Below are 212,730 nucleotides of genomic sequence, written 5' to 3'. Positions count from 1 at the left end.
TCCTTTTTTATCTTATAAGGATACTTATTATTGGATTTAGGGCTTGTCTTAATCCAGAATGATCTCCTCTTGAGATCCTTACCTTAATTACACCTGCAAGGACCTGTATCCCAAATAAGATCACATTCTGAGGTTTTGGGTGGACATATCTTTTGGGAGTCACAACTCAACTTGCTATGACGGTACCTCAAAAGCTTTGTGGAAGAATAGAATTGAAAGATAATATGAATCTTTCAGTGAACTTTTTTTAAAAAAATGATGACCAGTAAGGGGATCTTAACCTTTGACTTGGTGTTGTCAGCACCACACTCTCCCAAGCGAGCCACGGGCCGGGCCTTCCATGAAGTTTTTGAAGTACCCTCATACAAGGATGCTGAAGTTTGATGTGGAAGACCTAACTGTCTTAGAGTCCTCAAGTCTTAGAGGAGAAGTCTGCCTGTACTTTAAGAAGCCCCTTTATGTAGGAAAAGACTGGTTTCCAGCATGGTCCTCAAGAGTCTTCAAAATGAGACAAGCCCACAAATCTTGGTGACAGGGAAGGGTTAGCACTGGCAGAATCCAAACCACTAATCTCTATAGAAAATGTGAGGACATTGGTGATCTATTCATGTCAGAATGTGGAGGGGGAGGCAAGGGGAGTTTCTGCCTGCACAAGGCAAGTGAGGCAAGCCAGACACTTGGCCCTAATCTTTGCCCACCCTCTTTTTACTTTGTTCAGCTCCCAAATGTGAATGAGCTGATATTATTGTTAAATACTTTTTTGAAAATAATCCCCACATGATCAACAACAAAGTGGGACTGTTCCCTTGGTTGGGAGGTGTACTAATATAGATGGGGAAGCCATCAGGGTTAAACTCCCAGAAGGGTCCTTTTGCAAATCCAGGCTACCTCCCTGAGCCCCGTTTTCTCCTTGCAAGGTTTAGCCATTCAGCTGGGCTCCTTTCCTTTCCACTCTGAGGATTCTTTTTCTGAACTGGAAGTCTTATAAGACTTCCATATAAATAAGGACTTCCATATATATATATATATATATATATATATATATATATATATATGTCCATATAAATCTCCCATGCCCTCTTTCTTCCTTCCTACAAGCTACAAGAGCCTCAGCATGATTACTGTCTACCCATTCAATCCCTGGGGCTCCTCACCCCTCTAGACTGGATGTCAAGTGGGGCACCATATCCCAGACCTCCCCATACTTCTTTGCTGTCCCCGTTCAGATCTCCCGAAAGACAACTACATGGTATCCTTTTCTCTCAAGGATTTTACAGTCGATCATTTTGCGGAAAGAGACCCTGGGTTACCAAGTTGCTAGCCTAGGGAAGGTGTGAAAAAATGTTTTGTTTGTTTGGTTTTTTTGGTGGCTGGCAGGTATGGGGACCCAAACCTGTGACTGTGGTGTTACCAGCAACACGCTCTCCCAAGTGAGCTAATCTGCCAGTCCAGGTGTGAAAATTTAAGAAACCTAGCAAACTGACAGAGCTGGGAGGAGCAGGACAGATTTGGGACTGACTGAGATCTGCTCCCCTTTTGTTTTCTTGATGGTTGCTCAGTTGTCACCACTGTCATGCCCCTTGGAGCTCACCTTCCAAAAAATTAGTCACAGAGGAAGAAATGGATTGAACACAGGCTCTCTTCCTGGTGTTCCCTCATGCCAAGCACACAGGCCCCCTTCACATTAAGGGTCTCACTGCTGATAATTCAGGGGATGATGGCCAAGGCTAACAAAAGTGTCAAACATGAAGTCAAGAACCCACTTCCAGTTCTAGTTAAACTTGCTATTAGAAAGAAAACCATGCTCCTTCACAGTTTCAGTAGAGGGATCTCCTGAGGCCTCCTGGGAAGGTGCTGCATTCTACAAGGAGAAACCATATCCTTTATTGAAGAAGCCATAAAAATTTAGGAAATCCAACCGGTATCCCTGCTCTGTCTTCCTGACTCCCTTTCTCTGGTTCGATGATCCTTTTGGTTATCCACTTCCAACCTTTCTATGCTGCCTCCACAAGGCAAGTGAGACAATTTGCCTCACTTGGAGCCAATACTCTGGAGCCATTTCCATCTCCTTTTCCAAAGCAGCCCTTCTCTTATACCCAGTAAAAGCCACATTATGTCTTTTCCTTTCCGAACACTTACAGGGGAGACCTACTCATTGAGGAACTGACTAGGGTCTAAATAGTGTGGTGGAGGGGGAAGTGGCTACTGATGTGTCCCTCCTACTCCCTAGGCTCCCCATAAATCCCGTACCCCATAATGGTCCTCCACTATTCCCAAAGTGGCTATGAGAACAATAAGCCAATCTAGTCAGTGATGAGTGGTCATGTGATTTCCCCTTTGGACAGCTATCTCAGTGATATCCATGTCAGTGTCTCCCCTGCCTTGGCCCTGGCCCTGGCCTGGCTTCCTCAGGGTCCCCCTGACCCAATACCTCCCCTCAGTTTTTCCTTCTCTTCCCCTGCTGTGACTCCCAGAACCCTTCTGGAGCCTTCCCACTCTCTGCATTAGGGCTCTATCCACCTCTCCAGGAAAGACCTACTCCCCAATTCTGAGGCTCTAGGCTGTTCTTAGAGCTTGCCTGGGGCTGTTAGGGTTGGGGGCAATGCCCACTTTTTCCCAGAATAAAACAAAAATAATAGACTTTGCAACGACTTCATGTCACCTTGGAATCTCAATGGCTGCCAAAGCCTGAGGACCTGAAACCTATGAAAGACCTGGACAATCTGGTCCTCCAGAGCCTCTGGGAGGCCCCGGAAGCTTAGCCTCAGCCCCCTCACAGCTCCTTCCCTTTTCCTCTATTCCCTAGATAATGGAAACTTCTGGGAAACCATATCTAGCCCAGCTGGCCCACTGGCTCTATGCATTGGCCATAATTCTGGTGAGAAGCCCCAAGGGACCCCCTCTCTGCCCTTCATCCATCCTCTCAGCATTCGTCCCTGAGAGCCTCCTCTACTCCCCAGAGTGAGGATATTTCCCTGCCTCTCCCTCCCAGACCCTACTCCCCACTCCCATCTGTCTGTCTCCTTTTTCTTCTCTGCTCCTGGTCCAGCCCCATCTTCTTATTCATCTCTTTGATTCTGTCTCTTCTTACCTTTGTTCTTGTTCTTTTTCTGTCTTGTTCCTGTGCAGAGACCTACGGAGCCAGGCCCAGGCCCTCTCTTTGGGAATTAGAGGAGAAACCACTCAAAGAACTCTATTCACAACTGGTGAGTGACCCTGGACCTCACAGCCCGCTTCAGCCTCTCTCCCCGCGTGAATTTTTGTTTATCAGCAGAAATGGAGACCCATACAATAATAGTATAAGCACAATTTACAATTCATGTAGCCCATTAACCTTGAAATTGTGATTCTCAAAAAGCTTTTTTTCCAGGGGAATTCACCTCCATTTCATATTTGTGCATAAAGTGAGACTTTATTGCTTTTGAATAAGGCCCGAGATCTTATTCCTGTATTTCAAATTCATATAAAACATGACCTCCTTGTGTCCTCCCAGGAAACTCCGCTGCGCCCTCAACTTCCTCCCCAGTTGGGCCAAATTATTGAAGTCAGTCTGGTAGCTGGAACAGAGTTCCAATGTTGGAGAGGAAGAATCCAGGCAGCTCAGGCCCCCTTTCTTTTGGGTGATACCATCCTTGTGCTAGTCCAGGACCCTTTCCCCTTTCCATTCTCTCCTGACTTCCTCTCCTCCGTCTCCTTTCTTGTCCTCAGAGAACCTTGATTTACTACCTCCTGAGGCTTCCTCAGTCCTCAGTTGAGAAATGGGTAGTGTGTGTATGTCTGAGGGTAATGGGTGGAACCGGCAGTGACAAGAGTAACCACCAGGGGGAGCCTGTGCCTAAGAAGAGGTTAAGGTGCGGGGGGCGGGCCTAGGGGAGCCATCTGAGGATTTTTCTTTCCTTCTTTCCAAGGTAGTAAGGGTGCCAAGCATTCCAGCCTGTGGTGGCTCCCTATAGAACTGGGAGTCTAGAGCTGCCCCCTCCCCCTTCTTTTACTCTCCCTCTTTTTTCCTGACCATCCAGGTCATTGTGAACCAAATTCTGGTGCATCTTCTCAATGTGGAATAATTCCTAAGGACACATCCCCTGAAATGCCATTTTCAACTTGGGGATCAATATTCCAGTTCTTTGACTTCAACCCACAACTCCCACTATCCCCCACTGTCCATCTCTCCCCTGGAACCTCACTGACTTGGGCTTTCCCATTCTTACTCTTCTAGCTTGGCAATCACAGGGCCAGTCCTTCACCCAACCCCATTTATGTAACGGTTATATCCATTCCTTCCATTCTGATCCCAACTCCCAAATGGCCTCTGCTCAGTGGCTTCCCCACCTCCCGCCCCTGCCCCAGGTGGCGTGGTTCTTCACTCAGATCTACCTGACTTACTTCCATCAATTTCAGGTCTGAATCAACAGAAAAGTCTGGCTTATGGGAAAAGGGAAGAAAGCCAGAGAATCTCTCACCCCAGGCTATAGGGACCAGTTAGTTCCCACACTGACAACAGTAATTGAAACTACTATGAGCCTGGCATTGTGATACATGCTGAAGATACGAAAATACAAATAACCATGGTCTCTGCCCTCAAGGAACTTGTATATTAATCAGAGAGACTAACAAATAATGAGGCAATCAACAGAAAAGAAGTGTAGCTGGAGGGAAGACTGGAAAGAAAGGCAGGGCCAGATATTTGTTAGGAGTTTGGCCTGTACTCTGAATATTGAAGTAGGTGCTGAACTTGATCAGATTTGCTTGTTACAATACTCTGGGTAATCAAGGTTAGATTTGAGGAGATAGGGATATGAATTAGAAAGCCATGGCTGGCCTGTTAGCTCAGTTGGTTAGAGTGCACCCTTGTAATACCAAGGTCAAAGGGCCAGCCACCAAAAAAAAAAAAAAGCCACTATAACATTCTCAATGACAGACAGACAGGGTAGGCCAAAGGCAGGTCAGGGTCAGGAAGAGAGCAGAGTGATCCTTGGACACTGGCCCCCTCTGGCCACCAGGTCCAATTTCTGGCAGGTCACAAGTAGAGGAAGGGGTAGGTTCTCATCTCTAATCCTTACAGGTTGGAGAAGAGTTGGGTCACTGTAGTTCTGTGGTCTGGTCATAGGGCAGCATGGAGACTGTGGTCTGTGTTCAAACAGTGGATCCCTTTGTGAGGGAAAGGAGGTGGAGAACTAGGGCTGGCAAGGCTGAGAATATGGGTGGGCGGTAGGGAGATGAAAAGGGAAGACTAGGCCCTCAAGGCCACATACACAGGTAGAGGAGCCTTAGGCTTTCCTTCTCCTCCTTTGCCCACAATGCTGGTTTTGCCTGCATTGTGCTCCTCTTTACTGGCTTTATCTTCACCTTCAAGTTTTCTGGAAGCTACTGCCATGTGAACCTGAGAGAGCTCTAGAGGTGAGGCACACCTATGGAAAAGCTCCTGTCCACTGGCCTAGGATCTCCCCCTCACCTACCCAGGGACCTCAGACCCTCCTAATCCTCCTGCCCAGGGACCTTGTCCACTGCAGAAAAACTTCATCCCCCAAACTTCTCCCTTTTCTCAGGCACCCAAGGTCAAGAACCTCAGCTCCTGGATCTCCCCTTTCCTCAGGTCCCAACATCTTGTACTGTGCTTTTTACAAAAACCTCAGACTTGGGATCTCCACCACCTATTCAGAGACCTCTGGCTCAGGAAGACCACACTGGGCCATCTCTCTGAAGACCCTCTCACACACTACACCAAAACCTAGTCACATGATGATATCTGTATACCTAAACTATTCTCCAAAGTCCTGAGACTCAGTTTGGAATCACTTGCACCTTCCACATTGGAGGTGGGGGATGAGCAAGGGCTAGTGTATTCAAGTACCTAGCCTGTAAAAGCAGGTAAAAGCTACTAAGTCCATTTGCTCCTCTCAGAGTTGCCTGGCTGAATGGCCTCCTTTCAGAGGCTCCACTAGTGAGTGGCCCCAAGGAACTTCCTTGAGCCACACAACTCAAAGGAAAAACCTGGCCTCCTTCCCTTGCCCATGCCTATGCCTCCAGTGGCCCACTGAGTATAATTCTTTCTCCTCCAGGCACAGAAGGAGGCCCAAGCCAAATCTCAGGCTAAGAAGCAACCATGATTCAGCAAGATCATGAACAGGAAGTAGCTTCGTGATTTTGTCCATCCCCAGCTTCCCACTGAGAAGCCATAATGGGTTCAGTCTCAAGATCAAGAGGAACCCCTCCCAGACCAGGAAGGGGCTGAGGTGGTGGCTGAGGAAGGAACTGTCACTAACCTGGGAAAGCTGTAGCTTAAGGGCCAGTTGCTTGACTCCAGATGTTGGTAGAGAGCCTGGCTTGAAGACCAGGACAAGGGCCTCCCAAGCCCTGGATGAGGCCAAGTTGCCATCCCAGGACTTGGCCATGCAGATGAGCCACCTCAGGACCTCCATGAGGCTAAAGAGCTAACACCAGCCATGGACAAGACCGAGGACCACCCCTCCCCTGAGACTGAGGAACTGTCCCTAGTCCTGTATGATCCTAAGAGTCCACCTTCGGCCCAGGATGAGGCTGAGCACAATTCAAGCTGCAGGTCCCAGGTGAGGACAAAGCTGAGCAGCAGTCCTTATGTTAGCCCCTTCCCTGAGACTGAGGATAAGAGGTAGCTGGGGCCCAGGATGATGCTGAGTAGCACCACCCAGGATTGTACCCTAAGCCAGAACCAGGCTCAGGGGTCACTTGGGTAGAAGTGGGCATAGGGCCAAGGCCTCTTCAGAAGCGGTCCTGTTAAATCAGTCCAGACAAGCAGAAATCTGTGCTGTGATGCTCTTGTTTCTTGGCTTGGGGAGTCAGCAGGAATGTGGGACCCTGTAAGTAGCTCTGCTCACAGTGACTTATTGTTACTAAGTCATCTCTGCAGGCAGCTCTCCTGTCTGTGGCAAATCTTCCCCGGGGCTGCTCCAGGAATCCTGGAGGAGACAGGCACAGGCACAGGATCCATCACAGTTCCCACCTGGGAGCAGAAGAGTCCTGGGGAAAGTAAGGGTGTAGCTCTTCAGAGTCCTCCTCAACAGGCTAGAGGAGACAGCATCGAGACAGGGATGAGGAACCTATTCATGTTCAAGCAGGTAGGAACCACTGGGCTGCACAGTTCAAATCAGAGCTGCTACTTTCTAGCTGACTGACTTCAGTGAAGTCTGTTTATTTTTCTAAACGTCTATTTCCTTACGTGTAATATGGGGTTATTATTAGTACTTTCCCCATGGGCTTATGGGAAGTATTAAATGAGGGATTATATCAAGACCAGCAGAAAGCTTGGCACATATTAAATGCTCATAAATGTTAATTATTTTCATGATTGAAAGTGCTATTTTAGCCAAAAGATCCAGATCTGACCACTCCCTCTATAACATACAACTTCTGAGACCTTCAGCTGTTCATTTTTTTATTTGAAGTTTTTTGTCTTTTCCTTAATTCTTTTATTTTGTCTTTTTGGGGTTTTTTTTGGTGCCCGTGCAGTACAAGGTATTCTGGACCTTGATGTTATCAGCACCACGCTGTAATGAACTGAGCTAACCAGCTAGCTCAGCTGTTCAAAAACATACAAACTCTGTATATATTTAACACACATACACATACAGATTTTAAAAATTGCTCCAGAAGAGAGGAGTATTGCATACACAGGTCCCACCTTGGCCCCTCCAACTCCTAGGCACCCTTTCCCAATCGATCACAGTGTCCTAGAAACGATTTCCTTTGTCAGTTACATAGAGGCCCTGTCCAGATGGTGCCCAGACCTCTATGGTCTGATGCCTGGAGGACAATCACAGGTCCCGAGGTGGGGTGGGGGGTGGAGTACCTGCATCCCACAGGATGTCCTCATATAGGCTTAGAACTGGGCCTGAGGGCCGTCCATGAGCTCCAGTTTGCTCCAGCAGAGTTCTGAGCAAGCCCACAGTCAGAGGGGGCTCTGCCCCAGGCTCAGGGAATGGGGTGGGGGGCCCCACCTCATCTGGGAGATATGTCTGCAGTAGAAGCAGGAGCTCAGCTGGAGCCAGTTCTGGTGGGCACAGGCGGCAAAGGAGGGGGAGGTAAGCATCAAGCTGGCGGTGCCGGGCAAACTCAGCTAGCAGCAGTTTGAAGATCTCGCTTCGAAGCAGGGGGCTAGAGGGGCTGAGGGCCAGGCCGGCCTCCACAGCCCGCTCCCACTGCTCCTTTTGCACCAGCTGCTCCACAGCTTGGAGCACGGCTTTTGGCCGCCCACTGCCCAAGAGTAGCTCTAGCTCTAGTGCCTCAGGCCTGTTCCCCTCCTCACCTAGCACTGCCAGGGCTCGGCGATACAGGGGCAGCCCTGAGCCCCCTGCACCCCAGCCTGGCCCACCTTGCTGTTGTGCCAGCTCCACAAAGGGTGGCAGCCATCGAGGCTCCAGCCTGTAGAGGCACTGACACAAGAGTTCGAAGGGGGGCAGTATCCCGTTGGGGGGTTCCTTTCCAGCTGTTGCACTCCCTAGCACCTTCTTCCACACATCAGGGAGAGCTTGGGACCTCAGCTTTCCATTCCCATCTGGCTGGAGCTGCAGGGCCCTGAGAGTGGCACCCCAGGCTGCTGTAGGAAGGGCGTGGAAAACAGTGTTGAGCTGGGCCAGCTGGTCTCCCACCAACTCGGTCTTCAGCAGGCGTGCCACTTCATGCTCTGCCAGCTCAGTCCAGCCAGCCTCCTCATCATCCCCGGCCACGAGCTGGGCCTTGAGCTGCTCTAAACCCCGGTAATCCCGAAGTTCAGCCCTCAGTGTGGTCAACAGTGTAGACGGGGGCAGGTGGCCCTGGAGAATGGAGGCCAGGGCCTGAGGTGCCCGGAATGTGCTGTTGTGTCTCAGTTCCTCTGGGGTGAGCTGGGCACCCCTCAGGCTCCGCCGCTGGTAGTACTCACAGGCTTCCTCAAACACCAGGTCCTTGGCTGAAGGTAGCTCAAGGCTCTGTGGGGCTTCCCAGCCCACGCAAAACAAACCCAAGGCTGAAAGCAAACGAAGACCGCCTCGGGTCTCCAGCTCTTCCTCTTCCATGCCAGGGGCCGGGGGTTCCAGCAAATGTACTCTGTCTGTACTTAAGACCTTCCTCTCCAGCAGCTGCCCACTGCCCATGTCCAGCAATTCCAAGGTGGAACCCAGCACACAGGCCAGAGTGCCTTGAAATGTTCCCAGGGCTGCAGACCTCCCCGGGCCTACAGGTGCCTCCTGCAGGGTGCCCACAACCCGGGTGCCACCGTGGGACTGTATGAGGCTCACAGTGCCCCTTAAGTCAAGCAACAGCAGACCCTGGGGAGTTGGGGCCCAGGTATGTACAGCCAATGGCTCCCTGGGGGACAGCATCCCAGGAAGGCTTCGGAGCAGTGCCCGGAAGTCCCATGTGTCCCCTCGTCCGGGATTCAGGCTGTTACTGTAGAAGAGGCCAAGACGTGGGGCAGCCACCATCACCTTGCCCTTGCCTGGGCTCCAGATGAGCAGAATGTGGGCCACACCAGGCCAGGTGGTGGCAGTGGGCACTAGGAAAAGGTCCTTGCGGGAGGCTAGCAGCCCGAAAAGGGGGCAGTGGTGCAGAAGGACGTGTGTGCAGCCCAGGTTGGTGCCGGCTTCCCCACTGGGCTCCAGAGTCCGGACGCACACGCGGTGGCTGAAGGCGGCTGCGGGCAGCTGGAGCCGTCCCTCAGCGCTGGCCTGACGCTCCTCGCACCACACCAGACGGCCTCGGGGCGCCGCCACGGCCACCACGCGGGCTCCACCGCCCGGGCAGAGCTCGGTGCTCTGCAGCAGCCGCCAGCCAGGCCCCACCCCCTCCCCCCACACCTCGGCTAGGCCACTCTCCCACACCAGGATCAGCGCCGGTCGCGCCGGCCACGGCAGGAAGAAGGCGTCTAGCGGTGAGGGGTGGCCAGCCGGCCAGGCACGCTCCAGCTCCGCGCTGGCTCCACGCCCCGCGACCAGCAGCTGCGGGGTCGGCGCCCCCGCGGGTCGCAACAGTAGCAGGTGGCGGCCATCCGGGCTGCAGCGGACTCGGATGGCCCGGTCCCCGGCCAGCAACTCCCGGAGCCGGGCCGCGCCGCTGAAGTTGCTCAGGTCCGAGAGCAGGCGCAGACTCCCCGCACGCTTCATGCTGCCGCCCGCGCCGGAGACGTCCAGGCCCGGCCGCCCCGTGGGGCGAGGACCGGCGCTCGGTCCGCGGCTCTGCCGGGAGGGGAGAGCGGGGCTGAGACTTCCGTCTCCCGTCGATGAGGTGCGCCGAGGAGGGTCAGGAGTGTCGACTCCGCCCCGCCCCGCCCCGCCCGCCAGGCTCCCTCAGAGATTGCCACTTCTCACGCCCCGCCCGCGGGACACGCCTACCTGGGGAGGAGCTTCCACGGGGGAGGAGCTTCGCCGGGGGAGGAGCGTCGGCAGCACCCAAGGGTCTCAGCGCCGCGGACCTGGCACCCCCTACCTAGGAGGGCTCTTGGAGCAGGGACGTAGGCCCGCTGCCTTAGGCCCTAGCAAGCCGCGGGCTGGCCCAGAGTGTGATTCAGGAATCGTGATTCCAGCCCTGCTGAGCCCCGAACTGCCAGCGTCCCTCTCCCAAAGGTTTCTGTCCCTCTCCCAAAGGTTTCTTTCCCTCCAAGCCTCTCTCTATCCCCCCCCAACTCATTCATTTATTCATGAAATTTTTATCTATCTATTTATTTAATTATTTTGCCAGCTGGCTGGTAAGGATGAAATTTTTATTGAGCACCTACTTTGTTTCAGGCGCTGAGTAGACAGCCCTGAACAAAATATGAAAACCTCAATCTCATGGAGATGACAATCTACTGGAAAATAATAACAATAGCTAACACTTCCATAGTATTTACTATGTGACAGCCCTCCTTCACCGCACCCTCCTTCCCGCCCCCAGTCCCTTTTATAGATAAGGAAAATGAAGCACAGAGAGATTAACAAGACCAAGATCACACGTATTAAATGGCAGAGGTCGGATTCAACCAAAGGCAATCTGGCTCCAGAGTCAGTGCACCAAATCACTTTACTATGTTAACAATCCATCAGCCAAAACCAAAGAGTCATCAGTTTGCTAGGAAAAAGAAAAGAAAACATACTTAACACCAAGGTCAAGGGTTTGGATCCCAACTGCCAGAAATAAAAATAAATAAATAAAAGATACTTTAGAGGCACTGAATCTGTGTGTTATTTCTCCCACAACGCCTTCAAATTTATTATTTATTTATTAATTAATTTATTTTTTGTCTTTTTCGTGACCGGTACACAGCCAGTGAGTGCACCGGCCAGTCCTATATAGGATCCAAACCCGCGGCGGGAGCGTCGCTGCGCTCCCAGTGCCGCACTCTCCCGAGTGCGCCACGGGCTCGGCCCATCGCCTACAAATTTATATGTAGGGGTCCTTCCATCCCTTGACTGCCTTTTTATTTATTTATTTATTTATTTATTTATTTTCTTAAAAGATGACCGGCAAGGGGATCTCAACCCTTGGTTTGGTGTTGTTAGCACCACGCTCAGCCAGTGAGCCAAGCGGCCATCCCTATATGAGATCCGAACCCGTGGCCTTGTTGTTATCAGCACCACACTCTCCTGAGTGAGCCATGGGCCGGCCCTCCCTGACTGCCTCTTTAGGTGAGTGGTATTCCTTCTGCCCTCCACCACCAGTCCCTCTTCATGAACCCTGTCTCTCCTCCCTGGCCCTCACCTTTCTTGAGAACCTGCATCCATTTATTTCATCAGCCTCATTCTGTCCTCTTGCTCTAAGCATAGAAACACCCTCCAGTCTGTCCTGTCTTGGAATTAATTCTTTCATCCTTATCTCCCCACCTCCATCCCTAACACTCTCTCTCCCTTTCCTTTCTCAGTTGTTGGGTTTCTTGCAAAGATCCTCTACATTTGCCACCTCTACTTTCTCTCCTTCCATTCATTCCTCAAAACACTACTTCCCTGAAGTAGCTTTTGCTGAGGTCTTCAAGGAGAATTTTATTTCCTTTTTCCTGAGACATTTGACAGCCTCCTTATTGAAAGTTCCTCCTGTGGTTTCCAGGGCATCCTTGTCCTCAGGATTTTTCTTTTTTTAGATGGCACAATCTTCAGAGTTTTGCTTGCCATTGGTTCATTGTCTTTTATCATCCTTTTAAATGTCGGCACACCTCCTTCCACACCCAATGCTATCTTGGGCCCTTTTCTTTCTTCTTCATCTTTGTCTTTTTTTTTTTTTTTTTGCCACTAGCTGGTATGGGGGATCCAAACCCTTGATCTTGGTGTCATCAGCACTACTCTCTACTGAGCAAGCTAACCAGCCCGCTCTGGGCCCTTTTCTTATTTTTGGCCCTCTTCCTAGGCCATCTTCTCCACCTCATGGCTGGGGCCATTACCTCTAAGCCACTGGCTCCAAAACATTTAACTACAGCCCAGATATGTCTGCTGAGTTCCAATAAAGAGTATCCAAATGTCTACTAAATATTTCTGCCTGTATATCTCACAGACATTTCAATCTCAACATGTACTAAACATCATCTTCCTGCCCCAAATTGCTCTTCTTCTAGTTGCTCCTAGTGGCCATAGGAATTCTTTTATCTTTGTATGCTAGCCTCGGTTTTAGAGAGTAGAGCCTGGCCCAAAGAAAGATCTCAATACATGTTCGGTGAAGGAATGAGTGTTACTTGGACACATGTTTGTGTGTGTGATATCACTCAGGAAACTTTTGGCTAAAAGTTGTGGAAATAGATCATAGCTATCTTCAAAATGAAATTAATTAGAAGAACACAAGGGGCTCATAAGAGTTTACAGGAGAAAGGAAGAACAGGTTTGGAAAATGAGCAGGAACCAAGACACTCACTGAAGACCAAGAAAGAGGAAGCACAGCTGTTTTTCAGCAGGATCCTTCTATCCAAGATACCATGGTCTCTGGTGCTACATGACTTGGTCACTGCACCTGAGGACAACACCCGTTATGAATAAATTCTGATCATCTCTTCATCTTTGCATGTCTTGATAGCCAAAGCCCTTAGAGGCTGCAACTTGTGGCCAAGCCCAGGTCACATGCCCTCACTTACACTGGTTATGCAGGGCATAGTTTTCCATTTAGACTACACTCAAAGGAAGAGTGCCTCAGAATAAGAGGGAAAGAGTTCTATGCTGGGTAACCAAACCAATATGACATAAGCCTTTTATTATCTCCCTTTTCCAGATGAGGAAACTAAGGCTCAAAGAGCTCAAGTAATTGTCCAAAATCATACAGCCAGTAGGTAGCAGACCTGAGATACAGTCCCAGTGTTCCAGAAGTAGTACTTTTACCTACTCAGTATATGGCCTTCTAAATTTACCGTAGTCTGAATCCGTACTGCCCTCACTTCCCTGACATAGGTATGGAGAGTGCATTATTGTTTCACCCTCATACCCTCTCGTTTTCTTTTCTCCTTTCCTCTAACACTAGACTCTATCTTCACCTTCCCCAGGAAGCCTCTCAAGATTGAAATTGTCAGAGGACAAAATTACAGAAAGTTTAGTTAAAGATTTCAGTTGGCTTTATTACAATTCTAGATTCTGGCAACACATTATTCTGTAAAATAGCATAAGTGTTCCAATGAGCTGAGCAAGAGAGGTTGGCTTTAAAGACAGAAAAAGGGCTAAAAAAGCAGAAACAAAGCACAAAAAGAGGATTGGTCATTTCAAAATTACTTTCCTTGTAAGTTGGGAACAGGGAGACAGAACAATGGAAAAATAACTGATTGATCAACATTAGGTTACTTCAGGCTACTTCTTTTGCGTAAGGATTAAAACAGAGGGAACTTCATTATCATGCCTACTGAAGATTTAAACTGACCTGTTTAGGACATTGGCTATCTCTCTTGATTCCTCAGTAGGTCAACCAACAACTTAGTTTGGATTCGGTGACATGTAATTTTTGCAAGGGTGACTCCATTTTGGTGTTTACTCTGGTCTGTTGGACCCTAATGCAGGAGCTTAGTCCAAAAAAATGGCCTGCTGTAATTTTATTTTTTCTTTTTTTGGCAGCTGGATGAACCCTGGACCTTGGTGTTATCAGCACCTCCCTCTAACCAACTGAGCTAACTGGACAGCCCTATAATTTTTAGGTAAGAACATAAAATTTTCCTTTCTCTGAATTTTAAGGGCATTTATAACTTGAGCCTTACTAGGCCTGCCCTTGATAATTCATTGTCATATATTGAAAACATTTAATTTTATATATCTCTATGTATCTCTGTATCTATCACTTTGTTATAATATAATCTCGTAAGTGTAATTTGCTTTTCTTTTTTCTAAAGTATACATTCATTCCTAGAAGTGGAATTGTCGAGTTCAAACAGTCTGCCATATTTCAAAAAACTGCTACTGCGACCTGTATCCAATAGGGCCTCAACAGATGTTTCTTTTGCTAATTTCTTTCTCGCGAGGCCTTTCGGGAGTTGTAGTCTGCGATGCTTGCTGGGAATGGTCTGAGCCAGCCTCAGGAAGCGGGCGTGGATGAACCTTTTACGAGGCGCGCTTTAGGACCAGGAGGAGTACCGCGGGCCGGGGGAAGGGTCGGGGAGGTCGGGAGCGCGCCCGAGATCCCGGAGCAGCGGCGGCGTCTGTGGTTTCGGGAGCGAGCGGGCCCGGGAGCGGCGCGGGTGGTGGAGGAGGAGCCGGGTACTCGGTAAGCGTCGCCGGCCCGGCCGGGTCCTCGAACTTGGCCGACGCCCGCCGGTCTGCCATACTAGGCCTTGGCCCCGAGGTGGCTCAGGGGGCGGAGCCTGCGTTTGCCTCGGGGACGACGGAGGTGACGGGGGCGGAGGGAGATGGAGGGAGGGAGGACGGGTGCTGGGAGGGCTGGGCCTGGGGGCTCCCGAACCCTGCGGAAGCGGCTTCGCTCTTCCCGCCGCCAGTCCCTCGGACCGTCTGGTGCCGGCCACGTCCCTCCCTCTTCCCGTGCCTGCTGGGGCCTCTTGGCTGGCGAGGCACTGACCTTTGACCCAGGCACAGCGTTGACCCCCGATCTCGACTCCTGCCTCGAGAGCCTGTCTCCCAGGTTATTCCTGATTCTGGGGTGAGGGCGTGGGGCAAGCCCGTCTGAGAAGGGCTAGAGGAAGGACGGTCTGTCCGAAGTCTTCACATGTCCCAGAAGGGCCAAGATCCTGTCTCTCTTCAGTCTCTGACCCACAGGCTTCATCCCACCCTTCACAGAGAATCAGTGAAGCTACCCTGTTTTCTTGGGGTTACTTGGTGTGAGCCCAGAAACTAACCCTTTCCCAGGGAGATGTGAGGAAGAAACAAGAGGAGAGAAAACTGGAGAGAAAACTGGGGAAGAAGAGCTGCCAGAAGCTGAGGACAGCTGCCCCTGGCGAGTGGGGAAGCAGAAACTTGGGCCAGGCCCGAATAAATGTTTCTGTATCATCAGACCCTCTCCAGTTCTTCCTCTCCAAAAAAAGTTTTGAGCTTAGTGAGAGCTGTTTCTTTGCTATCCTGAGCTCTCAGTTACCTTGCCAATCAGCGAAAATACGGCTTGTCCCCTACTTTTTACTTAGCACAAGTTAATTGGAATTATTTGGGGTACGCCTTCAGTTGGATTTATGTACACAGTAGTTTCTATGTGAAGGCTTTCAGGATATCAGATCAACCTAAGTCTGTGGAAAGGTAGATCCCTGTTAGGATTGGAAAAGGGGACTTCCCATTCTTAGTGAGTAGGGAAACCTTTAAGGTGTTTTCGTTGGGTTTTTAGACATTATAATTTATTCACTTGTTCAACATCTATATAATTTAAAACGAGCAAACAAACTTGAAAACCCTAATGCAGTTGTTATGAAATTTGGAATTTCACATACAGCAGAGTTTAGGAATCCATAAAATTTGGGAAAAATGGCCAGAGAAATTGGTTTGGGATGTATGAGGGTAAGCTGTTTATTCAACACACATTAATTGAGCACTTACTGTGTAACTGGTACCGAGGTTAGAAATATGAGTGTCTTTCCTCAAGGACATCAGAGAGACATTTAAATGGTATTTTGTAGTGCTGTGTGTTACATATCCATGTAAAGACATTTATTCAAAGTGAAGGGAATACTGCCATTGCCTGGGGGAGTCAGGGAAATCTTTGCAGGGAGGAAACACTTGAGTTGGGTGTTGAAGGATGAGTAGGAGCTTGCACAAGTAAGAAAAGGCACTCCAGTTGGAGAGAACAGCATTTGTAAAGGCATGGTGAAGGTGTGAGGGAAAAAAATATTAATGATGTTTAAGTGTCAGAGGTTTGTTCAAAACAGGATGTGTAGTGTGGAAATTGCCAGGAGGTGAGGCTGAAAAGAAAGTGGGAGCCATTGGTGTTTTTTTAAGTTAGAGAGTAACAGAAGTGCAAATTAAAGTAATGAAAAATGAGGCAGTGAGACTAATTCAAGTTGTTGCAGTTGACTGAGAGTCTGAATGAAGTGTAGCTGTGGGAATGAAGAGGTGAATGGATTTTAGAAATACTTCTGAGATAGATGCAAAACGACAGTGACTAGGAAGAGAGTGTGCTAAGATTCCTAACTTGAGAGACTGGGTGGAGGGGGATTTCATTGATGAGGATATGGATTAGAAAAAGTAGAACAGATTTTTAAAGGTTGGGGTGGCTATGGGAAGAGGATGGGGAGATAGTCTGGTATGCTGAGATTAAGTTGCTTGTGGGATGTACGGATGGAGATGTTAGTAGGCAGCTGGAAGTCAGGAGGCCTTGTGATCTTAATATCTTGGCAATAGCTTTAAATGAAAAAAAATCCTGGGAAAAATAATGTTTATTTTGTTTATTTATAAAGAAGTATCAGAATATGCACTTCCAATTAATAATGAGCTTCTCAAGGTAGGGACTATAACAGTAATTTTTGGTCCCTTTTTGTCTTACACTATGCTTGTGTTATTACAAGGTCTCGATAAATGTCAGTTATTAAACTAGCAGGAAATCAATTTACTTTGCAAGGTTGCACTTACCTTTTCAGCTTCCTTTAAGAAGATTATGGGAATCTGTCATATAATTTTTATTTTATACTTAAGTGGTATTCTTGAGCCTTGTATGGTTCAACAGGAAAGGAAATGAGAAGATAGAAGTGATGTTGTGCTACTTGAGGAAGTTCAGGGTTTGAGCAGGAGATAGACAGTATTAATTTACAAGAGGCTCCTGCTCTTTGAGAAGAGGATCTTACAATGAATTCCCATTCTGGGAGATGTCAGAAAATTGTGGTTTTCAATCAGAATTTCCTGAAATCCTGTCAATTGGAGTTGGTTCCTCTTTCTGAAGACACAAGTGTATTCCTTCTTGTATAAGATGATTTGAAAGGGAACCTGAAGTGGTCATGTTTGTTTAAATCTCTTCATCTGCATTTTTAGTTTGTGAAAGGAGGCAGACTTAATAGACGCTAATGGACCAGACTGAATTCTGTTCTCTGAAGGTAGTTCACCTATAGTAGGCACAGAGTATGGCTGATATGTAGAGTAGAAATCGGGAAATTCCTGGTCTTGCCACTTGCTGTTTATGTTGGTAAAGTCTCTTAGTTACTTCCACTTTGAAGTATAGGCTAAACACCCACTCTGAGATGAACACTGTTCAGTGCATACACAAGATATGAATCCTGCCTTATAATGGCTCATGTGCTTGCTTAATCAATCTGGTTCTGTCCTGGCATCTAGAAAATAAGGATGATGCTTGTCAGGCCATGTCCTGAGTTGACTGACTTTTCTTGGATAAAGTGGGGATGTTGGTATTACAGATATCAGTTTGGAGTTTCCATCGAATTGCAACTTTAATTGAATCAGTTTTTTAATGTTCTACTAGTTAGCACCTGATTTTTTGCACTAACAGGACTTTATCACAGGGAAAAGGGCTACCAGAGAAGGAGATTTACTGGGCTTACAACTTACTGTTACTAGGGCAAAGTAAAATCCCCATTGTAAAATTAGGGTAGTAGTTTCTATTTCATCTGATTATTGTAGGGATTAAATACAGCATATTTAAAGCATTGAGAAAAGTGCCAAGTATATAGAGAGTACTCGGTCATGTTATGTACATATCATCTTTTTTTTTTTTTGTCTTTTTCGTGACCGGTACTCAGCCAGTGAGTGCACCGGCCATTCCTATATAGGATCCGAACCCGCGGCGGGAGCGTCGGCACGCTCCCAGCGCCGTACTCTCCCGAGTGCGTCACGGGCTCGCTCATGTACATATCATCTTGAGTGGGAGGCTGTGCTCTGAAAATAAGGAGGAATGACTGATGAATTCCATCTCTAGGAATTAAAAGAAGAACAGTGATAGAACAAGAGGATGGTGGCCTGTCCTCGATCTCTCCATGAAGGGAATTCAGAGAGCTGGCTTCAAGGCTGCAGGCCCTACTCTATTTTCATTTTGGAAATATAAAAGACTTGGAGTGACTAGCAGCAATAATCCATTAGAATGAAAAGGGGTTATATGCTTGTTTTAGAGCTAGTCTGTGAGGTGGGATTAGGGAAACCTGTGTCCCATGCTCCTGAGAGAAGCTGTGACAAGGAACCATATGGAACAGTAGTAGGATGTGGTTCAACAAGTGAGCTAAATTTCTGAGGCTTTCAGAAAGGAAGAAAGAGGCCTATTAGGAGCTAGCTTGTGAAATGAAGGGTTGGGGCTTGGAGATAGATAACCCTGCATTCTCTTAAAAGCTTATAGTGTTAGTATTTACCTCCAGGGAGTGAGGTAGATCTTGCAGAAGGATTTAGGGAACAGGTAGTGAATTTATTCCTAAAGATTAAAAACAACAACAATAACAAAGAAACACAAACCCCTGGCATCTAGAGGAACTAGGGAACTTTTTGGAGAGTCAGGATAGGAGACTATCTCTGACATGACGTAAATGTGTTGTCCCTCTTGGGTATTATGTGAATGTCCAGAAAAGGGCTAGATTTGTTTGACTCAGTCACAATTCTTGAGCAAATAGCTACACAGGATTTTCATCTCTTTCACTAAGCATTGTGGATTACTGTAGTCAGTGTGGCTTATAGTGATCTTCTTTCACGGATGGACAAACTGGGACTAAGATCCCAAAGGAAGGGGATGCTGGTTGGTGAGTTAATGTGGGGAGAATGAGATGAGGGAAGGTGAGGGTTGCTCCAGTGCCCTTTCTAGAGACTGCAGAAGTTTTATTCATTCTCTCAATATCCTCTTCTGTCCAGATACTCCTTTCCTTTCAAAGCCTGGATTAAGTCTTGGATGAATACCTCTCAAACTTTAATGAACATCAGAATTACTTGGGACATGGTTTTCCAACCTTGTCACTATTGATGTGTTGGGCTAGATAATTCTTTGTTGTGGGAGGCTGTCCTGTGAATGTTAGATATTTAGCAGCATCCCTGGCCTCTACTTGGTAGATGCCAGTAGTACCTCCCCTCCCATTGTGACAACCAAAAATGTCTCCAGACATTGATAAGTGTCCCCTGGAAGGCAAAATTACCTCCTTTGAGAACCACTGACCTGAAGTAATTGTTAAAAATATAGACTCCGGGGCTGGATGGTTCGCTCAGTTGATTAGAGTGTGGTGCTGATAACACCAAGGTCAAGGGTTAGGATTCCCATGCTGGCCAGCTACCAAAAAAAGATTTCTTATCCTGAAAAATCTGATTCAGTAGTGGGGTATGGGGGCTTAGGAGTATATATATTTAGGAGGCACCCCAGAAGATTATGAAACAGGTGATCACAGCTCTGCACTGGTAAAGCATATTCTCTCCTAAGCTGAGGGTTGTACAGACTCATACTTGACTTGTTCTTCATTTCATCTTACCGTCCTGTTTTACATTATCTCTAGTCATTGTCAAGTTTTGGTAGAGAATTGTCCTCAGAGCACTGACTAGGCTCAATTAAAATAGTATCAATTAAATCTTGTGGATATTAGTGTGTTTCATCCTTTTTAAAAAAAAAAAAAAAACTATTGTATTGGATATATCTACATCTATCAACTTGACTAGACACTCAGATTCTTCTCCAGTGTTCCCTTCCAAGTGTTCTGCTATTCCATCTATTTGTATTCCTCTGTGTTTCACTTTGCCATATTTACCACATTACCTATATTTATATTCAGATACATGTATCAGACAGTTATCTTTTACTTTCTACCATGGCACACTTACCCACTGACAAACTAGAGTGATGAAACTCAAGTTATCTGGACACTCCATAGTTTGTTCATTAAAGTCAATGTGTATATACTTCTCACTCACTCACATGGAGCCTCTTCACAGTTCCTCAGCTCTGTTTATGTGTAGGTTACTCTACTTCTGCCCACTCCTCAGGCTTGTGAGAGACCTTGTATGTAGTGGACAAGAGCAGGAACTCTAGCATCAGGCTGCCTGGGTTTGAGTCTATTCTCACTTCTATGGACAAGTTTTGTTTTTTTTTAATACCACTTTGTGCTTTAGTTTTCTCATTGTAAACTTCCTGGATCATAGGATTGTTATGAGGATAAAATAGTCAATGTGTGTAAAGTGCTTAGAACAGTTCCTGGTACATAATAAGTGCTAAATAAGCGCTAACTCTGATCGCTATTTTAGATTGGTGTCCTGAGTGTCCAAACCTTGTGTCCCTACTGTCCTCTGTCTTAGTATTCTGCATGGGTGCTGCTAAATTTTCATATATGAATACACCCATACTTTTTTTTTTTTTTTTTGTCTTTTTCGTGACCGGCACTCAGCCAGTGAGTGCACCAGCCGTTCCTATATAGGATCTGAACCCGCGGCGGGAGCGTCGCTGCGCTCCCAGTGCCGCACTCTTCCGAGTGTGCCACGGGCTCGGCCCACACCCGTACTTTTTTTAGAGATTCTTTTTTTTTTTTCGCAGCTGGCTGGTACAGGGATCTGAACCCCTTGGTATTACAAAGCTGTGCTCTAAGCAACTGAGCTAACTGGCCAGTCCTACACATACTTTTTTTAGTTTAAGGAATAACATATAATGTGAAGTGTACAAGTTAATAATTTTTTTAACATATGTACCCATTTGTGTGACCTTCACTCAGATCAAGATTGAGCACATTTTTATCATCTAAGAAGGCTTCCTTGTGCTCACTCCCTCTCATCTCCCCACCACTAGTCTGACCTCTGTCACCATAGACTAATTTTACCTTTTTTGAACTTCATATAAATATGTAAATGAATCCAGGTTGTACTCTTTTTTGGATATTTTTCATTCAACATTTTCTGTATGGCATCTGTGTTGTTTCATGTGTCAATTATTTGTTCTTTTAAATTTCTGTATGGTATTCTATTGTATAAGTATACTAAAATTTTCCCATTCTACTGCTGATAGATATTTGAATTCTCTTTACATATTTTTTTTTTTTTTTTTTAAAAAGATGACCGGTAAGGGGATCTTAACCCTTGACTTGGTGTTGTCAGCACCACGCTCAGCCAGTGAGCGAATCGGCCATCCCTATATGGGATCCGAACCCGGGGCCTTGGTGTTATCAGCACCGCACTCTCCCGAGTGAGCCACGGGCCGGCCCTCTCTTTACATATTAAAAAAAAACCTCACAAACAGAAAACACCACTTCAATAAACTTTATAAAACATTTCAAAAAGGGAATGTTTATACTTTAGTTTAGGCACACTGGTGTTTCTGTTTCTTGACCATGCCATGTGTTCAGATCTTGGGGTTTTTGCACTTGCCATTTCCACTCTCTGGAACACTTTTCCCAAGATTTTCACATGGCTGGTTCCTTTCTATTATTCAGCATCTCAGCCCAAGTATGAGCTGGGCTTTCCTCGAAAAGGCCTTCTTTAATCTCCCAGTCTGTAGTCCCCCTAAGCAATATGTCCACAAGGCACTTACCACAGTCGCAACATATCTTATTTGTTTTCTGTCTCCCCCACTACTAGAATGAAAATTCTTTGAGATCAGGGATCTCTTCTATTTTGTTCATCACTGCATCCCGAATGTCTGGCACCTGAGAAGTGCTCAATAAATATTTATTGAATAAATAAATTACTCCCTGATCTGTGCGTAGGTTTTTTTTAAAATTATGGGCACATTTACTTTTATTCATTTTCCTTTTTTTCCATCCTTTTTTCCTCTCTCCTCTCCTTTTCCTTTTCTTATATACTGGTTGAAGTGTTTTAGGATGTTTGCCTTAGCATTTAGCTACAGCAGTGTTTTTGAGTGTATTTCAACGTGAAAAGAGGGTGATACTTGGTAATAGTCTTTTATAAGGGTGAACCTAGAACCCCAGACCATTAAATTTGGAAGCCTACAGAAAGCTGTCACGTGGCTTCTTTTTACAGATTGGCAAATTGAGGCCCAGGGAGGGAAAAGAAACTTAAGGTTATAGAATGAGTGTATAAGAATTAGGACTAAAATGCAAGACTTTTTATAGATTAGTTGTCTTAACTCCCTGGAAATTAGAGTGAATTTCTATTAAATTTATTTTCTGGTACTAGAGTTGGCATGCATTGTGCTCAAGAAGACAGTAAAATAAATGAATAACCATCTAGCTATGTGTAACTAGCATTCCTTGCATGTTAGACATTGATTGGCTTTAGGTTTTAAAATCTTAACCTTTGGCCACTTCATCCTGCAGGGGTGTGAAGTGATGTCCATTTAAGAAGTGTGTGGCTGGATTGCTTTAAGATATAGATCTAAAAAAATCGTATGACTTGCATCTTTCAGAGAGAAGTTGTGTTGCAGGTCATGGGGCCAGCAGTCTCTCAGGTTTAGGAATAAAAGGCTTCACTGATTTGCCATTCAGTTGAGGGGATTTGAAGCCATTCCTGAATTTGATAGTAGGTGAAATTAGTAGTGAAAAATTGCCTGCTTCTTTTTTATGCTTTGCCTGTGTCTTAATTTCAAGAAACTGTGTTAAAGCCTAAACTGACATTTTTTGGGGGATTACTGTGCATTTGCTTATTTGCTTCTTAACCAGAAGGGTTTAAGAGTCCAGATCAACAGGGGTCATAACATAGTCATAGGATGCTTCTTCCCCTCCTTTATGGTCCTATAGCATTTTCTTTGTACCTCTACCCCATTTCTTCTTCTTTTTTTTTTAAAAGATGACCACTAAGGGGATCTTAACCCCTTGACTTGGTGTTGTCAGCACCATCCTCTCCCAAGTGAGCTAACCAGCCATCCCAGTATAGGGATCCGAACCCATGGCCTTGGTGTTATCAGCGCCACATTCTCCCAAGTAAGCCATGGGCTGACCCTTCCCTATTTATTTCTCATGGTTTGCCTTGTGCTGTGGGTTATTGTATATGTGTGTCTATCAGTGAATTGTGAGCTCCCAGAGGATCAGGTCTGGAATTTCCTCTCTGAAACCCCATCGTGCCTAAACTAGTGTTTTACAGTATTTAGGTGATATTTCAATCATGCAGAGAGAATCATTAGATAATAATCTAGTTCAATTCCCTCGTTTAACTTGTGAGGAAACTGAGAAGCACAGTGACTTAGTCACTGTCACCTAGTTGGTTGGGAGACCTATTTTCTGGTCTCATTTCTGCTGGTTGGTTGTTCCTTTATGACTTGCAGCTTCTCAGCTGGTGCTGGTTCTCTCTACAAGATGGGTGGCACGAGGGGAGTGTTATGAAAGAAGAAAAAAGCTCCGAGAGATATAAACAGGTTACGCTGACATTACTAATGTGCTGCAGTTTACTCCTCTCCCAATCAGATATTTTACTTTCAAATTTGGGAACTCAGCCTTAATTTCTGAGAACCAAAGAAAAACTTTTTCAAGAGTTCTACATTTCTCTCATTCTACCACCCTAGTAACCCTTGTTTGCTGCGTTCCATGCTTAGGAGTGCTGGCAGGAGGAGACTGTGTGGTTAGTTTCCTGTCACCTTTCAGGAAGCTTAGGTGGTAAATTTCAGTTGCCTGTGATGATGACAGTGAGTAATGAGTTGAGGCCCTTGGCTAAATTTCCCCCAGCTCCAAATGGGAAGGAGAGTGATGAAAAGAATTTAATTTCGTAGAAAATTTGGTAGTTTGGATTGGAATTGTTTTTCCTTCCCTCTTATTCCCTTTTGTTTATTAGAAAGTATTGATTCTGAAATAGAGAAAGTGAGTTTATTAGATTTGGGGTGGACATTGATTAGCTGTAACCTACTTATAAATCCTCAGAAGGGGATGTTTGTAAACATGTGCTTTTCACCAGGAACTTGTGATTCCCACTATTAGCACTATTCTGTTAATCAACTGGTTTGAGCTGATCACATGCAAAATCTATATCCACTAAGCTTAGAATTGCATTGCTTTTGATTTATTTTAATAGGATCCTCTTGATTTCCAATTTATTTTTCCCGGAGAAGGACATCTTCCTCTCAACAATGTATTTAAAAGACACAGGAATGTTTTGAACACAGGCTGTATTTCATGCTTTAAGGCAAAGCCATGATCAATATGATGTAAATCGCCCAAAAAAGTCTTCTCTTTTTGTTGTGTGTTGCTTTGCCTCCCACAGATTTGTCACCCCTTTTCCTCTGGGTGATGGAGCTTTCAAAGATTACTCAAAGCCCATTTCTTCAGAGCAGTGAGAAGCCCTGAAAAGGGGTTAATCTCCCGGAACCCTCAAGAGAGAGGCATTCCTTCCATTTGAGAAATTGACCACGAACAGGGATTCTCTTCTCACATTTATTCTCCAGACCAGGAAGTTACAAGAAGAGAACGTAGGTGGGGTTTTTGCTAAGTATAGTTTAACAAATTTATTTATTTATTTTATTTTTTAAAAAGATGACTGGTAAGGGGATCTTAACCCTTTACTTGGTGTTATCAGTACCACACTCTCCTAAGTGAGCCATGGGGTGGCCGGCCCATAGTTTAACAAGTTTAACAATAGAAGACATTCAGTAAGACAAGCAAGGTGACATTCTATAATGCAATTAAGTTGATCCACAAACAAAAGCTTGATTTTAGCAAACATTCTCTTCTCTTTTTTTTTTTTTTTTAAAAGATGACCGGTAAGGGGATCTTAACCCTTGACTTGGTGTTGTCAGCACCACGCTCAGCCAGTGAGCAAACCGGCCATCCGTATATGGGATCCGAACCCGGGGCCTTGGTGTTATCAGCACCGCACTCTCCCGAGTGAGCCACGGGCCGGCCCGCAAACATTCTCTTCTTACAGCAATTTCCCAGTATCTTTACATATCAATCAGTAACCTGTCTGTCTTTGAGCCAGCAACCTTGCTGTGTTACAATTCTTTATCTTACAACAGAGACTATATAGCCTGAGGAAAATTTCCTGTCCTTTGTAAGGTCAATATTTGAAACTGCAAGGCTTTGGAAAACCAGGCCCTGTGAAGTACATTTGCTTTATGTATACTCCACAGTTCTGGTTATTTTTTCCTTCAGTTTTCTCTGGACCATAATAGGATTTGAAGGCTTAGTGAAGCCTGGATAGAGATAGGCCTTACTAAAATTTTAAATTTAGACCTGGGATTTTTCAGGGTCTCCCCCCACCTCTTATTTCAGAATCAGCAGTGAATAGCATATGCTGAACATTTACCATGAACCAAGTACTTGTAGAAAAAGTGTATGATGTAGTCCTTGTGCTAAAGATGCTTAATATGTAGTGGGGGAAATTTTCTTTGCTTTGATGTATGCTCAAAGGTGAATCTCCTTTTTGGCTGTATGTATTAGAGAAAGACAATGTCTGAGGTATAATCTTTTGTGCTACTGGATATATCTCTTCCTTAAAGTTTTGACTTGATTTTAAAGATAGTGCATATTTTCCAAAAGTCATGGGACAAAATTAGTTGTACTGCTTTGGATTTGTCTGGAAGTAAAATCAGGTTCCTCCCTAGCCCCCACTCTTGTTATTGGATGAGATTAAGTTTCACAACTAGAGCCTAGGATTTAAGAGACAGAGAGGAACTTTGTTAATAATAGAAAGAATCTATTAAGTGAGGAAATATGTGTAAATCCACAGTGGAGACCTGTGGGATTTCTAGTTCTCACTTAAATAAAAAAAATTGAGAATTCCTTGAAGAAAGATGGGAAAATTTGGGCATGATTCATGGAACTGCTTTTATATAGAATTGCAAAATACATTGAAGTTTGATTTGCAATAGTGTTATAGATATATACAGTTAAATTTGAAAGTAGTATATTATTTAGTTATTTTGAAATAAAATTTAATTTTTGGCCTCTTAACTGCTATTTTCTGCCTTGGGTCTCTTTCTAGAGGAATTTCTGAAGACAGTCAAGTGCAGTGTGATTTATTAGGCAGTGAAGGCCAAGTTCCTTGCAGTGACGAGGACCTGCTTTGGGGAAATGGAGCACATCAGTTTGCAGCACACTTCCTGCCTTAATGGTCCTAAGCTCAATCAATATTTGAAATTCAACTTCACCATCAGTCTGTGGGCAGTGTGTGCTTTGGAGCCTTCCTTCCATCAACCTCAAATATATGGCCAGACCTATTACAGATGGAGCTAGTTACACTTTCTTGTTTGATTTTGGATCTGCTTTAAGCCTTGTCCACTGGCATGTTTTAAGGATGTAAAATGTGTTGTGTTGTAGGCCAAGTAATGATTTAAACCTTGACATTACCTGGTCAGGGGAGGGGGTATTGGACTGTTGCATAAGATCTATATAGCATGGTCATCTATCATTTCTTCTTCCTAAAACATTTCCCACTGAGAGATACTTTAGTAGACTCTCCAGCATCTTGGAGAGCATTCTGGCATGGACTGTGACTTTCTTTTATTTTCTTTCTTTTTTTAAAAGACTTAATTTTTTTAGAGCATTTTTAGGTTCACAGCAAAATTGAGGGAAAGGTGAAGAGATTTCCTGTATGTCTTGCCTTCACACATCCACAGACTCTCCTGCTAACAACATCCCCCACCAGAGTGGTGTTTGTTACGATTGATGAACCTACATTTACATATCGTTATCACCCAGAGTCACAGTTTATATTATGGTTCACTCTTAGTGTAGAATATTCTGTGGGTTTGGATAAATGTAGAATGACATATATCCATTATTGTAGCGTCATACAGAGTTTTTTTACTGCCCTAAAATGTGGCTTTCTTTTCACAGATTCTCTAACCATGGCACAGGTAGAGAAACGGGGGGGTTTGCTCCGGAAATCTTCAGCCTCCAAAAAACCTCTGAAGGAAAAAGTGGTGCTGATGTATGATGAAATCTTCATGGTAAGGCCTGGAGCCCTGTCATTCTGCATAGCTTGACTCCTTAGTTTTTTAGTCCAAAATGAGAACCTTTATGCCTGCCACCTTCAAGGGGCTAAGGGGTGAGAAGGAGAGAGGGAAAAAGAGAGGGAGCTGTCAAGGGTAAGAGTGCGCTCTCTCATAGTAGAGATTATAACTGTTAATTCATATAGATTGTTATTATGCTGTTCTTACAGATTGTTGCCATGAGCTGGGTAAAATTTTATTTTATTTTATTTTATTTATTTATTTTTTAAAGATGACTGGTGAGGGGATCTAAACCCTTGGCTTGGTGTTGTCAGTACCACGCTCTCCCAAGTGAGCCAACCGGCCATCCATGTATAGGATCCGAACCGGGGCCTTGGTGTTCTCAGCATTGCACTCTCCCGAGTGAGCCATGGGCCGGCCCTAGCTGGGTAAAATTTTAACTGAAAGGAAGGAGGAAGTCTGGGGAAGTTTCATTTCTGAATGTATGTAAGAAAGATTTGTTTTCCTTATGATCTCACTTGAGGACCTTTCTATCCTAGATGTCCCATGAAGTTCTTTTTGGCCCTAGAATTCTATAATTTAGATATTAAAAAAAGATGCATTGTTATATTTCATCTGAAGTGATTAGTGGACAGAATGATTGTTTAATTAATATCATTCTCCAACTACATGGGATAACTTAGGAATTATTGGCAGTTGGATAGGGGATTTCTTTGGCTCTTTAGAATTGCTGATTGACCATTGTCCAAGCTTGTGTTGTAAAATATACCCTATTAGAGAAGGTTAGAGTAATTAGACACCCTGCAGGGGTACTTGCCTTCTGGAATTTTGGTCATAGGTAGTACATGTAAAGTAGTGTAATGCTTATAGCATGCGTATGTTGAGTTTCTACCATGTGCCTGGCACCATTCTAAATGCATCAGTAAATACATTAGTTCAAATTCTGACAAGAACTCTGTTGAGGGAGCTGGTAGTCTCCTCATTTTACAGATGAGGTAATGAGATCACAGCTGGAAGGTGATGGAGCTGTGATTTGAACCCTGATACCTGACTCCAAAGCCCTTACTCTTTCAGCTTTGCCACATGGCTCAGAATGAATACAAGGGTACTTCATAAAGTTTGTTGAAAAACAGAATTAAAAGATAATACAAATCTTTCCATGAACTTTTTGCTATCAACTGAAATACCAACTGTTGGCAAGCCTTAGAAACAGAGTTTGTTATGCAGAAAATTAATACAAAATTGACAGGTCAGTACAAGTCGCTGTACAGAGAAAATGAGTAGGTAAAAGGATCCTATCAGGGCTCTTTCTTTGGTAAGTAAGCTTGGTATACATACAACTCCTGCTTGAGTGAGCTTTGGGAATGGGAAATACCAGTTCCGTGAGTTCCCTGAGATTCATTTGCAGACAACAGAATGATATTACAGAAGTTTGAGGGTCAAAGCATGACACCTGCTTGCTGGGGAGCAGGACTTGGGAGAAAGTGGTAGAAGTCTCTAAATGAGAACCTATGAGAAGGCCAGAAACATTGCTTCTCTATGCCATTCTCAATTAAAAATCCAGAAGCAGTTCTTAGTGTGTTATTATTAGATCAGGAGTTCTTACCTAATGAAGACATTAGTTCTTGGTAGTAATTTTAAAAAGGTCAACTTAAGGTAAGCCGATAGTGGGCAATTAACTTGCTGATTTTGTTATGTCATTAGCCTTCCTGTAAAGTAGGGGTTCTTTTTTTCTTATTTCATACATTAACCAGAAGCCTTTGACTTCCCAGAATTTCTGTTTGAAAATTATTGTCAAGAAATTTTATTTATTTATTTATTTTTTATAAAAGATGACTGGTAAGGGGATATTAACCCTTGACTTGGTGTTGTCAGCACCACGTTCTCCGAAGTGAGCTAACCAGCCATCCCTATATAGGGATCTGAACCCATGGCCTTTGTGTTATCAGCACCACACTCTCCCAAGTGAGCCACTGGCCGGCCCAAGAAAATTTAGATTTCAGCGCCGTGATTTTGCTAACCTTTTGGACCAATTTGAATTAAGGAAAGAGCATACTAAAAGCTCTGTACAGAGGACTAAGTGCATATAGGAGGGCAAGTAGAAACAGTCAACACAGGATGATATAAAAACCATTGCAGTGTTACTGAGATGATCTGAGTTTTGGCTCCTATATTTGTGTAAGTCACTTAACTTTGTGGCCCTCCTTCCTAGAAGGATGATAATGGTAATATCTACCCTTCCTGGCTCCCTGGGCCATTATATTTTACATATGTGAATGGGTTTGAAGACAATACCATACAAATGCAAGGGTGTCATATTGTGACGTGACTAACTTATTCAGATGTTTAGGTTCACTTCTTGCTAGAAGAGAAATAATTGAGGGAAATTCTTTGAGCCATTATATAACTTTTGGTGCAGGGAATATATATCCATGCACCATGTCTTCCATTTGAAAAAACAAACAAACAAAAAAACTGTTGTTCCCTTCCCCATTACAACAGTTTAGACAGTTTAGAATGACCAACCATTTTCAAAGTTAATATTGAAAGGTAAAGTTGACTGTGTGTAGTATTCTTAAGGCATTTGGTTTTAGCTGGGAAAGCTGAATGTGCTTATCTTCTGGTTTCAGACAGAGGACCCCAGTAAGTGCAGTCCTCGGTTTTGGGAGGAGCTTTTCCTTATGAAGGTAAGTCTTGGTGGCATCTGTGAATTTTCTTGGTAATTAAGATTGCCTTCTCATGTGTTCTAGGTGCTACACTAAAAATGTACTCAGGCCCTTGTTTTTCATTGGCAGGTGAATTTAGAGTACCTAGAAGGCAAGCTGGAATCTCTCGATGGTGAAGAGTTGATGAAGATCAAGGACAATATTAATTGTTTATTTCAACACTGCATTCAGGCTCTGGGAGAGGAGCATCCAATTCGTGTTGTCAATGCATTGCAGGTACAAGGCTGGGAGACTAGGGAAGTCTTACTTAATAGGAGAAAGGAATTGTAGAACATCTGTTGGAACTTAAGGAACCTAGAATTGCCCTTAGGTATGAGATTTTCTTTTTTTCTTAATTTCTTTAAGTAATCAAATGTCTGTGCCATGTTTGTTTAGTCATCTTTCTGTTTAAACAAATTTATGCCTATGGTAGTAATCTTATCCGTTTGTATAATTCAATGTAATGCTAAGGCAAATTGCTTGACAGGCTTTTTTTTTTTTTTGGTGGCTGGCCTGTACAGGGATTGAACCCTGGACCTTGGTGTTCTCAGCACCACGCTCTAACCAACTGAACTAACCGGCTAGCCCCTGTCAGACTTCTTTTTATTCCTTGAGGAAAGGAAGAGGTAGAGAAGAAACTGAGGCAAAGATGATTAGTCTACAGCAAAAATCAGAAGAGATTTTTAGCACAGTATTTTCTCACTAGATCAGGAGTTCTTAATCTGAGGTTTCAGGAGGTCCCTGACTCACTGAAATCATATGTAATATTTTATATGTATATATATTTTTTTATGTAGAGAGGGCTTTTATCAGATTCTCAAAGGGGTCTTTAACTCAAAAAACATTTAGAACCACTGTTCTTAATGCTAAGTGGCATGATCATGAGGAAGATTTCATTAAACTACTATTTCTTGAATAACTGATATGTGCCAAGCATTGGGGCTGAGTGGTAGGGATACATTATATAAGGCTTCTTGAGGGCAGAGTCTGTGATAGTTTCATTCAATACTTTGTTCCTAGTGAGTGGAAAAGTGTCTAGCAAATAGTCTGCATTCTGGAAGTAAATTTTTTTATTTGTTTTATTTTTTTATCAGCTGGCCAGTACCGGGATCCAAACCCTTGGCCTTGGTGTTATCAGCACCATGCTTTCCCAAGTGAGCCAACTGTCTAGCCCCTTAGAAGTAAATTCTTATTGAATGAATGGTGAACAAAGTTTCTTTTTCTTTTTCTTTTGGCAGCTGGCCTGTAAGGGGATCTGAACCCTTGACCTTGGTGTTATAATACCATGCTCTAACCAAGTTTCTAAAGTTTATAATCTAGTAGGTCCAGTATAGCCTAGATTGGGAGTACCTAGGGCAGTGATTGACAAGCTTAGAATAGGAAGAATAAATGATGGAATAAAGAATTTTATTGGAACTTTTGGTAGATTGGATTTAATTTTCCAACTTACTAGTTAGGCAGATCACTTTGTGTGCCTCAGTTTTCTCATCTGTAGAATGGAAATAATAATTTCCTCTTAAATTGATGCCCAAGAAAGACAGATCATGTTTATCCTATATCTTTTTTAACCTTTAGCACAGTAAGTTCTGCATTTTGAGGCTGGCCCGTGGCTCACTCGGTAGAGTGCGGTGCTGATAACACCAAGGCCACGGGTTCGGATCCTATATAGGGATGGCCGGTTTGCTCACTGGCTGAGCGTGGTGCTGACAACACCAAGCCAAGGGTTGAGATCCCCTTACTGGTCATCTTTAAAAAAAAAAAAAAAAAAAAAAAAAGTTCTGCATTTTGTATTTTTTTTTTTTGTTTGGTTTTTTAAAAGATGACCCATAAGGGGATCTAACCCCTTGACTTGGTGTTGTCAGCAACATGCTTACCCAGTGAGCTAACCGGCCATCTTTACAAAAAAGAACTATTTTTTATTTTTGAATATCACCTTCCAGTCTTTGTCTGCAGTGCAGTGTTTAAAAAGAGGATGACCAAACAAAGCAGCAAAAAAAGAGGATGGCAGAAAACCAAACAAATGATGATGACAACAGTTTCAGTTGCTGTTCCTCTTATTTATTTATTTATTTGGCAGCTGGTTTGTGCGGGGATCTGAACCTTTCCTCTTTTAATATCTGGATTTTGCACATATTAAGGCTCAGACTGTGTTTTGGAGCTCAGAGTAACAGAGAAATTGAATGTCAGTTGTGTAAGGAGGTCCGAAGGTTGCAATGTGATGCTACAGACTCACTGCCCTTCTAGTTTTGAGACTTCCTTTCTAGAAATAATTCTTTTTCTCATTTCTGCAGACCTTGTGTGCACTCATTCGAGGAGTCCATCAAAAGAATAAGTCTACCTCTGGGTTCGACATTATCAACATGCTGATGGGGTTTGACAAGGCGGAGCTGTGCATGAAGGTGAGGCATAAGCTGCAGATGTACTCCTTTTAACAGCTGTTCATGGATACCATCTGCTGACAGATGTACTAGAAAATTTGGACTTACATATAGATGATTGAATTCAGCCTTGAATTTGGATATTTTTATTTAATAAATTTGGTTTATCTGAATAAAGAAAAGTTTTAAGTTCAGATTTGAATTGAGGAATCCTTTCCCTGCAGGATAAAGACTGAACAGTTTATTTTATTATTTGTATCTTATCATACATTATTAAGAATATGAATTTAAATAAAATATAACAGATTAATCTACAAAAGTAATGTTAATTCTAAACTTTAAGCTCTCTTATTTAACACAATGACTTTTATCAGAACTTTTATTTTACTGTTTGACACTCTTATTTTAATAACAGCTTTATAATTCACATATCATATAATTCACACCCTTTTAAAGTGTACAATCCAGTGGTTTTTAGTATATTCACAGAATCGTACAGTCATCATCACTGTTAATTTCAGAACATTTTTATCATCCAAAAAAGAAAACCTGTATCCATTAACTGTCATTCCCCATGTCTTCCTCTTTCAAGCCCCCAGCAACCATTAATCTGCTTGATGTCTCTATGGGCTTACCTATTTTGGACATCTCATATAAATGGAATTATATGTGGCCTTTTGTGTCTGGCATTTACTTAGCATAATGTTTTCAAGGTTCATCCATATTATATGATATATCGATATTTCATTCCTTTTTATTGCCAAATAATATTCCTTCCATTGGATGAATATACCATTTTTTTTAATGGACAAATGCATTTTAATGTAATCAAGTATGAAAAGATGTGGTTTCAGAATCCACATTGCAACTAACCTTTAAGAAAATACCACGTGTCTAGTTTTGGTGGATATACCGTATTTTATTTATCCATTCCTCAGTTGATGGACATTTGGGTTGTTTCAACATTTTGTCTGCTATTATGAATAATGCTGCTATGAATATTTATGTATATGTTTTTGTGTGGACATATGTTTTCATTTCTCTTGGGCATATACCTAAGAGTAGAATTGCTGGTTCATATGGTAACTTAACTTTATGCTTAACATTTGAGGAACTGCCAAACCACTTTTTCATAGTGGCCGTTCCATTTTTCAATATCACCAGCAATATATGAGGGTTCCAATTTCTCCACATCGTGTCAACAGTTATTTTTGTCTGTCATTTCTATATGATTTTTTGGAGAAATATCTATTCAGATCTTTTGCCTATTTCTAGATTGGTTTGTCTTTTATTGTTGAGTTGTAAGAATTCTTTAAAAGAATATAAGTCCCCTAACAGATATATGATTTGCAGTGTTTGATACTATCTTGAACGAGTGTTGTTCATAATTTGAGCTTTGAAGAACTAGTCATCTATTACTTGCTAAATTTGATTAAGGAAACCTGTGTACCAAAGAATCCTTATAGTTGTTAGGTTAGAAAAGTTATGAATATACAGTTGTGAATACACAAAGATTTAGTACCTAAAGTCATTTTTAATTTTTAAATTATTTTTTATTTTTTTATTATTATTTTTAGTCATTTTAAAATTCTGGCCTTTTATAATTCAAATATATGTCATGGGAAAATCCCAGATACCTCCTTTATTCTCTTAGTTCTAATTACTGCCTGTATGCTAATGACTACTAAGTATCTTTGGCCTTGACATCCCATTACGAACCTCAGAGTTGTATAGTCCATAAGTACTTGCTGAATATGCTCACTCACACTCTCACATCCCATAAGTACCTCTTGCTTGACATATCCAAAATGGAAATCAGTGTTTCTTCTACATCTATTCTTTTCTCATTCATTCCCTTTCAGGATGGAGGCACCTGACTTTTCAGTCCCCAAGCCAAAAACCTAGGGGTCATCCTTGACTCTCCCTCGTCTTCTATCTCCAGATGATCACAAAGTTCAGTTAATTTTACCTCAGTTCATATTTCTCATACCTGTCTTTTTTTTTTTTCCCTCTACTGCCATTGTGCCTGTTATATCTCTCCTGAACTATTGCAGTGGTGCCTTCATTCATTCTTTTGACAAACATTTGTTGGGCTCCTATGTGCCAGACACTGTGGTAGGCACTGGGGATACAGAGGCAAGAAAGACATGGCAGCTATCTCTGGAAACTGATAGATTAATCCTCATTGGTCACCGTCCCTCCAGGCTTACCATCTTTATTTTTATTTTTTTGCTTGTTTTTTGGTGGGGGGCCCTTACAGGGATTGAAACCTGGACCTCGGTGTTATCAGTACCACACTCTAATGACGTGGGCTCACTGGTCAGCCCAAGAATGATATATCCTACACTCAGATCTTTCCTATTTAAAATCCTTCGTTAGTCTCCTATCACTAACAGGATAAGACCAAACTCCCCTAGTTAGCCTTATAGAACTTTCATGATCTGCACCATATTTACTTCTCCAGTCTTATCTCTCACCACTGTGTCTCATTCTTTATACTTCCATAATAACAAGCTACTTGTATTCCAACCCCACACCCGGGCTCATTTCATTCCTCATGTGTTTTTTTTTTTTTTAAAGATGACCAGTAAGGGGATCTTAACCCTTGGCTTGGTGTTGTCAGCACCACTCTCAGCCAGTGAGCTAACCGGCCATGCCTATATAGGATCTGAATCCATGGCCTTGGTGTTATCAGTACCACACTCTCCCAAGTGAGCCATGGGCCAGCCCTGTTCCTCATGTGTTTTTGATGATGCTTATACCTGTCAGAAATCCCTTTTCTCCTCCCATTTTGATTAATTCTTACTGATTTTTCAAAATATAACTGACCCCAGAGGGGTTCTGGAATAGGTGACTTTTGAGCTAATTCTCTTCCTCTGTGTATATTTCTGTCATAGTAACCATTGAATTGATGCTGCTTATTTTTCTCTCCCATTGGACTGAAAAGCACCTTGTGAGCAAAGATTATGGTGTTATTTTTGTTATTTTTTCTTATATTTTTTGAAAGCATGATATTTAGAGTAGTTGCTCACATATTTATTGAATTGAACTGAAGCAGCTTATTTTGAACCTTTAGCTTGACCTTCCTTCCCGTATGCTTAATCCTTGTACTCCATCCCTTCTCTTCCTCCTTTTTTTTTTTTTGCTGCTGGCCAGTGCGGGGATCCAATCTTCTCCTTCATTTAATGTAGACTATTTCTTTTCTTCTTTCCTCTATTGTGTATATAAGGGTTTCATCTTTTGATTAGTTTGGGTCTATCAGCTGGTTTTTAATGCAAGTAATAAATTCCAATCACATTGGCAAGTGGTCAAGTGGAGTTGACTAGTATGGACACAAGCTAGTTTTGTTGGATAGTGCACATAGCTAGTGATAACTAGTAGTGATATTGTCTCTTCATCATTTGTTTAATGTGCCTGCATCAAATATTTCTTTATCAAGGCTGGCCCGTGGCTCACTCGGTAGAGTGCGGTGCTGATAACACCAAGGCCATGGGTTCGGACCCTATATAGGGATGGCCAGTTTGCTCACTGGCTGAGCGTGGTGCTGACAACACCAAGCCAAGGGTTGAGATCCCCTTACCGGTCATCTTTAAAAAAAAAAAAAAAAAAATTTCTTTATCAAATAATGAAACTTATATACAGTTATTTAACCATTGTTTCCCTTTTTTAATTTGCTTATTCTAATCTATAGGTTTATATGGGGATGACAGGCTGCAAACATTCATTTGGTAGAATAGTGAATTCTTTATTGTTCTGTGCAGTTGTTCTAAAGCATTTTTCCCAAAATAGCTAGACTTTTTTTTTTTTTTTTTTTTTAAGATGACCGGTAAGGGGATCTTAACCCTTGACTTGGTGTGGTCAGCACCACGCTCACCCAGTGAGCGAACCGGCCATCCGTATATGGGATCCGAACCCGGGGCCTTGGTGTTATTAGCACCGCACTCTCCCGAGTGAGCCACGGGCCGGCCCCAAAATAGCTAGACTTTGAAGTCTTCCTTCTTTTTGTTTCATCTTGCAAGACCTAGGCCTAGGGAAGTGATATGGTTGCTTCACTGTGTGTTATTCACATTACCCTATGTAATATAACCCAGAGTTGGACAAAGATGGGTGTAGATGTGATCTGGTATGGTTTAATGCTTAACGGTTCTCTTTCTCAGAACTTGATGGAGAGTTTGGATTCATTGCTTTGTGCAGAAGGTTCTGAAAGTCTGAAGAGTTTATGTCTGAAACTTCTCCTTTGCTTAGTGACTGTAAGTGACCCATCTGTGTTTGTCAAGGGTATTATTTGACATCAGGGGCAGGCTTATTTGAATACTTGAGCTCAAAGTTGGAAGGGAAAAGAGAGAAAAAGTTCTGTACTGGGGTATTACATCACTCCCTTCTGTCTGAATGTATAGAAGGAAGTTAATTGCATGTACTTTTGATTCCTCGAAGTTACTCTTTGGAGCAAATGCTGGCATTTTTAGCTTCCAGGCTTTGTGATACTTATAACTTTAGAAGTACCACTCCAGGAGAACTACTTTTCTTCTGGATTGTCAGATTCGTTCTTTTCATCAGGTCTCATTTGAAAATGGTTCTTGTGATTCTGAATATTTTTATTTGTTCTTGCTTTGATTTTATAACTACAGGCTGGCCTGTACTTTTTTTTTTTTTTGGTGGCTGGCTGGTACTGGGATCCAAATTCCTGACCTTGGTGTTACCAGCTTCATGCTGTAACCAGCTGAGCTAACTGGCCATGCTTGGTTGTATAAGGATTTTTCTAATCGGAAGAGTGTGGGATTTTATTTATGTACTTCAGGTGGTTCCCTTTTCCTACCACCTCTTAAAGACTTCTGGATTCATGAATCTCTTTCTGTGCATTTGAGGAATAAAACCCAAGACACTGTTAAGTGAATGATTGTGTGAGGGTATGAGAAAAACATGAGAAGTTCAAAGATTTAGGAAGTTTTTTTTTTTTTTTTTTTTTAAAGATGACCGGCAAGGGGATCTTAACCCTTGACTTGGTGTTGTCAGCACCACGCTCAGCCAGTGAGCGAACCAGCCATCCGTATATGGGATCCGAACCCGGGGCCTTGGTGTTATCAGCACCGCACTCTCCCGAGTGAGCCACGGGCCGGCCCAGGAAGTTTTAATTTGCTAATTTCCTACTCTCACAGTGTCTGTCTATTCAGGCTCTATTGGCTTTGGGGGTGTTTGTGAAAGGTCTACTAAGTGTCTAGTGGAATGCTGTAGCATTTCTGTTTCTTTTAGATGCTAGTAGAGGAGATATACATGAGATATCAGAGGGCCTCAGTACAGACTTTAAGAAGCCTTTTATTGCATTCAGGTGACAGATAACATCAGCCAGAACACTATCCTGGAGTATGTAATGATCAACAGTATATTTGAAGCAATTTTACAGGTAGGTCATTTTCCTTGTTACCTCTGTATTTTTTTGAGTAAACTGCCTCCTCAAAATTTCTCTATCTTCCTAGGAAGCAGCAGTTAGCACTCTCATGCATTTCTGGGTTTTGTTGCAGATACTCTCTCACCCCCCAAGTCGTAGGGAGCATGGGTATGATGCTGTTGTCCTCCTGGCTTTGCTGGTGAACTACAGAAAATATGAGGTAAGTGAGCCTCTTAATGGACAGTTGTTATCTTTCTAAAATCTTCCTAAATGTGGCTACTCTTAAAGGACTTTGCTTAATTTGAGACATGTTCTTGGTAAATGAATAGTATATAGATTACTTTTGGTAAACCAAATTCTAAAAATCCTGTATTAAATGCATGGGGCAGGGGTTATAGATGTTCAAAGGAATCCTGAGGTGCAACTTCTAATAAAGTGAGTAGTATCCCTTATTGTAGTAGTTTCCAAACCCAGCTTATTAGAGTCACTTATGAACTTTTTTAGAAAAAAGGAATTTCTGGGCTTTACTCTGGACACACTGCATCAGAATCTTTTGGAGGTTGGGATTACCTAAGGATTTATTTTTTTTCCCTAAGATTCCCTATTGAGTATGATGATTAGCCAGGATTGGGAACCACTGAACAGGACATCTGTTTTGGAAGATTGGATTTTTATATATCAGATTTCCTTAATGCAGTCTGCTTGTATAAGTATCACTATTGGCCTGGGAACTCTTTCTGATTTTATTGAAAAATTGAAGACAGGGTCTTACTCATATCAATTCTGGAGTTCTCTTTGCCCCTGAATTAATTAGGGTACAGATTTATAGGTTTTTGAGATGATAGCAGAACCCAGAGATTTACACTTGGGTTGGCATGTGTATTTGATTCCCCTCAAAAGGCAGAATACACAGAAAAGGAAGGGGGCCATTCAGGGAAGACTAGGGGCCTCCCTGGAGATTGCTTTCATGGAAAGGAAGTAGTTGGCACTGAGTCCTGCACACTAGGAGGACTTTATTGAGCCTGCATTGAGGCAACCTGACTTTCTTCACTTAGTAAGTAGTAGTGCTGTGAGAAATGGGCCAGCTGGAGAGAGGGTTTTCTTTTCTGAGCTTCTGAATCTTCACTTAGTGATTTCTGGTACAATTCCTGGTTAGGCTTCATGGAACCAGGTTGAACGCGATGGGTAACACAAAATCTAGAGCTTATTCTTATAAGGAGAGATGCAGAAAAAAAGGAGGCTGTGAGAAAGTAATACTTATAGAATGTCTGGAATATGTGGAGTAACGTTAATGTGTTATAAATCCCAGGAGCTGATCACTTTGATTGTCTTGGGCGAACTGATGAGTGGTGTGTAGAGCTACTAATAAATATGTAATTTATCACCAACACTTGTTTTACTGGTGATCTGGAGGGCCTGGCATAGTAGCCATTTTGATCTCTGTCATGTGTCATAGCCTCTGGGGCCTTATTACAACAGCAAGAAAAATAGCTGAAGAAAAATGCTGAAGATAGTTAAAGAGAGTTGAATTATCCTTGACGAACACGCCATCATCAGTAATAAATATTTTTGGAACATTCTGCTGGATGTAGGTCTCTCTGAGGCAATGTCTAGGCTTCTCTAAATGTGAACTGAACCCTGGCTCAGCCCAGTAGGGCTCTTTGAAATGTCAGCCTGAAAAATTGGACGTGGTCAAGGAACTGGAGAGAATCATATTTCTGGAGTGAGGTATGCATCTCTAGTCTGTCAGAAGCCCCCAGAAGAATTAATATAGTGGGCAAGGGCAAACTGGTGGGCATAATTTATCTGGGCTTTGCAGCTTTTGACATAAGTCACTCACCAGAAACCACTGAGGAAGCCTCTTGAGCATGGAGCAGGAAGGTTTTTAACAGGAATATGAGGAATTTCAGATGAACACAGCAAAACAAAAGCTGGTGAAATTTTAGTCAAACTAGTATGAGAGGGTGTGCTGGGGAGAACAGCTTTCTAGCTACCACCACAATCAATCCCATGACTAAAGGGGTAAGTTGTAACCTTTTTAGAAAGGTGCAGAGGCACTAGAGAGGCTGGGTACCCAACTAAGCATTGAGAAGGTAAATAAGGTGTTTTGGATTTAAGGGAGAGAAGTGATGGAAAAGATCTCATGTAGTAAATGTATAGTTCTTTCTCACTTCAAATACTGCATTCCATTTAGTCATTTCATGTAGAGACAGAGGAGGCAAAAAAAAGAAAAAAAAAAGGAGGGGGGTCTAGGGAAGAGCAATGAAATATAAGTATAGTTTAGATCAAATAAAGGCAGGAACCTATTAGAGAGATTCTGTGAAAGTTCACCGAGCTTGTAATTCTGTCTTGTGGATGAAAAGTTGATTGCCTACAGTTTTAAAAAGTGACCATCACAACAGGTGTACAGTGTTAAGGAAAATCAAAATTTTCACAGCATTAAGATCCTGGTGTCTGTTATAAGGCTGTGCTCCAACCAACTGAGCTAACTGGCCAGCCCAAGATCCTAGTGTTTGTTCTAGTCTGGCCGAGTCTTCTGAGATGAAATGACACAGACCCCAACTGCTGCCCTGAGTGTGACGTTTCCCAGAAATCACAAAATTATTCATTATGTTTAGTTGCACGTTGTTCCTTTCCTCTCTCCCCCTTCTTTCCCCCCTCTTTTCCCCCCTCTTTTTTCTCCCCTCTTTTTCCTAAAGAGCTTTCCTTTGAATGTGATAATGTCAAAGGAGAAAAAAATATAGCTACCAATTATTGAGCCCTTAACATATGCCAGATACTATGCTAAGGATTTTACATGTTTTACTTTGTTTTTGCCTTATAGCAACTCCAGGGGGGAAATGTCCCCATTTTACAGATGAGGAAATTAGAACTTAGGTTTATTGATGTGCCTAACTTATCACAATTAATAAGTAGAGGAGCTGGAACTCAAACCTTTGCTTTTAGGCACTTTGCCTTTTCCTCAACTGCTGCTGAAGCATATGCTGATCTTGGTAATCAGATGATCCTTATTATTATTATTACCTAAAACTTTTGGGAAGGTGTGTGACTAGGACTTTCAAAAAGTATGCCAAGAAGCAGTGGTCTGCTCTTTCTAGTATTGCTCTCATTATGGGGGCATCTCTAGGTCAGATGACTGCTGATTTCCTTTTCCAAGGATCTACTTGCATTGGATCTTGTCTGAAGTCTGTAGAATCAGCAGGATTTGACTGTTGGTTTTAGGGAGAAGTGTTGAAAGCCTTTCCCTCTGTCAGATCAAGTAACAAATGGAGTGGGTTTTATCTCCTTGAGTGGTGTGGTTTAAAACCTTATAAACATTTGGGCTGTTAAGAAAGTAAAGCTGTCTCTTTCTCTGTTCCCTATTGATGTGCGAAGGATGCACTCAGAAACTTGATTAAATAAGGTCTTTGTAGGGGGTTAGTCTTTCAGCTAGGTTTTCAAGTTTCTCAGTAATGAGTTTTCTTGATTACTGTAAAAATTGCCAGTCTGAGAACTTTTGCCTCCCTTGGCTTAGAATTGGTGCCTAATCTATATGAGGTTTCCTTACATTCTACGGGTGTCATGTTTTGAAGGTGAGCAGGTCATTTGTTCTCATCCCACTTGTAGGAGATGGCTCAGTTACTTAATGAGTTTAAATATATGTCCATTTCCATATGCTGCCCCACTGAGATTAGGTCTGGAAAAACTCAAAAAATCTTCCAGCGCTATAAGGGATGGGACAATCATTAAATCCCAGTGTCCTGACCAGATTGTTGTTTGGGTAATTACATCCTTTTTTTCAGTTCCCCCTGCAGTGTTATTTGGGTATTGGATCTCCATAAATGGCCTCTCTGGCTGTTAAGCAGCTGCCACTTTCCACCCCAAGGTGGCTTTGTTTCATGGATGGGTGAATCAGTTCTTGCATACAGTTTATGAAATAGTTGGGGAGGCTTTGGGATGAGGCAGTATGTTAGCAACTTATAATATGTGCCTTATGGCAAAGAAGCTTTTATGTCACCCAAAGATATGTATCACTATGGACTTAGTAATTAGTTGGTAGCGTAGGACAAAGTGAATTTTGTGGAGCGTTCACTTACTTTTTAGAAACAAGTAAGAGGTTAAGATGAAGTGGCAGACATAGGTCTGAGCTAATTCAGCCTAAGGGAAAATGCAGGTAGAACAGAACTGGGGCGCTTGTGCATGCATGTGTGTATGTATGTTACATGTACCCACGTGTGCACTTGATGAATGCCCTACAAACAGAAAGATTTACTGGACGTAGGGGAGTCAGCAGGCAAGATGAGTTGGGACTGGGTATCAGGAGCATTGCTGTAGAAAGAGGCCTTATAGAAGCATTTTTGTTAACTTTGTTAAATAGCTAATAGGCTTTCTTAACTAGGTCACACTCATCTTGATTCTCTTTTCTTGTTTAACAGTCTGTGAATCCTTATATTGTGAAACTATCTATTGTGGATGATGAGGCTACGCTCAATGTGAGTATCTGCATCCTTGTGTATCATCTTACTTAACATTATTACATTACTTACTTAAGTGGCCTCACTGAGTGTAAGGCCACTTAAGTAAGTAATGTAATTTATAACAGAAAGCAGAGGGCTATTCTGTTGATTTTATCTGGCTGTGAAGAGGGAATCAGTACTTCTTTTTAGAGCATCATTGCTACTGTCTTATTGTCATGGAAGGAAGATTTGAGGGGACATTGCTTGCTAATCATGATGTAGTTGTTAGTTGTATTTCATGTTATAGTGTGCTGAGGTTGAGTATCCTATAGAGTCAATAAGTTATACATCCAAGAATAAGAAAGCTTAAATGACTTGGGAGGGAGGAAAAGGAGAAGTTGATAAAGGGACACAAAAATCAACTATATTGTATATTGATAAATTAAAATTTAAAAAAAAGAAAGCTTAGATGACTAGATGACGGGAGATTCCTCTTGTGGAAGTAGCCAGGTGGTATTTATAGCCTGACTTGGTGAAGCTGAAACATGGAGGATGGTATGTATGGGCTATATATATATCCTTGAAAGTTTGGGAAATAACATCTGATCTCTGAATATATGGAGGAACACGAAGACCAGGTGCCTGGCTTTATTCCCTTTCCATCCTGCCCTCTTCATTTCTTTTCTTTTCTTTTTTTTTTGGCAACTGGCCAGTACAGGGATTGAACCCCGGACCTTAGTGTTAATCAGCATCGTGCTCTAACCAGCTGAACTAACTGCCCAGCCCATGCCCTCTTCATTTCTTCCAATTTCCCTCATGAACAGAATGCACACATGATTCATCTTTGTGGCCTTAATAGATCTTTGTGTTTCTTTGCAGATTCTGGGGGAAGGTTGATAAGACATTTATTGGATGATTCTTCCCTTTCTATTTCTGTTTTCCTGTGCCCTGAAAAAAGAGTGGCTTGTCTATATGCACCTTCATTTAGTATGGGACTCATTGTCACTTTTATTGGGGCTGTTTTGGGGACATATGAGGGCTTTTTGTTTGAAGATTGTAATTCAGTCCTCTTTTGAACTCTAAATGATTCCAGTGAGATTGTCAATAATCTGGACGGGTCTGTTTCACCCTTTGTTATTCTAATTGTATATGGAAACATTAAGTAAGATAATTAGGTAAGAGAAGTCTTTCCAAAGATGTTCTTCTGATGCTTTGATAATGACATTCAGAATTTCTGTGGCAAACTTTTAGGGAGAACTTCTTGGGCTTGGACTGTGGGGCGTAATTAGTGTTCTCCCTGGCTTAGTCATAGTATCACCACCAAGCTTCAAAGGCTGCTTTCTTATTTCACCTGTGATATCTTTTCTCTTCTAGGGAATGGGGCTTGTAATTGCTCAGGCTTTATCTGAGTACAACAGGTAAGTCCTTCTTTCCAGAATGGAAGGGTCTAATTTTCATTTGAATTGGTTGAGTAGGCAACAGGTTTGTTAGAGTCCTTGGGTGAAATTTCCGTACTTATCCTAAAAGAGAATTCAGAGGTACAGCTCCTGACAGATGTATTTGCTCTAGCTTGGCTCGATGGCTTTTAGCAGAGGTGTTTTTAACACCAAGGGAAAAGTAGCCACCAGGTTAGGCACATTCTTTTGTGATCTTTGGTGTTTTATTGCAAAGCATTTTAACTAGTTTTCTAGCCACAAGCAGGCTCTTCCATGTAGCCCAGTATATCATACAAATATGATTTTCTATGTAGAAAAGATTGTGAAGCAACACCTTTTTGTATTCTAAAAAAAAAAAAAAAAAAAGAAAGGAGGCAGCATATTAAGTTAGCTCTAGTTTGACAGATGTTTCTTTTTCATTAGGAATTAATCTCAACTTCCTGGAGTCCCTGCTTATTCTGGGGGCTCTCTTCATTGATGCTTACTTTCCCTTTTGCTGTGGATGGGTAGGGGTATTCAGTGAATGGAAACAAGAAGTATTACTAATCCTCGCAAGGGCCAAGTAGGATCTTTCTTGTTCCTCTCCAGACATTCCTCACACACAATTGAGTATCAGAACTTCAAATCTGTTTCATCTCCACAAATAGTTTAGCTCACAGATTTCCTTCCTCTTCCTTCAAAAACAAACAAGATTTTCACTGTTACAGCCTTAAAGTAATTTCACCGTCACTTTTCAAGTAGTAGTCTGTTTGGAAAATAACTGCATCAGCCATATGTTAGAGCAGTTTCACACTTTTGCAGCTTGCTTTCTAAGTCTGTCCCAAAGTAGCCAGGCATTTTGGTGCACACTACCTCAAGAGCAGATGATTCCTCTTAGCTTGCAGGGGAAATTGCAGTGGCTAGATTGTCATAATGCCTTAGTTTTCTGGAATCAGAGAGTTCAAAGAGTGCCCTGCCCTGATTACCTAGAATGCCAAGAACAAAGATATACTTGATAAATAATCCTGAAGGTGAATTTGGCTCTTGTGCAGGCAGTATAAAGACAAGGAAGAAGAACACCAGAGTGGTTTTTTCTCTGCTTTAACAAATATGGTAAGTCCTACTTGGTTTTTTTTCTCTTGTTCAGACATATATGAGGTTTGCAGGGATAGGTGGGCAAATCTGGGCTCAGAAGTTCAGATGTTTGAGGTGATGGCATGATGAGGGGAGAGAGGCTGCTCAGAGCAGATTTTATTGGGAACTATATTTCCTTTAGTGAGTTCCCAAACCAAGTGAAACACGGGAAAGGAGAGCTTTGATTGCCCCGAGACTGATTTTTTCCAAATTAATTAATTTTTTAAAGGCCAAAGAAAAGTTACACATCAAACCAGATTTTTGCTTCCTAAAGAGTTGGTCCTCTTTGGGGACTGACCCTGTGGAACACAGACTAGGAGAGTTTAGATCTGACTCCTCCCCTGCATGTGCCTTTGCTGGCTGTTGTGGCGGTTTGATTTCTTGCAGCTGGTCCTGGGGTTGAGGGATTATGCAGTGAGTCTGAGCCACTCCTCTAAAGGCTTAGGGTCTAGGCTGAAAGGTCCAAAATTTAGGAAAGTTATTCCAGTTCACAAGACTCCAGAGCAGGGTTTCTCAAACTTGGCAGCATTGGCATTTTGGGCCAGATAATCGGGACTGGTAACAGATAAACCTGGGAGATAAACAGGTAAACCTGGGAGGTGTTAGAAGCTAGGCAGATTCAGAAAATCTGTCTTTTTGGGTGTTAGTATTCAAGTAATGAGTCCTAGGGCAGGCAGTTTTGAGTTCACTGGAAGAAACAGCTGCTCCCTCTTCTCCCCCACAAGAAAGTTTTTCCCCCCAATGCCTGTGCATTTTTCCCTTCTCCCTTCTCAGAGCCTACTCTCAGGAAAGGACCTGATAAACTCTAACTCTGAAGCATGAATGACTGAAGTCTCTCAGAGGCTAGAGAAATATGAGTTGTGTATTGGTGTTTTATTAAATGAGTTAGATATAATTATATTGCTTCCAGGAATCTTTGTGTTTTAGCCAAGGAGAAAAAGGTTTGTACCAAACAATTGAAGCTCCAGCTGCAAAGTTTTGGGCAGCAGTGAACAAGTGGAAAAGATATTTTTTAGGGTGGTGGGCACACTTATCAGATATCGTTTCAGATATCACAGATCACCTGCCCTGACTAGGATACAAACTAAAGATTTTGTGATCTGAAAGATGGATAATGGGTCTTGCATAGACAGTTCTGGTTTGAAACCCAAATTTTCCCCCAAACATAGCTCTGTGTGGGATGAAGTCAGCCTGCTTTTTGTGATGTCCTTCATGAATTAGTTTCCAACTTCAAATAAGCAACTTGCAGGAGAGATGCAGTGATGAGGATATGTAGGTTGACATTTACTCCCTGTCAGAGTGACTAAACTTACACACTAAAAAGGAGAGCTGGACAAAAGTACTGGGATTTTTTTAAGGCCCTTTAAGGCAAGATGATTTAATAGGGTTCTCATTATTTCATTTATTACTTTAGAGTGGGCTGATTTTGGTGTGTGCGAGTTATGGTCCAGAGTTCCAAGATCCCCCTGGCTGGAAGCAGCTTGGTTTTTTACTGTTTAAAGGGTTCATAGGCACAGAGCTCCTTTCACATCCTTCTGCTATAAGTCTGCAATTCCCCTTTTCTTCCACAGGTGGGCAGCATGTTCATAGCAGATGCTCATGAGAAAATCTCAGTACAGTAAGTGCCTGACATTCTTGTGCAGTGACCTGGACTTTAGTGTGGGCTCTCCCACTGGATATGAGAGTGTGAAACGTTACCTTTGCTAATCTATTACAGATTAAAACTTTTTTTGGTGATTTATCAAATGTTTCTGGGGTTTTAAACAATAATGGACTCTTAGAAATCTCTGCTTCAGTTTCATAATGTGTTTAGCTTTAAGAAGCTGAAAAACTGTTTTCAGCTGTCTCTGGAATGGAAGAAAAGAGGGCATGGTATCTGAGCTAGTTAAGGACTTAACTGGATTGGGGTAGGAAAGTGAGAGGGATAGTAGTGAATGAATGAAGTAGATAAGAACTGGTCCCAAGGAATTAAAGTTAACTCCCTGACTCCTCACCTATATACTTTTGCATATGCCCAAAAGTGAAGTAAAGGGGAGCATTAGAAATTCAAAGGGATTGGGCCGGCCCGTGGCTCACTCGGGAGAGTGCGGCGCTGATAGTGCCGAGGCCGCGGGTTTGGATCCCATATAGGGATGGCAGGTACCCTCACTGGCTGAGCGTGGTGCAGACGACACCAAGCTGAGGGTCACGATCCCCTTACTGGTCAAAAAAAAAAAAAAAAAAAAATTCAAAGGGATCAATAATAAGGAGCTGGGATGAAATCTTATTTTGATGGTTATACTGTTTTAATCCTCCACTATAAGAGCCACTCCAATTTGTTTTTTTTTTTTTCTTTAGAACCAATGAGGCCATTCTTCTGGCACTTTATGAGGCTGTTCATTTAAATCGCAACTTCATCACAGTATTAGCTCAGGTTGGTTACATTTAAAAACCCCAATCCTTTTTCTCCCTGAATTTCAAACAGATTTATTCCATTGAAAAGCCTATCTGGCTGTACCTGTTTAAATCCTGCTTTGCATTGGTAAGTGGTAGTACAGAGAGTTGTATCAGTTGTCTTTGCTTAAAGCTGTCCTCACATATATATGTTTCCATCTGGTGCTGAAGTAGGTCTAATAACATGCATCATTAATAGTTTTGACCAGTTTACTTAGTCTGTTAACTCAAATGAGTTGAGATTACTTCATTTTGCTCGTGAGAAATACCCTGGTATTATCTGCCATATGGATTTTTGTATCAGGCTTTCTGCTTTCCAGACTGCTGTGGAATTACAACTAGAGATAAAATAGGCCAAGTCACTTATCTTGTTATCTCACCAATTTCCAGAGAAGAAAAGTAAAAAGTATCTTGTCGAGCATGAGGTTAGCTGTGAACAGATGAAATAGTCTACAAACACTGAAAGCAAGAAGTCATAGAATATTTTGTGTTTTTTTTTTAAATTTAATTTTTTTTTTTTTGGTAGCTGTCCAGTAAGGGCATCTGAACCCTTGACCATGGTGTTATTAGCACTATGTTCTAACCAAGTGAGCCAACTGGCCAGCCCCAGGAAGTCATAGAATACTGAGTGCTGGGTCACATGCCTAAGGGGGTAGCCTCAGTAGTTGGAACAGAAGGGACTAAAATAGGCTGAGAACTCAAGTGCTGTCCATGAAAGCTGTCTTAAAAAATTGATAGTGTTTTTATCTTAAAGCCAGACTGTTTTAAAATATGTATGTAGGTTTCTTTTAAAGGAAAGTTTGCTTATGCTTTTTTCTTAAGGGGCAGTGTGTATGGAATCCACTGATTGAGTTTTAACAAAAAAATAAGGTCATGCTTAAAAACCAGTGTGTTGGTTTGGGGTCTGCTTTGGAGGACATTTACCAGTTTTCATTACTGATAACATAAGAAACTTTATCCACTATTTTCACTCTGTTCCTTGTCTGCCCTGCACATTCTGTAACTGATTTCCAGGGAAGAGGTGAGAAAAGGGCTGGTAAAGCTGTTGGGGAAGGGAAGGGAGATTAAAAACATCACCACTCAGCTTAATTCTCAAGAACTGATTGATGTGGCAGGGATGGCTAGGGAAGGTCAGGGATAGAGTAGTTATCTGTTTTGGTTCCTGCTAGATGTCTTCCTATGTCTCTGCCTCCCCACCCCACACAGTCTTGTTTGTTGTGGAACAGGAAGGCTGCCATCTACATAGCTCTTTTTATAATACCTGGTGTCCCCTTGACTCACTACATGTATTAGTCAATTGTGTGGTCATCAGAACAACCTACAGATGTGTTTTAGGTTGATCTGATGAGAGTAGTCCCTTCCCAGGTCCAGATAGGACTGAAAATGCCCTCCTCTTATAGAATAATCTTATGTATTTGTTTACCCTAGTTTTTTATCTGTATGGTTCTGCAAAAAAACTTATGTAATAGAAACTTAGCTGCTTAAAGAAAACTAGCCCACAGAGCTTCTTGTTAGAGTCAAGCAAGTATCAACAGTAACCAGGTACTCATGGGAACTAAAGGCAGAAGAGTCTCTCCTCAGTGAGCTTTCTGTCTGTTTATGAGGCTGGGAATGCCAGTAAGGATATGAAGCAGAGGATTCTCAGAGAGAACTGGATTTTCTGTTTTCTTATCCATCTGTGTTTTCTTTCAGAGTCATCCAGAAATAGGCTTGGTGACAACGCCTGTCAGTCCTGCTCCAACAACCCCAGTCACCCCACTTGGAACCACACCACCCTCCTCTGATGGTGAACCCACTACCTCTTTTGTTTTCTTGATTATGTAATCTTAGATCTTACACAGTGAGCATAGCTGTGTTGAACAAAGAGCACAGTTGTTAATTCTTACACTTAAGAAATTTGTCTGTAGTACTGTCCTTCAGGACTCCTGAAGTTCCAAAGAAAACTTTGGAAATGGTAGTCAAGTGCTTTTCTCTGTGTAAGAGGCTATATCACTCCAGCTTGTCCTTCTCAGGGAATGGATGTAGAACCATGGAGTGCTAGATCTGAAAGGGACCTCAAAGATCAGTAATGCTTGTCCTGCCAAACTCTCAGGGTACTGGTGAGGCACAGATGAGATATTTTGTGAAAAATACTACCTTGTGACTATAAAGTACTGAAATAAATGTAAAATATTTATTACATTACCGTTTGACAGATGGGGAATTGAGGCCAGAGAAATGAAGCAGTTTGCTTCAGGTTAGTGAGAGTAGAGGCTAAGAACCGAAATGTGCAATCAGGGCAGAGACTATGTCTATTTTGTTTACTACTCTATGCTCTGCATAGTGTCTGGCATGCTAATTGCTTAGTAAATATTTGTTGAATAAATGAATGAGAATGTGAACCTGGGATTCACTCACTGCTACGCATCTGCCAGCCACTCCCAGTTGGAAATGACAGGCTTTGAGTATATTATAATTGGAAGTTTGGTGGTTATTTAAGACTTCTTCCCTTAAAACAACAACAAAATCCTCCCTGTTATAAATCTTATGGCTGGAATGTATGGAAAAAGTAACAGAAAAGAAATTATGAAACACAAAAACACAAAAAATCTTTATGTTGCCCAAGTTGGTTCTTTTGTAAGCTGAATGTGTTTGATGGAATACTTTAACCTGAAAATAATCTACATTAATACTTGATGTTATACCTCAAATGTTGACCTCATTTTGGGTAAAGAAATACAGGAAATCCAACTTTGATTCTTTCTTTGTGCCTCCCTACTGCTTGTATGTGAATAAACTTTGTTCTGTTTTCTTTCCTTTAAGTTTTCATATAGCACCTGTGGCAGTAGCATTTCAAGGCAGCATAAACAGGGAGGTGCCGTTGATATTCAGCTTTATGGTAGCAAACTAGATCTGTTTAGAATTGGAAGCTGAATTTCAAAATATCTTAGTGAGAAGGAGCAAGTAGTGAGGATTGCCTACTTGTCTCCGTTTATTCAGGTCACTGAATAATCCAATGGAAATACTGTACTTTCTCTTTAAGGATGAAGCCTGCCTAGTTACCATGGATATCAAAGCCATATATATATAGTATATATGAGTTCCATGTGATGTTGGGGTTTGGATGCTTCAGAGAACTGCCTTTCAAACTGTTCATTGTGAACACTTCCACCCACACACTTGATTATGCAATGGCAGGATTTGTGCTTACTTACCTACAACCAGTGAGCTTTTATTTTTTCTAGTGGGAAGATCAAGTCAGCCCACTTTCAAAAGCTTGACAAAAGCTGCTGGGAAGAATTATGAAGCCAACAATCAAGGAATGACTCTTCCTTAGGAAGAAGATTTTAATTTGTGACAGATTTTATTCTGTCTCTGTTCTATTTATTCTTTTTCCTCTCTTCTAACTCATTTCCTTTTTGTTGGGGTCCTAAGTATTATAACTCTGTTTTTAATTTTTTGGTTTTTAATTATACTGATGCTCACTAGCCCAGTTATATTTAAGGGTATGTCACTGGAGCCATTATTTCTAAAAGCCAGCAGTTTAGCTGTAACATTTGTTCTCAGCTCAGACTTGACATTTGACAACTCAGCTTTGGCTTAAGAGGACTTTCTGGTAAACTAAAAATACATATACTTTCATATTTCTACATATTATATAAGATAGTTTTCCAGTTATTGCTGTGTGTGAGTAGGAAAAAAGTCCCAGTTACCAGTTAGATACCTCTTTGTATTGGACAAAGGAATGATTATGGGCTCTGAGCTTCGAAATAGGCTATGGTTTGAAATGACAATTTTGGATCATAAACCTATAACATGAATCAGACCTTTTAGTGTTTCAACATAAAAATATATTTGTTTTTTATTAGTTCTTAGGGGCTGAACTGTGGGAAAACAACCAAGAGTCAGGCATGCTAATTTCTTCTCATAAGGCTTTTTGCTGTGCTTGCTGTGTATTATGGATCCATAATATGCAAATGTTTCCTATTGTTAATAAACGTTCTCTGCATACATCATAATAACTCCAGAGGGACCCATTATGGTTATGAATACATATTATGGTAATATCCTAAACTCAGCTGAGTGTTCATGGCTGAAAATATAGTAGAAAGCTATAGATTCTCTAGCTTGTCTGGATCATCATGAGCCTCCTTTTGCTTATATATTATGTCTTAGACAGTGTAAAAGTATTTAACAAGATGTCTAAGTCTAATTTAGTCTTAGAATCTTGAGAAGTCTTCATTAAGACTGTGTTCTATGTGGGTCATCCCTGGTCTGGTCTCTTACTGTTCATTAAGACTGTAGCTCAGAGAGATGGAGGGAGGGTTTCTCTTAGAAACAGTAGCTGGGTATATGAAATTCAGTTCCCAGGATGTCCCAGTCAATAATGTCTACCTATTTACAGTCTAGTATTCCTTTTCAGGTTCCCTTTTAGGGAGGAAGGGATTAAGGGGTAGAATTTGAATGTAGTTCTGCTTTTTTCCCCTTCCATCTTGGGCGCTTTCAGCCTAAAGTCTTGTTCTCAAAATTGAGCAAGGTTTCTCCTTATTAGGAAGGAATCTTCATTTATTTTAAGCGGAGACTCATCAAAGCAAGGCTCATTTATATTCAGTACAGATCTTTCCTGTAGGTAGAAATCAAAATGCCTTTAAGAATGTCCCTGAACTCTTTTGGGTTACTTGGGGCTGGAAGTAGAACCAGTGTACCCTTTCTAGGATGCTGGAAGAAAAGCACTGTTCCTAGAGATTGACCCTAGACAGGAGAGAAGGTCATTGGGCTTAATTTTGGGAGTAGGAAGGGCTCTAGAGGCCTAGGAAGAGTAGATAAAAGTTTTGTGATAAGCCCTTAGTTCTCCCTGTATTGAGGAAAAAGCTTAAATAAGTGATTTTCTGCCTGCTGGCAAATTGGCTATGTGGGTAGAAGTGTTAGATGGAATGTGTTATAGCCTAAGTGCATTTTATCTGTTCTCTTGCAGTTATAAGTTCTGTGGAACTCCCACTGGATGCAGATGTACAGACCAGTAATCTGCTGATAACCTTCTTAAAGTATAGCTCAATTGTCATGCAGGACACCAAAGGTAAGGCATGCTACTTTGGGGACTCGGAAAGTAGGAGGTTTGACAGGCAGTTAGAATCAAAGAGCAGCATTAATATTTTGAAGCTTTGACAAGAGGAACCACTGGGCGCTCCTGTGCAGGGTGATGGTACTGATTGCCAGAAAACAGTTATTTCTCACTGCTAGATGGCAATTAGATGATGTTGGGAAAATCTGAAAAAATGGAGAGAAGTGTTCAAAAACAGAAAAGGAAAAAAACTGGTCTCTACAGAAACTAGCAAGTCATTTTAGCAGATCTTGGTAAGCAAATGCAGACTCTTATGTGTGGGAAGTAGGGGGATTAGCACACTTCAGGGAATTCCCTTTTGAGGACAAGAATTGAAAGCATCAGCTTGTGGTGATAATTAGAGGATTGTTGTACAGAGTACAGTAGAAAGAGGTGAGATTCAGAGGGGACTTTGTTCCTTAACACTTAAAATAGAAGTGTCAATACCCATCCTAGAATTGCAGAGTGGAAGTGGGAGAGGATTGGGTATTGGAAATGTTTGAGTTTTTTTCTGGCTGATTTGCTGTTCTTCCTCTGTTCATGATTTTTCTGTGGACTTTTAGTTGATGGTAGGTAGTGGAAAAGTTGGGCTAGGAGTGAAAAGGGGTTGGGAGGAGACTCAGCAAGTTCTATTTTGTATGTATCCCAGTTTTGTTTTTTTTTCCTACTTAGCATTTTTTTCTTTATACTGGATTTATATGAGTGCTCACAATCTTTATTTATTTGTTTATATTGTGGCAAAATATATATAACATAAAATTTATCATTTTAACCTTTTTTTGTTTTTTTTGGTTGGCTGGCTGGTAAGGGGATCTGAACTCTTGACCTTGTTTTATAACACTGTACTCTAACCAACTGAGCTAACAGGCCAGCCTTTTTAAAAACCATTTTAAATGTACAGTTCACTGGCATTAAGTACATTCACATTCTTGTGTAACAATCACTACCAAGATGAAAACTCTTTTCATCTTGCAAAACTGATACTCTGTAGCCATTAAACACTAACACCTCATTCTCCCTCCTTGGCAACCACTCACCATTCTACTTTCTGTCTCTATGAATTTGACTGCTCTAGGTACCTCACATAAGTGGAATATATCCTAGTTTGAGGATTCCCTGGAAATAAACCTTTTATTTCATGGTGATAATGAGTTAGCATTTTTCCTCCAATTTTTTTAATGAAAAAATTCCAATAAATGGAAGTTGAAATGGTCATACAGTGATCATCCATATACCCATTAACATTTTGCCATATTTGGTTTGCCTTTAAATTTTTTTCTGTGTGTTGTAGTTGTTATCTTGGCTGAATCATTTTAAAGGTGATTGCAGACATCACTCTACCTCACACCTAAGTACTTTGGCAAGTATCTCCTAAAATTAAAGACATTTTCCTACATTATTATATCTAAGAAAATCAACAATTCCCTAATATCATGTAATATTTAGTCCATATTTAGATTTCCTCGGTTGTCCCAAAAATGCTTTTTATAATTGATGCTTTTAACCACACCTACCATTTTATTTATTTATTTATTTTTGGTGACTGGCCAGTACAGGGATCGAACCCTGAACCTTGGTGTTATCAGCACTGCTCTAACCAACTGAGGTAACCGGCCAGTCATACACACCTACGATTTTGATGAACATTTTTATTAGCATTTTATTTGGTACTTACAGGTTGATCCAGTGGGCTTCTACCATTTAGAAGGATTTTTTTTTTTCTAATTACAAAAGTAATTAAAATGTTGCTTATTAAAAATTAAAACATTCTAGGGGCCGGCCCGTGGCTCACTCGGGAGAGTGCGGTGCTGATAACACCAAGGCCCCGGGTTCGGATCCCGTATACGGATGGCCGGTTCGCTCACTGGCTGAGCGTGGTGCTGACAACACCAAGTCAAGGGTTAAGATCCCCTTACCGGTCATCTTTAAAAAAAAAAAAAAAAAAAAAAATTAAAACATTCTAGTATTGGTTAACTTAAAAGTAGAAGTCCTTTGTAATTAAGTTTTCCAGAGTTAATCACTCAGCAACTTGGCGTATATTCTGCTTTCAAAAGCCTTCCTTATAAGAATCTTTAAATCCTCTTTGAGGAGCTAACTGTTCAGTAGTTGAAGTTTGAGTTTTTATTTTTTATTTATTTATTTATTTATTTATTTATTTATTTATTTATTTATTTATTTTTAAAGATGACGGTAAGGGGATCTTAACCCTTGACTTGGTGTTGTCAGCACCACGCTCAGCCAGTGAGCGAACCGGCCATCCCTATATGGGATCCGAACCCGGGGCCTTGGTGTTATCAGCACCGCACTCTCCCGAGTGAGCCACAGGCCGGCCCCAAAGTTTGAGTTTTTAAATTATGGTCCATGGACAAACTTCAGATTTCCAGCTTAACAAAAAAAACAATTCCACTGTAGAAGTAAAATTGCTAAAATACTATTGTTTTTGCCACCTTATTTCTGTGAGGAAATGCCTTATGAGGTGGTTTAAGATTCCCTTAGCATTAAATGTACTTTAGAAGACTCTAATTTGCAAAGCGAGTTGATCAGTTTTCTGGTATAAGGATTTTAGGAATTCCGGAATGGAGTTGAAAGGCAAAAGTTGTATAGGCGGGGGAGACCAGGATTTGGGGGCTTTTGAGTGAGAAGAAAACATTGGTAGACAGAGATAGGAGAGGCAAAAGATAAATATGGGAAATGAAGAATTGCCAGAACTAAAGGGAGCCTGGGTGGGCAGTCTAAGCCATGTTGCCCTCAGACATATTGCGTTAGCTCTTGGAAATTTCTGCCTTGCAAACTTAGGCTTTTTTCTTCCCTTGTGCCTTGTAAGTGGGTTTTTTCAAGAGAGAGAGATATATACAGGATGAGATAGATGCAAATAGTCCATGTCACAAAATCCTAATATAGAACATTCTATTGGGAGCTGTGCAGAGATGGCTGAATCTCTGAGACTTCGTGAGTGAGAGATCTGGCAGGCAAGGATAACAATACTCTTATGTATCAGAGTTTCCTGAGGCCATTGCTTCTTTATGGAAATGGGTAACCTTTTCCTTTCTCTAGAAATATTGCAGCAACCACAAAAGAGAGAAACTGTGCAGATGTGACCTAGAAAATGAACTTTTAGCTTTGCTTGGTATAACACATTGAATTGAGGTCCTTGGAATTCATTTTTAGCTTTATTGATTATATAAACCTCTTTGTCCTGGTCACTTTGCCATCCATAAAATGGAAGGCAAAATTAAGGGCTGATTAATTGCAGAATGGATGGTCTCAGGCAGAATCTCTAAACTCAGGCTGGGTTAGGTCTTTGCCAACAGGCAGCTTGAATGTGGCAAAGGGCAAGGTTGGGTATGATGAAGAGTTAATTTCAAAAATTGCTCCTATGTGGCTTCATTGCCCAGCTCGCTTCCTGTCTGAGTCCCTGACCTGGTGCATGCCCTGGGTAATGGGATCTCATTATGTTTTTAGGAACAATAGAAGTGACTTTTTCTTGGCTCTACTTTTCCTCCCACAATATTATCTTTTTCTTATTATGTATATATATGTCATTTGATACTCATAAAAAGATGCTTTTAATAGATATGGATATAAAAAGATACATTTAATAGTCATGAATATTAAGTTATAAAGTTTATAAGTATAATAAGTAGCATAAGTTATAAAGTGTAATAATAAAGTGAACATATGTGAACCTACCACCCAACTTAAAAGAGTAGAACATTATTAATCTTGTTGAAGCTACTTGTGTGTCCCCTCTCCAATCACTCCTCTCCTCTTCATTCTCCAGAACTTTATGTTTATCATTCCCTTGATTTGGCTCTACTTTTAAAGCCTTTTTTCCTGGGGTTTTTCTGACTTTGGTGTTGTCACCATAAGGGGCATTTGCCCACCTTTAAAATAGATGTTAGGCAAAAAAAAAAAAAAAGTATATCTACACACGGACTTAAAGTTGATTCACCAAAGTCTTAACAGTTAGGACATCTGGGTGATATGATTAAAGTTGTTTTTTTATTGTATTTTTTTGTGTGTGTGTATCTGGGTGCTTTTATGAGTTTAAAAAACTGCCTATGGGCCAGCCCGTGGCTCACTCGGGAGAGTGCGGTGCTGATAACACCAAGGCCGTGGGTTTGGATCCTATATAGGGACGGCCAGTTGGCTCACTGGCTGAGCGTGGTGCTGACAACACCAAGCCAAGGGTTGAGATCCCCTTACTGGTCATCTTTTTTAGAAAATAAAATTAAAAAAAAACTGCCTATAATGAAATATGCCTTACTTTTTGTATTCAGAAACTTCTTTTTTTAAGTGGAGAAATAGCTGCAGGCTTTTCTGTGGGAGTTGCTTATCAGCTTTTGGGGAAAGGGAGGATAGTGCCAGAGAAACTCTGTGGCCCAGGGTAGGTAGAAAATCTTATGAATCTAGTTTTGCATGGACAAAGCCATTGCTCTTCTGGCTGCCTAGGGGCTCTGATGTAAGCTGCAGGGAGTGTCAGATAGGGATTATCATCATTACTCTTTTTGCACTGCCTGTCTCTAAGGAGAGGTGAATGTATTACTGGACTACAACCCTCATTATGCCTTCTAATCGTCAGGTTTTGATTGATAGATTCTATCTTTGAGGAAGAAATAGGTTAATGTCAGGGTGAGTACTATTAGCTAACTTCTGCAGTGCTATAATCTGTTAAGAGGTCTTTTCTCTAGAATGGGCTTCAATCTGGGTCCTGTAAAAGCTAACTTGAAAATTGTGAGCCATTTGTCTGTTTTGGATATGCTGGCATGATTTCCTCCTTACCTCCATTTCATTCCCTCGCAAAGTTCCTTGAAAGTAAACATCGATGGTTCTGGTAAGTGGCAGTGATGGAGTAGTTATTTCTTGGTCATTTGTGTTTTGGCTTAGAGCCCTGCTACTGAGGTTTCTACCTTTTAAATTTTTATTTATTTATATATTTTTTAAAGTGAGATATTAACATTTTAATCACTTCAGAAAGTGAACCATGTAGACAAAATGCAAGGTGATATGTAAATGGTACTTGTCATGCGTGACTTGTATATTTTTTCCAATAATGTTGTTTGAAAAGACTAGGTGAACATTACTTAAATCAAGATCATATTGGGTTTGTTTGGTGATGGTGGTGTTTTTTTCTCCTTTGGTTCTGTCTGAACCCAAGCTAAGGGTCTCCCAGGGCCAAGCGTTGGCTCAACCAGGAGAGTTTTTTTTTTTTTTTTTAAATTTTATTATGTCGATATACATTGTGGCTGATTATTGTTCCCCATCACCAAAACCTCCCTCCCTCCTCCCTCCCCCCTCCCCCCCAACAATGTCCTTTCTGTTTGCTTGTCGTATCAACTTCAAGTAATTGTGGTTGTTATATCTTCTTCCTCCCCCCCGGTTTTTTTGTGTGTGTGTGTGTGTGTGTGTGAATTATATATTAATTTTTAGCTCCCACCAATAAGTGAGAACATGTGGTATTTCTCTTTCTGTGCCTGACTTGTTTCACTTAATATAATTCTCTCAAGGTCCATCCATGTTGTTGCAAATGGCAGTATTTCATTCGTTTTTATAGCTGAGTAGTATTCCATTGTGTAGATGTACCACATTTTCCGTATCCACTCATCTGATGATGGACATTTGGGCTGGTTCCAACTCTTGGCTATTGTAAAGAGTGCTGCGATGAACATTGGGGAACACGATACCTTCGACTTGATGATTTCCATTCCTCTGGGTATATACCCAGCAGTGGGATAGCTTGGTCATATGGTAGATCTATCTGCAATTGTTTGAGGAACCTCCATACCATTTTCCATAGAGGCTGCACCATTTTGCAGTCCCACCAACAATGTATGAGAGTTCCTTTTTCTCTGCAACCTCGCCAGCATTTATCGTTCAGAGTCTTTTGGATTTTAGCCATCCTAACTGGGTCAACCAGGAGAGTTTATACCACCCCCAAGAGCCTTGAACTCAGAGCTCTCTTCTGTCCTTTTTTTTTTTTTTTTTAAGGATATTTTCTTTATTTCTTTCTACATTTATTTTTACATATTTGTGGGGTGCAGTATGTTGTTTCAGTACATATACTGCACGATGATTCACTTAGGGTAGATAGCATAGTTTTGTACTCATTTGTCCCTCTCTTCTGTCCTTGGTTATGCAAAAACATTTGACATGCTAGTCAGGATGGGGAGTGTTGGGTTTGGAAGGTGTGCATTAACAAGACTTAAGAATGCCCAATACCAAATTTTAAAATTCATCTCTCTCTGGTAAGTAAGTTTCTTCCTACTTCTTATCCCCCAGATAGCCAGACAATTTTGATCCAAGAAAACCAATTTGTAAAGAATACTACCTATGAAAAGAACAACAGGGAAGAGATTTCAGGTTTAGGGTGTTAAGTCGTTTGGTGCCAACAGCATGCCAATGTGGTTATTTAGGAATGCTAGCACACAGCTGCACCTTTCCTGTGCTGCCTTCTTTGTTAACAACTAGAATGTGAGTCCTGGAAGAACGGGAACCTTTGTCTGTTAGTTTAGTGCTACATCTTTTGTGCCTAGCACAGTGCCTGACATATATAGTAGGTTCTAAGTAAATATTTGTTCAGTGAATAATTTTGGCAGAAAGAAAAATGATTAAGAGTTCACAGCTTTCCAGGTGATAAATAATGTGCACAGTCCAAGGAGAAGTGTGGGCTGGACCTTGGACTCCAGTTAATTTCTCTGATTTCATTGCCAGTTTGCTATGAACAATCATGCAACTTTTCTAGATTTTGTGGTATGTGGGTATAGATGGTAGTGTTTATAGCTGGTGGATGAGGGGGTAGGAAAGGGAATGGACTTGACTATTCAGAAGCAAAGTGCTGGTTTGGAAGCAAAGGGCATGGTCCTAATATGGACCACGACAGTAGGAACTGTTAAAAGTTACATGGCTCTCAGGAAGGTGGTTAGCTATTTCATAGACTACCAGGATATTTAAGAAAAAAAAATCTTCCCTGGGGAATTCTTTTCCCTAGGATAGAAGCAAGAATGAACCCTCGAAAAAAAAATCCCCAAACCAAAACAAAACAAAAGTAAACAGCAACAACAAAAAGAACGAACCATTGACTTTGGTGTTATAACACCGTGCTGTAACCAGTTGAGCTAACTGGCCAGCCCTCTTTTTATGATATACACCTTTGTTTATTGAAACGTGGTCTGGATGATTTACAGAGAAGGGTCTATTTTTTCTTTACAGATGAACACAGGCTTCACAGTGGCAAACTCTGTCTGATTATCCTTACATGTATTGCAGAGGTAGGTCTCATCAGCCTTCTGGTATTAGTCAGTCTCTTACAAAGTGCTGTCTTTTCCTGTGTTTCCCCCACCCCCACCCTCCCAGCCCCTTCCATTTCCTTTCTCATGACTTTCAGGGCCCTCGAGCTTGGGAGAGAAAATCTCTTTGTATTGTCTTTCTCCTCCCACTAGAATTTAAGCTCTGACAACAGTGACTTTGTCTCCTTCACCAGTGTATTCTCAGTGTCTGGCATATAGTAGAGGCTCATTTAGCATTTACTAGGTGAGTTAGTATTGAATTGTGATATAATAACTGTAATAATTGGGAACTGGAAGATTCTGGTTATTAAGAATTTTAGATAAGAGACTTACACCTCTTTAGAAAAAATAATCCTGCCCCTGTGAAGCTGCTTGTGTTGAGTCTTTTGCATTTAGCAAAATAAAAAAGGAGCTCAGGTTTCCCATGGGTAGAGAGCGGTGGAGAGAAAAGCCAGAGAGGGGAATTGGAAACTCAGCGAGGTTGGGCTGATTGCAGTTTTGGTGAAAAACAAGAGCCGAGGAGGAAAAAGAGGTACTTTGGCTTTATAAGAAGATACTTTTTGTTGGGCTAATTAGGTTCGAATTCATCATGGATCTTGGTGACACACAGATATGGCAGAACTTGAGTGAGTTTAGAGCGAAATTTATAGCTTCAACCTCCCCCTTTACTATTTCTTACTCTGTTCTCTCTCTCTCAAGAAAAATAGTAAAGGTGGTCCACATGGAGCAGAGATCCCTCACAGTCTTTCCCTTTTTATGTTCTCTGTGGAAAGATGACCTCATTTTCACAAGGTTAAAGGTAGCTGTTATAGAAGAGCTGCTTATTGGCAGTGGGCCTGGTGTAATTGCTTTTCAGAAATCTAAGAAAACCTTTAAAGGAGGTGATTTTCACAAATTGTAATAGTTCCTAGTAATTGGACTCTGTAGGCATGTGAGATCTTCAGAAAAGGTGTTGGGAAAGGGACAAGGGATGTTTATTACCAACCCATGGTGAGAGGTTATTGATTTTTCCATCAGTATTCAGCAAAGCCAGAGATGAGTCTTGCCTGCTTCATGCTGCCTGTGTAGCAGTTTTCACCTGCTGTGCTGAGCCCATTCCCAGCAGAGCACAGACCTTTCTTCTTACTCCTAAAGCCTCATGTGGAGCCTGCACATGCATCCTGCAGCCCCTATGAAAACCTACAAGCTGTCACAAACAGAGCCAGCTCCTTGGGCAGATGGGAAGGAAGAGGGAATAGCAAAACAGATTCCTCTCAGCACTTGCCTCAAGTCCCTTTATCTTAATTTTTGTTGTATTTAATTTGCTTAGAGATTTTTGACCAGTTAGAGACACACTGGGAAATTATACCCAAGTAAAACCTCATGGCTTTATAGGGTTTGACATAAAGTCTGTAGGCTCATCCCATTAGCTTTCCAACTGATCCTTGACAGTAGTTCTTACAGTGTAGGGATTTGTGGGAATTGTGATGCAAACTGAGTTTCTTAAGTATAGCTCTCACTCCTTTCTATTTCATTGTGTTTTTATTAGGATCAGTATGCCAATGCATTTTTGCATGATGACAACATGAATTTTCGAGTAAACTTACACAGAATGGTAGGTGTGACTTTTGCTACTTTTTTTCCTTAGAGGAAGTTTTTGTGTGTTGGCAGGGTTGGGATGAAATTGATTCTACTAGAACAAATGTGGGTGGAAAGTTGTGCCAAAGGGCTCTTGCATGACTGCTGTTCAACAGAGTTATGCCTATTGTTAGGAGGTTTTTTGTATTGTGGCTCTTAAGAGAGGGTAGAAAGATACACAACCATATACCCATGGCAGCAGTATGGGAATGTATCAGTAACAGATTGTAACAAGGAGAGGGGCCAAGCCTTTTGTTTTTAAAATGTAGTATGATCTTTGATTGGTTAAGACTAAATACTTCTTTGATTTATTCATTTGAGAGGTGGGGTAAATAGAATATGGAGGATCAGGGAATTTCTTGAGAGGTTAAAAAATATCACATTGAGGTTTAGATTTGAAACTTACTTTTGTTTTTTGTAACTGCTATTGTTGCTGCCTCTGCTATCTTCTCATCCTTTTTTAATTATTATTTTATTATCAAAGGAAAATACCAGTGTACCTCTTTGTTGTTTATAATGTCACTTGTATAGATAAAATCAAAGTAAAAACAACAGCTTTCCCCTTTGTAGGATGCTCCAGTGCCCTTTGGGGCTGTTGTCTTGCTGTGGATTGTGTTTTTGTCATAGGCCTGCATTGATAACTGAGAAGCATATACAAGTCCTCCCTGCCCCACCCCACTGCACCCCTACCACTAGAAAAAGAGAAAGAAAAAGTAGCATCTCTGTAGTAGTGATTTTATTTGCATGAGAAACATGACGATGAGACATTGGATATCAGGTCAGGTGTCTACTAATTTCCTTTCTTTGTGTGTGTGTGTGTATGTGTGTGTGTGTGTGAAGCCTATGAGACACAGGAAGAAAGCAGCAGACAAGAACCTTCCCTGCCGTCCTTTAGTATGTGCAGTACTGGGTGAGTGAGTATCATCAAAATTGGCAGTTTTCTGAGCTAGTGATAAGTTTTTGTGATTAAGATAAGGAATAGATCCTGCTTGATGTGCTTCTTAGAGAAGTTACTAGTTACGTTTTTTTTTTCTTTTTCTTTTTTACAAGGAAACAAATAATCCCGTAACTAGTTATGTTTCTTCCCTGGCCCAAGAAACCAGGTGTTATGATTGTGTTTGGTAAAGCAACCTCAGTGAATACAGTGCTCAATAAAAGTGTACTGTTATTCAAAGAAAAAATCTCTCCAGAGAGACAAATGATTATGTTTAAATTTGGTACATGATTTAAATTTATAAAATATCTTATTTCTGATCAAGATTTCAAATTCTTCCCTCCCTTTCTTAGTCCAAATTGAGGTATCAGCTGGCCAGGAGGCTTGAAGTTGAAGGTTCAGACACATAAAACTTCTACTGAGTAAATTAAGCTGAGATGAGGCTGACAGAACTGTTAAGTACGGGGCTATATCTTGGGTAATTTTGTCTGCCCAGAATTCTGCATTTTCCTTAGGGGAATTAGCTGAACTCTTAATCCCATTTCACTTGGATATTCAGCCCTAGTTCCTAAATCTACTTGATTTTATTTATTTATTTAAAAAGATGACCAGTAAGGGGATCTTAACCCTTGGCTTGGTGTTGTCAGCACCACGCTCACCCAGTGAGCTAACCGGCCATCCCTATATAGGATCTGAACCCGTGGCCTTGGTGTTATCAGCACCACACTTTCCCGAGTGAGCCACGGGCCGGCCTAAATCTACTTGATTTTAGAAACGGTAATTAAGACTATAGAATAATCTTCTATTGACCCAAAGCCCTACAGACCTTTTCAGTCAATATCTGTCAAACTGAGCATGATAGTGAGATGAGAGAGACTGATGTAGCTTTAGAGCTGAGTCTCTGGTTACAGTATGTGGTCCATAATTTCTTCTGTTTGCCTCATTGCTGTAATCTCAGAATATGGTTTCCCTCTGGCATTTTGCATTAGAGCTATGGTATGAAATATCAGTACAATGAAATTTCCCTTGTATCTGAATTTATTGGCAGGTCAATGTATCTTTCTGCAATTAGGAGACTGAGCTAATATCCTTGTTACTTTACAAGTGGCAGGTGGTGAACAGTGTTACAAAAAGTGCCTTATATGAAATAAATTTTAAGTGTACCTGAATACAGATGGCGTTAGTTGATGCCATTTGGCTTAAGTGCAAAGTGTACTCGGAAACTTTTTTCCAACTCAAAGGTGAGGAATGAATTTCATTCTAATTGATCTAATTTTTCTCCTTTCCCCTTTCAGACCTGATGGTAGAGTTTATTGTAACACACATGATGAAGGAGTTTCCTATGGATCTCTATGTGTAAGTACTATTTTAAAGACTTGAGTGATAGAAAATTTATGATCTATGTATACTTCAAGAAAAACAGATTCGTGTGTGGAAAAGTGTCATGAAAATTTTATGGCCTGGATTTGTACATCTTTTCAGAAGGGGGAAAAAGTACAAACCACCATTTGGATTCTGCACATATCTTCCATGATCACTTTCAGGCACACTGTGTGAAGAGCAGGGCTGATGCGTTGAAGCAGTGATCATAGGGGACTGTTGGAATCCAAAGATATGTGATAGCAGCAGACCACTTTGTTGTCTCTAGGTTTTAGCATCAAAGTGTAGTCAGTAGTACTTGCAAGGTAGGAAGAGGTCAGAGAGAGAGTTTCTGGTCATTCTTAGCCAATATTGTTCTGATAGCCTCGCTAGAGCCCTGGTAGCAAGGCGGATTATGTCACCAATTGGCCTGGATTCCTGCCTCCTGAAGAGACCTGATTGTCCATCACAATTCTTTACAATGAGAACAACTAGAGGCAACTGAAAGTCATCATATTTTAATAAAATGTAAACATTTAGGTTTTCTCTCTCCTTTGCTACTTCTGCATTCTTCTTTTCTTTAATACCCAAGAATAGCTATGCCACAGTAATATGATTTCAAATATGTATATTATTCCTTAAAAACATGTGAATTTTCCCAGGGTTATTCTGTTAGTATGCACCATTACCTGGACTTGAACCCAAATTTTCATACTGTAAATCCTAGGCTGTTATCGTCCTTTCCCAGGTGTATTAGTTATCTGTTGCTGTGTAAGAAACGACCCCCAAACCTAGTGATTTAAAGCAAATGTTTATCGTCTCAGTTTTTGTGGTTCAGGAATCTAGAAGTTTAGCTGGACAGTTTTGGCATAGGTGCTCTCACAAGGCCACAATCAAAGTGTTAGCTGGGGCTGTAGGCATCTGAGGTTCTGCTGGGGCTGGAGAATCTGCTTTCAAGCTCATTTAATGATTGTTGGTGGGCCTCACTTCTTCAGCATATAGATTTTCCCATGTGATTGCTCAACATGGCAGCTGGCTTCCCCCAAAGCAAGTTATCCAAGAGAGAAAGAGAACGAGAGTGAGAACCCAAAGTGGAAGCCATAATCTTTTATAACCTAATAATCTCAAGTGACATACCATTTCTATTGATCTCACAGACGACCCTGATACAGTATGGGAAGGGACTGTACAAGAGTGTGAATACCAGGAGATGGGGATGGTTGGGGACCATCCTAGGGGCTGGTACCAAAGTCGCAAAGCTAGTAAATAGTAACCAAGATTCAAATTCTCGGCTCGCTGACCCCAGAGGTTATATTTCTAACCACTTCTGTGATAAGTGACAAAGGGAGGAGTTGTGTAGAGTGACTATGCCGATATCAGAAAAGGTTGCATTTGACCCGAGACATGAAAAAACACTAGGGAGTTTTCTATGTGGGGGAGTAGGGACATAACAGTTGGGGACCAGCATGTTCAGGGTCTTGAAGGCTTGAAAGTAGTATGATTGGAGCATAGAAAGTAATTTTGGATGGTTAGAGTCAAGGGTGCATGGTAGAAGGGTAAGAGAGTAGGAATAAAGGTTACCTGAGATTACGTGGATGGTGGGGGACAGTTGAAGGTAGGGATGACATGATAAGATTGTGTGTTCAGTATTGTGTAGAGTTACAGGTACATATCTGTCCACCTAAACCCTCACATTCCTAGCCAGTGAACCTGATCTACATTAAGTGTTCTAACCCCCTCCTCTCCCTAGTTCCTAACTTTATCCTTAAGAGTTTTTGTATTGCCTTGCTTTCTTAGGTGCTTTTTCCACCTGCTCCCTAATTGAATGTCCTGAGGTTAGGGAAGATGGAGAGGACAATGAGGGATCAAGTTGACTGAGGCCGGGCAGAAGGTCCCACCCTCAGGCTGAATTCACCTTCTTTATTACTACCCATGGGCATGTTTCCAGATCTTCCTTCCCCGCCACTTCCAACTTTCTTTTCAGTTTTTGATATTTGAAGTGTTAAGTCCTGTTTAGGGTGAACTTATCTGCTCCTAGCTGGGCATCAGGCCAGGTTGCTGCTCTCACTTCTCATTATGTACTACTTTTCAGCAGCATGCAGCAGAATGAAAAATTGAAAGCAAAATGAATTTCTACCATTTCAGATAAGTGTATAATCCTCCTGGTAAAATATGAAGAAATATGTAGTATGGAAAGATTTAATACACAAAGCCAGAATCTGGGTCAGAAATGAAACAATTTCACATCTGTGTATGAATGCTGTAGGTAAAGTAATGATGGAGGAAGGTGCCTATAGAAAAAGAAAGAAAGAAAAAAAAAGTCTTGTCTGGAGCAGTATGAGGTAGGAAAATCCAACCAATTAATTTCCATTCCTGGCTGTACTCCTTGATTCGTGTTGCCATCCCATTGCAACTGCCGCCACAGGATTTGGGAGTAAGGGGAGACAGTCTCTGGGGAAAGTAAACTCTCCTTTAAGTTACTGTTATGTGAAAAACTTGGACTCTTCTTAAGTAAGATTTTCCCAAACCTGTGATTAGGCACCAGAAGAAAGGTATAGACTTCAGTGGGCCCTACAAGAAGATTTCAGGAGAAAGTGGAACCATCTTGTGTTGAAATTGGAAATCACTACATGCATAAGAAACCCCCCCCCACCCCCAAGAAGTAGTAAAACATAGCAGTTGTTCAGATTTTCATTCTGCTTGGTAAATAGTTTAAGTTATTGAGCCAACAAAGCTAGTGATATCACCTATTGGGTGACTGTGGAGGTAGGAGCAGAACTTAGGAGAAGTGCTAGAGTGGATGTGGATAACCTTTGAGCGAACCAGAGAGTGGTGGCAGGAGAGACTGGAGATGTGGATAGCATCTCTCTGCTGCTCCAGAGCATTGTCAACAGGCACCAAAGTGTAGGCTGTCCAAATCCAGGTCATGTGAGAGGTGCTGGCACCCAGGAATGTAGTGTGTATTCATCATGTATGAGCAGCATTCAGCCACCCTTTCTGGCTGCAACAAAGCTTTTAGCACCTGGGACCCAATGACTATCAGTTTCATGGGGAAGTTGATACAAGAGTTTGTATATTGCTAAGGCAAATCACAGCTCAAACAAGGGCATTGTTTAGCTAATGACAGCTGCATTAAACAGGAGATCACAGTACAATTTCTAAAAATCAACAGATGATTTGGGAACTATTAGGGTAATTTACACTGTGTATTAGTTTGTTTCTGTTGCTTATAACAAAATTACCTGGAACTGGGTGATTTATAAGAAAATCAAATTTATTGCTTACAGTTTTGCAGGCTGGGAAATCCAAAGTCCAGGGAACACAGCTGGTGAGGGTCTTGGTGGTGGCGGCAGTGACCCAGCAGTCTCACATGACAGAAAATGGCAGAGCAGAGAGAGACTAAACCTCTCTTGTACTCTTCTTTTAAAGCCCTCAGAACGACGCCCTGACCATTATTAATCCATTCACTATGGATGGCATGGTCCTACATCTAATCACCTCTTCAAGGCCTCACCTTTCAATTACCATAATAGGATTTCCCACCCTCAACAGTTACAGTGGGAATTAAGCTTCTAATAATGAACTTTGGGGACACAATTCAATTAATCCATAGCACACTGCAATTTATATCACTTGGTAAGCAGTTTTGGTACATGTTAGTTATTTAGAGAATAAAAGGGAATTATTTTAAAATTTTGGATGTATGTATTGATTTACATATTACTTTATTTTTCTGTATGGATTGTAAAATATTTTTAATGTCACAGCTGAAGATACTGAAGTCTTAAGAGAGATCTGTTGACATAGTGCTGTCATTAAATCCTATCTGAGGACTCCTGCAAGGCCACTTAGAGCTACAGGGGGTGAGAACAGAGAGATGTGAATAACGGGGCAAGTAGAATAGACTAATAAGGCAGTAGTGCAGGCCTGTAATTGGGAGTATTCTGAAAACTTACAGAGAAGAGTAATTTCAGGACTTTAACTTACAAATTAGTTCAATTCATTTTTGTCTTTGGTATGTTGTTAGGCACTTTAATTCCTCTAGCTGTGTCTTTGGCTCACTTCACAGAGAAAGTTTAGTATTCTTTCTGCATTCTTCTTTCCCCCTCTGCTAAGAGGCCCAAGAAATGAGCAACCCCTACTTTTGCTTAATTCCATGAACTTTCAAATTGACACTCCACCATTTTCTGCTGAAGTTAATAGAGTCTCAGGATACTCTTTGCCTCAGATTAAATCCATAGAACCAACCTGAAAGAGTCTCAACCCCACCTCTGGAAGTATCTTCTTACTTGAAGCTGCCGTTCAGCTGAATTGCAATTGAGGTGTATTAGAAAAATTACATAAATCAAGGAAGAGACTTTTTGCTCTGTCCTTTAGCCTTGATTATTTTTTGTCTTCTGTTTTTGACTTCTCTGCCTCATCCTTTCATGTCAGAACAGTTTCAAGAGGAAGAGCCTGTTTCCTTTGCCTGAAACTAGCAGGTTACATGGGTTCAGTTTTGTTAGAACTTTAAAACTTAGTTATAATAAGACTTAGGCTCTAATGTTTAATTGGTATACAGTCAATATTTGTTGAATTAATGAAAGGAAAAGATAGCTCTGCCAGTTATTCTGAACCTTCCGGTTTGTGTGATGAGCCTGGAGCTCCAGAGCGGTACAGTCTAAGCCCTGGGCTTCTGGCTGACAAAGCCCTCTCTTAACTATCCTAATTTAAATACTTGTAGTGCAGCAAGGATGTGACAAAGTGAGACTTAGAACCTGGATTTAGTTAAGACATTGCATTTTAGGCAATTTAGAGACCTTCAAACACTAATGATTCCAAAGGCTGAGATCCTAGTTATTTGAACATTGAATTTGTGAATTTAAAGTGAAAACAGGAAATGGAAAAAGCTCATGCTCTCAAATGAGGAGCACCAATTTATCCACGTAATACATACTGAATATTAAAGTGGACATTTAATGGTTTAATTAGGAATCCAAGCATACCTAGCAATAGAATGTATTTGTTAACATTGCTGTGAGAACTGTAACTTGCATTTCCTGATCATTTCGAAAACCTAGGCTTTTAAGTTTATTTTTAACAGCTTTATTGAGATATAATTTACATCAGGCACAATTCACCCATTTAAAGTATATAATTCAGTGATTTTTAGTACATTCACAAGATTGTGCAACCATTACCACAATCTAATTTTATAACATTTTTGACCTTCTGTAAAGAAATCCCATACCAATTAGCAGTTACTCCTCATATCTCCCCCTTTGTCCCTTTCCCTCCAGGCCTAGACAGCCACTAATCTACCTTCTGTCTCCTATTTATTTGCCTATTTTGAACATTTTATATAAATGAAATCATATAATATGTGGCCCTTTATGACTGGCTTCTTTTATTTAGCCTAATGTTTTCAGGGTTCATCCATGTGTAGTATATATATCAGTACTTTGTTCCTTTTTATGGCTGATTAATATTTCATTGTATAGATCTACCACATCATTTTATATTCATTCATCAGTTGATAGACATTTAGGTTGTTTATTCTTTTTGGCTTCTATGATCGTTCGTGTACAAGTTTTTGCGTGGATGTATACTTTTGTTTTTCTTGTGTGTATACCTAATAATAGAATTGCAAGATTATGTGGTAACTCTATGTTTAACATTTCGAGAAACATCCAAACTGTTTTCCAAAGTGGTTGCACCAATTTACATTTCTACCAGCAGTATTTAAGGGTTCCAATTTCTCTATATCCTCACCACAGCAAAGGTTTTAGTTTTTGTTTGGATTTTTTCTCCCTTTGACAGAAGTAAAAGAGATATTAACTTGATTTTTAAAATGACAGTAATTAAGTACTTAAAGCAGAAAGAACACTACTAACTAACCGTCCTCTGTGGAGTGAGAGCCAAACGTACTAGCTAGAGGAATTAAACTGTATTTATAATTCAACATATGAATTTTGTGGGGACACATTCCATATCAATCTATACCAAATGTGTAATTATTTTCCTGCTGTTCTTTTTTTTTTGTGGCTGGCCTGTATGGGGATCTGAACCCTTGACCTTGCTGTTATAACATTGAGCTCTAACCAAATCAGTCTTATTCTTTCCACAGTTGTTTCCAATTTTCCTTTATTATTATTGCTGTTTCTTTGTCAACATTAAATCTACATTATTTTTATATTCAAATAGAATTTTGTTTTAATATGCCTTATTTTAAGTGAAGTTGAACATTATAGAAAAATGTTAACTTTCTCTTTCCCTTTTTTGGAAGAGAGGGAATTTGTTGACCATTTCCTTTGTCCGTCTTTCTTTCTAGAAGTGTTACTGTTTTTATCATACATTTGTATAAGTTTCTAGATATTAAGCGTAGTGACCCTATTGTGTCATTTCCTGTAAGTGGAATTTCTCATATGCCTTTTAATTTTAATCATAAATTTTTTTAATCAAACAAAATATTTGTATTTTTAGGAAGTAAATTTCATAAGTATTTTCCTTTATAATTCCATCTGTGGCTTTTCACCTTTCAAAGTCCCCCCTCAGAGATGAAAAAATAATTTTTGCTAGGTTTATGCTTTTTAAAAATATCACTCTTCTTAACCTTAACCTACTAACTGCTTATTTGGAAATATATACACTGAAAAATGTAATATGTTGTTGGGATGTGAATAACCCCAAATATTCCAGTGATATAAAACTACACTGTCCAATAGAACCTTTTGTGATGGTAGAAAAGTTCTACCGGTGCAAGTGGTGGCACTCGCCTATAGTCCCATCTACTTGAGAGGCTGAGGCAGGAGAGGATTGCTTGAGCCCAGGAGTTCTGGGCTGTAGTGTGCAATGCCAATCCAGTGCCCGCACTAAGTTCAACACCAGTATAGTGACCTCCTTGGAGCCAGGGACCATCAGGTTGCCTAAGTAGAGGCGAACTGACCCAGATCGGAAGTGGAGCAGATCAAAACTCCTGTGCTAATCAATAGTGGGACTGTGCCTGTGAATAGCCATTGCATCCCATCCTGGGCAACATAACAAGACCTTGTCTCTTAAAAAAAAAAAAGAGAGAGAGAAAAACAACTTCTCTACATCTGTGCTGTCCAGTATGGTAGTCAGCAGCCACATATGCCTGTTGAGCACTTGATATGTGGTTAGTGCAACTGAGGAACTAAATTTTTATTTTAACTCTTAATGTAATTAGAACTTTAATTATAAATTAAATTTAAATTTTCTTTAAATAAAAAAACAAATTTAAATAGGTCTAGGGACTTGAGGTCTTTAATTTTGTGTTTTTGCATCCTGTCTCTGCCACTTTGAATGTAGTAGTCTAATTCTGGCCCACTGATTCATCCTTCCTCCGTGGAAAGATACTCAAGGGAAAGGTATCAGTGGTGCCTAATTGATTATTGTGTGTGTGTGTGTGTGTGTGTGTGTGTGTGTGTGTGTGTGTGTGTGTGAAATTTATCTACCAGAAGAGCTGAAGGTAGACTTGTTTTTTTTTTTTTTTTGGCATGCGTACATAGTCATATCCAGTATCTTTAGTGGCCTTAACAAGGCTGGCTCACTCACTAAAGAAAGGGTATCTGTGGTGATTTGCACTATATTCTCAGGCTCACCCCCATTTTTCTCTTTCTGTCACAGACGCTGCATTCAGGTAGTACATAAACTGCTTTGCTACCAGAAGAAATGTCGAGTACGCCTGCATTACACCTGGCGGGAGCTCTGGTCAGGTAACTTTCTCTCTTGAATTCATCCTCTTTTTCTATACCTTTTATGAGTGCCTAGGCCTGGGCTCAAGACAGATTTTTTTTTTTTTTTTTTAAACATTTTAGTTTCTTTAGGATGCTTCCATTTTCATTTATACTTTTTGTCATTTTTTGACATTTCAGCTATTTTCTAATCCAGACCTGGGCATATCACATATCTATTCCACCCTTTCTCTCCTGTTCCTTTTCCTCCTTGTATATTTTGTCAGCTGATAGAAACAATTGAATATTTCTTGGGTTCCAATGTTTCTTCCTTTGAGTAAGACTGAGTTGGGAGGAGTCAGTACAAACTTTGATTCGCACTTGGTTCCATTTGGTAGCAGCATATGGACTATAGGGAGGCTTCTGTGTGTTTCCTCAAGATGAGTAATCTCAAGAGGAATGTCATAGGGAGAGGGGGTGGGGACGGGGGTGGAGAGATGGGGAGAATCCTGTTCTCTGTGTTACATCTGGCATTATTACTGTTTACAGACAGTGTCAATTGTACCACTCCCCCTATGCCAGAGACAAAACAGCAAATTACAATGTTTACTTTTATCTTTATATCCATATGGTAGCCCACTAAAGTCACTGCCACCCCTGCAGGCGGGAAGTGGCTCTTCTCTAAGGGTACAATTAATGCCGGCATGCCACCCCTTTCTTTTGTGTGACTAAATTGGAGGTTTCAGGAAAGCAGAGGAGACATGTTCCCTGAGGCAGTTGCTTGCTGATAGGTCCTGTGGCTTTTCTGACCTGATGGTACAATAAAGTCTTCTCTAGATGATTACAGTGATGAATGGTTGCCCCACCCATGGGAGAGCTTCTCTGTGTTCTCAGCAGAAGAGGGTGTTTTAGTGTCAGAGGCTTTATAAGAAACAGGCCAGTAACCCAGCCCCCTTCTATGGAATTCATCTCACTTGTTGTGACACATAGTTTCCTCCCAACCCGATTTGGCTTTCTAAATTTAGTCCTCCATAATGGGAAGTAGAGATCTTTAATTAATGGATTAGCAAGTTCTTTGCAGTTACTGTATGGTGGTGAAGGAGAGGAAGAGAATAAGTGGCAATAGTGACATTTTGGTATTTGGAGAGAAGAGTAGGATTGTGTGAGAGTTTGAGATTTAGGGAATAACAGAAGAGTTAAAGAGAGATCAAAAGATATTGAAATGACTAAAGTAACAATTCTTTTTAATGTGAAGGACTATTGTTGTTACCTATGGATAGTTATATGATTATTTGGCTCTAAAGGTTTAGGATTGAAGGGAATACACAAAAATGATGCAAATCTCTGGATGTTGATACAGTTGTAGGACTTAAAACAATTACAAATGGTTTATGTCTGTAACTGGGATGAAGTTGTACATTGTAGTTATAAATGATTTGTAGTAGTAGTTATTTTTGCATGCTTCTTCTGATTCCCTTCTGGTTTTATTTTCTCTTTTATTCTATTTTCTTTCTTTTCTTAGCCATCCTTTCTCTGGCCCCTGTGATCTCTCTGTCTTTTCTCCCCTCCTCATTATCTGTTGTCCTCTTCCTCATTGTCCTATTCCATTGCCTTCTACTGTTCATCCTGGCCTATCTGCTGAGGCCAGGGGGTTCCCATTACTCTCCTTCCGCCCATCTTATATCCTCTGTCTTCTTGATGAATTGACCCTTTTGTCATTTGAACTGTCTCTCCTGTCCTTTGTGTGTTGTCATACATTTTACTTTTATATATGTCATATACCCCAGAATTCATTGCTATCATTTTTACTTAAGCAATTTTCTTTTAAAGAGATTAAAAAATGTCTTCTATATTTATCTTTGCTGGCTCTTAGCATTTTGCCATTCTGGCTAGGCGGTTGTGAAGAAGACGACGACCATTCTTTATCCTACGTTAGTTGACTTTATATCTTTGAGGACTTCCTGTCATATTCAGGAATGTAATTATATACTATCTCAGGACTGACTGGTTGGTGTTTTGAGGCCCATTGAGGGGAAGATGTATATGAGTGTCATTAGTGAGGCCTGGACAACTGCTTGTTCCTAAGGCATAGAGATTTGTACTGCCAAGTGAGGTTAGCTCCTTTTCCGGTATAGACTGGATGAACCCTCCTGGAACCCTGGCTCCATGTGTTTATACGTCGAGTGTTCAGTAAGATACAGAGCAGCAGGTGTTAAGGAAAGCCGCATAATACGATGCTACATTTGATGCAGTCAGAGCCCATAATAATGTATAATATTGCATTCAGTGAATACAAGTGTAGCTATGGTAGATCCACCCACTCCTTGGCTGGCACTACTCCTCATATGTTGGAATGCCCAAGTTTTTGCTCTTTCTTTGCTTTTTAGATTTATGGATTTGAGGAAGTTGTGTGAAACTCATCATGGCAAATATACTTATGTGTATATATGCATACCCATACATGTCCTGCAAACTGTAATTGAATTTTATTTATAAATAACACTGATAAGGTACACAATGTTAAGATCGGACACACAGAAGCCCTTGGGTGTCTAGGAAGCAATCAGCAAGGGTCCAGATGCCTTTTGTAGTTTGGAATGTAGGTGTTCAGTATCACTGTACTTGGAGTGCTGATTTTTATTCCTGTGCTGTTTGACTTCAGTAGCTCTTTGTTATCGGGGAGGTAGACAGAGGTCCCCAAATTCCCAGGTGTGGTCTTATGGATGAGAAGGAGCCAGCTGTATTAGTAGGGGCTTCAATTCTGTCTGATAGATTTTTCCTACTGTTGGTTTTACAGATAAAAGCCCTGACCTACTCCCTGCCACCCCTGTCTATTTATATGATGCCTGTCACCATGGTATCTGAGTATGTGGGAAAATATATTTAGGCAAACTTTCACTGGAATATGGAAAGGAAGAAGTCCTACCTCTCTTCATTGCCCTCTTTTTCAGCACTGTTTTTCATCAAATTATGGAAAGTTTAAAAGCTCTGCTCTGACCTTTAGGCTACCTAGATCTTTTAGTCTGAGTAAAAGGTTAGGTCTTAAAACTCTCCTCTGACAGAGATAGAAAACTGGGTTTTGGGAAAAGATCCTAATGAAACAGTTCTTTACCTTTGAGAATAGAATGAAAGCTATAGTCTTCATGTCCAGAAAAATGTCCCTTTGCACATGTATATTTTGCTTGTAATTTCAGGGAGTCCCATCCGTGATCCCATGTGAAAAACACCTGTCTTATGTTCTATAGCCTCCCAATTAATTCTGCAAAGAACATCTTAGTATCTAGTTAAATATTTTCTTTATTTACTGGTCCCATTCCTACTGGGAATGTCAACTTAGCAGTCTCCTCTCTGAACTTCTTGAGGCTGTAGATCATTTTGTTCACTATGTCTTATTTTCTGTGTGTTCCTACAGCACTTTGGAGCTCTATTTTAGCATACCACATTATTTTGCTGTGTTTGCATATGTTTGTACAATGATTTTTTAAAATATCCATCATTTCTCTTGAAAAAGTTCCTGGGGGATAGGACCTGTGTTTTACTCATTGTTTTATCCCTGACAAACTACTTGGCTTTTAATAGGGACTCAGAAAACATTTGAATTAATAACCAGATGAATGAATATGTAGAATTCTTTTTTTTTTTTTGGCAGCTGGGCAGTACTGGGATTGATTCCTGGACCTTGGTGTTATCAGCACCATGCTCTAACCAGCTGAGCTAACTGGCTAGCCCTAGAATTTCTATTTATGATGAATCAAGCAGCACAGTGCTGTGTTTGGGCCTCAAACTAACAACAACAACAATAATAATAGAACCCAGTAGGATGTTTGTTGTTATATTTCTGTTGAGCTGACTTTAACACCTTTGACAGGGCCAGCCATCCAACTTAATTTTATTTGAGTTGTTGATGTGAAATGGAGTAGTAGGTAATTTCTCTTTCCTTTGTCTCTTTCTTCCTTACCCACAGTGCATGGATTGCTTTTAACCAAGTGAAAATGGAAACTTGCTTTAAACCAAGTGAAAATGGTTTCTAAGCCATTAGCCAAAGAATGAGCATACTGTTTAAAGAGAAGCATGTAGTTCTTAGAGAGGGAAATACTTGAAGAGAGCTTTGTGGAGTTAGCTTATTTTACTTCCACTGCAAGCAGAAGAGGCATTGGGGAGGCGGTCTGCATTTAAATAGTATGACTTTCCACTGTCTGAAAACATAGGTTGATTTACAGGCAGATTTATACTGGCATTTTATACTCGACATTTATTTCACAGTTCTTCTTATCTTTCACTGTGCCACATCCCTGGGCGATATGTCATTATTTTTATCTCTTTGTTGGGGAAGAAAGTGGAGATACGGAAGGGTTAAATGACTTGGGAAGGATCATGGAATCAGACACTAAACAGAGTCATGATTAGAACTTAGAGATCCTGACTCCTGTGCTCAGATGCAGATCACTAGGCAACATTTGCCTCCCTGCTGGAAGAAAGGTCCCCTAAGCCCCCAGAACAATCTGTTCAGCTTCACTGTGCTAAATAGCACCCAAAGCATTCACAGCTTTGTGATAAAGAGAGAAATTGTACATGGCCTGACCTTTTAGATACCTACTGGGAAAAATGGAAAACCCAGAGAGGGTCACAGCTTTCTGAATCCAGCTGGTTCTCTCATCACTGGCAGAAGCCTGTGACTTCATGGTTAGGTACACCTCGAGATTGGGAATTGAGAGCATTTCTTTGGAAGCTTGTTGTACTGTAGGTGTCACACAGGACTGAAATTTTTCAAGAGAAAGGCTGACTTGAGACAGATTTATCTGGCAGTTCTTGGGTAGGTATAGCTTTTACAGTTTGGCAGCCCCTCCTGATTTTGAGAAACTGTACTTTGAACTTTTGTCTGCTTCTTTGAGTTTAGTTTCTTTTTTAAACTTTTAATTTTGATGTAGTTATAGACTTATAGGAAGTTGCAAAAACAGTACGCAGTTTCATGTATCCCTCACCCAGCTTCCTCCAGTGGTGACATCTTATATAACTCTAAAATATTGCTTCTTTTAGTTTTGAAGAGGGTATCCAGGTGGAAAAGAACATAGCAGTAAAAATCTAATGTAGATGAGAAGAGGAATTTTAGCAGGTGCTTTTGTTATCTTGTTTTATTTATTATTATTATTATTTTTTTATGCTGTCCAGCCTGGGGATCCAAATCCATGACCTTGGGTTATAAGACTGTGCTCTAACCAACTGAGCTAACTGGCCAGGCCTTGTTTTAAAAATTGCTTCTTAAATTGTTCTTCCTCATTCTCCTAAATTTTCTCTGATTTAGGTGAATATGTCATAAGGTATAGTCTCAGCTTGATGTGCCTAATTAAGACTGCTTTGACTTCCATGTGCTTAAAGATAGAGCCTTCTATCCTCTATGGATAATCAATTTCTCTCAAAGTTAAAATGTTCTAATACAGGAGTATTAGTAAGGTATCTCTCTGGTTCTTTAATTTAGTTGTGAAAGATTCTGTATAGCAGTGTAGAAAGCCCAAGGACTGGAAAAGAATGCCAAGAAGCGTTTTTTCCCTTCAAATCACTACATTTGGCTAACTCCAAAATTTGTACTATTTTGAATCTTTCTCTCATCCACTTAAAAACTTGGCAGAAGCAAAAGATAAGAATCTCTTAACAGGTTTAGCCTTTTAGAGGGAGAAAAAAAATCCTGCATAAAAGCCCCTAAAAGAGTCAGAAATCACTTTTTGTTCTTTTCTATGTACATTAAGTCACTTCCTGTCAAGAGAAGTGTCAACTCTCATAGGCCCATCAGCATCTTGTCAAGTGAAAGAGATAGGGGAAGGAGTAGCTGTGCTTTTGTTGCTCTGCCTTGACTAGTTCTAAATGTTTGATAAGGTATCATCCTTCACCTGATCTCAAATGAGCAGGACAAGTTTGCTATTGGTCTTCCTTCATTTTGAGAAAAAGTAAAGTTTTTGGTTCTACATCAGATGGCTTCGCTGAGACATGGTTTCATTGGCTATTAGATTTCTTAAAGGGTGATTTTGGCTATTACCTTGTTAGGCAATGTTGGAAAAAATAAGCAGGTGGTATAGTATATAGGTCCCTAGAAGAAGGCAGTGGCTCCTCAGGGTGCTTAGAGGCAGCTGCACAGGGATCCTGCGTTTCTCAAAGTCTAGGATCTGTGTAAAAGCTCGTTTTTATGATAAAGAAGAGGGTGGGTGGTAACTCTGAGGACTGCATTGTTCCCAAGTAAATGGAGAATGGGAGATGGTTAAGAACCATAGTTTCCCTTTTAGCAGATACACATCACCAGCGAGGAAAATGGTAAGGATGGAATCTGACTGCCATTTAAAGAAAGGATTTGTTCTATTTTCTGGCTTATTGAGAGGGGCGTGGAACCTTTAGGCAGTGCAGGTTGTTGACATACTAACTGGTGTGCTTTGTTCACCCAGAGAGGCTCATAGCCTACAACCAAAGACATTTCATTTTCTTGTTTGATTCATTGTCCTCTGTGTCAGTGAGGTGATTAGGTTTGCAGCCAGACAGATACCTGTATTCTGAGAAGCCACCTAGTATATTTTTAAATTATTCCACTGGCAGGTATTGGCTTCTTAGTCCTTCCTGCACCACTCTGCTGATTGACAGTGAGCTTGCTGATTGCTGGCAGTGTCCCTGGGTAATTGGTGATTTTGTCTAAGATGCTGGAATTGGCTAGAGTTTATAGTGCCTCTGGGGTTTTGGTGACATTAACTTGTTAAACTAGTGCTATTTCTTTTTTTTTTTTTTTTTTTTTTGTCTTTTTCGTGACCGGCACTCAGCCAGTGAGTGCACCGGCCATTCCCATATAGGATCCGAACCCGCGGCGGGAGCGTCGCCGCGCTCCCAGGGCCGCACTCTCCCGAGTGCGCCACGTGCTCAGCCCTAAACTAGTGCTATTTCCAGCCTGTCCTTTGAGTTCTTTGACTTTTCTCCTGAGCAAGTGAGATGCTAATATTTCTCTTCTTTTGGTCACTGTGAAATTATCCATCTTCTGTAATGAGCAGGTTTTGATTTGGGTTCTGTGGCACCTCATCCTAGCTCCATGCCAAGCCACAAAATAGGGTCTGGCCAAGTCTTGTCTTTGCTTTCTATCTCTTTTTCTTCATAGTATGTAAAGGCTGCTCAAACAGACAACTCTCTCTGACCTGATTCTTTGGGGACATTTATTTGTGCTTTCTGTCTCCTTCCTATTTTTAATCTTTTTAAAATGTCATTCACTTGGCTTTGTAATTAAGCCTCCCCTGTGCTTCTCTGAGGCAGGTGTCTGAGCCACCTCTTAATTTTATCTTCCTGTGGTTGGCTTGTTCCTCTCTGTACCTGGTTTACCTCGATGTGGGGGACAGGTTTTAGTCCTGGAGAAGTTCCCATATCCATTATTCATTCTACTCCTACATGTTAACACCATTTGCTGCTACCTTCTTTCTCTCTCCCTGAATTCAAAGCAGAATAGAAAAAAAATCTGGGAAAGTCCTTATTGTGTGGGGCACATTAATGCTAGGCACAGCTCTGTAAACAGGTTCCTTGTGGAGTGAGGGGAGGGCTTGTGTAAGGTGACAGGTTTCCCAGGTGGATGGTGCTGAACTCTTCCTATTTGAAAATAGATTGGCTGCCTCTGCCTCTGGGACTTTATTTGGGGCTTAGGGAACCATCAAAGTACCTGGTCCTGGCTCAGCTTCCCAGAACCTGCACACTATTCTTTATTATATCTTCATCTGCATAAGAAAAGAACTTCTACACACTGTTATTATACTGTTTCACCAAATATGATGCACAAGACTCCCCAAGGAAGGGAACATGGGCCAAAGCTAAGTGTGAGACTGATGGTTGCCTTTAGTATAGTCAAAAGAGGCAGTAGTTGCAGCCAGTTTGCAGTTCCTGATAAAGAGCCCAGAAACTACGTTTTCAAAAAGCCTGGTAGAAAAGACTTTCCAATGAAGAAACGAGTGTGTATGGAGCACCCACTTCCCTACAACTTAAACAAATTTAACTTGTAATATAATACCTCAAATATTTCACTGCAATAACTTCTCTCTTTTTCAATCAGTGCAAGGTAAGAGTATTTGGAGCCAGATATCTGCAGCCTCGTTTAGTAGATGAGACAGCAAGGATTTGGAGTTAAATTCAGGATCTCCAAGGATTTCATAGGATATCACTGGTACTTAGTGCATTGTTAGCTTTGATTGCAAACTTTGATCGTTATTCTGAAGACTGGCACACGGTTGCCTTGAAGGCTGCCCAGGGTCCATTTTAAATTTGCATTCCTGTACAAAAATCAATGGACTCTCTTTTGATTGAGTATATTTGGCTCCTTTCTTTTTTCCCATCAATGAGGAAACACCTTTGCATATTTGGCCCCACATGCAGTATGGTGTACAGTGGTGTGAATGTCAGCCAGTCAGTTATGCAAAGGTTGCAGAAAGTTTGGTTGGAGTGTTTGTGGGACTCATGGTAATGTTGGTGGAAAGGAAAACATTGGCCTCTTATTTTGTTTTTTAATTGTGATAAAATATACATAACATACAATTTACCATTGTAATTATTTTTATGTATACAGTTCAGTGGCATTAAATACATTTACTTTGTTGTGCAACCGTCACCACCTTCAATTCCTAGGATTTTTTTCATCTTCTCAAACTGAAACTCTCTACCCATTTGATGGAGTTTGGATGTGTTGTCCCCTCCAAAACTCATGTGGAAATTTGATCTCCAATATGGCAGTGTTGGAAACTGATTGAGTCATGGGGGCTGATTCCTCATGAATGGATTAATGCTCTCCCTAGGGGAGGGGGAATTAATGAGTGAGTTCTCCCTCGATTAGTTCCCGCGAGAGCTCGTTGCTTAAAAAGACCCTGGCATCTTCTTTCTCTCTTTAGCTTCCTCTCTCTTGCTTCCTCTCATCACGGTGATCTGCTTGTACCCACTGGCTGCCTGCTAGTTTCCGCTATGAGTAGAAGCAGCCTGAGGCCCATGTCAGATGCAGCTGTCCCAGAATCGTAAGCCAAATAAACCTCTTTTCTTTATAAATTACCCAGTCTCAGGTATTTCTGTTATAGCAACGCAAAACGGACTAAAACACCATTAAACAATAACTCTCCATTTCCCCATCCCCCCAGCATCTGCTGGTATGGAGATACAAACCTTTGACCTTGGTGTTATAACACTCTGCTCTATCCAACTGAGCTAACCAGTCAGCCCTCTACTTTCTGTCTCTATGAATTTGACTGCTCAAATAGGTGGAATTATAGAGTATGTGTCCTTTTATGCTTAGTTTCTTTCACTTTGAGTAATGTCTTCAAAGGTTCATCCATATTATGCATGTGTCAGAATTTCCTTTCTTTTTAAGGCTGAACAATATTACATGACATGTATATACCACATTTTGTTCATTCACCTGTCGATGTACGCGTAGGTTGCTTCTACCTTTTGGCTGTTGTGAGTAATGCTGCTATAATAATGGGTATACAAATATCTGTACGAGTCCCTACTTTCAACCTCTTGTTTTTTGAGAGTGTGCAGGTTAAAGTGTCCCAGGCCAATGGAAAGAAACACTGAGATGCTTAGAGGAGAGATGGATTTTGAGCATATAGGATTTTCCCCTTGGCCACTTTGATATGTGAGGGGCTGATTAGTGGAGTACTGACCAAAGTTATGGTTTTGGGTGACAAATACAGGTTTGGCCCTAGATAGCTAGCTCCTCCACCCCCAATAAATGTTTTTTTAATTGAAGTTTAGGTGGAACCAGTACAGTCTCACAGACCTTGGCAGGGGGGCAGTTCATCGATCTTCTCCCCAGTATGTTGCCCTTCATGCAGTTTAGCTTTAACCAGCTATGGCTTTAGGTAACTTATTTAACCTTTCTGAATTTCAATTTGCTCATCTGTAAAATGGGAACAATAATACCTTTTTAATCAGATAGTTAAGAGGAATCAGTGAGAATAATGTACTTTAAAAGCTTTACATAACACCCAGCAGGCACCTAATAAATGTTACCTTTGTTGCCATTTATGACATATGGTGTCACTTTGAAAAGAGATGACTGCAATTTGAGGGAGGTGATTTCTGTAGTTAAGGGTCATTTTTAAGGTATCAGGTATGGGGCATTAGAAAAGAGGAAGGTTTGAGATGCTTTGTGTGACTTTCTGGCACAGTTATTAACTTGTAGCTGTTGTCACTTTTTGGGAGGAGATGATACATTCCTCTGTGATGTGTCTGTCTGGCATTGGTGTTTCAGGACAGCCCAGTCCTGGGGCTGTAGCGTATGGGGCCTATGGGCATCGTCTCTTAAGGCTTGGAAAGTCTCAACCACCAAGTTTGTCCTTATCCAAAAGGATATTCTCTGTGACAAGTTGTGCTGTTCTCTTTTGAGTTGATGAGCAGCCATTGATGACCTAATGGACAAAACTTTTTATACAGTTTTGAGTTCCTGTAACATAAGGTCTTTCTTCTTTGGAAATCTTTCATACCAGGAGTCAGGCCTTTGGTGAGGAATAGGCTTGTCGTAGCTCTTTATTCCCTGCTTCCTTTTTAAAACTATTAATTAACAATGAGAAACATGAATCAAAGGGTTAAATTAAAGGGGAAAAAAAGCACATCCTGCCCCTCATATCTTCACAATGACTACAACTTGTACTATACTTGATAAAACTCTTACAGACGTGACTAATTAGTAATACTATTTATACAATCAACTCCTTAATCTTTTATAGTTATCTTAACTCTGTCCTCTATGTACTGCTTCTTCTGTGACTGTCCTTGGAACAGTTTGGCTGGTCATGTGCCCAGATGGCATCAAGTGGACAAGTGAATCAAGGGCAGTTTTCTAAAAATGTGTGTGTGTGTGGAGAGGGGTGAGCCAGGAGCCAGCCAGCGAAAGCTCTGTTCTGCATTGGTGTTGACACAGATATCCTGAGGGCCAGTTCTCTACTGTCCTTGAAAGTGCCCCAGCACAAGGGTATTCTCTTCCTTGGCCTGCTGTCTAAACCTTGTGCAAACCTTTATACCATAATAGCTTATGAATAAACCTGGTTATTAATTGTTTATGCCTGTGTTTTTTGTTTTGGTTCTGATTTTACATAAAGAAAGGGGATCTTGACTCCCTTTAATGTCCATGTTCAGTCACATTCTATGTACAGTACGTTATTTATTTTTATTTTATTTTTTGTGGCTGGCTGGTGCGGGGATCTGAACCTATTACCTTGGGGTTATGAGGCTGTGCTCTAACCAACTGAGCTAAAATACATAATCTTGAAGGAGGCAGCTCTGAATGAGAGAATTGGGAACAGTTTAATTGACAGTTATGTGCTAAAAAAGAAGATACTAGAGAGGAAGCAGAGACAAAGAAGGGGAAAGAGAGGTGAAATGTAGAGGTGAGAGATGAGGGCAGATAGAGAGGTAAGGAGCTGGACGAGAAGGTTGGCTGAGGTGACTCAGTCTGAGCAAAGCTACTGGGAAGCTTTTAGTGTTGAGAGTGAGTAGTAGGAAGGTAATAATGAGGTAGGTATTGAACACCTGTACTTTATAAATAGCTGAGGACCAAGAGAAGAAGGGGACCAAATACATGAAAATGACTTGGAACAGTTGGTAGGTGGAGAAAGTTATAAACCAGAGTCAGAGAAGTGTTGGTAACAGTATGGTCAGCAAGTCTAAACACACCATTTATAGTAAGCTGTTTCTCTCCACCTTTAACATTCATCTAGACCTGGCACCTTTATTTGTTTAATCTTATCTTAATGGAATGGTAGAAAGAACACTAAACAGGAGACCAGGTTCTAGTCCCAGTTTAGTCACTAGTGGGGTGGAGGTAGGGGGTGGAGTGTTTAATCCAAAAATGAGAAAATTGGATTAAATGATTTCTAACATCCTTTCTAGCTCTAAATCTATAATCAGGTATGTCAAAGCCTCACAGACTCAGACCTCCCATCACTGCAGGTCAGAGGATACAGAGAATATGTGTGTAGTGGTGTATAGGATACTGAATAGTTGATATAATGAGTGTGAAGTCAGGGATATAGTGAAGAAAAATGGCACTATTTCATGGGATATTTGGGCATTCTTGAAGAGGAATTATGGTATCTGATTTCAGAGGCTTATGGGCGCCAAGTTTAAGCTTGCTTTGTTCATTTTAGCTGCTTGTTAAACTCTCTTTATAGAATTACTACTTCCAGGTGAGAAAACCCTGACTTTTTTGGGGGAGGGGTGGGGTGTCTGACTTGAATTGTTAGGGGCAGAATGCAGGTCCCCACAGTACTGACTCTCAGAGTATTGCATACTGTCCTCTCCTTCTCAGTACCATTTGGCTCTGCCGATGTCTGTGGCAATTGGGATATAGGTTGCCTCTTGGCCTGTGCCAGAATCACTCGCTTCCTCCCCTCATATTTATCACTTTGTTATTCCTGACTCTGAATCCCAGAGATCAGGACTAGCTGTAATCCAGCAGAGGAGCAATAAATCATTGCTCCCACTTCCTTTCCTCCAGGTTTCTTGCCCCTTAATTACCACAAAACCACTGCTGAGGCTGCATCTTTGAGCTGTATGTGTTGGGGACAAAAGCACTTGTTGACTGGATGTGTGCAAAAGTTGCTTTTTCTCTCTGCAGAGTACTGCATATGCTACCCAACCCTTTCTCTTGTCTCCTGTGGGTTTACAGAGTCTGATTGTGAGATTGTTTATTCATTAACAGGGCTTGTCTAGCTCTGGGATTAGGGAGTGGGGTCAGCAGCCCCTAAATAGCTCAGCAAGGTGATCTTCATTAAGGAGGGAAGTTTGGGTTGAGGTAACTCATTTTTATGTGGATTTTAGGTAGCCCCCTTCATTCACTGAGCTCTTAGTAGGAGCTAAGCATGTTGTGTGATCCAGAATGGGCTTCTGTGGAGCTTTTTTTTTTTTTTGGTCCAGTTAACAGATCACTTGTTAACAGACACCTTCAAAAGGGCCAAATGGCCATCATTTGCCTTTTCATTATGAAACTCCAGAGAACTTAAGTCAGGGCAGGGGCAAATGAGGATGCCTACCTCCTTCATTCCTAGCAAATCTTTTTTGCTATTTGAGGGAAAGATTCAGGCTTTGGAAACAAAATGCTGATGAAACCAGGCTCTTGTACTTTCCTTGCCTGCTGTTTCTTTTCTGTACCTGTGCTCTTAGAATTGAGAGTGAGGGGTGTTGCGTGGCAGGCAGCAAGTGTCTGGAGAGAGTCACTCCTACTCATCATTCCCTGCTGTTCCAAATCAAAGCTTACATCTCTTCTCTAAGAGTAGTAAACTTCACACAAAGCTCAGACAGCATGAGAGAATGGACTTCTTTGCTGGAAAAGAAGCAGATGTGTTCTTGGAAAAGGAGAGGTCAGACCTTTTTTGGGGTCTGTGGAAGGGAGTACATTTGATGGGGAGAAGACAGAAGGATCACAGATTGCTTGCAGCTGCTGAACTCCTTTATAGTATCCCATCGAGTAGGGGAGCAAGGTACAGGGGCATTATTCAGGTGGGCACAGAAGCTCATTTCATGGACAAATATCCTAGGTGAATCAGTACAAGACAACTGGTAATTTCTTTTATGCTGAATATTTATTTGCAAAAATGTCTTTAAAGTTGCACTTTAATCTAGGGATTTGGCAGTCAGTCTTCTTACTGAGATTATTTGGGATTTAGCAATCTTTCCCCTCACTAAGGATAGGCAGGCAGAGAGGGAACCTTTCCAGTAAACACTGTCACTGTGGAGAGGTCAGAGCAAGCTGCACTTTTGTTTGAACAGCTAGAACAGTTAAGGGCTTTCTCCCCACCTCTTCATGAGCTTTCTTCCCACACAGAGCTCAAGTCCAGTTGTAGGTTCTACAGTAGGGCTGCCACATCTGGTGACCAGTTAGAATTGATACATGTCCTTCATAACAATGATGTTTGAAACAAATACATAGTTAAAGCTTGGTAACAATAGATGCCAGCAGCCTCGGGTGGAAGGGGGACCTACATTTTGACCTGTAAATTGAGCAAATTTGATGGGGAAATCATCATGTGGGAGTAAATTTGAAACACTAAGATATAAGTTTTATAGTCAAATTTCTGAGCTTAATTGCTATTTAAGAAGTAGTAAAAAGAAGGAGATTTTTAAAAACCTTCCATGGGCAGATAAGCAAATTCGTACTTGGGAAGGACAGTGCTTTCCTCAAATACACCTACCTTATCTCCTTTTTAAAAGACCTTGGTAGCTGAGACTTACTCATTCTATCCCTGTGAATTTCTGTAGCCCTAATCTGCTTTCACTTAACTTCATTGATTATGTTTTTAATAGCTTGTTGATGTCCTTTTTTTTTTCTTTCCCTTTTTTTAAAGCCTTAATAAATTTGCTGAAGTTCCTGATGTCAAATGAGACTGTACTTTTGGCCAAACACAACATTTTTACATTAGCCCTTATGGTGAGTAACAAAACAAATATTTCTTTTTCTGAAGCCATATGCTAAAGGAGAAATGGACTGGTTTGAACAGGAGCTGGTGGTCTGGGGACTAAGCCATACAGGGAACCAGTCCTGTATTTTCCTTTTGGATCAAAATCTCTAGACTGGTGCTCTCCACTCTCACCTTTGCCTTTGGCATACCTGGGACTCTTTTTTTCTTATTCAGAGTATATTGTCTTGCAGGGATGAGTATAGGTCAGATCTCTGCGTATAAAAAGTGAGCCTTGGTCCCAGCTAAGAAACTGTACTATACTGCTACAGTCTCAGTTTTGGTAAATAGCAAAGCCTCTAGAGGTGACTCAGCCAGATGAGTGGTTCCATCATGGCTGTGCTGGTTTCTGAGGGACATTACAAATGCCTGTTTATCTGGCTGGTTATCTGGGGTAGAAGAAGACCATAGAGTCTTTTGACTGTCTTCTTAGGATATTACCCAATGTGTTTGTAAATGTTCCACATTTGGTGGGAAAAGTCTTGATTCGTAGCTGATTTCCATTATATAACTACACCCACCATGGCCAATTTCAAAGCTATCAACATGACATCAGAGTCATGCAGAGTTAGGAAGAGGTGGTGCAGTAGCACGCTATTATATGTATTCCCACCACACAGAAATAAGAGATGTAAATTAATTTTAAGAGCATAGAAAATAGTAAAATAAAATAATTAGCAAGTGATTTTTGAATATTTATTACCTTCATTTTAACCTAATTTATTTAATTGTAAGTTTATATGAGTGAATTTTTAATAATGACTGTGTTTAACAACTGGCTTTCAAAATTCCTAAAAATTTAATAATCGGCTCTAGCAAGCCAATGAGAGCTGGCTATAGCGTACCACTGATGATATCTTTCTGATCTTCATTGCCTGATACCTATATATGGGCCTTTGCTTCTTTTTTAGATTGTGAACCTATTTAATATGTTTATTACGTATGGTGACACATTCCTGCCAACCCCCAGCAGCTATGATGAACTATACTATGAGATTATCCGTATGCACCAGAGCTTTGACAACCTCTACTCTATGGGTAAGCTGTCTTTTCTTTTTACTCCTCTCTCTCCATTAGCTGTCTGGTTTTTGGCATATCAGAGGAAAAGACCACAGAAGATTCTACTCTATTTGTTTGGTGCCCTCGCTTGGCATGGAACATAGTAGTTTCCTCTTCTCAAGCGATAGGATACCTATATGTGGGCCCTTCTGCCCTTAGGAACTTATTTTTCTTCTCAGTGGAGAGCTAGTTAGCAGCCCTTTGTTGATGTTTGTGAAAGAGAGAGAGAATAGGGAAGCTTGTGGATTCAGTGAATGCTAGTGAAATGGGAGTAAGAGTGGGTGGGAATTGACAGAGGCAAATAGAAGAGCTTAGATCCCAAAGAACATTATGTGATTTCAGAAGTTACAGGATTTTAAGGAGTCTTAGTGTACCTATGTATTTTTAGCATAACTTACAAGAGGAAGTGGGCATTAGATAAAAATCTTTTTTGCAAACCTTTTGGTAATTGGCTCACTGAAAATTTACTCTGCAGCCATACTGAGTATAACTTATTTCTTAAAGAGGTTATGTGTTCCATAAGTTTGGAAATAGGGCCCAGTCAATCCTACCTAGAGTGTGAAAGATGAGGAAAGATCTCTGTGGCTTGCACAGAAACAGAAAGCCTCTCAGTAAAACTATCTTATTTTATTATTATTATTTTTTTATTTTTCTATCTTATTTTAAAAACCCTAACTTATATAGTTGATATATAATAAACTGCACACATTTTAAAATAATGCAAATTTTAAATAGTTTTGACATATGTATATGTATGTGAAACTATCACAATGATCAAGATAATAAACATATCCATCACCTCCCAAAAGTTTTCTTATAACTCTTTAGAATCCTTTTCTCATGTCCCTCTCCTCACCTTCACCCTTCATGCCCTGTCCCTTGGTAACCCCTGCTTTCTGTCATTATAGATTAGTTTGCTTTTTCCCTTGTGGTGAGACTACTTGTGAAAATCCCAACCTCTGCTTGGGACTCCAGGATCATAAGAAAAGTAAAGGCAGATCCCTGTACTGGCTAGCTGCCAAAAAAAAGAAGAGTAAAAAGGATTTGGAACAAGTATCAGAAAAAAGAGTAGAAGCAAACAGTGGAAAAGAAGGATTGTCTGGGAGGAAAATATTTTTTTCTAATAGACTTCATTTTTTAAAGCATTGGAGGAAAACTTTTAAGAGAGCCATGTGTAACTTTGTTATGATGTCTTAGGCAGTGAGAGTAGGTCCTAGTATTAGTAGGATGTTTTCAACTGCAAGTATCAGAAAACTCTGACTTAAACTATCTTAAACAGGGGGCTGACTGGTTAGCTCAGTTGGTTAGAGTATGGCCTTGTAAAACACGAAAGGTCGAAAAGTTTTGATACCCAATACCAGCCAGCTGCCAAAAAATAAATAAATTTAAAAGATATTTTCATTTCTTTCCTCATCGTGTTTATATTTTCCTCAGTCTTTCTGACTATATGGAGCATATTTATAATAGCTGTTTTAGTGTCCTTGACAGCTGATTCCATCATCTTTCTTCATTTCTAGGTCTGTTTCTCTTGACTGATTTTTCTCCTGCTTATGGGTCATGTTTTCTTGTTGCTTTGTGTGCCTGGTTATTTTTTTTTTATTGTGATTTTTATGGTGCAGATGCTATATTTTGTTATGTTTCTTTATATAATGTGGACTTTTCCTGGAATGTGGTTATGTTATATGACATCATTTTGATCCTTTCAGAGTTTGCTTTTAAGAGCTGAGGGCAGGTCAAGAGCAGTCTTTATTATAGGCTAATTTGGCCCCATTACTAATGCAGTACTCATCTGCAGAGTCTACTTTATACCCCATGTATTAGGTCTTTCCACTTTCACTGGTGGAAACAAATGTTTTTCTTTGTGGAGGCTGCCTTGAGCTCCACAATTTCATCTCCTTTCTAGTGTTTTTTTTTTTTTTTTTTTTGCCTCAGCCTTGGATAGTTTTCTCTTCCACATGCACAGATCAGTGTTTAGTAAAAAACATAAGGGGACCCCTCTGTGGGATCTCCAGAGCTCTCTGTCAATTTCCCTCCTTGTCAGCACTCTGCCCCACATGTTCTAGATGCCTTGGCCTCTCCAAATGCTGATTTCTATGTCTTCAACTTGTCAAGACTTCTGGCTTCTGTTTAGGTTCCTCCTCTCTGCCCTGCAGCATGGAAACTTCTCCATACAGTAACCTGGGGTGTTCATAGGGCTTACCTTGTTTGTTTTCCTTCTTTAAGGGATTACAGTTCTATACTGCCTATTGTCCAATGTCTGATAACCGCTGTTTCATATGTTTTGTCCAGTTTTCTATTGTTTAAGGTAGGAAGGTAAAATTATGGCTCGTTACCTCATCATGGCTAGAAGAGGAAGGTTCACTGAGATGTTTTTGATAAAGGCACACACTTAATGTTCTTGTGGCATTATTTTATTGTAGTGAGGTACACTGAACAGAAAGGACCTCCACAGAAGCTGCCCAGAACCATAAATATCATGTTTTGACTGATTTTTGTTTTTTAAAAAAATAAAGGTAATTACCAATACTACAGAAAAAGCATGGGGAAAAAATAAAAAATCTTAAAATCCCTTGATTCTAGTACTACTATTGTTATCAATGTTGTATATTAGCCCACATGCATGCATAGTTTTATATACAGTTATGCACTACATAATGATGTTTCAGTTAATGATGGACCACCTATATGACAGTGGTCCCATAAGATTGTAGTACCGTGTGTGTGTGTGTGTGTGTGTGTGTGTGTGTGTGTGTGTGTGTGTGTGTGTGTGTGTGTGTGTGTGTGTGTGTGTGTGTGTGTGTGTGTGTGTGTGTGTGTGTGTGTGTGTGTGTGTGTGTGTGTGTGTGTGTGTGTGTGTGTGTATTTTTGGCAGCTGGCCAGTATGGGGATTCCAGACCCTTGACCTTGGCATTATATAATACCATGCTGTAACCAGCTGAGTAACACAGCCAGCCCACATATTTTTACTGTACCTTTTCTGTTTAGATACACAAATACTTACTGTTGTGTTACAATTTCCTGTAGTATTCAGTACAGTTACAGGTTTGCAGTCTAGGAGCAATAGGCTACACAATATAGCCTAGATGTGTGGTAGGCTATATCATCTAGGTTTGTATAAGTATACACTATGATATTCGCACGACAAAATCATGTAACAATGCATTTTGTAGAATATATCTCCATCTTTAAGTGACATGTGACTGTAGTTGTAATTATGGTATCCTTTTATTTTGTGTTTTTTAACCTACGTCTCATAAATTTTTTGTAATTTTAAGTCTCTTTTTAAATGGATGCATATTATGTTATTTTTGTGTACTGTAATTTACTACATAAATAATTGTTTTAGTTTGAGGCTTTTAGGGTATTTTGAAATAATTTTGTATTTAGATTTGGTAACCTAGAAAAAAGTGTGAAAGCCAATGGCGTTTCCAAAGGAAATGCAGTGATGAGGTCATCTGCGTGCCTGTTCACTAAGGGACAGAGCTGACAGGATGTTACAGAGAAATAATCTGTGTACAGAGTTAAAAACCTCTCTGAATGTGTGAGGAAGAAAAAATTCAGCTCAATTCCATAAATGTTTAGGTCCCTACCGTCAGAGAACTTATGATCTAGTGAAAAACCAATGCACCTAAATAAATTTCACAATTGAGTTGAAAAAGCTCAGACATGTCTAAGCTGCTGAAACAGTTTTGTTCATTACATGAATAAATTTGCACATCCACTGGGTGAAACCTGAGTTCAAACTGTAGAGCTCTATCTTGGAACTATACCAAATTTCCTTGCACTAAATCTTGTAAATTAGAAAAACAGCACTCTGATAATATGTTTTATTAAAGCTTCCGTCTTATCTTCTCTTTCATAAAATTGCATGAATTTATAAAAATGAGGCATTGCTAGAACAGATGCAGAGCAGCCAAATGAGTTTCCTTTCTCTCGTCTCCCTCTGACAGAGCTCCTGCTGCTTTTCTTGCTTAGGAATCCTGGGTCAAGAGTAGATGTGATGGTACTCAGATATGAAGTTCCTATGCAAATTGGTCACACATTCATATTGTAAGTTAGTCCCCATTTTCATTTCCTTGGGAAAGTCTCAGGTTCATTCGTTCATTCACTTGGGAGGCAGTCTGTTGAAATTAATAATAGTTAAAACTTATATACCATTTACTATGAGGCAAGCTCTAATCTGAGAACTAATCTAATCTAAGAACTTTATATATATAAACTCATTTAATTCTCACACCAATCCTTTCATGTAGGTGTTGCTGTTATTCTGTAGTCAGTGGCAGGGGATGGACTTGGACCCTGACAGCTTCAGAGATCATGCTGTTTAATTACTCACTTCTCTACATAAGTACAGGCTCTAGAGTCATTCTGTCTGGGTTCAAATTCCAGCTCCATCACTTACAACTTGTGTGAATGACCTCTGTCAATTACTTGTCTCCTCTGAGTCTCAGTTTCCTCATCCATATGCTACGTAGCATAAACTTTGTCTAGTGCCTGGCACATAGTAAACTCTCTACATTTTTAGCTCTTATTAACTAGCCATTCATTAAAAACATATACTGCATTTGGAGTGCCCACCATGTGCTTACTCTTTCAACGAGCACTTGTGCTGTTTTGTCTCTTTTCTAAAATGGCACAGGTTCTTTCATGTGTGGCCCTGAAAATTGTAGCTGATAGATGATTTGTTCAGTTCTGTATTTCTGTCATCTCTCCTCTTGTGGGTGAGTTTGGAGAAGAGATAGATTTTGGTCAGGTAAGGTAAGAATATTCCTGCTGATTAATTTTGCAGGTCATACAATTAAGTTAGAGGAGCAGAACCAGGTTACTCCTTAATTGAAACACAATCATTCTTTATCTGGAAAGGTATCTGTCCTGTTTGACTGAGTTTACATCTTTAGGTTCAGAAAAATATACATAGAGTGGGAGGGGACACCAACTCAGCCAGCCAGTTCCACTAAATCAGCCTCAGCCATTAGGAAATGATAAACATGGCAGCCAGGTTACTCTCACATCACCACCCCAGTGTAGATTTTAAATAAGTACGAAAACTAAGTTATAGAACCCTATTAGCAGGGGAGGGAGAAAACCCAAGGCAGAGTAGGAGTAGATGATTTTGATACAAACTGTAAAGAAGTTAGAGAAAAAAATTCCCAGTGAAATAGTTGAGAGAATTCTATATGTCCTTATATATTTCTCTATGCTGAGGATATTTTTAACAGAAGATTAGCACTGGCTTTGTTTAGTTATTCTAATAGTGCTATTCTGAGATGTCTCTTCATTCTCATATTTACATTTTATACCAGGGGTTTGACAGATCTGTGTTCTTTTCTTTTTTTGCAGTCCTGAGGCTTTCAACCAATGCAGGCCAGTGGAAGGAAGCAGCTAGCAAGGTGACCCACGCATTGGTTAATATCAGGTAAGGAATGAGAATTTACTTCTTTCAGAGTTTCTTGGCTCTTCCTGAGGTTTATTATACCTTGCTAAGTAGAGTACATTGAACATCACTGCTATTTTAAGCTCTGATGTCTATGGGAGTGGAAGAAGTTGTTGCACTTAATCAAGAAAACCAGGAGTACATGAGACTTCCATTTTGTCATATTGAAATAGCTCAAAATGCCCACTTGTTCTGTGAGTTTTCTACCGAGAGATGGTTGCAAACCCTTTTCAGGCATCTTAGTTGCCAATGTGTTTTCTGCATATAGGCCATCTGAAAGCTTTCCTCTGAACATTTTTTCTGCCGTTCTCTATCACTTCAGTGAATGAGTCATGGGGATCTAGAACTTTGACATTTTACTTTACATGGCTATTTCTATTTGTGGTAAACAGAGGCAGATGAAGGTCATGGGGCTTAGTCATTTTAGCTTTCTTATGAAACAGCAAGGCAATTATGGAGTGCCGTATGTGTTGGATAAAATTATGTCAGACATGGAGTTGGTCAGGGTGTTGAGGAAGCTCCACGCACCCACAGGAGTGAGCTGTTAGTAAATGGAGAGGAGAAAGTGCTTTCAGTATTATGAAACCTAAATATGACTTTTCTTCCATTCCTTCCTCCCTTTGTGCCTGTGATTTTCCATTTTCTCAACGGTTATTAAATTGTTAAAGCAAATGATTGAAAAATTAACGTTTAGTAAAAGAGGAAAACCCAACAGATGGGGAACTTGATTTAGCTCCAGATGTAAGCCTTGCCAGGCATTCCCAGTAATAGTAATGCACAGCTTAGTGTAGATTCTAACATGTGACAGAGCTAGGATATGATGTTTATTTCTGTGTCTTTCTTTTTATTTAAAAGTAAAATGTCCTGTCCTTGCAGTGATTTACTACAGTATTTGTATGTCTAGTAATAAAAGGAAAAGTGTGAAATGTGTGTGTTAGGAGGGCTGGGATGAGGGAGCATGGGATGAGAGATGTGCTAACAAGACTGCAGTGAAGGTTGGTCTGCCTTACCTGTCCCCAGAGACATTTTGCAGCAAACATGGTTTTATAAATCTCACAAATAAATGCATATCTGTACCTAGCAAATAATCTAGATACTGTGCTGAGACCGTATGATAAATGTGATTTCTGTAAGAATCAGAAATTAGAAACTACTTTCTCCCAATTATCCCTCTGTGACCCAAGGGCAGTATGACAAATGTGGGAGTTTGAATAAAGCACCAGGTTCTAGGCTAGAGTATGAAGTGCATATGGGGATAATTTATGTTGTGTTTATTTATTCATGTATTTATGTAGGCTTTCCAGGCATTTCCTTTTCATGTGGGGTCTGTTTCCTTGGTCTCATTTCTTTATGCTTGCTTTATCTCCTACTTCGTTGCTTTTCTCTTTAGTGGTTTTTAACTTGTCTGCTGTCTTGATTCTTCCCAAGGGCCCTCAAACAGCTGATTTAAACTTTTGGCCTCTCCTTTTTTTGAATAGCCAAAAAGGACTGGAGTGAGCCTAGAACAGAAGCCTGTAACCATTAACCTCTTCCTTCTCTTTACATGACTCTGTCAGGTCTGTACCTTCATTTTCATTCCTCAAACTTCTTTGATGAACTTGCTGCAGAGAATAATCATATTTTCACTGTTCTCAATGAATTAGACTTAGAATATATAAAGAAAGTAGCAAAGACTCAGTTTTTTCAGTAATCAAGAGATTACTGAAAAGACATGTTTATCACACTAAGGCGGCTCTTTCATATGCTATCTTCTTTAATCTTTAAACTCTATTGAGTGTATTATATACTTTAAAAAATATACTTTACTGGGGGTTCCAGTCAAGATGGTGGAATAGACGGTTCCCAGTGTCACTCTCTCCCACAAATCAACCAATTTACAACTATAAAAATGTAATATCAGCCAAGTCGGGGCCGCTGGAGCTCAGGGGAAGAGGAGGAGAGATCTACGGAGTTCACGAAAGTGGGAGAAACTACGATGAGAGAAAGAAAAAGCTGCTCTGAGCATTTTGGGCCACGGCTGCTTTAAGGCTTGAGCTGATGAGTACTTGGAGCAGGAGCCGGCAGAAGCCACAGCTGTGCCCTTCAGATGGTGTTACTTGGAGGCGGAAGGGGAAAAGAGGGCCTTGGCGGCCCCCAGGACAACAAGACCACTAATTGGGTTCCCATGGACCCGGGCAGGAGTGAGGAGCCAGAACAACCAGAAAAAGGGAGCCACTCAGAGGCTGGTGAGTCATTGCAAGGGATGGCACCGGCAGGTCCCATGGGAAGTGTTTGGAGCGTGGGTGGTGGGCAAGATGGGAACACCAGAACACTGGGACACAGCAAGGACAGCTGATCTGCCCCCCAGTCAGCACAGGACCACTCAGAGGAGACTTGTCTGGAATGCAGAATTGCATGGGGTGCAGTTTGATAAAAAAAAACTCAGGCCTAGATCAGAGATTCTATAGAATACAGATCCACCGGGTCTCTGGAGAGCCGGAAGTACCTATAAGATCAACCATTAAACCCTGAGCTGCACAAAAAGCCTTCCCTATGGAAACAGCAGCAAAGCAGCAGTTTAAAGAACCACACACTCAAGTACTGGTTCCCACAGGAAGTTCCCCCATGTTAGAAGCAAAGGACAAAAAATTAGTTCTGGCCCAGGCACACCACCAGCACCTTGGGGCCTTCCTGGGAACCAGAGGCTTGGATCCAGGGACTGGACCCCACTCCCACTTGTAGGCAAACTGTGCCAGTGCCTCGGGGACAGCACGGGGACCCGACGCACGGAGAAGGGGACTGGACCCTCTTCCCACAACCAGGCACACCACACCAGCACCTCAGGGCCTGCCCAGTGACCCGAGGCAAGGAGAAGGGGACCAGATCTCTCTCCCACAACCAGGCACACCATGCCCGCACCTCGAGACCTGCCCAGGGACCCAGGGCATAGAGAAGGGGACCAGACCTCTCTCCCACAACCAGGCACACCACGCCAGCACCTCGGGGCCCTCCCGCCCAGGGACCCAAGGCATGGAAAAGGGGATCGGACCTCTCTCCCACAACCAGGCACACCATGCCCACACCTTGGGGCCTTCCCAGAGACCCAAAGCATGGAGAAGGGGACTGGACCTCTCTCCCACAACAAGGCACACCTAGCCAGCACCTTGGGTCCTGCCCAGTGATCCGAGGTATGGAGCCAGGGACCAGACCCTCCCACAACCAGGCACACCATGCCAGCACCTTGGGGCCTACCCAGGGACCCAAAGCATGGAGAAGGGGACCAAACCTCTCTACCACAACCAGGCACACCAGGACAGTGCCTTGGGGCCTGCCTGGGCACCTGGGGTATGGAGAAGGGGACAGGACCTCTCTCCCACAGCCAGGCACACCACGCCAGTGCCTGAGGGCCCACCCGGGGCATGGAGACGGGGACTGAACCCTCCTCCCACAACCAGGCATGCCAAGCCAGTGCCTCGGGGCCCACCCAGAGACCTGGGGCATGGAGAAGGGGACCAGACCGCTCTCCCTCAACCAGGCACATCGTGCCAGCACCTTGGGGCCTGCCCAGGGACTTGGGGCATGGAGAAAGGGACTGGACTCCCTCCCCCAACCAAGCACACCAAGCCAGCTCCTCGGGTCTCACCTGGTGACCCGAGGCATGGAGAAAGGGACTGGACACACTTTCCACAACCTGGCACATGGCACCAGTGACTTGGGGCCTGCCGAGGGACCAGAGACATGGAGAAGGGGACCAGACACACCCCACAACCAGGTATACCGCCAGTGCCAAGGAGCATACCAGAAACAACACCTCCATGTAGGTGGCCCACTGCAGTCTCCACAGTAACCATGGCTGTCACGAAAGCGACTAGACACCACAAGCACCACGCAAATGGTCCACCAACCACTGGGGTGCATTCACAAAAGGAGAGTCACCAGCAGAGTCAAAGAAAAGAAGAGGATGTCTCTTTCCACAAAGCCCATTTCAGAGTGACAAAAGCAACATCTGCTCTATGATAATATTGGGGGACCCGATCACATCTCTCAGCATTGGCCAGATCATCTAGGCAACAAATTAACAGAGTAACCGTGATTCTTTCAGAAGGAGAGAAGAAATCTAGGGTAATTAGAGGGGGGAGGGGGGAGGGAAAGGGGGATGGGGAGAGATTGGACAAGGGGCATAAAGAATAATTATGATTTGTAACAATACATATGCTAGTAATATTGATTTGATCAACACATCTCCGTGTTCAGCCCCCAAAATATGTATAATCGATTTTGATTCAATAAATAAAATAAATTTTAAAAATAAAAAATAAAAATATACTTTACCAATGGGGAAACTGAGTCTTAAAGATATAGTGAATTGAGGAAAGTCCCACAGTTGTTCTGTGGCAATGCTGAGAATTAACTTGTAGGTTTTCTAAGTCCAGGACTCTTTCCTCTGTACCATAATGCTTTCTTTTATAGAGTTGTGTCAAAGGGTGTCATGGAAGTAAACAAAAATTAGTATGATGTGTTGAAGGGAGCATAGAAATGTGAGTTAGAAAACTGTATTTTCTGTTTTTGTCTCTACCAGTTACTATGTGACCTTCGGCCTCTTTCCATCATCTGTAAAATGGAGGTGATGATGATATCAACTATTTTACATAGTGGTTGTGAGTGTTATATATAATATAATGTATAAGAAAGCTCTTAGTATACTATAAAATGCTGTTTATTTCGTTTAACATAATGTCTTCAGAGTTCATCCATGTTGTGGCATGTGTCAGAATTTCCTTCCTTTTTAAGCTGAATAATTCCATTGTATATACATACCACATTTTGTTTAGCCATTCATCTGTCAGTGGACATTTGGGTTTCTTCCACATTTTGGTTATTGTACATGATGCTACTCTGAACATGAGTATACAAATATCTGTCCAAAACCCTGCTTTCACTGCTTTTGGGCATATACCCAGAAGAGGAATTGCTGGGTCATATGGTAATTCTGTGTTTAATTTTTTGAGGAATTGCTGTACTGTTTTTTGGGTCAGCATTATGAGCCTTCCTTACAGTGTTTCCTAAATACATCTTCATTTTTCCCTTCAGTAAAAGTTAAGATGTTACTTTAACCTTAAGAGATGTTTTGCTTTTCTTTGTAGGTGGACCTGGATGTCTTTAGAGGGTGGTCCAGGGAGTTTCTTTTCTCAGAGTTGGTATTCTCTTAGCTGAGGGCAAAAAAATAAAAAGGTATCCCTGAGGCACACTGAGCCAATAATAATGAGTGCTGCCTTATGCTTCTTTGCTTTTCTCTAAGAGCTTATATTGTACATCCATGATAATATTAACCTTGGGTGGTTTAGAAAACAAGCTTGTGGCCCTGTCGTCTTCCAGAGGCTGCTGCCACCTCCATGGTGCTGATGAGATTCTGTGGTTGGATTCTGTATCCTTGAAGCTGTGCAGCCAGAGTGCTATTTGCATTTCCATGAGCAACAAAAAATGAATAAGTCTTTGCCCCACTGAGTGCACGCCGATCAGAGAGGAACCAAGATCTGCAGGGACCACATGCCCTGTGGTGCCAGTGCGTGACCCAGCAGGTAGGCTTCGCTGCTGCCACCTGACTCCATCCCCAGCCCCGCCAAGCGTGTGCTGATCAGAGAGGTGCCCAGCTGGAGAAGCCCATGATCCTCGGAGACTACTGGCCCTGCGGTGCCAGCGCGCAACCCAGCAGGTAGGCCTTGCCACCACCTCCCAATTCCATCCCCAGCCCGGTCAAATGCGTGCTGACCAGAGAGGCACCTCCCCTGAGAGGCCCAAGATCTGACGTGACCACACACCCGAGGCATTAGTGGGCAACCAAGCAGACACTGAGGCAGCCATACAAAATTGGCAGCCCCAGCAGCATCCTAGTCAGACAATAGTGTCAAACCAGTGGACTGTGAAACCCCTGCCACAATGACTAAACATCAAAGGAAAGATACGAGAAATATGAAAAATCAAGAAAGTACACCACCAAAGGGTAATAACTCTCAAGATCTGATCCTGTAGAACAAGAAGCCCTTGAAATGTCTGAAAAGAAATTTCGAGTGATAATTCTAAGGAAACTAAATGAGATACAAGAAAACTCAGCTAGACAACATGATGAAATGAGGAAAAGTATACAGGACCTGAAAGAAGAAATGTACAAGGAAATCAATGCCCTGAAAAAGAATGTGGCAGAGCTTGCCAAGCTGAAGAATTCTTTCAATGAAATAAAAAACACAGCAGAGAGTTTAACCAGCAGGCTTGCAGAAGCAGAAGAGAGAACTTCTGACCTTGCAGATGGGCTGGGCTGTTTGAAATAACACAGGCAGACAAAAAAAAAAAAAAAAAAAAAAAAGAAAAGAAAAAAGAATTAAAAACATTGAAGAAAATCTGAGAGATATCAGACAACCTAAGCACCCAAATATCCGAGTCATGGGTATTCCAGAAGGGGAGGAAAAAAGATTGCATTGAAAACATATTCAACAAAATAGTGGCAGAAAACTTCCCAGGTATAGGAAAAGACAGATCTTCGGATGCAGGAAGCTCAAAGATACTCAAATGTATTCAACCCAAAAAGGTCTTCTCCAAGACATGTTATAATCAAATTGGCAAAACTCAAAGACAAAGAGAGAATCTTAAAAGCTGCAAGAGAGAAGCGTCAAATCACTTATAAGGGAGCCCCAATCAGACTGACATCAGACTTTTCATCACAAACCCTAAAAGCCAGAAAGGAATGGGTTGATATATTCAATATACTAAAAGCCAGAGATTGCCAGCCAAGAATACTCTATCCCACAAGGCTATCCTTCCAAAATGAAGGGCAAATAGTATATTTCTCAGACAAACAAAAACTGCGGGAGTTCACTACCACACGACCACCCTTACAGGAAATTCTCAAGGGAGTACTGGGTTTGGTACCTGAAAAATAACTACCACTGCCATAAAAATTCAAGAAAAATCAAAACCGACTAGTGAAATAAAAATGGCAACAATGAAGAGAAAAAAAAAGTTGATCTACAACCCAAGGAACCAACAAATACAAAAAATCAGAAAGAAAGGAACGAAAGACACTTAAGACATCCAAACAAAAATCAGTAAAATGCAAGGAGTAAATCAACACTTTTCAATAACAACTCTTAATGTAAAAGGCTTAAATTCCCCAATCAAAAGACACAGACTGGCTGACTGGATTAAAAAGGAGGACTCAACTATATGCTGCCTTCAAGAGACCCACCTCACCCATAAAGACTCACATAGACTAAGAGTGAAAGGATGGAAAAAGATTTACCATGCAAACAGAAAAGAAAAACGAGCTGGAGTAGCTATTCTTATATCTGATAAAATAGACTTTAAACTAAAAAACATAAAAAGAGATAATGAGGGCCACTACATAATGATAAAAGGATTGATCCATCTAGAAACATAACAATCATAAATATATACGCACCCAATGTTGGAGCAGCCAGATTTATAAAACAAACTCTGTTAGACCTAAAGAAGGAAATAGACACTAATACCATAATAGCAGGGGACCTGATCACCCCACTGTCAATATTGGACAGATCATCTAGGCAAAGAATCAGCAGAGAAACACAAGATCTAAACAATACTCTAGACCAATTGGACTTGGCAGATATCTACAGAACATTCCATCCCACAACCTCAGAATATTCATTCTTCCCATCAGCACACGGATCATTCTCCAGGATAGATCACGTTAGGTCACAAATCAAGTCTCAACAAATTCAAAAAAATTGGAATTATCCCATGTATTTTCTCAGACCACAATGGATTAAAATTAGAAATCAATAACAAATGAAATTCTGGAAACTATACAAACACATGGAAATTAAACAGCATTCTACTTAATGACATATGGGTCCAAGAAGAAATCAAGCAGGAAATCAAAAAATTTATTGAAACTAATGAAAACAATGACACATCATACCAAAACCTATGGGATACTGCAAAAGCAGTACTAAGGGGGAAATTTATCACATTAAAAGCTTACTTCAGAAGAATGGAAAGATGGCAAGTGAACAACCTAATACTTCACCTTAAAGAACTAAAGAAACAAGAACAATCCAAACCCAAAGTTAGCAGACGGAAAGAAATCATTAAGATCAGTGCAGAACTTAATGAAATTCAAACCCCCCCAAAAATACAGAATATCAATGAATCAAAAAGTTGGTTTTTTGAAAAGACAAATAAAATTGACAACCCATTAGCACAGCTAACTAAAAAAAGAAGAGAGAAGATCCAAATAACAAAAATTAGAAATTAAAAAGGCAATATTACAACTGATACATCTGAAATACAAGGAATCATTCGAGACTACTATAAACAACTATATGCCAACAAATTTGAAAATCTGGAGGAAACGGATACATTTCAGGACATAGACAAGCTACCAAAACTGAGCCAAGAAGATGCAGAAAATTTGAATAGACCAAAAACAATAAAAGAGATTGAAGCTGTTATCAAGAGGCTCCCAACAAAGAAAAGCCCAGGACCAGATGGATTCACAGCAGAATTTTACCAAACATTCTAAGAGGAATTGACATCAATTCTCTACTACCTATTCCAAAAGACTGAAACAGAGGCAATTCTCCCAAACTCATTCTATGAAGCAAACATCACCCTGATACCAAAACCAGGTAAAGATACAACTAAAAAAGAAAACTACAGGCCAATATCCTTGGTGAATATAGATGAAAAAATCCTCACTAAAATAATAGCTAACAGAATACAGGAACACATATGCAAAATTACACACCATGATCGAGTGGGATTCATCCCAGGGATGCAAGGTTGGTTCAACATATGCAAATTATTAAATGTGATACACCGTATCAATAAAATCAAACACAAGGACCATATGATCATCTCCATAGATGCTGAAAAAGCATTTGATAGAATTCAGCACTCATTCATGATAAAGACTCTGTAAGTTGGGAATAGATGGGAAGTATCTCAACATAATTAAAGCCATATATGATAAACCCACTGCCAATATCATCTTGAATGGGGAAAAGCTGAAAGCTTTTCCTTTAAGAACAGGAACTAGACAAGGATGCCCACTCTCACCACTCCTGTTCAACATAGTGTTGGAAGTACTAGCCAGAGCAATCAGAGAAGAGAAGAAAATAAAGGGCATCCAGATTGGAAAAGATGAAATCAAACTGTCCCTCTTTGCAGATGACATGATCCTATATATCGAACAGCCTACAGCCTCTACAAAAAAACTCTTGAAGTTGATAAATGATTTCAGCACAGTAGCAGGATACAAAATCAACACACAAAATCAGTAGCATTTCTATTCTCCAATAGTGAACATGCAGAAAGAGAAATCAAGAAAGCTTGCCCATTTGCAATAGCCACCAAAAAAATAAAATACTTAGGAATTGAGTTAACCAAGGATGTGAAAAATCTCTATAATGAGATCTACAAACCACTGCTGAGAGAAATTAAAGAAGACACAAGAAGATGGAAAGATATCCCGTGCTCTTGGATTGGAAGAATCAACATAGTGAAAGTGTCCATACTACCCAAAGTGATAGACAAATTCAATGCAATCCCCATCAAAATTCCAATGACATTTTTCTCAGAAATGGAAAAAACTATCCAGACATTTATATTGAATAACAAAAGACCATGCATAGCCAAAGCAATTCTGAGCAAAAAAAAAATAAATAAAATAAAGCTGGAGGCATAACACTACCAGACTTTAAACTATACTACAAAGCTAAAATAACCAAAGCAGTGTGGTACTGGCATAAAAACAGACACACTGATCAATGGAATAGAATAGAGAATCCAGAAATCAACCCACACACCTACAGCCATCTGATCTGGACAAAGGCACCAAGCCTATACACTGGGGAAGAGACTGCCTCTTTAGCAAATGGTGCTGGGAGAACTGGATATCACTATGCAGGAGAATGAAACTAGACCCCATACCTCTCACCATATACCAAAATCAACTCAAAATGGATTAAAGAATTAAGTATACACCCTGAAACAATAAAACCACTCAAAGAAGACATAGGAGAAACACCTCAGGAAGTAGGACTGGGCACAGACTTCATGAATATGACCCCAAAAGCATGGGCAACGAAAGGAAAAATAAACAAATGGGATTATATCAAACTAAAAAGCTTCTGCACAGCAAAAGAAACAATTAACAGAGTTAAAAGACAACCAACAGAGTGGGAGAAAATATTTGCAAAATATACATCTGACAAAGGATTAATATCCAGAATATATAAGGAACTCAAACAACTTTACAACAAAAAAACAACTAACCCAATTAAAAAATGGGCAAAAGAGCTAAATAGGGCATTTCTCAAAGGAAGATATACGAATGGCCAAAAGACATATGGAAAAATACTCAACATTCGGGAAATGCAAATCAAAACCACACTGAGATACCATCTCACCCCAGTTAGGATAGCTGATATCCAAAAGACTGTGAATGATAAATGCTGGTGAGATTGCGGAGAAAAAGGAACTCTCATACTTTGTTGGTGGGACTGCAAAATGAGCAACCTCTATAGAAAATGGTATGGAGGTTCCTCAAACAATTGTGGATAGATCTACCATATGACCCAGCTATCCCACTGCTGGGAATATACCCAGAGGAATGGAAATCATCAAGTCGAAGGTATACCTGTTCTCCAATGTTCATCGCAGCACTCTTTACAATAGCTAAGAGCTGGAACCAGCCCAAATGTCCATCATCAGATGAGTGGATACGGAAAATATGGTATGCCTACACAATGGAATACTACTCTACTATAAAAAAGAATGAAATACTGCCATTTGCAACAACATGGATGGACCTAAAGAGAATTATATTAAGTGAAACTAGTCAGGCACAGAAAGAGAAATATCACATGTCTCACTTATTTGTGGGAGCTAAAAATAAATAAATAAAAACACAAACAACCTGTGGGGTGGGGGGAAGAAGACATAACAATTGCAATTCCTTGAAGTTGATACAACAAGCAAACAAAAGTTTATTGGGAGGGAGGAGGGAGAGGGAGGAGGGATGGAGATTTCAGTAATGGGCCACAATAATCAACCACATTGTATATTGACAAAATAAAACAAACAAATAAATAAATAAAAAATTTTAAAAAGATTTTACTTAAAAAAATGGTTTGCCTTTTTCTCTCTCACAGGTGAAAGCAGGGGGGAGATCTTTTTTTACTATTAACGGTAGGAACCTGTTCAAGGTTGCAATAGTGAATTTCACAGCACTTTGGTTTCCTGTCTATGACTTCCTGGAGTTTTAATCCTCAGAGTTGTCTACAACTCTATTGATGAGCCTCCATCAATTTGTCAGTCACTATTTAAGTTTTCCTGCTCTTACACTGTTTCCCATGGTTGTTTCCAGTAGTAAATATCCACTCCTGTAAGCCCTGACTTCATATATTTGCCTGTCTGCCTCTCTAATCTTTGGGGCAGCAGTGTGCTCTATGTCCTTTTCTTTCTTACTGTTCAAGAAGAGTTGTTAATTTTTCAGTCTTTTCAGCTTTTTATTTGTTGTTACAATGTAGTGATGATTTCCAAGTGTTTGTGTGTGTGTGTGTGCAGGAATAGAAACCTGGAATGTTTTTCTAAAAGTACCTTTTTAATGTCTATGTAGATTATCAAAGGATTTTGCTTCATACAACTATGAAAATGGTCAATTGTATTGGTAGACTTCTTAATACTGAGTTTTCCTTTATTCATGAAATATATTCAGAAAAAATTTTCATGATCTTCACAGTCTATTTCTCTTCTTTTATCTTTATGTATTAGTGTTTCTGCAGATTCCATAATTTTTTAATTTAATGTTATAGATTCATTAGCTCTGATTGCCAAAGGTATCAATGAAATTCTGACATTTTCCAAATCTTTATTGTCAGCTTAGATATCTGTCTTAAACACTGAAATTATATATCTAATGCCATTTGGATATTTTCACAGATATTTTAAATATAATGCGTTTAATTCTGTGTCCCATCTGCCATTATAGTTTTTTTTACCCATTTTCCAAATTTTATTTTACAGTGCCAGTACCTAAGTAGCTGCAATCATGTAGATAGCATCTGTGAATAAGACTCTTATTTTTACTCTCTGCACAGCAAATTAGAACCATGTTCTGCTTCTACCTTTTTCTTTCCTTTTCTTTTTTTTTCTTTGCTATGCTTACTGCTGTGTGTTCTGATGATGGGTGATCACCTGTTACTCTGTTTTCTTCCCCACTGACTCTCCCTTAAGCACCTTAACCATTCCCTTCTAGTGGATGATTGTCAAATGCAAATCTGGTTATTTAATTTACGTGTTCTTACAGGACCTCATTATTTACACCTCATGGTTTGGAAAGTGGCAGTATTCACCCCGGGGTGGACACAAGCAATTTTTTTGCATGCAGAAAGAAAATTTGGAAATGTTTGGTACGTGCTTTTAATTTGCAAGTAATTTAAAATCAACAATGAGAACATAAGATTTTTGGTATTTGATTTAGGTCAAATTGTGTTTATCCCATCACCTAGACATGGTACTATGTGTAGTTCCATTAATATGGTATGTGTTGTTTGTGCCCTTCTGACTGGACTTTTGCTGTTTCCTCATATGCTTTACATGGAAGGACTAAGCATCTTTGGCATTTCAGTGAAGTGCAAACTGAACACAAAATAGGACTCTATTTTCTCATTCTTTCTTACCTCAGTCTATATTGATATTGGGTCTAAATTAGTTCAAGTAACATGTTTTTTTCAGGTATGTATTTATACTTATGTCTTCATACTATATCATAGGACCCCCCCCCCTTTTTTTTTTTTTTAATAAAGATGACCGGTAAGGGGATTTTAACCCTTGACTTGGTGTTGTCAGCACCACACTCAGTTGAGCTAACTGGCCATCCCTATATAGGATCCAAACCCGGGGCCTTGGTGTTCTCAGCACCACACTCTCCCGAGTGAGCCACAGGCCGGCCCTATTATAGGACCCTTTAAGGAGTAGAATTTTATTCATACTTTTGTCTGTAGCAAGAATGATGGTTCTAGATCTGTCGAGTGACTTTGTTATAGTATTTTTTTGTAATTAATAAATTATTACAGTTGCAGAGTTAAAAAAGAAAAAAGAAAACAAGCCTGTGTCAGAAAATCTGACCTGCGAGTTCCCCACGAATACCGTGGGATATTTAACTGTTGATTACCAAGTTGATTATCAAGGATTAGAGTATGTAAAGGCTTAGTAGTAAAGTTGTGATGTGTGCAGCATTTACTTCTGCTGTTTACAAAGGTTATTCGTGCTGGCTGATTCAAACCTGGAAAGGATTTCTAAGGCCGAGTGAACAAACTCTTAGCACCTCTCTTGTAGTATGTTCTTTGATAGCCATGGAAAGGACTTGGGTTGCATGTGAAGTTTTCAGACACTTACCAGCTGGGAGGCCTCATAGACTGGTTTGCCTGTTAACAACAACTTTAAATTATGTCTTTGGGATCTCCTGGAATGCAGTGCATCTAATGGCTACCCTAACATAGTCTCTCCCCATCAGGTGAAAGGCAGCAGAAAGGCTGCAGACCTTTCTGCTCTAAGAATACTTAGTCTAGTTTGAAACAGTGAAAATTACAAGTACTTCCACACACTTGGGGGCCTAAATTTGCTCGTGTCAGTCTCTTTGCTTTTCACTTGTCTTTCATGGCTTAGTCATGCTAGTTCTTTAATTGTCAAAGTTATTTGTGTTCAAGCAATTTATCTCTCTCTTCCTGTTTGATTCTTCAGTGACATTCTTAAAATGCAGCTGCTTAGGAACTGCTATTTTTATTGGAACACCTGATATCACGAACAAACCTATGTCACCCTGGTTTCTTCCTCTTCATAGGAGAGTTATTTCATTGCTATTCCATAAGAAAAATAAAATATGTTTTTCCACCTTTAAGATTCCACTTATTAGTATAATTGTTGCTTCAGCTGCCTCCATAGATCTAATGGTCCAGAAGGGAGAATACTTTGTGGGGCCGTGTGCGGGGCTGGAAGGAAAACATTTGGGAAGTTTTGCATGGAGACTTATATGCTATTTCCTGCCACCACTTAGCAGGCTATCCCAGTGAGGTCTTGTTCTTTAGGAAGGTGTGTGCTGACTATTAACCTAATTAGTCAAAAGCCAAAAACGAAATGTTAAACTAAAATCTGACCTTCATCTAACCAAACAACTTTCAAGGTAAGTAATTTGAGGTCCTTAGTGAATCTCTTCAAGTTAACGTCTTAATGCTTTTCACTTAATGAGCATTTTATTAGCACCACATTTGAAATCCTATTCTCTGATTGCTCACAGAAAGAAATAGTGGCTGAATCACTGCAAATAGGTGTTTCTCCTGATCTGTAATTTTCCTAAGGTGGATAAAGTTTTAACTCTATGAGTAACGTATTGATTTTTCTCCTTATTTGGAATACATTAAGCTGAAGTTTAGTTTTTCTTCAAGAATGACTTTTTAGATATTTCTCTGGTTAGTTATAAGCCTGGGGTTTGGAATGAGAATTTAGTGCATTTCTTTCTAAGTCTCTTGATTGTTCATCTAGTGAGTTTGTCCCTAGCACCAGCCCCTCTGGCCTTTGCCTACATTTCTTCAGTACCCGTCATGACTTATCCACTGGCCACTGTGTAAGGGCCTTTCTGTACCTCCTTCCAGCTTCTTTGTCTGAATGGCTGAATAAATTAACATTCAGACCTGTGTCGGGCAGCTGAGAACCCAGGTGTAGTGTTCTCCTGTTTTATCCCTATGTGGATAATGTGCAGTACAAGCCCGACACTCACGTAGTCACTCAACAAACCGATGGGTCAAGGAGAGTGCTCAGTGAAGGAGACTGGCAAGAGGACTCTGCCCTCTAGGAGCTTACAGCTTCGTGGGGATCCAGAACCCTGTCCCATCTTCCATTTCCTTGTGTATCTTCTCAGCAAGCAAGTAATGAGCACTCACTTTTTTTTTTTAATAGACTTTATTTTTTTGAACAGTTTTAGATTTTGAACAATTTTAGATCCCTGTTTACTCTGTGGTCTTTTGTTCCTGGGCTGAGGTGGTCCTCACCACCCCTTCCTGCTTATGTGCTTACGTAGCTGTTTTCTTTCACACTAAAAAACATTCCTCCCTCCAAAAGAAGAAAAAAAAAAGAAAGAAAGAAAGCTTTAAGTGCGCACAACAAGAATAGCTCTCAGCAGCCTCTAGATAAGGGGGGGTTCATTCAGCATAACACCCTTTCGAACAGGCTGTGTCTAGAATTCTGAATGTCACAGAAAATAAGCCTTCAGGTGGTAATCACTGTTGACTGCAGCAAAGTTAGGGTTGGGAAGGGAATGTGAGGTCTCAGCCAGCCAAAGTCTCCCCAACTCCCTTTTCCCATGCACCTGTTTGGGTTACAATATTTGCGTGATAGCCACATTCTTTTATCAAAATGGATCCAGATGAGTTGAGAGGAGGAGCAGTTTGACACCCAGGCACTTCAGCTGAAGGATCCAACTTAGTCTAGTGAGAAGTAAATATGGACTAAAGTGATTAATGGTAGGAGGCAGAGGCATTGGGTTGATGACTCTTGAGTAGCAGAGAGTTCATAGACATAATCTTTTATTCTAGCTGTTTGCTCTAAGGTGGTAAGTAGGCTCAGATTATCCCAAGTTAGAATTCATCAATAATGACCTTTCTTCTGTTAGACCCTGCTGAACTCCCATTAGAGAGAATGGAAAGCATTATGCAGATTAAAATAAAGCACCAAAATGAAGCTGATATATTATCAATTTGCCCAGTGACTGGGAGCATTACGTATTATTCTAATAGTTGCTGTTTCCTAATCTCTTAAGACTTCAGCTAGAAATGAAGAAACAAACACCAAATCCCATGTGGTTAATCATCTGTTTTGTCTTAGCTTGGTTTATGCTGCAAAATGAGGTTTTGCGTTAGGTCATATCTGGGTTTGGTGAACTGCAGTGCAATAAAGAAGTCTTGGTTTAGGAGATTCAGATATTTGTAATGAAATATTAAGATTTTTAGTTGAGGGTTGCTATGATATTAGGTGACTTCAGCGTATAAAACCCCTCCTAAATTCATCTTGAAATTTCCTTGGAGTCTTTTTCCACTTAGCCTCTCCCCCATCCTTTTTATTAGTGGTAAAATATACATTACACAAAACTTTAGCATTCTATTTGTAAATACATAGTTCAGCGACATTAAGTACATTCACATTGTTGTACAACCGTTGCACCATCCATCTCCAGAACTCCTACTACTTCCTCAACTGAAACTCTGTACCCTTTAAGTACTAACTCTGCATCCCTCCCTCAGTCCCTAACAATCACCATTCTATTCTCTGTTTCTATGAATTTGACTACTGTAGGACTTCACATAAGAGGAATCACACAATATTTGTCCTTTGTGACTGGCTCATTTCACTTGGTATAGTGTCCTCAAGATTCATCCATGTTGTAAGCTTGTATCAGAATTTCATTTTTAATGCTGAATAATATTCCATTGTATTTTGTTTCTCCATTGTCATGTCAATGTACCACTTGGGTTGCTTTCACCTTTTGGCTATTGTGAATAATGCTGCTATGAACATGAGTGAACATGAATATCTTTGACACCCCTGCTTTCATTTTTGGGGCTGTATATCCAGAAGTGAAATTACTGGATTGCATGATAATTCAACGTATAAAATTTTGAGTAACTGCCAGACTGTTTCTCAAAGTGGCTATACCATTTTACATTCCCATTTCTCCACATTCTTACCAACACTTGTTTTCTGGTTTTGTTTTTTGTTTTTCTTTTGTTGGTGGTTGGCCTGTACAGGGATCCAAACCCTTGACCATAGTGTTATCAACACCATGATGTAACCAACTGAGCTAACTGGCCAGCCCTACTTTTTGGGTTTTTGGTATTAGCCATCCTAATGGGTGTGAAGTGGTGTCTCATTGTGGTTTTAATTTCATTTATCTAATGAATAGTGATGTTGAGCATCTTTTTATATGCTTCTTGGCCATTTGCATGTCTTCTTTGGAGAAATGTCAACTCAAGTCCTTTGACCATTTCTAAATTGAGTTTTTTGTTGTTGTTGAGTTTAGTAGTTCTTTATATATTCTGGATATTAATCTCTTATCAGATATATGATTTGCAAATATTTTCTCCCATTCCTTGGGTTGCCTTTCATTTTGTTGATAATGTCCTTTGATGCATAAAAATACATACAGCACAAAAGTTTTTAATTTTGGTGAAATACAACTTGCCAATTTTTTCTTGTGTTGCCTGTGCTTTTGGTGTCATATACAATAAATCACTGCCAAATCTGATATCATGAAGCTTTTCCTCTCTGTTTTCTTCTAAGAGTTTTATAGTTTTAGCTCTTATGTTTAGGTCTTTGATCCATTTTGAGTGAAGTTTTGAATATGGTTTAAACTGAGGGTCCAACTTCAGTTTCCCCAACACCCACTTTGCTTCTTTGAGATAATCACAGCTCTGATTTCTTAGCTTGAATCAGGCTGAATTTGGAAATTAACTAATAAGGGATAGATAGGGAGCCTCTCCCATTTTTTTCTGTGTTCCCTTTTGTTTTTTAGGTTTGCTCATTCCTCTGCTGTTTAAGAGATAGCATAAAATTGGTTAAGAGTAGGGATTCTAAAGTCAGGTTGTCTGAGTTTGAGTCCCAGCTCTACCACTTACTTTGGGAAAATGATTTAACCACACTTTGCTTGAGTTTTCTCAGCATAATGGATCTGCATCCTTGTTGAGATTATTAAATGACAAAATGTGTAAAGCACTTAGAATAGTGCTGGGCACATAGTCAGTGCTATATAAATATTCATTATGGTTCTAAAAAAGATTGTTGTCCTGATTGTGCAAGTTTTGGGGTCTTACCAGCCTTGGTTCTGATGGGAATTCATTCTACACAAGTAGGCGCCTTCCATACCCAACTTTTTTCAGTCCCTTGTTGCCACTCACATGAGAACTTAGTAGAGAGCAGAGATACAAAATGATTTTATTTACAAGCTGACATCAAGGGCAACACTGGAACTTAGGCTGTCAGCTTGCACCATGGCATCGTTGATGGGAAAATAGTTTGGGTGGGGAGAGTTTGTATTTTTCATCACTTCTGGTCCTTTGAGGAGATGTTTAACCATGCAGTCCTGGCTTTATTATTTTCAGATGAGTAGTCTGCCTTCTTGCTGTCATTGTGGTAAAAGAATATACCCAAAATGAATGTACATATAGCTGAGAGATTACTAACTAATGTGTTCTTATCTCTGGTTGGAGAGATTATAGGTGGTTTTAACTTTACTTCCTTATATTTTAATTTATTAAAAACAGCTGTGGATTTTTTTTTTTTTAACAGATGCCCTAAATCAAGTTGAGGAATCCCTTCTGTTCCTAGTTTGTTGAGTTTTTATCATGAAAAAATGTTGGATTTTGTCAAGAGGTTTTTATGCATCTATTGAGATGATCATATGGTTTTTATTTTTTATTCTATTGATACTGTGTACTACATTAATTGATTTTCAGATGTTAAATTAACCTTGTATTCCTAGGATGTCAAGCTTGGTCATGGTATATAATTCTTTTTATATGTTGCTGGATTCAGTTTGCCAGTATTTTGTTGAAGATGTTTGCGTCCATATTCAATATCTACAGACTACAGAGATATTGGTGTGTAGTTTTCTTTTCCTGTCACGTCTCAGTCTGGTTTTGGTATCTGGGTAAAAATGGCCTCATAGAATGAGTTGGGAAGTGTTCCCTCCTCTTCTGTATTTTGGAAGAGTTTGTGAAGAATTGGTATTAATTCTTTAAACATTTGGTAGAATTTACCAGTGAAGCCATTAGGGCCTGGGCTTTCTTCATGGGTAGTTTTTTGATTAGTATTTGTTCTAGGTCTCTTCAGCTTGTCTGTTTCTTCTTGAGTCAGTTTCCATAGTTTGTGTCTTCCTGAATTTGTCTATTTCATCTAAATTGTCTAACTTATTGGCATACAGTTCTTACTGTTACTTATTTCTGTAAGGTCAATAATAATGTTCTCTCATTTCTAATTTTTGTAATTTGAGTTTCCTCTCCTTTTCTTTGTCAATCTAGCTAAAGGTTTGTCAATTTTGTTAATCTTTTCAAAGAAACAACTGTTGGTTTAATTGCTTTTCTCTTATTTTTCTGTTCTCTCTTTCATTAATTTCTACTCTAGCCTGGATTACAGTACTATCCCTTATCTGTGCAGGATATGTTCCCAGACCCCCAGTGGATGCCTGAAACCATGGATAGTACCAAATCCTATGTATGTTGTTTTTTTTCCTGTAGATACATACCTATGATAAAGTTGAATTTTTATATTAGGCACAGCACTCTTGTGCCTTGGGGCCATTATTAAATAAAATAAGGGTTACTTGAACATAAGCACAGCAATACCATGGCAGTAGATCTGATAATCAAGACAGTTACGAAGTGATTTATGGGCTGGTGTGGATGCACTGGACAAAGTGATGATTCATGTCCTGGGTGGGATGACATGGGACCGCATGAGATTTCATCATGCTACTCAGAACAGCATGCAGTTTAAAACTTAATAATTGTTTGTTTTTGGAATTTTCTATTTAATGTTTTTAGACTGTAAGTAAGTGAAACCACAAAAAGTGAAACCACAGATAAGGGTGGACTACTGTATTTCCTTACTTATGCTTGCTCTAGGCTTAGTTTGCTCTTCCATAAAATAACTTTAATAAATTTAATAAATTCTGACCAGAATGGGATGAAATTAGAAATCAACAGAAAAAAAATTTAGTGGGAGAACATGCTTTTTATTACTTCTGTCACTTTTAATTTATTGAGGTTTGGTTGTGGCCTACCATGTGATATGCCTTGGAGAATGTTCATATGCACTTATGGAAAATGTATATTCTGCTCTTGCTGGATGGAGTCTTCTATAGATGTCTGTTAGGTCTTGTTGATTTATATTGTTGTTTAAGTCTTCTGCCACATTGTTCTATCCATTATTAAAAATGGAGCACTGAAATCTCCAATTATTATTGTTGAATTGTCTCTGCCTTCATTTTTGTCATGACATCTTTTTCCATTCTTTTTTTTATTTTGAGAATAGATTTTTATTTATATTTATTTAAATTTTTATTGAATCATTGATTATACATATTTTGGGGTTCAGTGTTAAGATATGTTGATCAAATCAATATTACTAGCATATATATTGTTACAAATTATACTTATTCTTTATGCCCCTCATCCAATGTCTCCCCATCTCCTCTCCCTTTCCCCTCCCCCCTCTAATTACCCTAGATTTCTTCCCTCCTTTTGAAAGAGTAATGGTTACTCTGTTCATTTGTTGCCTAGATGATCTGACCAATGCTGAGAGGTGTTTTCAAGTCCCCCAATATTATCATAGAGCAGATGATTCTTCTGTCACTCTGGAATGGACTTAGTGGAGAAAGACATCCTCTTCTTTTCTTTGGTCTCTGCTGGTGACTCTCTTTGTGTCAATGTACTCTAGTGGCTGGCGGACCATCTGCACAGTGGTTGTGGCATCTAGCTGCTTTTGTGGCAGCCGTGGTTATTGTGGTGGCTGTGGTGGGCCACCCACATGGAGGTGATGTTTTTGGCATTCTCCTTAGCGCTGGAATTGTGCCTAGTTGTGGGGTGGGGGGTCTGGTCCCTGGCTCCATACCTCAGGACCCTGGTGGGCCCTGAGATGCTGGTGGTGTGCCTGGTTGTGGGAAGGGGGTCAGGTCCCTGCTCCATACCTCAGGTCCCCAGGTGGGCCCCAAGGCACTGGCAGTGTGCCTGGGCCGGAACTAATCTTTTGTCCTTTGCTTACTTCTAAAATGGGGGAACTTCCTGTGAGGACCAGTACTTGAGCTGTATGGTTTAGCTAAATTGCTGTTTTCCTGCTGCTTCCTAGGAAAGGCTTTTTGTGCAGCTCAGGTGTTAATGGTTGACTGATAGGTACTTCCAGCTCTCCAGAGACCTGGTGCACCTGGGTTGTGTAGTAACTCTGATCTGGGCCTGAATCTTTTCATCGAACTGCACCCCATGCAATTCTGCATTCCTGACCAGTCTACTCTGAGTGGTCCTATGCTGATTGGGGTGCAGATCAGCTGTCCTTGCTGTGCTACAGTGTTCCCTTGGTGGGCCTGTCTCCCTTACTGCCCGTGCTGGAAACACTTCCCATGGTAAGGGCCATGTGCTGGTCCCTTGCCATGACTCATTGGTCTTTGAGTGGCTCCTTTTTTTCAGTTGTTGTGGCTCCTCGTTCCTATGTGGGTCCACAGGAAACTATTAGTGGTCTTGCTGGCCTAGGGGCCACCAAAACCCTCTTCTCCATTGCCACTTCTAAGCTCCAGCCTTATAGTGGCCGCGGCACAAAATGTTCAGAGTGGTTTTTTCTTTCTCTCATCATGACTTCTCCCGCCTTCATGCACCCCATTCTTTTACTTTCAATCAGTTTGTATCTTTGAATCTAAAATGTGTCTCTGGTAGGTAGTTGGATGTTACTTTCTTTATCCAGTCTGACACTCTTTGCCTTTTGATTGGATTGTTTATTTCATTCACATTTAATGTTACTATTATATAGTTGGATTTGTCTGCCACTATTTCTTGTTTTGTATTGTCTTATGTCTTTTTTTACTGTATATTTTTATTTTTAAAACAAATTTTATTGAAACATTAATTGTACATGTTTATGGGGTACAGAGTTATATTTCAATACATGTATGCAATGTGTGATGATCTATTCAGGGTAATTTAGCATATTCATCATTGCAAAACTTAATCATTTCTTTGTGATGTGCACATTTGATATCCTTTCTTCTAGTTGTTTAGTAACATGCAGTAAATCATTGTTAATTATAGATTTCTGAGTTGACTGTATACCAATAGGGCTTATTTTTTCTATCTAGCAGTTATTTTGTATCCATTAACCAGCCTCTCACTATCCCCACTCCCCATCCCTTTTCCTGCCTCTAGAAACCGCAGTTCTTCTTTCTCCTTTTAGTACTATTAATTTGTTTTTGTTTTGTTTTGTTCTCTTATTTAGTTCCCACACATGAATGAGAACATGCATTATTTCTCTTCCTGCGCCTGGCTTATTTCACGTAGCATAATTTTCTCCAGGCTCATCCATGTTGCTGTGAATGGCAGAATTTCATTCTTTTTTATGGCTGAGTAGTATTCCATTGTATATATGTACTGTATCATGCTTCTTTGTTTCTGTTCCTTCTTTACTGCTTTCTTTTGTGTTAAGTGACTATTTTCTAATGTAGCATTTTTATTTCTTTAATGAGTTTTTTTTTTTTTTTTACTATTTTTTGATTTCTTAGTGGTTGCTCTAGGGCTTACCATACACATCTTAATTTATTAGAGAATCACCTTCAGATTTATACTAATTTAGTTCCAGTGAAATATAGAAATGTTATTTCTGTGTAGCTCTACATACACAAACAATACCCACTTTGTAAACTTTATTTGCAAAAGAAACACTCTAAAAAGGAGGAATTACACATATTTCCTGAGAAAGTGAGGACTTACTAGAAACAGGATTCTCTATTATATCTGCAGCTAGGACTACATGGTAGTGGGGAAAAAGTCTGTATTTAAATTTTAGATACATATATTTGTGGGAGATTTTCTCACATGTAGGTGTTAAACATCATTTTAGATCCTGTTCTATTCCTTGGTGAGCTAATAGCCACAGCTATTTCTTTTCCTGTACTCCAAATTTGAGCATTCATTGCTCATTGACTCTTGATGCCTGCATGTTGAGCTTTATAACAAAGAAAGAATAGAGATACAAAAGTAACAGGACTAATTGGGGAACAGTTGTTTTGAGGGTATGTTATTTTGAGAGAATGACACAATACTTTGTTGTGGAGTGGATGAAGGAGTTGTTGGGTATGTTCTTTTATGTCTGGAGTCAATGTTGGTTTGTGGAAGATATTCTTGTCCTGTTCCCTGTCTTTTGCATCTCATTTTCTCCCAGTAAGGTAGGGACTGCTGATTGTGGCCTGTTTTTCATTGGCTTGGATGAGGGACTATTTCTCAAGTGCTCCTAAGAGAAAAGGAGTCAACCTTGAGCACAGCCCTTTGTCTCAAATCAAGCTCCCGGACTGTGAAATAGAAGGATTTCTTTGGTGGGTTCCAGGCGCATGCTCTGAGAGTGTCCATTGAAGCCTCCTAGGTGTGGGGCCTCACCTTTGTAAAGCTTAGGGTTTTATAAAAATGTGAACAGCTAACTTAAGGAACCTTATAAGACCATTTAATTATATTTGAGAATTAGTTGGGAGAGATCTTATATGTATCTGGTGACCTTACTTTGTTGTTTTGGCAAACAATTAGATATTCTTTTTGCTTTTTAATTACATGGATATTTTCTCTTTCTTAATTAATAACATCAAATACTTACTTGAGCCTTTTGGAGGTGGCTGGAGCTGCCTTTGTGACTGAGCCAGTGATAATGGAGTAGCAGCTTCCTGGTGACAAGCAGTAACTAAGAGTCCTGGGCATTGAGGTATATTGAAAGGGTTGTGTTCTGAACAGACAGTTGTAGACGAAATTAATAGGAACACTGGAGGAGAAATGGATGATTATGATTTGCAGTTTGCTCCAGAGTGTTCTAGACCTTGGTCCCAGGTGTGTGAATAAATGACTCCCACACAGCAAGAGAGAAGATTCTTTCTTCTCTTTGGTCCACATTCTCACACTGTTCTTTATTTCTGTAAATGTGTATTTATATTACAAAGGTTTGTACTTGTTTGTTAGTAATTGATTGGATCTCCTACCTCTAATTTTATGGTATGGTAAATTAACTTTAGTTTTTAAACTTAGCTTTAACTTTTTATGGTATCTGAGACGAGCCATCTGATGTTATGTCCTTTATTCTGCTAATCTTTTAATCAGTAAGACCTGCCATATGCTATTTCTAATTTCTTTAGGTAACCATCAAAATTCTGGGAAGAGGGAGAGAGAGAGTGAATGAGAGTGTGGTGTGTTTGTGTGATGGATTTGGGATCCTTTCTTTAGAAATCTGTAGTTTGAGGAGCATTTCTTTATTCTTCTGTTTCTGCCACTGTTTTCTTATCTTTGCGACTGTTTCTAAATTGTGGGAGTTGAGAACCAGGGGACAGTCAGGGTGACCTAGAACTGCTGTTCTTAGTAGGTCAAGAAGAAATGCATGTCCAGTCGACTCATATAATAGGGCCAAAGGGGTGTGAAGGGGCTAGAGTCTGTATTGGTCTAAACCCTGTCATTCCTGGGCTTTTGCTCTTTGACAGCCAGCTCTCCCAACCTCTGGCTCTCTGGGGATGGGCTGCTTTTGCTGCACAACTATCCCTGGTCCTTTAGGGATGTGCTACTCCCTATTATTATTGATCCCAAGATAAGAAAAAAAGTTTTGTATTCACCTGAGAAAAGGTTGACATTCCCTACCCCTGACCCCCCCACCAAGAAACTCTTGCTAGAAAATGTTGAAATTTAATAATGACTTAGTTTATAAAATACTGGTTTCTAATTATAACTCATATAAAGTCTAGCCACAGATGGGATAAATAGGCATAGTTTAGATCCCTAATTCCTTTCCCTTTTCCATTTTATATCTAGGGTATTTTAGAAAGAAGTCCTTTTGAAACCGTGGGTAGTTCTTCATCTTATCCCTTATTTTTTCCTCTCCATTTATCTTTTCCAAAAGTTAGACTGGAACTCCGGTCATATAATTCAGGTTTTCTAACCATGATGAACAGTAGATTAGATAATCTGCTAATAAGAAGAAGCCATTACTATTGGGTAACAATATATTATTCTATCAGCAAACCCAGACGGCCATCTCTTCAGCAGATGAAACTTTAAGTTCAAATCCCCATTCCAGCCAGCCACCAAAAACAAACAAACAAACAAAAAAGAAGAACAAGAAACAAGAAAGGTTTCCTTGGATTATTGTGAACAACAAGAAGTGTTCTTGGCTCTACAGGAGCTTAATCATTCTAAATTCTCAGCTTTATACCAGAATGGTTAAGATAACAGACCTTCTCTTTTCTATAGGACTTTGACCTTGCAGGTTAGCAGTACCTGGATTACAGAACCTTAAAAGCTGAAAGAACCTAAGAGGCCATCTATCCCAGTCTCCTTCCCAAAGCATTAATATCACTTGTTGGGTATATATCCAGCTTCTGCTTGAATACTTAGTGACATAGTACTTAATGCTTTAGGCTCCAGACTATTCATTTTTTTAAGTGATGGAAATATCTTCCATATATTGGAATCTTCTTCTTTATAACCTGAACCTATTGGTTCTATTTCTACTGTCAGATACAAGACCAAAAAATTTACTGTCTTCTAAATGTTAACTCCTTCAAACGGCTAACCTGTGTACTGCTGCCCTTTTCTAGACAAAACATTCTTTCTTCCCTCAATTGTTCTTCATATGACTTGGTTTCAAAATCTCCAGCAGGCTATGATTGTCTGTTGGACATGTTCGAACTTTTCACTTTACTCCTAAAGTGTGTTGTAGGGTGTGCCTTACACCAAGTAAGCATTCAGTAAATGTTTACTGGATTGAATGATACCTGGAACTGGATACAGATATGTAGCTCAGATTACAAGGAGACAATTAGCACCCATGATATGGACATATTTTATTTGCAGCCTCCAATTGCATTATATTGTTCAGCAACTGAATTGTATTGTTGGTTCATAGCAAACTTGAACCAAACTTAGGTCCCACTAAAACCTTCAAATCTGCATAAAGTGTTCTCAAGTCAGCTCTCTCCCATCTTGCACTTGTTCAGTTGTTAGTGGCGTTTTGCCTTGTTTTGGTTTGTGGTGCTAGTTTTTAATTTTATAATTTTTTAATGCTACCTGCTCATTATAAAAACTTCAGCAATGCAGAAAAGTACAAAGAACAAAGTATAGTAAAATCTAAAATCTTACCCTTTGAGATAGCTACTGTTACTGTCTTGGTGAATCTCCTTCTGAATATCTGCAGTTGATTTTTTTTTTCTTTTTAAACTAACCTATGTGCAACTCTTTATCCTTGTTAAATGTACATTGTTGGTTTCAGCCCATCATTTTAGCTTATCAGGGCATTTTTTGAATCCTGATTATGTCATTTTATGTATTGGTTATCTTTTGCAGCTTTATGTAATCAGCACACTTGATAAATATGCCTTCTAAATCTTTGTCCAGATGCTTTGATCTATTCCTGACTCTGCTACTGATTTGGTGGATGATTTGGGGCTAATCTCTCCCCCTTCTGAGCTTTGGCTTGCTGCTGTTGTATAAAATGGCCTTGTAGACTGAAAACATTTCTTTTTTCAACTGCAAAGCTCTTTGTTTAGAATGAATTTGTGAAGGAAATATTGTGGGTGGGGAATCATCAGCTAGGGCCAAACTAGAAAAATAAGATCCTTTATAGAAAAACCAGGGATGATAGCCTTCACTGAGTGGTTCAAATCTTCCTTTAGCCTCCTACTCTCCCAAAACACCAACAGGGGGATTCACCAGGTGAAGAATTGGGGGGGGAAAATGGTTGTAGCAAGTGTTGGTATTTTTTATTTTGCTTTTTTTGGCGGGGGGGATCTGGCCAGTAGGGATCTGAACCCTTGACCTTACAAAGATGTCGGTCTAACCAACTGAGCTAACCAGAAGCATTAGTTCTTGTATTGAGATGTCAGAGAGAACATACAGGTAAAAGGCAGTAAAAAGACAGCTTTGGAGTGAGAATAGGTGGCAGAGCATTACTGAGAAAGAAGATGCTCTTCACTGTTTTCTCTTTTAATAGTAGTAATCTTTGTGGTCGCAAGAAAAGCTCTTCTGAGTTGGGGTCCATAGGGAGGGAAAAGTGTGAAGCTCATTGCTGCTTGCTAGTTCCCCGCTAAACAAGCCTAACTGTGTGCTTTGCATTTCCCCCTGGGTTCTTAAAGAAAGTGAGTGATAATGTGAAACTGAAACTGAGGCAGCATTTTAAGCAGGCAATTAATGACATGGTGAGAATTTTCAGCTCCAGTAGATTAATTGTTAAATGAATTGTGTCTACATTTTACTGTCATTTTACTGAGATATCAGCCTAATTATAAGTATAGTGTTACATAGTGGAAGATAATAATAAGCAGAATTATGCACTCAGTGATCAGACTTCAGGAGTTTCTAACTCTGAGGAAAGATTTTCTTCTTAAACTGTCTCTTACTGTTCTTTTTATGTAGGTTTTGATTAACTTTACCTCGATTATATATTTCTCCCTGGAGCCCAGATGCTGTGCATGCTCTAGCAGAGTGGGCTCCTGTTGTAAGAGGTTTAATGAGATTTTTTGTTCTCATTGGTTTCTATATAATTTCTTTTAAAACCAGTAACATGTGAGTGGGTGTCAAACACAGGGTATGCTAATGCATTTTCACTACCCGGTGCACCGAACAACATTAATTTCTCTCTCATTTGACACCATTTTCATGTGATGAAAATTCTCAGTCTCAAGGAAGCTCCAGAGACATTTAGTTCCCATTGGTCTTTCCTCACATGCATTCATCTTGGTGACACATCTGAAAAGCAAGCAGGAGTAGCCATCTGTAGTTGGATCTCATTCTGGGTAGCAGAGGGTGGAAGATTTCTGACCAGGGTTTTGACTGTACTTCATCTTTCTTGTGGGATAATTTACTAGATGGGATTCAGATAGGGTTGGATTAAAATCTGTTCTTTTAGTTCATTTAATCTGAACTAATTTCCTACTTATCTAAAAAATATGAACTATTTAATAAACCTAGAGAGTATTATACTAATGAATATCTGTAAAAAAGCATGGTTATAAAATGAACATATATGAACCACTCACCTTAAGAAATAGAATGTTACTAACTCGCTGAAACCTGGTCTTTGTTTCTTTTTAATTAAGATTTATATGTGATGACGTGCAAAATCTTAGGTATGTAACTGAACAACTTTTTACACTTATATGCCACCACTGTAAATCACAGTCTAGGTCAAGACATAGAACATTTCTATCACCCCAGAAAGTTTCCTCACAACTCTCCTTTTCCAGTTATTAGCCCCTTTCCCCAGAATTATGCCCTTTTCTGACTTCTCTCCTTGTAAGTTAGTTTTGCCTGTTCTTGAATTTCATATGAATAGAATCCACTTTTGTGTCTGGTTTCTTTCTCTCTGTATAAGGTTTTTGAGATTCATCCACTCTGTGGTATATATCAATAGTTCATTCCTTTATTTAAAAAAAAAAAAGTTTTACAGTTTTTTAATTGTGATAAAAAATGGTATTAGTCTGTTTATGTTACTTATAACAAAATACCTGAAACTGGGTGATTTATTAAGAAAACGAAATTTACTGCTTACAGTTTCTGAGGCTGGGAAGTCCAAAATCCATCTGGTGGTGGAGACAGTGACCCAGGGGTCTCACATTGCAAGATGGTGGAAGCAGAGAGAGAAAGACTGACTCTCCTCTTCTTGTAAAGCCCTCAGAACTATGCCGCTGATCACCATTTTTAATCCTTTCACTACTGCATGGTCCTACAATCCAATTACCTCTTCAAGCCCACCTTTCAATTACCATAATAGGATTTCCCACTCTCTTAATAGTCACAGTGGGAGCTAAGTTTCTAACACATGAAACTTGGGGGACACAAGTCAAGCTTCAGTGAGTTTTGGGGAGACATAATTCAATCCACTACATTCTGCCTCTGGCGTCTCAAAACTCATGTCCTTTTCACATATAAATACATTCATTTCATCCCTAAAGTCTCTGGCATTCTGCGAGCCTATAGACCTCACACCATGTGGACTCTGCCAAGGGTTCTGGCTTTCATTTTCCAAAGCTGTACATCCAGCCACACCTGGGGCCAATTTAGCCACAGCTGGGGCAGCCAAAGCAGCTGGAGTGCTGGTGTGGAGAGCAGCATCCCAAGGTGGCTCTGGGCAGTGAGCCCATGGGGGGAAGCCTCAGGCCTGTTGCCCAAGACCATTTTGTCTCCCTAGATGTTTGGGCCTGAAATGGAAGGGTTGGCCCCAAAGGCTTCTGTGGTGCCTTCGGGGCCTTTTCCCCCTTCTCTTGATAATCCCTTTCCTTTGTACTAATCTTCTTAGCACCACTGGATTTTTCTTCTGAAAATGCTCTCTGCTTCTCTATCACATGGCCAGGCTGCACGTTTTCCAAATCTTTACTCTCTGCCTCCCTTTTAAGTTCTGGCTTTATGTCGTGCCTTTGCCTCCATAACTCAGAGTAGGCTGTTGCAAGTAGCCATGCAGCTTCCTTAATGCTTTGCTGCTTAGAAATTTCTTCCGCTAAGTACTCTGGTTTACAACTCCTAAGTTCCAACTTCCACAGAGTCCTAGGGCATTGACCAAATGCAGCCAAGTTCCTTGCCAGTTCACAGCAAGGGTGATCTTTGCCCTAGTTTCCAATAAATTCCTTCTTAGTTTTATCTTGAGACCTCCTTAGAATGGTCTTTATAGTCCATATTTCTATCAGCATTCTGCTTGCCACCACGTAACCAGTCTCTAAGACAGAAACATATGACATAAGATTTACCATCTTAACCATTTTTAAGTATATCGTGTATATAGTTCAGTTGTGTTAAGTATATTAATAGTGCTGTGCAACAGATCTCTAGAACTTTTTCATCTTGCAGAACTGAAACTCTGTAACTCTTAAACAAATCCCCATTTCTCCCTACCCCCAACCCCTGCTAACCACCATTCTACTTTGGGTCTCTGAATTTGACTATTTTAGATGCTTCATATAAGTGGAATCAAACTGTATTTATCTTTTTGCGATTGGCTTATTTCTCTTAGCTAACATCCTCAAGGTTCATCCATGTTGTAGCATGTGTCAAAATTTCCTTCCTTTTAAAGGCTGAGTAATATTCCGTTGTTTGCATGTACCACATTTTGTTTATCCATTCATCTGTCAGTGGACACTTAGGTTGCTTCCACCTTTTGGTTATTGTGAATAATGCTGCTCTAAACGTGGGTATAAAAGTATCTAGTAGTTAATTCCTTTTTTTGCTGAGCAGTACTTTATTATTACATAAATATACCAGTTTGTTTATTTATTCTCCCTATTTCTTTTTCAGTTTGATTCTCTAAGCCTCTGGTCTTACTTGTCATCTTCTCTCCTCTCTTTCTTGTTCTCCCTGTGCTTGTCCTCTTCACTGGCCCCCTCATACCTGCAGAATAAAATGTAAACTCTGTAGTGTGGTATACATCACCATTCTTAATAAGCTTTCTGGAATCTCTGTCCTTATTTGTCACCTCACTGCAGCTATGCCATACCACCTAGAATTCTTTGGACGAACCAGAGATACCTGTAGTTCTCTGAACAACCTGTTTTATACTCCTGGCTCTCTGTATACATCATTCCTCCCTGCCTGGAATATCCTTCCCCAACTTGTCAGCTTACCTCCTGGAATATCTTGAGTATCAGCTCGTCCTTAGAGCCAGGCCTGGCCATACTACGGTAGGAACTATGTATTTATCTGTTGCCTTCTTTACTAGGCTGTGAGCTCTTTGAAGGCAGGCAACACGCATGTCTTCCTCATCTTAGTAACACAGTGCCTGTGTTCACTGACTATTTGTTGAATGTAGATAAACAAAGATAGAGTTCCTTTCTCTTAGACAAGTGGGGATTCAGGATACTGGCTGTGCCTAATCTGAGATGGGCTGGGATTAATGGTACTTCAGTTATTGGGCTGATGGAGGGAGCCAATAAGGACAATTCAGAGACAGCAGCTCAGAGAAACACTGAACAAAAATGCCAAGAAGACTCTCCAAAGGAGAAATGGACCGAAGGGCCAGGCAGAGTAGAAGAATTCAGGTCAAGCCAGTAGTGTATAAGCCAGGGATACTAGAGCAAAAAGGTTTGAAGGAAAGGGGGTAAAGGTTAAAATCTAGAGGAAAATGCCCTGGGACAAATAGTATATTTGCAACAGCTTTTCTCAAAGTGGGAGCACAGAGAAGGCGGATGTGTGAAAAGCACAACTTTTTCTGTACAGTTTAATAAGTATTGAATGTTTTGTATGATCCGGCATTGGAGGTTGAGCAGGTCAGTAAAGAGAAAACCCCTTTGGTTGTAGCCCGCAGAGGCCTGAGACTCTACTAGCTGCTTCAGTCCACAGGGGTGTGCAAAAAAAGAGAAGCAAATCCCTTTTATAATCAGTAGAGAGAGAGTAAAAGTCATCAAAGGATGGGAGTATTAAGGGAAAGGCTTATAAGTGCCATTAGCTTCCCTGGCAAAGAAATGGCAGTTCATCTAGTCTCAAATATGGCTAAGCAGAGAAGGCTGCTGGGAAGGAGATATGAAGATTACCTCTTGAGGGAGGAAAGGAGGAAGGAAGGAAGGTATTTCTTTGGATTGAATCTCACTGCATTGCTATGCCTCCCTCCCCCTTTTTGCTTGTTCTGAATATCAAAAGCTCTGTTTCCCTCTGCTAGGGGTCTTCCCTTTGGGGTTTTGGTGATATCTGTGACCTGTAATTGTCACTCCTGATACTAAGTGTTTTCATGAGTCATTTAGCAGTTATCTGTGGATTTCACCAAACTGACCTAGATTTAGAACTTTTGAGGTTAAGACCTCCATGTCTAGCACCACATATTTCTGCCCCATAACCCTTAGCTCTTTGGATGCTCTGGGACTATAATTTGATTTAAAAAGCTCAGTGTTCTTTTTCATCAGAAGTCAGTGTTCTGCTAAAGCTGACAATTCATCATCTCCTAGACAATTCTGAGTTAGGATAACAAATTAGAGTTTGGGATACATTACAGTTGATGAATGTGACTTCCTTAAAGGGAAATCCATTTGTTTTGCTTAGTGTTTCCGTGATTAATTACTTGCCAGATTAAATTGCTTCATAAAAATGCGTAGTATTTTATTCGATTGCTCTTCATGGTGATTAATTAGGCCATACTGTTGCTTTGTATGTTAATTATGCTGACTTTTTTTCCTGTTCTCTAGTTTAATTAATACGGCATTTATTTGAAAGACTATTTTTAAAATGAGATACTGTCTTTTTAGGGGTAACAAAGCCAGTGTTGCTTTTAGGCTTGGTGTTAGGGAGTAACACTTCAAATTTTCCAAGTATACTTTATATTGAAAAAGTACACTAATTGCTTAGAGTTGGGAAAAGGTCTGATTGGTTTTCCTGTAGTTATTAAAGATGATATTGTGAAGATTTTTGGCTCAATTAACCAATTGAAAGTTGGTTCATTAAAAATATAAGGGAGAAGCTATTGATGCAAGATGAGCTGTAAAATCAGTGTAAAGCTAAATGGGGGTGGGTAGGTGGGAACGAGTGTTTCCTAGGATGCTGCAGGGTGCTGATGAGGAAGTCAGGCATATTTAACATTTTTATTAATGATCTAGGGCTGAAAGTAAACAAAGTGTTAATGAAGTTTGTAAGTGATACTGATTTGGAGATGTTTCTACACCCAGGAGGGCAAAGAAATGATAACTGTTTAGATGGACCAGAAAGAGAAGCATCACAGAAAATAACCTAGCTATTCCTTTGGGAAAATGTATATGTGCTATATAGAAATAGCATAAATAGAGCCAAGCAGATATTTTCCAAAGTAGGTCTTCCAGCAGTCCACTCTTAGGTGTTTACCAAGTGAAATGAAAACTTGTGTTGGAAAAATGTTTATACTGGCTTTATTCATACACTGTCAAAACTGGAGACAACCCAAGTGTCTCTCAACTGAGAAATGAATAAACAAACTATGGTACATGCTTTTAATGAAATACTATTCAGCAATAAAAAAGAGAGAACTACTGATACATGCAACAACATGGAGGAATTCAAATATATGAGGATACTTCAAAAAGTTAATGGAAAAAATAGAATTAAGAGATAATACAAATCTTTCCATGAACTTTTTGAAGACCCCTCATATTATGCAATATCAAAGAATCCAGACTGAAAAGGCTATATGCTGTATGATTCCATTTATATGACATCCTGGAAATGTCAAAACTACAGAGACAGAATTTACATCAGTTGTTGCCAGGTGCTGGGATTGGGAGGAGAGGTTGACTACAAATGGACGGCTACACAGGGGAACTTTTGGGGTGATGGAACTGTTCTGAATCTTGATTGTGGTGGTTATTACATGGACGTATGAATTCTTTTTTAAAACTTGCAGAACTGTACACTTGTATTATTTAGGGTTCTCTCGAGAAAAAGACTGATAAGATACATATATAGATATACAAGAGGAGATTTATTATGGGAACTGGCTCACAATATGCCATCTGCAAGCTGGAGAACCTGGAAAGCAGATCTTGTGATTCAGTTTGAGTTCAAAGGACTGCGAACTAGGGGAGTGGAAGGTGTAATACCCAGTTGAAGGCTGATGGCCCAAGAAACTGGGGGCTGTTGGTGTAAGTCCTGGAGTCCAAAGGCTGCAGAACCAGGAGCTCCCTATCTCTGATGTGTGAGGGCAGGAGAAGATGATGTCCCAGTTCAAGAAGAGAGAGAGAATTCATCCTTCCTCCCCCTTTTATTCTATTCAGGCAGGTCCTCAATGGTTTAGATGATGCCCACTCACATTGATATGGGAGGATCTTCTTTACTCAGTCCATGGATTCAAATGCTAATCTCTCTTCCAGAAACACCCTTACAGAAATAATGTTTTACCAGCTGTCTGGTAGAACATTCAAATTGACACGTAAAGTTAACCATCACCGCTAAAAAGGGTAAATTTTGCTATATGCAAATTACAGCTTAATTTTAAAAATCAGGAAAAGAAATAGACCTTCACAAGGAAGGGTAGGGGGTTCAACTTCTGACCATCACTTCCACACTGTGTGGCAGCGTTTTGAAAATAATTTGAGTGACCGAAGTTAGAATGGAGGATTTGGATTTTCTTCATGTTGCTGCCAGATTCCAAAGTTTTGTTTGTTTTTGAGTGAGAGCAGGGATGGAAGGGTAGGTTTCTAATGGTTTTTCTTAGGTGTCAGCATTATATACACCTGTATACTGATGAGAAGGTTATTTTGTGAAGAAAAAGGCACAGTTAAGGAGCTCTTGGACTTTGTGGCTAGCCATCAGACATAGATGAGAGGATCATTTCCCCAATTTACGGATTGAATCCAATTATTTGGGTTCTGTGGGCTTAGTCTTTGTTTTAAATCTTTATTTGTTCTGACTGGGCCCTCTTGTTGAACTGTTTGTTATAAAACCTGGGATGGTGACAAGGGATGTTTCTGTCTCAGAACTAACCTCAGAGACAACTTCCACAGCCCTCTGCACTTGGACTAGAACAAAAATCTTTGTCACGCTATGGGCTTTTAAGGCAGATAGTGCAATGTCAGGGACCCAGGGATAGGTGAACTACAAATGCAAAACCATCACTGATAGCTGCTTCCTCCCTTTGCCCCACATCTCTGGTGATCTGAACTGTGTGTGTATGGTGCTTGCTTCTTGGGTCCACCTTGAAGCACCTCCCCAAATGCCAAACTGTTTCTAATTAATCTCTAAAAATAGTCTGGGGGTTGGAATTATAGGGTGGTAGTATTATTATTGCATTACTTGGAGCAGTAATATTGAATAGCTCTGTGGTTGGAACTTAGTGTGCTAACTGCTGAATGATGTGTGGCCATCATTCTGACCCAGACTGGGTGGATTACATCTAGCAACATGCCGATTCCCTGAGTGACTTGCCAAGCAGATGTCCCTGGGTCTTTCAGTGTTTTCGGCTGAGTTATGTTCAGCACTGGACCTGAAGAGGCTGCTGTGGTCCCCAACCAAGACCCCATCTATTAAAACCTCATATTGATTTGTATCCTTTTTTATAAAAATCTGTCCTTTCTACTCCTCCTAATGTGATAAGTAATGCAGATATACTAAATGAAGTCTGCTATTGGAGCAGGACTCTAATCGTTTTGCTCAGGGTTGAACTAAACTAATTTAATCAGAAATGGGACTTTCTCAAATAGCCACATATATCAAATGGCTTACTGTTTTCTTATCCTGACTCAGCATGTTCACCAATATTTGCAGGGGCTAGCAAGTAGTAACTAAAAAACTATGATTAACCTTGTAAAAATGATAATCTTTAATAGGGAAGGAAATTATAAGAGGACATTTAAAATTTTTGTCTGGGTAAACAGATAATAATAAAACCCTATGAGATAAAGTTTTATGTCAGCAGTGTATCATATCTTAATCCTGTGTTTGTATGCCTCTTCAGCCCAAAAGAGATTTAAAGTGCAGGTTACTGACTATGCACAGTAAACACACAGCACTTCATCTGGCTGGGAAGTGAAGGCCCATCTTGGCTAACTCCTTTTTTTTTTTTTTTTTGGCTAACTCTTAATTAGTCATTAATTACTTATTGTTCATTTCCTGTGTCTGTAGCTTCTGACCTGTACTTATAATACCACATACCAAGATTTCATAGGGGAGAATGCCATTGCAGTTAAGACTTTGGAGGAACAGCTGAAGGCCAGGGTACAGTCCTGCTGTACTCAAGATAGAATGTGACCAGAGTAGCTGTGCTCCCACTACAGCTCCTTTGAAAAGCTCCAGTAGATGACAGACTACTGCTTACCACCTATTATTTGCTCCTGGAGATTTCTGAAGTATTCCCTCCCTTCTGTACAGTAATGGGAGCTCCAGGAAGGAGGAAGCCTCTTTAAGCACTAAACCAAATAGGCCTGCTGATGACATTTGCCCACCAGAGTCTGGAGGCTTTTGACTCTGGTCAAGACTGATATGCTTCCTCTGTCTGTCCTTTCCAGCAAGAGCTTTCTCCTAGAGCAATAATTTTCCCCCCATCTTGGGTATCCTTCCAGAAATAATATGTACATATGGAAGTGTGTTTTGTTTGGGGCGTTTTGTTCATCAGTCATCTGGGAAATGCAGAATCCAACATCTATTCATCATAAAAATTGTCAGCATTCTAGGAATAAAAGAGAGCTTCCTCAACCTGATAAAGGGCATTTATAACTGAATGCTTTCCCCTAAGATCAGAAATAAGATGGATATCTGTCCTCAACCCCTCTTTACAGCTTTATGCTGGATGTTCTAGACAGTACAATCAGGCAAGAAAAATAAATAAAAGGTGTCTAGATTGGAAAGGAAGACATAAACTCTTTTACTTGCAGGCAACATGATTGTCTATGTAGAAAACCTGATGGTCCCTACAAAAAAGCTAGTAGATTAAATGAACTTAGCAAGGCTGTAGAATATAAGTTCAATGTACAAAAATCTATTCTATTTATATATACTAGCAATGAACAATCAGAAATTGTGTCTAATGAATTTTTTCTCTGTTTTTGGCAACAGTATGAACTCATAGCATTTTATATATTTAATGTATTTCTGTTTATTAGTGTGGTGCTCAATTTGTCCTCTTTGGACATTCATAGATGAACATACTGGATTCTGTATCTTTTTGACAAGACTTCAGTAATCTTTGTTAGTCTTCTTGCTTTCTGGCCCAAGATGTTCCAGGATTATCTTCTTCATTTTCTGCTGCATACTTGGAATCAACCATTTCCTCACAGAGCCCTGGTTCCTTTTACTAGGAAGATTTCATTATTTTTAACAGCAGAGCAGAGAATTCTAATCTGGTGCCCATAGACAGCCTTTAGAGTTATAAATCCCCTGAAATTATACCCAAAACTCTGTGTACACACTCATTTTGTGAGAACTGGATCTATTACTTTGATCAGATTCTCATTTATTACCAAAAAAAAAAAAAAAAAAAAAAAAAAAGAACCGGTGTCTTATTATATGTGTGAATATATGTACATGGATTTGGGCTTGACCTAAATGGTGAGGAAATCATTCCTCTGGTATTTAACCTCAAGATTTCAGGCTCTTCTTTCAAGAATTCAGAATGTAGATGGTGAATGGTGGCAAAGAACACAGTCTGAGTGCTTAACTTTAATATTTATTCTCCCAGTTCAAGGCTAAAAGGCTGTACTTGGGGAAGCTAGATTATCAGACAACAGGTGTTGAAAACAGAAGGGAGAAGCTTGTTCTCCTTTGGTAGTAAATTACAAGGATGAAGGTCAGGTTCAATTTCAACTTTTCCTTCTAGTGTCATTGACAGTCAAAGACAGCATTTATACACCAAGGACTGGGCATTTTGAAGAAAATTCAGCTTCTTGTGTTTTTAACTTACCAGGTCCCCATCATTGCAGTGGTTTCCTGCATTGAAGTATAAGCCACAGGAAGAGCAGATAGACCAGTTAGAGGGGAAATATTTGCAACACGGTCTAGACAGCATGGTTCAATACTAACATATCGTGAGCTACATATAATTTTATTTTCAAACAGGTGAAATTAATTTGAATAGGTGTTATTTAACCCAATCTACCCAAAATATTGTTATTCTAACATATCATCAATATAAAACATTACTAATGAGATATTTTCCATTCTTTTTTATACTAAGTCTTTGCAGTAAAGTGGGTATTTTACATTTACAGCATATCTCAATTCAGATGATAAATTTTCTTTATCACTGAATCGATCTATATTTAGATTTTATAAAAATTACAGTTGAAAAAGTACTCATATACTCGTTATTTCAAACATACTTAAAAGTTTTCCAGTAACTGAACTGAACATCTAAAAATTATTTTCCTTTAATATTTGCATCCACATTGATAAAACTGATTCATCTTTTTTTACAATTCATTTGACTTTGAAGCAAAAGCATATCAGTTTCAAAGCCACACCTGTCTGTCCAGGTAAAGTAAATTTAGTAATTCTTGTGTCAGTATCAAATTCAATCTGGCCAGTTAGCTCAGTTGGTTAGAGTGTGGTGCTGATACCACCAAGGTCCAGGGTTTGATCTCTGTACTGGCCAGTCACCAAAGCCAAAAAAGGTAAAATAAAGCCTTAACACTTCTCAGCCTTTTGGCTGAGATCAAGTGTAGCTCAGTTGTTAGAGCATGATGCTGATAACACCAAGGTCGAGGATTCAATCCCTGTTACTGGCCAGCAAAAAAAAGAAAATAAAATTCATGGTACAGGTGAGAAAAGCTCTGAATGTTGAATTATTTCTTTGATTATTGAATATTTGGAAGGCATTCCTTTTATTTTGAGAAGATCTTGCGTTGGATTTAACAGTACAGCAAATCTTTCTACACTTTTCCGCAACTCAACCAATGATCATTGGCAAAGAACTTAGATTCCTTAAATTCATTGTTTTCTAATTATTTCAACCATTCCATAAATTGGCAACATTCATAACATTCACAGATATATAGCAAATGATTTTAGCACCTGCATTCATGACGCTTTTCATAGAGTATGCTTTAGAACACTGTGCACACATATATATATTTTAAATATATTTATTTTAAAGATGACTGGTAAGGGGATCTTAACCCTTGACTTGGTGTTGTCAACACCTCGCTCTCCCAAGTGAGCTAACTGGCCATCCCCATATAGGGATCCGAACCCGTGGCCTTGGTGTTATCAGCACCACACTCTCCCAAGCGAGCCACGGGCTGGCCCCCACAAATGTTTTTAATATTGGTACATATCATGCAGTTGAATGAAGCATAAGGGAAACGTCAATCTTGTTTTAAAATTCCAATAAATCTGAATCTTTGATCTAATGACATAGGGTACCATTCATTGTGATAAAAAGTTTTTTAGTGCTGGCCCCGTGGCGCAGTCGGGAGAGAGCGGCACTGGGAACGCAGCGGCGCTCTCGACGCGGGTTCGGATCCTATATAGGGATGGCCGGTGCGTTGAGTGGTGTGGCCGTTCACAAAAAAGACAAAAAAATAATAATAATAATAAATAAATAAAATAAATAAATAGAATTTTTTTAAAAAAAGTTTTTTAAATGACTAAATATAAGCAAATTCATTGACAGATGTAAAAGATTCAAAAACATCTGTGCTTTGAGTTCAGGTTTTTAGGCTGTGAATTCTCAAAATTTCTTTGTATATTTGGGCATTTTTTGAGACAAAATGTACCCAAAGTATTAATTGGGCAGTTTTTATCTAAATCTAAAGAATTTGAAGAACAGTTTTTGCAATTAAAAATTTTTTTTACTCAGTTGATCTTTGATATTGTTAGAAATGTCTTGTATTCTATGGGCAGTTGTTCAGTGGCTTAATTGAAGATCTTTCATTTTTTATTAAGTGTCCTTTTTTAGTCTTTTCCTTATAATTTTCTGACAAAATGTCCATAACTGAAATAATTTCTTTGCCATCTAAAAATGGTTGTAGTGACCAAAGATATAAGCTCAGATCCTGTTAAAAATAATCGACATTTTTGTTGGACATTTAATTCTGATTTCAGACAACCTATTCTTAAATTAATTTTTAATGTTAAGGGCCGGCCCCATGGCTCACTCGGGAGAGTGCAGTGCTAGTAGCGCCTAGGCGGAAGGTTCGGATCCTATATAGGGATGGCCGGTGCGCTCAATGGCTGAGAGTGGTGCGGACCACACCGTGTCGAGGGTTGTGATCCCCTTACCGGTCAGGGGGAAAAAATTAATTTTTAATGTTTAAATGTTAAGAACAAACTTTTTATCAAATTCACTTCATATTTGTTGAAAATGTTTAATATTGTTCACTTTATTATTACCTTGAAACATTTTTTTACACAACCGCCTTTTCATTTTGACCTGCCGAAGCAAATTGCAGTTACCGTTCATCGTGAGACTTGGAACATACCTTCTTCCAGACTTTTTTCTTTTTTAACTCTCTGGACATAGTACAGTCTTTTGCATCTCCACTCCGTTCTGCATCAGTAGTATGCCTTCATTCTAGACTTAAAAATCTTTCCATACTTTTTAAAACTAGAAACAATTTAATTATAGTTAAAACAATAATAAGTATTTTACTTTAATTACAAATTCTGATTTATGTAAGCCTCACTGTAACTCAGTTGTTCTCAGCTGATGTGATTTTGCCTTTGGGGGACATTTGGAATGTTTCAGTTGTCACAATTTGGGGAGTGGAGGATGTGCTACTGGCATCTAATGAGTAGAAGCTGGTGATGCCGCTAAACATTTTACAATGCCCAGGACAGCCCCCAACAATAAATTATCTAGCCCAAAATGTCAGTAGTGCTGAGGTTGTGAAACCCTGCTGTAATTCATGCTATTGCATAAAATATTAATAAATACATTACAGTTGTCCTCCCCCATCCATGGGGGATATGTTCCAAGATCCCCAGTAGATGCCTGAAACCATACCAAATCCAATTGCTGTCAGTCAGAAGACATTTCTGTTCATGTCTTTCACCCACAAATTTAATGCCTTTTCCACATTAACTAAGCACTTATCACTCATTGTGGCTGTAACTTTTGCAGTTTGAGGTATGACAGCAAAACTAGCATGAATTTATTTTTCGTTCTTCACAATTTCTCAGATAGAAGATTCATTCTTACTGTAGATATTAGCAACCTCAGTATATGATTTTTTTTCTTACCTTAAGTCAAGAACTTTCACCTTTTCACTTAAAGGAAGCGTTTTACAGCTTCTCTTTAGCATATCTGGATTGCTAGTGTCACTACTCTTGCTCTTTGGGGCCATTATTAAGGAAAATAAGAGTTACTTGAAACAAGCACAGCGATACAGAGGCAGTCGATCTGAAAAGATGGCTACTATGTGACTATCAGGCAGGTGGTGTATACAGTGTGGATATGCTGGGCAAAAAGATGATTCACATCCTGGCTGGAACGGAGCTGGAAAGGTGCAAAATTTCATCACACCATTCAGAATGTCACACAATTTAAAATCTATAAATTATTTCTGGAATTTTCCATTTAATGTTTTTGGAACGTGGCTGACCACAGATAACTGAAACTACAGAAAGTGAAACTGTGGATAAGGGGGATTGCTGTACATTCTACATACTGCATATGTAGAAAGTCATTTCAACTGAATCAATCCATTGATATCAACTAGATTAGTGATGTATTTACATGGAATACTAGAATTGACACACGTATCCAGCGTGTACTGTAATACCACAGTATCTTAGATAGTACAGTGGTTAAAGTCAAATGCAGTCCTACCAAAACAGTAAAGTTGTATTTAATGTAACATATCTTATGCTGTTTTAGTTTTTAAAATATAAGTTAATAAAATAAAAAATTTAGTTCCTCAGTTGTACTAACCACATTTCAAGTGCTCAGTAGCTACACATGGCTAGTGGCTATGTAACAGGTCTAGAAAAACAAGACATGATGGGTGGGCTAAAAAAGTCCTCACACTGTAGGGCAGAGGGTGGGGATATTGACTCCTTACATACCTTAGCGTTTGAAGTGTGGCATATGAGCCAGATTTAGCCTGGCTCCTACAGCTGCTATTTCCCCTCTACTTGATTTATAAAAATAGATCGACAAGTTGTTTTATTAGAATATAACTTTGGATTCTTAACCTTGCATTTTCCAAGATCAGTTACTGCTGAAAAACAGGCCTGACACTGGTGGTACAATAGATTCCCAACTATTTCTGTATACTACTAAGATGAAACTGCAGGATCAAAACTGTTGTCTCAGTTCCTGAGATTCTGTTCTCACTTTGTTGAAATTAGGAAGAGAATGAAGAAGTATTCACCATAACTTCTCAGTAAATACTTCCTTCTTACTTAAAAAGAACCTTTCTATAGATGTAGCAGAGCAAGGAGTTCAAAATATAGCAAGCTATAGAAATGTTTTTTGTTATTGTTGTTTTGCAGCTGGCCAGTATGGGGATCCGAACCCCTTGCCCTTGGTGTTATAATACAGCACTCTAACCAACTGAGCTAAATGGGCAGCCCAGAAATGTTTAAGTGTCTCTGAGTAGGATACACTTAAGGGGACCATGTCTTACTTCTTTTGTCAAATAGGATGTCAATTCTTCTCCCCTTTGGTAGACATTTAAAGCACAGCTTGGTAGCTAGCTCTCTGACATCTAGTGTTATGAAACTGTCTTCTTTCATCCCCACTTCCTTCATCCTAAACTGAAGGGTTTATTCTAGAAAGTCAGATATGGAGTTATAGAATTATCAAGGGGAGGGTACCTTGTATGATGGGGCATATAACTATGTTTTCCTCAAATAGAGAAACTAGTGATAACTGGTAGAAAGTGCTGTTGTTCTCTTTATTTTGTCTTTAACTGTTTTGAACCTACGTATCTGATTCTTTGTTGCTCCCTAAGTGAACAAGCTTCACAGTTTTTACCACCAGCATGGTCTTCCCTTTTAAACTTCATGCTCTACCTAGAAGCCCCACAAGTACCTCAAACTTGACATTCTAAAAAATATGACTTATTGCCTTGCCCTCACAATTTAGGAATTGTTTCCTCTTATGTTTACTGTCTCAGTTAAAAGTCTCAGCATCTGTTCAGTTGCCTAATGTGGAAATGTCATGGTTGCTTTAGTTTCTTCCCTCTCCATCACCCAGTCAGTAGGTTCTTTCAGCTCTACCTTCTAATATTTCTCAAGTAAATTCTTCCTCTTCGTTCCTACAGCTGCTATTTTAGTATAGGGTCTCATAACCTCTTATGTTACAAGAGCATCCTTACTGTTCTTTCTGCCTAAAGACTTTCCCTTATAGTGGCCACTATTCAGTTTATTCAGTCACTAGAGCTGGATTTTATTTATTTTATTTATTTTATTTTTTAAATTTGTGAATTTTTATTTTATTTTTTATTATTTTATTTTTATACATGTGGGGTACAACATTGATTTTCAATAATTGTGTAGAATGTGTAGTGGTTAGATCAGTATAGTTAGCTTATTCATCATTACAATATGCAATCATTCTTTATGTCTGTTAATTGCTCATTAGCCCCCCTCCCTTTCCCCTTCCCCTCCCCTTTTCTACCTCTAGTTTTCTAAAAGTTCAATGTATTACTGTGATTGTTGTTTCTTTCTTTCTTTCACTCTGTCTCTCTTTATTGTTCATTTGTTTAATTTATGGATTCAGCTTCCAGTTATGAGTGAGAAATTAAGAGCTGGATTTTAGAAGTGTAGGTCTTTATACTGTGGGTGGGAGTATATGTTGTTAGTATCACTTTGAGTGCAGTTTGGCAATATCTAGTAAAGTCAAAGTTACCCAAACCTTATGACCTAGTAATCTCATTCCTAGGTATATTTCCTTGAGGAATGTTCCCAAACAAGGATATATAAATGAGAACTATTGCAGTATTGTTCATAATACCAGAAAAATTGAAAACCACCTATATTTCTATCAGGAGAATGGATTGTGGTATATTTACACAACAGAATATTATACAGCACTGAAATGGTCTAGAGCTACACAAATCAATATAAATCTTGTAAATATAATATCAAATAAAAAAGTAAGTTGCAGAATGTAAGACAATGTGCACAGAAAGCTTAAAAACACACAAAAAGATATATATTTTATTTACAGACACATTCATATTTAGTAAAAGAATAAAGCTTTGTAAAAGAATGATAAATACCAAATTCAGGGGAATGTTTACTGTTGGGAATAGAGGTTCAGATGTGCAGTAAAAAAGGGGTACATGAAAACCAAGGCCAAGGGTTCAGATCCCCATACTGGCCACCTGCCCCCAAAAAAGGGGATTGCATGGAAGATTTGAAAGGTAGTCATAAGGTCTACGGCCATACCACCCTGAACGCGCCCGATCTCGTCTGAAAGGTAGTCATAAGGCTTTCTTCAGTTAGATGGTGGATGCACAAGCATTCAATATGTTCTTCTCTGCACGTTTTTGTACATCTGAAATATTTCATTAGGAAAACCACTAGATTTTAAATCTTGCTTGATTCCTCATCATTGATAGGGATAGGATAATATCCAAATTTTTTTGCATGACGCCTTGATCCCAGCCTACCTTTCTAGTTTTATTTGCTATCACTCTCTTAACTAGCCAGAGATATGGCCAAATTAGACTTAGTCACAGAGTCTCAAATTTCATACCCCTGTGCACGTTTTTACCTAGAATGTCTTCCCACTTCTCTTTTCATCTAGCAAATCCTATTTATGCTTCAAAATTTAGCTCAAATGTCACCTTCCTTGAAAGCTTCCTGGATTCTTTGAGGCAGAATGGTTCACACTCATTGCCCAGGACTTTGTAGTTTCTCTCTTACAGCATTTATCACCATGTGGTATGGTTGTTTATATGTCTGTCTGTCACTAAATGGTGAGTTCCTAAGGACAGGGACCATGCTTTTTTTTTCACTTCTGTGATCTCTGCCCCTAGCACAGTGTATAGTACAATAAATGTCGAGTGAATGAATGGATGACTGGAATGAGTGGTTTCATCTTTCAAGGCCTTTATGTTGCCATCATTGTCTTACAGAATAATCACCTGACCTGAAGCTCTAAGCCAGGGAAGTGGATATTGAGATGCTGAAGAAGTGCTTATAGGGCTCCCCCTCTGATTGTGTTCCCTAAATGTGTCTGTGGAGCCCCATTATAAAAGTCTGCTTCAGATCTTAATAGACAATAGGAAATACAGTCTTGATAGCTCTTGGATTAACTTAGTATAGCCAGGAAGTATGCTTTGGAATTGTTACCAGAGGGTTTCCTTTTTCAATCATGAACTGAATAGTTTATCCCAACACAATAGAATTTACTTACTTCAAATTCCCTCTAGAGTAACAAGAGGATAGCCGAAAGGTTTTAATTATCCAAAATGGGGCTTTGAAACAACTAAAGCCACTTTGAGGTGAATTATTGATAGCATTATGCGTTGTTTTTTTTAAGAAACAAGTCAAGACAATTAATGCTATTTTTATCTTTGCATATTCACTGAATTATAAGGGATTTTAAGAATGCCCTAAAAAAACCTTCTCATTGGCCGAGTGGTGGGTTGCTGTCATTTATGTAACTAGAGGGAGGCCCTGCTGAAGGAATCTGTGTGTGTCCTGATGCTGTTTAACATGCTACTGGTGTAGGAGTTACGATGCCTTACTGGTCTTGGCAGTAAGGTGTTTGCTCAGGCTCTTCATGTAGTTAAGGGTTCTCTTTTATGTTTCTCGTTGAGGACCTTCCCAAACGTATATTATTGTCTTATAAGCCAAAAGAGAACCAAGGAAACACTTATGAATGTCGGCAGCTGCAAAGCAGAGCTATTTAGTCTCTTCATTGTTTGGTGGAGATCAGAGACTAGAGACTTCAGTGTGGCTTTAAGTGAAGCAGCTGCATTACCAGCTGGAGGCTGACATACTGCAGTGGGCGGGCACAGCACAGCTGAGATCCATTCACTCCCCTATGAGACTGAAAGGCCTTCCTTCAACTTCAAAAATTGCTTTGTGTTTACATTTAGTTTAGAGGAAAGGAGATACAGAACCTGTCCTAGTCTGTCTCTGTGAGCATCTTTGAGCCAGCATTGAGCAAACAGGTGCAAACAGGACACCAATAGGCAAAGGTCTCATGGCTTTCACAAAGGTTGTCCTACTCCCCTTAGCTGGAAAAGATTTAAAATGAAGTCCTGGGAAAGGCACTTAAAACTTTTCTCTTTGATTTACTGGAAAAAATTGGCTGTTTATTGAATGCATGTACTTAATTTAACTAGTAAGGTTTCTTTTGTTTAATTTAGTAAAAGTTGAGTATTAGTCCATCCCTGTAAGAAAGTGTGCCAGCACATTCTCACCTTTCCTTGTCTGATTAAACTAATTGATATTTCAAGACTACTCAAGCCTATCCTTCAGAATGCCTATCCTAAGCCCCCAGGTTGGCTAAGTACTTCCTCTGTACTCCCATGATACCCTTTTTCTATCCTTTGTCTGTCTTAGACCATACCATATCATAATGAATTGTCTGTGTTGTGTGTCTCTTCTATATTTTATTCACCTACCCTATTGCCTAGCATAGTGTCTGCACGTAGTAGGTATTGAGATGTTTGTCAAACTGAATTATCAAGAGCCACGGGCAGTGCTGACAAATCCTTAGCTTCAAATACCCTAACTATATGAGAAAACTGTAAATTTGCGGAGTAAAGAAGGAGGAAAAATATAGAAGTTCTCTTTCTACAATGTGCTTATAAAGGTAAACAAAGTTCTGTAATCATTTTAAAACTAAATTTCTCCTTTTGGTAGCATCACTTTTCAGGAGGGGAAAAACTTACCACTCTTTCTGGTATATTGGAGAGAAAGCAGCTAATAACCTCTTAGCTAGCATAAAACAATTATCCCCAGCCTCCTGTAGGGACAATCTGCCAGAGCCAACCGCCTCACCCTCCCCACAGGCTTCATTTTCTTGCTGTGGAATCTCACAGACTCTCCCCTAAAGACCTTCATTTTTTTGCACTATTGTGATGAATGTTTAGAGCTGGCTCTCACCCCCTGCTTTACTAGCTGTTACTGGAGGTGCTTGTCAAAAAATTGGGCCCCAAATTTATTCTCCCATTAAGTCCTCTCCTGGGCAGCACTGCTTGGTTCTGAGTATGTAGTAGTTACCTAGTTTCCCCTCCTTTTCCCACATCCCACTTTGATTGTAAGGAAAACTGCAGGCCCTGTTGCAGACAAAGAGCTGTGGTAGAAAGTAAGGTTGCAATTTACTTTCTACCACAATTCTTTGTTGCTCTTGTTCTAGGCCTAGAGAGAAGTGTGCATGTATGAGTGCCTGTGCCTGCATGTGCTGTAAGGACTCCAACATCAGTTTCGGTCACAAGCCCAGTCCATGGCATTTCTTCAATTGGCTGGTCATGTCTGTCTCCAAGCAATGTCTTTAGGGTCTCCTCTCTGTAATGAGTTAGAGATTTATTGGTTTCTGGACACAGGGGCCTTACTCACTTCTATTTTTATCTACTCCTCTGAGTGATAGACATAAGGTCCCTGATGAGTTTTTAAAATGTTACAAGATTTTTGAATTTGTTTTCATAGCTACTCTTACAGCCTTACCCTTATGAGGGTTTCTGTTGAATAATAGCTCTCTGGGTCTCTGACTTTTGTAGGTTGGCATTTAGTTAGTTTGGGGCTTTCATTTTGACTCTCGAAATTATTTGCAGGAAGAAATAGGGCAAAAAGGTGCTCCAGGTGCCGTTCGTAAATCTTAGGATAATTGATAAATATTCATTTCCTCTACCAAACAGTGGACTTTGTTAAATAATAGATACTGATTATGTTGTTGAGAAAATCTGACCCTTGAGCTTTGGCGCTAACTCATTAATAAAGCAGATTTTGACTGCCATTAACATTGGTAAAGCAACATTGCTTGGAAAAAATTTTTTTTCCTGAGGAGAGAGTATATTGCAATAAGTTTTAAGTGAGAGAGAGAGAGAGAGAGAGAGGCTATCATCTTCACTTACGCAGAATGGTCCAATACTTGGGCAGCTTGTTTATTCTTCGTTTACTTCTTTATTTACTAAACTATCCTATTCTCTTTACCTTAGTAACGGAACTGCTCCCCTGCTCCCCGCTTTCTTCCACACCCATACGTCTCTACCTCTCAAAGCTCCTTTCTCTAGTAAGCCCCACCACCTGCCCCCAGTATCTACACCCAGGGTCTCTCTGAAAGCAACATAAGTCACTGCCAGAGCAGGTGAAAGCAGTCTGCTTTTGCAGAGCTGACAAGAAAGGCAAAGCTTTCTGTCACAGTGGGCAGGTGAGTGAGCAACCAGGGCCGAGTAACACCACATCTCGGTCGGTGGTTAGCACCTGCAGGCCCAGAGCTGACAGTGCACTGTAATAAGATTCATCTCTGTTCACTTAAGTGATGTGGGCTTTATGGTAAATGTTTGCTTGCTTAATTACTTTGGCAGACTCGCTGATTGCCTTTCCTGAGGAGTTCTAAAAGGTCCCCATGGGATGGAGTACAAACCTCATTCCATGTCTTTTAATTTCATTCTTTATTTGGAGTACTTGAAAACCAGTGCACAATCCATATGTCCCACCATCCCATCTCTACTGTGCATGAACATCAGGACCATTCCTATCTAGTATAGGATCCATATGGCCCACACTGGACCACTCAGAAATCTTGACAGCCTTCTTCCTCCTTTGAGCACATAAGATCCTTACACCTCCTCTCCCCAGTGAGGTATATGTGTGGCTCTTCTAATTTAGTTTGGGATTCATGTGCCTCTTTTTCTCTAACTGGTAAGGGATCCACAGAATATTTCCCTCCCTCCCCAGTCTAGCATGTGATCCACTAAAATAATTTCTGCCTATTTTTGAAATAATAGGAAAAAAGTTAAATTGCTCATTTTTCTGCCCTCCTGCCCTCTCCATACTTAAAAATTAAATGTCTTATAATAAATTGATTAATTGGGCTAATGGGAATGAGGTGTAATTAAAATATTTCAGGTTTTTGCCTCATGCCAGTTTTTTAAAATTTCTTGAGTCATATTCAAGGGATTGTAATGATTGCCGTTAATTAAAATTAGATAACTTCTTGGGGTTTTGAGCTGATCTCCACTGCTTCAGAATTCCTTCCATGTGTATGTTAGGATTTTCTTGTGTCCTGAAGAGTGTCAGAAATCTAATATACATTTTCACATGGCCTATTTTATTCCTTTATATTCACTAGATGTTTCTGAAGTGTAGGGGTCCTTGCTTCTGGAGATAGGAAACCCAGGGTCAAACCAATTCCAAAGGTTATCAAAGGTTTTCATTCTATAGCCCCAGGAACTCTGCCAGCAGCTCCTGACCTGCCACTAAAAAGACAATAAGGGAATCTGAAGCATAGAGTAATGGATCTGAGCGGGGATAGGTTAATCTTGTAGGTGTTTTATCTTTTGGAAAGTTTTAGAATCTCCGTTCATTTATTGAGAGAAAGATTTAATAAAAAGTAGACATTTCTAAGGGAAATGGATTAAGTGATGCCTTTTATGGAAATGTAGATGGTGCATTTGACTTTTGTGGTTCTTTCAACTCCTGTGGTTCATTCTTCCCTTCCACATTCATATTCATTATGATTGTGGAAACGGTGAAAAATGTTACTTATTGTAAACACACAAATGTGAAACAATGAAAAGATACTTTGTCAGGCTGGCCTCCAAAGCAGGAAGAAATTTCATTTCTTTCCTATGGCAGTGTTAGAGGAGATAATTTAGCCCATTGCATCTTAGTTGGCTTGTGGCCACAGTAACTAGAAATTAGTTCATTTTTCAAGCAAAGTAGGTATAACCAATTGCTTAATTTCCAGCAGATGATGAGGTGGAAACCTACATTGGGCCAAATCACGCATAAAGGTAGAAAACCCAAACTGCCAAAATGCCTAGTCTTGCACACAGCTTCAGAAAATGAGGCAACTGCCCCTCAGGCCATGTACACGTACATTTCATACATATTAACCCTCTCCTGTTTCCCTTCAGTTTAAAGAATTGTGAATCTTCATTTGCCTAATACAGAGCCTGGATGAAAATGTAGTTAATAGGTGAATAACTTACCTAGTGTGACACGTGTTTCTCACCTAGAAATCAAGAGGAATGCTGGTTCAAATCATTCCCCAGGTTAAAATATGAGGATTACTTAAGGTAACCCTCAGCAACTGACATGGTAGGGTTATCATTATAACTGTAGTCAGTGATACACATTCTGTGTTCCATTTCCTTCAAATGATAAATTTATATGTACAAAAAATCAAGTTATCTTTAGTGATTACTTAGGCCAATTTACATAATTGAATTGTTGGGTAAAGCAAGCAACTAGATGCACTGAGCAGAAGCTCATCCTTCCTGTTGGTTGTCAAAATGCCTCCTATAGTAAGGTTTTATTTTTTGTGTGTGTCTTTGGTCTTGAAAAGAATGACCACAGGGACATAGTATAAGGAGGAGCATAATTGGCATGGAAGTGTTAAGGACCTAGTACTTAGGGGACTAGTTAGAAGGATAACCCTACCAGGTCAGTTACTGAAATTTTGATTAGATAGTTTCAAAGTGAAAAGGTTAGAAGGTATTCTTATTTGAAGTTTTATTTTGTTTAATGTTAATTAGCGGAGTCTCTGAGGCTTGTAATGCACTGCTGTTAACAGGCATCAAGTGAAATTGCTTTTTTTGTTGTTGTTGAATTGGATGGGCTGAAGATTCATCGACTCCATGAAGAAGGAAGCTTATTACTGCATGAAATGGAAGTGTGTGAAGCAATTCTGACGGTGAAAAGAAATGTTAGTTTAAAATTAAATAACTCAACCTCAGATGAACCATTTTAACCATTGGCATATACCACTCAGTCTCACCTTCACCACTTCTGAGAAGCCAGTCTTTTACCTGGCTTTTGAAGGTTTGAAGGTATGTTCGAAGGTTTTCGATATAAAAGCAATTATGATTATGACGGTTTTCTTGTCCTTATTCCCCAGATACCTGAGAATATACTCTGTAGTACATTATGTAGTATATCACTGGACTGGTCTAGAAAAAGAGAAGGTGTGTCAAAAAAAAAAAAAAATCCCTTTAGGGCAAGTTAGATGGACAAGAAAACATGGAAGAAAGTTTTAGAAAGGAAAAGAGAGGCTGGTCTCTTGTCCAAAGTCACACAGATAATAAGTGGAGGAATCAGGATTTTAACTCAGGTCTGCTTCCTCTCTAAAGTCTTTCTTTTTCCATGTACCATGTTGTTCAGGGAAGCAGTGGTATTTTAACTGAGTCTTCAAGGAAAAATAAAACTTAGGCTTTTCAGTGGTGAAGAGAAATAACATTCCGTGTGAAGATTACCAGCTAAACAAAAGTGAGACATCCACCTATACATGTTTAGCAAGGATTTGAAAATACAGGGCTATAACTCTTAGGAGGTTGGTGCTTAAGATTCAAATTTCTTACCAAGCTTTAGATACTCACCCATAATCAGACTTTTTAATGTAAATGTGATAGCCTTATAGGAATAATTTAAGGGTAAAATGTTTAAGAATCTTCCCAGTATATACGATGTTTAGAATAGCAGTTATGTTTCCTTCTTCCTCGGAATGAGAGCTACAGAAGCTTTTCCTGTAAACAATCTCTGCCTATTTTTCTTCTTTCTGCCTGACGGATTTACATAGCAGCTTTTACAGACAGCCTGCTTCCTTCAGGTATCACAGTAATGAAACAATCATAATGTTCTGGGCTTCTGGATGAAACATTTATTTACTGTTTCATAAAAGACACGTAGATGCTTCTGTCCATGGGACATAGCTGAGATCGTGGGAAATTGCATCTTTGGAGGATTTGCTTTAGATCATACTGGATATGAGAAAGAACCCACATTTTCTCTTAAGTTATATCATTAAGTAACATTTCCATGCATGTCTTGGGTAAGCTGGGCATTAACTCTGTGTCTCAGCCATCAGCCACCCAGCACTTGGGAAAAGAGCGCTGCTTTGCAGAGTCATGAGTCAGAGAGAATAAGTTAAAAATGGACCAAGAAATCCCCAGCCAGTTTGCTGCTCAGCCTTGCTGTTCCATCTGTCTAACTTCATTTTGCGTTGGTCTTTATAAGTGACCCCTGTCTTCAACAGTCAGAAGTTGACAGTTGCATGGGAGGGTGGCCCAGATTCCTGCCCTTAAAGGTGCTTTGGGCTCAGAGCCATCCCTCACTGTAGCTGACTTTAGAAATTTCCCTTTATGACATTGTCTGTTTTTTTTCCCCTTCCCCTTTGGGACTTTCTAATTCAGTAACATTAGGAGGCACAATACCAGAACATAACACACTGTCCCCACTCCTCACCTCATCCTTTCTGCCCCTAGACAAGCAAACAAAAACCTAGGCTCACTTTTAGAAGATAGTAGATTACTTTAATAAGAAATGCTGGAAAGCTTTCCTTTAGCCTCCTGGTATGACTTAAGAGGAAGAAAAAGCTTTACTGTCTTCAGTGACAACTTTTATTTTTCTTTGGAGGACGGTTGTTCATGTCTGAGCCACCTTTTCTCCCAGATGGGGATAAGATATTTTTATTGTTATTTTTATACTTTGGGAGAATAGCTGGTGATCAAAAAGCTTACTGGTGATGAGACTGGACAAAAACCTTCCTAGACTTTCATTTATTCATTCTGTTTTAAAAATTGAATCTCTTGGAGTACCATGCATTTTGCTACAGGCCTGGGAATATGTTAGTGAGCAAAATAAATTTGGTACCCGCTCTCATGGAGCTTTTAGTCCCAGTTTCAGGAAAGCCGGAGGTTTGGTTGGAAATTGTATTCCCTTTTCTCACTAAGTTCTACCTTCCACTCTGCTTTCCCTTGCCTTGGACTTCATTACCTGTATTTCTTTAAATCCTCTTCCTAGTTCTAGATGGTTGGCTCTCTCTGAATAATGTGGGCAGCTCCAACCATCACTCAAAAAAAAAAAAAAAAATGATCAAGGGTGTTGAGAACATGAGAACCTTCCTTTTCACCTACCAACTCTATCCCTGACATTCTATATGAACAGCCAAAAGTTGACATCCTTTGCCAAATGCAGAACTTTTACTTTAAGGATATCATGTATATTACCAGGAGTTAAACTTCTCACCTCCAGGTAGGGTTGGTCCTCCCTGCACATGTGCCTTCCAGTGCCAGTCTCACTCACATCTCTGCTACCTTTTGTGGTATTGCCCCACAGAGGCCTCTCTCTCCAGAAGCTCCTGAAACTCCATCTGCTGTAATTTACAAAATGGGCAGTGGCCCACTGAGCTCCTTTTCCTCTTGCCACCAGTACTGCTAGCATATGGAAGCTTTAGAAAAGTTCTCTTGGTGAGTGAATCACCCTGAGATCTGTGAATTCCATGTGGAATTGGTTGGGGAAAGCAGCCTGCCCAAGAACTACTAAGGTCAAGGAGGCCTTAATCATTCACATATGATACAGCTCACCCATTTAAAGTGTACGAGTCATTCAAAGGATTAATATCCAGAATATATAAGGAACTCAAACAACTTTACAAGAAGAAAACAAGCAACCCAATTAAAAAATGGGCAAAAGAGCTAAGTAGGCATTTCTCTAAGGAAGATATCCAAATGGCCAACAGACATATGAAAAAATGCTCAACATCACTCAGCATCCGGGAAATGCAAATCAAAACCACATTGAGATACCATCTAACCCCAGTTAGGATGGCTAAAATCCAAAAGACTATGAACGATAAATGCTGGCGAGGCTGCGGAGAAAAAGGAACTCTCATACATTGTTGGTGGGACTGCAAAATGGTGCAGCCTCTATGGAAAATGGTATGGAGGTTCCTTAAACAATTGCAAATAGATCTACCATACGACCCAGCCATCCCACTGTTGGGAATATACCCAGAGGAATGGAAATCATCAAGTCGAAGGTATACCTGTTCCCCAATGTTCATCGCAGCACTCTTTACAATAGCCAAGAGTTGGAACCAGCCCAAATGCCCATCATCAGATGAGTGGATACGGAAAATGTGGTACATCTACACAATGGAATACTACTCAGCTATAAAAACGAATGAAATACTGCCATTTGCAACAACATGGATGGACCTCGAGAGAATTATATTAAGTGAAACAAGTCAGGCACAGAAAGAGAAATACCACATGTTCTCACTTATTGGTGGGAGCTAAAAATTAATATATAAATTCACACACACACATACACACATACACACACAAACCAGGGGGGGGGGGAGAAGATATAACAACCACAATTATTTGAAGTTGATACAACAAACAAACAGAATGGACATGGTTCGGGGGGAGGGGGGAGGGAGAAGGGAGGGAGGTTTTGGTGATGGGGAGCATTAATCAGCTACAATGTATATCGACAAAATAAAATTAAAAAAAAATAAATAAATAAATAATCATTATGAAGTTTAAAAAAAAAAAAAAAAAGAATAAAAAAAAAAAAATAAAGTGTACGAGTCATTGTTTTTTAGTATAATTACAATGTTGTGCAACCATTGCTATAATCTAATTTTAGAATATTTTGCTTCCAGGGCCAGCCCGTGGCTCACTTGGGAGAGTGTGGTGCTGATAACACCAAGGCCACAGGTTTGGATTATATAGGGATGGCCAGTTAGCTCACTTGTGAGAGCATGGTGCTGACAACACCAAGTAAAGGGTTAAGATCCTCTTATTGGTCATCTTTAAAAAAAAAGAAGAAGAAGAAGAATATTTTGTTTCCCCTGAAAGAAACGCTGTACCCATTAGCAGTCACTCCCCACTCCTCCCTAACCATTTTTCCAGTCCTAAGCAACTACTCATCTATTTTCTGTCTCTACAGATTTGCCTATTCTGAACCTTTCCTATAAATGGAATAATACAATATGTAGCCTTTTGTATCTGGCTTCTTTCACTTAACATAATGTTTTCAAGGTTCATCCATGTTGTAACGTACCAGTACTTCATTCCTTATTACGGCTGAATAATATTCCATTATAGCTACACCAAATTTGGTTGTTCATTCCTCAGTTGCTGGACATTTAGGTTGTTTCCATGCTTTGGCTATTAAGAGTAATGCTGCTATGAGCATTTGTGTACAAGTTTTTGTGTGGATATATGTTTTTATTCATTTGAGTATATACCTAAGAGTGGAATTTCTGGGTCATATGGTAACTGTATGTTTAAGATTTGAGGAACTGCCAAGCTACTTTCCAAAGTAGCTGCACCATTTTACAATCGCAGCAGCAATGTATGAGGCTTCCAATTTCTCCACATCCCTGTCAACATTTACTGTCTTTTTTATTATTGCTAACTTAGTGGGTGTGAAGTGGTATCTCAGTGTGGTTTTGATTTGCATTTCCCATTGCCTATTAATCTAAGATCATGAACATTTGCTCCTGTGTTTTCTTCTAAGAATTTTGTAGTTTTTAGATCTTGCATTTAGATCTATGATCCATTTTGAGATAATTTTTGTCTTTGGTGTGAGGAAGGAATCCAACTTTATTCTTTCGCATGTAGACATCCAATTGTCCTAGCACCAATTGTCCCAGCACCATTTTTTGAAAAGGCTATTCTTTCCCTGTGTAATTGTCTTGCCACCTTTGTCAAGGGAAGCCTTAATCTTTCATAATGGCTATTGTTTCTCATTCATTGTCCACTCAAACCTTCCTCTTCTTCCTACTCTTTCTCTTCCTTTCAAGTCCTCTATTCCACGTTACTCTTTAGCTTGAAAGCTTTTGGCTGGCATAAGCTAGGTTTTGTTTAAATATGTGAAGGGCTGAGATTAGATGAAAACCAATCTCAAGATGCCAAATAAAAGGGAAAGAAAGGGGCCTGTTTCTTTGCCATGTATGGAGCCTCTGCAGTGCTGTGCACCCTGTTGTCTGTTCAGACATTGTCTCTGTCCAGTATGTGTGTCCTCTCTTTGGCACAGGCCACTCAAAAACCCCTGCAAGGTTTCTTTTTACTAAAGTCTGTGTTTCTCACCTAGTAAAGGCCAAAAGATCAGGTCCACTCTGCCTGAGAAGCATATAACCCTTATGGCTACATTTGTTGCATTTGTGATTCAAACTTTTGTAAGCATAGGAACCTCAGAATGATCCTCTTCTAGGAGAGAAGAAAACTAACTCATAAATGTAAAGGGCACAAAGACAGGAAGTCATTGCAAGATGAGAAGCAGACTTTGTCTGCTCTACTACTTTGCTAAAGACTGACTCTTGGGATTTGCTTTGCCTCCATACCAGGGTTCCTACGGAGAGCAGAACATCTATGTATTAACCTGCTTGGGCTGCCATAACAAAATACCGTAGACTATGTAGCTTGAACAACAAAAATGTATTTTTTCACAATTCTAGAGGATAGAAGTACCAGATCAAGTTCTAACAGGATTGGTTTCTGGTGAGAGTTCTCTTTCCTGGCTTGCAGATGGCTGCCTTGTCATTGTGTCCTCACATGTCAGAGATAGAGCAAGTGAGATTTCTGGTGTTTCTTCTCATAAGGACACTAATCCTATTGGATCAGGGGCCTCACCCTTAGGACCTCATTTAACCTTAATTATTTCCATAAAGGCCCTATTGCCAAATACAGCCATTGGGGGTTAGGTCTTCAACTTATGAATTTGAAGGGCACACGAACACTCACTCCATCACAATCTAATACAAACCTAGCAGGGATATCTAGATCTAGCCTGCCATACCCTCCTGCTCCTGCAAGACACTCCTCTCTCTGGTTTCTTCAGTTACCTTCTTTCCTTACTCGCCTCATTCTCTACCAGGCTAGTCAGGGGCTAGGTACCTGTGTCCTGCTTGTAGTTTTCACCTTCTCTGAACCCCGCACATTTTGGAGGGTGGAGGTTTGGATGGAATGGGTGGAGAGGGAGTTGAACTTATATTTTGCTCATTCATCTTTGGTTAGAAAAAAAGTGCCATTTCTTCTTTGCCAGAAGATCCAAACCTTAGACTGCAGTACTGGATACTTGCTGCCTGTCAGGTTTGGATCAGTAAAAATAAGAGAGTGCTACTGTTAGAATCTCTCAGGACCTCCCTCCCTATATGTTCAGAAAAGAGAGTACTAAATCCTTTTGTAAGTGATATCAGTGAGAAAGAAAGCCTGAAAAAGAGAGAGAGACTCCTCCTTTACCTGTAAATCTGATACCTCATCTTTCCCCCTCTGAGAGCTAGTCAGTTTGAATCCTCTTCTGGAGCCATGGCAAGGTGGGATAGTGTGGAATCATAATCCAGGTGAGCCCGAGTAGCCATCAGATTTCTTGGGGACAGAGAAGCTAAGTACTTCAGTCACTGCAAAGGCATGTGTCATTCAGTTTGGGTTGACTTAGCCTGGTTTCCCTGCCTGGAGAGAGACTTTAATCACCTGCTCAGATATGAAGCTCTGGGAGGATAATGTCTCAGAGCAGGTTGGAAGATGATTTTATCTTCATTCCAAGTATATATTTCCAGAGTAGCAAATCTGTCATGCCCTCATAATGAGTTTGCCCAAGCTATATATCAGCATATATGCCCAACAATATCAAGAACAGGACATCCATAGACCCAGTTGACATTTGATAATTATAATGGTGAGAACGGACGGTAATAAATGTATTTTTTGATATTTTCCAGATTTTCCTTTCTCTCCCTCACCCCTCCTAGCCTACTCTCCCCTGTCTTTCTTCCCTCTTTCCTTTTCTCCTTCCCTTTCTCCTTTCTCTCGCCTCTTCTTCCTTCCTTGCTTTCTTTCCTGGTGAGAGAACTATTCTGGTAGAAAGGGCGCAGAATTACATCCTCAGCTTTTCATTCCCAAGGATTATTTCGTTGCCTAACCTCACCAGTTCCCCTGTGTTGCCAGCTGGGCCCCAGTGACTGCTACTATTCTACTCAGACAGACACTAGCTCTGATCTCCAAACCTAGGCCAGAAACCAAAACAAAATTTTGAAAAACCCATAGTTCAGTTGAAACAATATTTTTTCCAAACATTTTTTCAAAGAACTTTTACTAAGAAATTTAAGGAAAACATGAAAAACAAACAAACAAACATATAAAAGCATGAAATGGATGCATTTACAGAATACAGGTTCTTTTTCCAAAGATGACTCAGGTCTGATGGTAGTAGGTTGATTTGACTACTATAATTCCTTTCCTTCAGTCCTTTTGGTCTTGGATGCTAGACCCTAATGACTCAGACTCTACCCCGAGTTAACTTTTAATTGGTACCTCTGTTAGGTTTGGTCGGATTCTTAGTTCCTCTCTAAACCTCCTTCCCCTGTCTTCTCATTGGATTTAGGTTTCTGGTTTTCTCTTCTGATTCTGGGCTGGGCTCATCCCTGCCAATATCCTTGAACCTCACTCACCCTCTGAGTAAGAAAAATATTTGACCCCGACTTGGTCACAAAATTCTTTCCCACTTTGGATTTAGACCATACCACAACCTTAACTTGCAGATATTATCTCTGTTCCTCTTGGTAGTCCCTGGAAAAATAAGTTATCAGAACCCTCCTCTTGCTCCTGACCCATTTCTATCCTATTTGATTTATTCATTGTTGAATATTTATAGAGCACCAGCTGTGTGCCAGGCATTGTGCTAGAAGTTTGGCGTTCCTTTTCCAGGTTTGTATTATATATAATATAAATGTTATATATTTATGTTATAGAATTGTGTAAATGTTGCAAGAACCCTCTAAGATTTTTTTCACTCTTTCAACAAACACTATGGTATGCCTACAATATACTACTCCCAGGCACTGTGCTAAGTGTTGAAGTAGGTATTATTATTCCCACTTTTTTGCTCTGGCGAGATATATAACCTGCCAAAAATCAGTCAGAATAATGAGTGGTCAAACCAGCATTCCAAATCATTATTTTTTCTTAAGCTCTGGCTGATAATTTTATTACCTGAATTAGATTAAATAGTTCTATAATTCTTTACTATCAATAAACTATATTAAAGGAAAATATTCTCTGTTTACTATCTCAAACATGCACACATTTTAATAAACTTTTTAATTTTGAAATAATTTTAGATTTAGAGAAAGAAAATACAGAGATAGATATACTCAGAGTTTTGTATACCCTGAGCCTAGTTTCCCCCATCTTACATTACCATAGTACATTTATCAACACTAAGAAACTAGCATTGGTACTTACTATTAACTGAACTCCATATTTTATTTAGATTTCACCAGTTTATCCATTAATTTCCTCTTTCTTTTCCAGGGTTCAATCCTGGATACCATACTACATTTAGTTTTCATGTCTCCCTAGTATCCCCTGATCTGTTGACAATTTCTCAAGTCTTTTTTTCCATGACCTTTACAGTTTTCAGGAGTGCTCGCCAGGTATCCTGTAGAATGTCCCCAGTCTGGGTTTGTCTGAGGTTTTTTGTTTGTTTTGTTTTGTTTTATGATTAGACTTGGGTTATGGGCTTTCAGATGAATATAACAGAGGTTGTAGTGCCCTTCTCATCAGATTATGTCAGGGGTTACATGATATGCACGTGACATCACTGGTGATGATAACCTTCATCACTTTGTTAAGGTAGTGTTTGCCAGCTTTCTTTACTGTAAAGTTACTGTTTTTCCCTTTTGCTACTCTATTTTTGGAAGTAAGTCACTAAATCTAGCCCATCCTTAGTGAGGGTTGGAATTAGACTCTACCTCCTGTGGGGTGGAGTATCTATACATATTATTCGAAGTTGTTCTATAAGAAAATATTTGTCTTTTTTCTATTTAATTTAATCATTTATTTATATCAGTATGGACTTATGTCAAACCTAGATCTAAAGCCTGTGCTCTTTCTGCCACACCAGGAAAGAAATAACAAGGACCTATACCAAGGTATTAGTTTCAGGGAAATTTATTTATTTCAGAGATTTTAAGAAGTAGATTTGATAAGACTTGGTGACCTTGGATGTGAGTGAGTGATGGAGAGGGAGTGTTTAAAAATGATGCTCAGATTTTGGTTTGAATGGCTGGAAATAAAATTTTGGTTTGAAACTCTTTACTAACAAATATGAAGATTGCTTATAGGCTTTGATGAAGCTCAGTTTCTTTGGGGGGTGGTATTTAGCCTGCATCTTGGCCCATCTTTACTGAGTGCCCAGTTCTCCTGAATCAGAGCACACTACTTTTCTTTCTGATTGAAACAGCAGGGCCCCCTAGTGGACAGCCACCCTCCCACCCCCTCTACCCCGGTCCTGTTTCTTGTCTAAAGGACTTGGGATTTTTTTGTTTGTTTGGCTGTGGGTTTTTACCCTTGGTTCATTTGCAGAGCAGAGATGCTTGATTCTATTCTCTAATAAATTATTAAACTCTTCCCATTTCAGAATTTTCAGTTCATCCCCTCCTCGTGTTCAATAAGAGGACAGTTACTCTCTGACAATTACTCCCATGCTCTAGTACTCTAAACCAGAGGATACTCAATCCTTATTTTTAACTGGTTTATCTTCTTCTTCCAGCTGGTACCGTATTAATGTTAATTCTTTGTTTCAGAGCCATCATCAACCATTTTAACCCCAAAATTGAGTCCTACGCTGCTGTGAATCACATATCCCAACTGTCAGAGGAGCAGGTAAGACACTTTCTCCAAAGTGACCTAGTTGGTGGCTAGAATCAAGCTGTTCCCATCTCTGTGATGGCAAGGGGATTCTGTGACTGAGCTTTTAGCAGGGGGTGGCCAGAGCCAGGCTGCTGAGAGGAATTAGTGCAGGATTGGTTGATAGTACTTTAAACAGAGAATGATGAAAGCTTCATTTATTTATGTAGAAGATACGTAGGTGAAAATTTGGTGAATAATTGTTTTAGAGTTGGTGATAAGGCATTTTTTTTTAAAATTTTAGTCATAGTCTTTTTTGTGTGTGTGTGTGTGACCGGTAAGGGGATCGTAACCCTTGGCTTGGTGTCGCCTGCACCACGCTCAGCCAGTGAGCGCACTGGCCATCCTTATATAGGATCTGAACCCGCGGCCTCTGCGCGCCGCTGCACTCCCAGCGCCGCACTCTCCCGAGTGAGCCACTGGTTCGGCCCTAGTCATAGTCATTTTGAATTTTGAAAATAAGAAATAAGAACTTAGAAATAGATGAAACTGCCAATTAGAAAAACCCTGAGTCCAGCTTAATTTGAAGTTGTTAGTCTCATTAAAACATGAGCCCTCAATGGGACGAATTTTCCTTAGTGATTGAATTCCCTTCGCTTTGAGCAATTATTTCTGAGCAGGTTTTATGGTATGGACTGAGTTGGAGATGCAGATAGCCTTGTGTGTTTGTTTTCCTTGAGGCTGGCCTGATTTCCCCTACTCCCAAGGCGCCTGCACTCAGCTCTGCATTATATAAAAGTACAGATGGGGCTTTAGCATGGCATGGGATTGAACTTGATGTGTCAAAATGAGACTCTTGAGTCCTGTTTTTTGTTTGTTTGCTTGCTTTTTAAAGATGACCGGTAAGGGGAGCCGTCCCTATATAGGATCCGAACCTGCGGGAGCGCCGCTGTGCTCCCAGCGCTGCACTCTCCCGAGTGAACCACTGGGTCAGCCCTTGAGTCCTGTTTTTAAAAACACAAGATAAGACATCCTATTCACAGGATTCCTGTTTCTCTCACCCTGCCCCCAGGGTTGGAGGGACCAGGGTATAGACTCCAAGCCAATAAGAAAAACACATATGCTCTGTTCTCCCATTTCTGCCAGTACATCATTTTTTTTTTTTTTTTTTTTAAATAAAGATGACCGGTAAGGAGATCTCAATCCTTGGCTCGGTGTTGTCAGCACCATGCTCAGTCAGTGAGCCAACCGGCCATCCCTATATATGGATCCGAACCCGTGGCCTTGGTGTTATCAGCACTGTACTCTCCTGAGTGAGCCACGGGCTGGCTCTCTGCCAGTACATCATTGTAACCCTTGTTTGAGTTTCCTGTTGCCAGCTATAGTATGACCATGTGTCCCAACGTTCCTAAAAGCTATTCAGTTATCCCAATGAGGCACCAAGCAAGCCTTTTTCCTAACAGACAGCTTCTCTGTATTCTCACCAGTGGCTCTTTCCTCAGCCAGATGGATAGAACGCTGTTAGTCCGTCGGTTGTTCCCCTTGATGTATTTGTTCTCTTTTGTGAGACCAGCTGTGAGAATTCATCCTCACATTCAAAACTGCTTTTATAAATGGTTTTCATTTTCTTTTCTCCTCTTTCCCTGTGGTGCAGTCCTGAGTCCTATTTTTGATGCTGGTGCTCTCTGAGGTGCTTTGTGATGCTACCTTTTTCCCATTGGACCAGTTCAGATCAATTTTACTATATTATTTTTATGCAAAACATCTTGAGTTTTGTACAGTGAGATAAGGGGTGACTTTTCCTACCCCAGTGAGGTCTGATTAGTCTAAAAGCTTTTTTTTTTTAAAAAAAAAAAAAGGAGAACACATTTTTACTGTCAGCCATGTGCAGTTTTCATCCCCCAGCAGCTTGGGAAGGTCAGGCTGAAATCTTTTTCCAGCAGTAGCAGCCACAGACCAATAATAAAAATCCTTTCTGGCACATGAGGCAATCTGGAAAAGGATGATTAGCAAGCACGTGTCCTCACCCTCCTCCAACTTCTTTCAGAGTTAAATGAAGTGACAAAAGTGCCTCTCCAAAACGTTTACAAGCCAGAGATGAGGCGATTTCTATGGAGAGGGAGAGAACATACATAAGAATGGGGAAGGGATAGCAACTCGCACACATTTACTTACTCAGTAAATAATTACATGCCTGCTGTAGTACAAGGTGTGGTGCTGAGTTGTAGGGATCAATGAATAATCCAAGTATATTCCTTGCTCTCATGGAGTTTCTGTAAACTCATTACCTCTTTTAACAATCCTTTTCAGTTGGGGAGTTTAGGGAGGAGGGTGATAGTATTCAGGGACCCTTTTCAAAACCACCCTTAAAATAGTTGTTGCTTCTGTTCCCTAACTGACTTTGAAGGGTGCTAAATGACAGCATTAGGGTGCACTTGGTTCTCTTCTCAGCACTAGCAGATTAGAGGTATTTGACTGCCTTGTTAATCACCAACATGTGTTGGAGCACTTCTCTCCTTTCACTTTTGAACATTAATGCTAATGTCACTTAATATTAAGAATATTCATACTTCCTAGAATGCTGGCTTTGGGATGCAGTAGGGTCCTGCAGTTGTTAGCAGTAGACGGAGTAGTAAAAAAAAAAAAAAAATCAGAAACTTAATCCCTACTAGATTCTGAAGTACTCCTAAAATAAAACCTAAAGACCATGGGTAGACATTAACTGGAATTTATAGCACTTAGTTAACAGACAAGACAGGGCTCTTTGCTAGATCTGCCTGCCCAGCCTGCCATTTTCTTCTAGCAAGAGACTTGTGAATTCTTGAATTCTGACAACCCCCAGACACATTCCAGCCCCTGTTTAAGGCATTTCAAGGTGATGCTTGTAAATTCATCATTGCTTATTAAACAAAGCCCAGTCTCTTACACTGAGGTTTCTTTTCAGACATCCAGAAGATAGATGACATTTTTGTGTTAATTCTGAATGGCTTCATGGAGGGCAGAGCTTTTTAATCAGTTAATACCCTCAGTGTAACTGAGTGGTCATGCATTTTCAAGCATACATTTTTATAGTGTGTATGCAGGTATTGTATTTGTCTGGGGTTAATTGTGGAGCATGTTCATTTTGACATCTTTTTTGTGTGTGGTAAAATATACGTTACATAAAAGTTACCATATTAACCATTATTAAGTATCCAGTTTAGTGGCATTAAGTACATTCACATTGTTGTACAACCATCACTACTATACATCGGTCCAGAACTTTTTCATCATTCCATACTTAAACTCTGTACCCATTAAACAACAACTCTCCATTACCCCTGCCCCCAGCCTCTGGTAACTACTGTTCTACTCTCTGTCTCTATGAATTTAACTATTCTAGGTACCTTAGTGGAATCATATAGTATTTGAACTTTTGTAACTGGCTTGTTTCATTTAGCATAATGTATTCAAGTTTCATTAGTGTTGTAGCATGTATCTGTATTTGATTCTTTTTTTTTTTTTTTTTTACAAAGATGACTGGTAAGGGGATCTTAACCCTTGGCTTGGTGTTGTCAGTACCACGCTCAACCATTGAGCTAACTGGCCATCCCTATATAAGATCCAAACCCATGACCTTGGTGTTATCAGCACCGCACTCTCCTGAGTGAGCCACGGGCTGGCCGGCCCCTGTACTTCATTCTTTATTATGGCTGAATAATATTCCATTATAGCTATACCACATTTTGCTTATCCTTTCATCTATCAGTAGACATCTGGGTTGTTTCCACCTTTTAGCTATTGTAAATAATGCTGCATTGACAAACAAATATGTGTTCAAGTTCCTGCTTTCAATTATTTTGTGTATAGATCCAGAAGTGGAATTGCTACATCATATAATAAATCTATGTTTCACATTTTGAGGAACTGCCAGACTGTCTCTTAAAGTGGCTGCACCATTTTACATTCCAATTTCTCCACATCCTTGCTAACACTTGTTTTGTTTTCTGTTTTGTGTGTGTGTGAACAAATACTACTTCCTAATGGGTGTGAAGTAGTATCTCATGGTGGTATTGATTTCCATTTTCCTGATGATATGTTGAGCATCTTTTCATATGCTTGTTGGCCATTTGTATATCATCTTCAGAGAAATGTCTATTCAAGCCCTTTGCCCATTTTAAATTGGGTGGTTTTCTTCTGTTGTTGAGTTTTAGGAATTCTCTATATATTCTGGATATTAGTCTGTCATTAGATATGCAATTTGCAAATATTTTTTCCCATTCTTTGGGTTGCCTTTTTACTCTGGTAGTGTCCTTTATGAACAAAAATTTTTAATTTTGACGAAGTTCATCTTGTCTATTTTTTCTTCTGTTGCTTGTGCTTTTGGTGTTATATTCAAGAAATCGTTGCCAAATCCAATGTCATGAAGCTTTTCACCTATGTTTTCTTCTAAGAGTTTAGGATTAACTCTTATGTTGAGATCTTTAATCTATTTTGAGTTAATTTTTGTAGGTGGTGTTAGGTAAGGGCATTTTGACCTCTGTATTTGACATTTCTTTATAAATAAAGATTATAGGGCCGTCCCGTGGCTCACTCGGGAGAGTGTGGTGCTGATAACACCAAGGCCATGGGTTCGGATCCCATATAGGGATGGCTGGTTAGCTCACTGGGTGAGCGTGGTGCTGACAACAACAAATCAAGGGTTAAGATCCCCTTACCGGTCATCTTTAAAAATAATAATAATAATAAAATAAAGAAAGAAAGATTATGGAGAGATACAACCTGCTTTTCCAAGAACTGTGAAACTACTCCCAGTTTATCCCTTACTGGGTTTGGTTTGTTTCTAGTACATCTTTAAAAATTCTCCTTCAGGCCCCTTGCCCATCCTCTACTGAGATTTAGCTACTTTCTCTGTCCAGTGTGGTCTGTTGATAAGCATTCATCCCTACCTGGTAGAATCATTTGATATGTCCAGGCAAATTTGATCATCAAAGAATAAGGATTCCCAAAGAGGTGAAGCTCAGGAGCCAAACTGGAAGATTTAGATATTCATAAGAGCCTAAGTGGTTTCTAACTTAAGGAACTTTCATTCTACTTTGATGGCTTCTATTCCCAGTACTACTCTCTCTCTGGTTCCAATTGCGTTCTTCTCCTCTAGCTCTCTTCTCTTTTAAGGGGGACCACAGATAGTGCCACCTCAGCACATCAATCATTCTTGTAAGCCCTCCTAAATTCTGGACTCCAGCCCTCCCTCAACAGTGGCCTGCACCCTGATTTTTATTCCCCTAGGAGGATAGTTGAGTTATACAACCTGTGTTTCATAGATAAATCCCAATGACCTTTTTGGCTGTACTAAATAAATGTGGATGGAAGGTGTTTAAGAGAAACTTGACCCCAGGCTAAATCTTGGGTTCAAATGCTTTGAGGACATCCTGTATTGATGAGGCAGTGCTCCCTTCACAGAAGTATGCTGAAATGAAGAGCTGTCTGGGGAGGTTCTCTTCCCATCCTGTCCTACCCTAAACTCTTAAATATTCCCTCTCCTTTATTCCTGCTTTTCAAATTAGGAAAAGGACTTTCTATGTTATATTAGAAGTGTGTGCATGCTCAAGAGGTCTGCCATGAAATTTGTTGGAATAATCTTAATTCACAGGTGGTTCTTAACCTAAGGTCCAAGAATAAGTGTACCCCCTGAAGTTGTCTGTAAAATTATGCATATGTCTTTTTTCTTTTTCTTGAAGAAGGACCATCTTTTCTAAGATTCTCAACCAGTCTTTGACTCCTCCACTCCAACATTTTAAGAGTCACTAGCTTAGCTGTTTTGAATAATACTTCTTACTTTCTTTGCTCCAAAGCCATCAGACCTTTGAATATGCCCATGGAGGATCTCGAGCTCCTTTTAGACTGTTCACTATTTGTTTTGGTTTACAAATGCTATGACATATTGATTTATATCAGCTGTAATTTTCTTATAGGCAAGAGAGGGCTTTACAGTAGACCTTTACAGAAGATTCTCTAGAGCCCTGAATATCTAGAGTACATACTGGCAATTTAAGATTCAAAGTAAAACCTTCTTTCAGGACCTAATTCCTTAAACTTTCAGTCACAGTCATGACCAATTTTATGCTTTTGAAATATCCCTCTGGAGAGCAAGTAAATTATTGGCCCACTCTTGCTTTTCTCAACCTTCATTCAGCTATCTGTATTTTAGCAGTAGTGTCTACTCTGTACCTCAGATTGTGCTAGGCATTTGAGGATTCAGAAGTATGATAAAGAGCTTTTGCTGTCAAAGGAAGGATTGGTGCAAGAGATGGTTTGAGGCAACTTGTTGTCAGCTGACCAATACTAGCTGTAGTATCTGTTCCTGTTAGAGAAAGATCTCTACAGGTTGTAGTGGTTAGAAAAGGCCATATGGGGGAGAGAAGAATTAAATTTGGCCTTGAAAGAGGAGGGATAGGGATTGGAAAGTCATAAACTGTAAAATGTACTCAAAGCCAGGACCTGAAAAGGACAGAAAGAGTGAAGAAGAGTTCCAAAGTTCCTGCAAGTCATGTCCTTGGGTCAAAGAACACCCAGAGGCTGGATGATTTAGAAATACTAATCAGGCATTTAATCACAGCCTTCATAATCCCTAATGCACTGACTCTCATCCCTGTCCCAATTGTACTGCCTTTGATTCAATTCACAAGCATTTATTAAAGGTTCAGTATGAGCCAGCCTCAGTACTAGGCATGTGATGAGACCTAATGGGCAAACCTATCTTTTTTTTAAAAATTGTGGTAAAAAAACTACATATCAAAATATATTATTTTAACCGTTTTTAAATGTACAGTATAGTACACTTAGCAATATGCAGATTGTTGTGCCACAAATCTCTAGAACTTTTCCATCTTGAAAACTGAAACCTATATCCACTGAAGAACAACTTCCCTTTCTTCCCTCCCCACACTGCTCTAGCAACCACTGTTCTACTTCCTGTTTCTAACAGTGGGCACACCTGTCTTGAAGCTGGAGTTCCTCTCAACCACGTGGCCCAGGAGTTTGCTAAAAATTTCTCTACATATAAATTTAGGAATTTTCTGGGAAGGCCAGAAAGCTGTTCTTCTGGTACCCCTATATGTTATAGGACCATAGGATGTTGTAATCAGATAACTAAGTTTTCTACATTAAGAATTTTGATGGGGTTTTACCTACCATCATTTCTTTTTTTTTTTTATGTGACCAGTAAGGGGATCGTAACCCTTGGCTTGGTGTCGTCCGCACCGTGCTCAGCCAGTGAGCGCACTGGCCATCCCTATATAGGATCCAAACCCGTGGCGGGAGCGCCGCTGCGCTCCCAGGGCCGCACTCTCCCGAGTGAGCCACGGGGTCGGCCCTACCGTCATTTCTTTAAGTCTTCGCTAGGGCTCTGGATTTTGGATTCAGAGGAGGCCATGTATAATGTTGTATTTTACAAAACTTATCTTCCAAAGTATTATGACAAAGCAGGGTATCATTCATTTGTGGGAGTAGATTAAAGCAAATTTTGAAATAAAAAATGCTTTATATCTGAATGAATGAGGATTACATTAGAAGATGCTAAGTATCTACTTATTTCCTTGTGTTAGTAATCTTTCAAAACCTTTTTGATTTTCTCCTCATTCTGAGAGCCATTATAAATAACTGCTGGGTGTTTAGAGATTCAAATGAAGCCTAGCTTTATTTTCCCAGAGAGGAGTGAAGTACTAATAAGAGGAGAGCCCCAGTTTGGGCACAGCATTGTAAAGGGCTCTGGTGGCATCAATGCTTGAGAACATCTAGGAGGAAGCACAAAACAGTCTTGGGGAAAAGTCCTAAGGGCTTAAAGGCTTACAAGGAAAATCAAGCCTGGGTACTTGCCTTGAGAATTGTTGGCCCTTGGTGGCTAGTAAATGTTTAACAACTGGGACAGGGGAGCGGGGGATTGATTTCTAGTGTTCGAAGTGAATACTCCCACCATGGCTGCTAATATGAAGCCAGTTGGCTCTGACAATTCTTGAAATTTGTCACTCTTTTTTTGTTTTGTTTTGTAGCTGGCTGGTACAATTCTTGAGATTTAACAGTTGGCTCTCACAGGCCAAGCCTGTGTGAATGAGCTCCAGCACACCACTGGTTGTTGAGGAAGACTGGAAGAAGGGGGCTGTACAACTGTGTGGCAGGGTTTTCTGAGCAGGAGGTGATGTGGTTCATTTTCCCCATGGGAGCCACCTTTATAAAAGTTCTCCCCAGAGCAGCTTTGGATCTCAACCAGGGCAGTTGAGGCCTCTGAGCAGCCCACTCTAAGAGCCCCTGTGATGTTTTCTCATCTTAAAACAGAGCCCTAACCATCATGCAGGGCAGCCTTGGCAGAGACATATGCTGGAAAGCTGAGATTTAAGACTCCCACAATAGCCATAACTCAGTTTCCTGTACATGGCATCTGCTTTTCTACAAGAGCCTGTAGCCTTACACTGCCTTTCTGTAGCCATGAGTGATGGTTGCTGTGGGAACTCTTACTGAGTGTGAGCATGTGACACAAGCATTGGCCATGTGACCCTGCCTTCCTCATTTCCTTTGTTTAGATTCTAGTTTTTCAGTTGACCTGTTTGGCAGAAAAAAAGTTTGGTATGAGTTGGTCACTGGATTGACTAAAGCAGGAAAGATGCAGAATCAGAAGTAGGGGGGTTTTCTTACAAGCTGCTTATCCTTGGTAATCAACCTTATATAGGGCAGCAGGGCTAACCAGTTATTTCAGTTGGTTAGAGCATGGTGTGGATGATGACATCAAGGCCCAGGGTTTCAGTCCCTGTACCGGATAGCCACCAGCCCCACCCCCCCAAAAAAGAAAAAAACAGACTCAGGAATATATACGGCATCTTGAGAAGGTCCACATAAGAGAGTCAGCTGATTGATTATGTGCTACTAGGATGACCACTCTCTAACTTGGACCGAGAGGTAAGCTGCACTAGCAGAGGCCCTGTGTAGGAGAGAAAATATATTGGATTTAAAATACACACAAACAGATGAAAGGAACAACTAATAGGTATTAAGTGGGGCACTTTTATATGGGTTATTTACTTCATTCTTACATCAACTATTTGGGGTAGGTATAATTATCATTTAATAGATGAGGACACTAGAGAGACTAAATAATTTTTTCAGGGTCACATAGCTATTAGTGGTAAAGCTTTTTTTTTTTTTTTTTTTTTTTTTCTTTTTCGTGATGGGCACTCAGCCAGTGAGTGCACCGGCCATTCCTATATAGGATCCGAACCCGCGGCAGGAGCATCGCTGCGCTCCCAGCGCCGCACTCTCCCCAGTGCGCCACGGGCTCGGCCCGTGGTAAAGCTTTAATGTATTGTGAACCTAGGTCTGTCTGACTCCAAAGTCTGTGCTTTTTAACATTTCATCAGGCTGGGACACGTGTGACAACCTGAGTCTGTCACATATTCTGAAGGAAGAGGTAAGCCAGGGATAGGAAGGTAGAGGGAGAAACAGGGTGATGAAGATAGCAGGGCTTGTTCCTGCGGGATGGGAAAGGTCCTGGATTGGGGGCCCTTTCAGTTGAGAACAGAAAGTACTGACCAGGGGCCTGGAGAGTTTACTTGCTAGTCAGGCAGAAATGCCTAAGTAGAGGATTCTGGCACAGTAAGATAATTTTGTAAATGAGAGAAGAATCTCTTTATGCTAAGCAAGTTACTCAGGAAAGTCACTGTGAGAAATAAAGCTTTTCCTATACCACACCAAAGGGATATGGTGACTTTTTTAAAAATGTTTTTATTATTTGTATTTATATGGTTCAAAATCTGAAAGGTAACACACTGAATTTTAATTGTTTTTAAAGTAGTTGTTCCATTTAAACAAAAAAGACTCTCAAAATTAATGTCTCACAGCCAAGTTGGATGAACGTAGAAGTCATGGATAGAAAAGAGCTCAGCTTATTATTCATCTCTGCCACTGTTAGCATTTTCTCCAATTAGATGTGATTTTGGAAATTACTATCACATAGACGCCTTGTCTTTATTAGGCAACTGTGAAGCTTCGTTGGCAGTGCATAGGAGGAACTGTGTTGGGGCTAGTCGGAATTTCAGTAGCTGTCAGTTTTTGAAGAGGATACAGGAGATAGCAATCCTTGCTTTCTTGGTTTAGCCCAAGAAGAATCCTTTATCCCAGTTATTAGATGAGAGTGTTCAGATAGGACTTCCTTCTTCTGTTTTTTAGCCACCTCCTTCCTTCTAGTAGATCTTTGGAAGTTTGTTTTATTTCTACTGCAAATTCTTTCCCAGAGAATGGCTCAAAACTCTTAAGATGTGCTTAGAAGTACATGGTTTGCCACTGTGGTAACATCAGAGGCTAGAAGTGTCACTATGCAAACTTTTATCTGTTATAAGCTGCATTAATTGGAATCATTTTTGCTAAGTTATCATAAAAGCATTTTGACTTTTCATAGTGATTCTGCTCAAATAAAGTTACAGTCTTAAAAAGTGACCCACCCAACTAGAAAGAAAGCTGTGCATAGCCCACAAATTGGATTTCTGTTAAAGGATTTTGTTTGTTAGGGAGGGATAGATAAGTGAGGCCTGGCAAGAAGGCAGAGACCCCATGATGAATTGCCAGTAAGTTAGGAGCAGAGACAGTATCCTCTGTCTCCCTTCCTGAGGTGTGATATGTTTCCAAGGAAAGAAACCTCAGGTGGGGAGGACAGAGACATCTGCCTTTTGGTTGGAGCTGGGCAGAATGCCCCCACTTTCAACAAGCCATAGAGAAGGAGGAAGTCTGATGTGGAATCTGTGCATCACGTTTCTACCACCTCTGTTACCTTGGCTGCCTCTTACTGTGATTGGATGCCTTGCTTGTGCAGGGTAAGGACCTGGGTGTGTTGGATTTGTAATTAGTGCAAAGAAAAGCTTCACAAGGGGTGTCTAGGGCTTCAACCAAATAAAGTCGGGAAGGTGGGGGTGACTGCCCAGGGAAATTAAAGAAAGTCACTGTCACCACTCCTTTAGCCAGCTGATGGCCTCTCCCTAATCACCCACTGTGAGGTTCATTATCTGGTCCACCTTGCTGAATGGCAAAGCCAGCCTGTCAGATGAATAAGTCTCAGGGCAGTGGAGAGCCCATTGGTAGCAGGCTTGAAAGGCATGGATGGACTGGGAGAACTGGCCAGCTTAAATTGGTTCTGAAATTGGGTTTGGTCCTAAAGTGTAGGAGGTGAAAATAGAAAGGGGAAAAAAATACTTCCACGTATCATATGCAGAGTGGATGTATAGAGGAAACATTTACCTTTTAAGCAACTGAGCCAACTGAGCTAACTGGCCAGCCCACATTTACCTTTTAAAAGGCAGATTATCTTTCTGTAGCCTAAGAAATTTGTGTCCACCTTTTGGGTCTTTTTCCAAACCATTATATTGGGTGATTGTGCCCAGGAGAGGATTTCAGGTTATCTTGGATAGAAAGTCACTCTAAACACCCAATGGAGAGAGGGATGCTCACTTAGCAGAGTCTGTGGTTTTATTACAGATTGCTGTTTGTTTTAGTTTCTATGCTGTTGGCTGTTGTTTTGGTTTTTGGTTTTTTTCAGCCACTTTGAGCTAAAGTGTTCTGAAAAAGAAAATTCTTGCCTCCAAAGGAACTTCTCATGATCTGTTTTGGCCTAGGAATTCTCTGCTTCTGAATGTTCTTAGAACAGTAAGACAGGGAATGGGTTAATGTTACCCAGATTTCTTCTCTTCTCTAGAAAACTACACAAGTACCTGCTATGTGCCAAGCCAGGAGCTATAAAAATGCAAAAACCATACCTGTCCTTGAAGACATCACAGTATATGTATCACGACCACTACCTTCTTATTAGACCTTTCCTGTGTGCTCTCCTATAGACTTCTCTCAGGTGATATACAAGGATACTTCAAAAAATTTTATGGAAAGATTTGTATTATCTTTTTTTTTTTTTTGTCATTTTTGTGACCGGCTGCACCGCGCTCAGCCAGTGAGCGCACTGGCCATCCTTATATAGGATCCGAACCCGCGGTGAGAGCACTGCTGCGCTCCCAGCGCCGCACTCTCCCAAGTGCGCCACGGGGTCGGCCCTGTATTATCTTTTAATTCTATCTTTCCATGAACTTTTTGAAGTACTCTTGTATTTGGAGTGCTTGCAACAGCCCTACCTGACCCTTTATAAGCTCAAGAAGGACAGGAAAACCTCCCTGTTCTCCTTGAACCCCCAGTGAAGTATTGTCTCATTACAAATCCATAAATGTTTGGCTGATGACCTTTATTTGGAGTAAGTTTCTACAAGGAGAACCATAATCATCAATATCTTTCATTCTTGCCTCAGTTTCATAAAAAAAGGCAAAAGCAGAACCATCTTTAGGTATCCTTAGTAAAGGCAGGAGTACCCTGTAAGTCCCTGAGTGTGGCAAATGTTTGAGTTTGTCAGAAGGTCCAGGTATGTACACCCACTAAGAAACCCTCATGTGGATAGCTAGTGCCCAGCTGAAAATGATTCAAAATACTGTTGATTGCTACCTGGAGTCCATTTAATTTGCCAGAGAGGATTGTGGAATTGTTCTGGGGTGGAGGGGAGGAGCACAATGAGAGGAATCCTTGGCATTGTTGAAATACTAAGAACTCCTAGTTTAGAGTTACTGATAGATCAGTCTGAATCATTCTTGCCCCAACCCAAAATGTAATGGTAAGACCAAAAAAGACATAAGACTGCCTAAGGTGAAACATCTTTTTTTGACTTGTCAGGATTTATTGGACTTATTTTTTAGTTAACTTTATTGAGGTATAATTAACACGCAGTAAAATATATTTATGCATCCACCACCACAGTCAAGATACAGAACATTTTCATCACCCAGAAAAGTTATTTTTCTTGCCTTATTGCATTGGTTGGCATCTCCAGTACAATATTGAAGGGGTGAGAGGAGACATCCTTGCTAGATCTTAAGGGGAAAGCATTTCATCTTTCACCATTAATTAATAGTTTGCTGTAAGTTTTTATAGATTCCCTTTATTAGGTTGAGGAAGTTCTCTTCTATTCCTAATTTGCTGAGAGGTTTTATTATGAATGGATGTTACATTTTGTCAGTGCCTTTTCTGCATCTCTTGAGTTGTTCATATGGATTTTTTCCTTTATTCTGTTACCGTGGTGACTGATTTGTTTCAATACATGCATATACTGCACAATGATTCACGTAGGGTAGATAGCATAGTACCTGTTAGTAGAACTTCTCCTCCCTGCGCCCCTCTCCGTTCCCAGCTTCTGGTAACCATTATTCTGCTCATTACTTCTAGGAGAAACACTTTTTTTTTAGATCCCACATGAATGAGATCATGCAATATTTGTCGTTCTGTGCCTGACTTACTTCACTTAACATGATGTTTTCCAGGTCCGTCCATGTTGCTGGAAATGATGGGATATCACTTCTTTTTATAGCTGAATAGTATTCCATTGTGTATATATACCACAGTTTTTTAAATTCATTCATCTGTAGATGAGCATTTAGATTGATTCCATCTCTTGACTATTGTGAATAGTGTTGCAATGAGCATGGGAGTACAGGTGTCTTTTCAATAAATTGATTTCATTTCCTTTGGGTATATACCCAGTAGTGGTATAGCTGGGTCATAAGATAGATCTATTTTTAGATCTCTGAGGAATGGTGACTGACTTTTGAATATTAATCCAACCTTATATTTCTGGGAAAAACCCTTTTCATGATACAGTATTTACTTTATATATTACAGAATTTGAGCTGCTAATATTTTTAAAATTATTTTTATATCAGTGTTTATGAAGTATATTAGTTCATAGTTTTCTTGTGATATCTTTGTTTGGTTTTGGTATTAGAGTAATGCTGGCCTTATAATAAAATGAGTTGAGAAGTATTCCTTCCTTCTCTGTTTTTAAAAGGAGTTTGTGTAGGGTTGGTATTATTTCTTGCTTAATGTTTAATAGAATTCATCAATGAACATACCTGGGCCTGGAGTTTTCTTTGTGGGAAGAATTTTATAGCCAACATTTTATTATGAAAAATTTCAGACATATAATAAAATTCCAGACATACAAAAAAACTTTAGTGAATACCCACATAACGCTCACACTGATTCTGTCATTTACATTTTACTATTCTTACTTTATTGCGTGTCTGATCTATGGGATGGAACTCCATCCATCAATCCATCTTTTTTTTCTTATTAAATTTTTTTCTTTTTGTTTTTACATCTTACCTTTTATGCATTTCACAGTAAATTGCATATATGAGTATCAGTGTTCTTTTGTGGGAAGCATTTTAATTATTAGTTCAATTTTTAAAATAGATTTGGGGATAGTCAGGTTTTCTACTTGTTCTTAAGCCAGTTTTAGTAATTTGTGTCTTCAAGGAAGTTATTCTTTCATATAGGTTGTTGAATTTATTGGTATAAGTTGTTCACAATATTCCCCTTGTTCCTTGAAATGCCTATAGTATTTCCCCTCTCATTCATGATATGGGTAGTGTGTGCCTTTTCTTTTGTTCCTCAGCAGTCTGGCTAGAGGTTTCCCAATTTTATTCATCTTTTCAAAGGATCAGCTTTTAGTTTTATTGATTTTCTTTTGTTTTTCTGTGTCATTGATTTATATGGTTATCTTTATTATTTCCTTCCTTCTGTTTGCTTTGGTTTAATTTGCCCTTTTTTTCCCCCTTTAATTTCTTATGGTAGAAACTTAAGTGATTGATTTTAGATCTTTCTTATTTTCTAATATAAAAATTTAGTGCTGTAAATTTCCCCTGCGTTAGCAATACCTCACAAATTTTGATGTGTTCTATTTTCATTGTCATTCAGTCCAAAATACTTTCTCATTTCTCGTGATATTTAGAAATGTGTTCTTTCATTTCCATTATTTGGAGATTTTCCCAGATATATTTCTATTATTAATTTCTTATTTAATGCCCTAATGGTCAGAAAATATACTCAGTGTGATTCTAATCCTTTTAAATTTATTGAGATTTGTTTTATGGTCCACCATATGGTCTATCTTGTTGAAAGTTCTATGAGCATTTGAAAAGAATGTGTTCTCTGAGTGGTGTTAAGCTGTTCTTGCATAGAGTCTTAAGCAAAATGGAAATAGGTTGATGGAAAATAAACATTCGTTTCTTTAAAAAAAAAGAAAGAAAGAAAAAAGAATGTGTTCTGCTGTTGTTGAGAAGAGTTTTCTATAAATGCCTTTTAGGTCAAGTAGGTTGGTAGTCTTTAAATCTTCTCTATCTGAACTGATTTTCTGTCTTATTTGTTCTACCAGTTACTGAGAGTAGTATTGAAACCTTCATTGGGTTGGCCGGTTGCTCAGTTGGTTAGAATGCAGCTTTATAACTCCTAGGTCATGGTTTCAGATCCCTGTACCAGCCAGCAGCCAAACAAACAAACAAACAGACAAAAAACCCTTCAATTGTAATTGTAGATTGTTTTTCTATTTCTTCTTTCAGTCTGTCGATTTTCTTTCATTCAGAGTTTTGAAGCTGTTATTAGGTGCATGTACATGTAAGGTTGTTGTGCTTTATGATGAACTGACCCCTTTTATTATTATGAAATTTGACTCTTTATTCCTGATACTATTCTCGTTTTGAAGTCTCCTTTGTCAGATATTAATATAGCAATTCTGCTTTCTTTTAGTTAGTGTTTATGTAGCATATCTTTTTCTATTTTTTTACTTTTAATCTCTGTATTTATATTTTAAGTGGGTTTATTTTATTTATTTATTTTGGTGGATTTCTTTTAGACAGACTATAGTTGTGTCTTGATTTTATCCAGTCTGACAATCTCAGCCTTTTAATTGGAGAGTTACATTTAATTTATTTATCAATACAGGTGAGTTAAAATCTACCATCATGCTTTTTTTTTTTCTATTTCTCCCATCTGTTTATCTTTTGTTTCCCCCCCTTTTTCTTTTGGTTTTACTGAGTGTTTTTTCATGATCCCATTTTATGTCTACTATTGGCTTTTTAGCTATACCTGTTCATTTTATTTTTTTAGTGGTTTACAGTGCACATTTTTAACTTATCACAGTGTACTATCAAAGTAATGTTATATGGTTTCATGTAACATGTAGTAACCTTGCAACGCTGTACTTCCATTTGCCCCCTCCTGTCCTTTGTACAATTGTCATACATTTTTTTCCCTAGGATTGTTTTAAATTTCACAATACCTTGTTGTTATTTTTTGCTTTAAAGAGTCAATTATCTTTTTTTTAAAATTTATGTAAAAGTAATTTCTATTTATCCATGCATTTACCATTTCTAGTGTTCTTCATTCATATTTATAGATCCAGGTGATGTGATTTTCTACTTGCCAGAGAACTTCTTTTAACATTTCTTGTAGTACAGGATTGTTGGCAGCGCAGTCTTTCAGATTGTTTGAAAAGGTCTTTATTTCACCCTTATTTCTGAAGGATGTTTTTGCTAGATATAAAATTCTGGTTTAACCATATTTTTTTCTGTTAGCACAGATATTATTCCATTATCTTCCAGCTTGCATGGTTTCTTTTTTTTTTTTTTTTTTTTAATTTTATTTTGTCGATATACATTGTGGCTGATTATTGCTCCCCATCACCAAAACCTCCCTCCCTTCTCCCTCCCCCCCTCCCCCCCAACAATGTCCTTTCTGTTTGCTTGTCATATCAACTTCAAATAATTGTGGTTGTTATATCTTCTCTCCCCCCCCCCCGGTTTGTGTGCGTGTGTGTGTGTGTGTCTGTGTGTGTGTGTGTGTGTGTGTGAGAATTTATATATTAATTTTTAGCTCCCACCAATAAGTGAGAACATGTGGTATTTCTCTTTCTGTGCCTGACTTGTTTCACTTAATATAATTCTCTCAAGGTCCATCCATGTTGTTGCAAATGGCAGTATTTCATTCGTTTTTATAGCTGAGTAGTATTCCATTGTGTAGATGTACCACACTTTCCGTATCCACTCATCCGATGATGGGCATTTGGGCTGGTTCCAACTCTTGGCTATTGTAAAGAGGGCTGCGATGAACATTGGGAAACAGGTATACCTTCGACTTGATGATTTCCATTCTTCTGGGTATATTCCCAACAGTGGGATAGCTGGGTCGTATGGTAGATCTATCTGCAATTGTTTGAGGAACCTCCATACCATTTTCCATAGAGGCTGCACCATTTTGCAGTCCCACCAACAATGTATGAGAGTTCCTTTTTCTCTGCAGCCTCGCCAGCATTTATCGTTCATAGTCTTTTGGATTTTAGCCATCCTAACTGGGGTTAGATGGTATCTCAATGTGGTTTTGTTTCCCGGATGCTGAGTGATGTTGAGCATTTTTTCATATGTCTGTTGGCCATTTGTATATCTTCCTTAGAGAAATGCCTACTTAGCTCTTTTGCCCATTTTTTAATTGGGTTGCTTGTTTTCTTCTTGTACAGTTGTTTGAGTTCCTTATATATTCTGGATATTAATCCTTTGTCAGATGTATATTTTGCAAATATTTTCTCCCACTCTGTTGGTTGTCTTTTAACTCTGTTAACTGTTTCTTTTGCTGTGCAGAAGCTTTTTAGTTTGATATAATCCCATTTGTTTATTTTTCCTTTGGTTGCCCGTGCTTTTGGGGTCGTATTCATGAAGTCTGTGCCCAGTCCTATTTCCTGAAGTGTTTCTCCTATGTTTTCTTTAAGAAGTTTTATTGTTTCAGGGTGTATATTTAAATCCTTAATCCATTTTGAGTTGATTTTAGTATACGGCGAGAGGTATGGATCAAGTTTCATTCTCCTGCATATGGATATCCAGTTGTCCCAGCACCATTTGCTGAAGAGGCAGTCCCTTCGCCACTGAATAGGCTTGATGCCTTTGTCAAAGATCAGCTGACAGTAAGTGTGTGGGTTGATTTCTGGATTCTCTATTCTATTCCATTGGTCAGTGTGTCTGTTTTTATGCCAGTACCATACTGTTTTGGTTATTATAGCTTTGTAGTATAGCTTAAAGTCAGGTAGTGTTATGCCTCCAGCTTTATTTTTTTTGCTCAGCATTGCTTTGGCTATGCGTGGTCTTTTATTGTTCCATATAAATGTCTGAATAGTTTTTTCCATTTCTGAGAAAAATGTCTTTGGAATTTTGATGGGGATTGCATTGAATTTGTATATCACTTTGGGTAGTATGGACATTTTCACTATGTTGATTCTTCCAATCCAAGAGCATGGGATATCTTTCCATCTTCTTGTATCCTCTCTAATTTCTCTCAGCAGTGTTTTGTAGTTCTCATTATAGAGATTTTTCACCTCCTTGGTTAACTCAATTCCTAAGTATTTTATTTTTTTGGTGGCTATTGTAAATGGGCAGGCTTTCTTGATTTCTCGTTCTGCATGTTCACTATTGGAGAAAAGAAATGCTACTGATTTTTGTGTGTTGATTTTGTATCCTGCTACTGTGCTGAAATCATTTATCAATTCTAGCAGTTTTTTTGTAGAGGTTTTAGGCTGTTCGATATATAGGATCATGTCATCTGCAAACAGGGACAGTTTGACTTCATCTTTTCCAATCTGGATGCCCTTTATTTCCTTCTCTTCTCTGATTGCTCTGGCTAGTACTTCCAACACTATGTTGAATAGGAGTGGTGAGAGTGGGCATCCTTGTCTAGTTCCTGTTCTTAAAGGAAAAGCTTTCAGCTTTTCCCCATTCAGGATGATATTGGCTGTGGGTTTGGCATATATGGCTTTAATTATGTTGAGATACTTTCCCTCTATACCTAACTTATAGAGGGTCTTTGTCATGAATGAGTGCTGAACTTTATCAAATGCTTTTTCAGCATCTATAGAGATGATCATATGGTCCTTGTGTTTGAGTTTATTAATATGGTGTATCACATTTATTGATTTGCGTATGTTGAACCAACCTTGCATCCCTGGGATGAATCCCACTTGATCGTGATGAATAATTTTTCGTATGTGTTGCTGTATTCTGTTTGCTAGTAATTTAGTGAGGATTTTTGCATCTATATTCATCAGGGATATTGGCCTGTAGTTTTCTTTTTTGGTTATATCTTTACCTGGTTTTGGTATCAGGATGATGTTTGCTTCATAGAATGAGTTTGGGAGATTTGCGTCCGTTTCAATCTTTTGGAATAGTTTGTAAAGAATCGGTGTCAATTCCTCTTTGAATGTTTGGTAAAATTCTGCTGTGAATCCATCTGGTCCTGGGCTTTTCTTTGTTGGGAGCCTTCTGATAACAGCTTCAATCTCCTTTATTGTTATTGGTCTGTTCAAATTTTCTACGTCTTCACGGTTCAGTTTTGGGAGCTTGTGTGTGTCCAGAAATTTATCCATTTCCTCCAGATTTTCAAATTTGTTGGCGTATAGTTGTTTGTAGTAGTCTCGAATGATTCCTTGTATTTCAGATGAATCAGTTGTAATATCACCTTTTTCATTTCTAATTTTTGTTATTTGAGTCTTCTCTCTTCCTTTTTTTGTTAGCCATGCTAATGGTTTGTCAATTTTATTTATCTTTTCAAAAAACCAACTTTTTGATTCGTTGATCTTTTGAATTGTTTTTTGGTTTTCAATTTCATTCAGTTCTGCTCTGATCTTAATGATTTCTTTCCGTCTGCTAACTTTAGGATTGGATTGTTCTTGTTTTTCTAGTTCTTTAAGGTGAAGTGTTAGGTTGTTCACTTGCCATCTTTCTATTCTTCTGAAGTGAGCATTTAATGCAATAAATTTTCCCCTCAATACTGCTTTTGCAGTATCCCACAGGTTTTGGTATGATGTATCATTGTTTTCATTAGTTTCAATAAACTTTTTGATTTCCTGCTTGATTTCTTCTTGGACCCATATGTCATTAAGTAGAATGCTGTTTAATTTCCATGTGTTTGTATAGTTTCTAGAGTTTTGTTTGTTGTTAATTTCTAGTTTTAATCCATTGTGGTCTGAGAAGATACATGGGATAATTCCAATTTTTTTGAATTTATTGAGACTTGATTTGTGACCTAATATGTGATCTATCCTGGAGAATGATCCATGTGCTGATGAGAAGAATGAATATTCTGAGGTTGTTGGGTGGAATGTTCTGTAGATATCTGCCAATTCCAATTGGTCTAGAGTCTTGTTTAGATCTTGTGTTTCTCTACTGATTCTTTGCCTAGATGATCTGTCTAATATTGACAGTGGAGTGTTCAGGTCCTCTGCTATTATGGTATTAGTGTCTATTTCCTTCTTTAGGTCTAATAGAGTTTGTTTTATAAATCTGGCTGCTCCAACATTGGGTGCGTACATATTTATGATTGTTATGCCTTCTTGATGGATCAGTCCTTTTATCATTAAGTAGTGTCCCTCATTGTCTCTTTTTATGGTTTTTAGTTTAAAGTCTATTTTGTCAGATATAAGAATAGCCACTCCAGCTCGTTTTTCTTTTCTGTTTGCATGGTAAATCTTTTTCCATCCTTTCACTCTTAGTCTGTGTGAATCTTTATGGGTGAGGTGGGTCTCTTGTAGACAGCATATAGTTGGGTCCTGCTTTTTGATCCAGTCAGCCAGTCTGTGTCTTTTAATTGGGGAATTTAAGCCTTTTACATTAAGGGTTGTTAATGAAAGGTGTTGATTTATTCCTAGCATTTTATTGGTTGTTTGGTTGTCTTAGGTGTCTTTTGTTCCTTGCTTTCTGATTTACTGTTTGTTTTCTGTGTTTGTTGGTTCCTTAGGTTGTAGATAGTGTTTTTGTTAGCTTGTTTTCTCTTCATGAATGCCATTTTTATTATACTAGCGGGTTTAAATTTTTCTTGGGTTTTTATGGCAGTGGTAGTTATTTTTCAGGAACCAAACCCAGTACTCCCTTGAGGATTTCTTGTAAGGGTGGTCTTGTGGTAGTGAACTCCCGCAGTTTTTGTTTGTCTGAGAAATATACTATTTGCCCCTCATTTCGGAAGGATAGCCTTGCAGGGTAGAGTATTCTTGGCTGGCAATCTTTGTCTTTTAGTATTTTGAAAATATCATCCCATTCCTTTCTAGCTTTTAGGGTTTGTGATGAAAAGTCTGATGTTAACCTGATTGGGGCTCCCTTATAGGTGATTTGACGCTTCTCTCTTGCAGCTTTTAAGATTCTCTCTTTGTCTCTGAGTTTTGCCAATTTGACTATGACATGTCTTGGAGAAGGCCTTTTTGGGTTGAATACGTTTGGAGATCGTTGAGCTTCCTGGATCTGAAGATCTGTGATTTTTCCTATACCTGGGAAGTTTTCTGCCACTATTTTGTTGAATATGTTTTCAATGGAATCTCCATTTTCCTCCCCTTCTGGAATACCCATGACTCGGATATTTGATCGCTTATGGTTGTCTGATATCTCTCTCAGATTTTCTTCCATGTCCTTGATTCTTTTTTCTTTCTTTTTGTCTGCTTGTGTTATTTCAAACAGCCCATCTTCAAGTTCAGAGGTTCTCTCTTCAACTTCGACAAGCCTGCTGGTTAAACTCTCCGTTGTGTTTTTTATTTCGTTGAATAACTTCTTCAGTTCAGCAAGTTCTGCTACATTTTTTTTCAGGACATTGATTTCCTTGTACATTTCCTCTTTCAGATCCTGTATACTTTTCCTCATTTCATCATGATGTCTAGCTGAGTTTTCTTGTATCTCATTCAGTTTCTTTAGAATTATCACTCGAAATTCCTTGTCAGTCATTTCAAGGGCTTCTTGTTCTATAGGATCTAGAGTTTGAGATTTATTAACTTTTGGTGGTGAACTTTCTTGATTTTTTGTATTTCTGGTATCTTTTTTTTGGTGTTTATTCATTGTGGCCGGGGGTTTCACAGTCCACCGGTTTGAGACTAATGACTAACTAGGATGTTGCTGTGGTTGCCAATTTCGTATGGCTCCCTCCGTGACTGCTCAGTTGGCCTCTAGTGCCTTGTGTGTGTGGTTGCCTCGGGTCTTGGGCTTCTCCGGGGAGCCACCTTTCTGGTCAGCTTGGACTCTGCTGGGCAGGTGGGTCACGTACCACAGGGTGTGTGATCTCTGTTGAGCTTTCACTTCCTGTGCAGGACTTCTCCCTGTTCCGTGTGCTCTGGCCCAGGCTGTTAGATCGTGCAGTAGCGACCCCACCGGGTGTGTGGTTTTTGTCGAGTCTCTGCCTCCCTGGCCGCACGTCTCCCCACTCTGTGCGCACTGTGCTGGGCTGGGGCGTGTCTTCTGCACCCCTCGTCTAACAGCTGGGCCTTCAAGACCCTGCTCGGTACCCGCCTCGCCCAGGAAGTCTACCAGGTTTCTGCTGGGCACAGACGACCGGTCTCTCTGGGTGCCTTTGTGGCACTATGTAGATCTTTCTCGGGTCTTGTTCACCTTTGTATCCCCCCAGTATAAACCGAGTCTAGCGCCCACCTGCAGCCTGGTCTCCGTCAGGTTCAAGCGGACCTGGGAACTCTCCTACCACACTATTCCCAACCAGAAATTCGTTAGTCTTTTTTCCAAACTGGTGGCCGCACAGGTGGTATCTGCCTCCCAGTAACAGGGAGTTTACCTGGGGCCGGAGTCCAGGGTATGGTGGAGTGACAGTCGGCCCGCCCGTACTTCCTTGCCCTCCCGAAACTGGCCCGGGACGCCCTCCGCCACCAGCCCCGCCAGAGAACCACGGAGGGAGTGGGAGCCAAGGCCGGTCCGCAAGCTCCGGAAAGCCTGGCGCCAGGCCAGCAAGTGGGAGGGCTCAGTGATGGCCGAGCAGGTCGGAGCTGCCCGCACCTGGGAAAATGGAGGCAGCACCGGCGGTGAGTGGGCTGGTGGTGCAGGCGGGGGCCACTTGGGCATCCACCCCCCGAACAGAGCTGTGCCAAGGATCACTCACAGTGCTGTGCCAGGTCGGGTGTTCTCTCTGTCTCTGGTTTGCCGCCTTTCCCAGTTCTCGGCTGCTGCCGCCTCGGGCTGTTCAGTCGCGGCGCGGCTCGGGCACTCCCAGGAATCTTCTTTAATGCCGGCCTGAAACCTCGAATCCTGAATAGGGCAGCTGGCCGCCTTCAGCGCGGCCCCGGCCTCCGGGATCCTGGCTGCATCCACAGCAGCCCTGGCGCCGTGTTCCCTGTTTCGAGACTCACTTTTGCAGCTAAGAAACAGTTCTTTTCCTGCTCCACACTTTAAAGCTGTTGTCTGTAAATGAGGCAGCCTCTCCTGCCGGGGGCAAAGTGGCGGTCACCCCCCACGACCGGTCAGCAGCAGCAGTCCTCCCTTAAGAGATGGCGAGAGGAAGGACCACAAGTTTTCCTGCTGCCTGAGTCCCAGTGGCCGCCTTTTCCACCTCAGCTACTCCGCGCCAGCCGCCGCAGCCGCCGCCATCTTGAAAAGCCCCAGCTTGCATGGTTTCTGACAAGAAGTGTAAATTCTGGGCTGGCTGATTAGCTCAGTTGATTAGAGCACAGTGTTATTAACACCTAGGTCAAGGATTTGGATCTTACTGGCCAGCTGCCAAAAAACCAAAAAAACGAAATGTGAATTCTTAACCTTGTTCCTCTGTACATAATGTGCCTTTCTTTCTCTAACTGCTTTTAATATTCTGTCTTTAACACTGGTTTTCAGCAGTTTTATTATGATATGCCTTATATCTACCATTTTCTCTTTATTATGTTAATGGTTTTCTTCATTTCTAAAATTTAGTTATTTATGTATTTTTGGTGGCTGGCTGGTATGGGGATCCGAACCCGTGAACTTGGTGTTATAAGGCTGTGCTCTAACCAACTGAGCTAACCAGCCAGCCAATGCTAATGATTTTCTTTAAATACTTGAGCATATTTGTGATAGCTCTTTAAATGTCCTTGTTGCTAGTTCCATCATTTCTCTCATTTCTAGGTCTGTTTCTATTGACTGATATCTCTCTTGGTGATAGATTACATTTTTCTGCTTCTTGACATGTCTCATAGTTTTATATTGCATATTAGAAATTGTGATTGTTATACAATTGAGGGGTAGATTTTGTTTTCTTTCTTTAAATAGGTTGGACTTTATTCAGGAAGACAAGTAAATTATTTGTGGAGCAGCATGGTCCTTTTGAAACTTCTGTTTCATCTTCGTTAGGATAGATTTAGAGTAACCATTACTCTAGGACTAGTTTAGTGCCACTGTTAAGGTGTGACCATTCTGGTATCTCTTTTGAATGCTGTTAGTTAGTTTTCTGTCACTTATAACAGAACACCTGAAACTGGATAATTTATAAAGAAACAGAATCTCTTTCTTACAGTTTTGGAGGCTGAGAAGTGCAAGGTTGAAGGGGCACATCTGGTGAGGACCTTCTTCTTGGTGGAGACTCTGCAGAGTCTCTAAGTGGCACAGAACATCAGATGGCAAGGGCTGGTGGCAAGACTGTGCTAATGTGTTTACTGTGTTATGTTAATATGTCTATTCCCATGATAACCCATTAATTCATTATCCCATTAATCCATGAATGGGTTAATCCATTCATGAGGGCATAGCACTCATGATCTAGTCATCTCTTCAAGGCCCCACCTTTCAAATACCATAGTTGGATTACCTTCTTAACACTGTTATAATGGGAATTAAGTTTCAACATGAACTTTGGAGGGGACAGATACTCAAACCATAGCAAATGCTCTAGATATTCAACAAGTATTCTCCATTCTGGTTAGTCAGAATTCATACACCTCCCAGTCTTGTGTGAACTCTGAAATTTGTTCAGCTTATGGGTCCTTGGTTATTTTTTTTATCTGACCTGGTTGAGTCATACCCTAACATACAGTCCTTATTATTTAGCAACAGATTCAGTTGAAACACTATGCAAATTTCTGAAGCTCCTTCTCTACCTATCTCCCTCCTCTTTGATAATCTACCTCACAAATTCCAGCTACATCTGCCTCCCCAAATTCCAGTATGTCTCCTTGGACCAGCAAGACCTTCATGCTTTACCTTGTTTGTTTTCTTTCTCTCAGGATTCCATTTTGCATTGCCTGTCATCCAGTGTCTGAAAAGAGTTGTTTCTTTCCCAGTTCTTAGTTACTCCATCATGACTGTGCGGAAGTCCTGAACCACTGTAAAATATTACAATATAGTACTAGCCAGCCACCAAAAACAAAAACAAAATATTGCAATATACCCTGAGTTAGTTACCCAGCTGAACTTTTTGAATTTCACACATTTTTCAGAGAACTTTCCCTTGCATTAACTATTCATATATATATAGTATCCTCCTACTTTATTTTTTTTCCTCTTTTTTACAGATACTACAGGGGAAAGTCTTGAATGAATATTGGAAACAGTATATATAGTGAGCATTTTAATTTCCTTTTTAAGATAATTCACTAAAAGGTACATCTTCCCTTTTCCCATTTTTTTATTGTATTCTTGGGCTCAGGTCCCAGTCTTCACATTGGTCATTTACAAAGGTTTCACCTTCAAATTTCTCAAAACAGCAAGGAAAGGTGCAACATGAAGCTCTTGGGTCTCTGACGTTTTGTCTTTTTAACTGTCTGCTTGGTCACTATGCCTCTTTTAGATTACGTTCATCAGGATGTGAACCAAACTTTGTCCTGTGTAAGAGAAGTTGTAAGCAGACAGCATCTGAAGAAAACTAACAGTCTCCTCTGGGTACTAGTTAGCCTTGGAGCCCATGAATCTAATTATTTCTTCTCCTTGTCTTCCCAGATGCAAATTTTTTGATTGTTATATGTAAACAGGTGCTAAAAATACCTCAGGAAGGGCTGGCCGGTGGCTCACTCGGGAGAGTGCGGTGCTGATAACACCAAGGCCGCGGGTTTGGATCCTACATAGGGATGGCCGGTTTGCTCACTGGCTGAGTGTGGTACTCACAACACCAAGCCAAGGATTGAGATCCCCTTACTGGTCATCTTTAAAAAAAAAAAAAGCTCAGGAAGACTTTGAACCTGGCTGCTCAAAGATTGCCATGTGTGTCTGTTTAGATTGTGTTAAACAGTTATCTAATGAATACACTGCACAGTTGCACTGAATTTGTGCTGTCGAAATTTGTTGCTAAATTGAACACACCTCAGGAGGGTATTTCAGAATGGATCAAACCTGATTTCTGAGAAACTGAAACTATAGTTTGTGTATTTGGGGAGTGAAGAGACATTCTTTCCCATCCTTTCCATCTTTTACTCATCCTTTGTACAGGACTTACATTTTTGGTGTTAGATCTGAGCCTGAACAATCTGCTGCTTCGTGTGATTGGCCCTGATGGAGGCTAAACTGTTAGTGCCAGGGTCACAGACCTGTCCAAGCTAGCAGTCCTTTCCTGCAGCTGCTGTCTCAAGGGCCCTGCTATGCTAGTGGAGATTTTTGTACTCAGAATTAACTACCACAGTAATTTAAAGTGGAGGAAATGGTAGACAGAAGAGAAGAGGCCTTGGATTCCTTAATTTTCCCTGTCATAAAAGGTATGGCACTATCTCAACCTACCTGCCCATTTACTCGCCAGTTATGCAGCTGTGGGTGTACCTATCCATGGTGGTTTGTTTTGATTCCCCAATTTGCTTTTTAGCTCCATAAAGGCAGGAGTTGGCTCTGACGGCCTGAGAAGCCTATCAGAGTGCTGAGAACAGTGCTGAGTGTACCATCAGGGTCTAACTCTAATCTTAACCATGTGACCTTAATGAGAGATTCCTTTCCTTTTTGGTTGGGCCTGTGTTACTAAATCAGTCCACAAGCATGTTGAGTGTTTACTGTTTCTTATGACTCTGTTAGACATTGTGAAAAATCCATAATGTAACACTGGTCTCTTCCTTCAGAGTACTAAACATATAACTATGACAAATTTTAGTGAGGAAATCAGTAGTAGTAGCATGTTTGTTTTTCCAAGAGAGGTCTTGGCACTCTGCCTGCCTACACATGCTAATGCACAAACCCTAAAGCAGTATGTTCTTTCCTCCACAGGAAATCCCTTGTTGGAAAGCGTGTAGAATGCAGATTTTCCAGAATGGTTGGGGGGATGGGAGGAGTTTGCTTGTTTATGGCAGGCGTTGGAAGGGAAGCTATGGAAATAGGTCAATTTTCCCAATTTCAGGCCCTAAAAAAAGTTATTCAGAGGGTCATATTAGGGTAAAAGAAAATAATAATAACAGGTACAGTTACTCTTGTGTCCTATAGCTACTAGTGTGTCAAGCACTGCACTTGGAATTGGCATTTAATATCCATTGCCTTATTTAGTCCTCAGAAGCAGCTCTATATAATGAAATTGTTATTATTCCCATTGTAAAGATGAGGAAACTGAGGCTCAACTGGCTCCTGGTAAAGATACTCATAGGATTATGAGTCTAGACAAGCTGACTCTAGAGCCATACTCTAACTGTGCTACCTTGAAAATTACTAGCTATTGGTTGAAAAATTTTCAGCACTCAGGTGCAACTAGACCCAACTGTGATCCACCAAGGTCTTTACCTACAGAACATCTTTGCAGTGCTTCTTGTTTAGAACGTGAATTTGGAAGAATACATATGGATTGTGGGGGAAGAAAAATTGGCTTTTTGCATCTCTCTCATTAGATTTCCTCTTCCAATCTGTCCAAGCCCTGACTGCCACTTAACTTAATTGTGAGAATACCCCTGAGAGACTGTCCTTAGACTGGTGAAGTTGCAAGGTTTAGGGACAGACCTTTATTGCTTCTGGGAGAAAAGGGGGTTGTTCCTCATTGGTAGACACATAATCAGTTCTGGGGAAGGTCTGGTTTTACGAAAGTAGAGGAAGGGTGGGTGGCTAGACTAGGTTCATTCAAAGAAGGTGAAAGATCTGATCTTCTGTTTCTCTTTCAGTCTTTTGCCAGAGTTTATAGAGCATTTCAGCTCTTTAACAAATCTATGCTAGCCGGTTAGCTCAGTTGGTTAGAGCATGGTACTGATAACACCAGCGTCCAGGGTTTGATTCCCGTACAGGCCCAGCCACCAAATAACAAACAAACAAAAACAAATCCAGAGAAGGGAGTTAGTCAATGCCCTGGGTAGGTAATTCTCACTGGGGAGGGATGGGGCACATCTTGCTGGTACAAGGATCAAGGGATCAAACCCTGGACCTTGGTGTTATCAGTACCATGCTCTAACCAACTGAGCTAACCTACCTGCCCTCATTCTCATTTTTATAGGAAAGAGTATTTTCCTTTTAGGAAGTTTTCTGGATATTAGAAGGAAAAAGGCTTCAGCCTTTCTGGCTGAGAAGTGGTATATTTGGCTTGTCATGTTGTCCCTCTGCAGATGACGAAAGGGAAACCTCAGTCTGTATGAGACCTCACTCTGCATTTACCGTAAAAACTGCCTGCAGCTAGTTGGACCTTCCTCTCCTCTCTAGCAAGCCATTTGCCACTGACCATTATTGAAGGCCTACTGTGTGCTCCACAGTATTTCTTTTAGGGATAAGACATTATGCTAGGAGTAGGAGGTCAGAGCAGTGAACAGTTTAGAGGGATGGCATGGGGAGCAACCCTGATTATTCAGACCTCCTTGGTTCTAGGGTCAGCAGGATAGGTGTGTCCCAAATCCTGATCCATTGTGAGGAATGAACTCTATTACCCAGCTTGCCATGGGTCAAACTCTTTCATTGTTTCTCCATCATCAGCTTGTAGAATAAGCAGTCCCCTGCTTAGCCCCCTCTAACTGATGAGAGAGAGAGAAGCAAGGGCCTTATGCCTGGTGATGCTCTTGTTTATGGTTTCAGAGCTTGATACCTCAGGCTGTTCTTTCCTGCTTTGCTGAAGAAATGGGGCTAAAAAATCGTATTCTCTGCTGAGTAAATATCTGAAATAGAACAAATGGTCAGAGTCTAGTGGGAGAGATGGATGGAGATTATCATGACAATCCTCTAAAAAGCCTTTTTATCTTTTTTTCCTCCTAATTCTCTTTTAACTCTTGTATCTGTTTCAAACCATCCAAAGTTATTTTTTCTATGGTCAGGGGTTTGACAGGGTTAAAGCAGAACTGCATGTAAGTGGAACAGAATGATTTCAGTCTCCTTGGGAGAATGGAATATTAACCTTGAAGTATGAGCATTCATTGTAGAAGTGACTTATTGAATCCTTTTAACACCCAACCCCAAGCCTTAATACCACAGGATGACGGAGGCCTAAAAAGCCCAATTGAAGATTAAAGATCTTTGAATATCAGACTTCCAAATGAGTATTGAGTAATCAAAATGGCAGCCCAAATCAGATTTTCTTAATGCGTTTGAAGTGCTTTGTAAAGTTTGTTGGTGTATGCCATCAAGAGGCTTGAGCAGGGTCTTCAGCTGCTACTGGTGGAAATTGACAAGCTTTGGAGCCCTGAGGATCCTAGTAGTCATTAAAACTCGAACATCAAACCAGGCATTCACCAGCTCTCCAAAGATCATGCTTCCCACTTCTTAGGAGGAGTGAGTCTGAATTCCTTCAGTCTTTGGTATCTAAAAACCAAGTTTAGCCTGTAAACCCAAGAACATGCCCCGGGTTAGACTAGCGTGCCAGTACAGTAGAAGAACTGGATTTGGAGACAGAGAATTCTTGTTTCTAATCCCAGTTTTGTGACTTTTGGCAATTTACAGTCTTTCTGGACACCTGTTTCTTCATCTATGAGGGTTGTGAACTAGGTAGGTGATTTCAGAGGTTCCTTCTAGAACTACTGTTTCTACAGTTTTTGTCCCTATGGTAACATTTTGGCAAAAAAAAAAAAGGTATGGTTGTAGATGCAGGCCTTCCTGACCACCATTTAACCAACTGATTCATCTTATTTGAATACATCAAATACTTTCTATTTTCGTTTTTCCTTTGCTTCCACCTAAGTAGCATTCATTCATTTGGCACCTTATATTTGCTACATCTTATCATTTATATTTTTATATTTATTGTATATACTATCTCTAATCTTTGTAATGTTATAAGAAAATATTGTGACTAGGCCGGCCCGTGGCTCACTCGGTAGAGTGCGGTGCTGATAACACCAAGGCCACGGGTTCGGATCCTATATAGGGATGGCCGGTTTACTCACTGGCTGAGCGTGGTGCTGACAACACCAAGCCAAAGGTTGAGATCCCCTTACCAGTCATCTTTTTTTAAAAAAAAAAAGAAAAAGAAAGAAAATACTGTGACTATTCACAGTTAAGAAAGCAAACTCAGACAGGTCAAGGTCCTGTGACTAGTAGTTGAAGATGCCAAGATTTGAACCTAGGTTTCTGATTCTGAAGCTTCTTTCCATTACTTCCCACTGCCATCTTCATAGTTTCCAGGTTTATTTCCTATTCTATAAGAAGTCTCAGTAAGCTTCTCCATTGGTATTTTGTGGTCCCATCTTCACTTGGCAGCCTGGCCCAAGGAAGGCCATACCTATTGTCCTTGTTGAGAGTGGGCTGCTGGCAGCCTTACATGCTTTCTCCAAATAAGTCATACTGTAGATATCAGTTCAGATTGAGAAGAAGGGGTCTGGCTGGTTAGCTCAGTGGGTTAGAATGCAGTGTTATAACACCAAGGTCAAGGTCAAGGGTTTGGATCCCTGTACCAGCCAGCCGCCAAAAGAAAAAAGAAATAGAGAAAGAAGGTATGAACGCAAGTTTGCTGTCAGGTTACAACCTGTTATTTAGTTGTCCGCTCACTGTGATTTTGCTGGTAATTCAGTCTAACAGAGACTTGAGACTGAGCAGTTTTGGGGGCACAGGTCAAAGCCCTCTGGCATCAAGATTGAATAGCTGTTGCCAGGAACTTTTCCGCTTTGGCAATTTTCAGTTGCTGCTATCTTCAGGCTAGAAGTTATTTCCCATTTCAAAGGCCCTGCTAAAAAAAAAAAAGCGGGGGTGGGGGAGGGGTGGGCAGCATAGACTACTCAATAGTCTGTGGGGAATGTGTATTGCATATGTTAGGGGAAAGTGTGTATGTGTCTAAAGCCTTTGTTAGCAATTTTGAATGAACCTCATGCACTGGGGACCTCATCTACTTCCCATCATTGAAGACATCAGGATCCTGATGTGGCCAAGAGCCTCAAAACCTGTATCATGCAAAGCCAGGCCTTTATGGACCTCTCTGCTCAGTTTTCTTTTAGTATAACCTGTATCCCCTTGTACTACCAAAGTTAAGGTTGGCAGTGGGTGCTGGACATTCTCTGACTTCTGGCTAAAGCATTGCCAGTTACACTCAGGACAGTGAGGTCATTATGAGAGGCTTGCTTTCACGTTGAATAGAGAAATGTTTCCTCTTCCCCAGAATCTGCTGTAGGCTGAATGAAGATGCATGAATGAAGTCCTAGTTCTTGGCTTATGGTTGGAACTATCTGGGGACAGCCAGAACTTCTGAATATTCCTTGTCACCATAAAGAGGGTTTTATTATAAAATTAGTAACTATTTGTTGACTATTCATTATGTGTCAGACATTAGACAATCATCTCATTTCGTCCTCATATCAGCCTTATGAGGTAGATAGTGATCCCCATTTTACAGATATGAAAACTGAGGCTCAAAGAGATTAAGTAACTTGCATAAATTTACATAGCTAATTAGTGGTCGATCTGGATCTAAAATTTGGGTCTCTGACCTCAAAGTCTATGTTCTTAATGACTGTTGTCTTCTCAGGTACTTCTCCTCCAGAGACCTCAGAGGCAGATGTTTAGGTCTCCACCCCCTACCCACTCCCCCCACCTAGTTTGTTTTTCCCTCACTTGAGTTGAGGCAAGATGTTTTAAAGGCAGAGAAGAGGGCCTAGGATCTTTGAAGCCATTTGTATATCCCCAGCCTTCCACTTGAATCCAGAAGATGTTCCTTGGTGGTCAAGAATTATTTATGCATATAGGATCTTTGGGGCAGTTTGAAATAGGTAGGTACTTCCTATGAAAGTAGTTACTCTTTGAGTCCCAGAAGCTGTCCAGGTAGCTGTAGTAGCCATTAGGATGACAGTGTTTCCATCAATTGTATGTTATTTTCAGGAACTCAAAACTTTTATTCCCATGTCATTTTAGGAAGATGAGTTTAAGTTTCACTTTATAGAGAGAAAGACTGAGGCTGAAAGAGGTTAGGTGAATTGTCTGAAGCCCTGTAGCAAGAGTGGGACTCCCAGTTTAGTTATCTTTATATCAGGCCCTTGCCAGGAACTGGGTTCTTGTCTATTGAGGGTCATAGGTGGGGTTGTAAGTATTCCTTAGAGAGCATCTGACTTGTAGGTGATTTACTGACTTTGATCTCAGGTGGTAGGCATAGTTCTAGGAAGCCCACAAGTGCAGCAGCTGAGGAAAGAAGGTGGGCTTGTGCTTGGGGAATGGACTGTTACCAGATGGATTGGAAAGAGGGCCTTTAGAGTTTTCAGGAAGCCAGATACTGAGGCTACAAATTATGGTAATGCCTAAGGCCTTTAGGCACAGGGGCTCTGGGAGATTGCCCTCTGCCTAAGTGCTGCCCTTGCCATGTCTCAGGCCAATGTTGAGGTTCAATGGGACATTTTCCTAAGGTCTGAAGCTGCAGAAAGCAAAGTCCCAGACTAGGCAAGTACCCTCTAGTGCGCTGAAGTCCTGAATGGGCTGGGACCTAGACCTGAGTTTAGAATGTTTTCTTCCCTTGGGAGTAAATGAGAAATGGCAGGGCAGGAGATAGCAGAGGCTAGATGAACTGAAGGACAAGTTTCCCTTGCATAAAAGAAGAAGAAAGGAAGTAGGACCACAAGAAAGGGCCATAGAAGGAGGTGGTGGCAATGGGCAATGTCTGGACAAGAGGAGAGCTGAGATCATTCAATATCTAAGTCCAGCCAGGCCTCTGGTTTCCTTCCAAGGAGCTAGTAGCTCAGGGACCATCTCTGCTTTCACCTCCCTGAAACAAACTGAATTAGGCCATACTGGCAAAAGCCAACTTTACTGAGAAAGGAAAAATCCTGTTTTAAGCAAGACCTTAGACCTTCCACTCTGCTCTGGCAAGAGGAGAAAGCCCAGGTAATCAAAGCAGCCTTACCTGAGGCCTGAGGCTCTCAGGATGTAGTCAGAAAGTAGAGCCATCTCTTCACATGCTGTACCTATTTCTCAGAAATTGGCTTCAGCATGGTGTTTGTCTTTTACCACCTGACACCCCTCAGAGAAGGAAGGCTGAGCCCAGGTTGCTGGGTCATAGGCATTGCTGAGGCAGCCCAGATTTTAGGGCTTAGGAAAGCATGTATTATTCTATTTTTCCTGGTTCCTGTGGGCTGGTTCCATCTTGGAGGAATTTTGCCTTTTTCTGGGCTTGAGCCATTCACTTCCGAGCCAAGACCTTGGCTGTAGGTATTCCAGCCACGAGTACAGCCCACGTGCATAAGAGGACCAGATTATTTTGTGGGTGACTGCCGTTGCTGGGTACCAGTCCTCCTGCCTACAGAACTGACAAATGAAATTAGAAGCAAAGGAACCAGCCTATACTAGATGTGTGGGACACAGCCAGGCAAAATGATCTTATGGAACAGGGAAGAAAGTGGGGCCAGACCTCTGCCCTAGCTGTCCCTTCCCTCCAAACCCAAACTTGGAGGCTCTCCCATAGGAATACAAGCCTTCCCTGTGCTCTCTAGCCCTTTTCTCTCCTCAGGAATTCTTGGCAGGCAGAAGTATTTGCTGCCAAGTGAAATCTGCCCTGGCACAAATTTGAACTGGTGAGGGGAACAGTCGAGAGGCACCTTTGCACACCTATCTTCAACTCCTCTAACCTGTCCTGACTTTGGTTTATTCCCTCGCCCCTTCCACTACCTGAGTGTCCCTCATCACTCACTCATTCCCAGCCCCCCACCCCCAAGCTCCCTACCGAGCAGGGAGCTCTCCATGACATCATAGGCTTTCCTCCAGGTCAGATCACCTCCACTCAGATCACCAGAGTGAATGGTCATTCCCTCTCCTGGTCTCTCCTTTCTGCCCAGCTTACTTCTTCTGATTTGATTATAGTGCCTCTCCTCTTGATGGTCCTTGCCTTTGATTATTGTTCTTATAAGCCTAAGTCAAATTAGGCCTGGCTATAGTAGTCCCTTCCTTCTGTAACCACAGATACCCGAGGTTTCTGGAGTCAGTGGAAGACTGAATCCTCCCCCCATAGAAAGTCAGAGAGGCATTGTGGGGGAGACTCCTCTTCAGAACAAAAGGTCTACCTTAGTCTTGAAAGTGTTCCCTACACCCCAAGGCTGGGATGGCCAAAAGTTCTATCCAGGCACTGGATAGGAAGGCTGAGTGAAAACAAGTGGCAGATGGTGCTGAGGAACATCCCAGGACTGAAAAAATGTGGTTTCCAGGAAGGGAGAAGGAAGCAGACATTGGCATAGTCTCATTCAGCAACTGTGACAACCTGGCCAGCTATGGTATCAGGGACAGGGATACTAGTGAGCTCAGACACTCACTGTTCTATCACCTCTTCTCATGCTCTTTTACCATACCTGAGTAAACAGCCTTGGTGGCCAGGCTGGACTGGTGAAGAAAGGCAAGGAATGGAATAGATAAGAAAGTGTTCTCAGAAATCTGAGAAATTGTTCCCTGTAAGCAGGCTTTTTTCTGGATTATAATAGTGAGCAAGGTTTCTTGGGGTGTCGCCCCAGACTGAATTCAACCCAATAGGACAGCAGTGTAGGGCTAATGACCTGGAATTTGCATACCTAAGCGCTGCCTGGCCTTTGAAAAACCCCCCCCCCCCAGGTGCTGGAGGTGGTGCGAGCCAACTATGACACGCTCACGCTGAAGTTGCAGGATGGCCTGGACCAGTATGAGCGCTACTCGGAGCAGCACAAGGAAGCCGCCTTCTTCAAAGAGTTGGTGAGTGCCCTGGCCCTGTCTCTGCCTGAGTTTCCTGGGGGCCTATTCTCAGCCATTGGGTTCTACTATGCAGGCAGGCATCTAGGAAACAACCGCGATTTGCCAAAGTCTGATAAAACAAGACTCAAGGGGTCTACTGGGATTGCGTGTGTTACGGCTCTTCCAAAGTAGTCCAGGACCAGGCAGTGAGAGAAGCCGTTCTCAAGGCAGCATCGCCCACCTCTCCTCTGCAGCCATGGAGATAACCCTTGCATAGCTCCAGCAGGGCATCAGGGTTGATATGTGTTCCCAGTGGCAGCTCTGGTTCGTAACTCCTGATCCTGTTCTCAGAGCAACTAATAAGAGTAATTGATTCTTCTCCTTTTGGGCTCACTTCTTTCCAGATTCTTAACTGGCTCCTGGTCTAAGTACCCTCCCAATCTAGTTCTCCAGTCTTCACTGTCTACTTCCGCTCCCACTTTCCAGTCACTCAGCTTCCTACAGTCCCCACCTTTGGCCACCAGGAGCCAGTGAGCATTTGCTCTGCCTTCTACTCCACTTCCCAGCCAGCATCTCCACAGAACTGGCTTCTCCCTATTGATTGCCCCTTTCCTGCCCTGTGCTCAGAGCTGCTCTAAGGAAAAGTTCAGCCTTCCTGTACTTCTGCCACCCTGCCTGCCTTGTTTACACAAACATCGTGGCTGGGGACTGAGACCAGAACACACAGGCCTCTGTATCTACTATTCACTATTCATGTCCTCAGACGTCCTTCTGCTGGATCAGAACTTGAGCCTGGCTTTTACCTCCACCATGCCAAGTCTGTAGTGAAGGCACTGGGTTTTACATCGTCTGTCTTGTGCTAAACACAACCCAATTCTCTAACATGATGTTCCTCAGGATTTTGGACTTCTTCAGAGTGAGGAACTCATGCTCTGGGTGAGTTAGTTGGGAACGGGGGAGCCATAAGGAGACAGCAGAGTAGAGTATTTTTATGGGGTAGTGGTGAGCCTTTAAGCTGATTTGGGGGAGTTATGGGGAGCCAACAGTTCACAAAGAGAGTAAGTTTACTGGGAGATGAAGAGGGTTGCAGAGGAGAGAGGAGCTACATCTCCAGCTCTTTGGTGCTAGCCCTTGCCTTACTCAGTTCTACCCATTCGTTCCTCTGGCACAGGAGCAAGGGAGGTCTAGTCTGGTCTGCAGCTAATGAGCTTGGGTTGCCTGCTGTTTGCCATGCTGCCCTCTCCTCTGCTTCCTGTCTTCAGGAAGTTTCTTCATTAAGTTTCCTATAACAAAGTGGAAATAGAAGGAAAGCTCCCTGGACTTTGGAGCACAGGACAGACACATGTTCTTTTTCTCCTCCCTCCCCTTTTTGTCTCTCCTACAACCTACATACCTATTTCCCATGGACCAATCTCCTTGCAGAGTCTGCTAGATTCTTCTTGGAGCCCTCTCAGAGTAGGGAGTTTGGCCCTCTGACCCCTTCTTCATAGGTCTTTCCCCTGCTGGCACAGGTACCACCTTCTGCAAGGTTCTCTGTCAGTGGGTAAAAAGTGTGAAATGAGCCGTACACAGCAAGGATATACCCCAGACTTTCCTCTCAAGTGGGCAGACATCTTTGATATGGAAGGAGTGCTGGATTAGGAGTTAAGAAACCTAGGTCCTGCTGCCAAGTATGACTTGATCCTGTTCTTGGATCGTGCCCCTGCCATCTATGCCAGACAGGGGTTGCATCTCTAAATGCTCCTTCCAACCTGAAAAAGTAGATAAATCCAAAGGAAAAGTGAGGAGATTAGAGACACACATAAAGAGAGGTGGCCCTAGAGCATGAGTCCTCTGGCCTCAGTTTCTCCTCCTTCATCAGACAACTGACCAGACCAGTCCCTCTCTGGCACAGCTGAGGAAGGACAGAGGCAGGACCTCAGCCCTCATTCCTTGTCTGTGCCTGCTTCTAGCTTCCGAGGGGCTCAGAAGCTCTTCTTGCACCCACTAGAGTTTCTGCCTCTCAGCCCTTCTTTTCTTCCTGCTGTCATGGAACTATTTGCACATTTGTCCACAGGGATAATAGCTGTTAAAGGTTCACTTCCTAAGAGAGAAACTTCTAGCACTGCATCTTGGCCCTGTGCCTCAGACACTGCCCTCTACTGTTTGTAACTTTCTCTTGTTTTCTCTCTGCTCTCTGCTTGTGTCCTCCCCCTTCCCTCACCTTTCCCAGGTTCGATCCATTAGCACCAACGTTCGGAGAAACCTGGCCTTCCACACACTCAGCCAGGAAGTCCTGCTGAAGGAGTTCTCCACTATCTCCTGAAGCCACACGTACCTGAGCAGCCACTGACTGCCCTTACTCATGAGGCTCCTGGGCTGGAGGGGGAGCGAGGGGAGAAGGGCTGCCCCCAAGGTTGGAGAGAAACACAAATAACTGAGTTCTCTTGGTGAAGGCCACACTTCAGTGGAGCTTGGACAACAGGGGCTAAGAGGGGCAAGCCAGTGATAATCTTATTTGGGGAAGAATGGGTGGGCACAGGGAGAGGCCTCCAAGAATGTGGGGACTTCCAGGGTGGGCTCCTGGACACCTGCTCACATTTCCAATTGAGATTACAGGTTGTAGCACTGACTAATTTTCAGGAGCTGGTGGGGCAGGCCTCAGGAAGCTGCCAACACCCTGAAAGTCGATGGCTTTTCTTGGCTTCTGAAAACAGATCAACTCTCAGACATAGTTGGATCCACATTCTGCTTCCTTTGAGCCTGGGGCTGAGCTGGGGTTGAAATCTGTGTCCCCTGCCACCACTGGCACTCTGTCTAGACATTAGGGCCCTTAGCTTAGGCTTAGGGTAGAGTAGGAATGGAGTACCTTTTTTCTAAATCCAGAGTTGACTCCTCTGGGAAACTAGAGATTAGAGCCTGCCCAGTGCTCTGCTGTCTAGCCACCACTTTTTGGATTGTAGTTTTGGCAGCAGGAGTACCTGACAGCTTTCCCCCCTGCCTTCTACCCATTGACTCATCAGCACAATAAGGTCACAGCTTCAGCTTTTCATTTTTAATCTGGTTTAAACTGTCTTTAGGGTGTGTGTGAAATAAACATTGACAGGTTTTCTGGAGCCCTCAAGGTACCTACTTTGCTGGTTCCCTTTCCAGCAGCTTCCCCACCTCCCTAGCCACCCCCTTCTCTGGGAGCCTCTCCTGCCTCTGCTGAGCTCCCCTCCACGTGTTCCACCCCCTCACCCTGCTGTTGTTTACATCCAGCCTGCCTGAGAATTTCCTCTGGGGAGGAATCTGTTCCTGCTGTGGTGTGGTACCGGGAGGGAGAGAACCTGCTGGGGGCAGGGTGCCCTCCATCTGAAAGAGACCAAGCGAGCATTATGCACAAGGCCTCCATTCTGTCTACCCATATCCTGGCTGGGACTGCAGGCAAATCTCCTGACCTTTGGGAAGCTGGCCTGTGGTTCCTACTTTGGATAGCTTCCGTGGGACCACTGTAGGCTTTCCCTACCCCATAGCTGCCTCTGAAATACTTGCTGCTCCCAGATTCTCCCTTTCTAAAGCACTTTCTAAAGCCCTCAGGATGGCAGGGAGCAAGCAGCAGAAGAAGAATCTGGGAGTAAGTGTAGGAATCCAGCAGTGAAAGCAGGTCCGGGACCTCCCTAGCTGCTATCCATTTAGCTTCACATCTCTTTGGGATACTTGCCCTCCCTGAAATGAGTTCAACACTGACCAGACATGCACTAGTTCCAGAGAATCCACCAACAGGCTGCCATGTATGCATGTAGGTTCTTAAGAGATCATGGGTTGGGCCATCTCTGATCACTAGATATGGACAGCTCAGCCTGGGGCAGTTAGTGTTTTCCACAGTGATAAACCCCAGAGTAGCTGGATGTGGAGCTGGTGGCAAGTTGAAGTTATTAAAAATCAATTTGTGTGAGACAGTCTTTTTAGTGTCTTTTTTTCCCTTAATCTCTGTTGTCCAGACTCATTTCTCAAAGAAGGAGTTAAGGTAATCTCCCAGGTGCTGGTCCCTTCTGGCTAGAGAACCGAACCCTTGCCTGTCCTTATAGACTCTCCTAGTAAAGGCCAGTTGGGTTCAGAGAATTGTGGCCTCCTTTGCCCTCTGGATGGAAGGAGGAAAAAGGGAACTCCCTTATCTCCAAACTTAGTGGTGTTTAAGAGGCCAGCCAGCCCATTAGGCTACTTCTGGATTCCTGCCAGCTGTTCCTGTAAAGTGAACAAGGGCAGGTGTCGGGCATGGGGCACTAAGCAAAGGACTCCTTGCCTTCCGTTGTAAAGGCCCATCTCTTGGCCATTTCTTCACATATACCTGTTCCAAGAACTCCAAACAAGAGTGCCCATCCTCTTCTAGAAATCAGCCTTAAAAGGAGCTCATGCTCTGTCCCTGGCCAATCTCTATGCCAGGTCTGTGGAGACTCCTCCAGACCCAGGGGAGAGCCAGGAGCAGGACATTGCTCCCAAAGACAATCCTCACTTTAGCTGCTTGTCCGCTTCTTAAGCTGGAACTACTGTGACAGTTCTTGCTGGGTTGACTGAATCAAGTCATAGGATATTGAAGAGATTAAATGTAATGGGGTCACTTTAGCTGAAGTTTTTGGTCTCAGCAGGTAACCTCTCCAGACCCACTGGACACCTTACCCTCCTAGCCCTCATTTTCATGGCATGTTGGAGGCTCTCAGACCAGGAGCCAAGGAAGCATGCTGGAGGTCAGATCACAGGTCTGTCATTCACTAGCCATTCCTGGAAGGTGGAGCCCAGCCTACCGAAAAGGAGCTAATCTTAAGGGAAGGGACCCTTATAACAAGGGCATTTCTTTCCCACTCTATATCCTCACCTAGATCCCCAAATCCTTCAGTTACTTCCTGAATCTGCTGAAAAACAAGGAATCTAGGACAGGGCAGGTGACAAAACAGAAGTGCAGAAAAGTTGAAAGAAAGGAACAAAAGAGCAAAGAAGTCTTGAGAAACTGACCTGGTTCACCCTTTATTTTCCTTATCTTCCCACCTGCCAATGGGAGTCATTAGATCAGGGAAGACACCCTGAAAGTGAATGAGGCCCAGAGGCAGGGTCCTGGAGTGGGTCAGATTTGGGGCCTTTCCGGAATTTGAAAGAAAACAGTCCATTGGCCGGCGGGTAGCCTATATTAGAGGCTGGATTGACTTTTCCTCTGCATCCCCAATCGGCTTCAAGTAGAGTGGGAACTGGCTGGGACTACAAGAGACAGACACACGAGAGGAGGAACAACAGAAAAAATAGGGGTTAATGTGGAGACAGACGGAACAGGGGTCTCAGAGACATACCCCAGGCTCTGACTCGGCCAGAACAGTGCTATCGGTGGGGGAGGGGTGCCTGAGACTTGGGGGCGGGGTTTCCTCACAGTGGGGCTTTTCTGGCCCGATCTCTCTCCCGCTCCCAGAACCCGTGGCTTCAGGTTTAGGGCTAGTGTTGCTGGAGAGCTAGTCTTCCTCCCCGCACTTTCCAGTTCGCCCTTTCACCGGGTGCCTCCCCGAAGCGTCAAAAGGTGGGGGGCGGGGGGAGTGGGGGAGCCAATCCCCGCAGCGCCGAAGGGGGTGGTGGCAGTGACAGCGCGGGGAGGGGGCGGGAGGAGAGAGGCGGCTCGGCTCCAGCCCCGAGCTCAGCTCCTCTCTGCCTCCGGCTCTGCTTTCACCTGCTACCCAGGCCTCTCGCTCCTGCCCCAGGACCCCGGGTGGGCCCTACACCCCGGGCCCCGTCCCCACACTCAGCCCCGACTCCCCCGGCCCCCAGCCCCGGCAGCGCGCTACGCCGCCAGGGGGCGCCGTGTGAGCGCTCTATCCCGGCCACCCGGCGCCCCCTCCCACGGCCCAGGCGGGAGGGGGGCGCCGGGGGCCATGCGGGGCCAGGGCCGAAAGGAGAGTTTGTCCGATTCCCGAGACCTGGACGGCTCCTACGACCAGCTCACAGGTGAGTCGTTGGCGTGGGGGTCGCGAGAGGGAGGGTGGAGTCCATCCCCCCAAGACCCTTCCGCCTCTCTGACCCCGGCCAGCCCCTACCCACACTCCGCCCCATTCCCAGGCGCCATCCAGGCTGGTTTGGGCGGCAGGACACGGGTTCAAAGCATTAGGTCCCGCGGGGGTTGGGGGAAGGAGCAGGCAGGGCAGGTGTGGAGAGGCAGCAGGTGTGGGCGTGTGTGACACAGGGCTGGGAGGTCTGGAGTGGGCGGTGTTACGTGCGTGAGCGCCTGTCATTCTTGTATGTGTCTGTGCGTGTACTTGTGTGTTTGCCTCCCACAGCTGGTTGCCATGTGCCCTGGGCTTAGTGTGATAGCGTGTGTCAGCACAATTGTATGATCTTGTTAGATGTTTGAATGAGGTTGTGTAGGACCATGGTTGTACTGATGAAGTTGTTTTGACCATGTATCTGTTGTATGTGCAACTATGTGCTTTGAGTGTGTGATTGTGTATGAAGTGGCATGTGACTTCCAGAATGTATCAGAGCTATACTTTTTGGTGGTATGTCTCTTTATAAGACTTTATGACCATGAACCTCCTGGTGCAAGCATTTGTTAAAGTGAGTTGTGTTTTGTGATTGTGAAGCTATGTGGGTTATATTAGTGTTTGATGCTGATTGTGTACTTTCATGTGGTGATGTCTGCAGTGGGGTTCTCTGAGTGTCCATGACATGTCCTATCCTTGCTGCCTCTCTGGCTTCTTGGTGCAGACAGGGGCCTTTAGTGCACCCCACTGCTTCCCCAAGTTTTCCACAAATAGCCCAGATGGACCCAAGGAGGGACTCTAGTGTCCAGTTGCCCAGCCTGGCTCCCAGGAGCATCCTCTGGTTCCAGCACCTGGCCCCTGTAGGGAGGCTTTGGTTAGTGCTGGGTCAGCCCTCCTACTCCCACCAAATTACTCAGATCATTCTTACAAAAGCCCCTTCACCCCCAAACAACCCTCTCAGAATTTCACCCAAACCCGAGGAAAACATCCTCTTGCCTCCCCTCCAGAGCCAGAGATAGAAGCTCTAGGCCTGGGAAGTGCCATGTGGCCTCCCCTGTGCCCCTCCAAGCCACTTTGTTGCCTAAGCATCCTACCTTTTCCACACTGGGGAGGTATGTGGGACCAGTACATCTGTGCATGTGCATATTCCTGGGTTTGGTAGGCAGATCCATGTGTTTGTGTAGGTGACTGTGTCACCTTGTGTACCTTTCCATATTGTGTATGTTTGTGTCTCGTGTGCAGCCTGCTCAAAAACTCCAACAGAGAGTGGGAGGAGGGAGACTGTCTCCCCTGAGGCTGAAACAAAGCTGGAGAGGTGGGGGGAGGCCATGATCCTTGTCCTATGTGAGGGGAGTGGGGATGGGGGAGACAACTAAGATGGGGTGCCTTGAGAAGAAGTGTCTCCCCGCACTCACTGGGGAGCCCTAATTGCAATGCCAAGACCCCCAGAAGGAAGTGCCTTCCACTGACACAGGTCCAGATGTGCTTCAGACTTGGAGGGGATCCAAAGGTCCAGCTGTCCAGCTCTGCTATGAATTCCACCACCAGTTTAGGATCTTTGAGAGCAGTAGAAGGGCCCAGGGGCCCTTATTAGCAGCACATTAGGCAGTGTTTGCTTCCTGCTTTAATTGATTATCCTCTTTAGTGAAATCATCCTCTCCCCACTTGAAATTTGAATCAGAGATTGACTGAAGGTGGGGAAGCAATAGTATTTGAAGGTGCACCTCTTCAGGTCAGTCAGGAATGGAAGTGTACCACCTATGTGACTTTTGCTCTCTCGGCCTCACATTTCTCGTCTGTAAAACGGGGAATACTACTTTCTGCCTGCCTGCCTGCTTCCCAGCCTCCCAAGGGAAATAGAAAGGTCAAATGTTGACAAGCATCAAGAATTGTAGTCCAGGTCATTAGCATCCTCTCTGTAGACAGCGCCACACATGACTTGGAATGTAGAGATAGGACTACTAGGGCTCTCCTCTCAAAGGAGGACTTAATTTATAGCGAGAGGCAAAATGCGGTTGGGACGTCAGTGTTAATAGAGACTCCGCGGCGCTGACTCCTGAGACGCCTGAGCCGAAGCCTGGAAGAGCGTCGTTGTCCTCGGTGCTGAAGGGCCTCCCCCGTGCAGGCTGGATTCCTGGTATCGGATATCGGAGTAGTCTCCAGCTCCCGTCCTCCGAGCCCATCAGGCTCACGAGGAGGCGGTCCTAACTTATAACTCAAGGCATCTTGGGTCCTCCCGATCGCTTTTCTTCCCCATTCCCACCCCAAGCTCGAAACAGAGCTGCGAGAGACTTTTTTTTACTAAAAAAACAAACAAGCTTCGAGTCCCACGCCACCCGCCGTCTAACCCTTCGGGTCTTCCCAGCCCGGCGGGCCGCTTGGCAGTGCGGCGCGGTGGGGAAAGGCCGCGATTAGCGGCGGCATTGTCCGAGCGGAAGTAAAGAAAGGGCAGAAGTTGGGGAGAAAGTTGAAACTTCGCTAGCCAGATCTGAGCTCCTATCCCTGGAACCGGGATCTCCGGAGTCCTGTCCCTCTGCCCGTAAGTGTCGTTCTCGGGACTGGGGCGCCCCCGTGTGGCTCAGAGGAGCCATGCGTGCAGGCTGATTGTGAATGGGGACGATCGCCAAGGGGGCAAGATTTTGATAGAGTATGGAGGTGACTCTAGCCTCTTAATGTAGGATTTTCAACCACAAATGCAGGGTCCCTATCTGGGGAGCGGGACTACATCTCTCCTGCATGCATTCCCAGAAGTTTGACGGCTCAGAGGGTCCTGGAAGGGTTTACTTTGGGTCTAACCCGATAGGGATGAGTCCGGGAAAGGTGGGAGGGAGAGTTCTACTTAATGCATTTGGCTGGTAGCGTATGATGGTAGAGTCTGTGAACTTACTGCACCAAGACAGACAGACACAAACAGAAACAGTTATGGGAGAAAGGGATTTGGAGCCAGGAGACAGGTACCAGTGGGGGCACATCCCTGACGCCTCTTTCGTTGCCCCCTCAGTACACCGGCCTCTTCCTCCTCCGTCCTGCTCTTTCTCCCATTGGTCCAGGAAGTACGGAAGTGTGAGGAGTTGCCATGACAACTGTGTCCTCTTACCCCTTTGCATCTCTGTGCCAAAATGGGGGACGGGGAGGGGAGCGACAGTTGGAGAAGGAAGGACTGAAGAGGGGCAGTAAAAGATAAGCTTCATTCCTCATCCAGCTCTTTTTTCAAAACCTGTTTGTGCCCGGCTTCCCCGCCACAAATCCAGAAAACGTTCCCAGAGAAGGCTGTGGGGAGAGTCCGCGCTGCCCCTCCCCCTGCCCCGCCCCAGTTTGGGAACTTTGGAGGCGGGACCTTCAGGTGACGGGGCCAAAGTGAGTTCCCCTCATGCGGCCCGGAGAAGTGGGCAGGCTCCACGGCCTGCGCTTCTCCGCCTGCCGGTCCGGCCCACTCGGGTGGGGGCGGAGACCCAACTGCTCCGGGTGTTGGGGGCGGAGCTTGGCCACACAGCTCTTGGCCGAACCATGAACCGATGCCCCCGCAGATGCCGGAGCCCGTTGGGGCAGGCGGCGCGATCTCTCTACCAGCTGGTGACTGGGTCGCTGTCGCCAGGTATGAGGAAGGGAAGGGAGGAGCAGGACCCCTCAAAGAAGTGAGCGAAGTGGGATAGAAGCCTTACGGAGGTGGGGAGGGGAAGGCCCCCTCACAAAGATGTAAGATGAGGAATCCTTCAGAGAAAAGGGTTTAAAGGGCAAGATCCTCGACAGAAGTGGAGCAAGGGATAAGGTCCCTTACAGAGGAGGAGGGAGAGATAGAGCTCTTCAAAGAGGAAAGGAGAGGGGGCATCACGGTCCCTCACAATGGTGGAGGGGCAGGGCTTCTCACTGCAGGCAGAGGAGGGGGCCTCAAGTAAGGGGCAGGACTCCACACAGGGATAAAAAGAAGCTTGCAGCAGAGCAAGGAAAAGGCACAGCCCTTTACTGTATTGCTTAGGTTAAGGGGGTGTCTTCGATGATGGATCAGGGTCCAGAAGGAAAAAGCCCTGAGATGGAATTGGACCGACATAAACTCAGCTAACGAGTTCTTGTGTGATGGAATGGATAGCCTTGTGTGGCATAGGGATTGTATGTCACTGTTTTGTCTAGCTCTGGGAGTCTGTATGAACGGGATGTGCATCACTGGGGCTGTGATCACTGGGGCTGTGCATGCTGGGGTTGCATGTCGCTGGGATTCTGTGACACTGAGACTGAATGTACCTAGAGTTCTATGTTTTAGGGTTGGGTTGGGGGTTCCTGAGTCACTAAGTTAGTTGTATAGCCTCAGGAAGTTGTATCTTGGCGTGAGATTTGTGGAATTTACAACATGTGGATTGTGGGTATCACAGCACTGCTGAGATTTGTGCACACTTCGACTTGGGTTTCCTGAGGGCTGCCTGGGCAGGGCCCACAGAACCCATATTCCCTCCCCACCTGGCCTCAAGGAGACCAAAACAACCTAGCCCTGTGGCATTCTGGGATCTGTAGTTCTCTGGCTGTGTCCCTGGGTATCCACTTGAGCCCCTGGAATATAGGCAGGGCATGTGGCTGCTCCTTGTCATGTGCCCCCCCAGAAGGAGGGGAGATGGAGCTGAGCCAGAACCGTGCTTGGAAGTTTCTTGGGGAGCATGCGTCTCCCAAGCCCCCTGCTTGAGCCTGTCTCCAGTGACAGATGGCTGGAACCAGGCGGGGCCAGCTCTCAATCATTGCAGGCATGACTTCCAGGCCCCAAAATAGCCCCAATGTCTAGGGAGATCATTAATCATCTGATGCAGCTGGGGGCTGCAGTGTGTTTTGGCCTAGCTGGGGATGGCGTGGGTCTGGGGGACTGAGAGAAGGGCTTTGGGGTCTTCACTAGCTGGGTAACAGTGGGGGAGCAAGGGCAGACTGTGGAAGGGGGGACAGCATAGAGTGGGTTCCCCCACAAGGCAGTATTACTCCAGGTAAATGACTAAATGATAGGAGTATCTCTGTGGTGAGATTTGACAGATCTGGGGAGGGCCCACCTAATGCCTCGAGATAGTTTTCCCTTGAGTTCTCACTCTGCCTAAAGTGCTTCCATTAAGATTTCACTCCTTTGAGTTGAGCTAAGTCCAGTGGCACAGAGATGCATAGGTGCACAGATCTGGGCAAGTCTCTCATAAAGCCCTAAGACTTAAGAAGTCTCTTGAGTGGGGAGAAGGGAAAGCCTGAAAAGGAACTTGTTCTTTCAGCTCTGACACTCTCCCACTAGAGGGGCTGGTTGATCTAGGACCATGAGTCCCTGTGAGGCTAGGTCATGGTCTCTGAGAGTTGAGGGTGGGAGTAAGAGAGGAAAAGGAGGGTCCAGGGACAGGGCAACTGCCTGCAAGTTTGTCAATTTGTCCATTTGTGAATTGGCAGCGAAAAGCAGGGAGGTGCTGCTATGGTGCCTCTTTCAATCCAAATAATCTGGCTTGGCATTCAAGGCTTCATGGAATCTACACCTTTTTAATTTTATCACCCATAACTCACTCAACATAAACTAAGCGATAGTTACCCAGGACTCCTTGACACCCTGCACACATTAAAGAGACAGCCTGATGGGGCTGGCGGATCATTGGCTCTGCGTAAAGTCATTCTCTATCAGCATGTCAGCTGTTATGTTGGGAAAATCGCTGTATGAGCCCAATTCCTTTATCTGCAAAACAAGTGTACTACTACTCACTTTATGTCAGTGTAAAGAGAGGAATAATAGATCCTACCTCTCAGGTTTATTGTGAGGACTAAGTGAGATAGTATCCGTAAAGTATCCAAGACACAAAATGTGCTCAGTAAACACTGATCCCTTTGTTAAAGTGGACTGTTGACATTTGAGCTATCCTTTAAGAGCCAGCTTAAAAGGTACTCTCTCCAAGTTTTCACTGGTCCCCCAGTTACAAAGCTTTTACTGTAGTTCATTTCATGGCCAGCCTAGAATAACAGTTCCTATCACATAGTAGGCATGCAACAGATATTTTTAAATGAATAGATGCCTTATAGTTCTCAGTGGGGCTGTCTCTCGCTACTCAGTGAGAGCCAGAACTGTGTTTGGTTCATGTTTTTCCACAGGCATTAGCTCAGAGCCTGGTGCTCAGTTGGTTTAGATCCAGTATTTTTTTTTTTTTTTTTGAAAAAGATGACCGGTAAGGGGATCTTAACCCTTGACTTGGTGTTGTCAGCACCACGCTCACCCAGTGAGCTAACCGGCCATCCCTATATGGGATCCGAACCCGTGGCCTTAGTGTTATCAGCACCGCACTCACCCGAGTGAGCCACGGCCCGGCCCCTAGATCCAGTATTTTAACATCTTTGCCTTCCAGGATTTTGGAATCTAATTGAGAAAACAGGACTGATCCAGAGAGATCTGGGTTCAAATCTTTGCCTCATTCCCTCGTAGCTGGGTTACCTTGAGCAAGTTCCTTCATCTCTCTGGGCCTCGTTTACCTCTTCAGTGAAATGGGCACAATGCTATTCACTGCTTACCTCATGGGTTGTCATGAGAAGCTATCAAGATAATAACATTTGTGGAAGTTCTTTGAACTCTTAAGAGCTATAAAAATGTAAGGCGGCGGGGGGAGTGTTATGTCATTAATAATGGTAGCAAACACTTATTCAGCAGTTATTCTGTGCCAGGCATTATTCTAACAGCTTTCTATATATTAATTCATTTGCTCCAGCAACCATATGAGATGGGAAACTGAGCCACACAGAGGTTAAGAACTCACCCAGTTAATTGTAAGTTGCAAAGCTGGGCTTTGAACCCAGGGAGTCTGGCACGTCAGCCCACGGTATTACCTACCATGCTGCACCACCTCCTTTTACTGTTCCCACTAATAACATTAGAGAATTAGGTGCTGAATTTTGAGGGCTTAACAAGGAATTTGGTAGGAATTCAGGTGACTGGTAGACTGCTGAGGGCTGGAAGATATCAGGGAAGGAATTTAAGCTGCCTCTACAGGACAGTTAAGAACTGTAGGATAGAAGGAAAGCAGAAGGGAGGGCATCCCTGGCAGAGGGGATAGCAGGAGCAAAGGCACAGAGATAGTACTGAGTTTGGCTCATTTGGGGGACAGTGAGGAGGCCAAACTAGCTGAAACAAAGGGATCTGCTAATGATGGTAATGGGGAAGGTATTAAATGCCACGGGTGGAATTTGGACAGTCATAGGGAGACATTTGCTGATTTCATCTGTAAATTAGTCTTTCTGGGAGTGGTTGGGGGGCAAGGAGAGGACCAAGCCTACATGAGGCATTCCCTTCTTTCCACACTTTCCCTGGATCCTGGAGGGATAGGGGTGGCACCAGAGAAGGAAAGGGGTAAGGTATGGCGTGGGGTGGACGCCTGACACCCAGTGGTGGCTATGTAGAACTGCATAGCAGCAAACCACCTGGAGAGGTAGGGACTGACCACCACCCCACAATTCAGGCTGAGACACATTCATCTCAGAGCTGGACAAAAGGGAGGGCTCCCTCTGGAGTCAATCCCCTTAAACTGAGCCTCCTGGGTGGGCAAGCTTGCTAAGAAGGGAGCCAGTGTAGTGGCTTAGAGTGCAGGCTTAGAGTAAGACTGGGTTAACATTGAGGTTCTGATCTTGCTTAACCCTCCTTTGACTTAGTTTTACGCCCCCCTAATATGGGGATAATAGTACTGCCTTTATAGGTTTATTGTGAAAATTCAATGTGGTAATGTCTGTAAGCACATAGTACATTATCTAGTACATAGTGAGTGCTCAGTCACCTTTAGCCAGAACTGGTAACAATGGTAAGTGTTATTAACTCAGAGGCCCCTGTCTTGTGGCTCACTGGCTCTGCAAGCCTCTCTCCACCCCACTCCACATACACACACCACCATCAGGAAGGAGCAGGGAAGAGGAGGGAGGGACCAGGAAAGTTCGATGGAGCGGGGGCTCCCAGAGAGGGTTCAGATTTCTCTTCTACCCTGGGATTCTCCATCAGCTCAATAACAGTTCCCAAGGAACAGGCAAGGCTTTGGCATCTCCTGGATAAGGTCCTGGCTAGAGGAGGGGAAGAGTACAGTCCCCCCCCTCTCCCAAGGAGCTTGGGTCTCTTGGTCTCGAAAGCAGTCACAATAAGTCTCCTCCCCAGAGCGCCATGATGGGGCTAAGCGGCCTTTTTCCTGCCCAAGCTATTGGATGCAATCCTCTCTCCCTTGGGCCTCAGTTTCACTGTCCATGGCCTGTGGGAAGAGAGTGCGTTGCACCTCACAGTCTCCATGGCAACCAGATCAATGTTGGTGGTGTCCTCCTGATGGAAAAGGTCACTGCCTTCCCCCTGCTCTTATTTTCACCTGCAATTCCATGCCGATACAATTACAAACCGTAGACCCATACTCCAAATTATATGACACATCCATGCCTACCAAACTTCAGACCCACATCCCACAACACTATTAAAACAAAGACACTTCACCACACACACACACTCTAAAATACTCTGACACGCTCTAATACATGCCTGCCATAGACCCCCAGGTCGCATACCCATATACTGAAATGCATAACCATACACAAAACACACACTTTTGTGACAGGTGCATAATCACATGTAAACACACACAGGGACACATGTAAGAGGAGACATACATACTGCCATACTGACAAACACAGGAATAGACACACAGGGAAACACTCAGACACCCATTACATACTGTGACCCATACATGTATTCCTCATACACGTACGGATCGTTCCTCACACCCATACACCCTGCCCGTCCCTGCCTCCTCCCTAGGCACTGCTCCTCCCTCTGCCCCCTCCCTTTGGCACAGAGTAGCCACAGGGTTTCTGGGGAAAGCTCTCCTCAGGGACAGAGGCAGGTCACAGCCTCCCTCCTTTGGCGCATAACCTATTCCGGCCTGGCCCATATCCTTCATGCCAAAGGTCCCCAACGAGGTGCCAGTCCGAAAGCTGAGGAGGCCCTATGAAGAGGAAGAGGCGGCGGCTGTGTGGTTGAGAGGTCTGTGGCTGGGAGGCTTGTGGGACAGAGGCGGGGTGAAGGGGGAGAGGGAGGAGATCCAGGGACGAAGAAGGGGAGGAAGGCTGCAGGCGGTCCCGCTCGGCCTGGGGAGCCGAGGGGGAGGTGGTGTGAGGCGGCAGCAGGCCGTCTGAGCCTCTGCTGGGTGGGGGCCATGCCCCAGGCCCACCATGAACCTGGAAGGGCTGGAGATGGTTGCTGTCCTTGTGGTCCTCGCTCTGTTTGTCAAGGTCCTGGAACAGTTTGGCCTCTTTGAGCCTGTCTCCTTGGAAGGTAACCCAGGTGTCTGGGCATGTCTGAGCTGCTGGCTGGAGCAGCCCTGAGCATGGGGGGGGGCTTTTGCTCCATCTTTTTGACTGGGGACAGAGGTGAGCAGGTGAGTGATGGGATAGCCATCTGGGGAGAGAAGGAGGGGTGCTTGGGAGACACGACACCTGGGAGAGATAAAGAGGGGGACTCGAGGAGTAGATCTGGGGGAGGGGAGGAGGGAATTGGGGACAGGGTGTCCAGGGAGGTGGTAAGGCTACAGCATGGGAGGACTGGGGTGTGGAGATGAGGAGGTGAGGAGAAGCTGAGGGATGACAGGAAGGGTCTGGAGACAGGCAGCATGTCTAGAGTGGAGGAGGAGGAGGTTCCAGGGATCCCGAGAAAACACCAGATATCTGGGGAGTTCCTTTTGAAGCTAGGGGTCCACCAAAGCTCTGAAGATGTGTGTGACTCTCCACACCTCCATCCATGCAGGTGCAGGTTACAGAGTGTGTGTGTACTCAGTGTGTGTGAGACACACGGGGTGCGACTGTGCGTTCATGCATGTGAGAGAGGACAAAGCATGTGACTGTGTGAGCCTGTGTATGTGACAGTGATGTGATTGCATGTGTGAGAGTGACAGAGTGTGTGGCTTTGTGAGATGGTGGATGTGACCATGCCTGAGCAGGACGGTGTGTGGCTGAGCCTCATTGGGTATGAGGTTGTATGTGTGGCTGTTCCCAGAGTTCCCTGAGGATAGACCAGCTCCATACCCAAGGCTTGGGATGGGAGTGGGTTCTGGAGAGACAGGAGTGGGAACATTGTGAATACTACATCTATAAAGATCTGTGGGAGGGGAGGAGGGAATTGGGGATCCCTTTCTCTTCCCACCTTCAGAGGAGACAGAGGCTCAGGAGCAGGCAGGGGGCAAGGCTGGGGGGTGATGAGTGGATCAGATCAGGGACACTACTTCCCAAGCCCCCTTGCCTCTCCAAATTCCTCTCAGGATCCAAGAGCAGAATGGTCTCTGGGGCCTAGACACTGGGGGTGGGAAATCAATTCCCCACCCCACTCCAAAGTCAGTAGAAAGAGTGACATTGGAGGTGGAGCAGGGAGCACTTCTGCCCAGAAGTTTTGGCCGAGAGTTTTGGTCTCCCCTCCTCTTTACATCAAGAACTGTACAGCTCCATAGCATGACTGTTCCCCAGTTCTACCAGGGACAGGAAGACAGGAAATAAATATGACAGGGGCTGCAAGGTAGACACCTGGGAGAACTGGAAAAATGTAGAGGAAGCTGGGGACAGGAGAAAGGTCCATAAATTGACTGCTCTAGGGTTAAGTAAGAGCAGGAAACTCCTAGCCCACCCTCCATCTTCTGCTGCATTTATTGTTGGGAGGAGAGAAGAGGGGCAGGGAGTTGGAACCAGATAAACTGGAGAGGCTAGGTTGACCTTGTTCTCATCCAGTCCAGAGAAGAAATCAATTGGGGCTGGCCGGTTAGCTCAGTTGGTTAGAGCACAGTGTTGTAACACTACTGTCAAGAAATCAATTGGGCTCTTACTTGCCATCCCCTCTAGACTATTTGGTGGGAAACTCAGGCATCTTGTAGGCTGAGGGCAACCCCTCTCTCTTCCCACCTTCAGAGGAGCCTAGAGGAGACAGAGGCTTGGGAGCAGGCAGGGCCTGGCGGGAGGTAGGAGGCGGGGGAAGCAGGAGAGCCACCTCCCAATCTGGTGACTACACTATTGGAGGCCCCAGGAACAATCCGGCTTTGGGAAACCAAAGGCCAGGCTAATGGAGCCCTGGGCTGGGGGCCAGACCACCATCGATCCCCCTTGGCCCACTGCCTCCCTCCCACCTCTCTGTAGCTCCTGGGTGGGGTGGAAGGGAAGTGAGGATGCATTGGAGGGGAGGAGGCAGTTAAATCATGCAGTTACCTCCTGGGAACAGGGCTTGGCCCTGAGGATGGAGCCTGGCTTGGGAGGGCTGGGTGTGTGGGGGGGGGTTGGGGGGGGAGTAACCTATAACTAAAGGAAATTGGGTCCCTCCAGGAACGGACTGAGGCTAACTTTAGCCAGTGTATTGGGTCCAGAAAGCTCTGGCCCAGGAATCTGGAGGTGGGTGCAGCTGGGAGACACTCAGACACATACCTACACACAGGAATGCTGAAGGTGCTCCAGGGGTGCAATTGGAGTTTTAGGACATGTGCAGAAATCAGTCGAGAGAAGGGGAGCCATGATCAATGGGCCCTGGGTAGCCCCACGGTACACCAAAATATTCATCTCCAAGATCTGTTATTGCCTCAAAGTTTGCTATAATTTCGCCTTCAAAGAGCAAGCCATACTGGAAAGGACTGGGAAAGGACCACACTTTTAGGGTAGATGAGTTAGGTGATGAGAAATCCCACTCCTCAGCAGGAAGATTCTGGGTGCCTTGGAATGAGGGGTTGCAGGAAAGAGAAGTGGAGGTACCCAGGACAAATGAAGCCTCTGTGGGTGAAGGGCAGCCTTAGAGATCTGGGTGTCATGGGGATCTAGGTCACAATATGAGGGTATGTGTCATGGTAACCTTGACATTATTTCATAATGTTAGAAGGTCACAATGTGTCATAGAGTTCTTTTTTTTTTTCTTTAAAGATGACCAGTAAGGGGATCTTAACCCTTGACTTGGTGTTGTCAGCACCACACTCACCCATTGAGCTAAACGGCCATCCCTATATGGGATCCGAACCCGGGGCCTTGGTGTTATCAGCACCACACTCTCCCGATTGAGCCAGGGGCCAGCCCATAGAGTTCTTAATACACACACTGTGTCATGATGTCCCAGGGTCATCGTGTGTTCCTGTTTGATCACGCTGTGTGTGAGATGGCCTATAAAGGTCTCTGTATGTGTGTGTCATGTTTTACTTAGCTACATTTGTATGTTTGTGTTGAGTACTAAATCAAAATGTGTGTGTGCGTGCGATTTGGAGCATGTTTATTAGGCCATCAGGTGTGAATTACTGGATATCAAGCTGTCACTGGCATCCATCACTCTGTCATTTATCATTCTACATGTCACTACATGTCATTGCATGTGTGTGAGAGAGAGAGAGGGAGGATCCAGGCAATCCTTGGTCTTTGGGTTGGGCCAAGAGGTCCACCCTGAGAGGCCAGCTATGGCACTTGAGCCAAGGGCACTGGGTCAGGAAAGACAATGAGACATTGAGGGCACTGCCACCTCCCCCCTTGCTGCCTCGCTGTGGCCAGCCGCTTCCCATTATACAAGGTGTCCGAGCCCCGCTTCTATGGACTTGCCCTGACCGTGAGACCCACTGGGCACCCCTAACCCAGCTCCAGCTACCCTCTCCATTCCTTCCCCGCCTCATTCCTCTCCCAACTCCCACCCTCCTCCCCCAGCAGGGATTGATTTGTGACTGGCGGGGAGGGGACAGGGAACGGAGGGACAATGGGAGTTAATGTGACTTCCTGGGGTCTTCTCTCTTCCCAGGCCACCCTCCAGGGCCCGCTAAAAAAGCGCTGAAGCAGCGGTTCCTCAAGCTGCTGCCGTGCTGCGGGCCCCAAGCCCTGCCCTCAGTCAGTGAAAGCAAGTGCCTCTCCTGTGCTTCCGGGGGCGGGGCCCGAACATGTGGGGGGTGACCAGGGTGACGGGAAGCTGGCCCGCAGAGTGTGCGGGTGACCAGCGTGGCGGGGGTGGGGGTGGGCGCTGGGTGGGCCCAGGTGTGAGGGGCGGAGCTAGTGTGCGCGGATGAAGCGGGTATGTGTGGGCGTGGTCATATGGGGGCGGGGCCCGAGTGCTGTGGGCGTCACCCGTCTGCGAAACCCGGCAGGACCCACTGTTTGGGCGTGGCCCGTGTGGCAGGGCGGAAGCCCGAGTCTGTGTGGGTGTGGCCCGTGTGGCGGGGGCGGAGTCAGGCGGCTGTGAGGGTCTCTGCGACTGGATCCGTTTTGGGCCTCGAGATGTATGTCGCTCGTGCCTCGACAGGATGGTTGCAGGTGTAGAGGATGAAGCCTGTCTTTCTCCAGACGCCAGGATACTTGGGTTTTCTGTCCCAGCCTGGTCCCCAGCTGAGTGACTTCGAGTCGAGTGACCTCGCTTTTTCTCTTGGTCTCCGTGTCCTCAGCTGGGCCTTGCCCACCTCACAGGATCACACTATTTTGCGAGCCTGAAAGGCCCGTTTGGTCGTTATTAGAGCGTGCCGTTGTGTTTGATTCTATGGGTGTTACATGGGGAAAGATTCGGAAAAAGGAGGGGCGTGAGTCCCACAGGCTTGTGTGCGTGGGGTCCGTTTCGGGTGTCTGTGCTCGTCACGTGTGCCTTCGCGCTCGGGGCTGGGGTGTGTGCATTGTAACACGCAGGTCTGTCAGGTTTGCTGTGAGTGTGAGGGGGCGAGGTATGTGTCTGCAGTTGGCCGGGTCTCCCGCTTTCTCGGTGACAGTTCGCTCCCTTCAGCATTAGCCGCCCCAGCCTCCCTCCGCCCCCACAGACCCCGCCTGCTGGACCCAGGTGACTCACTCTCCTGGTGGGGGTGGGGGCGGGGGCGGGATGGGGGGGGCTTTGGAGCGTGGGGGGGCACTTGGCTACGGGCCCGGACTTTGGGGCTGGGGCGGGACTGTGATGGGGCCGTGGGTGGGGCCAGAGGTGGGGTCTGAAGGGAGGTTGGCAGGAGCTGGGCGGGGCATGGCTCGGGCATGGCTGGGATAGGCGGGGCTTGTCGGGGGCGGGGAGGACCCGGGCGGGGCAAGGCCGGGGCTGGGCGGATCTGAGTTGGTCAAGGAGGCCCTCCGACCCTCAGACGCCCCCTCTAGATCCCGCTTTTCCCACTCCTCCCTTTCTGGGAGGAAGACGTGGCTGGGAGCGTTCCCCTCCAACCAGGGATCAAGGGCCCAGGGTCGAGAGCTGAGTCGGACCCCTTGTTCTGGGCCCAGGCCTGGCCTTGACCCGCTGATAGACCCGAAGTTGACAAGCATCTCCTCAGTGTCCTGGGCTCGGGGTCCAGGGAACTAGCAGGCTGGTCTCCGGAGTTGGAGATGGAACGGGGAGGAGGGTGTATGGGTCGATGGGTCGGTGATTTTCAAGATGAGTCGTGGAGGTCGGGCCTGAGGCGCGGCTGTCCCCTCCACCGCTCCCCGCAGACAGCGTGGAAGATGAGTTTGAACTGTCCACCGTGTGTCACCGGCCCGAGGGTCTGGAGCAGCTGCAAGAACAAACCAAGTTCACGCGCAAGGAGTTGCAGGTCCTGTACCGGGGCTTCAAGAATGTGAGTCCAAGGCGAGTCTAAACTGGGAGGAAGGGCTGGGCCTATCCAAGACTTCTCAGACAAAGTATGGCTTGGATGCTTTGGGGAGTGAGGCGACCAGGAGGCGGGGCCAGAAAAGAGGCGGAACCTGTAATCTGGCAGTTTAATGCTGTGTTTTTTATCTGTGCATTGGAGAAGTCTTGCCTCCTGTTGCAACCACTACGTGGTGAGTCCCCTGGAGGCATGAAGATTTTTCCTCTCTCTGGGAGTCTCTGGCCATGGAGGGGAGAGAGGGGCAGTGAGCCGAAGGGGGTTTTGTCTCTGCCCTCAGCTTGGTCCCCTCCCCACCAGGAATGTCCCAGCGGAATTGTCAATGAGGAGAACTTCAAGCAAATTTACTCTCAGTTCTTTCCTCAAGGAGGTGAGAAGACAAGGCCCAAGGGGAAGCAGCTGTCCATCTCTAGGCTGAGTAGGGGAGAGGGTTTTGGAGGGGCTGGGAATGCTAAAGTGATGAGGGGTTTGGGAGAGCTCCATAGCGGTAGGAAGTCCTCTTCTGTGTGGGAGCCAAGCTTACTTCTCCATACTCATCCTACAGACTCCAGCACCTATGCCACTTTTCTCTTCAATGCCTTTGACACCAACCATGATGGCTCAGTCAGTTTTGAGGTGAGCTTGGAGAAATGGGCCAGGGAAGCCTGTTTCCTGGGGCTTCAGGGCCAGGATCTCCAAATCAAACCTGGAGAAGGGGTTGGGTGAAGGGTACTTGAAGACACAGCTCCCCACTGCCTCCTTCCCAGGACTTTGTGGCTGGTTTGTCGGTGATTCTTCGGGGAACAGTAGATGACAGGCTGAATTGGGCCTTCAATCTGTATGACCTCAACAAAGACGGCTGTATCACCAAGGAGGTACAACGCAACTGAAGAGCTGGGGGGCTGCATGTGTGGGTGCGTGGGTGGGAGTGCAAAGGGCCATAGGAGGAAAACGTGACCCACATATGCATCACCAGCAAGGGATGAGGTCTGCCCTAGTCCTGGAGGCTCTGAGGAGGGATTCTCTTCTTTCTTGGCCAAACAGGAAATGCTTGACATCATGAAGTCCATCTATGACATGATGGGCAAATACACATACCCTGCACTCCGGGAGGAGGCCCCAAAGGAACACGTGGAGAGCTTCTTCCAGGTGCCTGGGACTGGGTAGGCTGGAGGGCCCTGAAGTGAAGGGAAGGAGACTAGGAACCACAGCAGGGAACTTACCTGAGTTCTGCTTGCCTCTCTCTTGCTGTCCCTCCTGTTCTCCCTACTGACCACCTTCTTGCAGAAGATGGACAGAAACAAGGATGGTGTGGTGACAATTGAGGAATTCATTGAGTCTTGCCAAAAGGTACAGGCCCCTGCCTTCTACATTTCCTGGTCTAGACTCAGGGCCTCATTCAGTGATGTAGGAAAAGGCTCCTGTGGGCAAAGTATCACCTCCCTAACTCACCCCCACACCCTAGTCCTGTTCCTTCATGACTGGGGGAGGCTTACCCTTTCCCCACCCCAGGTTTCTCTGGGTGTCTCCTTACTCTCTGCCCCTGAATGTCCCCATCTCTGACCCAGTGACCCCCCGTCCCTGTCTCTGATAAGCTCTTTCTCTTTCTCTTTCTCCTACTCCCTCATACCATGGCCACAGGACGAGAACATCATGAGGTCCATGCAGCTCTTTGACAATGTCATCTAGCTCCCCAGGAGAGGGGGTCAGTGTGTCCTGGGGGAACCATGCTCTAGCCCTAGTCCAGGTGGACCTCACCCTTCTCTTCCCAGGTCTGTCCTCATCCTAGCCCTACCCTGATGGCTGTAGGGATTCAAGAGCCTGGGAATTCAGTAGTCCAGATCTCTGGAGCTGAAGGGTCCAGAGAGTGGGTACAGTACATACGGAGGGGGTTTCCAACTCCCAAAAGTTCTCACCCCCTTCCTGCCTGACATCTAGTGTTGAGGGTGCCCCTGCTGTAGGAATTGAATGGTTCCCCACATCCCACCCCCACTCTAGAAACCACAACACTAGAAAGAATGTCTCCTGCTATGGTGCTTCCCCCATTCCTGATCTCATAAACATTTCCTCCAAGACTCCCTTCTCAGAAAGGATGTTCTGTCCTTGGCATTGGCTGACTTTTCAGACCAGCCCTGTGGCGGGGGGACAAGAATGTAGATGGAGAAATCTTTGGCCTGAGCCAATGGTTAAGTCCTAAGAGGTGGCTGTGGTAGAGAACAAAAAGGCCTAGGCAGTTTGTGGAGCTCAGGCATGCCAAGTAGCTCTGAGTTCCACAGGTCTGCTACCCCAGGCCATCAGAATATGAATTTCCAGGCTTTTCAGAACAACTTATCTCCTTGGAAATACCCCAGAAATTTTCCATACCCTCCTCAGTACCTTAGGAGAGCCTGGGATCTGGATCTCTGGCTCATCCCTGGAATTCCTCTCCCTCCTTCCTGCTTGTAATGGTGGTGGTAGTTGCAGGGGAATATGGGTGGGAGATGTCTTGGTGGATGCCTGCCAAAGTTTCAGCTCACCCTCCCTGCTCTTCACCTGTTTTGATGGCTATGACTTGAGTTTTCATTTGCCATGTCCTCTAGATTTGGAGGCATGGAGTGAGTCAAGAACCTTCCTGAACTTGGGTCCTATCATTCTTCCCAGTGCATGCCTTAGAAGAAGAGGAAAGGAGGGAGGGTGGCAGACACAGCTTCTGAATCCAGTGTGGGGGCATTCATTAGAATCTTCGATCAACTCAGACTCTACCCCAACCCCTCACATAGCCTCCTCAATTCCTTAGGGTCTCCTCTTGCTCTATTCAATCTACCTAGAGATGCCCCTGAGCACATCTAGAGGGCAGGGACCATAGGAACCAGGTCCCACCTCCTTGTCAGCACCCCTGCCATGCTGCCACCCCTTAATATACCTGCTTGTCCTATTCAGCTCACCTTCCCAATCAGCCAGAATCTGAGGGGAAGGGCCCCCAGGGAGCCTCCTTTCCCATCAGAACACTGCTTTGCATTTTTGGCTCTTCTATATATATTTTGTAAAATAAGAAATACACCAGATCCAATAAAACACAATGGCTATGCACAGGCTGTTGTCTCTGCCTTTTTGTCCCTCCCACCCCACAAATACCACACAAATTCTAACCCATGCACCTGCAGCCTTTTAGATCCCCAAGAAAGTGCCTCTCTTTTTAATAGTCTGGCCATATCTTGGCAGGAAACTGAGACAAAAGTTCTGGAATGGTTGGAAACCCACATGACCTTAGCCCCCATATAAATCTCCCTTCCACATCCTGAGAGGAGACAAGGAAGGAAGGACAGGACACTGATGTCCCAAAGACTATGACAAGCAAGTTGTCTTTTGGCAGACATTCTTATAAGTTGAATCAAGAATTTTCAGTTTACAGACAGCTTGGTTAATCTCAAAGTTCTTTCTTTCTTCTTCTTCTTCTTTTTTTTTTTTTTTTTTTTGGTGGCTGGCCAGTACTGGGATCTGAACCCTTGACTCTGGTGTTGTCAGTACCACTATAACCAAGCAAGCTAACCAGCCAGCCTAAGTGCTTTCTTTCAAAAGGTGGGGCTTCCTTTAGTTTCTAATGAAAGTTGCTTTGTATAAACATCCCACTCTTGCCTCCACTATAGTTATATGTTTGTGTCATACTCCAGCCAGGAATGATTGGGGGATCAGATGAAGTGAACCCAGGGTAGGTCATGATGGGGCAGGTGGCACAAAGGGTGACAGAGACTTCCTGTGTATTCCCTCCCTTTCTTTGTTCTGCTCCTGAAGAGGTGCTGTCAACGGTAGGTTTCTCCCATCATTTCTCTGGGGCACCATTATGTGGTGACTAAACTTTACCATCCATGGGAGGATGATCAGGCCTTCTCCTGCCTCACTGTACACATTGACAAGGTCAACGGATGGGTATGGTATCCAAGAAGCAAATGCTCACTTCCAGAGTCCATGGTTTTGTCATCTGTGTTCCCTGCTCATACCACAGAACCATCTGCTCCTAGGGTCCTTGGGTTTCTTTGGGTCATCAGAATAAAGAGGTGATGAAAGCTGTAGGCCCCCTATGTAGAAGAAAAAAATGCACAATTTCCCATGTATTTTTTGTATCCCTGACACCCATCTATGGGTCCTAAGTTAAGAACCTGTGATCTGGCCTAGCCCTCAGCCTTCCATTTTACAGAAAAGAAAACAGGCTCAGAGAAGAGAGAGGACTTTTTCAAGGTCACCCAGTGAGTTTATAGTAGGATCAAGACTAGATCCAGTCCCCCAAGTTTTTGTCAAAGGTGGCCTCAGGGCACAGTAAAAATTTGTGTGTGAAAGATGGATACTGTACATGTTATGTGTAATCTAAACAAGGTGACACCATGACAGTCTCTCATGATGCCCGCTACTTTTCCTTCATGGCACTTCTCAGTTTGTAACCATATATTTATTTGGGTAATTATTTGCTTGTCTTCTGCAATACACTAAGTTCCTGAAGGCTCACTGAGTACCCGGACTAGTTTTCCCCCCCCACCATCCTATCCCTAGGGCCTGGCACATAACAGGTATTCGGTAAATAATTGTATTATTGGATGACTGAGCATGATGAGTGTATGCATATAACTGGGTCAGGCATGGAGTCAGTCTCTATTTTTTTGGGTAAATCCAAGTTTAGGGGAAGTCTGAAGCTGAGAATGGCTTGCAAGGTGAGAAGAAGGACCCCAGAGCGAGGTCACACAAATGGGATCCAGAAAAAACTAGCAGGTTGGCATTCAAGTCATTTTGTCTTGGCCATTGGTTGGATTCTGAATGGTGTCAGCTGCTCCTTCTCAAAACACTCTCCTTTCTTGCCTTCCAGTGTTTCCTATTTTCCTGGTTTTCTTCCCACCTTTCTGACCACCCCTTCCTGGCCCTTGCTTGCAGATTCATCCTTCTCAACTTCAATTGTAAATCCGAGGCCTCACAGCTCAGACCTGAGCCTCTTCTTCAAATCACACCCAATCTCATGGCTTTAAACAGCATGTATATGCAGAGGCTCCAAAGTTTATATTCCCATAACTCTCCTCTGAGCTCCAATATCTACATATCCAATTGCCTATTTAACACCTTCATGTGGGTCTGTAATGGTCAGACTTACCATGTTTAAAAGGGAGCTTAAGGGCCGGCCCATGGCTCACTTGGGAGAGGGTGGTGCTGATAACACGAAAAGCCACAGGTTCGGATCCCAACATAGGAATGGCTGGTTAGCTCACTTGGGAGAGCGTGGTGCTGACAACACCAAGTCAAGGGTTAAGATCCCCTTACCCGTCATCTTTAAAAAAAAAGGGAGCTTAGATTCATGCCTTCATGGTCTTCCACATTTCAGTAAATGACACCAACATCTACCTAGTTGCTCAGGTCAAAATTTAAGAGTATTCATTTCTTCCTCTTGCTCATTCTTCCTCCACCTCCATTTAATCAATCACCAATTCCACCACCGAAGGCACATCATCTCTCTCTGTCTTCAATGCTGTTCCTAGTCCAAGCCACTGTCATGTCTCACTTAGGTTACTACTTGCCATTCCTCCATCTGAAGTAGCCCCTCAGTGCTGTGGTTACTATGCATCACATCACTAGGTTTCCTCCCTTCATAGCACTTATCACAAGCTGTGAGTTCCTGTGTTTGTACTGAATTTGTTATTGTCTGTTTCTCCAACCAGAATGTAAATTCTGAGGGCAGGCCCTCTTTCTTGTTTTGTGGCTGACTGGTATGGGGATCCAGACCTTTTCTCATTTTGTTCTTTCCACAAACATTTATTATTATGGGTCTAGTAAGTGCTGGTTCCTGTTGTAGGTGCTGGAGGTGTAGGGGTCAGGGGTAGAGGTGTGGTACGGAGAAAAAGTGAGTAGCAGTTGTGTGGCAAGAAGTCCCTTCAAGTTTGAGAAGTACAGATTTTTTTTTTTTTAAAGATGACCGGTAAGGGGATCTTAACCCTTGACTTGGTGTTGTCAGCACCACGCTCTCCCAAGTGAGCTAACCGGCCATCCCTATATAG

At 41.8% G+C, this 212,730-nt stretch overlaps 3 protein-coding genes across 11 annotated transcripts; 2 read left to right on the top strand and 1 right to left on the bottom strand.

Moving 5' to 3' along the window:
• Window positions 1-7,442: 7,442 nt before the first annotated feature.
• On the bottom strand, window positions 7,443-10,183 carry HPS6 (HPS6 biogenesis of lysosomal organelles complex 2 subunit 3). The gene has a single exon (XM_063103161.1). The coding sequence runs from the start codon at window positions 10,113-10,115 to the stop codon at window positions 7,791-7,793; it is 2,325 nt and encodes a 774-aa protein (XP_062959231.1). The 5' UTR covers window positions 10,116-10,183; the 3' UTR covers window positions 7,443-7,790.
• A 4,329-nt stretch (window positions 10,184-14,512) lies between these two features.
• ARMH3 (armadillo like helical domain containing 3) lies at window positions 14,513-190,142 on the top strand. Of its 3 annotated transcripts, none has more exons than XM_063102454.1 (26): window positions 14,513-14,646; window positions 26,990-27,102; window positions 29,736-29,792; window positions 29,901-30,047; window positions 32,102-32,209; window positions 36,346-36,438; window positions 37,515-37,589; window positions 37,708-37,794; window positions 41,990-42,046; window positions 43,385-43,428; window positions 44,478-44,538; window positions 46,131-46,177; window positions 46,897-46,972; window positions 48,685-48,778; window positions 51,947-52,048; window positions 59,282-59,340; window positions 60,887-60,952; window positions 61,816-61,885; window positions 63,205-63,265; window positions 70,895-70,983; window positions 85,281-85,363; window positions 86,303-86,429; window positions 91,791-91,866; window positions 151,552-151,630; window positions 186,124-186,240; window positions 188,432-190,142. In XM_063102454.1, exons 2-26 carry the CDS (start codon window positions 27,001-27,003, stop codon window positions 188,522-188,524), a joined length of 2,070 nt encoding a protein of 689 aa, XP_062958524.1. In that variant the 5' UTR covers window positions 14,513-14,646; window positions 26,990-27,000; the 3' UTR covers window positions 188,525-190,142. The 3 variants fall into 3 exon arrangements, with proteins under 3 accessions (XP_062958524.1, XP_062958526.1, XP_062958525.1); XM_063102455.1 differs by lacking the exon at window positions 14,513-14,646 and adding an exon at window positions 14,893-15,018; XM_063102456.1 differs by lacking the exon at window positions 36,346-36,438.
• Window positions 190,143-192,089: 1,947 nt separating this feature from the next.
• Window positions 192,090-208,539, top strand: KCNIP2 (potassium voltage-gated channel interacting protein 2). Of its 7 annotated transcripts, none has more exons than XM_063102075.1 (10): window positions 192,090-192,162; window positions 204,940-205,035; window positions 205,903-205,956; window positions 206,586-206,710; window positions 207,041-207,110; window positions 207,285-207,355; window positions 207,487-207,594; window positions 207,764-207,868; window positions 208,007-208,069; window positions 208,361-208,539. In XM_063102075.1, the coding sequence occupies exons 1-10, from the start codon at window positions 192,090-192,092 to the stop codon at window positions 208,406-208,408; spliced, it is 813 nt and encodes a 270-aa protein (XP_062958145.1). In that variant the 3' UTR covers window positions 208,409-208,539. The 7 variants fall into 7 exon arrangements, with proteins under 7 accessions (XP_062958145.1, XP_062958144.1, XP_062958147.1 ...); XM_063102074.1 differs by having other exon boundaries at window positions 205,858-205,956; XM_063102077.1 differs by lacking the exon at window positions 205,903-205,956.
• Window positions 208,540-212,730: the final 4,191 nt, after the last annotated feature.

The sequence above is a fragment of the Cynocephalus volans genome, chromosome 7, assembly GCF_027409185.1.
Source record: "Cynocephalus volans isolate mCynVol1 chromosome 7, mCynVol1.pri, whole genome shotgun sequence".
Lineage (NCBI taxonomy): Eukaryota > Metazoa > Chordata > Mammalia > Dermoptera > Cynocephalidae > Cynocephalus > Cynocephalus volans.
Note: the sequence above shows the minus strand (reverse complement) of the source record. Positions and strands in the feature narration are given on the sequence as shown.

What these genes read in the sequence shown, in the direction of transcription:
- KCNIP2 (XM_063102074.1), top strand. Translation starts at nt 192,090, where the DNA reads ATGCGGGGCCAGGGCCGAAAGGAGAGTTTGTCCGATTCCCGAGACCTG. An exon ending in TGTACCGGGGCTTCAAGAAT is followed by an intron (nt 206,711 to 207,040) that starts GTGAGTCCAAGG and finishes CCTCCCCACCAG; the next exon opens with GAATGTCCCAGCGGAATTGT. An exon ending in TCAGTTCTTTCCTCAAGGAG is followed by an intron (nt 207,111 to 207,284) that starts GTGAGAAGACAA and finishes CTCATCCTACAG; the next exon opens with ACTCCAGCACCTATGCCACT.
- HPS6 (XM_063103161.1), bottom strand. Translation starts at nt 10,115, where the DNA reads ATGAAGCGTGCGGGGAGTCTGCGCCTGCTCTCGGACCTGAGCAACTTC.
- ARMH3 (XM_063102454.1), top strand. Translation starts at nt 27,001, where the DNA reads ATGGCACAGGTAGAGAAACGGGGGGGTTTGCTCCGGAAATCTTCAGCC. An exon ending in ATGATGAGGCTACGCTCAAT is followed by an intron (nt 42,047 to 43,384) that starts GTGAGTATCTGC and finishes TTTCTCTTCTAG; the next exon opens with GGAATGGGGCTTGTAATTGC. An exon ending in TGACAACCTCTACTCTATGG is followed by an intron (nt 86,430 to 91,790) that starts GTAAGCTGTCTT and finishes CTTTTTTTGCAG; the next exon opens with TCCTGAGGCTTTCAACCAAT.